Here is a 270,140-nt window from a genome sequence, read left to right on the forward strand (position 1 = left end):
TTCTTGTTTTCTCTCTTGACTCCTAAATTTATTAGCCACAGAGTATGGAGTAAGGAAATCATTTTATTTATCACCTTGTTCTCCAGAAACCTGAAAAACAAAATAAAACAAAACAAAAACAAAGGGAAAAAAAAGAAAAAAAAAAAAAGAAAACCACATTTGAAAGGCAGATCCTCACCAGCAGCTGGTCCATCTCCTACAGGGGACCATATTCTAGTGCACTTTTGGTGCACTTGCCTGAACTTGGCGTGGCAGAAGAGATTATTTTTGTGAGGGAGAGAGGCGAGGGGAGGAGAAAGAATGTTCTAGACAGCTCAAATCCATTACTGTGCCACTTCCTGTGCAGCAGGTCCTGTGACAGGATGGGAACTGAGGGTGCTTGAAATTTAAAAGGTAAAGACACCAGCACAAGGTGTCACTTTGCTTTTTAAGGAAGTGGTTTCCAAGTCACAAAGCTTCCCCCTCCCAGCCCCATCATCCCCTCCTCCTACCACAACCTGAAAGCGTCTTGATTCTGTTTTCAAAACCACAAGGGACACCTCAGCGTTCAGCAAGTTCTGCCAGGGCAGCCCTTGGTGCCCCCGCCTCCCTGCCTGTCACCCTTGCTTTCATCCTCAGCCACGTCATTCTTCCACCGGGGACGGGAAATTGTTGCCATTTCTGGGACTGGTTTAGACACAAGCAACTCTTTCCCCCTCCCCACATACACCTAACCGGCAAGGAACAGATTTTCAAGAGGACCAAGGCAGAATCGGCTGTTCCTTTCTCTGTGGTACTTGAGATCTTGAAGCCCCACAAGCTTGTTGTGGTTTGGGGGTAGTTGGGAACTGCTCTTTTTGAACTCTTACCTGGGAGCCCTCGTCACACAAAGGACTGCTGAAAAGGGAAAAGAATCACCCGGAAAATCCTCTGGTAGACGTGAAGCTCATAGCAGTGTTTGCCACACAGCCCCTCCCCAGGAAACCTGAGCATCCACTCACGCTCTGCTTTGTGCTGGAAGCCACAAAGAAAAATACCACCGTCAGACATTCAGACATTTCCAAAGAATACCAGCCCCTAAGAGCAACAAAACCCCGCTTCCCTCTGACTGCCAGCTCAGGGCTTCCCCGAGCTGGTTCTGGACTTCTGCATTTCCATTCCTATCAAATTTAATTGCTGACGTCCCGTGGGAGCAGTCAGTCTGCAGCCCAAACATGCAGTGGAAATGGAGTTTTAGAAGTTGCTGTTTCTAAAACACTTCCGTTGAACTCAAAGTTACTAATCTGAACTCAAAGTTACTAATCTGAACTCAAAGAGGAATTGCAGCTAGCCGGGGTAGAACAGTCTTTGCTTGTGCTCACAGAGCATACACAGCACAGCTCGTTGCGCCTTAGTATGGAGAAAGCAACAAAAACCCCAGAGAATTGACATTTTTAATTGCAATATGAAACATAAGAAAGGTGCTTCTAATTAACTGCCTGTGGGAGAATGAGGTTTCCTTGTATTTGTACGGCTGCTTTTAACACGTTTCTGAAGAATTCCTGGATTGCCTAAAATGGGACTCTTACCTCAAAACCAAAACTGGAGAAAAGCTGGAGGAAAGCCGGTATTCCGGCTCAGGTCCAAATACTGGTGTGACAGAAGGAATCTCTTCACCTTCATGTACACGTGCTCCTCTGTAAAGAGAAAAAGCTGGCACCGTGGAGGAGGACAGTGCTCCCAATCCACAAGCACGGGCGACAATTTGTGGAAGCCGCAGCGAGCGTGCAGGGCTCCCAGCTGGCAGAGCAGCCTGGGGGTGCCGTCCGGATCAAAACACCCAGAAACCTGCGAGAAAGAAACGGAACGGAAGCCGGCTAAAAGCCGTCCCTGCGCCGATGACTCCTTCCAGCAACTTGCTCACGAGGAGGCAGGGATTGATTCGCTACTCACCAGCCCATCTGGCCACGGCACGGGCAACACCGTAAAAAATCCCGCGCGGGCGGCGCCGGCGTCAGGGTGGGGAGCAGGAGGCAGAGCGGGATCCTGGTTTTTCCCGCCGTTTTTGCTGCCCAGTTGGGAAGGTCAAGCGAGTCCGCGACATGCCGCTCCAAGGATGGCGGCAGCGAGAGGCCCTCGGCGGAGAGAGAGGAGTTTATGCCGATGCCTGTCGGCCCCCGCCGAAAAATCCGCACACCGGCGCTGCTGCTGACCCCACAGACCTCGTGCACGGCCCTGGAATCGCCGCGGAAAATCCCGCAGGGGCACCGCGGCGTCAGGGCTGTTGTGCAGGCAGCACTCTAGACCGACCGGGGCTCCTCGATTTTCCCGCCCTTTTTGCCGCCATCATGAGAAGGTCAAGTGAGTCCGCGACACTCCGGCCGAGCCACTCCCAAGATGGCGGCCGCTGCAGCGCCTCCGCCGGGGGCTGCAGTACTGCGCTCTGGCCACAAGGAGGCGGCACTGCGGCCCTCCTCAGCCGGGGGCTGCAGTACCGCGCTCTGGCCACAAGGCGGCGGCACTGCGGCTCGCCTTAACCGGGAGCTGCAGTACCGCGCTCTGGCCACAAGGCGGCAGCACTGAGGCCCGCCTTAGCCGGGCGCTGCAGTACCCCGCTGTGGCCACAAGGCGGCGGCTGTGCAGCCCGCCTCAGTCGGGGGCTGCAGTACCGCGCTCTGGCCACAAGGCGGCGGCACTAGGGCCCGCCTCAGCCGGGGGCGGCAGTACCGCGCTCTGGCCACAAGGTGGCGGCACTGCGGCCCGCCTCAGCCGGGAACGGCAGTACCGCACTCTGGCCACAAGGCGGCGGCACTGCTGTCCGATACAGCCAGGGGCTGCAGTACCGCGCTCTGGTCACAAGGCGGCGGCACGGCGGCCCTCCTCAGCCGGCGGCTGCAGTACCGCGCTCTGGCCACAAGGCGGCGGCACTAGGGCCCGCCTCAGCCGGGGGCGGCAGTACCGCGCTCTGGCCACAAGGCGGCGGCACTGCGGCCCGCCTCAGCCGGGGTCTGCAGTACCGCGCTCTGGCCACAAGGCGGCGGCACTGCGGCCTGCCTCAGCCGGGGGCTGCAGTACCGCGCTCTGGCCACAAGGCGGCGGCACTGCGGCTCGCCTTAACCGGGAGCTGCAGTACCGCGCTCTGGCCACAAGGCGGCAGCACTGAGGCCCGCCTTAGCCGGGGTCTGCAGTACCGCGCTCTGGCCACAAGGCGGCGGCACTGCGGCCCTCCTCAGCCGGCGGCTGCAGTACCGCGCTCTGGCCACAAGGCGGCGGCACTGCGGCTCGCCTTAACCGGGAGCTGCAGTACCGCGCTCTGGCCACAAGGCGGCAGCACTGAGGCCCGCCTTAGCCGGGCGCTGCAGTACCCCGCTGTGGCCACAAGGCGGCGGCACTGCTGTCCGATACAGTCAGGGGCTGCAGTACCGCGCTCTGGCCACAAGGCGGCGGCACTAGGGCCCGCCTCAGCCGGGGGCGGCAGTACCGCGCTCTGGCCACAAGGCGGCGGCACTGCGGCCCGCCTCAGCCGGGAACGGCAGTACGGCGCTCTGGCCACAAGGCGGCGGCACTGCTGTCCGATACAGCCAGGGGCTGCAGTACCGCGCTCTGGCCACAAGGCGGCGGCACGGCGGCCCTCCTCAGCCGGCGGCTGCAGAACTGCGCTCTGGCCACAAGGCGGCAGCATGGCGGCCCTCCTCAGCCGGGGGCTGCAGTACCGCGCTTTGGCCACAAGGCAGCGGCACTGCAGCCCTCCTCAGCCGGCAGCTGCAGTACCGCGCTCTGGCCACAAGGCGGCGGCACTGCGGCCTGCCTCAGCCGGGGGCTGCAGTACCGCGCTCTGGCCACAAGGCGGCGGCACTGCGGCTCGCCTTAACCGGGAGCTGCAGTACCGCGCTCTGGCCACAAGGCGGCAGCACTGAGGCCCGCCTCAGCCGGGCGCTGCAGTACCGCGGTGTGGCCACAAGGCGGCGGCAATGCAGCCCGCCTCAGTCGGGGGCTGCAGTACCGCGCTCTGGCCACAAGGTGGCGGCACTGCGGCCCGCCTCAGCCGGGAACGGCAGTACCGCGCTCCGGCCACAAGGCGGCGGCACTGCGGCCCGCCTCAGCCAGGGGCTGCAGTACCGCGCTCTGGCCACAAGGCGGCGGCACTGCGGCCCTCCTCAGCCGGCGGCTGTAGTACCGCGCGCTGGCCACAAGGCGGCGGCACGGCGGCCCGCCTCAGCCGGGGTCTGCAGTACCGCGCTCTGGCCACAAGGCGGCGGAACTGCGGCCCGCCTCAGCCGGGTGCTGCAGTACCGCGCTCTGGCCACAAGGCGGCGGCACTCCGGCCCTCCTCAGCCGGGGTCTGCAGTACCGCGCTCTGGCCACAAGGCGGCGGCACTGCGGCCCTCCTCAGCCGGCGGCTGCAGTACCGCGCTCTGGCCACAAGGCGGCGGCACTGCGGCTCGCCTTAACCGGGAGCTGCAGTACCGCGCTCTGGCCACAAGGCGGCAGCACTGAGGCCCGCCTTAGCCGGGCGCTGCAGTACCCCGCTGTGGCCACAAGGCGGCGGCACTGCTGTCCGATACAGTCAGGGGCTGCAGTACCGCGCTCTGGCCACAAGGCGGCGGCACTAGGGCCCGCCTCAGCCGGGGGCGGCAGTACCGCGCTCTGGCCACAAGGCGGCGGCACTGCGGCCCGCCTCAGCCGGGAACGGCAGTACCGCGCTCTGGCCACAAGGTGGAGGCACTGCCGCCCGCCTCAGCCGGGGGCTGCAGTACCGCGCTCTGGCCACAAGGCGGCGGCACTGCGGCCCTCCTCAGCCGGGGTCTGCAGTACCGCGCTCTGGCCACAAGGCGGCGGCACGGCGGCCCTCCTCAGCCGGGGGCTGCAGTACCGCGCTCTGGCCACAAGGCGGCGGCACTGCGGCTCGCCTTAACCGGGAGCTGCAGTACCGCGCTCTGGCCACAAGGCGGCAGCACTGAGGCCCGCCTTAGCCGGGCGCTGCAGTACCCCGCTGTGGCCACAAGGCGGCGGCAATGCAGCCCGCCTCAGCCGGGGTCTGCAGTACCGCGCTCTGGCCACAAGGCGGCGGCACTGCGGCCTGCCTCAGCCGGGAACGGCAGTACCGCGCTCTGGCCACAAGGCGGCGGCACTGCGGCTCGCCTTAACCGGGAGCTGCAGTACCGCGCTCTGGCCACAAGGCGGCAGCACTGAGGCCCGCCTTAGCCGGGCGCTGCAGTACCCCGCTCTGGCCACAAGGCGGCGGCAATGCAGCCCGCCTCAGTCGAGGGCTGCAGTACCGCGCTCTGGCCACAAGGCGGCGGCACTAGGGCCCGCCTCAGCCGGGGGCGGCAGTACCGCGCTCTGGCCACAAGGTGGCGGCACTGCGGCCCGCCTCAGCCGGGAACGGCAGTACCGCGCTCTGGCCACAAGGCGGCGGCACTGCGGCCCGCCTCAGCCAGGGGCTGCAGTACCGCGCTCTGGCCACAAGGCGGCGGCACTAGGGCCCGCCTCAGCCGGGGGCTGCAGTACCGCGCTCTGGCCACAAGGTGGCGGCACTGCGGCCCGCCTCAGCCGGGGTCTGCAGTACCGCGCTCTGGCCACAAGGCGGCGGCACTGCGGCCTGCCTCAGCCGGGAACGGCAGTACCGCGCTCTGGCCACAAGGCGGCGGCACTGCGGCCCGCCTCAGCCGGCGGCTGCAGTACTGCGCTCTGGCCACAAGGCGGCAGCACTGCGGCCCGCCTCAGCCGGGGGCGGCAGTACCGCGCTCTGGCCACAAGGCGGCGGCACTGAGGCCCGTTTCAGTCGGCGGCTGCAGTACCGCGCTCTGGCCACAAGGTGGAGGCACTGCCGCCCGCCTCAGCCGGGGGCTGCAGTACCGCGCTCTGGTCACAAGGCGGCAGCACTGCGGCCCGCCTCAGCCGGGGGCTGCCGCTCGCCTTGGGGCCGCAGGCAGGGAAGGCGGGCGGGACAGAACGGGCGCCGTCCCCTTCCAAACATCCTCTGCAATAAGTGCCCCAGAACACCCTGCATGGGGAAACAAAACAAAAAAAAAAAAAAAACCCCACACCAGCAAAAACCCCTGCCTCTAGCCCAATAAGAACCCAAATACAAAACCTTCTCTTGTAAACTATATTTCAATCTATTTTATTTTTATACTTTTCATATTTATATTCACGATTTTATTTAGAACGTATATTGATCTATAAATATAATTTTATCATTTCTTACTCTTATTCCATTTATTTATAATTTATTTTATATTTTTATACATATCTAAATACATTGATTACATATTGCTATATTCAGGTTGATATTTCTGAAAGGCTTATACTGTTTATAATAAAACCCTTCCACTAACCAAGTAAAAAACTAAAAAAAAAAAATCCTTTCTTCTAAACACTGTTGAATTTTTAAAAATTTATATTTTTCGCACTTATATTCAAATTTACATTTTACATGTGGATTGATGTATGGTGTTACTTATATTCTATTTCTTCCTTTTTCTTAATTTTATTTCTATATTATATTTTACATATATCTTTATACATCGATTATATATTATCTGTATTTAGAATTATATCAAAATAATATGTATATACATCTTTTTTTTTTTCAAGAAAATTCCTGCCTTTAAGCAAATAAAACCTTAAAAAAGCCCTTTCTTCAAACGATCTTTAAATATTTACATATTTTCATAATTATATTCACATTTGCATTTAGAGTGTATATTGACATATAATATTAAAATATGTAATATATATATAATAATGCAACAAGATAGATAAATTATTACTTCTATTTTATTTCATATATATGCAATACATATATTTACTTACTTTTTAATTTTTATATAGATCTTAACGTATGCATGATGTATTTCTATACATAGATTTCTACCTCTATTTTATAATTTCTGTAACAAAAACCCTGCCTACTACCAAATTAAAAAAAAAAACAAATTTATTTTAAACTATATTTGAATATTTCAATATTTATGGTTTTGATATTTATGTTTATAAGAGCTTGTATATTATATGACAATATTATATATAATATTTTTTATATACAATATATACACAATATTTTGTATTTAGACATAAAATATATTTGGATTATACTGTGTTATAATAAGACATATACAGCATTATATGTATTGTATTGATTTCTATGATTTTGGTTTTTTTTTGCATTTTATGTTTCTATATATCTACACATATTAATTATACATTTTATGTTGATATTTTCTATGGATTTAGTTTATATCTATCATCTATGTTTACATGTATTTACATAAACCTAGAAAACACTCTCTATCAAACATTATAACATCTTGTGGTAAGAGATAATTTTATTTATGTTACATGTTCTCTTGATATGTATTCTCTATGTATTTAAAACTGAAGTTTTATATTCCCATTTTTATATTTCTGGATTTGTTTTCTTTCATTATAATTATAGTTACAATTTTGCATTTAAAATCCAATTCCTGAAACTAAAATGCCAATACAAACAGCATCAAATTCCCACCAATGCCGTCCAAAAATGCTAGAACGGCTAGAGTGATGCGAGAAAATTAAACAGCTCGAGACGCCTTCCTCAGCAGTCCCGCCCCGTTCGTGATTTCTACATAGACCCCCGGCCGGCGAGACAAATGATGGGAAAGGGGGATTTTACCTCAAGCCAAACCCTTTAAAAGGAGGGACAACAGGGCTGCCCCCTCCATTTAAACCTAAGGGTGATGAAAATGGAGGGGGGGTTAACCTCAAATCGAACCCATCAAACGACAACAATATTTTCCCCCTTCCATTTAAAATAGAACCCAGAGATTGGCAAGATGAAATTTAAAAGGGAAAGGAGAAATGTCCCCGCTACAAATACACATGGGCTCACCTGTTTGGCTGCTGCTTCTTCCCGGCACAAAGGTTTGTCCCTCGGCACCTCCTTGGAGCAATGCTCCAGGTATCCAAGTGACCCCCCAGACCCTGCTGTCTCAAGCTCTCACCGTCCTTCCAAGGACAGCCCCGGGAGCCCCCCAAAAGCTCCTCTTCTCCGGCAGCTCCATGCCAAAGTGAGCTGAGGCAAACCCCCTTAAAAGAGCCCCCGGCAGGAGCCGGCCCCTCCTCATCCTCACAGCTCACACCTGGGGCTGCTCGGGGTTTCTTTCCAAATGAATTCAGAGACAAATTCCTATTCTTACCAATAGCTACAAAAACGAAACACTTGACGGGATTTAGTATTCTACACACACCCCTCCCCGTGCATTTTGGGGCAGCTTTGGGTCCCTCTGGGGGACGGCACCCAGCGTGACCCCCCCCTCGTTCGCCACCCACCTGCTCCTCCACCGCAGTGTGCCTCCCTCTCCGAGGGACCTTGGGGCGCCCCAAAGGACATCAGAGCCCCGCGTCTTCACCCCCTTTTCCTGGCCCCCAAAGAAGGCACAGACCGAGCCAAACTGCCCTGCAGAGCAGCCCAGCACTTCCTTCAATCCCTCTCCACGTGTCCATCCCCCCCGAAAGGGACTCTGCCGCAACAAGAAAGCCCCCCGAAGGGTTGAAGCTCCTGCCAAGCCTCGCTGTCACAGGCGAGGGGCAGAAAGAGGGAGTGGCAGAGACAGCGGGGACGCGGCACGGATGGCACGGCACAGAGCGGGGGCCGCTCTCGGCGCGATGCCGGGAAAGCCCTGGGTCCGGCAGTGCCGGGCGGCGTTTGACCGGCACAGGGGGATCCGCCGAGAGCCTCAGGCCCCGTGCGGGGACTCCTGCCAGGGCCCAGGGGTGCCGCGCCAGGCTCCGGCCCTCTGGGCTTTATTCTCCAGCGCCCCGAGACCCGCGGATGCGGGGAAAGAAGGAAAGGGGCGACGGGAAGAGAGGAGGGCTAGCAGGGCATGAGAAAGGGTAGGGAGGGAGGTCGGGCTGTGGTGGAAAGCGGGAGGGGAAGGTAAATGCGGGCAGCGGGGTAGGGACGGAGGACAGGAGGGAGAGAAGGGGAAGAGAGAACAGAGGAGCAGGGTAGGGACAGGAGAGGAGTGGGGGGAGGGGGTGTACGGGGAGTCGGGATTGGGAGGGAGAGGACGGCAGGGTCTGCGGAAAGAGAACAGGAATAATCCAGCCCCAGGGGTGCCATCACGGACCAAGGCAGTATCTTGACCCACAAGCTTTATTTCACGGCCAGCTCTGCTCTTCCAGCTCCAGCTGCATGCTTCTCCGGCTTCAGAGGGCAGGATCTTGGTCTTGGCTCCAGCTCTGCAACAGTTCAGCTCCCGCCCGAGGGTCCCCAAGCCCATGCATCCATCAATATCCCAGCCCTGCAAAGATTTCAGCTCCCACCCTGGAGTCCCCAGTCACTGTGCCAGACCCTGCATCATGTGAGTTTGATGTGCACAGCCCCCTCCTCAGCAATAGTTTCATTTCCATTTTTACACGTGATCCCAGCCCTGCAGTCTATTTCCCAGCCCCACCGTGATTTCGGCTCCAGCCCTAGAGGTGCCATCACAGACCAAGCCAGCATCCCTGCATCGCCGGGTTGTACAGGCGCACGGTTAGAGCCCAAATTCCCACACTACACATCCTGTTCTAGTTTCAGTTCCAATAGCCAGCCCCAGCATCCAAGTCACAGGCCTACAGTGATTTCAGCACACAAACCCCACAGTGTATTTGCCAGCTCTTTGGTTACAATGCCCTGTGCAGTCCCTTTCCCAGCCCTGCAGTGATTACAGCTCCTGCCCAATAATGCCCAGTCACTATGCCACCTTCTCCATAATTTCGACTCGATGTGCACAGCCCCGTTCTCAATACTACAGTTACATTTCCATTTTTACACGTGATCCCAGCCCCACAGTCCATTTCCCAGCCCCACCGTGATTTCGGCTCCAGCCCTCGAGGTGCCATGACAGACCAAGGCAGTATCCCTGCATCGCCGGGTTCTACAGGCGCACGGTTAGAGCCCAAATTCCCACACTACACATCCTGTTCTAGTTTCAGTCCCAACAACCAGCCCCAGCATCCATGTCACAGGCCTACAGTGATTTCAGCGCACGAACCCCACAGTGTATTTGCCAGCTCTTTGGTTCCTATGCCCTGTGCAGTCCCTTTCCCAGCCCCACCGTGATTACAGCTGCAGCCCTCCAAAACCCCTTGCCCAGCCCCAGTGATTCCAGCTCTGGTCCCACAAGCTTTATTTCACGGCCAGCTCTGCTCTTCCAGCTCCAGCTGCATGCTTCTCCGGCTTCAGAGGGCAGGATCTTGGTCTTGGCTCCAGCTCTGCAACAGTTCAGCTCCCGCCCGAGGGTCCCCAAGCCCATGCACCCATCAATATCCCAGCCCTGCAGTGATTTCAGCTCCCACCCTGGAGTCCCCAGTCACTGTGCCAGACCCTGCATCATGTGAGTTTGATGTGCACAGCCCCCTCCTCAGCAACAGAGTTTCATTTCCATTTTTACACGTGGTCCCAGCCCCGCAGTCCATTTCCCAGCCCCACCGTGATTTCGGCTCCAGCCCCAGGGGTGCCATCACAGACCAAGGCAGTATCCCTGCATCGCCGGGTTGTACAGGCGCACGGTTAGAGCCCAAATTCCCACACTACACATCCTGTTCTAGTTTCAGTCCCAACAGCCAGCCCCAGCATCCAAGTCACAGGCCTACAGTGATTTCAGCACACGAACCCCACAGTGTATTTGCCAGCTCTTTGGTTACAATGCCCTGTGCAGTCCCTTTCCCAGCCCTGCAGTGATTACACCTCCTGCCCAATAATGCCCAGTCACTATGCCACCTTCTCCATAATTTCGACTCGATGTGCACAGCCCCATTCTCAATACTACAGTTTCATTTCCATTTTTACACGTGATCCCAGCCCCGCAGTCCATTTCCCAGCCCCACCGTGATTTCAGCTCCAGCCCTCGAGGTGCCATGACAGACCAAGGCAGTATCCCTGCATCGCCGGGTTTTAGAGGCGCACGGTTAGAGCCCAAATTCCCATACTACACATCCTGTTCTAGTTTCAGTCCCAACAGCCAGCCCCAGCATCCATGTCACAGGCCTACAGTGATTTCAGCGCACAAACCCCACAGTGTATTTGCCAGCTCTTTGGTTCCTATGCCCTGTGCAGTCCCTTTCCCAGCCCCACCGTGATTACAGCTGCAGCCCTCCAAAACCCCTTGCCCAGCCCCAGTGATTCCAGCTCTGGTCCCACAAGCTTTATTTCACGGCCAGCTCTGCTCTTCCAGCTCCAGCTGCATGCTTCTCCGGCTTCAGAGGGCAGGATCTTGGTCTTGGCTCCAGCTCTGCAACAGTTCAGCTCCCGCCCGAGGGTCCCCAAGCCCATGCACCCATCAATATCCCAGCCCTGCAGTGATTTCAGCTCCCACCCTGGAGTCCCCAGTCACTGTGCCAGACCCTGCAACATGTGAGTTTGATGTGCACAGCCCCCTCCTCAGCAATAGTTTCATTTCCATTTTTACACGTGATCCCAGCCCCGCAGTCCATTTCCCAGCCCCACCGTGATTTCAGCTCCAGCCCCAGGGGTGCCAACACAGACCAAGGCAGTATCCCTGCATCGCCGGGTTGTACAGGCGCACGGTTACAGCCCAAATATTTGCACTACACATCCTGTTCTAGTTTCAGTCCTAATAGCCAGCCCCAGCATCCATGTCACAGGCCTACAGTGATTTCAGCACACGAACCCCACAGTGTATTTGCCAGCTCTTTGGTTCCTATGCCCTGTGCAGTCCCTTTCCCAGCCCTGCAGTGATTACAGCTCCTGCCCAATAATGCCCAGTCACTATGCCACCTTCTCCATAATTTCGACTCGATGTGCACAGCCCCGTTCTCAATATTACAGTTTCATTTCCATTTTTACACGTGATCCCAGCCCCGCAGTCCATTTCCCAGCCCCACCGTGATTTCAGCTCCAGCCCTCGAGGTGACATCACAGACCAAGACAGTATCCCTGCATCGCCGGGTTTCAGAGGCGCACGGTTAGAGCCCAAATTCCCACACTACACATCCTGTTCTAGTTTCAGTCCCAACAGCCAGCCCCAGCATCCATGTCACAGGCCTACAGTGATTTCAGCGCACAAACCCCACAGTGTATTTGCCAGCTCTTTGGTTCCTATGCCCTGTGCAGTCCCTTTCCCAGCCCCACCGTGATTACAGCTGCAGCCCTCCAAAACCCCTTGCCCAGCCCCAGTGATTCCAGCTCTGGTCCCACAAGCTTTATTTCACGGCCAGCTCTGCTCTTCCAGCTCCAGCTGCATGCTTCTCCGGCATCAGAGGGCAGGATCTTGGTCTTGGCTCCAGCTCTGCAACAGTTCAGCTCCCGCCCGAGGGTCCCCAAGCCCATGCACCCATCAATATCCCAGCCCTGCAGTGATTTCAGCTCCCACCCTGGAGTCCCCAGTCACTGTGCCAGACCCTGCAACATGTGAGTTTGATGTGCACAGCCCCCTCCTCAGCAATAGTTTCATTTCCATTTTTACACGTGATCCCAGCCCCGCAGTCCATTTCCCAGCCCCACCGTGATTTCAGCTCCAGCCCCAGGGGTGCCAACACAGACCAAGGCAGTATCCCTGCATCGCCGGATTTTAAAGACGCACGGTTAGAGCCCAAATATTTGCACTACGCATCCTGTTCTAGTTTCAGTCCCAATAGCCAGCCCCAGCATCCATGTCACAGGCCTACAGTGATTTCAGCGCACGAACCCCACAGTGTATTTGCCAGCTCTTTGGTTCCTATGCCCTGTGCAGTCCCTTTCCCAGCCCCACCGTGATTACAGCTGCAGCCCTCCAAAACCCCTTGCCCAGCCCCAGTGATTCCAGCTCTGGTCCCACAAGCTTTATTTCACGGCCAGCTCTGCTCTTCCAGCTCCAGCTGCATGCTTCTCCGGCTTCAGAGGGCAGGATCTTGGTCTTGGCTCCAGCTCTGCAACAGTTCAGCTCCCGCCCGAGGGTCCCCAAGCCCATGCACCCATCAATATCCCAGCCCTGCAGTGATTTCAGCTCCCACCCTGGAGTCCCCAGTCACTGTGCCAGACCCTGCATCATGTGAGTTTGATGTGCACAGCCCCCTCCTCAGCAACAGAGTTTCATTTCCATTTTTACACGTGATCCCAGCCCCGCAGTCCATTTCCCAGCCCCACCGTGATTTCGGCTCCAGCCCCAGGGGTGCCATCACAGACCAAGGCAGTATCCCTGCATCGCCGGGTTGTACAGGCGCACGGTTAGAGCCCAAATATTTGCACTACACATCCTGTTCTAGTTTCAGTCCCAAAAGCCAGCCCCAGCATCCATGTCACAGGCCTACAGTGATTTCAGCACACGAACCAACAGTGTATTTGCCAGCTCTTTGGTTCCTATGCCCTATGCAGTCCCTTTCCCAGCCCTGCAGTGATTACAGCTCCTGCCCAATAATGCCCAGTCACTATGCCACCTTCTCCATAATTTCGACTCGATGTGCACAGCCCCGTTCTCAATACTACAGTTTCATTTCCATTTTTACACGTGATCCCAGCCCCACAGTCCATTTCCCAGCCCCAACGTGATTTCAGCTCCAGCCCCAGGGGTGCCAACACAGACCAAGGCAGTATCCCTGCATCGCCGGATTTTAAAGACGCACGGTTAGAGCCTAAATTTCCACACTAGAGCCCAAATTTTTGCACTACATATCCTGTTCTAGTTTCAGTCCTAATAGCCAGCCCCAGCATCCATGTCACAGGCCTACAGTGATTTCAGCACACGAACCCCACAGTGTATTTGCCAGCTCTTTGGTTCCTATGCCCTGTGCAGTCCCTTTCCCAGCCCTGCAGTGATTACAGCTCCTGCCCAATAATGCCCAGTCACTATGCCACCTTCTCCATAATTTCGACTTGATGTGCACAGCCCCATTCTCAATACTACAGTTTCATTTCCATTTTTACACGTGATCCCAGCCCCGCAGTCCAATTCCCAGCCCCACCGTGATTTCAGCTCCAGCCCTCGAGGTGACATCACAGACCAAGACAGTATCCCTGCATCGCCGGGTTTTAGAGGTGCACGGTTAGAGCCCAAATTCCCATACTACACATCCTGTTCTAGTTTCAGTCCCAACAGCCAGCCCCAGCATCCATGTCACAGGCCTACAGTGATTTCAGCGCACAAACCCCACAGTGTATTTGCCAGCTCTTTGGTTCCTATGCCCTGTGCAGTCCCTTTCCCAGCCCCACCGTGATTACAGCTGCAGCCCTCCAAAACCCCTTGCCCAGCCCCAGTGATTCCAGCTCTGGTCCCACAAGCTTTATTTCACAGCCAGCTCTGCTCTTCCAGCTCCAGCTGCATGCTTCTCCGGCTTCAGAGGGCAGGATCTTGGTCTTGGCTCCAGCTCTGCAACAGTTCAGCTCCCGCCCGAGGGTCCCCAAGCCCATGCACCCATCAATATCCCAGCCCTGCAGTGATTTCAGCTCCCACCCTGGAGTCCCCAGTCACTGTGCCAGACCCTGCAACATGTGAGTTTGATGTGCACAGCCCGCTCCTCAGCAATAGTTTCATTTCCATGTTTCCACGTGATACCAGCCTCGCAGTCCATTTCCCAGCCCCACCGTGATTTCAGCTCCAGCCCCAGGGGTGCCAACACAGACCAAGGCAGTATCCCTGCATCGCCGGGTTGTACAGGCGCACGGTTACAGCCCAAATATTTGCACTACACATCCTGTTCTAGTTTCAGTCCCAACAGCCAGCCCCAGCATCCATGTCACAGGCCTACAGTGATTTCAGCGCACGAACCCCACAGTGTATTTGCCAGCTCTTTGGTTCCTATGCCCTGTGCAGTCCCTTTCCCAGCCCTGCAGTGATTACAGCTCCTGCCCAATAATGCCCAGTCACTATGCCACCTTCTCCATAATTTCGACTCGATGTGCACAGCCCCGTTCTCAATACTACAGTTTCATTTCCATTTTTACACGTGATCCCAGCCCCGCAGTCCATTTCCCAGCCCCACCGTGATTTCAGCTCCAGCCCTCGAGGTGACATCACAGACCAAGACAGTATCCCTGCATCGCCGGGTTTTAGAGGCGCACGGTTAGAGCCCAAATTCCCATACTACACATCCTGTTCTAGTTTCAGTCCCAACAGCCAGCCCCAGCATCCATGTCACAGGCCTACAGTGATTTCAGCGCACAAACCCCACAGTGTATTTGCCAGCTCTTTGGTTCCTATGCCCTGTGCAGTCCCTTTCCCAGCCCCACCGTGATTACAGCTGCAGCCCTCCAAAACCCCTTGCCCAGCCCCAGTGATTCCAGCTCTGGTCCCACAAGCTTTATTTCACGGCCAGCTCTGCTCTTCCAGCTCCAGCTGCATGCTTCTCCGGCATCAGAGGGCAGGATCTTGGTCTTGGCTCCAGCTCTGCAACAGTTCAGCTCCCGCCCGAGGGTCCCCAAGCCCATGCACCCATCAATATCCCAGCCCTGCAGTGATTTCAGCTCCCACCCTGGAGTCCCCAGTCACTGTGCCAGACCCTGCAACATGTGAGTTTGATGTGCACAGCCCCCTCCTCAGCAATAGTTTCATTTCCATTTTTACACGTGATCCCAGCCCCGCAGTCCATTTCCCAGCCCCACCGTGATTTCAGCTCCAGCCCTCGAGGTGCCATGACAGACCAAGACAGTATCCCTGCATCGCCGGGTTTTAGAGGCGCACGGTTAGAGCCCAAATTCCCACACTACACATCCTGTTCTAGTTTCAGTCCCAACAGCCAGCCCCAGCATCCATGTCACAGGCCTACAGTGATTTCAGCGCACAAACCCCACAGTGTATTTGCCAGCTCTTTGGTTCCTATGCCCTGTGCAGTCCCTTTCCCAGCCCCACCGTGATTACAGCTGCAGCCCTCCAAAACCCCTTGCCCAGCCCCAGTGATTCCAGCTCTGATCCCACAAGCTTTATTTCACGGCCAGCTCTGCTCTTCCAGCTCCAGCTGCATGCTTCTCCGGCTTCAGAGGGCAGGATCTTGGTCTTGGCTCCAGCTCTGCAACAGTTCAGCTCCCGCCCGAGGGTCCCCAAGCCCATGCACCCATCAATATCCCAGCCCTGCAGTGATTTCAGCTCCCACCCTGGAGTCCCCAGTCACTGTGCCAGACCCTGCAACATGTGAGTTTGATGTGCACAGCCCGCTCCTCAGCAATAGTTTCATTTCCATTTTTACACGTGATCCCAGCCCCGCAGTCCATTTCCCAGCCCCACCGTGATTTCAGCTCCAGCCCCAGGGGTGCCAACACAGACCAAGGCAGTATCCCTGCATCACCGGATTTTAAAGACGCACGGTTAGAGCCTAAATTTCCACACTAGAGCCCAAATTTTTGCACTACACATCCTGTTCTAGTTTCAGTCCAAATAGCCAGCCCCAGCATCCATGTCACAGGCCTACAGTGATTTCAGCGCACGAATCCCACAGTGTATTTGCCAGCTCTTTGGTTCCTATGCCCTGTGCAGTCCCTTTCCCAGCCCTGCAGTGATTACACCTCCTGCCCAATAATGCCCAGTCACTATGCCACCTGCTCCATAATTTCGACTCGACGTGCACAGCCCCGTTCTCAATACTACAGTTTCATTTCCATTTTTACACGTGATCCCAGCCCCACAGTCCATTTCCCAGCCCCACCGTGATTTCAGCTCCAGCCCTCGAGGAGCCATGACAGACCAAGACAGTATCCCTGCATCGCCGGGTTTTAGAGGCGCACGGTTGGAGCCCAAATTCCCACACTACACATCCTGTTCTAGTTTCAGTCCCAACAGCCAGCCCCAGCATCCATGTCACAGGCCTACAGTGATTTCAGCGCACAAACCCCACAGTGTATTTGCCAGCTCTTTGGTTCCAATGCCCTGTGCAGTCCCTTTCCCAGCCCTGCAGTGATTACACCTCCTGCCCAATAATGCCCAGTCACTATGCCACCTGCTCCATAATTTCGACTCGATGTGCACAGCCCCGTTCTCAATACTACAGTTTCATTTCCATTTTTACACGTGATCCCAGCCCCACAGTCCATTTCCCAGCCCCAACGTGATTTTGGCTCCAGCCCCAGGGGTGCCAACACAGACCAAGGCAGTATCCCTGCATCACCGGATTTTAAAGACGCACGGTTAGAGCCTAAATTTCCACACTAGAGCCCAAATTTTTGCACTACACATCCTGTTCTAGTTTCAGTCCAAATAGCCAGCCCCAGCATCCATGTCACAGGCCTACAGTGATTTCAGCGCACGAATCCCACAGTGTATTTGCCAGCTCTTTGGTTCCTATGCCCTGTGCAGTCCCTTTCCCAGCCCTGCAGTGATTACAGCTCCTGCCCAATAATGCCCAGTCACTATGCCACCTTCTCCATAATTTCGACTCGATGTGCACAGCCCCGTTCTCAATACTACAGTTTCATTTCCATTTTTACACGTGCTCCCAGCCCCGCAGTCCATTTCCCAGCCCCACCGTGATTTTAGCTCCAGCCCTCGAGGTGCCATGACAGACCAAGGCAGTATCCCTGCATCGCCGGATTTTAAAGACGCACGGTTAGAGCCTAAATTTCCACACTAGAGCCCAAATTTTTGAACTACACATCCTGTTCTAGTTTCAGTCCAAATAGCCAGCCCCAGCATCCATGTCACAGGCCTACAGTGATTTCAGCGCACGAATCCCACAGTGTATTTGCCAGCTCTTTGGTTCCTATGCCCTGTGCAGTCCCTTTCCCAGCCCTACAGTGATTACACCTCCTGCCCAATAATGCCCAGTCACTATGCCACCTTCTCCATAATTTCGACTCGATGTGCACAGCCCCGTTCTCAATACTACAGTTTCATTTCCATTTTTACACGTGATCCCAGCCCCACCGTGATTTCAGCTCCAGCCCTCGAGGAGCCATGACAGACCAAGACAGTATCCCTGCATCGCCGGGTTTTAGAGGCGCACGGTTGGAGCCCAAATTCCCACACTACACATCCTGTTCTAGTTTCAGTCCCAACAGCCAGCCCCAGCATCCATGTCACAGGCCTACAGTGATTTCAGCGCACGAACCCCACAGTGTATTTGCCAGCTCTTTGGTTCCTATGCCCTGTGCAGTCCCTTTCCCAGCCCCACCGTGATTACAGCTGCAGCCCTCCAAAACCCCTTGCCCAGCCCCAGTGATTCCAGCTCTGGTCCCACAAGCTTTATTTCACAGCCAGCTCTGCTCTTCCAGCTCCAGCTGCATGCTTCTCCGGCTTCAGAGGGCAGGATCTTGGTCTTGGCTCCAGCTCTGCAACAGTTCAGCTCCCGCCCGAGGGTCCCCAAGCCCATGCACCCATCAATATCCCAGCCCTGCAGTGATTTCAGCTCCCACCCTGGAGTCCCCAGTCACTGTGCCAGACCCTGCAACATGTGAGTTTGATGTGCACAGCCCGCTCCTCAGCAATAGTTTCATTTCCATTTTTACACGTGATCCCAGCCCCACAGTCCATTTCCCAGCCCCACCGTGATTTCAGCTCCAGCCCCAGGGGTGCCAACACAGACCAAGGCAGTATCCCTGCATCGCCGGGTTGTACAGGCGCACGGTTAGAGCCCAAATATTTGCACTACACATCCTGTTCTAGTTTCAGTCCCAATAGCCAGCCCCAGCATCCATGTCACAGGCCTACAGTGATTTCAGCGCACGAACCCCACAGTGTATTTGCCAGCTCTTTGGTTCCTATGCCCTGTGCAGTCCCTTTCCCAGCCCTGCAGTGATTACAGCTCCTGCCCAATAATGCCCAGTCACTATGCCACCTTCTCCATAATTTCGACTCGATGTGCACAGCCCCGTTCTCAATACTACAGTTTCATTTCCATTTTTACACGTGATCCCAGCCCCACAGTCCATTTCCCAGCCCCAACGTGATTTTGGCTCCAGCCACAGGGGTGCCAACACAGACCAAGGCAGTATCCCTGCATCGCCGGATTTTAAAGACGCACGGTTAGAGCCTAAATTTCCACACTAGAGCCCAAATTTTTGCACTACACATCCTGTTCTAGTTTCAGTCCAAATAGCCAGCCCCAGCATCCATGTCACAGGCCTACAGTGATTTCAGCGCACGAATCCCACAGTGTATTTGCCAGCTCTTTGGTTCCTATGCCCTGTGCAGTCCCTTTCCCAGCCCTGCAGTGATTACAGCTCCTGCCCAATAATGCCCAGTCACTATGCCACCTGCTCCATAATTTCGACTCGACGTGCACAGCCCCGTTCTCAATACTACAGTTTCATTTCCATTTTTACACGTGATCCCAGCCCCGCAGTCCATTTCCCAGCCCCACCGTGATTTCAGCTCCAGCCCTCGAGGAGCCATGACAGACCAAGACAGTATCCCTGCATCGCCGGGTTTTAGAGGCGCACGGTTGGAGCCCAAATTCCCACACTACACATCCTGTTCTAGTTTCAGTCCCAACAGCCAGCCCCAGCATCCATGTCACAGGCCTACAGTGATTTCAGCGCACGAACCCCACAGTGTATTTGCCAGCTCTTTGGTTCCAATGCCCTGTGCAGTCCCTTTCCCAGCCCTGCAGTGATTACACCTCCTGCCCAATAATGCCCAGTCACTATGCCACCTGCTCCATAATTTCGACTCGATGTGCACAGCCCCGTTCTCAATACTACAGTTTCATTTCCATTTTTACACGTGATCCCAGCCCCACAGTCCATTTCCCAGCCCCAACGTGATTTTGGCTCCAGCCCCAGGGGTGCCAACACAGACCAAGGCAGTATCCCTGCATCGCCGGATTTTAAAGACGCACGGTTAGAGCCTAAATTTCCACACTAGAGCCCAAATTTTTGAACTACACATCCTGTTCTAGTTTCAGTCCAAATAGCCAGCCCCAGCATCCATGTCACAGGCCTACAGTGATTTCAGCGCACGAATCCCACAGTGTATTTGCCAGCTCTTTGGTTCCTATGCCCTGTGCAGTCCCTTTCCCAGCCCTACAGTGATTACACCTCCTGCCCAATAATGCCCAGTCACTATGCCACCTTCTCCATAATTTCGACTCGATGTGCACAGCCCCGTTCTCAATACTACAGTTTCATTTCCATTTTTACACGTGATCCCAGCCCCACCGTGATTTCAGCTCCAGCCCTCGAGGAGCCATGACAGACCAAGACAGTATCCCTGCATCGCCGGGTTTTAGAGGCGCACGGTTGGAGCCCAAATTCCCACACTACACATCCTGTTCTAGTTTCAGTCCCAACAGCCAGCCCCAGCATCCATGTCACAGGCCTACAGTGATTTCAGCGCACGAACCCCACAGTGTATTTGCCAGCTCTTTGGTTCCTATGCCCTGTGCAGTCCCTTTCCCAGCCCTGCAGTGATTACACCTCCTGCCCAATAATGCCCAGTCACTATGCCACCTGCTCCATAATTTCGACTCGATGTGCACAGCCCCGTTCTCAATACTACAGTTTCATTTCCATTTTTACACGTGATCCCAGCCCCACAGTCCATTTCCCAGCCCCAACGTGATTTTGGCTCCAGCCCCAGGGGTGCCAACACAGACCAAGGCAGTATCCCTGCATCGTCGGATTTTAAAGACGCACGGTTAGAGCCTAAATTTCCACACTAGAGCCCAAATTTTTGCACTACACATCCTGTTCTAGTTTCAGTCCCAATAGCCAGCCCCAGCATCCATGTCACAGGCCTACAGTGATTTCAGCGCACGAACCCCACAGTGTATTTGCCAGCTCTTTGGTTCCTATGCCCTGTGCAGTCCCTTTCCCAGCCCTGCAGTGATTACAGCTCCTGCCCAATAATGCCCAGTCACTATGCCACCTTCTCCATAATTTCGACTCGATGTGCACAGCCCCGTTCTCAATACTACAGTTTCATTTGCATTTTTACACGTGATCCCAGCCCCGCAGTCCAATTCCCAGCCCCACCGTGATTTCAGCTCCAGCCCTCGAGGTGACATCACAGACCAAGACAGTATCCCTGCATTGCCGGGTTTTAGAGGCGCACGGTTAGAGCCCAAATTCCCACACTACACATCCTGTTCTAGTTTCAGTCCCAACAGCCAGCCCAGCATCCATGTCACAGGCCTACAGTGATTTCAGCGCAAGAACCCCACTGTCTGTAATCCTTTGCAACCATGCAGTTCACACCCCAGCTCCATATTCCCTATCCCAGGTCCGCAGGGTTTTTCCCCCAAGCATACCACCTTTCTGTCTCATCCAGCTGTGTAGGCTCTGCTCCAGGTGGTCAGCTTGCTACTGCCTGCAGCTAGAAGCTGCTGGTGTTTCTCAGTGCAGTTTGGAGCTGTTGACGAGAGCACAAATCAGTTAGGCCTGAAGCCAAAGACCTACCTTGACCCTCCCCCTGGGTGTGAGCCCAGCAGCTGCCCAAAGGCCCCCTCACCTCCCCAGGCAGCCCCAGGGACTAGGAATAGCCACAGGGCCCCTGCCCCCACATTGCAAAAGGTGCCCTTGGGCTGGTAGATGGGCCCTGGAACCCTGTGAGGCTGCATGCCCTCAGCCTGTACTTGGTAGCAAGGGGCAGGGGCTGGGAAGCCCCGGGCATCTCCTGCAGGCCCTGCAGTGCAGCTCCATGCCTTTCTGGCATGGCATTTATGGAGCTCCAGCCCCCACCTTTTCCAGTCCCCCAGGCTGTTTTGGGCCCCGATTGGTGGCAAAGTCCTTATTCCACACCCTGGGGCTTTATGTCTCTAGCGACCTCAGAAGCGGTCGTTCAGCCCCAGGCCCACAAGCCTTACCGAATTAGCATCAGATAAAGAAGACAAAAACAAACCAAAATGAATTTAATAAAACCAGCAAAACAATGAAATAATGCAGTAAGGAAAAAAAACCACTATTGCTATAAAGCAAATCAAAAGAAAAGAATAAAAATACAAAGAGCCAACTTTATTGCAGGTATTCTGAATGTTACTTTAAATCCACAAACCGCGAAATGGCCACTGCCCAATAACAACAGCTGCTCCCCCCTGCACTACTCCAGCCCCGCACCAGCCTCGGGCCGCCCAAGCCGGGTAGGGCGCGGCGGGAAGGACCGCACACCGCCAGCCCCCAGACATGGGCGCACGCAGACGCGGCATTCGCATCCGAGCTCACCGGCGCTCCTCGGCAGCCGCAGGGCCCTGTCGTGGCGTAGCGGCGCTCCTCGGAACACGTCGCCGCAGCTCCCGCCGCCGCCGCAGCTGCCGCCGCCGCAGCTGCCGCAGCCTCCAGCAGATCCCGCCGCCTCCAGCCCCGCCGCCGAACTGACGCCAGCGCCCAGCAGACGCACGCTATTTATGCCCCAGGGCCGGGCCAGCCAGCCAATCACAACCCGAGGCAGCGCCGGCCCCGCCAATCCGAGCCCGCCCATTCCTGCTGCGCTCGGCTCCGCGACCGCCCCGCGGTCCCCTCAAGCCCCGCTCCCGCCGCCGCCATTGCAGGGGCCGGGTGCGCCCGCTGCCCGCCCTCAGTCTGTTTCCCTGGGAGAAATCCCGGCCGGGACCTGAACGGGAAGCTCCCGCCCGCCCTCCCCGGCCCCAACAGCGCCTGCCGAGGCTGCGGCAGCAGGGATAGGGCTCCGCCGGCTCCCAAAGCGGCGGCGGCGGCGGGAGCGGCGCCTCGGGCGCACGGCGGGTGGGGAGTGGGGCCAGGCCGCGGAGCCGGGCCGCGACTGAGCGGGCTGGACTTGGAGGAAGCACGCCCGGATTGCAAGGGCAGCTGTGATTGGACAGGGCGGAGAAAGGCGGGCCGGGATTGGCTGGGTCTGGGAGCTGTGCGGCCGCGGCCGTGGGAGCGTGGGGCGGAGCCCGGGCTGCTCGAAGGGCCCGCGGGCGCCCTGGGTCCCGCTCGCGAGGCCCCCGCGCCCCTTTCTCGTGCCCAGGTCTCGGCCTCTTCCCCCGCAGTGTTTCCGCTTCTGCGGGGACTTGGCCTGCCCCGACTGGCCGAGATCAGCACCCTTGGCCAAAAGAGTTAAGTGCCCGCGTCCCCCTGCCCGCCCTCCGCCTGTTGCGGGCCGGCTGCTCACCCTCCTTCTCCCCCCCCAGTCGTCGGATGTTATAGAAGACAAAATAATATTGGCTTTCGCATTCATGGATTAGCTGTTTGCATCACAAGTATTTTGCTATGGTACAACTTACTTACTTTTAACTGCTTTGCATAGTATAACATGCCAGTAGTTTATGTTTGCACTGTATATTTCATATGAATGGTAGCGGGATAAATATATTATCTGATAGGCTTTAGCAAAATGTTAAAATAGAGACTAAAATACTTGTATGTAACTAACTCAGAGAATGGTGTAAAGCAATTAATCTGTTTATTTTATCTGTGGACTGGCCTCTCCAAGTGATAACAGTGACAAGAACAGAACATAAGCATCATGAAGGATTTATTGACTCTATCGGCACGATCAGGGAGTGTGAAACAACAGGATAAAACTACAGGAAGAAATAAAACATGTAGACCTAATTTACAGAATATTCTGCAGACAAGTCCGAACTTAAAACCAAACAAGAGGTTTCCTGGAACATCAAAAACTCCAAGGAATATTTGAATAATGAATAAGCTAATGAATATGCATGTCACCCCAGCAATGTAACCGTATATCGTGAACGTGATTTTAAGCTACTTCTGTGCTCTTTGGCCGTGTGCCAAAAGCACCTCAGTTCTGGATTATTTTGTCCTTTTATCCTTTATTAAACTTAAAAAAATTCTAAAGAGTGAGCTCTGTTTATCACATCAGTGAAGCTGAAGCTGATCTGCATCCAGGTGCTGTGGGACCTGCTGGGGGAGGCCACTGAGGTAAGTGTGGGGCCATTGCAGTGAAGGCCAAGTATTTCAACACTACAATGGCATAATCAGCAACATTAATTAATTTTGTGTTCCTCATGCAAGCCTCAGCTACGAATGCTACTGGCCTCTACTAGCATTATTAATATGCATAGTAAGCGTTATTAGCATTAGTATTTAGGTAAGAATTGTTAGTGTTAACACTGGTAATGAGTGTGTTAGCTGGTGTTTACTGTGAAGCTCTGCTCTCCCACAGTATGACAAGATCCTGAAGCTGACCTCACGTGCAAAGTTAGGTGAGCACTGCTGTCCTTACCATGATCCCCCGACGGAGCCATGCTCCAGAGATGGGCAGCAGTGAGTCTGCGGATGCCTTCCCAAGATGACAGAGCTCACCCTCCCTCCCATCTGCAGTCACGGGCTGTGAAGGCAACCATTGCTGTCCTGGGCTTCATCCTCTGCAGTGCAGCCAAGCACAGTACAGACAGCGAGTCTCTGTCAAGTGAGCTGCAGCAGCTGGGTCTGTGCAAAGGTAGGGGGAAACCCTCGGGGTGGCACCATGAGCCAGACCTGGTGGGATGCTGCTGACAGTTCCCAGCCCTGCCTTCCTCACAGCCAGATGGAGGGCAGGCTGCCTACTGTGCTGTCCTCCATCACCTCCCTGGGTGCTCCTCGGGTGCTCTGGTGGGGTTTGGCAGCTGCAGGTCTGGTGTGAGCAGAGGGATTCTTCTCCTCTCCCCTCACGAGCAGAGCATGCCAGCCAGCTGTGCTGTTTTACGTGTGCCTGACCCACAAAACTGCAGGAGACTTGAGGACTTGTAACTGGTGCAGGACGGGTTCAAAAGGAACTTGGGGAAAAAACCTCTGTCTTTCTCAGTCCAAAGGGACCGCAGAGCTCACATCTGCTCACAGTAATCTTCTGGAGAGTGGAGCAATTTTGTATAGAAAGATGACTGGGAGTAAAATCAGAGGAAACTGAGAAGTGACACTTATATCCTAACAGGAGTTATAACGGGACAGAAATTTTAGGGTAAAATAGAGGTGCCGTTCCCAGGATGGAACTGGGTTGGTGTGCTCCACGATGATTCCCCATACAACCATAAGCACCTGCTAAGGGGGGTGGAGTGGAATGGAGACACCACGACCAGGCTCTGCCAAAATCCTTGCAGGGGCAGCAACTTGATGGTACTATGAAGCTGACTAACTGCATAGCAGCTGTGAGAGAGGAGATGTCTTGCTGCCGAACCAGCAACTGTGGCAAAATCACCTTCCTGGGATGAACGTGGTTCATTATAGCCTAATTGTAATATTAATGCACACCTCCATCTCAAAGCTACCTGCCTCCAAGTTACGACAACCTCTCGCTGGGCATGAGCTCTATACATTTCTTTGACTGTATCTTTGAAAGTGAAGTGAGAGGATTTTACACCAATCAGTAGCAAATATATACATGACTAGAGTCATTCAAGCTTCACCTAAATGTAAAGAAATAGTATAAAAGTAAGCCAAGAATGGAGAAAAAGTTAGTGAAGGCTCCATCACAACTGCTGGGATCAGTCAACGGGCTGAACCTGTCTTCTCCCCCACAGGAATGCCTGTTGGGTTAGAAATGCACTCTGCCTGCTGAATATTTTTACTGGGGACTACAGCTTGTCTGTATATTGCTTTAAGTAAGTTTTTGCAGTCAAATACTATCACTGACAGATACCATTACCAACAATCCCTGAACCTTAACCTGTCACAACTGCAGGTCCAAATACTGGTGTGACAGAAGGAATCTCTTTACCTTTTATGTACACGCGTTCCTCTGTAAAGAGAAAAAGCGGGCACCGTGGAGGAGGACAGTGCTCCCAATCCACAAGCACGGGCGACAATTTGTGGAAGCTGCAGGGAGTGTACTGGAAGCCACAAAGAAAAATACCGCCGTCAGACATTCAGACATTTCCAAAGAATACCAGCCCATTTCCCAAAGAATACCAGAATAAGAGCAACAAAACCCCGGTTCCCTCTGACTGCCAGCTCAGGGCTTCCCCGAGCTGGTTCTGGACTTCTCCATTTTCATTCCTATCAAATTTAATCGCTGATGTAGGAACAGTCAGTCTGCAGCCCAAACATGCAGTGGAAATGGAGTTTTACAAGTTGCTGTTTCTAAAATACTTCAGTTGAACTCAAAGCTACTAATCTGAACTCAAAGAGGAATTGCAGCTAGCCGGGGCAGAACAGTCTTTTCTTGTGCTCACAGAGCATACACAGCACAGCTCGTTGCGCCTTAGTATGGAGAAAGCAACAAAAACCCAGAGAAATGACATTTTTAATTGCAATATGAAACATAAGAAAGGTGCTTCTAATTAACTGCCTGTGGGAGAATGAGGTTTCCTTGTATTTGTACGGCTGCTTTTAACACGTTTCTGAAGAATTCCTGGATACCTAAAATGGGACTCTTACCTCAAAACCAAAACTGGAGAAAAGCTGGAGGAAAGCCGGTATTCCGGCTCAGGTCCAAATACTGGTGTGACAGAAGGAATCTCTTCACCTTCATGTACACGTGCTCCTCTGTAAAGAGAAAAAGCTGGCACCGTGGAGGAGGACAGTGCTCCCAATCCACAAGCACGGGCGACAATTTGTGGAAGCCGCAGCGAGCGTGCAGGGCTCCCAGCTGGCAGAGCAGCCTGGGGGTGCCGTCCGGATCAAAACACCCAGAAACCTGCGACAAAGAAACTGAACGGAAGCCGGCTAAAAGCCGTCCCTGTGCTGATGACTCCTTCCAGCAACTTGCTCACGAGGAGGCAGGGATTGATTCGCTACTCACCAGCCCATCTGGCCAAGGTCAGAGCTCTCTGCCCACCGAGGACACGGCAGCCAGCAGGGACCCTTCTCCCACTCTCCAGCACGGACCTGCGAAGCCAGAGAGAAGTTTACAGAGCAGAAACAGCCAGAAGATGCTCTCTGCTTCCATACGCTCTCTGATCGATCATCCCAAAGGAAAGTCCCCACGGATCGGAAGCAACCACCTCTCGTTTCTCCTCCGCAATCGTCACTGCCTTGCCTTTCTGTGCAAGCGCTTCCTCCCGTGCGCATCCCCAGAGCACGTTTAGTCCATCTTTTCTTCCCAATCGCAACATTCCAGCGCAAATGCCACTTCTCACACACACAAAGCAAACAGTCATCTGCTTCAGCTTTTGGCTTAGAAAGTAAAAACTTGAGTGCGTCTGGCTACACGATTAAAACACTGAGACGCATAGATGGTCATAGATGGAAAGCTTTCCAGGAGAGAAGAGAGCTGATTTGCTAGCACACTTCCATACGCCTTCAGAAAAATCAGAATTCACAGCAACTCCTAAGACCCCTGCTGAGGAACCCAGCCCTCCTCCCAGTGCAGCAGGCACGGGAAAAGGATGGGAAAAGCCAAGCTTGGGGTGAAAAAAAAGATGACATCAATACAGCAGCCTCTAAAAAAAGCCTTCACACGGCAATAGCGGGAACCAGCAGTCCCATTTGCTCCGTCCTTGCTCTTTGGGATGACATAAATAGGAAACGAAAGCACGTGAAACACCGTGGCAGACCTAGGGCGTACCAGGCGCTCCTTTTGGCAGCGTGGACGACAATCGTCTCTTTGCGCACTAAGAGGCAGCCCAGTTCCAGCCCATCCTTAGCCCAAGCCTCCCCGCCTCCCACGCCCCAGCGCTCTGCTCTGGGCTTTGGAGCTGTCGCCCTCTCCTCCCGCAGCAGCACGGCACCGGAACACAGCGAGGCAAAGCGTGCCGGAGCCGCCCATCCTGCGTACCTGTGGGCTCCCGGCGGTGGGCAAGTCCGGCCCGGCGGGCACGGAGACAGACGGCTCGGGCACCTGCAGCGGCTGTTCTGCCCCGATGCTTTCGAGTTCTCCTGCATTTCCCTGCACCGGAGGGGAGCGGATTGTGTGCGAGTGGAGAGGGCGGGGAAGTGCGGGGAAGCACGGCGAGGCGGCGGGACGAGACAGGGACGACTCGCTCGACCTTGCAAAGATGGCGGCAGGAAGGGCGGGGAAAGCCGGGGCCCCGCTCCGCCGACGGCGCCGCCTGCACGCCGCCCCGGCGGGATTTTCCGGCACGCGGTCGCTTCCAGCGTCTCGAGAGGGACGCGCGCGGGGGTCGGGGAAGGGGGGGCGCAGCCCTGTTCCGACGCCGCTCGCCCGCCGCCCCCGGCCCGTGAGCGCCGCGACCGCGCCCCCGCCGCCGGCCGAAACCGGCGCCGCCGAGCCGCCCTCGCCGCTGCCGTTCTTCTCAGCCATCGCGTCTCTTTGCGCTCCCGAATCTCCTTTCCCCCTCCCCTCTATTTACAGACACCGCCCCGCTCGCCGCTCGCTCCCGCCCCTCGGCAGCCGTCCTTCCCCCCCGGCACCCAGCGGCGAAGGGCAGGGCGCTGGCTGAGGGCCGGGGCGGGGGGGGTCTGCAGTACCGCTCTCTGTCCACAAGCCGCTCGCCCGGAGAGAAGGGAGGCAGAAAAGGACAGGGGCGATGCCCTGGGAAAAATCCTCAAAAAATAAATGGCCCCAAAAAGCCCGCACACAAGCTAAAACCCACTGCCGCTACCCAAATAAAACCCCTCCGTTTTTGCCGCTGCCTGTCGGCGCCCGCCCAAAACCTGACCGCCCGCGGAGCCGCTGAGCCCACAGCCCGTGGCCACGGCACGGGCAACACCGTAAAAAATCCCGCGCGGGCGGCGCCGGCGTCAGGGTGGGGAGCAGGAGGCAGAGCGGGATCCTGGTTTTTCCCGCCGTTTTTGCCGCCATCATGAGAAGGTCAAGTGAGTCCGCGACACTCCGGCCGAGCCGCTCCCAAGATGGCGGCCGCTGCAGCACCTCCGCGGGGGGCTGCAGCACCGCGCTCTGGTCACAAGGCGGGGGCACTGCGGCCCGCCTCAGCGGGGGGCTGCCGCTCGCCTTGGGGCCGCACGGGAGAGAAAAAAAACAAAAAACAAAAAACAAAACACAAAAAAAAAAAAAAAACCACCAACAAAAACCCCCTGCCTTTAACCCAATAAGAACCCAAATTAAAAAAAAAAAAAAACTTCTCTTGTAAACTATATTTCAATCTATTTTATTTTTATACTTTTCATGTTTATATCCACATTTTGATTTAGAGTGTATATTGATGTATAATCATAACATTTATTCCTATTACTTATATTTTATTATATTTTATATTTTTACACATATCTCAATATATTGATGATATATTTCTACATGCAGATTGATATTTCTAAAAGGCTTATACTGTTTATAATAAAACCCTTCCTCTACCCAAGTAAAAAAAAAAAAAATTCCTTTCTTTTAAACCGTGTTGAATTTTTTAAAATTTATAGTTTTCGCACTTATATTCAAATTTACATTTTACATGTAGATTGATGTATGGTATTACTTATATTCTATTTCTTCCTATTACTTATTTTTATTTCTATATCATATTTTACATATATCTTTATACATCGATTATATATTATCTGTATTTAGAATTATATCAAAATAAAATGTATATACATCTTTTTCTTTTCAAGAAAATTCCTGCCTTTAAGCAAACAAAACCTTAAAAAAGCCCTTTCTTCAAACGATCTTTAAATATTTACATATTTTCATAATTATATTCACATTTGCATTTAGAGTGTATATTGATGTATTATATTAAAAAGATGTAATCTATATAATAATGCAACAAGATAGATAAATTATTATTTATATTTTACGTCATATATACGCCAATACATATATTTACTTACTTTTTAATTTTTATATAGATCTTAACGTATGTATGATGTATTTCTATACATAGACTTCTAGCTTTATTTTATAATTTTTGTAATAAAAACCCTGCCTACTACCAAATTAAATGAAACAAATTTATTTTAAACTATATTTGAATATTTCAGTACTTATGGTTTTGATATTTACGTTTATAAGAGCGTGTATATTGTATTACAATAAATTTTATATATACAATAAATACAAAATATTTTGTATTTAGACATAAAATATATTTGGATTATACTGTGTTATTATGAGACATACACAGTATTATATGTATTGTATTGATTTCTATGATTTTGGGGTTTTTTTGTACTTTATATTTCTATATATCTACACATATTAATGATACATTTTATGTTGATATTTTATATGGATTTAGTTTATAGCTATCATCTATGTTTACACGTATTTACACAAACATATAAAACACTCTCTATCAAACATTATAACATCTTGTGGTAAGAGATTATTTATGTTACATGTTCTCTTGATATGTATTCTCTTTGTATTTAAAACTGGAATTTTATATTCCCATTTTTATATTTCTGGATTTGTTTTCTTTCATTATAGTTATAATTTTGCATTTAAAATCCAATTCCTGAAACTAAAATGCCAATACAAACAGCATCCAATTCCCACCAATGCCGTCCAAAAATGCTAGAACGGCTCCACCGGCCAACCAACCACCAGCAAAAAAACCCCACACTACACTCTTTTCGCTAACAATTCTTATCACATCACACGAATGAAACAAAAATTTGTTCAAGCCCTATAGAAACCCACACAGCAAATCACAAAGACCACCAAAAAGAAGAAAAAAAAAAAAAAAAAAAAACAAACCAAACCCAACTAACATACTAAACTCCAAACCCTACAGCAGACCCTGAACGTTACTAAAACCCAAAAATAGAACCAAAACTCTACCTCTACGCTAACTCATAAAGAGAACCCAATACTCTATAAAATTAACTAAAAAACCCCACCAAACTCATTACCGATATAAAAAAAATCTAAACCACAGAGAAACAAACAAATCACCACCCAAATAAAATAACTGCCTTAAAAAAATCTAGCATATAAATACCCATGTTCCCAAAAATAAAACGAATAAAAAACTGCAACCAAATAGATCAAACTACAAAAACAAAAAACCAAAAACCCAACAACTTAAATTAACAACAGCAAAAGTATTCCTAACTCAATAAACCCATAACGCCTCAAACCATCAAAACCAAAATACTACCTAGAAATAAACACGAAGCCAAAAGATAAGTGTAACCGTAAACAATATCCCAAATTCTCTGCAACAATAAAACATACACGACAATCAAAAAACCAAATGAATAAAACCTCTATAATACACTAAACAATAATGCAATCATCAATATTATAAAAACCTCACTAATGAACTACAGGACACTACCTCAAACCCACCAAAACAAACACTACAGCCTCTACGGCAAAAAAAGTCACCACAACCGAATTAAAAACCTACCCTCTACTTCATGCTACGACCCATAAAAACCACTGTAAACCTTAAAAAATATAATTTTAAATTATAATTTTATCAAAAAAAAAAAAAACAAATAAAAAAACAACCCAACCCAAATCCCACAAAAAAAAAAAAAATCCAACAACAAAGCTCAATCGAAAAAACCCCTTGTCATCAGCACCTGAACCAAGAACCATGACATTCGAGAAGTACACCGTGTCCATTAGCATACACCTACTACGAACCAAACGAAACGATACAATCAATTCCTAAAAACCACCTCAAAACCGCCCCATCAAGGAACTTGGGAACATTGAAAGCCGCGCTCCCGGCACGAAAGCGGCTCCTCCGGCGGGCAGAGGCGGCGCCGCGCCGGGAGACCCCCGCCCGCTGCCCCCTCTGCCCGGCGGGGCCGGCACCGGGCCCGGGGCGCCCCGGCGGCGCCCGAGCCCCGCGCCCGGAGCGGACGGAGCGGCCGGCACCGGCCGGCACCGGCGCAGCGCCGCGCCGCCTCTCCCGCCCGCCGGCCCGGCAAAGCTCCCCTCGGCTCCGCACGCCTCGCAGCGGCGCGGCTCTGGCGGTCCCGCGGCAGCCCGGCCGCGCCAAACTCCCCTTCCCCCTCAGCAGCTCCCCGGGCCATGCCAGCAGCGCCCGCCACAGAACCTTTGGTGCCGGCCCAGGGGCAGAAGAAGCGCCCTCCAAGGCAGCGGCACACCCCGATTTCAACCCTTCAAACGCTGCGAGAGCTGCAGCTTCCTTCAGTTCAACCCCCGAAACCGACGCCACACTCAGGTGCTCGCCTCACTTCATCGAGGGCAAATAAATGTGTTCTCCCCTTCCATTTCGTCCCCTAGAAGAGCAGAAAAGAAGGGGCTTTCCTCAAAGGATGGTAAAAGGGGGATTTTTACCTCAATCCAAACCCTTTACAACGAGGGACAACAGGGCAGCCCCCTCTATTTAAACCTTAGGGTGATGAAAATAGGGGGGCTACCCTCAAGTCAAAACCCATCAAACCACAACAATATTTTCCCCCTTCCATTTAAAATAGAACACAGGGACTCCCTGACGCCCCTTTGATACCCCTAACACCCTGGAAAACGCAGGTTTTCCTTCAATCAATACTCTCACAACCTCAGGTGAATGGAGATCCCTCCTAGCTCAAACACAGACAATAATGGAAGAGGAGTTGCTTCCATGATTTAGAATTTCTTTTGTCCTCAAAACCCCATTTTTTTTTTTTCCTGGGAGCACCGGGGAGGGATTGGCAAGATGAAATTTAAAAGGGAAAGGAGAAATGTCCCCGCTACAAATACACATGGGCTCACCTGTTTGGCTGCTGCTTCTTCCCGGCACAAAGGTTTGTCCCTCGGCACCTCCTTGGAGCAATGCTCCAGGTATCCAAGTGACCCCCCAGACCCTGCTGTCTCAAGCTCTCACCGTCCTTCCAAGGACAGCCCCGGGAGCCCCCCAAAAGCTCCTCTTCTCCGGCAGCTTCATGCCAAAGTGAGCTGAGGCAAACCCCCTTAAAAGAGCCCCCGGCAGGAGCCGGCCCCTCCTCATCCTCACAGCTCACACCTGGGGCTGCTCGGGGTTTCTTTCCAAATGAATTCAGAGACAAATTCCTATTCTTACCAATAGCTACAAAAACGAAACACTTGACGGGATTTAGTATTCTACACACACCCCTCCCCGTGCATTTTGGGGCAGCTTTGGGTCCCTCTGGGGGACGGCACCCAGCGTGACCCCCCCTCGTTCGCCACCCACCTGCTCCTCCACCGCAGTGTGCCTCCCTCTCCGAGGGACCTTGGGGCGCCCCAAAGGACATCAGAGCCCCGCGTCTTCGCCCCCTTTTCCTGGCCCCCAAAGAAGGCACAGAACGAGTCCAACTGCCCTGCAGAGCAGCCCAGCACTTCCTTCAATCCCTCTCCACGTGTCCATCCCCCCCGAAAGGGACTCTGCCGCAACAAGAAAGCCCCCCGAAGGGTTGAAGCTCCTGCCCAGCCTCGCTGTCACAGGCGAGGGGCAGAAAGAGGGAGTGGCAGAGACGGCGGGGACGCGGCACGGACGGCACGGCACAGAGCGGGGGCTGGGGCCGAGGTGGGACGGAGCTGTGCTTTAATCAAACCGAGCCGTGTGTGGAGCACAGTCAGGCCCCGGTCCCGCTGCGGGATTATTACGAGGAGCAGAACCCAAGGGACGGGCTCAGGAACAGCCGTGCGGACTGAGCCACGCCTGAGCCGCCTCGCTGGTCAAAGGGCTGCGATACTCACAGCCCTCGGGTCCGGGGGGAGCCCTCTGAAGCCGGAGTCTTGCTAACTACGTTCATGGAATAGAGCCGTGGAATATCCCGATTTGGAAGGGATCCACAGAGATCATCACATCCAGCCCGTGTCCCTGCACAGACACCCCAACCATCCCACCCTGTGCGTCCCTGGGAGCGCTATCCAAAGGGTCCTGGAGGTCTGGCAGCCTCGGAGCCATTGCCCTGGGGAGCCTGGGCAGTGTCCAGCACCCTCTGGGGGAATAACTTTTTCTGACACTCAGCTTAACCCTTGACAGATCTCCAGCCGTTCCCTGGGTCCTATCACTGCTCACAGAAAGCAGAGATCAGAGCTGGCCCTCGGGAGGAAGCTGTTATGTCATCTTTAGATAAATCCTGTATTTCTTTTGGACACAGATAAACTAAGTCTCACGAGGTAGAAAGAGGGAGCAGGGGGTTTTGTGATTTGTTTTTGTTGAACACATTAAATCCCTAGGAAAGGATGTGAGTCAGACCAGCTCTGCGGGAGGTGTCTGGAAGCATAGGGAGGTTTCATTAACATCATCTTGTGTTGGCCAGGGCTGCCTGTGATGGAAGCAAAGTGGCTTTCAGTAAAGGACACCGTGTCTGTCGCAAGCTGGATCCACTTCCCTTCAGCGTGATCGTGGAAACCAGGAACAGAGAAGAATGCCTCATGTTTGAGTCCGGAGCTGTGGCTGTCCTCTGTAAGTCAGTCTGCTGTGGTAGCTACAGTGTTAGAAAGGTGGCAGACTGGACATTGTGTGAGCCATTCATTCGTGGAATGTAAAGAAAAAACTGTTCTGTTTTCCTATTTATTAATGGAGAGGCTTCTGATTTAAATAAAAATAGAAAAAGAGGCTTTTTTTTCTTCATCTGTTGAGAGAAATTTTTACACATTTAATTACATCTCATTATGCTGGTACATTTTCATGTGCACTAAAATTTTCATTTGTCTTTCAATGATGTCTTATTTCTTTGGTTCTGAACAACCCTGTTTTGAATACATGATATTTCATTTACAAGCTAATTGTCTGTGTTGCATTTCACAACAATAAATTCAATATTCTTAAATGTTACATCATAATTTGTTTTTATCTTATTTTGTATGCGTTTTGATGGCTTTTTGGTTTTTAGCTTTATTATGTCCCAGTATTTTTAGCCTAGCTCGAGGCTATTGATTTATCTCATAATAAAATGAGTAATATTTGGAGCAAGTAGTCTTATATTGCAAAGTTACTTTTTACATGTTTTAAGTGAAAGATGGATAAGATATTTCACTTAAATTCTTGCCCCCCCCCTTTTTTTTTTTTGGAGGACAAAAATGAGATGTGCAGAAGAGAACCCTAAGACCTATACATGGGCTTTTAAAATATGTAAAATTATAAAATATGTTTGTGTTCTTTAAGATGTTAAAGTACCTGGTTGCACAGCATTTCTAAGCTTGATTGTGATTATATTTTAATTATATTATATTTAATATATTTATATATTAAATATAATATATATTATATAAATATATATTATATAATATATATTATATTATATATAAATAATATAATATATATAATATATAATATATATTATATAATATATATTATATAATTATATGATATATAATTATAATTATAGAAAATATATAATATATAATATATTATAAATAATATAATATATAATTATAATATATATTTATAAATAAATATAATATATTATATTTATACACAATTATATTTAATCACACATTATAATTTATAATTTTAAATTATAAAATATGTTTGTGTTCTTTAAGATGTTAAAGTACCTGGTTGCACAGCATTTCTAAGCTTGATTGTGACCCTTTTGAGGAAAGCTTTTATACCATGGAAGTAGTTTTCTCCTTAGCCAGCACCTGTTAGAGGCCAGGCAATGATTGGCATGGCTGCTGCAGCTGTATGATGGTCCAGGTGAATAGTGGGTGCTTTTCTCCTATTTTTAAAATTCTCCTTTTTTGTTTTGTGGTACAATTTCTACTTACTATGTATTTAAGTAATCTCCTTGACTTTGGTAGTAGTATCCCTAAGGCACTGTGGTGTGGATTGGGAATAAGTGTCCAATTGTAAAGATAGTGAACAGGTTTAGTGCAAGCCATAAAATATTTTGAAGGTTTGTGGAAAAGGTTGTTTTAGCCTGTATTTAGTAATTATGGAACATGCTTGAGCTACTTAAGGGCCAACAGAAGAAAAATTACTTATTCCTGAAAGTTATGCTCAAAAAGAGCAGTAAGTGACTTCTCATGCTGGGATACACTGCAGGCACCTGGATAAACAGCCTTCCCTAAAAATTAAAAGCCATGTCAAAGTTCTTGCCCTCTTCTCTGCCTTGTTGCTACCAAGCAGAGGAAGCCAGACCTGAAGGAAGTTTGAAAGCCTCTTTCCTCATTACTAATCTGCAAAGCACTGTTCCTGAATTCTGATTGGTAGGTTACATCATAGCAAACGCTCATACTCTGCTGGAAGTTGTCACTGAGTATTGTTTTCAGTAACCTTAATCAGGAAACTGCTTTCTCTGTCTGGTACACAGGCAGAATTTCCCAATGATTATTTAGCAGTTGGATTTTGCTTTAATTCCCTCTATTTTATTTCCATTTAATTCCCTAAATCCTTTAGGTACTGACACTTTTCTTAATGGTTGGAAGATCACAGTCTTAAACTGACAACAGAAACAGTCCAGGAGTTCCCTTGCTCAGGTTTTTTTCTTCTCTTTTTCTGCTTGCTGTTTCAATCTGGTATCTGCTCTTCTTAATGCGTATTTAAAGAAGTACAATTATTAGTACTTCGGGAAGATTTGTGAAGTGCTACTTCTCTATCTTGCTGGTCATGTCACAGAATCCATCCAGAAGATTCCAGTGTGTAGCTGTACCAAATTCCAGGTATTGGTAAAAATAATAGACAAAGTTAATGAAACACTGTCCCTTAGGGAAGATTTCCCATGTTTTTAAAATCTGTGTGAATAGATAGAAAAATGGCCAGATCAAGTGTATATCAATTTAAATCCAGAACTCAGCATCACTTTAAACTGTCAAAAACTTCAGAGTTTTGATGATGATGCTACTGCTTTTTAGACTACAAAAATTTACAATAATGACCTTAAAACTGTTAGACCTTAAAAATGTTAGACATTTTTCCAAATATTTTAATAAATACTGGAGATTAAATAAGGTGTTTACCCTCAATTTAAACACAGACAGAAACTGAAAAGGAGATTTTCTCCTCAGTTTAAACCCTTTTCCCCACAAAACCTCCATTTTCTGGGGTCAGTGGGATGGACTGGGGAGGGACTGGGAAGATTAAATCAAAAGGTGAAAGAAAAAGAACTTCTTGTGCCCCCACCCTGCCCCACCTGCTCAGGTGGGTTAGGGTAGGTGCGTTGCTCTCCTCTCCTCTCTGGCGCTGCCCCTTGGCACAGGGCTTGTCCCTGCACACCTTTGAGCAATGCTGCAGGTCCTCCCCAGCCCCTGTGAGATGCTCTCACCACCACTCCTTGAGAGACTCCCTGGAATCCCCTCTCTGGCAGCTCTTGGCAACAGGTGCACCCAGGTGACACACACCTCCCCAGCAGCATCTGCTCCCTCCTCATCCTCACTGGCCACACCTGAGGCTGCTGCACCTCAGGAGGTGGAGACTCCCACGGGGTGAGGGGAGCTGTGTGAGGGGTGGCACCACAAACCCAGGACTGGAGCCAAAGGTGAGGGTCAGGCCCAAAGGGCTCCCCAGGATGTAGCTGCGCGAACAAAAGTTCATAGAATGGAGAAAGCTCAACAGATTTTGTATTTTACACACACACTCATGATAAAAGTCACAATTTTAACAGTTAAAATATTAGTGGAAGTTACTGGCTAGTTATGGCAGTGAGTTTCATACAGCACCCCACCTTTATGGGTTTATCAGAAGCAGCAGATTCAGGTTCTTTCATCTCTTCCTAAGACTTGGGAAAGCCATTTTTAACCAAACTGCTTGGCAATTTTCTCATTTGAATAAAGGAAGCACAGGCAACAACCAGCAAGTGAAAAGGAAAGCAGAGTATCTTGGAGACATGGTGGCATGGCTCCTATGACTACATCACTGGAATGGAAGGGCTTAGGGTTTTTAGGAAAGGCTAGGAAGATGAGGAAGGGATGTAGCCCTCTATGGATAGGGAACTCTGCCCAGGGAAGTACGAGGAGCCAGTTGAGAGCTTGTGGGTGAAGATTAAGGGGAGGGCAAGGACAAGGATATTAAGGACAACAGGAAGGACTTCTATAGATATGTTGCAAGCAGAAGAGTTGGGATAATGTGGGCCCTCTCCAGAAGGAAACAGGAGACCTGATTACCCTGCACAAAGAGAAGACTGATGTTCTCAAGGACTTCTGTGCCTCAGTCTTCAATGGCAAGTGCTACAGCCATGCTGCCAAGTTGAGAAAGGCAAATGCAGGGACTGGGAGAATGAAGACCCTGAGCCCACTGAGAGGATCAGATTTGAGACTATCTAAGGAACCTGAATGTGCTCAAGTCCATGGGACCTGAAGATATACATCCCCAGGTCCAGAGGGAACTAGCAGAAGTTGCTAAGACATTATCCATCATTTTTTGAAAAATTGTGGCAGTTAGGTAAAGTCCCTGATGACTGGAAAAAGGGAAAAATAAACTCAATTTTGAAAAAGGGGAAAGCAGAAGACGTGGGGAACTATTTCTACCAAGAGCAATGGTGACAGTGCTGCACAGCCCCATGGAGCTGCTTCTCCTATCTGGCTCTACAAAATCCTCCACTTCCATCACCCTACTCCTCACTGGTCCCACAGGACAGCTGCTGCCCACTTCTGGAGACTGATGGACATTTTGCAGGCATTTCATGGACAAAGGAGTGGTGAGGATGTATTGTGATGGTGTGGGACCTGAGCAGGACATACACAACATGGATTAATAAAGGCTGGAGAACATGCTGAGCTGGACAGGAAGAGTTCAATTTCTTCTAGTGGGTCTGTGGTTTGGATTTGTGCTCAACAGACTGTTGATAGCCCCGGGATGTTTCAATCAGTGCTGAGCATCAAGGCCTTTGCTGCTCCTCACACCATCCTGCCAGCAAATAGGCTGGTGTTGCCAGGAGTTGGGAGGAGATAAACTCTTCAGAAGGGCTCAGCAAGGAAGGAGAAGCAGCAGGGTAGCCCGGTATATGAGGGCGTGTTTTGACTGTCTAGGAATTGACAGTGGTGATGAAAGGGTTGAGGGTTGATGGGTAAGAATCAGGGGAAGAGCAGATACCAAAGTGGGAATCTTCTCAGACACAGGGGGAAGGCTGGTAGGCAGACTGGTAGTTCCATGGATTAAGGGTCCTTCGTTCTACCCTTAAAGCAGGGTGCAATGAAGTTTCCTGGATTGTCCACAGCTTTCCTTCTATGACAAAGTGACCTGCTTGGTGGGAGAGAAAAATGCTGGGGATGATGTTTACCTGGCTTTTATTAAGCCTTTGAGCCCAAAGCATTCTTGTGGAGAAACTGGCTGCCCATGGCCTGGACAGGTCCACTGTTCACTGTAAAAAAGGGTCTGGATGGCCAGACACAGAGAGTGGTAGGGGACAGTTTAATTCATGTGGTATCCAGTCACCAGTGGGGCTCCCCTGGGCAGCAATGAGACCAGTCCTGTTTCCATCAATGACCTGGAGGAGGGGACCCTCAGCCAAATTGTAAAGGATCTGCCATAGGACAGGAAAACTCTACAGAGGGAACTGTAGAGGCCCAGGGATTGCGATGTCCCCAGGCAGTTCCTGAAACTCCCTTCTCCCCTACCCCTTCCTGACTACTCATTCTTACTACACCCTTTTTCTCAACTGGGTCCAGCACCGCCGCCACCACTGGGGCTTCAAGCGGATGCTGAAGCACTGGCGGCGCTGACCATGGTGTATCTGCCAGGCTTCCAGGTATCTCCGAAGGCGGGCATGAAGCTGCCCCAGGAACCTTCCAGCAGCAGTACTGGTGATGTATTCCAGCTCCATTGAGCTGCTGCTGCTGCTGCTGCTTTCCAATACAATGGGATTCATGATCACCACTAGTCTAGGGAGCAACCTGGCTATTGCCACAGATCTTCTGTGTTGCAGCATCATGGAGCTGTTGCTACTGCGTTGTCTTATGTTCTTAGGTTTGTTCTCTTTTGTCACCTTGTACATATCTGGCCTTGCCAACTCCACTCCAAGGCACTGGTGACACTCTCTGGCCCCCAGCAGTCTTGGTGTAACATGCAGATCAGCCTGGACTACCCGGCCACTCCCCCGGCCCCATCGCCACTGGGACAGCTGTGCCTCCAGCTCCTTGCGGTGCTCCTCGAAGAGCACCTGGGAGTCCTGGCAGCTCCGGATGAACCTTGGGAAACGCCTCCTGGAGCTCATGGAACCGCCTGGGGAGCTGCCATGGAGCAGCTCCATCTCTGCTGATCTCTGTGCTCTGTCCACGTTGCTCTGCCCCTCCAGCCGGCCTCTCACTGCGCTTGCATGCTTTGAGTTCTGACAGATCCTCTGCAAGAACCGCAGATGGGTGAGACAAGAGCAGCTCCCCAGAATGCCCCACATTGTCCTGCCACGCATGCCACACCAACACACCCCAAGCCCACATGGCCCAGCCCAGCCCAGCCCACACAGCAGTTCAGAGGCCACCTACCCACAGACGCTTGTCCCGTAGCACGACAATGACCAGGATGAGCTGCAGCACCACCATCGTGACTGCCACCAGCTCACCCAGGGTGAAGATGTTGATGAATTCCATGGCACTGTCTGTGGCAATCCAGCTCACCAGCACAGGCTGGTGAAGAGGCTCCCCCGTGACCTGCGGGGTCCCAGAGATGGAAATCCAACCCTGGTGGGGTGGCAGAGGCTGAGGCTGTTGTCTGCCAAGACCCTGCCAGACTGTTGTGCCCAGCACTGGCTGCTCCTGTGGGGCCCCTTTTATAGCCTGGCAGTCTGGCAGAATCCCCTGTGTGACATCATGGGGCAGCCAGGACCCTCTTTGGGACAGCGTGGGGCAGACAGAGCCCTCTGTGTGTCATCCTGGGACAGTCACAACCCCCTTTTGGATACCCAGGAGCCCACAGGAGTCCAATGGAGAGCCCTTGCTGCCTTGGGCACAATGACCATGCATTCCACGTTGCCCTGCTGAAACCTTCAGGATTCTGTAAGTCAGTCAGGTGGTAACAATTTCATTTCACATAATGAATCTGTTTTCATTTGTTGTTGGATCTGTAATTGCTGGGAGCGGAAGGTTAACTGCTTCATAAAATAGATCTCTTGAATAGATGATTTGTCTCAGTTTCATGAGCCTCCATGACACAAGGGCAGTGATCATGCCCCTGTGCTGGGCACTGGTGAGGTTGGACTTCGAATCCTGTGCTCAGTTTTGGGCCCCACACAACAATAAAGACATTGAGGTTCCTGGAGTGTATCCAGAGAAGGGCAATGGAGCTGGAGAAGGGTCTTGTGTTTTAACCCCAGCTGGCAATTCAGTAAGGAAAAAAAAGTGAGAAAAAAACTCATAAAATGAGATAATTCAATAAATAGAAACAAATTCCAAAAATACTGGATGAGAGAAAAGAAACAGAGAGGAAAAACAAAGTTAATATTAACAATTTCTCTGCACCCAACAACTGATGTGCAGTCAGTCAGACACTCGTCATGGAATCACAGATTGGTTTGGGTTGGAAGGGACCTTAAAGATCAAGTACCACAAGCTTGCCGTGGGCAGAGACACCTTCCACTGGACCAGGTTGCTCCAAGCCCCATCCAACCTGGTCTTGGACACTTCCAGACAAATGGCAGCCACAGCTTCTCCAGGAAACCTGTGCAGGGCCTCACCACCCTCACAGGGAACAGTTCCTTCCCAATACCCCATCTATTCCTGCCCTTTAGCACAGGGAAGCCATTCTCCCTTGTCCTGGCACTCCAGGCCCTTGTCCAAAGTCTATTTCTACCTCTCTTGAAGTCAGGGGCTCTAAGGTCTCCCTGGAACCTTCTCCTCCCAAGGCTGAACACCTCCAGCTCTCTCAGACTGTCTCCAGAACAGACAGGCTCCAGCCTTTGAGCATCTCTGTGGCCTCATCTGGACTCATTCTAGCAGCTCCACATCCTGAAGGACCAAATGCCATCCAGAGGGACCTGGACAAGCTCAAGAAGAGGGCTCGTGGGAGCCCATGAGGTTTAACAAGACCAAGTGGTGGTGCTGCATGTGGATCAGGACAACCCCCAGTATCAAACCAGGCTGGGGATGAAGAGATGAAGAACAGCCCTGCCCAAGAACTTGGGGATGCTGGTGAATGAAAGGCTGGCCATGCCCTGGCCCTGTGTGCTGGGCTGATCCCACAGTGTGAGCAGGAGGGGAGGGGGGGATTCTTCACTTCTGCCCTGCTCTGGTAAGATCCCATGTGCAGTGCTGCCTGCAGCTCTGGGGTCCCAGCACAGGAAAGCCGTGGAGCTGCTTGAGAGAGACCAGAGGAGACCCCAAGATGATCAAAAGGATGGAGCACCTCTATGCTATGAGGAAAGGCTGAGAGAATTGGAATTGTTCAGCCTGGAGAAGCTTTGAAGTGACCTAATTGTGGCCTCGCAGTACTTGAAGGGGGCCAAGAAGAAGGATGGAGAGAGACTATTTACAAGGGCCTGGAGTGACTGGACAAGGGAGAACAGCTTCTAAATGAGACAGAGCAGGTTTAGATTGGCTATTGGGAAGACATTCTTCCCTGTGAGGCTGGTGAGGCCCTCGCACAGGTTGCCCCAAAAAGCTGTTGCTGTCCCATCCATGAAAGTGTCCAAGGCCAGGTTGGATGGGGTTTGGAGTAACCTGGTCTAGTGGAAGGTTTCCCTACCCATGGCAGGGAGGTAGAACAGGATGATCTTTACAGTGCCTTCCAACCCAAACCAGACTGTTCCCTACCTCTAAGGACTACTGCTGCCAGCTGCTTTTGAGGTACTTTATTTACAGCAACACAAAGAGCCATAAAAACGCAACAGCCAGTGAGGTGTGAATCCCTCACTGTAACTGTCCCTCCTGAGCCCACCTCCACAAATGCATTCTGGATACAAAGCTTTGTGGAAATATTGTGCTGCTTTTGCACCTAGAGTGAACAGGTGTCTCCCCAGAGTACAGAAGCAGGGCTCAGCCCTGCTTAGTCCTACTCAGTGACTGGTCAGGATGCTGCTGAGGCTCAGCAAGACAGGCTCTGGGTTCAAGTGTGTCCCAAAGGAGAAGCAGTTTCCACCACCGCCAATAACCAACAGCTCCTTTTCACTTGGCAGAAAGACACTGCTATGATTATGTAGCATTAATGGCCACTCCAGGTGCTCCTGAAAAAGGAAAGGAGATTTTGAACATACAGGACTTCATGTGGTCCTCCGTACCACCCCTGAATGTGGGCAAGAAGAGATAGCTAGAGAATACAGGAACAAGTAACCCCTGAGGTGTACTCCTCCACTACACCCACCCACCCACCAACTTGCAGTTCAGTGATTTTTTAATGAAAGAAAATGTCTTTATACTCCTGAATCTTAATGCTTTTCCTCCCAAGGTAGCCAGTCAGTTTTTGATTCAATGTAAATCTCTGGCATTCATGGCCTGTGGCAAGGAGTTCCAGAGCTTACCTATGTAACTGGCAGGTTCAAAAACCTAGAGAGTTTCACCTTAGTCAAAGCAAACAGCTCATAAGCAAAGGAAGACATCTGCTTATTCAGTGTAAACAAAAAAGTTACATTCTTTTAGACACAACTTTACTATCACTGTACCTATCCTCATTGCTGTCCAACAAGGGCAGTCTATTTTATCTAAAGGATATGAGGCCACTTATAACTTCTGCTACAGACAATAATTGAAAACTAAGCTACAGTTAAGCATATTTCATGCTTTTATACCCTCAGCAAAATGCTGCAAGGTCAACTGGAATGCACACATGCTGTTCACTATAAAAAACTAACTCATCACAAATTCCTGTTTCACCAACGACAGGTTCCATATGTACAGTTATCAAACAAAGTTGTTTCTTTACATAAAAGATAAATAAAAACTTGTCAAGCAAAATAAATGCTCCGATAGAATCACAGAATGGTTTGCGGAGGAAGGGCCTTAAAAAATGCCACCTTGCTCCACCCCCCTGCACTGGGCAGGGACAGCTTCCACTAGAACAGGTTGCTCCAAGCCCAATCTAACCTGGCCTCAAACTCTTCCAGGGATAGGGCAGCCAAAGCTTTTCTGGGCAGCCTTCGTCAGTGCCTCACCATACTCTTCAAAACAAATTTCATCCATATACCTAGTTTGAATCTACTGTCCTTTAGATGAAAACCACCACCCCTTGTCCTATCACTACAGGCCCTGCTAAGAAGTCTGTCCCCATCTTTCTTACAAGCCCCCCTTTAAGTACTGGAAGGGGCTCTAAGGTCCCCCCACAGCCCTCTCTCTCTCTCAAGGCTGAACAACCCCAACTCTCTCAGCGCATCCTCACAGGAGATCAGCTCCAACTCTCTGCTGATCTTTGTGGCCCTTCTATGGATTTCATCCAACAGATCTATGTCTTTCTTTTACTCAAGGCAGTATTATCTGAGATTAGGGCTACTCAGAGATGTAGACCAAGTTTTGGCCAGAGTATGTCAAAATTCTGCTGTGTGACACCACCTGTATGACTGCTCTTCAGTGATTTAGAAAAGAAAGTCACCAAATAGTTAAAGTTGGAAGGATCCTCCAAGCATCATCCAGTCCAACCACCCTGTTCAAAGCAGGCTCAACTCAAGCAGGCTTTTCAGTAGCTTGCCCAGTCAGGTTTCAAATATCTTCAATAATGGAAATATCACAACCTTTTTAAGCAATCTGTTCAGGGTCCAATCATCCTTAAAGGAAGCTTTCATGTTCCAGCGGAGTTTCCAGTATTTATGTGCTATTTTTTTTTCTTGTATTTCAGGCAGCAGCTAGAGCACACTGCAGTTTCCACCAAGTAGTTCTCAATGAAATTATACTACAGACCTTCATAAACACTAACTTAGCCTCTGTTCCCTTCCTCCACAGACATCCTGAAGTGACTATGCTTGTGCCCATTTCAGTTCTGCTGCCCCTTGTCTGAAAAAGAGCAGCTCCATGTTCCAGTCTTCTGCACATTCCATCTCTCCCCCTCTTAACCCTGTACATTCTCTGTGCTGGGTAACAGCACTTTGGAATTAGACCCTACCTCTCCATAAAGTTACCATGTTCCTTCACAGGACACTGCTTACCCTGAAAGAAAAATTTCAGTACTTACCACAATAATCCCATAGTTCAAGCAGAGACCAGTCATTAAGTCGATGACAGTGACACCTGGCACAGAGGGTGCATGAAACCACACTCCACCAACAAGCAGAAGCTTTCCTTCATGCACATGTGCAGTATGTGAATACCTGTGAGTTCAAAATGAGATTGAACTCCATTAGCAAGGGAGGCTGGTAGAGACAGGCTGAAGAATCTCTGCTGAATGCTCTGAGCAACCTGTCTAGTTGAAGATGCCCCTAACTCATTGCAGGGAGGTTGCACTACTTGGCCTTTAAGAGGTCTCTTTCAAATCAAACTATTTTATGATGCTATGAATGCCTTCTGCTTACCTTGGGACAAGAGGAGGGTGTGTCTCTATTGTCTGCCACTGAAAGCCATATTCAAGCTCCTTCAGCAGGAAAACTGAACCCAAGGGCTGCTCAGCTGTTCCCAGACCTCCTGCAATCAGCACACCTCCTTCCCAGCTGCAGGCACTGTGAGAGTGGCGGCTTTCTGGGACTGGACCCTCAACAGCAATCTGAAAAAACACAAGTCCAAGGCTGAAGTTAGCCAAGCTAAGTGTATGCTTAATGTCCAGGCTTTTAAATGTCTTTTCCTGTGTGGTTGAGTTTTTTGACATCCAACCTTCTCCACATGTTTCTCTAGGAACTGCTCTGTGCTTCCATTTACTCTGTCTCTGGCCCTCAGTACATTTAATATAATCAGTCTTTAGAGGCTTAATTTTCACATTTATTAGAGGTAACTTTATCTGCATACTTGCAGGCTGCTTTCTGCTCAAGACATTCACCTGGGAACTACAAGTTTGCTTAGAAACACATGGACTAATGCAGTGACCAGCAGAGCAGGTGATCAGTTACTCAAACCACAGAGCGGGTTAAAAGGCTCAAGTGCAGGACTAAAATCCAAAAAGAAAACCTTTAGTGCATGCACTAAAGGAAAAAATGTAAGATCAGGCATTAAAGGAATATCACAGCAAATAAGTGATGTAGAAAAATTTGGAGGCTACTTGGAACATACCTTTTCCCTACAACAAATGAAACTATCTTATAATCTGGATGGATGGATGGATGGATGTTTATATAACAGTTTCCAAAAGTCTGCAGTGACAAGAATTTCTCACCTCTTTAGACAGTCTATTGCAGACTCAGCTAGCTTCGTGATCAATAGCTTTCCTTAGTGTCCATCTGATTCCCTGTACTACTCAAAGTTAAAATGGAGAATAATTTTTTTTCTTCTCTGCAGCAGTATTTTAGATATTATATTTATTTATATCTTGAATCTTCTCCAGATTCAATAGCTAGAAGACCTTCAAAACCTTCCCCTGTGAGGTATGTGGCCTAGTCACTCTTGCTGCATACTTCTACACAGCTGTTTTATACCCTGTCCACCTCCTTTTCAGCTGTCAGCTTTGGGTATTTTACAGGAGTTCTGCTGAGATTAAGAACACTGTAGAAAATAAAAGAAGCAATTCATGTGTCTACCAGGTAACATTCCTGGTTACATATCTGAAGACACAGTGTAGGCCTCCCAAAACAGTGGGACATTGCTTACTCATGCTTAGCTTGTGACCTCTTGCAATTATGCATCTCTTACCCTACAACTGTGCTATGTACAAGGTTGGGCTCAAAGAGTTATAGTATTTAGAGTTACATAGGCTGGCGGCCAGTACATGAACGAGGGAGTAGGTCCTCTCCCACTCATTTTCCTTTTATGACACATTCAGCAATCTAGTTGACTGAGGCAAATCAGCAGATGTTGTGGAGGTGGTTTTGATTGTAGCAAAGCTTTCTATACTGTCTCTAACAGTATCCCTCCACAAAAATGTCCAGCTCACAGCTAGATAAGTCCATGATGGGAGAGGTGAAAGAAGACAGAGACAATATGTTCTCAGTAGCATCCAGCAAAAGGGCAAGAGGCCATGGGCACAAGCTGACATAGAAAAGAATAGATTTACACATAAAACCCCGTCATATTGTTCTATCAGGGTGGTCAAGCACTGGAATAGGTTGCCCAAAGAGATTGTGGAGTCTCCATCTATGGAGATAATCCTACCTGGACAATATACTGAGCAACCTGCTCTAGTTAGACTGGTTTTAAGCAAGAGTGCTGGACTAGATGACCTCTAGATGTCCCTTCCAACCTCCACTGCTCTGTAGAGATTGTATTTGACTAAAAAGCCGGATGTTCAGAAGTCAGCTTTAACTCTAATCACCACGGAGTGTATTCTTACCGCAGTGTAGGAGAGTTCTGGAGCGTGCAGGAAATGCCAATCCCCGAGCACAGGCTCCAGAGCAGAGCGGCCACCATACACAAACAGGTACTGCTCACCTAGGGAAACAGGCAGCCAGGAGGTAACAACTTAGAATCTGGTATGCCACAACAGCAAAAATTTCTGTTTGCATAGAAGGGAAGCTGACAAAAACGTGCAATAATACTTTGGGTAGATGTCAAGGACATGCATTTACTGCACTATGCCCTGTCCTTTCACTGATTCAGAATGGACTGTTATCAGTCCCTAACACTGATAACACCGTGATGGTCACTTTCTTCATCTACAAAGCAATATCAAGACAAAACCCAATGTATTATTAATAAGATTTTATTTACCCATTTAGCATTTGCTTTTTTGATATAAAATTCTGACTGGGATGCTGAATGCTACAGTGTTAATTAAACACTGCTCCACAAATGGAAAGTGTGCTCCAGACTAGACTAACAACTGCTTAACAATTCCCCTTTGCTCCCCTTGGAGAGTTCCCTGCCAGCTGCAGGAATGGGACACCTTAGGAAAGGACAGCTTTCAGCTCCTGAATGCCACTGCTTAAGTTTTTGCCCCTTACAACCAGGATCTTTTAATAGACCAACCTTCAACTTGCTATTGCAGGACCTGATTCTAGAGCTGTTCACAACCACTGAGTGCTTGTCAATTACTACTAGAAAAGTAACATCTCTTCTGAAGGACTTTGGAATAAAGAGCTAGGGATCCTGTTCCCCAAAAAATATCCTTCAGAGAGAGCAAAACTTATTTCTGCCATGATCAAGCATGAATAACTTCAGCCATAGATGATCTCAAAGAATCAGTCTTCCAGAATGGATTACAGTAGGTTTCAATCCTACTTGCCACCGGGTATTATGTAGATAACAAAATAAAAAAATACCATATTTCAAGTGTCAAGAAGAGATCTCAAAGCCTCCTAATTTCTTTACTGCTGCCAGGGTTGAGGAATGGTCAATATGAACTTCATGAAGTTCAACAAGGTCAAGTGCAAGATCCTGCATACCTACAGCCATTTCCACTCTCCAGGCTTTTTACCTTTGAATGTAATTTCAGTTGTGCTGTGTCTCCAACGCAAAGCTGCTGCTTCAGCAGCAGGCTGCAGACTTACAAGCTCCACTGCAACGTCATCTGGGCCTGAAGCACCACAGGCTTTGGGGAACTTCAGCCACAACATTCCCAAGCCTGTGCTCGATGGGGATGTTCGTCCTCCTACCACCAGAGCCAGAGTGTCCGAGAGACAAGACACAGTATGGTACAACCTCTCACCTGTGGAGATACAAAACAGCATGCTTCACACAGGTGGTTTTTCCATTAAATTTATAATCACTTAAGTTGGAAAAGACCCTTAAAGATTATCAAGTCCAACCATTCCTCCAGCACTCTCAAGGACAAAACTAAACCACGTCCCCAAGAGCCACTTTCACATGGCTTTTAAATCCTTCCAGGGATGTGGACTTCACCACCGCCCTGGGTAGCCTGTGCCAGGCATGGACAACCCTTTTCTTAGAGACATTTTTCTCAATATCCAACCTAAACCTCCCCTGGCACAGCTTGAAGCCATTTCCTCTTGTCCTGTCCCTCGTCTCCTGGGAGAAGAGGCCGACCTCCACCTGGTTACACTCTCCTTTCAGGTAGTAGTAAAGAGCGAGAAGCTTCCTGCTGAGCCTCCTTCTCTTCAGGCTGAGCTCCTGCCTCCCCAGTTCCCTTGGGCACTACTACAATGAGCTTACAGCAGTGGTGGATGAGGGAAGAGCAACAGATGCCATCTACCTGGACTTGTACAAAGCATTTGACACTGTCCCGCCCAGCACCCAGTGTCTAAACTGGAGAGACCTGGATTTGACAGATGGACCATTCTGTGGATTAGGAATTGGCTGGATGGTCTCTCTCCAAGAGCCACAATCACTGGCTCAGTGTCCATGTGGAGACCAGTGATGAGTGCTGTTCTTCATTATTTAACATCTTTGTTGGTGACATGGACAGCGGGACTGAGGGCACCCCAGCACATTTGCCAGTGACAAGGAGCTCTGTGGTGCAGTCATGCGCTGCAGGGAAAGGGAGTGGCAATCCAGAGGGAATTGCACAGGAGAGGTGGGACTGTGCCAGCCTCATGGGGTGCAGCAGGACCAGGGGCAAGGTTCTGCACCTGGGCTGGGGCAATCCCAGCACAAATACAGACTGGTCAGAGAATGCATCAAAAGCAGCTCTGGGGAGAAGGACTTGGGAGTGTTTGTGGACAAAATGTTCAGTATGACTTGGCAGTATGTGCTCACAGCACAGAATGTCAACCATGTCCCAGGCTGCATCAAACGACATGTGGCCAGCAGGTTGATGATTCTCACACCCTGTGCTGCTTTTGTGAGACCCCACCTGGAGTTTTGCATCTTAATTGTGCCCCCAGCACAATTAAGAAATGTAGCTGTTGGAAAAATTCAGAGTCCACTATCTTGATCACAGGGTTGAAGCCCCTCTGTTCTGAAGCCAGGCTGAGGGAGTCTAGGCTGTTCAGCCTGGAGAAGTGAAGGCTCCAGGCAGACCTTAGCACCCCTTCCAGTGCTTAAAGGGACTCCAAGAGAGCTGGAGAGGGACTTTGGAAAAGGGCCTGCAGTGACAGGACAAGGGGGAACAGCTTCTGACTGCCAGAGCGCAGGTTTAGATGGGATATTGGGAACAAATTCTTCTCTGTGAAAGTGTGGAGACCCTGGCACAGGTTGTCCAGAGAAGTGGCTGCCATTTGTCTGGAAGTGTTCCACACCATGCTGGATGGGGACCTGATTAACCTGGTCTACTGGAATGTGTCCCTGCCCATGGCTGAGGGTTGAAGATAGATGATCTTTAAAGTCCCTTCCACCCCAACCCTTCTATGATTCTATGACTCCAGCCCCTCAATGTCTCTCTTTCTGTTAGAGGCCCAGAACTGCACATGGCACTCAAAGTTTGCAGTGCCCAGCAGAGAGAGACAATCACTGCTCTGGGCCTGTGGCCACACTAGGCTGGTACCAGCCAGGGGCCATTTGCCTTCTTGCCCACCTGGGCTCATGTTCAACCACTGTCAAACAGAACCCCCCAGGTCCTTTTCCAGCTTTCCAGTCATCGTGCCCTCAGCGTGGGGCGCTGCATGGGGTTGTGGTGACCAAAGGGCAGGATGGGGCATTTAGCAACCAGGCCCATCAGGTGTCTGTAACTGCCAGCATCACTATGCCATGACAACACTTTTTCACTAGACTTTCTTTCACTTTTAGCACAAAGGTATCCCCCTTGCATTGCCATCGGTATGGGAACTCACCCCATCTTTTATCAGGAATACTCTGTGTCACACAGACAGCTTCCCAGTGGCCTGCATGCTTACTCAGCACATGGAAATTTCTCACGCGGCAGTGCTGTCCATCCTCCTCCCCAAAGCCTCCCGTGGTGAGAATCACGTTGGGCTTTATAAGAACAGAGTGGTGGCCGTAACGTCTCAGGCCAGGAATTCCTGAGAGCCTTGCACACACTGCTGCAGGGACACTCCCTGCCATCCCAACAGGACTAGGAACTGTAAGCCAAAGAGAACCAAATAACTTAAACACAAATACAAACCAAGGACTACATCTTAAGTAAGAGATTAAGCATGTCACCTTTTCAAAATGATCATTCATCTTTTCAAGAAGAAAAAATTGAGAAGCAAGTTGACAGTGCACACAGATAATTTGACATGCCCTAGAAATCAGGATGTAATGGTTAAAACTACTGCTGTACCAACTGTAACTTCTACTCTGTTCACTCAGCTCCTGCAATTCTGAGAGTGCTTTCATGGGATGGACGTAAGACTGGCCAAGCAAGTGCAGTGTCCTAAGCTGCTGCAGCAGCAAGATATGAACCACTGCAGTACCTTCAAAAGGAGGACATGTCTGATTAAGGCAATGTTTGGCTACATGAACAGCAAAGAACAGCAGAAAAAGGACAAACACCTGGAAGCTGATTTCAAAGTTTCTTGCCAGATTTTGATCCTATCTTCACAGAAGCACTGAAATAACATTCTGGAGCATGACAAGCAATCTATTAATTCTAGTGGTCCTACTATAGAAGAGTATTTCCAATTAACTAAGTATCTTCTCTCTAAGTATTATATCCCTTAGCACAAAGCAAACTTTCAGCACAGGACTCTGGCTTACCTACACATTGTTTTCTTTTAATTGGTTTGGAATCTGTGTCTTCTTTGTTTTAATCAAGGTCTTTATTCTTGTGTTGTAAGAGATGATGAAGTGGAGGAGGAGCAGCTCGCAGTCCATTTTTTGTATGGCATAATCAGAAAAATTGCCTATACTGATTGTTGCTTTGTACAAGACCCTACTTAATCATTTGATGAAGTAAGAAATTCCATCCCCTTCGGCTTAAATGTCTTTTTACAGACTGATGTTTTAAAGATGGAGGAGTTTTTCCATGTCACAAAATACACTTACCACTATCTCTTTGGCAAATTTAGTACTTGCACTCTCTTGAACTGGGACCCAAGTCTATCTGAGAGGATAACTGGGGGCATTTATTGATATTAGAGACATATCTTTTGCATTCCCAGTAAAATATATCTAAGCATGGACAATTTACGGGACTTTGAAGGCTTTTGCTATCAGTTTTGAATACAACAGAGACAGCAGCACAAAGACCCTAATCCTGTCTCTAATTAATCAAATATCTTCACTGTAATAAAGTCTGTTAAGCAAATGTTAGATTTTTTTTTCTTAATTTAAGGATAGATACTATGCGTTTAGGAGCCTTTAAGGATTTAACTTCAGAAGCAGTGACAATCACACAGTACATTAAATCTCACCCACATTCATTTAGCTTCAATTTCCAAACATCTTCAAATCTAATTGAGACACAACACATGGATTCAGTGGCCTTGTTGGCCTCAGGAATGCCATCCTGCCCTATCCTTTTTCAGCTGCTTTTCTTGCTCCCTAGAACACAGATTTAAACTTTCTCTTGAAGCTACAACTACTTGTGGTGCTATACTGTGAACACTAGTGATATAAAACAGGTTAAAAATAACCTTCTGCTTTCTACCCTGAAAAAGGAAGCAATCAGTCAAAAACAGGAATTTCTTGGACTGCTACGGCCACCAAATCCTTTTTATCTTGGAAACACAATCTTGGTCTTGGCTTTTCCCCAGCTGTACCACTTTTCTCCCATCTAAAAAAGTGACATAGAGATTTAAAAGCATTTCAGAAACAGAAATATGGCAGGTACAATTGCACCCACAAGGGATAAGGAAGCAAAGCATAGCTTCATGTCAGGCTCCTGAGTGGTCTGCTGGACAGGGCAGTAAAGAAAACAGAACAATCTTCTGGGAGCTGGAAGGAGAGAACTGTTCAGAGAGCTGTACGTGCAGGCAACCAGGAATAAATTCAAAAGGGAGATCCTGAAAACAGGATGAGGAGCAGGGTAGGCTGGCATTGCAGCCATGCACTGGAGGGGCTCATGTATGAACAAATGACAAGCTGATCTGACTGAGAGGTTCAATAAACTGAAAGAACAGGAGTGATCAGAACCAGCAGCATTAGGCCACAGCCCTGGCCTTGGTTTGGACAGCAGAACTATTGTGGAGGAGTGGAGAAAGCTACCAGAGAGCAGCATCCCATCTGGCCCTTCCAGGATTTCAATGTCTCCTAAAACTTCTCAGAGACGCCCGCCTAGATGAGATAAAAGAATACTGTGAAAACTACTTGGTGTGTACCTTTTACACTGGGTGACAATGGAGTCCAGGAAGGTTCCATCCCCTTTGATGCAGCCAACACAAAGTAATGAGAACATTTCAGATGCCATTCCTGTAGCAAGCCCAAAGTAAAAAACAAATAAACAAACATACAAACCAATAAAGGAAGAACCAAATAAAAAACAATCTCCTTCAAAATCTTAGAGCAAACAGTAGTAAAGACCTCAGAACAGCCAAGGTGACCAAATCAAATACCAACCCAGCCTAGCACTGTTCCCATCAATGGTCCGAATCAGAGGGGTAAAGCTGCATCGGAGAAAGAACTGGTGGGTAAATATCTCTCTCACTCCAACTTTCAAAAATTTACAGTCCAGGGATCTTCTAAGCAAGAAGCCGTGTCTTTGTATTGAACAATCCTTGAAGGATTTTTCATCCATGAATCTACCCAGCTGCTCTTTGAACTCACATAAACTGTTAACATGTCCAACATACATCCCACAGCTTAACTATGTGTTCCACAGGAAAGTTTTTCTTTTGGGAATCAGCTTCCCCTTATGCCTCTAAGTTCTGATCATAAAAAAGAGTGAGGTCTTTATACCAGAAGGATTAAAGTTTCTTAAAGTTCATGGAATATAAGTGATTCCAAAGAAATCACAAATGTTAAAAGGTGCAACATGTTCTGTGCCGGACAATAATACATCATTTTCAGTCTGGCCTTAGAAACATTCTGAGGCAGAAGCACAAGCTAAAGGAATGTACAGGAAGCCAGGAGCAATGAGAGTTCACTGTGGCATTTATGGACATCAGGGAATTGAGTGTGTTCATTCCCACGGGGTGGGATACATTCAGCCAACTATGTGACTAGCAAGCATAAACATGAATTTAAAAGGCACAAGAACTCAGTGTGTCAGCTTAATTGTCCCAATCCATATTAGAAGTAAAAAGCATCTTTTGAAAAGTGATATCCAGAAATTAATGTAAATACTGAAAATGGAAGAATCCACTATTAGTCCCAAAGAAAATTATTCAAAAAATAGTCTCCCTCCATACTGGGTGTCTATTTTACATTTTTTACCTAATTTGACCAAGCTTGTTTACAATAAGACCTTGGATCTTACTTCATCTTTCTCTCAAAGGCTAATTGTAGAGCTCTCTGTTGTCACATTGTTTACTCCTCTGTGCACGTTTCCAGCTTGGATTCATGTACACTAACCTCCTTTGTAAGGAAAACAATATTAAGTCTTTACCTTCCCCTGTAAGAGCAATGACCTTGACCTACAATTCCAGTAGATATTTCTAAACCACTTAGCAAATCTGCCACCACTTTCAGTCACCACTTTTGCATTCATATAGCAGAGCAGATCCCAGCATGCTGGCAAAATAGATTCAAGCACATTCAATTGTTTTTATACTACAATTATTAGATTTCTAGAATTATAAACAGAAAACCATAAAATCAAAAGGGAAACTTCTAGTAAGTATTCCACAGGATATTTAGCTCAAAGTTACTATCTTGCACTTATCTTCAGTTCTATACTTCAAATAGTCAGAAACTTTGCCAGCAGTTACTATAAAAATGGCAAAGAACAGAGTTGTTGAATTTCAATCATTAATGCAGGAATGGCTGTACAAAGTCAGATCAAAAATATCTGAAATTAGTAACCTGTATCCAACAATGAAAAACAATAAAATAGGCTAGGGAAATGGAAGAAAGCAGGAAAAGTGCATCTGCTTTCCCCAAGAATGCTCTTAACCAACTACAGTCAGGAACAGCACATCAGGTGTATATTTAGGTATTCAGAGGTATTCAGTAATCCTTAATGGATTTCTCTTTCATTAAAGTAATTATCCCTTGGATCCATGCCAACTTTTAGCAAGTATAATTTCTTTTATACTACCAGGTAGCTTGCTATGACAAGCCTGTCTGCTTGAGAGACTGCTCACAGGAAGGAAGGAACATGCTGCTTTTCTAAGATCAAGGACAGCCTTCTTCCCATGCTGCTTCACAGGAGCTCCCCATGGTCTCTGTGTTAACTAAGCTGATCCAAGGTCCTTTCTGCCTGCATGAACACCTGTGCCTCAGCAGCTCTGTACAGAATTGCAACCATAAGAATTTGCAAATACCTTATGATATCAAAGCCAGGTCCCTGATCTTCAGAATAATGGAGGGTTACCTCATACTCATCAAAAGGTTCCAGAGTCTGCACTCTTTGCTGCTCATCTTCTGGAATACAACAGGTGAAAAACTCATTCATATCCATGACACTGCACTCAGTCCAGCCCTAAAAGACAAATCCCTTGAAGTTATCACCCCTGGAAGGACAGAAACTCACTTCCCACAGGAAAACAAAGACCCTAAATTAAACACCTGCATGAACCACTTGGGCTGTTTAGCTCAAGCAAGAGCTCCCAAAAACTGGTGAAAATAGATCTCTCATCTGTAAAGTTCTTAAAAATTTAACTTATTACATCAAAAGTCTCAGAGGAACCCATCACTCCTGTATGAGGCAGCAGGCTGCAAGCCAGTTGGAAGCACCTTCTAATGACGAGTCATGCTACCAAAGAAGGCAGTAGCTCAGCCTCAGCCCTGTTTGCTTCAGCCCATAACTGAGCAAGCACTCAGTGCTCCAATCATCCTCAGATAAATCATGCCTCGTGCACACCCTAGGGCTGCAGGTGCTCACCTTCCCCAGGAAGCGCCTCTGCTGAGCCTCACAGTCAGGGTACTGTGCCAGTGAGCGCAGTGCAGTGTTCAGCTGCCTGAAATGCTGCTGCATGACACGTCCAAAGGGGTCCTCTGGGTGCACCTGCTCATACAGCAGGAAGCACGCCTGGGGGAAATGCTCTGCTGCCCACTGAATCAAGGCATCTGACCTGTTGGGAGATTGTGCGTAAGAAATCAAACTGAGGGCCCACACATCATACAACAGATGCAGTGTATCCTTCTGCAACACCATAAAGCTGCTATTAAGGCATCCTGACAAGTGGCAATACACTAATGAGAGTGCTGTGCTGAACATCTCCTCCCCACCTGCACAGACAATTCAGGGGATGAGAAGAACAAAAACCTCAAAAACTGTTCATTTGAGATTTTTCTTCTTTTTTTCCTTCCTTTTAGGGTATCATGTGGACATCAATTACATCATCACAGTTATGATGTAGGGAGCTATTTGGGATGCCACAGAATTCCCAAGGTTTTAATTTCAAGAGACCAGGTCTCCGAGCCCAAGGTGATGCACTCAGAAAGAAGCCTGTTGTTTTCCCTTCACCCCTGGGCAAGAGAGGAGAACCCAGCTGACCTGGTGTTCTCCATGTAGGTGAGCACCACCTCTGCGATGAAAAGGGTGGGGGTTTCATTGTTCAGTCCTGCTTCCTCCAGGGTTCTCTCCAGCTCAGACAGCTCTGATAAATCCACTCCCAGTAATTTATAATCATCTCCGGAAAAGGTAATGGTTCCTGGGAAAAAAAAATGATGCAACCTCACTATGGTGCTGCTGCAATACTGCAACCAAAGAGACAAACATGAGAATCAAACCCACAGGCAATCACTCACAAGGCTATGTCCATCAACTATATTTCTCTGGAACATGTACAAGAAAATCCCCTTCACTACATGACCCATGTAGGGATAGTGCCATGTGATCCATTAACTGCAGGTCTAAAACTCCTGTATTCCTAATGCAAATTTCACCTACAGATTTCTCATAGAATTATTACACTTACTATAACAACAAAACTTTATTATATTTACTTCAAGACAATTTTTTGAACCACTGTAATTCAAAATCAAACCTAAAGGGCTCTCATTTATACACCCTTCACTTTAGGCTAAGAAAGCACCATTGCTTTGACAGAATTTCAATGGTTCCCCTCACAATCAGAAGACCATTCTCAGGTTTCCTAGGCTTCGTTGGTTTGTTTGTTAAACAGATTTCATTTCTGTATAATAGCCCTGAAACTGCATATGCTGGCTCTCAGCAAACACCAGGACCTGACTCACAGATCACCATCCTCAGAAATAAGCTCCAGTTTATGATCTGCAAGCATTATCATACTTCTGTATCCCACTAGAATATCGTAAGTTATGGCCTATTTTTGACTTTTTCAGTCAAAATCACATGATTAAAAAACCAAACTGTAAAGTACCTTTGGAAATCATCTACGTTGTCTCTGCAGCCCAACAACTGTATCTGTCCTGAGGACAGTTAATCTATCTGAGACCTTCCTTTAAGTACCTGAAGATTCTTGGTATGGACAGAGTTCCCTGCCAATATTAAAAATGTGAATGGATTCAGGAAGAAAATGAACAAGCTCGTGGAAGAGCTACTCACTAAGACCTGGGAGTCAGGAACTCACACTCTATAGCTGTCTTCCATCTGTATTTAAATTGATCAAGGCCATCTAAATACAGCGGCTTATATATGTTCCTACTGCATTTCATTCCATGTTTGCCAGACCATTCAAGTACTTTGTCAAACTCCTACACTCACTCATTTTATTGCAAGTCCCCATGTTTCCTGCAGGTTTATGACATTTCATCTTCTATAGCACATCATCTAGAGCATTACTGGAAATGCTGGAGGAAAACAGATGCAGGAGAAACCTCTAGTGATCCACATGTTTTACATTCCTCATTTTGCCCCTCAGCACTCAGCTGACACAAAATTCTGCAGTAGTTTCACAAGGCTCATTTTCTCCTGCCTCGGAGGGCCAAAAAAAAAAAGTCAGGAGACACAACTACTAATGTATTATTACAGTCAAGACACTTAAAAGAGTCAAACCTTCTCTCTTACCCATCAAGCCCATAAATCATTGTATAATTTAGGGTGAAAGGGACATTTAAAAGTCATCTTGCCCAAATGCTTCCTCATGGCAATTATCTGCGTCATGTTGCTCAAAGCTTTGTCCAGTCAAGCTCTATCTCTCTAGTGGTTTTGGTCCCAAGGCTGGAGATTCCATTACCTTTCTAAGCAATCTGTTCCCATTTTTAACTACTCATGTGGCACAATCTCCCCCCCAACATTTTCATTAAACATCACTGGAATTTCCTTTTTTTTGCCACTTTCAACTATTCACTTTATGTCTCCAAGAAAAGTGTACCTCTGTCTTTTCTAACCTCTCCCAATAGGTAAGCTGAAGAGTGCTGTAAGACTCACCTCCCTCCCAAACTCCTCCCCACGTGGCTGAACAAAACCAGCTCTCTCAGCCTTCCCTCCTATACCACCTGCTCCATCACTTCATCATCCTCATAACCTCCCACTGGACACACTACAGTTTGCCACTGGTTTTGGACCAGCATGCTCCAAGCTGGACACACCCTTTCAGAAATTGCAACAGAAAAAAACTGACCTTGGTTTGATATAATCAGCTCCTGATAAATCCATCCTGGCTCCTTGCTACCTCCCAATGCTTTCAAATTATTTGTTTCAATGTTTTTCATAAAATGAATATCCTTTTAATCTACAATTTCATAGTTCCCCTACTATAACTTCTTGCTTTTTGAAGGCTGAAGCTGTGTTTATTCCTTCTAAACACTTTGTACAAAAAAAATCTTCCATAAATGCCATACCTAATCCTTCCCTTCCAGTGTCTCCCACCAGTGCTGACAACTCTTTCATTCCTTTGATCAGAGTAGCTTTCTGGCATGCCACATTTGGGAAATCTACCTCATATACCACAGTGTGATGCAGAAGACCCATATCCTTCAAACGGAAATATAAGGAATCAAAGCCAGCACCTAAAGATAGGATCTGCAGAGAAAGTATCAGAAAAAGTTATACACAACTCTAGCAGCATCTTGAGCATCCAGGTGTGAAAAGTATTAAATATCATCTGTAGAGTGACAAAATCCGGCAACCTCCTGCAAGAGGCAGAAGAATTTTGTGTGGATATTTCCCTCCCCCAGATACTTCTGCCAAAGCGACACATGGACAGCCACAGTACTGCCAGTCAAATTCTGTGCCCTGCTGGGAAAGGATCCCAACAGATGCACTAACGAGTCACTGCCCAGATGCCAGAAAGACTTTACACACATTTAGTGACAGATGACAGAAGTCCCAGAGAAAATGTACCTGTGTCCTGGGTAGGCTTTGTGTCTTCAGCAGGAAGTCCTGAACACAGTGATCTACAGCACGGGCACGGATGTAATAACCCCTGTAGGAAAAAAAACAGTTGTAATCACCGTCCAGGAACCTGATTTCTCCAGCACTGGCAACTTCAATTAAAAAAAAAAAAAAATTAAGATTTTTTTTTTTTTCTCTAAGCTTCCACCCAATAATTCCCTGTTTACAGACCTGCACCGGGAGATGATAATCATCTCTAGAGCTTGCTAATAAACACAAGTCTCCTGCAATCAGTGTATGTATTAACCATCAAGACAGCAGATAACCCAGAGAAAATGTGCAGATACCCCAGCTGGACCTGTTCTGTTTTGCATAAGTAAATATTTGCTGAATGAAAACGTACGAATCCAGACACTGATGATGCTCCCTGGCAATGCAGATGGCCGATACCTGAGCTCCTGCCCCAAACCATATGCCATAACAATGAATGTGTGTGCTAATGTAGTGAGAAGGGAACAAAAAAGGGAGGAAAAGCAAAGTCAGGAGAGGAATCCTGTTCTCTGATTTTGAATAAATGGAAATAAGTCAGACTAACTCCTGGAAAGCATTTACCATTTCCCTAGTCTGACATGGACTGATGCCTCTTGTGTCCTGGCATTCCCTTTTAGTTAGTTTCATCCTAGATCCACCTGGCTATATTCCAGCTCTTTTCACCACTTTAACAAGCATGTTCTCATCTTCACACCTCACAGAGACCACACAGTCTAAGATGTCCCAAAATTGTTGATAAATGCAATACAGAACTCTTCCTGTGAATTCAGCTTGGCATGCCAATGTTGTGTGACAAGTCAATGCAGGTTTCCTGATGAGCCACACATATCTTCATAGGCCTGCAAGCTTCTAGTGTTCTGCTTGAACACCACTGTTTGATTTTCCCCTGAATGAAACTCCTTTGGCAATTCACAGTCTTTTGGACTGCATTAAACTATTCTCCTGAAATTATGTAAATTCCACAATGTCATCAGACTAGAGTCCTCTGCAAACACACATTAAAACACTCTTGTGTCTTACAAAGCTCTGGAGAAATTCTCCTGGTCAGACACCACTGACTCAAAAGATATTGCTTCCCAGAACCACCAAATACCTTACAGAAATGGTAACAATTCTGGGGAGTTAATGAGAAAACTATGGATGTTATTACATTATTAGTGTAGTTTCAAATATCACAGTTTTCAGCAGCACTGAACACTGGAGTTAGGAACCAGTCTGGTGCCATATTTTACTCGGGACAAACCATTCAGTTTTGGTCCAGAAGCCATGTAACATACCAACAGTCTAACAAGGTTACACTACTGCGAGGCAGGGCACTGCACGTTGCCACTCTGCCACTCTGTGTACTTTGCCTAAAATGTGTTTTCAGAAGCTGTGCCTTGCCCAACTGACAGCTCCAAGCATGAGGGTTTGTGGTGGAAGGCACCTTAAGCTGCTCTCGTTCCACCCCTGCCATGGCAGGGACACCTCCCACTGTGCCAGGCTGCTCCAGCCCCAGTGTCCAGCCTGGCCTTGGGCACTGCCAGGGATCCAGGGGCAGCCCCAGCTGCTCTGGGCAACCGGGGAGCCAGGGCCCCGCCACCCTCACAGGGAAGATCCTAATATGTAACCTAAACCTACTCTCTTTCAACTCAAAGCCGTTCCTCCCCCTGTGCTGTCACTCCTGGCTGTCCGAGAGGCCGAGATCCCCTCCCACGCCCCGCGGGCACCGGGGTTCAGCAGCCGGAGCAGCTGAAGGTGCTGCCAAGCACTCGCTCCTCACCGGTGGATAAGGGGCGCTCGCCGCCGCCGCCGCCCCGCCAGAAGCCGCAGGAACCGGTCCTGGATGTAGCCCCGCGCTGCCGCCGAGCACTTGCTGACGGCGCTGCTGCCGCCAGTGCCCTGCACCTGCCGGGACAATGACACGGCGCTGCCGCTCCTGACCAGCATCGCCACCCGACAAACGCACGGGCCCCCGGCGCGGGATGGCGGGGCCGGGCAGCGCCAAGAGGGGAGGGGGAGACAGCAGTGCCCGCCGCCGGCGAATCCCCCTCCGTCCCAGCCTCCGCTTCCCCTCGCTCTCCGAAGCAGCCGGGCTGAGGCTCCCCGGGCCGAGGCTCCCCGGGCCGCCCTCCGCGGCAGCGGGCCCCGGCGGGCACTCGCAGCCCGGGGGACGCTCACGGCCCGGGGTCACTCGCAGCCCGGGGGACGCTCACGGCCCGGGGTCACTCGCAGCCCGGGGGACGCTCACGGCCCGGGGTCACTCGCAGCCCGGGGGACGCTCACGGCCCGGGGTCACTCGCAGCCCGGGGGACGCTCACGGCCCGGGGTCACTCGTAGCCCGGGGGACGCTCACGGCCCGGGGTCACTCGCAGCCCGGGGTCGCTCACGGCCCGGGGTCACTCGTAGCCCGGGGGACGCTCACGGCCCGGGGTCACTCGCAGCCCGGGGTCGCTCACGGCCCGGGGGTCACTCACAGCGCCAGGACGCCCGCGGCCCATCCTGCGCACGCCGCGCCGACCGGAAGCGGAAGCGCCCACCGGACGCAGAGAGCGCGGAGCGCGCGCCCCCGCGCGGGGCCGCCCCGGCGCCGCCGGTGCCTCCCACCGGTGCGGGGGCCTCGGGCGGCGCCGCTCGTCGGGAGAGAGACGGAACGCACCGGGCACGGAACGCACCGGGCACGGAACGCCCCGGGCACGGAGCTCACCGGGCACCGGGCACGGAGCTCACCGGGCACCGGGCGGCCCCGGCGCGGTGAGCGGGCTGCAGGGGCACCCTTGGCGGGTCGGCTGGGCTCTGCCCCTGAGCTGCGCTTGGGGCGGGGTGGCACTGGTGAGTGCCCGGCTGTTCCGCGGACCCAGCTGCGTTCCCAGGCTGGTGTGCTGAGCACAGGTGGGCAGGGCCGGAGGAGCGTCTGTGGCGGCCGTGGAGAGTGTTGCTGTGCGGGATTTTTACTGGGAGTTACAGAGAGCGGTGGTAGTCTGTTGGCAGTGGCAGTGGTAGTGGTAGTCTATTCAGTCTATTCAGCCATTGTTCTATTCAGTGTCTCTACATATCTTGCAACCCACAAATTAGTGTATTTTGTTTTAAATAAATTGCAATCTCAAAGTGTCACTTTTAAAGTGTGTGGTCAGTATGTATATTTATTACTGGGACCATAAGGCTCAGTCCTCGGCCCAGTGCTAGATTTAACCAACGACCACATTAAGTGTTTCTTTGACATGTATTTTATTAGTGTTGCTTTCCAGGTGATTCCTGGCAGATTCTGAGGTAGCCAGCACAGTGGCCACAGTTACAGCACTGGATGCAGAACCTTACGGGATCTCCTGTATTTGTATTTGTATTCTACATGGGTGTTCTGTTCCTGCAGGCATGAAGGCTCCCTTTCCTTTGAGTTCCCTTTTCCTAACTGTTCATGATTTTGTTGTTCTTGTCATAGCAGAGCTATGGATCTGGAAATTATATTTTGCTTTAGTTACAGGTTAAAACTTACAGAGAATGCTAGCCTGTCCTGCTGGCCCTTCAGAACCTGCAGGATTTCCAATTACACTAGCAGCCTGAAATTTGTGGTGGAATAAAATGCATGGCAGCAAGCTTGGGAACGGCCACTGAGGTCAGTGCCTCCAGCCAGCCCAGAAGTCTTTTCAGTCCTGTGTTTCTATATCCATAACAATATTCTATGGAAACTCTGAGCTGACACTGAAACATGAACTGGGCATCTTGGGTTTACCACAGACCCAAATTGTTTTGGGGATGGGGGCAGAGCAGTCTGGGAGTTTACTTTCCTTTAGTACCACACACAAGGTACAACAAGGTGCCACATTTGCACTCCAGAAGGGGAGTGTGGGTCAGATTTCCACGTTAAAGGATGAGAAGGCAGTGTGCAGCCCTTCTTGGGTCTGTGAGTGTCTGATCCTTAGCTGTCACAGATACAAAATCCTGTAATCACTCACAACTTTATCAGGCTGTCATTTGAAAGAAGATGGGACTTTTGTTTCTATGTCCTTCATAGTTTGGAAAGGTGTTTTGTGGCCTGATTGCTGTCATAGGTAGAAATCTCCTCCAGATTTCTTGTTGTGTGTCCCACTCCTCGAAGGATCCCCCAGGGCTCCACATGACATTCAAACCATGTGAGGAATGCGCAGCTCACCCCAAATAACAGAAAACACGTAGCAGGGCAGCACGGGGGCCCATGCTGCCCCCACCCACACTGGGTGCAGAGGGGGAGGTGCACAATGAAAAGCATCTGCTGCAGCAGCTATCTATAGTCCCTTGTGTTTGGGAGGGGGCCCTGCCCGCCTGACCTCAGAGCAGACGTTAGAGAACCCCAAAGGAGGAGCAGGGAGACTCCAGAGAGTCACAGCCAGGCTGCCCAGCCTGGGAGGGACACGCCAGCACTGCTCAAGGACAGGGGAGAATGGGTGGTGTTGTCCCCATAGATGGGCACTCTACCTACAGGGTGAAGGCACTTCAATTCCCGGTGAACCAAGGAAGTCTGAGTCTCTCTACGGGCTGACTCACCAACACGAGACGTGTGCTTCTGATCCTCTATAAGCATTTTCCCTTTCCTGTTCTGCTTTCTCAACCACCCGGGTGCAAGCTAAAGGTTATCAGTTATTATCAGCATGGTGTCTGGATGGGCTTGCACCTGGGAAACAGTTACAGATCTGTATGTTCCTGAGCAGGAGGGCTGTGCTGTCGAAGCATTGCTACCTAAAATACTTGGTTGTAGCATTATGGATGTTGTTCCCCATTACTGCAAGAGTAGAGGGCTGGATTCATCTGCCAGTCCAGGACAATGTGGTACAATTTTGATCTGGGAGAACATATGGTTTGAGCTTCAGATCTCAATCATTTTATTGTAATGTAATGTCACAGAGAGGCCTCAGTGATGGGGCAAGACCTTATCTGGCTAAGGGCAGTAAAATACAGAGCTAAGCAACACAACTTGTGAGTTATGCACATGGAGGTCGTGAGTGTACAGTATAAACACTGCACAAAATACATCTGTGCCATCAAAAAGGCTGTGAGTAATAAAATAAGATCACAGAATCACAGAATAGGTTAGGTTGGAGGAGATTTTTAAGAATCGTCTAGTCCACCCCTCTGACACAAGCAAGGACATCTTTCACTAGACCCAGTTGCTTAAAACCCCATCCACCTGGCCTTGATCACTGAAAGCAATCACAGGAACTCGGTCACAGGAGACTTGCTTCCTGGTCATTGTTAAGAATGTAAACATCTCCAAAACAACCCTTCACTGTCCAGGAAAAAACTGTGATTTTCTCATTCTTTGATGTTCACTGGAATCTTGTCTCCATTAAAAAGAGTGATAGGAATTTTAGAAGATATCCTTAGATATAATGGCAGTGATGTCAGAAGTGGAGAGAAGAAACAATCATCCTCTGTCTTGTCACAGAAGTTAGGAAGTGCAGGAAACAGTTGTGAGGACTTTCAAGAATGGTTTGTTTTATTGCCTTGTGGAGACTGCAGTAGAGGAGGAGGAAGTGAGATATGGATGTGCTGAAATGCTAGCCTAGAGGGATAGGTTTTGCACTGGTGGTATAATGACATAGATTTGTAAATCAGCACTTGAGGAGATGTGGCAAACAAGAATGCTGAAGATGGACTTTTTGTTTTTCTGTTGTTCTTGTTTTGCAGAGAACTTGGACCAGAAGATCAGGGGCAAGTACCAGTGTGCTGATATTTATAGGATGAAAATGACATGTCTTGTGAAATTGTTCAGTTCTACAGTATCAGCCCTGGACAGAATAATGGAAGGGTTGGCCACACATTATCAGAGGGAATGATGACTGCCATTAACTCTACAGCCAATGTACATTTCCAAGAAATGTAATTTATGCCTGTTTGGAATACCACCAGTGGAGGTACATTGCTATCCCAGGATATTTTGCTTCCCTTTTTAATTTTATGCAATATTGTGGTCTTTTAAAATCTACGCGTTAGTAATTTAGAACTTCCTGAAGTTGTGATATCCAGTTCATGTTGAAGGACAAGAGCTTGACTTTAGGCACTGCTGGAATCAACAATTTCGGAGAAATTACTAGAGTTTTGAAAATTATGTCTTTTTGCAGGAGGACACTCTCAAGCTCCACATCAAGGGATGCCAAGCTCCACCTGCCTCCACCTGCTCAGTGGGAGCACTCTTCATCTGCTCCCGTACCACAGAGCTCCTGTGCTACCTGTTGCTTTCTCTATTTTAAGGACACATTACTAAATATATCTGTTGCATTTACATTCAGTGATTCTCTGCATTTTGTGAATAAACATGGATTGTACTCATAGCATGGTACTCCTGATAAACTGACACTGCATGTACTGCTGTGTTGCAGGTATGTCTGTGCTGTTCAGAGACCTTGAAACACTGGATCAATTTACTTTTTCTCTCTGTGATGCCTTAATTTTTAGATTTCATATTTTCCAGATTCTGTACTGCCTTAGTGTATAACTCTGAACTTCATCTAAAGTGTCAGCAGCTCTCCTCGCAGTTCAGTCACACAGAATAATCTTTTTCCAGCTCCAAAACCAAGGAAACCGCTGCAGCTTCAGCCCCAAAAAGTGCAAACTAGAGGGAATGGAGGAGAGCAATCTGGGAGGATGGGACCTCATAACCCGGAGCTGTAACTGGACAATTAACCTCAATATGGAAATGGACCAAAACCTATAAAAGTGTGAGAACTTGTGACTCTGAGTCCATCTTGGGTGTAGCCATGGTCAGGCTCTTGTACTGCCCAAGGTGTATCCTTTAAAGCCCTTTTAATAAATTCCTACTTTATTCCTTTGACTCTGTCCAGCCTCTGTTCTAGGTCTGCTTTTCTAAGCTTCATCTGTACAGGCTGAACTGCAGTTTGAGTTATTGCACAGTGTGGACTTTTTTCAAAGAGTTACTGAGCAACACAGAAGCCTTTAACTTCCACTGAGGGAAGCTGAAGTTCCAAAAGTAACCTTTATGCCTGTGTTTAGGGACCTGGTTTTTGGGGTGCTGTTCCTGCAGGTGCTTTGATCAGCAGATTCAAGCCTCTCAGAGCTGCATTTGTATTTAAAAGATAAAGACCCTGCCTTATTCTCTCCAAATGCACAAGTTACACACTGACTGTTTCACAGTTTCTTTGGTGACTTGAAAGCTTTCAAAAATCTGGCTCTTCTATTGTTTCCTCCTCACCTCTGTCACAATTCCCTGTCTGTAAAATGGGGATAAGATCAAGTTTCATACCTCCAAGGGGAAAAGCATGAAGGAAAAAAAAGGATTTTTTGACACATTGGAGAGAAGTAAGTGATGTCAGTGAGACATTTGTCAGTAGTACATGAAGAGCTGATTAAACACTGATCAGTGGTTAATCAACTTCTGACTTAAACTCTGTTGCTGCTTTTCCAATAGATGATTGTCAGCATAGGGCTGTTTCCAGGAGAGTGCCACAGAGCACTTCATGGGTACAGATTGGTGTCTGTGTCCTGGAAAGCAGGAATTAAACGAATTAGTGATTGCATTAGGTGACCGACAAAGCAGAGGTTCCACTTTCATGAGACAGTTAGACCAAAAGGTGCTTGGAAGCATATATGAAAAATAGAATAGAACAGTTGAAAGAGACCAATAATCATCTAGTTCAACTGCAAGAAGGATTGGCATTACTTACATTTATTTCATTAAAAATGATTACTGGCACAATGTCAGTGTTCTGGGATCATCATTTCAAACCCCTCTTGGTTAGGAGTTGAAAGGAGTTGTGATTTGATGTCTCCCCTGTATTCAGAGATTGAGGGCACAGAGACTCTTCAGTTGTAAAACGGTTGTAAAATGGACTAGTATGGATCTACAACAAGACTTTCAGAAAATGAAATACAATCTGTGCTTGGACTGTGAGCAGATTTTGTCAAGCTCCCAGCTACATGATGCATCTACTCTGCTGGCAGCTGACATTATTTCTTACCAACTTTCTGATGTTTCAAAGATCACCAGTATTGTAATGTTTGTCAGCAGACATAGTGCTGCTTTCCCCAAGTTAGAATTCCCCATCCACATGATGTTTAAACCAGAATCACACATACCCATTTATTCCCAGGAGGCTTAGATGGACAGGACTAGAACAAAGTCCTTCTCCAGTGTCCTGGCTCCCAGTTCTGCAACATCTTCTCACAGTTTCATCCTGCTGTTATTTCTGCTTCCAGGATCTCCTAACCTGACACAGACATCTACTCAGTCTCCAGGGAGTCTCTGGTCTATGAGTTTGGCCTTATAGCATCTGAGCCACAATGTCATCACTTTGGGGCCCCACACATGGATGGCAAGGGAGGAAACAGTATAAATTGTGCTGGCCCCTGCTTTCTTGTGGTGAGATCTGCAGTTGCCAGAAACTTCCAGCCTTTGTTCTGGGCTGGGAATGGGTTTCATAATGGGGAGGAAGGCACTTTCTATTCTGAGAGGAGAAAGCAGCATCAAGGAAGGTTTTAATTTTCTGCCACCAGTGCAGAGCAGACAGTTTACTGGCAGCTGCAGGGCTTGATAGACAGTGCAGTCCTGATCCAGTCTGTCACATGAAGGGGGACTGCAGCAATGGAGCACGTTCTTATCCTGTGGGAAAGTGTCCTTGCTGGAGTGATGCCTAAAGATTTTTGCTTTTTATACATTTTTCATAAATTTGTAGCTTTATGGACTGTTAATACATAGTTATAATTTCTTATAACTAGTTATAGTATTTTTTCTGCCCTCTCCCATAGTTTAACAAACCCTTAGGAAGACATTCTTGAAATTCTGTTTAGTCTCAATTTTTATGCCTTCCCCTGCAATCAGGCACTTTGCCTCTGGTACAGTCGTGCACCCTGAGATCCTACCATGAAAACTGTCTGGTTAGTATTTTTCAAATGCTTTGAGGGAGGGTTCTTGTTTATATGCCATTCTTACTTTTTTTATTCCTCCCATCTTGCTGATGCTATTTTTCCATCTTGTTACCCTTATCTGTTAGTGGTTCCCATTGCCTTTGCTAGTTCCTTTCTCTGCCTTGTTTTTGTTTTCCCATGGTAAGTATAAATTTAAATTCTGCATCCATTTGCACGAGCTGCTGCTTCCTTCTGTCCCCCTTAATTAGATTAATATTTCCTTCCATCTTTTCTGCTTATTCAACTGGTCATTTTGCTGATTTTAATATCACCTTGCTTTTTCCTGCTGTTTCTGAAATGGACTTTGTAAGAAATGGATCTGTCTCTGGCACCTTCATGGTCTCCCTGTCTACATCCTGAGTCCTTTAGCAGCTTCAATGCTTTTATTTGACATTTCTCAGGTCTAAATTGATAACTTATGTTATTTGAACTGAGTCAGGTTCCAGGGGAGTGCTGTACTGCTGCTTCTCCATTGCTGCCTTTCCCTCTACCCTGCTTCCTTTCATCTTCTCTTCAGAGCGGTGCTGTGTTCAGCTTTTTGGTGTTGCTGTCACCAGATCCACCCTGCCAACCTTTTCTCTTTTTCTGCTCAGCCATGCCTCACATGTCTCCACTGACTCTTCATGCTCTGATATTCTCTACCCTTGATTAATTTTCTCCTTCTCTTCCATTGCAATCTAAACCCCGAAAATCCTCAGCCTTTAAAGACTTCTAGGATCTCCTTCACCTTCTGCACTGGTTCCTCCCACTTTCACTTTGCCATCTTCCTAATTTAAAATGAGAAGGTTCAAAGTTTGGCTTATTTCCTTGGCCTTCATTTCAGGTGGATTTGACCTGTTTTAGGTCATTCCTCAAACTCTTTCCTCCTCCTATGCTCAGTTGTTTCTTTGTAAGAGCTCTCTGCTTCCTCCCACAGGAAAGAAATAGGAAATAACCTCTTCTTTCTCTTTGCCTTGTTTAATTTTCCTCTTTCTTCTCTCCATCATTAATGCAGAATTTTCTTACCTATTTTGTTATTGCAATCTTAAGTAACATGCTCCAAGGACTTCAAGAGCAGAATTTCAAAGAATTTATGTGACTAATTATTTGCTCTAGAAGAGAAGATGAAGTTTGTAGGTGGTGTTTGTACAACAAGTAGTGACTTTGCAGCATGATGGGCTCTGTATCTCAGTCTCCAAGGCTACAGGCTACAGCAAGAGTGAACATAAAACCTGTGATGCATAAAATCACTCAGGCACAAAGTAAGTGCTGTGAGATGTGCTAATTTTCTGTAAACAACACTTAACCCTTATGCTTTGTTTCTTTATTTGAGAAATAATCAATTGTACAAAGAAAAAACAAAGATCTGCAGTAGTGTGTAATACAGGTGAAGGATAATGTTTCTCACAACCACGGAGTTCTAAAAGCTGCATAATGTTCATTGTGTCCCATGGCTGTGACAGAGGCTGCTGAAGCCACTGCAGGTCCCAGGGCTCCTCAGGTGGGTGTTGTTGGATATGTAGCCTTTCTAAGTGCAGACCTGCACACGGGGTGGAACAGACCTGGGAAGGTCTAAGAAGAGTCCTTCAACGCTGACAGTAATGAAACCAGAGGATATTATTCTTATTCTATATAAGAATAGAATAGTTCCACTTGAAAGGGACGTGCAAGGATCATCTAATCCAATTGCTCAACTGGTTCAGGGCTGACCAAAAGTTAAAGCTTTCGGGCATAAAGGGCAATGTCCTAATGCCTCTTAAACAGCCACAGACCTGGGGCATTGGCCATCTCTCTAGAAAGTCTGTTACAGTGTTTGACCAGTCTTTCTGTTAAAGAAATGCTTCCTAATGTCATCTGAACCTCCCTGCTCAGATTAAAAAACAACACAGATTTTTCTGATTCCTCTACTGTTGTGCTCCCTGCTCACATTGTTTTACTTTGAACACTTTTTCAGGTTTGTCAGATCCAGGATGAATGCAGAATGTTCAGTTGCTTAAGATCATATTTTGCCTTCATTAAGGAACCACAGAACCTGGAATGGGACAACCACCAGTACCAGTGGAGGCTGGGGATGGAGAGATTGAGAGCAGTCTTGCCAAGACTGGGGATACCAGTGGATGGAACACTGGCTGTGAGCCAGCCATGTGTGCTGGCAGCCCAGAAAATCCATCGGTTCTGGGGCCAGCTCCAGGGAGCTGATTGTCCCCTCTCTGCCCAGGTGAGACTGCCTCCAGCTCTGGGGACCAGCAGGAGGGAGGTGGAGCTGCTGGTGGGAGCCCAGAGGAGGCCACAGAGATGGTCCCAAGGCTGGAGCCCCTCTGCTGTGGGGACAGGCTGGGAGAGCTGGGGGACCTCAGCCAGGAGAGGAGGGGGCTCCAAGGACACCTTGTTACAGCTTTTTAATACTTAAAGGGGCCTTATGAGAACAACAAAGATACTTTTTACCAAGGCCTGTAGTGACAGGACAAGGAATAATGGTTTTAAACTAAAAGAGGGTAGATTTTGACATAGCAGAGATGTGTTCATATAATTAAGGTTGGGGGTTTTTTGTTTGCAATCCATGATAATGGAACACTGAATATTCTTATCCTTGAAAAACTCTAATCCTTGAATTTTCTTGACCCTTTTGTTTAATTACGTCTTGTAATCATAAGATCTACTGTCTGAACACATATATAACTGTGGGTTTTATCGTCAGAACTGTAGGATATAAATTGCTCAGAGATGCAGTTGCTAGCAGTCACAAATCCCAAACCAACAGAAAGAATACTGTGAATTGGACTGTCATTTTGTAAAACACATGCCATAGAACTTCACTGAATTATCTTTTCCTTGATTTAGTAACATATATTAGGGGAAAAAAAATCCCCAACCCACAAACAAAACCCACCAAAACACAAACAAAAAAATAAAACAAAAAGAAACCCAAAGCAAAGCCCCTCACAAACATGTTTTCACTGAGAAGTTTCCAGTCACCAGAAATTTACAACATAGTTAGTTAAGTTGCTCATATTGTTAATTACTTAGGCTGTTAAATTATATATCCTGCTTTTGATCTGAATTGGTCTGTTTTATAAGATTGCATCCAGGACAGTTTTTCATTCTGTTACATTCAATCTAAAAGACTGGTAATTGTTCAAAACACTTTTTAAGAAATCTTCCCTAAATATATCTACTGCATTGGATATTTATATTTATATATTTATATATCAAATGTTTCACTTCTAATATGGTAGAATTGATTAAAAATTGTTTCCATTTTCAATTGTTGCAGTTATGTATGCCCATTTTGTCCATTCTGGAATGCAGAGACAATTAATAATAAGAATCAAATTAAAATTAAATTCCAGTTGTTTCCATCAGAAAAATGAGCCTTTCCACACCCTCCTTACACCCCTGCTGTTAACAACATGCTTCTCAGGTACAGAAATCAGCCTCTTCATTTCTGTGGATTCTAGGTTTCTCTGTATTACCTTTATCAGGTAGTTCCTCATACAGGGAAGTCTGATGTCTTAGCCAAGGGCAGCAGAGTATTGAGCCTCAGTTCAACAACAGCAACAACTACACAAGCAAAACTGGTTGCAATTTCAGACTGTAAAAATACAGAATGGGAATCAGAGTGCTGATTGGGCCATCAATTGACAAAATAAATGTCTGGCTTGTTTGGTCAGTTATAAGGGTTCAATACTCTCTGACCTTTTAGATTCTTTTAGAAAGACCATGTGAGGGGGATTTATTGTTTGGAAGCAAATCGACTTACTTGAAGATACTTGGCATTATATAATTTGATTTACAGACATGGCCCAGCTTTTACACCTTTCTTACTGTATCCCTCACCTCATGGACGCTGCCAGTAGAGCCCGTCAGAGAGGTTTTATAGTATTGCCTGATGAGCTTCTGGAAAGTGTTTAGATTTTGTAAGGCAGGCAAGTATAAATGCTACAGACTGGAAATTGTACCTTGTCTGCTTTGTGATCTTGTGACCCCGTGGCAAATTAGTGGCTGCCAAAGACTTCCATCCTGAGTGATAGACAGGACCCTGTTCTTGGTCATCAAAGAGAATATCACAGAGGAGAAGAGTATCACAAACTTTGAAATGTTAAATATGAAATTACACTACACCTTGTGGAAAAAAATAAAAACTTAAAGGATAACTAACACCCTGGCTTTAAAATCAGTGACTCTGTGCACTGGCTGTGGGACTGACATTCTCTGCAGTTATCTAAGGTGTCATTCAATTTAAATGAAAGGAAGAAAAATCATCCCATGCAGGTTCATAAAGGTGATGTGAGAAGGGTTTAACCCATCTGGTTACTGGAAGAGTTCAAGGCCAGTTTGGATGGAGCAACATGGTCTAGTGAAAAGTGTCCCTGTCCATGGCAGGGGGGCTGGAGCTAGATGATTTTTAAATCCCTTTCAATCCAAATCACTGAGGAATTGTGACTGTGGTTATTCTCCCTGACTAGAGCCTTACTGAAGCTGAGCCACCAACATCTGCTGATCTCCTCTCCTACCCTAAATCATCTCCTTGTAGGAGGCTATTGGGTTACTTGAGCACAATTTTCTCTTTATAAATCATGGAATACTCTTAGCTGGAAAGGACCCACAAGGATCACCAAGTCCACCTCTTAAGTGAATGGTCCATACAGGGGTTGAGCCCACAACCTTGGCATTATTAGCACCATACTCTCACCAGCTGAGCTAAAACCTTTGCTAATTGCTCCCAAACACCTTTGTGCTTTCTTTTGTTTGGAAATGCTTTTCAGGAAGGTTTGCTCCGTCACCTTTCTAGGGACAGAGGTGAGGCTGACTGGCCTGTACTGTCTGGCCTGTAGTTCCCTGGATCCTTCTTTTTGCTCTTCTGGAAGATATTTGCTTTTTCTGGAGAGATATTTGCTTTCTTCCGGCTGTTGGGAGCCTCCCTTCATCACAGGCCCTCAAAGAAAATCACGAGTGGCCTCACTGTGAAGTTCCCAGCTCCCTCCCCACCCATGGGTGCATCCTTTCAGGTCTCTGTTAGAAGTGGTCCCTGTGTCAGTCTGCTGCACTGAAGGTATATATTCCTTGCTTTCTTTGGTCTCAGAGGCCTGCAATCCCTGGAGTTTGCTGTTTCATGTCATTCAGCACTGGGGTGCTGGCTCCCTTTGGTCGTGGGTCCATATTTTCCTTAGTTTTCCTGTTGCTACATATCCGCAGAAGCCTCTCACTGCACTTCACATCTCTTGCCATATTTGACTCCATGTGGGCTTAGGTTTTCCCTATCCCTTTTCTTCTTGCTTGGATAACATCTCTATATTCCCCCTGAATTACCTGTCCCTTCTCTCATCTCACAGCATCTCTCAGTGGCCCAAGTTATTTCTGGATAATTAAATCATTAAATTGACTCATAAGCCAAATTTTCTTCTTCTGCATCAGTTATGGCCCGTAAGGTTGTGTAAAACAGGATCAGCAAAGTAGTGGTTTGTAGCCTGGTTCTGTTGTTGGAGGAGCAACAGGGCTGGGATTTAACCTGGAGGACTGAGTAACTTTCAAAGTGAATAGTAGGCTCATATGTGCACTTTTAACCTAGGGGATGTTTTGGGATTGTGACTTGGATTGGATCATGTGATGTTACTTAATGGTCATATGTTTGTCAAATTATGTGCATCATGGTATTTTAAACTGCAAAGTAGCAATCTGTTATTTTCTTTTTTATTTTTTTTAATAGCTCAAACACAATATGTTTAACAGGCACTGGTCAGTGTCTGGAACTCACAAGCCATGCTACACCACAGATAATTAATATTCCTGAGATAGCATTGTGTCCGACAGCAACTCCCACAAGATGGAGCTGCACCATACCCGTTCATTCCGCCTTCCTCTGGGCTGGCGGTCCTTGTCTGTGTGTGTGTCTGTGTGTGTGTCTGTGTGTGTGTGTCTGTGTGTCTGTGTGTGTGTCTGTGTGTGTCTGTGTGTCTGTGTGTGTGTGTGTGTCTGTGTGTGTCTGTGTCTGTGTGTGCCTGTGTGTGTCTGTGTGCCTGTGTGTGTGTGTGTCTGTGTGAGTCTGTGTGTGTCTGTGTGTGTGTCTGTGTGTGTGTCTGTGTGTGTGTCTGTGTGTCTGTGTGTGTGTGTCTGTGTGTGTGTTTGTGTGTCTGTGTGTGTGTCTGTGTGTGTCTGTTTGTCTGTGTGTGTGTGTGTCTGTGTGTGTGTGTGTCTGTGTGTGTGTGTGTGTGTCTGTGTGTGTGTCTGTGTGTGTGTGTGTCTGTGTGTGTGTCTGTGTGTGTGTCTGTCTGTGTCTGTGTGTGTGTGTGTGTGTGTCTGTGTGTGTGTGTGTGTCTGTGTGTGTGTGTGTGTCTGTGTGTGTCTGTGTGTGTGTGTGTGTCTGTGTGTGTGTGTGTCTGTGTGTGTGTGTGTGTGTCTGTGTGTGTGTCTGTGTGTGTGTCTGTGTGTGTGTCTGTGTGTGTGTCTGTGTCTGTGTGTCTGTGTCTGTGTGTCTGTGTGTGTCTGTTTGTCTGTGTGTGTGTCTGTGTGTGTGTGTGTGTGTCTCTGTGTGTGTGTGTCTGTGTCTGTGTGTGTGTCTGTGTGTGTGTGTGTTCATGATCCTCTCCACAGACAACTCCCCATCCTATTTGTGGTATCTGATGCATGCACACAGCACATTCTGCACAGACTGTCTGCTCAGTGTGGCACTGCTCCCGTTTGCTGTTGGCCTCTGCAGTCCACAGTATTTGTGGGGTGTCGTTGCATCCCAGTGCACAACAGTTGTGGATGATAAACATGGTTTGTCACAGGAAAAAGGAGGTCAAGCCATCTGCATTGTTTTTCCCTGGAGAAATCATCAGCTCTTACTTCAGATATGCCATTCCATGGCAGACCAGAGCTTGAACCAAAGATAAATTTGGTGCAAGTGGGCAATTCATGGACAGTACCCTCACCCCTGCAGAGTTCTCCCGAGTCCCTGCTGCTGGGCAGAAGAGTCCAATGGAGTCGGCAGCATGTGGGTGAGATTTGACTCTACTGATCTCAGAGCCTTTCCTTCCTGAAAAAACATTTTCCGTTCTGAAATAATCACCTCACTATATATAGGAAACTCCTCCAAAGCAAAAGCTATGTTCTTTAGGAAGGGATAATTCACAAATTGTTTTGTTCCTTTCACCGGAATCAGTGGGTCCTTTGCTCTCAGGCTTGTACCTGTTTGTGAACACCAAAGGCATGTGTCACCTCATGCAGAAATACCCTGGATTTCCCCTGCAGCCCCTGCCCCCTGCCCCCTGCCCGCAGTTTCTGAGGCTGTGTCTGTAATCACAATCCACGGCATTTCGGAAACCACCCCCCCATCTTGCTTCCTCCCAGCTGATTTTCAAGGGAACAGAAGGAGACTTGTTTGCTACCAGGGAGGAAGTCCAGGCCTCAGCAAGCAGCTTTCTAAGAGGCACCGGTGAGAGCGGTGCGCTTCAGTCAGCGCTCAGTGGCAGAACTGCTGCCAAATGAGGTCACCCTGCTGCAAACGTGGATGGAGAGATCTCGGAGGAGGAGAGTGGAAGAAGCCAGTCCAGGAAGTAGAGCAGTCAGTAGCACAGGGCTCGTCTCAGTCAGCTCACCCTCTGGAAATGTTGATTTCAGTTTAGTCTTAGCTCACAGATGAACATGTATTAGACGGTTTCCTTCTCATCCTTATCTCGTTCCCTTTCCTCACACAATGATTCCTTGGTTTGGCACAGTTCAGCCATCGCTTTGGGCAGGGTTTCATGGGGCAGGCAGCACTCGGGGTCAGAGGGCAGTTCAGACACCAGGACTGGATGGCACTGTCCACGTCCTTTGGGAATCACAAAGATCACAGAAGCTCTGGGACAGACTCTGCCTCTTGAGAAAGACCACAGACTACTAGAATTGGAGAATACCAGGCTGGAAGTGATCTCAGAGGTCATGTGGTGCAAGTTTTCTGGGCAAAAGCATGGTCCATATGAGCTGGCCCAGCACCTTATTAGCCAAGATGTACAACTTTGCTAGGGATCTGTTATGTCTTTTTCATGGTTATTCTAGTGATTAATTCCTCCTTCCACTGAACTGCTGCTCTTTCCTTTCAGTTTGTATAACTTCAGTTCCACGGTATGTCTCCTGTTACACCTTTATTATTAGATTGAAACATTATTATTATTGAAACAACTAAAAATTTTCATTCTTAGAGATCCTTAGAAATCATTACTTTTTAAAATCTTACTAACGGTGTTCACATGGAAGCTTGTTCCTTGGATCCTAACTCATTCTTATGACTCTGGCCATTTTGAGTTTTCTACAGTCTATATAAATATTGACCATTAAGTTTGCATCTTAATGCTGCAGTAACAGAATTTCCCTGTTGTTCTGGGATCTTCTGTTTAGTCAGTTTATATTTCCTTGAAGACCATTAGTCAAGATACTAAAAACATTGACAGAAATTTTAAATTATTACTATTATTATTATTATTATTATTATTCCTTGGTAGGAAGTTTATCTGCTTAATATGAACAATATACTGTACAGATAGACAGAGAAAAACTGTCTCTATGGTTTGGTTTATAGGCACCTCTAGGTTGAATATTAATCAGCTGAGGGCATATTGTAAAAACAAAATAACATTATTTGACGTGGTAAAAACAGGAATATCACTTGCAGGATGCATGAACTAACATTTCTGGCTCTGCTTTGTTGTGATCAGGCCCACAGCCAGACTGTGTCCTGTACTGTGTGCCAGTGCACCCCAGAGAAATTTGTGAACATCCAGAGGGAACCATGAGAGGTTCAGAAAATGCAATATAAAAAGATCAAATGCTCTGGGCAATTTAGGTTAGAGAAGAGTGAAAAGATATGATGACCACCTTGATTTGTAAAGCACAGTTACAAAGAGAACAATCTACTTCCAGTGTTCATGACAGGTCGTACACGAAATAATGTTTAAATAATAGTAAAGAAAATTTATCACTGAATAGATTGACTGGCAAGTTTATGAAATCTTCATTATGAGTGGACTTTTAGAACTAGCTAGGTGCACATCTGCGAGGTATGGCAGGTGCTCCTGGGTTCAACTGAAGCCTCTTTGAGATAAGGGAATGAATCATCTGACAGCCCTAGATCTTTCTTCTTCTGTTTAAAACCTGCCTCTACTATGCTATTTAAAAAACACCTGCCAGAGCTTCACCAAATTTCCAAGAGTGTAAACATTCTCATCAACAAATTGAATTCTACCTGCTCTACCTTAAAAGCATCCATCACATGCAGCCCAGGGAGAGGACCTTGCTTTCAGGGCTTCAAGAACAGCCCCTATGGCACAGGAATGTATGCCTGTTGAGAGAACTTTGTGTGACAGGAGCTCTGTGTCCACCTAGACAAGCAGGGAATGCAGAAGAACTCTTCCACTGTGAGGTTCAAAGCTCTCTAGTTGGGTTGGACCCAGAAGCAGCTCACAGGAGCATTTCCTCTTGTCCTGGCTGTGAATACAGAGCTGAACAGCTGAGGTACCAGCTCCATTTGTAGGTGAAATGATCCTGCAGCTCTTTTTCTGTTCATGAATTTAATGGATTCCCTTTCATGGTTTTTAAAGGAATTCTAAATAGCAGAGGTAAACTTGGGATCTCACGTGAAAAACACTTTCTCCTGTCTCAGCGAGAGCTGTCCCCTCACTTTCCCTCCAGCCCCAGCCATGTATGTTACTAGCAGGTGCCTTATTTTATTTTTAACCTCCATTCTGCATAGAGGAAGCCTTTGCTTGCTGCAAACATCCGGGAATCAGAGCCTATGCACATCCTAGAAGGATTTCCTGTTTGGGACTTGGAGCCAGGCTTCAGCCTGCACAAGCAGAAGCCTCTGAGCCCCAGTCCTGCCATGCCATGGGCCAGGTGACCACTGCCTGCTTTGGGAGCAAGCTGCCATGGAGCAGGAAGGTGCCAAACTGCCCAAGCACCTCCCACCTGCGAGGGAAGAGGACAGGAACATGCACGGCTGGGTAGGGATGTACCTGATTCAGGGTTCAGGGTCGGTGTGATGTGGCAGAGCAGCATTGTGGGGGGTGGTATCATGGCATCCCACCATGTTTGCTGCACTCTTGGAGCATGTGGAGAGTGTGTTTCCTGTGCTCATCTCAGCTGAGCTTGGGCTCAGTTTGCCATATTTTATCACCTCCTATATTATTTCAGTTTTGGAAGTTCACCAAAGCATTGATTAAATATGATGACCAGTAATGGTCTGCCCTGAGTAGGTGAATACTGTATTTTTGCTCTTGTTTCTGTGTCACAGTTGCTCTCACAAAGCACAGCTCAGCTTAACCTCTTTCTACCGGTCCACATATGCACATCAGAATGGCTGTGGAAGGCCTCTCTGGATGTCCAAGCATGTAATATGGCTCTGTTCTCACTGCTCTTGCAAAGCTGCTCCCAAAATATCTAGTAAACTAGAATTTACTAGAAGACCAAAAGGTAGAGGGAGCACTTGAGAACCATTGCAAGTCTGAGAGGAGGGTTGTTTGATGATCTGAGGTAATGCCATGGGGCTGAGGACTAACAAAATCATCGGTATTGAAGGAAGGACCGAAGGGAATGACCTAGGAAAATGCAGATTGCTTGCAGTAGTATAAAGGATTCAAAGCAGATTTTAAAGGAAAATGATAATTTGAAAACATGTCAGGAATGTGATAGGCTCTGTGCTCTTCATCATCTTCATAAATTACTTGGATGAAGGCATGGAGGGGATACTGAGCAAGTTGGCTGTTGATACAAAACTGGGAGGAACTATTGACTCCCTGGAAGGCAGGGAGGCCTTGCAAAGAGACCTGGACAAATTAGAGGACAGTACAGTCACCAACCAGATGAAGTTCAACATGGGAAAGTGCCAGGTTCTGCACCTGGGATGGAGCATCCTAGATGTACATACAGACTGGGAAATTAGATGCTGGAAAGCAGAGCCGTGGAAGGAGACCTGGGAGTCTTGGTCAGCTGAATCTGAGACAGCAGTGCCCTGGCAGCCAGGGGGAACATCCCTGTCCCGGGGGCAGCAAGCCCAGCATGGCCAGCCAGGCCAGGGAGGGATTGTCCCGCTCTGCTCTGCACTGGGGAGGCCTCATCTGGAATACAGTGTGCAGGTTTGGGCACTGCAATGTAAGAAAGATGTTAAACTATTAGAGAACCTCCAAACGAGGGCAAGAGATGGTGAAGGGCCTTGAGGGGAAGCCGTGTGAGGAGCAGCTAAGGGCACTTGGTCTATTCAGCTGGAGAAGAGAGCTCAAAGCTGTCTACAACTTCCTCATGAGGGGCAGAGGAGGGGCAGACACTGTGGTGACAGTGACAGGACCCGAGGGAATGGCCTGAAGTTGTGTCAGGAGAGGTTTAGGTTGGATATTAGGAAAAGGTCCTTCAGCCAGAGGGTGGTTGGGCACTGGAACCCAAGGCAGTGGTCATGGCACCCAGCCTAACAGAGGCTTCAAGGAGTATTTGGGTAATACTGTCAGGCACATGGTGTGACTCTTGGCGATGGTCCTGTGCAAGCCCAGCAGCTGGTCTTGATGGTCCTTGTGGATGCTTTCCACCTCAGCATGTTCTGTGATTAATTTTGCCAAATTATGCCAGAATAGCATATTAGACACATTGATAAGTGACTTTTTTGGGGCCAGGATCAACCTTTCAGTTGAGCAGACTATCTGAACTGCAGTGCAGTAGTAACACATGAGAAAATATTTACTCCACTGAAGAAGACAGATATTAATAGGAAAACTCTAAAATGTGGAAGACTGGCAAAAAAAAAAAAAGTAAATTAGGATTTTTATGCTTCATGAAATGCACAGTCTTTTCAAGGCCAGTTTTTGAGCTCCTCTATTTCAATTTTTTTCAGTAAAGATCTCAGAAAAAAAAAATACTTGGATAAAGTAGCTTAGTGACACAACATCAAGAGGTATTGTGAGTATGGAGGGTGACTGGGGCATCATAAAAGCAAAAAACTGTTATTAAGGAGTAGCATAACAGAAATGGGATTAAATTCATCAGTTCATAGTAGACAGTCCTGTGGTTGACAGGGGTGTCCAGAATTGCATAATCCAACCTCTTATGTGAAGACAATCAGCAATAATGGATCAGATCAGCCTTGGAAACTTGCAAGGGAATGAGATTCACTACTCTATTAATATCTTTTTCCAGTGCTACATTACTCCCCCAGTGAAAAAAACAGTCTCTAATCTTCACTCGGAATCTCTCAAGGTGTGTGGTCATTGTTATTGTGCTACTGTCTGCATTTGGTTCTATCATCTTTGTAACCTGTCCTTGAGGCAGCAGCAGGATGCTGTTAAACAGCCCTACTGCTTAAGCATCACCAGACCAAGAGAGCCCAGCTTCTTCAGTGTCTTATTATAAATTGATCAGATGTCCCAGACCACTGCCTACCTCCTACAGTTTTTTTCAGTATCTCTCATGAACAGGGAGAGACAGTGGATTCCAGTTACGACTTCACAATATCCCGGTTCAAGGGGGATGATTGTCTCCCTCAGTCTGCTGCTGACCATTCTCCTAATGCAGTGGAGAAGTTGTTTGCCTGATTTGCAATGAGGACATCCTACTGACTCTTCATTCCATGCTCATCCCTACTCTCATGTTCCTTTCAGCAGGACTGTGACTTAGCCAGATGGTTCCCAACCTGTAGCAATTTTGGGGTTATTCTGACTCAGATGCTGAACTTTGTATTTCTCCTTATTGAACTTCATGAGGTTTCTGCTAATTTCTTTCTGTGAATTTCTAGACACCTCTTTGGACTAAAAAGCCACATATCAGTGACCCCTCCTAGTGTCAACTCCTGGATGTCATCTCATGGAGTCTTGTACTCCATTGTCATCACAGAGTATCAACAAAGACTGAACAATACTGGCTTCTAAATCAGTGCTTGGTATATTTTGTTGGCTGCTAGGCACCATCTCTGTATTGAGTCACTGATCACTACCCTTACAGCCCAGAGTGCAACCAGTCTTCAGCCCACCCAATGCTCCATTCACTCAGACCATATGTCCTCAGGTTGTAAACTAAAACTCAGTGGGAGCAGCTGTCAATGCTGTCAAGGCACTTTGCAGCCACTGCTTTCCTTTCATCCATACAGCCAATCATTTGGTCAGAGAAGCTAATTGGGCTGCTCAGGCATGATCTGTGCTTGCTTAATCTGTGCTGACTATTCCTGATTGTGTCTTTGTTCTCCATATGGTCAGAAAAATGGATTCTGAGACACTGCAGTCCCTGAGTTTTCCAGGTGTGGTGATGACCTTCACAAACTGGTGGTGCTCTGAGTTCCTTATTCCCTTTCTTAAAGGTGAGTGTATTGTTTGAATAATAGAATCATAGCATGGGATGGGTTGGAGGAGCCTTTAAGGGTCACCTACTCCAACCCCCCTGCAATGAGCAGGGACATCTTCTATTGCATCAGGTGACTCAGAGCTCCATTCAACCTGACCTTGAGTGTTTCCCCACCCTCACCATAAACATTTCTTCCTTATACCTAGTCTGAATCTACTGGGTTGTTTTGTATTTTTTTAACCATCACGTCCTGTCATTAGAGGCCCTGCTAAAAAGTCTGTCCCCATCTTTGTCATAATGTCCCTTTAAGTTCTAGAAGGGGCTCTAAGATCTCCCCAGAGCCTACTCTCTCCAGGCTGAAGAACCCCAACTCTTTCAACATGTTCTCACAGGAGAAGCGCTCCAGATCTCTAATCACTTTTGGGGCTCTTCTCTGGATCAATCCAACAGGTCTGTGTCTTTCCTGTACTGAGGACTCCAGAGCTGGGAGCAGTGCTCCAGGTGGGGTCTTTCCAGAGTGGAGCAGAGGGGAGGAATTATTGCCCTGGTCCTGCTGGCTACATTATTGCTGACAGAAGCCAGGTGCCCTTAGCCTTCTTGCCCACCTGGCACATACTGTCTCATGTTAACCACTGTCAACCAGCACCCCCAGGTCCTTTTCCAACTTCCTAGCCACTCTGTTCCCAGCCTGGAATGCTGCCTGAGGTTGTGGTGATTCAAGTCCAGGACTCAGCACTTGGCCTTGTTGAATGTGGTACATCAGATGATCAGCCCATCAATCCAGCCTGTCCAGACCCCTCTGCAGAGCCTACCTATGCTCCAACAGATCAACGATCCTGCCCAGCGTGGCTGAACCCATCAGCCTTCTCCTTGTCCCTTGTTACCAGTTTGCCAGTCATGTTTATCAGCAGGGTACACTGTCTTTGACATTTCTTTTCTGGCTGACATTCCTGTAGAAACTCTTTTTATAATTCTTTGTATTTCTCACCAAGGTCAGCTCCAGCCTTCCTCACAATTTCCCTACACAGCTGGGCAAGGTCCCTATAGTCCTCTTGGGATACCTGTTCCTGTTTCCACTGCCTGTGTGTTTCCATCTTGCTCTTTAGTTTGACCAGCAGGTCCTGACTCAGTCATGCCAGTCTCTCACCTTCCTTGCCTGATTTCTCACGCATGGGAATTGAGAACTGTTGTCCTCTACACAAAATGTTATTAAAGGTCTGTCAGAGACATGATAGCTAAGTCAAGGCTAAAGTTATTGAAACTGGAACAGGCACAAGATTGTAAGGACCATCTGACCATCTCAGAGCACACTGAGCCATGGCCTTTAGCAGATGATCTTAGCAACAGACCCTCATCAACAGCAGTTTCTCCACTAAGAAATCAAAGAAGGTCCAGCAGTGGTTACTGGCCCTAGAGGCTGCATGGCTCCAACAGACACATCAACTGCTGAGACCTGTCTGGAGCAGGGAAAAACTGCCCAAGTGGCCAAGGCGAGCTGAGGAGCCAGCTGCTGGTGGAGATGCCTTGGACAGTCATCAGTCTTGTTTTTTTTTTTTTTTCCCTGGCATAGACTGGTGGAGCCCCAATCCCTTGTAGCACAGGCGCACTGAGTGAGCATCTTCCATCCTGGATCTTAGGAGCCCTGATGTGAGTCAAGGTGTTGGGAGGTCACAGGTACTTAAGGTCTGGGTTATGTGCTGAAGAAGCAACTGCGGTAGAGAGGAAGAGGCCTGTGATCGTGTCCCCACATGCCCCCAGCGTCGCCCACAGCCTCATTTCATCCCCTGCCCATCCCTCTCCCTGCCCTGTCCCATCCCACTCCTGCTCTGCCTCCTGCCAACCCCTTCCCATTTTCTCCGGCTCCCGGCACCCACCGCTTCCTTCCATCCTTCTGTACCCCGGGTCCAGCCCTTTCTCCCTCTCCGTGCCGATCCTGCTCCCTGACCCCTTGGAGCCCGGCCATACCGACGCACCGCCCGCACCCCCGCTCGCCCGTCCGGGGCCGCCTCGAGGCCGCGCTCCGCCGGCGCGCTCCGGTGCGGGGCGGGGAGGGGGGCGGCGGAGGGAGCGGGGGGCTGAGGGCGGCGCTGGGTCGGATTTCAGCAGGAGCCTTCGCGCCGAGCCAGCTCCGAGCCAGCGCCGACCCGCCGCCGAGCGCTCCACGGGGCCACGGCCGCACCGGGGCGGCCGCGGCACCGGGGGAGCACCGGAGCGCTCGGGGCACTGGAGCGGCCGGCGGTACTGGAGAGACCTTGGCGCCGGAGCAGCGGGGAGGCTGCGGGACGTCGTGGCGGGGCCGGACCCTGCGGGATATGAACGCCGCCGGCACGGGACGCGCTGTGTAAGTCCTAGCGCCGGGGCTCGGCCCCTGCCGGAGCCCCGCACGGTGGCAACGTCGCACGGTGGGACCGGACCGGGACCGGGACCAGGCGCTTTGTTCTTCCTCCGCCGCGGAGACAATGGAGCTGGGGGGGGGGGGGGCGGGGGAGAACGGGGGGACGCGCCCGAGGCGGCGCAACACCGCGGACCCGCGGCCGGACCGGGCTCGCCGGCGGCTCCGGCGCTGGCGGCTGCCGGGCGGGACGGGACAGCACGGCACGGCACGGCACGGCACGGGACCGGGCGCTCACGGTGCCGCTGCAGGGCAGACCCGCCGAGGGGAGTGCGCTCAGCGGAACCGTGGAGGCGCCGGGCGGGGGCTGCGAGCCCGGGCGGAGCGGGGAGCGGGGCTGGCAGAACGCCGGCACCGAGGCCGCCCGGTGCGGGACGTCCGGGAGCGCCAGGAACGGGGACAGGGAGCGGCAGCGGACGCTGGGCCCGGCGGCTGGGGAGCTCCGGGAGGCCGGAGCTCGGGGGACAGCGAGCCCCAACAGCCGGGGGCTCCAGTGTACGGGAAGCAGGCGAGGCCCCGCAGCGCCTTGGCGATGGACACAATCTGGCAGGGGCCGATGCAGCGCGGAGATGTCCCGAGACTGGGACTGTGGGAATTGGCTCCGGCGCGGAAATATTTCATTAGACTTTCCTTTGTGGGGGATGCGTTCTGAGAGACAGGAGAGCCCGCGGGGAACCCCAGTGTGGCACAAAAATGGGATTCACAAGGATGCAGGAGGGACTTAACTGCATCCGCAGAAAAGGAGTGCCACCGCCGCTCTGACTGCCCGGGGCCATATCGGAGGGTCATGAGGCTGTGTGGCCGGGCTGGGAGCGAGCAGAAGGGTGCCAGTCCTGCAGGCCCGGGTGGGAGATGGTAGGAAAGCCAGGAGGCACGGAGATGGCTGTAGGTAGTGATAGGCTGAGTAGAGGCTGGAAGTGAGTTGTTAGCCCTAGGCTGCACTGCAGGCAAGTCAGGGCTATTGCATGGTTTCGAGGGCAGATGATCTGAAACTAGAGAGAGAGAATCTCTGGGAATGTACAGGAGGAAAGCATATTCCAGGTCAGTGACCAGTGCTCAGCAAAGATTAAACAGTCTTCCTCTTCTGGACTGGAGTCTCAAAAACATCATCACAACAAGTCATGGTCTCTCATGTCAGACCTAGGGTATGGCATCAGCAGCATCTGCAGCTTTCATGGAGCCTTCGCACAGCAAGCACTCTGACATCTGTTTGTGGCATGCACAGTGGGTGCCGTCTTTCCAGCTCCTCTGCTGGGGCTGCTGGGAGCCCACTTCCCCTTTCTCATGGCTGACAGAAGGCACAAGCTGCCTTCTGCAAGGGTGCACACAGTGGTCCCAATGTAATTCCATATATTTTTTCTTTCAAAATATCACACATCTGCTACTGGTAGGCTGGGCTCTCCTGGTGCCCCAGCCTGTCAGCTCTAGGCTTAGATGGATGTTGCAGCTCGCTCCATTTTAGCTGCCCTTCCTGTCAACCTCGTCAGCATGGCTCTGGACCTCAAAGACCTGTGTGAAGAGATTCTCATTGTGGCAGTTTCCTTCAGAGACTCCTGCTGCCGTTCTTCACAAGGGATCTTGGTGCCCGGTGGTGGGAGGGACAGAGAGGGAGCAGGGCAGTGTGGCTCACATTACACAGACCGGCCAAGCCAGCCCTGCACTGAGCTCTGCTAACTGAAAGCAGCTGTTCAGAATTTGTGACTCTGCATCCACTGAGGTCACTGCTGTTTCCCTCTGACCCAAACCTGCAGACCTCATGGTAACAGGGGTCTGCTGGTACCAGGGATGGCTGGTACCTCCGACTGGTGAAGTCTAGTAATGTTCAGTTCCACCTTTTGCAGAAAGATAGGCTTGCTGTGAAGCTACTCAGCTGCATCCAGGGAGGATAGAACTGAAGAAGCTTCTATAGGCTTTCATCACCAGTTTTCCAGCCCAGGGACCCTAATTTTTGTTCCCTGGTTGTGCTAGTGCTCTCAGCTGCTCTTCACACACCCCAGATTCGCTTTTCAAGTCTCTCTTCTCCCCTCTGGCAGTCCATAAAGGCTCACTGGCTTCTCAAGGCAACATTACTAATGGAACCAGGTGGGCTTTTCCCCATGTCTATGCCCTGATTTCTTCCAGACACCACCTAAGAACTGTTAGCTCTATCTTGTCCTTAGTCACTGAGGTTGCCCCAGGGAATCTTGGCTCTCTACCTGCTTTTCTACACCTTTTTTTTTGTTTGGTTGGTTTTTTTGGGGTTTTTTGGGTTTTTTTTGTTTGGTTTGTTTGTGGGTTTGTTTTTTTTTTTTTTTTTTTTTTTTTTTGGTTTTTTTTGTTTTCTTTCTGTTTAAGCTCCTGCCAAGGCTTTAAACTCTCTGTCCTGGCCCTTCCCATGACCTGAGCATCTGGAGCACCATCGGAATGGTGCAGTCTCATCACAGAAGCTACCTCAGACCCCATTCCTCCAGCACTGCCTTTTCTGGGGGTAGTCAGTTACCCCTCCAACTGGGGAATTAAAACTAGCTCCAACAGAGAGGCAGACCTGTCTAGACCACTGAGTTTGTGCAGATTCCCAAATCGCAGCATGCAAAAGTATTTTCTTTTGACTTAATGTTATAGGACATTGTGAGGGTTCCCAGCTTCTTGCTGGGTGCAAGAAGAGCATGTGGATTTACCTCATACTGTGTGGATAGGCCTCAGACTGGATGCCCACTGAAGTAAACATTTCTTTATGAGTAGAAAATACTTTTAAATTATTTTGTTTCTGTCACTAACCCAGGATTTACACAGGAAAAAAATATCTAGACAGCTAATCCAAGGTGGGAAAGGGGACCCAAAAATACCATCATGTGCCCTGGAAAGGGTTAACACCACTGTGGAGTTCTTTGGTCAAGGGCTGATATTCTCAGTCCCCAAACTAGGCATTGCCAGCCACCTCCATCCCCCAAGACAGGGAGGTTCTTGCTCCTGCATCTGACATGAGCGGCTCCTGAGTGTGGTTATGGGCCCAGCAGCAAACGCTTTCAAGAGAGTCCAAGTGTGAGCTCATGCTGCCGCCATCCCCGCAGACCACGAAGCCTCGTTCGCTGGGGCTGAGCGGGTGTTGGGGTCGGTGTTCCTCGGCAGCTCCTTGGCCGCTGTGTTACTCCGGCTGTTCTCAGGAGGGGAGGGCAGTGCAGGGGCTGGCAGCCTGCGGGCACAGGGCGGGTGTCCGGCGTGTCTGCCGTGTCCAGCTGCGGTGCTGCAGGAGCTGCGGCTGGCTGTGCGTCCCTCCCCCACTGCTGCAATGAAATGCAGTTACGGGGAAAGGGAGGGAAGGAGCCGGAGCCAGCAAGGAGCAGCGAGAAGGAGACAAAGGAGGGGAGTGAGCAGCGGAGGGTGTGGGACGGAGCAGCTGGCAGCTCCGAGGGAGTCGCTGCGTTCCTACGGCACTGCCGCCGCCCTCCATGGTACCGGCTCGGGGCACCCACAGATCTCCGTGCCAGCCCAAACAATGAGCATGGTCTGATTTTATCCCGGGCATTCCCAGCTGAGGGCAGATCCTTCGTAATACAACCTTTTTGATTTATTGTTCGCTTAATGGAAGCCCACTCCAGTTCTGTGCTCCTTCCCAGGGACACCAGATTCGCACTTCAGGGGTTTTTGGTACCTATGTCCCTGAGGTCCTGAAAGGCACGCTGCTGGGGAGAGAGGAGGGTGGGGGCTAGGGTCTCAACCAGTGACTCGCTGAGCTATCTCGTAATTTGAGACCAGCTTTTTTCAGGGTGGAGAGATGCAAGGCTGCTGTTTGCCCAAAAACCTCTGTCCTCTTGCAGACGGGCTCTGAACCTCACAGGGAGCCTTCAGCTGTTAAAGACACAGAGGCATGCTGCTCTGGGGCATCTAATGCCAGTGCTGCCAGTCGGGCAGTCTTTGGAAAGAGCACCTGAGGATGTAGGAAGCACCTCTGTGACAGGGTCCTAGCTGCTCTCCTCGGTGCACTGTCAGGTGTGCGCTGCTGGGCTGACTCCAGGCTTTTGTTCTGGGCAGGCTCTGACATATTGTCACATTTGCTTCTTGTGAGGGACAGGCGTTACATAGTGATCGGGCAGCAGGTACCTGGCAGGCCTTCCCTCTCCAGGCTGTTTTCTGTCCTTCCTTTGCTCTCTCTTAACCAGTATCCTCTGGTCTGCATTCCAGGCAGGATTAAAGCGAACTCTGCAAAGGAGATCAGGCCACCCTCTGCTCTGCTAGTTGCCAGCCATGGAGCAAATGAAGAGGTCAACAATGCTTCTGCTGGAGCTGCTTATTCTTGGGGGCCTGAGAGCGGGGATGAGCTCTGCTGTCCTGGGCACCCTGGATCTACAAATAGATGAGGAGCAGCCGGCTGGCACCATCATTGGGGACATCAGTGCTGGCCTACCCCCTGAAACTAGTGCCTACATGTATTTCATCTCAGCACAGGAGGGCAGTGGCGTCTCCACTGACTTGGGGATAGATGAGAATACTGGGATCATCAAAACAGCTCGTGTCCTGGACCGGGAGACTCGGGACCACTACAGCTTCATTGCTGTCACCCCAGAGGGCATCACGGTGGAAGTGAACATCCAAGTGAATGACATCAATGACCATGCCCCAGCATTTCCCAAACAGCACAGCACCTTTCAGATCCCAGAGCACACACCCATTGGCAGCAGGTTTCCCTTGGACCCGGCCTTTGATGCTGACAGTGGTCTCCTGAACACACAAGGCTACATGATTAAAGGAGGGAATGTGGGGCAGGCCTTCCGCCTGGAAACGCGTCGAGGACCCAACGGGGTCCTGTATTTGGACCTGGTGGTCAGCAACATTCTGGATCGGGAGAACCGTTCATCATACTCACTGCTGCTGGAAGCCTACGATGGGGGTTCTCCTCCCCGGAGCACCCAGATGACACTGGATGTGTCCATTCAGGACATCAATGACAATGCCCCCAGCTTCAACCAGAGCCGCTATCATACACTCATTTCAGAGAATCTGAAACCTGGCAGCAGCATCCTGCAGGTCTTTGCCTCTGACGCAGATGAAGGTGACAATGGGGATGTGATTTATGAGATCAACCGACGGCAGAGTGATCCTGACCAGTACTTCACCATTGATGCCCGGACTGGAGTCATCAAGCTCAACAAGGGTCTGGACTATGAAGTGAGAAAGGTGCATGAGCTGGTGGTGCAGGCAAGGGATAAGGCTGTCCATCCTGAGGTCACCACAGCCTTTGTCACTATCCATGTGCGTGACTACAATGACAACCAGCCCACCATGACTATCATCTTTCTGAGTGAGGATGGCTCCCCACAGATCTCCGAGGGAGCCCAGCCCGGACAGTATGTGGCACGCATTTCTGTTTCCGATCCTGACTATGGAGAGTATTCCAACGTCAATGTCACACTGGAGGGAGGAGATGGCAAGTTTGCCCTCACTACCAAGGACAACATAATCTATCTGATCTGCGTGGACCAACTTCTGGATCGGGAAGAAAGAGACTCCTATGATCTGCGGGTGACAGCTACTGACTCAGGAACACCCCCTCTCCGGGCAGAATCAGCCTTTGTGCTGCAGGTGATGGATGTTAATGACAATCCCCCGCTCTTCGACCAGCAGGAGTACAAGCAGAGCATCCCTGAGGTGGTGTACCCCGGCAGCTTTGTCCTGCAGGTGACAGCTCGTGACAAGGACCAGGGTCCCAACGGGGAGGTGCGGTACAGCATTCTGCATGGCCGTGACACCCACTCCAGCTGGTTTACCATTGACCCTGCCACTGGCATCATCACCACTGCTGCCCCGCTGGATTATGAAAAGGATCCTCAGCCTCAGCTCACTGTGCTGGCCACAGACCGGGGAACCCCTGCCCTCTCTTCCTCAGCTGTGGTGCACGTGGCCTTGCAGGATGTCAATGACAATGAGCCAGTGTTCAAGAGTAACTTCTACAATGTGTCCCTGAAGGAGAACACCCCTGTTGGGACCTGCTTCTTGCAGGTAGGTACAGGTATTGAGGCCAGAGCTTGGCAGGGGCACAGCCAGGGCTGTGAGCAGCCTGGGGTGGGACCTGCCAGTGCAGGGTGTTTGCTGCAGGTGTTGTGGCTTTGACGGGCAGCGTTTGCAGCAGGAATGCCCGAGCAGAGATCCCCATCCTTGGTGTGAGTCCAGAATGGGGCCAAGTTGTGTACATCCTTTCTGTGTGCAAGCAGTGGGCAATGCCACTGCTATCGGTCACACCGCAAGGCTGCCCATCATGTAGAGCATGGTGTGGGCCTCTCTTGAGGTGGGTCCTGCTGTGCCAGGCCTTGCTTGCATCAGTGTGTAGCTACCTTGCAGCCAGGACACTCAAAATGGGGCTAAGGAAAATGATACTGCCTCTGGGAAACTGCCTGTACCAGGCTTCAAACTTCCCTCTCCCCCTGTGAGGTCGTTAGCCCAAGTTTATCAGTGTTGGTAAGGCTAGTTGTGAGCATTAGCATTAATTATGCTAATGAGTTAATGAGCTGAGACACGTGCTGCTGCACCAGCCTTTATGTAGCAAAAGGTCGCAGCTGGGGCTGGAGAGATTCAGGGCCTCTGAAGGGTCTGTGATGAGCTAGTGATGCCATTGGGATTCCGTGTGTTCTGTGTTCCCTGTGTTTGGTGTTTCTGCTGCAGCTCAGGCCCTGGAGCCCTGGTTCCTGGGACAGGTGATGCAACCTGCCTGAGTTGGGGTGAGGGCAGGTGTGGGGGTGCAGTGAGGCAGTGCCAACCATGGCAGCATCCAGGCTGTCCATTGGGACTAGCACCAGTGGCACTGGGGGCACTTCCTTGCTGGAGGTGTGGGGCACGGGGATGTCTGGCTGGGACCATGAGAAGCTCTGGTGCCAGGCTGGTGAGAGGGGCCCAAGGGGACAGGAAGAACAGAAATTCTGGGGTCCATAAGACGTGGCTGGAGGAGGTCCTGTGATTTGGCCAGGTGACCTCTAGGTCACCCTGGAGGTGGCAAGAAAGAATGGTCTACAGGTGCCCTGTGGGTACACTGCAGGGCGTGGGGGGTGTGAGTGTGGGCTGGGGAGGCTGGGCTGTGGGGGGGAGGGTGTGCATGCAGGTGACTGATGGTGTGGGGTGGGAGTGCTGGAGAGGGGCTTGTTGGGGAGTGAGTGCAGGGGATGGGGTAGGAGTGTGGCAGGAAGGAGGAACTGGGTGGGAGCAAGGGCCAGGTGTGGAATAGAGGAGGCATGTGGAGCAGGGGCAAGCGTAGGATGGCGTAGATCGGGGGGCTTGGGGAAGGGTCGAGGTAGGATTAGGGGGAAGAATGGGCAGAAGGAGTGAGTGGGAGATGAGGAGGAAGATGTAGGTGAGGGGAGATTTGGGTTTGGTCTATGCTGGGCAACACTACACACTGTCCCAGTCTGGGGTGGGTGGGGATGGGGCAGGGCTGGGGACAGAGATGGGGAAAGAGTCGGGGAGGGTCAGAGCAGAGGTGCTGTGTGTCCTGGCGTGAGCATGGCAGCCCCAGGCCTGTGCACTGCCCCCGAAGGGAGGCCCCCCTCTTTCCTTGTCCGTGCCTTCCTGCTCAGTGCTGCTCGCCATGTGGGAAGGCGTTCTGGAAATGCAATCGGAGATGGCGGCTGAGCTCCTGACGGCGGGCTGGGGCCGGGCTGGAGGGAGCGCGCCCTGCAGAGGAGCTGGGGCGTGTGGGCACATGCAGAAGAGTGTCCAGTGCACTGCTACCTGGCTCCGCGCTGTGCAGGGACAGGGCTGGCCTGGCAGCCGGCAGTGACCAAGGCTTGGCCCCATTTCGATGGTTTTGGCTTAGTGCTGGTGTTTCGTTTGGAAACAGCGCGTCTGGGCTGAGCACAGGTAACTCCCGCGCGGCCTCGGCACAAAGCAAACAGCTCACACATCTGCTGCTGCTTCCTCTGAGCCAGGAAATGTGAGAGGATGGGAAAGGAGGCTGGCCAGGCCCATGGCTTGATCGAGGATGCAGCAGGAGCCAGCCGAGTCTTGGAGCTGGGCAGAGCCAGCTCAGGGAGCCCTGGGCTTGGAGCACAGCTGCCTGGCATGGCCACCCCTGTTGCCTCAAACAGGAAGGCTTCAGAGGTGCTGCCAGGGCTCACGGTGGCCAGTGCCCAGCACCGTTCCCCGTGAAGTTGCCCATGTCAGGTGTGCTACCCCCACAGCCCTTTTGTGCTATTGCTCCTGCTTGACTCCCTCTCCCTATGGCTTCCAGGCACTGGGGCTCACCCTGCCTCGGGACAGTAAAGTATCTTTGTCAAAGTCTGGGTTTTGTCCAGACCCACACAATGGTCATGAGTGCTCAGGTCACGGGCAGGCCCTGCCAGATGAGGTACAGGACACAGGACAGTCACCCAGGTCAGCACAGAACTCAGTGGGTTTGCTTCTTCATCAGTCTGCCCCATTTTTAAGCAGAAAACCCTGGGAGGAGCCTGTTTTTAGACAGTGATGTCTACTCTCCATGGACAGGACAGAAAGGTGGGGAAGGAAGGAGTCCCTGTGAGTGAGCAGAGAGACCTGAGGAGTTGCTACAGATGATCTGCTCCCTTGCAGACTCCATTCTGTCTGCCGGGACAGCCTTTGTGTCTGAGTATGAACAGGGATGAGCAGAGCAGGTTGCTGGCCTGAGCTTCTGAGAAAGAAAAAGGAACTCATAACATCTTCTCTGTTTATTACTCATGTTTACTATGGGCCAGGTCCCACAGTAGCAGACTGAGCATGAAGCAAAGGAAATAGCAAACTCGCTGTTCAAATCTGTGATGAGAAAGAAACACTGGTGGAGACAGAGCCCAGGGTAGCAGTGAACATGAGACCAGCAGAAAATGGAGCGGGAGACTGTCCCCAGCTGGCTGCCCTGCTCCTCTCTGCTGCCATGAGCTGATGATGCAGAAGCTTTAGGGCACTGGACCCCGTTCCAATGCTGTGGTCCGTGATGTGAAGCACTGCTCTGGTATAAATCCACCCTGCTGGTTTAAATTTGCTTTAAACATTTGACTGTGTACCAGCACACTGCATGCATGGTCAGATAGTGTTTTTTTGGGACTTTCTGACTTTTCATGCTAAATCAAGTATTGTCTGTTCTCTGGCAGAGAGAACTGTGAACCCCATGTGGTGAGCATGGGCTGATTGGACAGCAACCTGAGTGACGTGGAGTGGTGGATTATTGATTCTTGCATATATCCAGTATCGATGATTTTGGAACCAGGGTTTGCATACTGCCTTTGCACCCATACACAAATGCTGGGAACATCAGAAATTAAAAGCTGACCAGCAATGCACCTAATGTAGAGTCTTTGTGGTTTTGGGGATAAATCTGATGAGTTTTTGGTTCTGGTTTGTGATTCCATGGGACATTCATGGGCAATGCTACATGCATAGCACTGGGACAGCCCCATGGGCCGTGCCCCAGGGAGGAAGATTTGGATGAAGAGCTGTAGGCTACACCAGGCCACATACACTGTATTACCAAAAGAGAGTCTGGAGGGCTGTTCCTGATGCCTTGGCTGTGCAGCTGGAGGGGGCTGTGCAGGGACACGGAGCCATGCATGGACCCTGGGGCAGCACGAGGACTATTGCTCACCAACTGCGGGCAAGGAAAGTGGTAGGAGGGAAGGGGACACTGCTGCCTGCATTTGTGTTCTTAGGCCAAGGGATTTAGTCTCAACCTATTTTCAGACCTTTGCACAACATAGAACAGGCCTCCTCCTCCTTAGAAAGAAGAAGGCAAGCTTTCCAAAGGGAGATGGGGAGACGCCTGGGAGCCTGCTGGGGGAAAGAACAAGGGGAGGGAGAGTATCACGGTCCTGAGGAGCAGGCTGCCATGTGGGGGGATCTGGGGGTACACAGGACGGTGGGCATGGGAGAGATGCTGGTACATGGGAAGGTTGTGGGGGGAGGTGAGTGCTGTTGTTACCGCCAGAAGAGCTGCATTTGTTCCAAATTCCTGTGAAAGTTATTTCCTTGCGCTGCCAGCAGCCTCCTCCTGGGCTTGGCACAGCAGCCAGCGCCATGATTAATTCAAGTAGCATTTCCCCTGGAGCTGCAGCAGCTTTTCCACTGCAGCTGAGAGGCCCCAGCCCCTCGCGCTCCTCTCCCCCCATCCTCGGCTCCTCCTCCCAACCCCCTTGAACAGCTCCCTCCTTCCTCCGTGCAATCCCCAGCCCCCTCACAGCTGCCCCTTTTCCCTTACCTCTGCTTCTGCTCTAGGCCCCACAGAACTCCTCTTTCTACCACTGCCCTTGCTCACACAGCTCACTCATCCATGTCCACCCACAGCCCCACCCACACATGCTGCCCTCCAAAGGGCCAGTCCTCCTGCCTCCCTCCTGTGGCCCCAGGCACCAGCATGCTGTCCCCCTGGACCCCGTTTTCTGTTCCCTCTTGCTCTCCCCACACCCCTCGGTCACTGCCAGCTGCAGTTGTCTTCTCCCCCAGGACCCTTGCCACTGTGACCCAGGATAGCTCTCCTCCACCTGCAAAGCCCTTGGGACATGCCTGCTCCCTGTGGAATCCCAGAATGGTTTCAGGTGGGAAGGGACCTTAAAGATCATCCAGTTCCAACCCCCTGCCATGGGCAGGGGCAGCTTCCACTAGACCAGTCCTGGCCTTGGGCACTTTCAGGGATGGAGCAGCCACAGCTGCTCTGGGCACCCTGTGCCAGGACCTCCCACCCTTACAGGGATGAACTTCTTCCCAATATGCCATCTAACCTGGTCCTCTGGCCGTGTGAAGCCATCCCCCTTGCCCTGTCACTTTAGACCATTGTCCAAAGTCCCTCTCCATCTCTCTTGGAGCCCCTTTAGGCACTGGAAGGAACTCTAAGGTCTCCCTGGAGCCTTTTTGAGGTTGAACACCCCCATCTCACCCAGCCTGTCTGCAGAGCAGCTCCATGTCCTCCTGGTGTTGGGGGCCCCATCCCAGCCTTGCTCCCTAGGCTCACCCTGCCTGGCATGCTCAATCTTGTGCTGACCTCAGCCCAGTCTGTCCTGCACATCTTATTGATCTGTGTCCTATCTTTTTGTATAGACCTTCTCTGAGCACTCTCTGCCTGAGCTCCATATGGCTGAAACCTAGCCCCACACCCTGGTTTGGGGTTGTTCTTGCTTCAGTGCCCCCTGGGGTCCTGCCATTTCTGCCCTGTGCTGTGGCTGCCCCATTCAAGCCCCCCACCCTGAGCACTCTTCCCAGCCCTGCTCTGCTCCAGGACTCCCTGGCCCTTTCTGCTCCCCAGCTTCCAGGTCCTGTTCAGCTCCTGCACCTTCTGTGGGGCTCCCTATGCCCTGTAGCTCCTGGCTGCAGGTGCCATTTTACTAGCAAGGACACCCAGGAACCCAGGTGCAGAACCTCACTCCTCGTCCGTCTGTGCCCTGGTCTGTCCCTGTGCTTGGAGGCCCCTGGGCTCCCAGAAGGGTGCTGGGCACTCCCAGGCTCTCTCACATCTTGCCTAGCCCCACTATTCACATCCTGCCTCCCTGCCAGTGTCTGTGGTTAACCCACTTCCCCTCACCCTCTGAATCGAAGGCTTTACCCCATCTCAGGGCAGCCCCTGCTCCCCATGCCCAGCTACACGTGTTTCTGGCAGCCTGTGTCTGTCACAGAATCACAGAAGGGTGGGAAGAGACCTTAAAGCTCATCTTGTTCCACAGCTGCTCTGGGCAGTGTGGAGGCCTTGGCTGTGGGACCATCAGCCGGTCTCCTGCCCGTGTCTGGGGCCTTGGGGACCAGCGGTGCGAGCCAGCAGTACCGGCAGCTGCGCTGGGGCTCTCTGGACGGAGGGCTCTGGTAGCCATGGGGTCTGACCCTCGCCTTGGCCACGTGTGCTGGACTGTCGCTGGGCCAAACCCTGACCCTGCTCCCTCCCCTGAGACCCGAGTGTGCTGGAGGCTGAGACAAAGCCCTGGAGACAGGAACGGCTCCTGAAATAGCTGCGTGGCTGCTCCCTGGCCACTTTTAGCTGGTCAGTGGCTGTGCCAGGGCTGGGAGGGCAGGACGCCTGGCACGCACTCAGGCACAGGGAGCCGTGCGTGGGATCGCTGACCACACTGGCGCCAGCCTCCCCTCCTCTCCCACCAAGAGCCGTCACTCAGAGGGGCGGGAGCCCCAGAGCCAGATGTTTGCCAAAGCCACAGCACAACATGTGCGCAGCAGAGCCCCAGCCGTGGCCAGGCTCCAGATGAGTTCCCTGCCTGCTGACTGCGCTGGCTGGAGTGGGGAGGATGGCTGAGGAATGGAGCCCAAGCTGCTGAGCAGTGCTCCATCACTTCACAGCACTGTGGGCTGGGCGGGGGCACAGGTCAGCAGGAGGGCTGTGAAAGCAGGAGATGTGTATGAGAGACTCTGGTGATGTGCTTGACATGGGTCTAAGGGAAGGGGCAGCTTTGACTCCCACAGGCTGAGGGACCTTGGTGTGGGGCTGTACTTCTGGGAACTGTACCATCTCTGGGAAATGTAGGACGTTTGTTGTGCCATGGCTACACTTGTTCCTTCTGTCTTGCTGGGGTACTGGGAGGAGGGTGTGAAGTTGTAAGGCCTCGATACCCATCACTGCCCTCCCAGCTCTCCATGCAGTGGGGAGAGGCACGCTTGGCCAGGACCCCGCTTCCTTTTCAAAGTCTGCTGGTCTGGTTTCTTGCTGCCTAGCCCTGAGTCATCTTGCTGTTCTCCTTTGCTGTCCTCTTCTGCTCCATGGTGGCCACAACACTCCCACTGCGTGCTCTTCTGCCCAGCTGCAAGGCACTCCAGGAAAGCCTTCTCCCCACACCTTCAGGCAAGGAGGGGCAGGTAGCAGATGCTACTGCCCGGTGTAGTCAAAGCTGCTGTGCAGAGATGGGGAGCAGATCAACTCTCTTGGAACAATTTGAGCTCAATGGGGAACTGGGGGGTTCAGGAGGGTCTTTGGCTGGAGATCACAGAATGGCTGAGTTTGGAAAGGACCTCTTGAGAAAGTCTAGTACAACCCCCACCATGCACAAGCAGCACCATCCAGAGTTGGTTGCCCTGGACATCCCCACTTTCCTGGGCAACCTCATAAAGGAAGAGTGCTTCCTGATCTTCAGAGGGACTCTCCTGTGTTCCAGTGTGTGCCCATGCCCTCTGATCCTGACACTGGGCACAACTGAGAAGAGCCTGGATCCATCCTCTTGTTGCCCTCTTTCCTGTATGAATGATACCCCTTTCTCCAGGCTGAACCATCCCACCTCCCTCAGTCTTCTGTTGAGGAGAGGTGCTCCAGTCCCTTCATCATCTTTGTGGCCCTTCACTGGACTCTCTCCAGTATGGCCATCTTTCTCCTGTACTGGGGAGCCAGTACTGTACTGTAGGAGTACTGAGGAGTACTGTACTGTACACAGCTCCAGCTGTGGCCTCACCACTGCTGAGGAGAGGGGCAGAATCCTCTCCTTGACCTGCTGGCCACACTCACCCCGATGCTGCCCAGGACACCATTCCCCTTCCTTGCAGCAAGGGCACGTTGCTGTCTCGTCTTCAGGTTGGCACCCCTGAGGACCTGGAGGGCCTCTGCTGAGCTGCTCTCCAGTGGTGCAGCCCCCAGCATCTGCTGGTGCAGGGGATTGTTTCTTCCCTGGGACAGAACTTTGCACTGTCCCTTATGAACTTTAGGAGGCCTCTCGTCCCTCCCTGCAGCCTCTCAAGGTCGCTCCAGATGCAGCACGACCCTCTGGCAAATCAGCCACTCCTCCCAGTTTGGGGTCATCAGCAAACATGCTCAGGGTACACACTGCACCATCAAACAGGTCATTAATGAAGATGCCAAACAGGACTGGGGGCAGGATTGACCCCTGGGGCACAATGCTAGCTACTGGCCTCCAAGTAAATATTGTGCCCCTGACCACCACCCTCTGGACAGGAGGCATTCAGCTGGTTTTTAGCTGGATGAGGATCTCTTGGGGGAGGGTGTCAAAGAATTTAATGCACTTCAGGTTGACAATATCCACTCCTTTTCTGTCATCCACCAGGCCAGTCATTTATCATATGGATCAAGCATGATTTGTCCTTAGGGGAAGCTGTGCTCACCACTCCTGATGATTTTCTTGTCCTTCCCATGCATAAAAATGGTTTCCAGGAGTAGCTGCTCCATCGGTTTCGGATCAAGGTGACGCTGATCGTTTTGTAGTTACCTGGGTCCTCCTGCCTTACTCTTGAAGATAGGAGAGATTTACCTTCCCACAGTCTTCAGGCATCTCCCAAACATGACGACTCAGCAAAGATTGTTGTGAAGGGCCTGGCAGTGATGTCTTTCACCCTGTTCTCTGAGACCTGAGGCTCCTGAAGACCCATCTTACTAGTAGAGAGTAAGGGAAAGAGGGCATTCAGTACCCCTGTCTTTCACATGTCCTTTGTCACCAGGTCCCTAGTCTCCTTCAGCTGTGAGCCTACATTTTACCCAGCCTTCCTTTTGTCACCAATGTACTTATAGAAGCCCTTCTTGTTGACTTTGACATCCCTTGCCAGATTCAAATCCACTTGGGAATTGGATGCCAACAGCTGCATTCCCATGTAATTACACCGATCAGTGAGTGATTTCAGCAGAAGGTAGCCCAGATGTGTTCCCCGAACCCTGCCATGGAAGCAGCCTGTTCCACACCTACCCACAAAGTCTGCAAAACACGGCATCGGGGTCATCCCTGGGTTCCTTAACACATCCTCTGGTCTCAAGGGCATATGCCTTTTCATTTGCATCCACTGTCTGACAAAAGAGATGTATTTCTTCTGTCACTTTCATCCAGACCCTTTCACTCATTACAGCCCCCAGGCAGAGCACTGCTCATGAACCTCTCCCCAGAGCCTGTCTCCCAACCTGTCTTTCACCCCCGCGACTGCCCAGCCCTCCAAACTGTAACATCCTGCATTGGATATGAGGACAGTGGGAGAAGGTGTCAAAATCCTTCCTAAAGCCAAGGCAATTGTCACCCACAGCTGTCAGCCCTTTGACCCCAGATCCCATCACTCCACCACAGAGAGCAAACAGGATGGTCAATCCATGATGGCTCTTCTCTTCCAGGATCTTTCATGTGGCCTAAAACATGCTAGAAGACTCACTCCATGATTCTCCCAGGGCCCAAAGTGTGACTGACGAGAACATAAACCCTCAGATGATCCATTTGGCCTTTGCTGAAGGTGGGATGTGAGACTTGCATTCCTCCAGGTGTCAGGGTTCTCCCCTGGTTTGCCCCCACATGTGACGAGCAGCCCTACAAATCCCTTTCTGCAGCACCCATTGATGCAGCCTGTTGAGTCCCATGGATTCACGTGGATCAGTCTTTTCAAAGAAATACTGACTCTCTCTTCACCCCTCTCTGGAGGCTCTCTGAAGCCTTTTGAACAGCATGGAGGCCTGGGAGGCTGGTGGAGACCGAGGTGGAGGAGGCACTGAATGTTCCAGTCTTACCTGTGCCTTGCTGCTGCTGATTCCACACTCAGAAATGGGCCCTTCTTCAGGCCTTCACTACCAACACAGTGCAGAGGCTCTTCTTGGCACGCTCAGGCTTGAACTTTGAATTTGCTGACACACTCCTGACATGCCTGGCAATGTTTATAGATTCCTGCTTATGTGTCTTGCCTCTGTGCCCATCTCAAAGAATTGTGGAATGGTTTGGGTTGGAAGGGACCTTAAATATCATCTCCTTCCACCCCTCTGCCATGAGCAAGGACACCTTCCACTAGACCAGGTTGTTCCAAGACCTGTCCAGCCTGGCCTTGGACACTCCCAGGGATCCAGGGGCAGCCACAGCCTCTCTGGGCAACCTGTGCCAGGGCCTCATCACTCTCACATGGAAGAATTTCTTCCCAATATCCAATCTAAACCTACTTGCAGACAGTGTGAAGCAGTTCTCCCTTGTCTTGTCTTTTGAGGCCCTTTTAAATAGCCTCTCCATCTTGTTGGCTCCCTTCAGGTACTGAAAGGCCCCATTTGGGTCACTCCAGAGCCTTCTCCTCTCCAGGCTGAACAGTCCCAGTTCTCCTAGCCTACACCACCTTTTGCATGGCAGCTTGGCCCGGAGGTCCCTGCTTAGCCCAGGCCATCTGCTGAGGCCTCTGTGTTTTCCTGAGCACTGGGATGGGCTGCTCTGGAGTGTGCTGTCCTGAAGGCTTGCCAGCTTTCCTGAGCTGCCTTGGCTTTCAGTGCTGCCTCCCATGAGATCCCTTGCATCGACCAGTTCCCTGTAAAAGCTGAAGTCTGTCTCGCAGTCCAGGGTCTGTACTCTGCTTCTCTTCTTCCTCACTCCCTTTAGGATCCTGAATCTGCTGCTTCATGGCCACTGCAGTCACAGCTACTGCCAACTGCCACATCCCCAGTTAGTAGTCCCTTCTAGGGAACAGCAGATGCAGCTGTGTGCCACCCCTCCTTGGCAGGGACACAGGAATTCTTTGCGAGACCAGGGGTCTGTGATCCTAGCTTCCTCAGATACTGCTGCTTCCTTGGCAGCTTCAGGTCAGGAATCCGCTGGCAGAGCATTGATGTCCTTGTGCCTAAAGCCTTTAGTGGCTGTGCGGGCTCCTTTCAGAAGTCAGAGGTGAGAGGGCAGTGGGGCTGCCATTCAGGCTCAGAGCCCTGGCTCCTGCTCCCACATATTCAAGCAGCAGGACTGGCACAGCCCCAGTTTCCTGGGCAGTTCCACAGGCAGCTTGACCCTGTTTCCCTCTACTTTTCAGGCAAACATCAGGACTCTCATGAGTAAGCTGCAGTAAAACCAGCTGTGGATCCAAGATTTGGGGCGGATGCTAAATACAGAGCCTGGGGCTGCCCTGCATTAACTTCTAGCAAAGTTCCTGGAAAAATGTCCATGCTTGGCTTAAAAATTTCCAGAAGTGGTGAACTCACCGCAGGCCTTAATGAGCCCTTTTGGTGGCTAATTGCCCTCACAGCTAAAAATGTGTCCCTGTCTCAAACTGTGTGTGCTCTGAGTCTGCAGCAGTGCATGCCAGCTGAAATGAGGTGGTTGCCATACCTGGTGGCTGGTGGTCCCTGTGATGTCTCTCAGGAGTCCCCAGGAGGCATCACCCAGCTGCAGCGTGCATCCTGCTGTCCCTGGGTCTCGTGTCAGGCCCTGCTGAGCGTGGGCTGCCCACAGGCAGTCAGCCCCATCCCATGGGATTCACACATGGGATATCATCAGTCTGCAGGCAGGGAGCTGGGACTGGGGTGCACCAGCCACAGCCCCCCTCCCTCTGCATGCAGTGGCAGAGCACAGAGCAAAGTGTCCAGTGGGCCCAAACTCAGCCAACACTGTGACCTGGTCCAGCAGGTGTTTGCTGTTCCTCTGGCTTCTCTCTGGGCACCAGTTTAGCATCACCCATCCAAGGGAGAAAAGAACCAGGTGCAGGGCTCCAGTTGTGGTTGCACCAGTGATGTGACCTCCCTTAGATGCTGTGTAGGCTCATGTTGGGCAGAGTTTTGTTTGGACCAAAGGTTCACAGATGGTCCCACCACAGGATGGGGCAGTGAAACAGTAGATACAGGGGATACCTTGTCTTGGCTGCACAGCCAGGGCTGGTTCTAATACCAGACTACTGTCTTCACCAGTTACCTTGCTGGAACATGGCTCTGGGTACCAGGAAGTCGCCAAGGAGATGGTGCTGCACTACAAGTAGTGAGAGCTCATCTATTGCTTCCCTGTTCCTGAAACCTGGCCCAGGTCTTGTGGCAGGAATCTGTATATTCCCCCTTTGGGTATTCCTAAGGGTGGCACCCATCAGAAGATGGTTACAGTGGGGAAGCATCAGAGCCCCTGGGCTAAGGAGCCTGAAGCTGCGATCTCACTCTGCAGCAGAGCATGTTGCTGTACAGTGATTAAAGCAGCTGTTGTGCATTTTGGATAACCTTCAGAGTGAGAAGTAGTTCATTCTGAAGGAAAGAAAAGCATTCGTTTACCATATAGTACCTATTTCAGTCACCGTGGCAGCTGATTATGCATTTCCATCTGCAGTGGTGGAGAAGGCTGGCAGCTGACACAAGGAATGGCAGAGGCACAGTGGGGTGTGGGTACAGAGCTGTACCCCAGTGATGACAGGCAGTATGGAGCCACTGTGCTGGTAACCTGCGTATGAGCTCCAGTGATGTCAGCGGGGTCAGTTTTGTGCTCTCTGCTGAGCAGCTCCCCAGGAAGATGGGCTGGGGCAGTAGGGAGGGGGATGGTGAGTTCTAGGTGGGTCCAGTTTCCCAAAGTGCCTCCTGACCCAGTTCTGTCACAGCACCTGTGCTTCCAAGTGCTCTGCAGCTGGAGTGGGGAGGGGGGTCCTGTTCCATGGTGCTTCTTCTGGCAGCTGCGGCAGGGTTGGGGAGCAGATCCTCTGCACAGGAGCCTAGTGCTCACTGGAGATGTGGTCTCAGTTTCTCCCTGCAGGCAGCCCCTCAGACCACAGGCAGCAGGGCTGCTGGGAGAGTCGCAGGTACTGCCTCGCCTTCCTGGTCAGGACAGCGTGGTCCCACCCTGCCTACTGACTGTTCCCTGCAGGCCCAGCCGTCCTGTGTCCCCTTAGCCTTGTTCCTCCATCCCCGATGACCGGGCTCGCAGCCCCCAGCCGGGCCCTCCGCTTGGCGTGCGTGCGGCGTTCCTGCGCTCCTCGTGCGGAGCCGAGGCCCCATGGCTGCTGCGGGGAGGAGCTGTGGCTGACGAGGCCTGAACTCCACTTCACCCGGGCCTGGCCCAGCTGCCTTCCCCCAGCTCTGTCCCCCAGCTTTGTTCTCCATGGAGCTCCCAGCTGGTGGAGGAGCTGTGGGCAGGGATGTGGAGTCAGGAGTTGGTTTCTGCTGACCTGAGCTCTGTAGGAGCCCAAAGGGGGAGCTGGGGAGGGCAAGCAGGGAGCAGCATTCCTCCTCCTGCTATGTCTGTCATAGTGGGTGCACTTCTTGTGCTACAGGCAATGTGAATCTGGACTGTCACAGGGCAGTGCCATCCTCCATCCTCATGCCCCATGTCTGGGGCTGCTAGACACAGAGCCCTGAGAGCAGGACAGAGCCGGGGCCATGGTGACAGGGGGGTGACTTTCTTCCTGTCCCATCCTGAGTGTCTTTGCAGAAAAGAAGGAATAGAGGTGCAGGGGCTGCTGCTGCTGCAGTGCTGCATGCCCTGCAGAAGAAGCAGTGGCTGGTCTGGGACAAGGGCCACAGTTGCTGTCACACTGCGTTGTGATGGCCAGCTCTGAGGGTGGCACGGTGGCTGTGGCCGTGGAGCAGAAGGGGGCACTGGGGTGTGGTGGTGGTGCTGGGCTGGGTGTGGCTGGTGGTCTGTTCTGTTCAGGTGGTGCCTTCCCTCACACAGGTGACAGCCACAGACTCAGACAGTGGTGCATTTGGCTCCCTTTCCTACTCCATTGGCTCTGGCATCGGCAGCATCATCCCCACACAGTTCAGCATTGACAAGCACTCAGGGCAGCTGTGCACGGTGCATCCCCTGGACCGTGATGAGGGCACGTCTGCCTATGACTTCACCATCACTGCTGTGGATGGGGTGAGTGCCAGCGAGGCTGTGCATGCAGTGCTGCTGACCCAGCACTGTGCAGGGGGTGCTGCTGTGCTTGCACTGTCTCTGATGTGGTGCCTCCTCAGGGCGGCCTGAACTCCATGGTGTATGTGAAGGTGTTCCTGGAGGACACGAATGACAACCGGCCAGTGTTCTACCCGCTGGAGTACGCTGCCAGCATCAGCACCCAGAGCATGCCGGGGACAGCCGTGCTGCGTGTCACCGCCCATGACAAGGACGAGGGGCTGAATGGGAGGGTGACATACCGCATCGTCCTGGGAAACTCGCCCCCGCTCTTCTCCCTCAACAAGGACACAGGTGAGATCTCAGGCAGCCAGAGCAGGCAGCACTTGGAGCACTGTGATGTGGGAGCTATCAGAACCAGCCTGAGTGTCACTGCTTGGCCACCTCAGCAGTGCAGTCTGTCTCCATAGTACGTCTGTTCCTCTCCCTGCCATATCTTTCCCTGCCAAACTTCCTTAGCCTCTGGTAACTCCTTCCCAGACTCAGTCCCTGACTTTTTGTTTCTGCTCCCTGTTCTGTTCTTCATTTGTCCTGTCTTCCATCTTCTCCCCATTTCCCATCTCTGACTCAATGTGACCTTCCTCTTGTGTGCTGATCACACAGCCGTATGATCAGGCTGTATCCTGCTTCCTTTGTTATCCCTGCCAATCCCCTCTTCTCCAGCTCAGTTAACTCTCCTCTATAACTCTGTCACTCTTGATCCCACTGTTCTCATTGGCTGCATCTGCTCAAAGCCAGAGCACTTTCTGCTGGGGAAGTGGGTGCATGGGTATGTGATGCCAGGGACTCTCAGCAGGACAGAAAGGTGCTTTGGGAAATCTGCACACTGGTTCTCAAGTTCTCAGCAGGTGACTGGGAAGGTGACAAGCCCCACCAGCCCTCCTAATGCAGGTCCACCTCCTTTGTAAGGCCTATCAGCTCTGGTCTTTCACTTCTATATCCCCTCCCAGATCCTCTCTGCCAGTCCAGGGCCTGTTTGCTGTGTTATGACACTCACCCTGTGCCCCAGATTGGAAGCCCTCTCCCCGCCTTTCACTGTCCCAAGAGCTGCGTTCTGGCTAATGTCCCACAGCCTGTACCACTGCTTAACTCAGAGCTGGGTGTAAGATAAAGTGTGGAGGATTTGAGGAGGCTTTCCTGGGAGAGCTCCACTCATTCACTCCAGCTCCTCTGTGGTGGGCTCCCACTGTGATGCACATTATTTCCTACCCCTTCTGGTTTGTCTTTTCCATCTTATGGTTTGGCCTGTCCCCTGGTGCCAGGTGACAGGGGTGCAGCACAATGCCACATCAATGACTTTCTTCCTCAGGTGTCATTTCTCTGTCATGGTCTCTGAGTGGCAAAGCCAACACCCTGGTGCAGCTGGTGATCTCTGCTCAGGATGGAGGGGGCCTGCAGGCACAGCCGAATGCCCGGGTAAACATCAGCATCGTGGAGGGCACAGTCTCACCCCCTGTCTTTGACCAAGCTCAGTACTTCTTCAGTGTGCCTGAGGACATGCCACAGGGCGCCAGTGTGGGGGCTGTCCAGGCCCAGAACCCGCCAGGTATGGCCTCGTCCCTTTTGCATGTTGCTACTTTCCCTGTTCCCACACCATCCTTGAGGTCCAGCATCCACCAGACTTCCTCATGGATTGGCCCTGCTCTGAGAGCTCCACACACTCACACCTGAGTGTGCACCCAGCTCAGCACCTGTGCCCACACAAGTGCGTAAGCACACCTAGGCGTCTGTGCACGTGGGCACAGTGCTGCTGCACCCCTTGGACCACAGCTTCCTGACCCTGGGGCTGAGGCAGTAAGCTGGATGGCAACTCATTCCTTCTGTCTCCGTCCTTGTGCCCACAGGTCATGCGGATGACATCTTCTATTCCATCTCCTCGGGGGACCCTCATGGCTATTTCTCCATCGACTCGGCCTCAGGGCAGCTCCGCACCAGCCTGCCTCTGGATCACGAATCCCAGTCAGTTCTCATCCTGGATGTCCAGGCCCGGAGCGGTTCACCCCCTGCCTACAGCAACACGCGTGTGAAGATCTCCGTGTCAGATGTGAACGATAACGTGCCAGCATTCCCGGCTCCCTCTGACTCCATCCTGCTGCCAGAGGCCACAGAACCTGGGACCACGGTCTACACCTTGCAGGCTGAGGACCGTGACAGTGGTGCCAATGGACAGGTGACCTTTGAGCTGGTGTCGGGGGGTGAGGGCACCTTCGTCGTGGAGCGTGCCTCGGGGGCAGTGCGGCTCCTTGGGGCCCTGCAGTACGAGTCCATCTCAGCCTACAGCCTGGCCATCGTGGCCCGGGACGGCGGCATTCCCCAGCTCAGCTCCACCTTCACGCTGCTGGTGCACGTGCAAGCCGAGGATGACAACGGACCCATCTTTGACACTCTCACCTACCGTGTGGAGGTGCAGGAGGGTGTTCCCGTCTCCACCCGCTTCCTTCAGGTGAGGGCCCTGGCACATGATGTGGAATCCACGGCCCTCACCTACCACCTGCGTGCAGATGGGGATGCTGCCAGCTTCGGCATCGTGCCTGAGAGCGGCTGGCTGTACGTCAAGAGTGCCCTGGACCGGGAGACGCGGGACCTGTACGTGCTGACGGTGCTGGCCTCGGTGGGAGGCACCGGGGCTGCGGCAGACACACGGAAAACCGGCACCAGCACCGTGCGGATCAGCATCACCGACGAGAACGACAACAGCCCTCGGCTGAGTGAGGAGCGCTACTTCTTCACCGTGTCTGAGAACCAGGCTCCTGGCAGCACTGTGGGAAGGGTGATGGCAAGCGACCGGGACGCCGGGCAGAACAGCCGGCTCACCTACCGCCTGCTCCAGCATGACCCCAACTTTCTTATCCACACGCAGACAGGTGAGAGACTCCTGGCCTCCTAGGCGGGGCTGTCTGGTGAGAAAGCCCAGGGCAGGACAGCTGGGATGGCGGCCAGGCCAATGCAGCAGCAGAATATTCACCTTGCTGCCCGCACAGTGCTGGGCTCCAGCAACACACCTGAATAACACAGCTGAGCACAGGCTCTGCTCTAATGCAGCTTGTGGGCTGAGCTGTGTCCCTGCTTATCAGTGTTCTCACTTCTTGTGCCTGCCCCATTCCTGGAAGTATTCAAGGCCATGTTGGATAGGGCTTGGAGCAACCTGGGATAGTGGAAGGTGTCCCTGCTCATGGCAGCAGGGTGGAACAAGATGGGCTTGAAGGTCCCTTCCAACCCAAGCCCTTCTGGGATTCTCCTTCACAGGAGAGGTCAGCACCAAGCACAGCTTGGATCGGGAGCAGCAGTCCAACTTCCAGCTCCTGGTGATTGTGCAGGATGGGGGAGCACCACCTCGCAGTGCCACCGGAACCATCTATGTCACTGTGCTGGATGAGAATGACAACGCTCCTGCTTTCCTCCATGTGGGCAGTGGTCAGGAGCTAACTGTGCAGGTAGGGGTGCTGGCTGGAGCACCAATGAGGCCTGGTGGCCTCTGGATGTGGGGGCAGGTGGTACTGCTGGGGAAAAGAGAGTGGATAAGGGGACCCAGGAGAGTTTCAGGGTAGGATGAGCAGGCACGAGTTGGGTCCATGCAGCAGCCAGGACAGTTTGATAAATCTGAGATGTGGCAGGAGGGGCATGTCCTTGGGCAGGGCAGAAATCCTGCTGCATAGAGCAGGCAGGGACTGTGGAGGGCTCTGGCACAAGCGGGACTGGCCAGCGGGCAGGAGCTCTTGGCTCACACGTGCCTGTAGGGAGGGACAGCAAAAGGAGCCCTGAACCTGACACAGGTTCAGAGAAGAGCCAGGATGAACAGTGGTGAGCAGTGGGACACACGAGGCTATCACCCTCTCCGTCTGGGGATTTTGGGTACAGCCACTTGTCTTTCCAGGAGGTCAAGAAAACGTTGTCCAGCTGGACTTGGCATGCACAGGAGTTTTCTGTGAATCTACTGTGTCTGCCAGCCAAGCTTTCCCTGCACACTCTGGTGGCAGCAGTCACTGGGCATTGCATGTGCTGCAGAGCCAGCTGCATGGCTACTGCTCAGGAGAGCTGGGTGAAGACCTGCCTCCCAGTGAGGGCTTGTGGGAACCAGCTGAGGGGCACTGGCAGCAGCAGAGCAGGATGGGCAGCCAGGGCCCTGGCCTCACCTGCTTAGCATAGAGCAGGGGCAGCCCGCAGCTGGACAGCCATGCTCTCTCTGCACGTCCATTGCTGCTCCTCAGGCTGTGTGCTCAAAGTCCCTGGCTCTGAGTGGTTCAGAAACACCACGACGGTGACAGCCACCCTCTGTCACACATCCTGCCCGAGCTGGGCACTCCAGACAGGTCAGAGCAGACAGGACTGTGTTGGTAGCCACCTGGGTGACACAAGATCTGGGGACACTCTGCAGCTCCAGCCAGGCCTTCCCTGTTATTACTGCTTCCCTTCCCATCCTAGGGTGCAGTCATTCCTTGCCCAGCCATCTTCTTGCATGTTGCTCTGCTGGCAAAGCTGCTGGCAGAGCTTGGTCTGGGTAAGCATGTGTCCCAGAGCCTAGAGGAGGCGAAGGGGGCACAGTAAGTCTTGCTCTTTCTCTGTGCAAGGCTCTGGGACCAGAGCAGGCCAGAGACAAGCCAGCCATAGCATGGCTGAGGGAGCACTGGATGGGCATTGCTCGCACCTGGCATCTGTTGGGAGCCCTTGTGAGGACACGTGTGACACACCACATGGCAGGATCCGCAGCTGGTCCCAGTGTCTGGGGGCACAAAGTGCTGAAAGGGCCCTGCTAGAGCTTGGCAGGGCTCTGCTCTCACAAAGAGACCATGAAAGCAGATGTGTCCTCCAGGGGACAGGACAAGGCTGAGATGGGTTCAGAGTTCTGAGGGCAGGTAAATGCTGCAGCAGCTCTGAGAAAACACCTGTTTGGGCACTTTGGTTTGCAGGTGCTGAAAACAGAGATAGAGAAGGGTGAAGTACCATAACAGCCCACCGTTAGCCATGTTTTGGATGTAGAAGAGACTTGGAGGAAGAAGTGAAAACTGAACGATAACACAAAGCTCCATGATTTCTTGCAGACATGCTAGGGCAGCATTCATGTCAGCGTTCCTCAGGCAAAGCAGAGGAGGGTTCTGTGTCGGCACCTTCGAGCAGCAGCTGCGGCGTGCTGAGATGAAGCACTTTGGTGATGTGCTGGCCGTACAGGGGCTGTTTGCAAAGGGTCTGCAGTGATGGATCCTCCCAGGGAATGATTGCTAGGAGAGGGGAGAGGGAGCAAAGGGAAGGAAGAGTGCCTGCTTTCACAAAGGGCATGCCCCTGGTGCTGGTGTTTTGCTGTATCCCCTCAGAGACATGATGGTTGATGTCACTGTTCAGTGTACAGCATTCAAGGTGAGGGCTCCCTATGAAGAACTGTAGAAGGATCATATTCTGCTGTTGGGTCAGGGAAGATAATGGGACATGAAATCACTGCTGCTAAGCAAGTTGCTGGAAAGCAACACAGAAGGGTGTTAGTAGTGGGCTCTGAACTGGCTGCTTCAGTTTGGGGAGAAGCCTGGAGCTTTGTGAATGTGCCACACCAGGCTCAGGGCAGGCAAAAAAGCAAATCAAATGCTGAGTTTAATTGGAGAAGAAACAGAGAATGAAAGAAAATATCTTCACCCACAACTCAGATTCTACCCATACTTTCTGTCTGGTTCCATTCCCTAAGTGAGCAGAAGTGATAGAAACTGTTTAGAAAAGGATGTTAATGGAATCTCCGGCAGATAATGGTCCCAAGCAGAAATAAAACATCCTTTGGCATGGACAAAGGTGCAGGAATATCACAAAGGTGTGGACAGAGTCATGGGGAAATGAGAAGTTGCTTTTTTCATAACACAAGGCTGGGCAGCTCCATAAGAACTGACCAGGCAGCAGGTTTAAAATAAACACAGGCAGCATTTCTTCATGCAGAATGTAATTAAATTGTGAAATCATTGTCCAGAGTTGCATGGGTTCAAAACTAGATGAATTCATGGAAAGAAAAAAATCCATCAAAGGCTGATGAACACAAATACGATCTGTGGCTCAGGAAGTGTCTGAGCCACAGTGGGCTGGGAGCCGGGGAAATTCACAGGAGGATTGTTCCATATGTACCATGTTTCTCACATTTCTGTACATCCACTGCCAGCCCCTGCCGGAGCTGTGCTTGTGGCCAGAAGGGCTCTGTAAGCCTGGGACCAGGCTGGTGTTTGCAGCAACCTTCAGGGAGGGTGGGCAGACCCACATGTGCCCACATGGCCGCTGTCTTACCAGTGTGCATGGGCGAGCCCACTGCCATTGCTGCTTATTCCTGTCTGTGTGACTGGACTGGCATTTGTACATGTGGGTGCTGCTCATGTAACTCCTCTGACATGTCTGCTTTTCTCAAAGGGCTCTGATTCCTCGTGGAAGGGAGAGTGTCCCTGCCTGCTGAGCAGGAGCCACTCAAGTCTGGGTTGAGGCCAGTGGCGGCAGATGTTGCCCCGGCCTGTGGCAGGGAGAGGTTGGAAGGGGCCTCTAAAGCGTGGCCCCACATTGAGGTGTCCACGCAGACCTTCCTTTCATCAAGGGCCAGGCTATATTTAGGTCTGTGCCTCCATCACTGCTGTGCAAGGCTGTTCCAGATTCCTTGATCTAGTACTAGAAAACATCTCTTCATTTCCAGCCTAAACTAATTTCTGACCATTTTATACTCATTTGTTCTTGTGCCAATATTGTGTTTTTGCTTAAAAAGCTGTCCTCTCTCCCTGGAATTTCCCTCCCTCTCCCAGTGTTTACAGAGCACAGTCCCAGCACTGCCTAGCCTGGCTGAACGAGTCCAGCTCCTCTGGTCTGCCCTCCCAGGGCTTCAGCACAGTGCCAGCAGCTTGGGCAATAGCTCTGGCCCTCACCTCCACCTGGAAACCTGCATCTTCTTCTCCAGAGTCGTGCTTGGATTCCACTTGTCCCTTTCCTAAATGCATTAAGTGGCACAGATCACCCTGCAGAGCTGGGTCTGGGAGGGTGGTCTCTGCCACAGGATGTGCTGATGGCATGGGAAAGTGAGGTCTGTCCCCTTGAGGTGGGAATTTGGCATCTGCTGGGGTGGAAGGAACAGCAGAGCCTGTGCCAAGTGAGAATCCTGTTCCACCAAAGACTGTGTGCTGGAGGGGGCAGGTCTGCAGCAGGGAGGGGATGTTTACTGAGGATGATTCCAAAACCTGACAGGTGCTGAGGGACAGTGATGGGGGTGCATCCAGTTCCGTAGCTATCCAGAAAAGGTGTGCAGTGCTGTAATGTGTGGTCTTGGTGGCAAAGGAGGTGGGTCCCCTCAGGACATGAGGTTACCTGAGCACATGTGATTGATGTCTCAATGGTCTTGTGCTGCACTGGCATAAATTGGGGAGTCTAAAGTACCTACAGACAGGCAGTGCTACTCAGGAACAAAGGAGAGAAGGGAAAAGCCCCAGGCTGAGGTACTTGAGCCCCAGAAGATCTGCCAGCCGCACTTCCAGAGGTGAGAAACCTCCCTGGCTAAGTGTGGGAACTGAGAAGTTCCCTGGCTGTGGCCAGAGAGGCTGGCACTGGGCTGTCAGGGCTCACACACTGGCATTTCCAGCTGAAGGTGTCTGTTGGGGCAGGCAGAACCAGGACTGTTGTGGAGCCCTGCACTTACCTGCCTGCAGAGGTTCTGGGTGTAACATGAGTGAAGCAGTGCCCTCCTCCAGTGTGCCCCCACCCTGCCGAGTGTGCTGTTAGGTGGGACAGAAGGGGAGGAGGGCTGGTGAGGCAGAACCTCCCCTGGCCAATTGATGTGGGCTCCTCCATGTTCCCAGCCTCAGGCACAGCTTGTGGGTCCTGTGGGGAGTCTGTGTTGTGGGTAAGGTGTAGGGCTGGTGCAAGATGGTGCAGATCATACTGTGCTTGGGGGACTGTGGGGTGATCTGAGAGGTTCCCTGTGCCACTCAAGTACTCCCTGGGCCATGCCACAGGTGCTGGAAGAGAAGCCGTCGGGACTCCTGGTCGCCTCCCTGCAGGCCAAGGACCCTGACGAGGGGGAGAATGGGACCATCATCTACTCCCTGATAGGTACGAGCTCCAGAGCTGGCAAATCCCTGCTGCTCTGCCTGGCAGCCATCACCCAGGCGGATGGGTGCCCACTGCTCGGGCTCCCCACAGCACACTCCCCTCCTTGGCACCCTCCCCTGCCCTCCCTCTGCCATGCTTCCCCCAGCCATGTTCTCCTCTCTCTGCAGGAGCCTGGGCAGAGCGTTTCACTCTGCACGTGGCTACCGGAGAGCTGCGGACGGCCACGGTTCTGCGGCGGACGGAGCGGGCCGAGTACATCTTCACGGTGACAGCCAGCGACCGCGGCACGGCACCTCGCAGCACCTCAGCCATCGTCCGTGTCCAGGTACCCGAGCTCCTCCTGTCCCTGCCCGCCAGCTCCTCTTGTCTCTGTGCCATCTGCCCAACACTTGCCTCTTGGAAGACACATCCAGCTACTTGGCAGCCTTTCTCCGCACCTCCTCATCCCTGAGCACCCTCTGCTCCTGCTCAGCTCTTGATCCAGCCCTAAAATCCACAGGGAGAACCTGGACGGGAAGGGATGACCCTGCACCTGTTCTCATGTCCAAAGAACTGCCAATTGCAGTTCTGCCTTCTCCAGGCTTTAGACAGCCGACCCTGTCCTAGATACTCTGGTGCAGGAAAGATGTCAGAGGTTTCCTGCTCAGAGACTTCCACTCTTCTCAGCGTCTGCTGAAACCAGTGTTCTGACCTGCAGGGTGTTTATTCCGACTCCCTCATGTCTGTGTCATTTTGGTACTCCCTGCCTGCTACTGCCCAGACAGCTACATCCTTTCTTTACTGTTAGTAATGAGCTTCCTTTTACAGCAGAGGCTCCGGTTCCCCCCATCAAGGCACTCCCACTGAGCATTGTTTCACATCTTCTCATCCATGTCCTTGCAGTTGCCAAGGCCATTTGACTGTCCTTGCTGTGCCATCTCCAGCCCTGCCCATTGCTCCCTTGAGCCAGCTGGTCTCTCAGTCCTTTGTCACACAGCCATTCCCACTCTGTGCCTGTCCCTCGCTAGTGTGGGAGCTCCAGAGCTGAGTTCTAGCCCAGGTGGGTGTGATATACCATGTTCCCTTGAGGAGTGTAGCCTGGTATTAGCCTGCCACAACTGCCTTCAGCCACCAGAAACATGTTTTATACCATTTCCTTTTTACACTACGTCTGTAACTGTTCTTGTCATCAGAGCTGTTCTGCAGCCTCCAGAGCACTGAGGCCAGGCTGGCCATCCCCGTCATGCTGGTTTGCATCCCTGTAATAGATATTTGCTTGACAGTCACTGGGTTTGATCCCCTCTGGGCTGACAGGTTTGTTGTTACTCTCGTTTTCCTCAGCTCCTTGACAGGAATGTGCTTCTTTGGTGGGTTTTCCCTTCAGGTCATACTGTGGTGGCCTTTACAGCATCCTCTCTCCCATCTGCGAGTGCACCTTGTACCCAAATTAACTCCAGTATCTTTAATAAAACTAGTGAGAGTATTTATTTATCTTGGGGTCATACTGGGTTCTCTTTCTGTGCCTCCCATCAGGATGAGTGTGACCTCTCTTCTTATTCACTCTTGCTTATGTTTGCAGAATTGTTTCTCCTGCCATCTGTTGGCTTTGCAGTATTGGACCCAGTCTCAGAGCCCAAGAGTGGCTGAGGGAAGGAACCTGTGAAAGTCACCTTCTCCAGCCCCTGGCTCAGATAGGGTTGTCTGGGTGACTTCTGGCTGTCTCCAAGGCTGGAGACTCCACCACCTGTGAGCAACTTGTGCCAGGGCTCAGGCACCCTCACAGTGAAAAGTGTATTCTGAGGAGCAGAGGGACCCTCCTGTGTTGCAGTGTGTGCCGTGGCCCACAGCCCCCTGTGCGTGCCACTCACTCCGTCCTCTCCTCACAGGTGTTGCCATCCTCCCGTGTGCTGCCACGGCCTGATGCCACCGTGTTGACCCTGCATCCTCTCGAGGGGGTCAAGCCAGGGTCTGTGATTGGTTCAGTGGCACCCCTGGACGCCCCCGCACGAGGACAACTGATCTACACGGTGGTAGGAGGTGGTGGGGATGGCACCTTTGTGGTTGATAGTATGACAGGGGAGATTTACGCTGCCCGTGAGCTGGACTATGAAGCTGGGGCACGGCACGTGCTCCAGGTGAGTGCTGAGGACACGCAGCACGGCTATCCCTCCAGCAGGTTGGTGCTGGTCCAGATCCACGTGCAGGACTGCAATGACCAGGCACCCACCTTCCCCGAAGACCCCATTACCATTGTGGTGCCTGAGAATGCCCAGGCTGGCTCCTCCATCTTCACCTTCCAGGCGCTGGATGGGGATGGAGTGGGCCCCAACAGCCAGGTGCGCTATGCTCTGCTGCACCTGGAGCCACCCGGAGCCCCTTTCCAGCTCGACGGCCGCTCGGGGCAGCTGAGCCTGCGCCAGGGCCTCGACCGAGAGGCCACTGCCTCCTTCCTGCTGGTGGTGGAGGCCACAGACCAGGCCCGCAACGTCAGCCAGCGCCGCTCGGCCGCTGTCACAGCCCGCGTGTTTGTCACCGACGAGAACGACAATGCGCCCGTCTTCCTCTCCCCGGCCACCGTCAGCGTCATGGAGGACCAGCCCACAGGCTTTGTGGCACTGCACGTGGTGGCCCAGGACAGTGATCTGGGAGAGAACGGACGTGTGAGCTACTTCTTGCGAGCAGGCAACGCTGATGGCCGCTTCCACCTCAACCCCAGCACGGGTGAGGGCTGGGAGGCTGCAGAGGTGGTGGCAGGGATCCTGGGAACACGGAGGCTGAGGAGGGTGCAGGGGTACACGAGGATGTTGCACGGTGCATGGGAGGAGGGTGTGGGCTGGGGAGCCTGGAGGAGGGTGTTGGGCGTACAGGGAGTCCCAAGCACAGCATCTGGTTGGCACAGTGCTGCTGTCTCCTGAAAGCCATCTGTCCTCCAGCCCAGTGCCTGCAGCCATATAGTAGTCCCAAGGCATAAGGCCCAGTGCCACTGGTGCCATCGTGCCCCTCTCCTCTGCCCACAGGTGCACTCTCCATTGTGCGGGCCCTGAACCGGGAGGAGGTGGCACAGCACAACCTGACAGTGGTGGCCACGGACCACGGCTTCCCACGCCTCTCGGCCACACAGCTGCTGTCCGTGCTGGTGCTGGACGTCAATGACGAGGCTCCTGTCTTTGAGAAACCTGAGTATGAAGCCCACATCATGGAGAACCTGCCGGCCGGCAGCCCAGTGCTGCAGGTGCTGGCCACGGACCGGGATCTGGGTGAGGATGCAGGCGAGGGCGAGCTGCCCAGTTCAGTCAGGGCCTGTCTGGAAATGCAGCCCCAGGTCTGGGCATACCCTGCTCCCTTCTGCCAGTCTGGAGAGCCTGGCTGACCAGAGGGAAGGATCAGAACCTGGCCTGGAGGTGGGAGATGGGCTGAATCCTGGGAGAGGATGGGAATGGAACTAGGACTGTGGTTCCCTCTGGTCCCCTGGCCCATGGCCTTTGTTCTGTGGGTTCTCCTTGGCCCATCTGGCCTCCCAGCAGCTGGGTTAGTCTGGGACCCCCACACACACCTCTGCCACCAGAGAGCAAGCCCACCCTCTCACGCAGCCTGTGAGCCCCGGGTGGTGCAGGACTGGGAGCCAAAGGAGGCGCTGGGGCTGCTGCTGGGCTGCCTTCAGACCACCTTTGTGCCCACAGGTGCCAATGGGCAGGTGTCCTATGGGGGTCTCTCCGGGGGGCCGTTCTCCATCCACCCACAGACAGGGCTCATTGTCACCACGAGTCCCCTGGACCGGGAGGAGCAGGAGCAGCACGTGCTGACAGGTAAGCAAGGGGAGGCAGCAGGCAGGGGGTCAGTGGGGGTACACAGGGACTCCCTGCTGCTGGGGTGGGGAGTTCTGCAGAGAGGGCAGGCCATGGGGAGGAAGGGGGGTGTGGGGCACAGCAGGGCTGTGGGGTGGCTTGGGGCTGCAGGAATGCTGATGCTCGCAGGCCTGGCTGCCCCTGTGGGTGCCTGGGTGTTGGCATACAAGCGCCATGGCTGTAGCTCCCAGTCAAGGCAGCCTCTGGTGCTCTCACTGTCCTACAGTCTATGCGCGGGACAGCGGCCTGCCGCCCAGCCTCACCAAGGCCACGGTGTGGGTCACGGTGGGGGATGAGAATGACCATGCACCCCACCTGGAGAGTGAGTCCTGCTCCGTGGAGGTTCCTGAGAACCAGAGTCGTGTGGCACTCTACACCCTGCGGGCCACTGATCCTGATGGTGGGGAGAACGGACGCCTGGAATACCGGGTGGCAGGTGAGATGCACTGGGAGCATGGGACTGGGCAAGGACTTCTCCCTGGGCTTCCCTGGATCTGGGGACATCAACTGCAGCAGTGCCATTCCACATCAGTTCTCTCCTGCTCCAAACTGCACGGCATTGCTGTCATCTCTCAGCTCTCTGCCCCCAGTGAAGATCACCCTAAGATCTGGACAGGCTGCACTGCTCATTCCCCAGGCTTGTGTCTAGTTCCCCAGGCTTAGACCAGTTCCACACCTCTCCTGGCTGCTCTGACCTGTTAATTCACAGGTTGCCAAGTCAGATTTTTGCTGTATCCTGTCACAGGCTGCCTGGCAACTCCCCATGGCAGCAGCACTAGCCTGTGAGTGGTTAGAGTCAGTTCTTCATATGGAGCTAGCCCAAGGAATTTGCTCCCACTGGGGCTTGCTCAACCCACCCTGCCAGGTCCCATGGTGGTGGGCTTCATGCTCTCCAGGGCCTTTCTCATTCCACTTACAGGCATGCTCCCCCTCTTCTGTTTTAGGTGGAGACCCTGGACAGGATTTCAGCCTAGACCCCATCTCCGGTGTCCTCTCCACTGCACATGCCCTCGACCGAGAGCAAATTGCTTCCTACAGCCTCATTGTAGTGGTGCAAGACCACGGCTCCCCGCCACGCAGTGCCACCATGTCGGTGACTGTGCAGGTGTTGGACCTCAATGACAATGCACCCAGCTTTGCTCAGGCCAGCTACACGGTGGAGGTGCCAGAGGACTTGCCAGTCGGTGCCCTGGTGCTGCAGCTGGTGGCTGAAGACCCAGATGAGGGCACCAATGGGCAGGTCTCCTACTACCTGGGCAATGAGTCGCTGGGCATGTTCCAGGTGGAGCCACAGAGCGGGCGCATCCGGAGTGCTCAGGCACTGGACCGGGAGCGCCAGCCCACCTACAGCTTCCTGGCCAAGGCGGTGGACTCGGCACCGTGGGAGCCCAAGAGCGCGGCTGTGCGTGTCACTGTCGTGGTGCGAGATGTCAACGACCATGTTCCGGCCTTCCTGCAGAGCCCGCTCACCGTCAACCTGTCCCGCCACACGCCGCTCAAGCAGGTGGTGGCCACCATGAGGGCTGAGGACAGGGACGCGGGTGCCAATGCCTCCATACTGTACCGCTTTGCCACCCCCAGCTCCGCCTTCGCAATCAACTCCTACACGGGGGACATCCAGCTGCTGCAGCCCCTTGGCTCCCTCAGCCAGCGCCAGCGGACGCTCTTTGTGCTGGCCATGGACCTGGGGCAGCCGGCGCTCTCCTCCACAGGGGTGGTGGTGATCCATGTGCAGGAGGAGCCCTACCGGGGGCTGCGCTTTCCTCGCAGCACCAGTGATGTGGCCCTGGCCGAAAATGCCGCCCCAGGTACCCACTGGCAGTGAGCAGAAAGTGCTGTGATGGAATGGGATAGGGCAGGTGGGAGCAGCGCTGTGGGGAACTCAGACCAGAGAGCACTGTGGGGTCTGGGGAAGGCCTGTTCTGGTTTGGGCAGATCTAAGGAACTGCAGGGTCTGAGTGGTGCCCAGGCTGGTCAGGGTGGTGTCCCTCTAGGCTGGCCTGAGTGTTCAGATCACTGTAGGGAGCCACAGGTGTCCAAGTGCTCCCAGAAGGTCTCCAGGTCACAGTGAGACCACTGAGGAGCCATGCATAGGCACCATTACAGCAGGCTCCCAGCCCAACATTAACCTTAGATCTTCAGTCCTGTCACAGTGTCCTCAGGCAGAGCAGTGCTCCTGTGGTGCAGCACGTGCTGCCCTGCATCACCTAACCCTTTGCCACGTGCTCCCAGGCTCCACTGTCTCTTCATACCCTTTTGTTCTCCCAGGCACTGAGGTGGCGAGTGTCCAGGCCATGCACACGGGGGGCTCCTCGGGGCACATCACCTACAGCATCATCAGTGGCAACGAGAGGAACACCTTCCTGATCCAGCCCAGCTCAGGTACAGCTCCAGGAACACCTGGGGAGCTCTGCTCATGCCTGCTCGGGTGCTTGGGGCCCCCAGGGCACAGGAGCACTGTCCACACTCTGTACCAGTTAGGTGAGAGGTGTTAGTACTGGAATGTGGACACTGCCCTGTCACTGGCCAGAGGCTGTTAGCACTGCTCCCAGTGCAGTTGTGGTCCCCCATAATTAGACCTTTTCCCAAAACCTCAGAGAACAAGGTTAGGTAGGATTTTGGGAAGACATTCTTCCCTGTGAGGGTGATGAGGCTCTGGCACAGGTTGCCCAGAGAAGCTTTGGCTGCTCCATCCCTGGAAGTGTCCAAGGCCAGGCTGGACAGGGCTTGGAGCAACCTGAGATAATGGAAGGTGTCCCTGCATGCCCATAGGAATGTTGTCAATTAGTTCAGTACATCCTGCTGGCTGCCCTCCTCCTCCTCAGGTGGGACAGCAGCACCTTGTCACTCCAGCAGCCTAGCTGCCCAAGGTTCAGGCTGGTGCCAGTGGGTGTCTGTCCTCAGAGCACTTTGTAAGGCTCTGACTGGACTCAAAGGTGCAGTGAGGCGTCTCTGGCTCAGAGCTTGATGAGCTTATGTCATGGAGCTCTCTCTGCTCCACACCTCCGGGGGGGTCTCCAGATGGGAGGACTGTCGCATGCTGTAATGTCAGCAGGAACTGCCTGTCCCCAGCAAGGTGTGGGTGTTATCACTCAGGGCAGCTCTTGAGAACGATGAGGGGCTGGCAGTGTGGGGAGGACTTGGAAGAGCTCAGCGTGTCTGTCCTCTCCACCTGAGACAGGATGGATTGATGATGGATGGATGGATGGATGGATGGATGGATGGATGATAGATGGTTGGATGATAGATGGTTGGATGGATGAATGGATGATGTATGGAGGATGGATGGATGATGGGTGGATGGATGGACTGTATGGAGGATGGATGGATGATGGATGGATGGAGGATGGATGGATGATGGATGGATGGACTGGATGGATGGATGGATGGATGGACTGTATGGAAGATGGATGGATGATGGATGGATGATGGATGGTTGGATGGATGGATGATGGATGGATGATGGATGGATGGATGGATGGATGGATGGATGGATGGATGGATGGATGATGGATGATGGATGGAGGATGGCTGGATGGATGATGGACAGGATGGATGGATGGATGGATGGATGGATGGATGGGTGGATGATGGATAGAGGATGGATGATGGATGGATGGATGGTATGTCACTCTCCCCTTCCCTCCATTCCCCCTCGCAGGTGCCATCTCAGTGCAGGACTCCAGTAGCCTGGACTTTGAGGCCAGCCCCCGTCTGCGCCTGGTGATCCAGGCAGAGACTACAGCTTCCTTTGGCTTTATGGCCATAAACCTCAACCTCCAGGATGTGAATGACAACTTGCCCCGCTTCCAGCTGCAGAACTATGTGGCATTCATCTGGGAGTCACAGAGCTATGACTCACCTGTCATCCAGGTATGGTGGGGCACAAACAGGGACACCTGAGCCCTGGCCTGGCTGGAGTTATGGGATGGTGGCTGCATGGGCCTGGGGTTTGCACCAGCACACAAGTTCTGCCTCAGGGGCTCCACAGCTGAATCTCATGTGGCTTTGCAGGTGCTGGCAGATGACCTGGACCAGGGAGTGAATGGGCAGGTGACTTATGCCATCAACCAGTCCCTGCCAATGCCGGGCTTGTACCACATTGACCCTCAGACTGGCACCATTACCACTGCTGCCATCCTGGACAGAGAGATCTGGTCCCAGACCCGGTGAGTGCAGCCAGGCTAGGGGATGCCAGGACAGGGACAGAGCCGTGGAGCACAGCCCCGGGGCATAAGGAACACTGTTCTTGGTACCTGGTACCCCCAGAGCTGTCCCAGCCTGGCTGTGAAATGGCTCTATCAAGCAGCACAGATGAGGGTCAGTGGGAGTGAAGGACACAGGAGCCAGATGGCCAAGATGAGCCCACGCACAGCTCAGTCAGGTCTCTGCAGAGCTGAGGAGATTGTGAGAGGGCCCTAGGTTCATCCATTCCCCTTCCTGCCTCCTTAATCTGCACTGCATCTGCTCAATTTCTTCCACCTCCCAGCACAGGACCCTTGCACTAGCTCCCCCAGATGTCCCCTTGCATCCAGACAGGGATGGGCCCCTCACCATATGTGCACACCCTGGACATGTCCATCCACACGTATGTGAAATGCTGACAAACACCCTGCCATGAATCGGAGGCTTCTCCTGCCCTTTCCCACACACGTTGCTCAGATGAGGACCCCTAGTTCATGTTCTCCCCCTCCACATGTGCCCCCATGGCTGTGGACTCCTCTGCCCTCTTCCCCCAAGGGGGGAGTCTGGGGTATCCCTTCCATACACACACCCCTCGCCATTCCAGAGAGGCTCCAAGTGTTTGCCAGCAGCCAGAGAGCCCCAGACACCTGCCTGCACCCCACAAGGTGCTCTGCCTGCACCCACACACCTTCCAGAGTTCAACACATGCCTTAGGTGTGCAAAAACCTGCTGACGTGCCCCACTATGCTCTCTGTGTACCACACCCACTGCCCCACATGTGCTCTCCAAATCACAGAACCATTAAGGCTGGAAAAGACATCTGAGATTATTGAGTCCAGCCTGTGACTGGTCTGGCTTGTCAGCCAGAGTAGAGCACTGAGTGCCACATCCAGTCTTTTCCTAAACACCTCCAGAGGATGCACTGCACAGATCCATCACCCCAGAGTCTGAGCTGCTGCGCATTTCCCCAGCACATGCACACCTGCAGTTCATGTCCCAGTGTGATGCAGGTGTGCAGTGCATGTCCCAGGAACTGTACACAGGTGAGGTGCTCCCTCACATGTGTGGACACACATCTGACCCTCATGCTTGCCCACAGCTTGGTGGTGACAGCGATGGACCGAGGAACGCCACCGCTCATGGGTTCAGCCACACTGACCGTGGTGGTGATGGACATCAATGACAATAGCCCTACCATCCCGGTCCCCTGGGAGATCCGTGTCCCTGAGAGTGAGTGCCGTAGCACTGAGGGCCAGAGCTGGGGTACGATGGGTACCATGGGGTGGGGAGGAGCCCACAGGGAGGCCAGGCCAGTTCCTGTCAGGAGCTGGATCACACTGACCCACTGAAGCCCCCCGAGCTCTCCAGCATGACCCTTGTGCTGCTGCTGTGACTTGAGGGAACAGCCTGAATTACCAACTCAGCCCTGGCCCCTGCCCCATGTCTGGGACTCTGGCTGCAGACACCTGCCCTGCCTGCTCACAGTCCTCAGCCAGTATGCCCTGTGTCCATGCCATACCTCCACCTGTCCTGCCAAGCTCCCAAGACCTTTGTCTTCCCCCCAGCATCTCCCTCTCCCATGGCATCTTCCCCTCTTCCTGGTGCTCAAGCTCTGGATTGAACTGGTTTCCCACAAGGTGAGCCAGGTATGCTGGGCAGGGATGGGTCTGCTCACTCACATGTCTGCTCCCCACAGACACACTGCTGGGCACCCAGATAGCCCAGCTGACTGGGAACGATGTGGACTCAGGCCCTGCACTCTCCTACACGCTGCTGCTGGAGGGGGACATGGCAGACACCTTTGGGGTGCTGCGCTATGGTGGCCACATTGCCCTGACGGGGCCACTGGACCGTGAACAGTGCAGCCGCTACACCCTCACCCTGCGCGCCTCTGACACTCGCCACGAGACTGAGGCCAACCTCACCGTCCTTGTGGAGGATGTGAACGACAATGTGCCCACCTTCAGCCAGGTTTTCTATCAGGTACATGCACCAGGTGTGCCAGCCAGCAGGGGCCATCCCACATAAGCCCTGTGCAGCTCCTGCCTGCCCACCTGCCCTCACAAAGCAGAGGATGGGTCTGAGCCCCTTCTGGTCCCACTTTCTGACCCACATCTACATCCTGGCATCCCTCATGCTGTCACTGTGGCATAGAAGGAGTTGATACCAGGCAAGTGACCCTGGGACCAGCCCCTGCAAGGGGCACTGCTGGATGCAGAGGGTCCAGCAGAAATGGATGAGCACACTGGGGAGGCCAGAGGGGGTGGGAAATGGGCCACAGCCCAGACAAGTGTTTGTGGCGAGACCTGGGTAGGTCCCTCTTGGAGGCTGGCTTGGACAGTGTGTGCTGCAGCACTGGAGCCCAGGCAAGGTGCTAGGGAGCCCCAGGAATGCTTGAAGGGTCTAGGAGCACAAACCGCTTGCATGTGGTTTCCCTGGCCAGTGAGACTCTGGACACCCTTGGCTTTGGCTGCCTGGCTGCCTGGCCAGCCCCAGACCCCTGCCCCAGGGATGCTGGGGGCTCTGAGCGGGGGGGAACCAGATGGTGACTGGGGTTTCCTCCTCTTCCAGGTGCTGCTGCCAGAGCACACACCTGCTGGCAGTGTCATCCTCACTGTGAGTGCTACTGACCCCGACTCAGGGAGCAACGGGGACATCACCTTCCACCTGGCTGTGCCCAGCCCTGATGTTGCCATCGACCCCAGCAATGGTGCGTGGGCTTGGCGCTCTGTGTGCCTCTCTCATGGGTCAATCTAAGGTTGCCTGTGGAGGGGAGTGCCCCTGTCCTGCCTCTGTTCAAACACTCACGAGGTCACTTTCTGGTGTGGCTGGTGAAGCAGACACAGCAGGGTGACCTTCAAATGCTCCTCCAGCTGATACCCTTCCCAGCTCTCACTGGTTCCCATGCTGACCCTGGCTTTGTGCTCCACAGGGACCCTCTTCACCACACGGCAGGTGGAGTTCAATGCCAGCCAGCCCACCCTGGACCTGGTGGTGGAGGCCCGTGACCATGGCTCTCCCAGCCTCTCATCCTGGGCCACAGTGCAGCTCCAAGTTCTGGATGTTAACGACCACAGCCCCCGCTTCCAGGAGCCATGCTACAACGCCAGCGTTCCCGAGGACCTGCGCCCAGGCACCACTGTGCTAATGCTGGAGGCGGGTGACGCCGACCTCTCCCGGGAGAATGCTGGCTTTGATTACACCATCGTCAGCGGGAACGGCGGCAACGCCTTCCAGGTGGAGAGCCGGGTGGCCCGGGCCGGGGGACAGCTCCGCACGCAGGGAGCCCTGGTGCTTGTGGAGTCCTTGGACTTCGAGGCCATCCCAGTGTACAACTTGACCGTGGCAGCCTCGGACCGGGGCCTGCCGCAGCGCAGTGCCACGGTGCCCGTGCTGATCACTGTGCAGGACATCAATGACAACCCGCCCGTGTTCAGCCGGGCCGAGTACCGTGCAGCGGTGAGCGAGGCCGCGCTGCCTGGCACCGAGCTGCTGCGCGTGGCAGCCCATGACGCCGACTCGGGGCCACGCGGCCGCGTTCACTACACCATCAGCTCAGGTGACCAGCACGGGCTGTTCCAGCTTCATGAGAGCACAGGGGCCTTGAGCCTGGCACGGCCACTGGATCGGGAGGCCCAGGCGCTGCACACACTGGTGGTGCGGGCCACGGACACACCAGGCGGGCACTTTGCACTGGTCCCCGTGGCCATTGAGGTGAAGGACATCAACGACAATAAGCCATACTTCCCGGTGGAGGTGCTGAGCGCCAGCATCCGGGAGAACTTGCCCCCCGGCACACTGGTCACCACGCTGCGTGCTGTCGATGCCGACACCGGCGCCTTTGGGGAGCTGCGGTACGTGGTGCTGGAGCAGGCAGTGGGGGACCCCAGCATGGGGGACGGCCGGGACGCCTTTGCTGTCAATGGGAGCTCTGGGGAGCTGCGCTCCCGCCTCACCTTTGACTATGAGCGAGCCAAAGCCTTCCAGCTCCTGGTTCGGGCCACCGACGCTGGCAATGCCTCGGCCACTGTGACTGTGCGGGTGCTGGTGACAGGGGAAGATGAGTATGATCCCATCTTCCTGAGCCCCTCCTTCAACTTCGAGGTGCCTGAGGGTGCACGCAAAGGGCAGAGCATTGGGCGGGTGCTGGCCACGGATGAGGATGAGGGGGTTGACGGTGTTGTGCTGTACACCCTGGCAAAGCCCTCACCATACTTTGCCATCAACCAGACTACGGGCTCTATCTACCTGCGTGTGGACAGCCAGCCCCAAGCCGGAGCTGGGCGCACCAAGAGAGAGCCACGGGAGATGAGCCTGGATGTGCAGGCACGCAGCCCACTGCCTGCTTCCCGTGTGGCCTCTGCGCAGGTCACCATTGATGTCACGCACACCTCCTTTGGCCTGGCACCTGACCTCAACCTCCTGCTGGTGGCCGTGGCTGCCTCGCTGGGCGTTGTGGTGGTGCTGGCCGCTGTGGCCATCGTGCTGGCCCTGGTGCGCTCCCGGCAGCGCCGGGGCCACAAGAAGGCAGAGGGAGAGGGGGCCCTGGCCCGTGCACAGAGCGGGTCCTTGCAGAAGCTGGGTCGTGAGGAGCCAGCACTGCCTGGGGCTGAGCACATCTACCACCAGGCGCTGCCAGGGTATGGGACTGAGCCGGCAGGGCCCTACACACGGGGCGGCTCCCTGGACCCCTCGCATTCCAGCGGCCGTGGCTCTGCTGAAGCCGCTGAGGATGATGAGATACGGATGATCAATGAGTACCCACGTGTGGCCAGCATCACAGCCTCCATGCAGGAGCACATCGCTGCCCGCGGCCCTGACTCTGGCATCCAGCAGGATGCTGACCAGCTCTCCGACATCTCCTGTGAGCCAGCTGCATTGGAGAGCGCCCAGTGGTTCAAGAGCAAGAAGGGCTCTGGGCTGCTGCTGCCGGGGCCACCCCTGCAGCTGTACCGTGAGGACGGGGGAGGCAGCGCCTTCCTGGGCGTCCGCTGCGGCCTCAGCGTCTCCTCACAGCCCCAGGACTACACCTTCCCAGAGGACGGCAAGCCCTCCGTGGAGGGCTCGCTCACCGCCATCGTGGCCAGCGACGAGGAGCTCCGCGGCAGCTACAACTGGGATTACCTGCTGAACTGGTGTCCCCAGTTCCAGCCACTGGCCAGTGTCTTCACGGAGATCGCCCGCCTCAAGGATGAGAGCTCCCTGCGCAAGCCCTTCCCAGCCAAGCCCAAGGCAGAGCCCAAGCCCCGCATCGACCCCCCGCCCCTCATCACCTCAGTGGCCCATCCAGGGGCCAAGTCTGTGCCCCCCAAGCCACCACCAGGCAGGACCTTCCCGCACCCATCCTCCCTGCGCCGCTCGCCTATTAGCCACGAGGGTTCCATTTCGTCCTCCGCCATGTCGCCCAGCTTCTCCCCATCGCTGTCCCCGCTGGCCGCCCGCTCCCCTGTGGTCTCGCCCTTCGGCATCTCACAGGGGCCATCCACCTCCACCATCAGTGCTGAGCACTCGCTGGAGCCTCCTGAGGAGGCCGAGCTCAGGATTTAGAGCTGGGCCCCTGGACTCCTCTGCCCCAGCCCACAGGCAAGGGGCTGGAGCGGGGCCCAGCCCAGGGCTGCTAAAATGGGTGCTCATCCCGCTCCCAGCCTGGCCTGGCCTGGGCCCCTGGGACTGCAGATGTCCTTGGGGGCTGTGGCCCCTGTCCCTCCCCACAGCTTGGCAGACCCTGTGCTGGCTGGTGCCCTATGGACTGCTGACCCCAGTGCTGGCACCCCGGGGTGATGGTCCATGTGCTGCTTGCGGTGGCTCAGATTGGTGCTGGGCAGGATGGTGCTTCACGGTACTTGGTGCTCCGGGAGCGACGAGGAGCTGAGGGGGGCTGGAGGCCCAGACCTTGCCCTACCCTGTGCAGCAGCCTGGGTGCAGGAGGACCCTGAGCCTTCCCTTGCGACCCTAGGAACTCCCAGGGCAGGGGGACAATGCCCCATGGCTGGGAGTGGTGTCCCAGGGCAGCGTGAGATGCCCCAGGGCACGGACGCTGCCTGTGGGAATGAACCTGCCCCCTGGCTGGGAGGGGACACTCACCGGGCTAGCTGCAGCAGAAGGCAGCAGTGCTCACAACTTGCTGCCTGTCTGGGTCTGGGCAGAGACAGGAGAGCCTTTAAGGTCTCTCCAGCCCTTTCCCTACCCACTACAGGTGATACATCCAGGGACTCTCCTGCCCAGAACTTCAGGATGGTTCCTGTGGTCCTGGGAGGGAGGCGCCTGCCATGCTCAGCATGGGAATCCCATTCCTGGGACCAGGTACCTCTCTGAGCAAGGGAGTGACAGGCAGGGACAGTGCCCAGGCACAGGCAGCACCCTGGGGCTGGCAGAGCTGTGTGAAGCTGACAGGGACAGCCCAGCCTCAGCAGCAGTGGTGATGGCTGCTGTGACCCGCACCCACCTCAACCTGCAGCTGCAGGAGCACAGGTGGGAGGTGGTGCCCCAAAAAGCCACATTGCCCGGCATGTTCTCTTACAGCCACAATGGGGACACTGGGCATCTGGCCTTCCCTGGGTCCCTCTTGCATGATTGCTTCCCAGGACCATCTGGGCCACCTCCAGAACATGGTCAAGGTGCCAGAACCCCCTGCTCCTGGCCCCAGCCCCTGTGCGGGGCTGCTCTGCACCCCCGTCGTGCATGTTGTGAGCCCGGACGGAGCCCCTGCCGTGGGGCCGGTCCCCATCTCCTCCCAGCACTGCGCACGGCCGGTCACACAGGCAGGGTCACACCCGCAGCACGCTGACCCCACCGGAGCTGTCCCTGAGCCCGGCTGCCCACGGGGAGCTGCTCCCACGTCACGGGGCCTGGGAGCGCGGCCCTGGGCTCTGCCGCTGCAGCCCTGGTGCTCCCGGGGCTGTGATCCCCACACGGCCATGGGTGCAGAGCGAGGGCTGGAACGGCATGGCCTGCCCCACAGCAGCCCTGACTGCCCGGTCTGGTCAGGAGTGTGTTTGGGGAGCGGGGGGACACCCCATGCCTGAGCAGAGCTGGGGGGAGCTCCTTCCCATCACACGTTCCCCAGACCCAGCACGTGTGCAGTGTGGCTGCAGCCCCAGCCCCACAGGTGTTGTCACAGCAGACAAATGCACCACTTCTGCCTGTCCCCCCATTTCCCAGGAAGAACCATCTGTGGCTGCAGCTCCGTGTGTCACAGTCAGTCTCTCATCCCCCTTGTGCCGTGGGGTCCTGGCACATGCCACTGGGTCCCAGGTGCTGTCCTGGGCACAGGGCAGTGACAGGGGACAGGCATCTGCAACAGTGACAGGGCCACCAAGAGGGCCCCACCAAGGGCCATGCCCACTCTTGCCTGGGGACCTACAGGGGCCTGAGGTGCCCTGGGAGGGGGAGACGGTTCTGCCTTGGCACAGGGACAGCCCACAGAGGTTCTTGGGGTGGGCACCCTCATCCCCTCTCTGTCCTGCTCACAAGCACTGTGGGGACACACTGTTCTCCCCAGGCCCCGTAGGGGCACTCTGGGGGTGTCCCAGTGCCCCCCGGTCCCATGCTGGGGTGCCCCATGCCCCCTGGCCCTGTGCTGCCCACACAGCCCAGCTCCACTGCACATCTGGGATGGGGATACACATGGGTCACCCTGCACGCCGCAGGAAGGGCCAGACACATGCACCCTGCTTTGGGCTGGGGTCACTGAGCCCCCAGTTATTTATTTTTACACATTGTACTACAATTCCTGTTTTTACTCGTTTGTACCTTTTGTATTGTGTCTTGTGGAGCTGCATGTACCAGCGCTGCCCACGGCCACGCAGGGGCCCCTTGGTGCAGCCTGAACCCAAGTGCCAACGTCTCAAAAAATGCCTTAATAAACCACGTTTGTACAGACACAGCCCCATCCCTGCTGCCATGGGCTCATGCCAGGCTGGCACCATGTTCCCAAGGCACTGACCAGAGGGGGGGTACTGGACCTGCACCACGGAGGACTCACGTGGGCCTGGCCAGGCTCTGGCACCCACACCCATGGCTGCGTCCTGCCAAGTCCTTTTCCTGAGAGGCCAGTGGAGCTGCGGCAGGACCATGGCCCTGGGGCTGTCCAGCAGCGAGGCTGGGTGTATTTCCATACAGGCATACGTGCAAACACAGCTGTGGAAGGCATGTCTCCACACGTGCACACAGCTGGTCCCACATGCCACAGGCATCCCCATCCCATCCCCTGGCTCTGCTGAGGGCTGTGGGCAGGGCTGTGCAGGCACCCACAGCTGCAGCAGCCACACCTGGACACGTCGTCTGCCCAGCAGGTACCTCACATTCCCGGGATCCCCACTGAGGACACCTGGACACACAAGTTCCCCAAGGTGCAGCCTCATCACAGCCAGCACACACAGACCTGCCCTGGGGATCCCAGGGCTCCAGTGATCCCACCAGTCTGCCCAGTAGCTTTGGCTCTGCTTATCCCTGTTGGGCAACACAGACATGCACAGGGCTCTTTGCTGGTCTCCAGACGCTGTGAGCTGATGCCACACTCCTCACCAAACAGTGCCCCCCAACCCCGGGAGACAGTTACAGAGCTGGGGAACCAGGAGTGGCCGTGCAACTGTCAGGTGTTGGATGTGGCCAGACCCACACAGTGACCATCAACCAGCATATGATCAGCCACTTCCATCCTGCCTTCCCTGCTTTACCTTTTCTTATTGTTCCCAAACCAACCTGTTTACTCCCTGTCCTCAGCTATCAGGTTCCAACACCCCACGGCGAGTCCTGCACAGCCCCAGCCTATTCTGCACAGCCCCCAAGGCATGCCCAGCCCTGCTGGCAGTGCTCTGGGACCAGGGGGCAGCTCCCATCCCCCTGCTCTGACAGGCTCCTCGCCCTGCAGGGGTAAGCATAAGCCAGCACAGCCGGGGCACAGGGGGAAAGGGCCACCCCATCCCTGATGGTGTCCCTGGGGTTCCCTCTGCTCCTTCCTCCCCCAGCCCGACCCCTTCCAGCTCTCTGCTGGGGCACAGTGGGCATGCTGGCTGCCCTCAGTGCCCACTGTCCTCCTCTGGTGTTCCTGGCCTCGGGAAAACCCAGCTGCCTACAGCAGGGACTCACTTCACACCATCTGTGGGAGCAGCACACGAGGGTCCTGGGAGAGCGAGGCTCCAGCCAGGGAACACCGAGGCTCCCTGACCTCCCAGGCATGGACCAGCAGCAGATGCTCCTTAACACGATTAGCTCTGCCCGGCCGCCTTAATCCCGGCTGTCCAGACAGATCCAGACATCATTCCCTGCAAATCCCATCCCACTTAGAGTCCATCCCCAAACTGGACACGGGGGCGTGCAGCCCCGACAGTACCCAGCCCCTGGCTGTGGCCAGGGCAGCTGGTTCCCACCTCTGTCTGCGGCCAGGAGGAGGCCAGGGCTGCCAGGCCAGGGCAGCCGGTGGGGCTGGAGCAGGGGAGCAGGAACAGACACCTCTGGCATTGCTCCAGTGCGGGGGATTGGCAGCCACGGCCGGGCAGGTGGTTTTCCTATTGCCTGTCTCTTCCTGGCCTGGGCCCCGCTCTGCAGAAGCAGGAAAGCAGCTGGGAACTGCTGGAGTCGTGGGATGTGCCGTGTGACCGGGCTTGTCACCGAAACTGCAGGAAAACCAAAGAACTCTCCAACATTTTTACTGTTAGAGAATCAAGGCATTACTTTATTCTGGCCAGGATTTTGTTCTGGCCACGATGTGCAACAGAAGTCATTTCATCCACATATGCCCTGGGTTGTGCAGAGAAAAATCATTCCATGACACGTGAACTTCACTAGATTTTCCACATATTTTATACAGTCAAAACACATAGAAATTCATTGGTTCATTGTTCATTGGTCCCAAGTGTCGAAGTTCTCAGTGTTTGGTTTCCTATTCCAGGGGTGATGTCTGGAGCTGATGTTCGTTAATGGTTATCTTTTGTGTCTTGGTCCCGGCAGCCCTCCCTGCCCGGGAGCCCGCAGACCCCGCCCGGCCCGGACCCGAGCAGGACCCCCAGCCTCCTGGGGCGGCCGGCAGGCAGCGAGTCCCCGCCGGTACCGTGCCCGGAGCCCGGCCCCGTGCCTGGAGCCCGGCCCCGTGCCCGGAGCCTGCCCCGAAGCACAGCCCCATGACCGGAGCCCGGTACCGTGCCCGGAGCCTGCCCCGGAGCCCGGCCCCGTGCCCGGAGCCCGGCCCCGTGCCCGGAGCCCGGTACCGTGCCCGGAGCCCGGTACCGTGCCCGGAGCCCGCCCCGAAGCACGGCCCCGTACCCGGAGCCCGGTCCCGTGCCCGGAGCCCGCCCCGAAGCACGGCCCCGTACCCGGAGCCCGGCCCCGTGCCCGGAGCCCGGTACCGTGCCCGGAGCCCGGTCCCGTGCCCGGAGCCCGGTACCGTGCCCGGAGCCCGCCCCGAAGCACGGTCCCGTGCCCGGAGCCCGGTACCGTGCCCGGAGCCCGCCCCGGAGCCCGGCCCCGTGTCCGGAGCCCGCCCCGAAGCACGGCCCCGTGCCCGGAGCCCGGCCCCGTGCCCGGAGCCCGCCCCGAAGCACGGCCCCGTACCCGGAGCCCGGCCCCGTGCCCGGAGCCCGGTACCGTGCCCGGAGCCCGGTCCCGTGCCCGGAGCCCGGTACCGTGCCCGGAGCCCGCCCCGAAGCACGGTCCCGTGCCCGGAGCCCGGTACCGTGCCCGGAGCCCGCCCCGGAGCCCGGCCCCGTGCCCGGAGCCCGGCCCCGTGTCCGGAGCCCGCCCCGAAGCACGGCCCCGTGCCCGGAGCCCGGCCCCGTGCCCGGAGCCCGGTCCCGTGCCCGGAGCCCGCCCCGGAGCCCGGCCCCGTGTCCGGAGCCCGGTCCCGTGCCCGGAGCCCGCCCCGAAGCACGGCCCCGTGCCCGGAGCCCGTCACGTGACCGCTGTTTTGGTGTCCCCACGTGGCGGGAGTCACGCGCCCGCACACGTGACCGGGCGGCGCGGCGGCATGGCGCGGGGGTAACGGGCACGGAGCGGGGCTCCCCGGTACCGGGGACACCGGGACACCCCGCCGTGGGGGCGGTAACGGGGCGGGGGCGCCTTCCGGACCCGGCGGCGATGGGGACCGCAGGGGTCCGACGGGGCTCCCGGGTGGCGGTGTGGACGGGGACCGGGGGGTCAGGCGGGATTCCCCGGTGGTGAGGGCTCGCGGGTCAGGCGGGGCTCCCCAGTGACAGGGCAGCAGGGTCAGACAGGCTCCCCGGTGCTGGGACTCGGGGAGCTCCGGGGAACTCCCCAGACACGGGGTAAGGGGTAGTCAGACGGGCTTCGGGCTCAGTCCCCGGTCAGTCCCGGTTCCCCACGGCTGTGCCATTGCCCGTGCTCCCCTGAGCCCATTGCAGGTGTTGGGGGATCCCCGCCGTGCTGGCGCTGTGTGCGGCCGCCTGGAGCTGCGCCCCGGGGCTCGCGCTGGAGCTGGAGCGGGACCAGCCGTTCCGGTAGGTCCCGGGCGGTGGCCGGGCCGGGCTGGGCCAGGCTGGGGTGCCGGTGCTGGCCCCGCTCACCACCCACCCTGCAGCGTGCCCCCCGGCTGGGCCCATGCTGGCCGTGTGGACCCCGGGCACCCCGTGCAGCTGACCTTCGCCCTGCGGCAGCGCGGCACCGCCCGCCTCGCCCGCCTGGTCGAGGCTGTGTCGGACCCTCAGTCCCCGCGATACGGTAACGGCCGCATCCCTGAGGCCCCAGACCCTCGCGGCCTGGGAGGGGATCTAACCCCTGTGTGCCTCCCAGGGCAGTACCTGTCCCTGGAGCAGGTGAGGGACTTGGTCCAGCCTTCCCCAGCCACACTGATGACAGTTCTGAAGTGGCTGCAAGGCCACGGTATAGAGGACTGCCGGAGTGTCACCACCCTTGACTTTCTGGAGTGTCACCTGCCTGCAAGGTGAGCTCTAAGGGCTGGAACTGGCTCTGCTGACCCTGTGGTGGCTGTCCCTGTGTCTCACTACTGTCCCATCCCGTGGTGACTGTTCCTGTGTCCTAGTCCAGTCGCACTCCGTAGTGGCTGTCCCTCTCCCCCAGCCCTGTCCTGTCCTTTGGTGGCTGTCCCTGTGTCCTGGCGCTGTCCCGTCCCACAGCAGCTGTCCCTGTGTTGCAGCGCGGCCGAGCGCCTGCTCCCCGGGGCCGAGTTCCACCGGTACGTGCAGGGCCAGCTCAGCCTGGTGCGGTCCCCGCTGCCCTACGCTGTCCCTGCAGAGCTCGCCGAGCACCTGGACTTCGGTACGTCCTACCCGGGGGAGGTGAGGCTGCGGAACGCAGGTGCAGCTGCTGCTGGGGGACAAGCCTCCCTCCTGCAGATCCCTGTTCCGTGGGATCCAGTGACCATCCCCTGAAAAGTGTGGGGGGTGCCAGGCGGAGGCTGTGGCTGGGTGGTGTGAAGGCTGAGGAAGGCTCAGCCGTGGGAAGGCTGAAGAGGCTCTTCCCCTGGGCCGGGGCTGCAGGGCTGGGCTCTCCAAGCCCTACTGTTGGCCTGCCCATGTAGAAGTGGGGGCAGTGATGGAGAGTCCAAGGGCTCTGTGCTGCCTTCCCGGGGCTCTGTGCCCTGACAGCCTCTCCCATCCCGCTGGGCTCTGCTGCAGTGGGTGGGATGCACCGGTTCCCCACGGGGCGCAAGGCAGTCAGCAGAGCTGGGGCCAGGAAGGACCCACAGCTGGCACGAGCGTCGTTCCACCTGGGTGTGACACCGGCTGTCCTGCGCCAGAGATACAACATGACAGGGGGGGACGTGGGGCTCCTGCCCAACAACAGCCAGGCCTGTGCACAGGTAACCGCTGCCCCATCAGAGGCCTGTGTGCCATGGCAGTCCGAGGGATTGGTGCTGGTCTGGGGGTCTTGGGACAGCTGGGTGTCCCTCAGTGGCTGCTGGGAGCACCTGGTGTAGCACAGACCCGTGCTGGGCAATTTCCTACATCAGGATCAAAAGGTTGCCGTGCTTTTTCGAGAGGAGACAACCTGTTGCTCTGTGTCCCACAGTTTCTCGAGCAGTACTTCCACCAAGCTGACCTGGCTGAGTTTATGCAGCTCTTTGGCAGTGGCTTTGCCCACCGCACGCAGGTGGACCGGGTGGTGGGGCACCAGGGCCGTGGCAAAGCCGGGCTGGAGGCCAGCCTGGATGTGGAATACATCATGAGCACAGGTGCCAATGTCTCCACCTGGGTCTTCAGCAACGCAGGTACTGGGGAAGAGCCCCGAGGGGCAGGGGGAACACCTGGAGAGGGGAGGAGGGGAGTGCCTGGAGCAGGGAAGGGAACACTTGGAGGTGTGAGGGAGAGGGCTAGAACGGGAGAGGGGAGTACTCAGAGGAGTGAGGGGAGAGCTTGCAGGGCTGTGCAGACAACTGGCTGTAGTAGAGCCCCAGGGGCTTTCCCAGCTGCTGTGCGAGTGGACCCTGTGTGCTCCCCAAGTCAGAGCTGGCACCGCATTCCCAGCTCCTGGGGACATCACTCCTGCTGTGTGTAGTGACTGAACTCTGTGAACCTTCAACGTCCAGAGATTCCTGAAGCAGGGATTTCGTTGCTGGCACCATACGGAGCAGCTGCCCCACTCAGCTCCCATGAAGGAGGGCACAGCCCTCCGCCTGTGGGGTTTTCCAGCTCTGCTGCAGCTGAGCTCCCACCCACGAGTCTCCCAGTGGAGCAGATGAGGGAGAGTGAGGGAATTGGGAAAACAAATTGCCAAACAGCCTGCACAAACAGGGCACAGTGCTGGGGGCAGTGTCCCTGTCCCAGATTGGGAACTGGCTGAGCAGGTGAGTGCCACAGGGACAGTGGCCCTGTCCCTGGTGGTGATGGTGACAGCAGATGAGTGCTGCCCTTCCCTCCACCCTCAGACAGTTACTGCTGTGGGATGGATGCAGGTGCAGTGACATGGGTGACAGAGTGAGTGGGGGTGGCTGGGGCTCTGCTCCCCTCCCAGTGGAGAGGGCTGGAGGGCAGGGAGGGACCTGGGCAGGTGCAGGTGGAATGTGTGGAGGTGGCAAGCGCGCTACTCTGCTGGGACCTGTTGCCAGAGGAGGAGCTGAGGGCCTGCTGGGTCCACAGGTGCCCATGTGGCTTCAGCCCTGGGGCAGAGTCTTGGAAAGGGGTGTGAGGGTAGCCCCCTGTCCTGGGCTAACGATGACTGTCTTGCCAACCCCGCGGGCTGAGCTGGAGCTCGGTGCCGTCAATGTGAGGAGCCCCAGGATGAGCTCACGGAGCTCCAGGCCAGATGTGCTGTGACTCCGTGGCCCACAGGAAGGAGCACTTGGGGCTGCACTGCAGAGGAAGGTGCTGGTGCTGTTGAGGCAGGGCTCCTCGCACTGCTCTCCATCGCCGATGTTGCGCTGTGTCCCTTCCCTGATGTCCTTGCAGGGCGCCACGAGAGCCAGGAGCCCTTCTTGGCCTGGCTGCTGCTGCTCAGCAACATGTCAGCACTGCCCTGGGTGCACTCGGTGAGCTACGGGGACGACGAGGACAGCCTGTCCTATGCCTACATGGGGCGCGTCAACACCGAGCTCATGAAGGCGGCGGCCCGCGGCCTCACCATCCTGTTTGCCTCAGGTGCGGCCGGGGCCTGCCATGGCTGAGCTCGAGCACCGAGTACCGAGCGGGGCTGGGGAAGGGGTGCCTTGGGCGCCGTGGTCACCTGTCGCCTGTTCCCGTGCCGGCAGGTGACGACGGTGCTGGCTGTCGGCGGGAGCACAGCGGGAACCACACGTTCCGGCCCAGCTTCCCGGCCTCCAGGTGGGTGCGAGGGGCCAGCACAGACCTGCGGGGGCACGGCTGGCCCCGGCCCCAGTGGGGTCTGAGCCCCTGGAAGGCCACCTGAGGGTCCTCACCAGCACGCTTACAGGCCCCAGAGCTGCAGCCTATGCAGCTCCAGGGCTTGGTCTGGTTTGTGGGGTGAGGTTGTGGTAGCAGGGGAGGAGGCTGTTGGTGGCTGTCGAGGCCCAGGCAGCCGTGTGCCCACCTGCAGTGTCCCCCCGTTTCCCCAGCCCCTACGTCACCACTGTGGGTGGCACGTCCTTCAAGAACCCCTTCCTGGTGACAGAGGAGGTGACAGATTACATCAGCGGGGGCGGCTTCAGCAACATCTTCCCCATGCCGCAGTACCAGGTGAGGGACGCTGCCGGGCTGGGGGCTGCAGACGGGGCTGCAGGGTTAGGGTTGGGCACCGTGGCTTTGGGGATGCCCACGGGCCGTGCCGTCCCCAGGCCGCTGCTGTCGGGCATTTCCTGCGCTCAGCCTCGAAGCTGCCGCCCAGCTCCTACTACAACAGCAGCGGCCGCGCGTACCCCGACCTGGCCGCGCTCTCTGACAACTACTGGGTGGTGACAAACCGCATCCCGCTGCCCTGGGTGTCGGGGACCTCGGTAAGGAGCTCACCCCCTGCTGCCCTCCGGCACGGAGCCGGCGGGGCCCTGGGCTGAGGGGTTGTGCCACGCAGGCGTCCACACCGGTGGTGGCAGGCATGGTGGCTCTGATCAACGACCGGCGCCTGCAGCGGGGGCTGGCACCCCTTGGCTTCCTCAACCCGGCGCTCTACCAGCTGCAGAAGCAAGGGCTTGGTGACGCGTTCTACGATGTGAGTGGGGCAGGGAACGGGGGCTGGAGGGGCTGTCCTGGGGACTTTGGGTGTCCTGAAGTGTTGGGCTGAGGCCTGGGGTGGGCCTGTCCATGGGGCTGGGAAGGCCATGTGTGCTCCAAGGGCTGGGCTGGGGGCTGAGCGGGCTGTCCTTGGGCTCCTGCTGCCAGAGCTGTGCCTGGGGCAGGGCCAGCAGTGTCCTGCTGCAGGGCAGGAGAGAATCCCTATGGTCTTCCCATGGGAGGGGGTCCTGGGCTTCCCCTTGACCTTTCCATGGGAGTGGTGTCCTGGGGGTCCCCATGGGCTCCTGTGAGCTTTGTGGGGCAGGTCCCCTTGTGTGGCCGGGGCAGCAGCGTCCCGTGGCTGCAGAGGTCCCAGGGTCCAGCTGAGTGTGCTGTTCCACATTGTTAGTGTCCTGAGGCGACCCTGGGCGGGGGAGGCTTGTGCCATGGGGGATGTTGTGGGGGTCCCCGTGTCAGATGTCTGGGGGCTGCTGTCCCTGGGATTCCTGTCTCAGGGATGGCAGGGATGGCTGTCCTTCGTTCCCGGGGACTGCAGGTGGAGTCCCTGTGCCCATGGTACCCCTGTCCTGGGTGGTCCCTGTGCCCCGGGGTCCCTGTTCCAGGGCTGTGTGGGGCTCCTGTGCTCTGGAGGTCGCTGTCCCGAGACCTGGGGGGCGTCCCCGAGCCTCCGTACTGAGGCTGGTCCCCGCAGGTGATCCAGGGCTGCCACCTGTCCTGCCTGGACGGCACCGTGCAGGGCCAGGGCTTCTGCGCCACCCCTGCCTGGGACCCGGTCACTGGCTGGGGCACCCCCAACTTCCCGCGCCTGCTGCGGGCGCTGGGGCCGCGCTGACCGGGACGCCGTGGCCGGACCGCGGGGCCCGGACAGCGGGGCCCGACTGCGGGACCGGACAGCGGGGCCCGACTGCGGGACCGGACTGCGGGACCGGACCGCGGGACCGGACTGCGGGACCGGACTGCGGGACCGGACCGCGGGACCGGACCGCGGGACCGCGGAGCTGGGGGCGGGGCGGGGCCGAAGGGGCGGGGCAATAAACACGCGAAGCCCCGCCCACCGCCTCTGTTTGTGGCCGCGCCTCCGCCAGGGGGCGTGCGGGGCGATGAGCGTCGGAGGACTGGGCCAATGGGTGGGCGGGGCGGGGGCCCGACAGGGCCAATGGGGCGGTGAGAGGGGCGGGGCGGAGGGGCCGCGGGGCCAATAGAGCGGCTTGGCGCGCGCAGGCGCGAGGCGGAGGCTGGTGCCGGGACCATGAGCGGCAGCGCCGATCCCGACCCCGCGCCCGCGGCCCCGGCGGCCCCGCCGGGCCCCGCCGAGGGCAGCAAACCCAGCCCGGCCGCCGTGGGCAGCGCCGGGCCCGGGGCGGCGCCGGCCGCGGGGGGCGGCGCGGCGCGGGCCACCGAGGGCTGTGCGGTCGGCGGGAGGGGGCCCGGTGAGTCGCGATGGGGGGCGGCGGGGGTGGGCCCCGCGCACGGGAGCCCGCGGGACGCCCGGAGCCGCTCTGGCCGGGGGAGCGGCGTCCGCTGGCCGCGGGTGTCCCGGGTCCCGCTGACCGTGCTGTCCCGCACTGCCGGTGCCGTGCGGGGCGGGGCTCCTGGCGCTGACCGTGCTGTCCCGCACTGCCGGTGCCGGCGGGGCTCCTGGCGCTGACCGTGCTGTCCCGCACTGCCGGTGCCGTGCGGGGCGGGGCTCCTGGCGCTGACCGTGCTGTCCCGCACTGCCGGTGCCGGCGGGGCTCCTGGCGCTGACCGTGCTGTCCCGCACTGCCGGTGCCGGCGGGGCTCCTGGCGCTGACCGTGCTGTCCCGCACTGCCGGTGCCGGCGGGGCTCCTGGCGCTGACCGTGCTGTCCCGCACTGCCGGTGCCGGCGGGGCTCCTGGCGCTGACCGTGCTGTCCCGCACTGCCGGTGCCGGCGGGGCTCCTGGCGCTGACCGTGCTGTCCCGCACTGCCGGTGCCGGCGGGGCTCCTGGCGCTGACCGTGCTGTCCCGCACTGCCGGTGCCGGCGGGGCTCCTGGCGCTGACCGTGCTGTCCCGCACTGCCGGTGCCGGCGGGGCTCCTGGCGCTGACCGTGCTGTCCCGCACTGCCGGTGCCGGCGGGGCTCCTGGCGCTGACCGTGCTGTCCCGTAGTGCCGGTGTCCGCGGCCGTGGCCGCCCCCCCGGACGGGGCCATGTCCAACGGCGTGTACGTGCCGCCCGCGGCCAACGGCGACGTGAAGCCCGTGGTGTCCACCACGCCGCTCGTGGACTTCCTCATGCAGCTGGAGGACTACACGCCCACGGTACCGACACACAGGGCGGCTCCTGTGGGACGGGATGGGATGGGACGGGACAGGACACGGGGCAGGTCCTGTGCGATGGGATACAGGATGTGGAAACGCTCCCACGGGGCCGTGGAGCTGTTCCAACTCTTGTTTTCCCAGATCCCGGACGCCGTCACAGGGTATTACCTGAACCGGGCAGGGTTTGAGGCCTCAGACCCCCGCATGTGAGTGGCCACAAGGTTGCGGGGAGTGGCAGGAACCCCGCAGGGGTCCGGCAGAGGGGCCCACGGAGCCCTGTCACCTCACCCGCGTGGTCCCTGTCCCGCAGAATCCGCCTGATCTCGCTGGCGGCACAGAAGTTCATCTCCGACATCGCCAACGATGCGCTGCAGCACTGCAAAATGAAGGGCACGGCCTCGGGCAGCTCCCGCAGCAAGAGCAAGGTGAGGGCTCTGGGGGAAGCGGGGGAGCCCTCTCTGGGGATGGGGCTGAGCCTGCAGCCACCGAGGTGCAGAAATCCCAAAACCTGCCGGGCTTGTGGTGGGTCCCTGCAGGTGGGGAGGGGCTGGCCGGGACACGACAGGGGCACGGAGCTTGCGGACACTCTTTGGTGTCCGTCCACCCCCGCAGCGGCCGCAGGTCTGGGCTTGGGGAGGAGCTGGAGTGAGGGGTCCTGGGGACAATCCTAGTGCCATATCTGGGGTTCAGGCGCTCCGCAAGGCCAATGGGATTTGGTGCTAGTTGTCTGGGGACGTCTGAGGGCAGAATGTGGGGAGCTGGGAATGCCCTAATGCTGCCCAGCAGCTCCTCTGGCAGTGGGACACGCCTGTCCCTGCACCGTGGGGGGTGCCACAGCCCCGGCTGTCCCTGCTGTGACCGCCTGCCCCGTGTCCCTCAGGACAAGAAGTACACGCTGACCATGGAGGACCTGACCCCAGCGCTGGCCGAGTACGGCATCAACGTGAAGAAGCCGCATTACTTCACGTAGAGCATGGGGGAGCTTGGGCAGTTTGTAGGGGTCCTGTCGGTGCCATTAAACACCTCACAGGGTTTTGTGGGAAGGCAGCCTTGCTCCTGTGCCTGCGTCCACAAATGCTGGCCCTGGTCCTCCACGTGCTCACCCCCCTCTGCCGGTCACAGGGGGCTCGGTGCTCCCGGCAGTGCTGGAGCAGAGTGGAGTTAGGGGACAGGAACTACCCAGCACTCTTCCTTCTCCTCCTTCCCTAAACTGCCCCTTGTCTCCCACAGGGAATACCCTGGGGGCTGCACAGGCAGCACTACAAATGAGCCAGGGACGGGATCCTGAGCCCACCCCTCCTGCACCAGGCACCTCCCGAGGGGGCCCTGTGCCCATCTACCCTACCTGTGCTGGGCACCAGAGGGTTGCTGTGGGTGGTGACTCGTGCCCAGGGCTCTGCGGGCTGCAGGGCAGCCCCATGTCAATCCAACCCCACCCTCAGTCCTAGACATCCCCTGTGAGTCCCAGCCCCCCAATCAACTCCCCCCATTCCTCCGCCCTGTACCCCAGCAGCTGGTTCCATACCAAACGTTTATTTGGTTGCCAGTGGCCATTCTGGGGCCAGAGGGAAGTGGCCAGTGAAGCGCGAAGCGGGAGCAGTGCTGGGCACCACAGGTGGCCTCTCCTGGCCTGCCCCTTCCCCCCCAGCCGTGGGGGGCTGAGTCCTGGGTTGGGCTTTGCCCAGCAAGGGGGACCGGGGGCCCCACAGCCCCGTCCCCCAGCAGCAGGGCCAAGCCCCACACCATGCCCTGGGGTGGGGGGGCTGCACTGGACTGGGGGCTGTCCAGAGGCTGGGTTAGGGCTGCCCTGGGCGGGGGTCCGGAGCCTGCAGAGCTCCAGCGCAGGCAGTGCCATCTGTACCGTGTCCGTGGCTGGCTCAGGGTGAGGGGTGTCCTCTGCTCCCCCTGGCTCTAGGGCTAAAGGCACTTGGGGGTGGCGGGGGGAGCAAGGCAGCACTGGAGGGGGGAGGTGCCTCCTCTCTACTTCTCCTGCATCTTCTCCAGGATGGGCACGATCATGTCGAACTTGGGGCGCTTGGCCGGGTCCTCGTTCATGCAGATCTTCATCAGTTTGCAGATGTGGGGGGAGATGCCAGGGGGGATGGTGGGACGTAGCCCCTCCAGTGCTACCTGCAAACAAGAAGAGGAGCCAGAGTCAGGACTGGGACCCTGCCCCCACAGGCAGGGACACCTTCCACCTGCCCAGGTGGTTCCATACCCCCTCCAACCTGGCCTTAAACACTTCCAGGGATGGAGCAGCCAAAGTTCTCTGGGCAACCTGTGCCGGGGCCTCACCACCCTCAATGGCCAGAACTTCTCCCCTAACTCTGACCCAAATCAGTTCCTTTGCACCTCCACCCCCTCACCTTCATACCGATCTCCATGTTGGACAGGTCAGCGAAGGGCACCTCACGTGTCACCAGCTCCCACAGCAGCACCGCGAAGCTCCACATGTCAGCTGAGCGCCGGTTGATCTCCTCCGGTTTCTTCTGCAGGGCTGGGGGATGGCTGGGGGCTGAGTGGGACTCGGGGAGAGGGGGCCAGTCTGGGGCGGGGGCTGGGAACTGGCCACTCACCTTCGGGAGCCACCCAGGCCGGGGCGTACATCCGCCCCGGGCACTGGAAGGAGAACTTGACGTCGGCCATGCTGATCCGTGCCGTCATGTCCTCATCGATCTGCGGACGGCAGGCGGTCAGCAGGAGCCTCCCCTGCCCTGAGAGCCCCCCTGCCTTGGGAGAGGGGCTGTGCCCCACTCACCATGACGCTGCGGCTGTTGAGGTGGTGCCGTGGGATGAGGGGCTCCAGCGTATGCAGGAAGGCCATGCCCCGCGCGATATCGAAGGCGAACTTCACCGCCTGCATCTGGTCCACCACAAAATCTGGGAAGGGAGTGATTGGGTCAACCCACCCTAAGCCCACCCAGGGCTGTGGCTGGAGAGGCCCCTGCTGCCCCCAAACACGCTATACCCCAGCACTCACTGGTTCCCTCGTGTAGGACGTTGTACAGGGAGCCGTAAGGCATCCAGTGGCTGATGACAATGGGGTGGGGAGCTGGAGGGGCCTGGCAGGCACCCAGCACCGGCAGCACATTGGGGTGGGAAAAGATCCTGCAAGAGAAGTGACAGCCCTAAGAACAGGAAGGGGCTGCCTGCACCCCCTCGTCCGCCCTTTGCCATCCCCCAGGGCCTCCCAGCCCTTGGCCACCACCCAGAGCATTCCTGGCCCCGCAGAGCTGGGAGGCTCCTGCCTGCCCCATACTCTGAGAGCTTCTGTTGGCCCTGAGAAGGTGCCGAAGTGGCCCTGGTCAAATGCTGGTGGGGATCCCAGGCACGTGCCAGGGTGGCTCCAGGCACGTGCAGCACCCACCGCAGTTTTGGGTACTCCTCGTTGAAGTCCCGGCTCTTCCGCGTCGTCCAGTCCCGGATCTTCAGCATTTTGATTACGATGTCATTGCCCTGCCAGCGCCCCTTCCACAGCTGGTGGAGGAGCAGAGACACAGGCACTGTGAAAAGGGTGCAGAGTCCCCAGCATCCCCAGGCCCCTGTGTGGGGCTCTGGAGCCCATGGGACCAAGGGTCCACAATGAGAAGGGAGCCCCTTGAGCTGGGGAGGAGCTCCCTCCCTGCACCTGGCCATGGGACTCCAGAACAGCGTGCCCAGCAGGGCCAGGACACGGCGGTCTGCACAGGCACAGCGCACACCTGGGGCTCAGAGGGACCCACCTCTCCCGACTGGTTCTCGTTCAGTTTGTGGCTCAGGCTCAGCTGTTTGAAGTCAATCCCGGCCAGTTTGTTCAGGGTCCCATTCCCTAGAGTGGAAGGGGGATGAATGCCTAATAGCTGCTGGATCCAGGAAGCAGTGCCAGCAGGGCACAGGGGACCCATGGCAGCCCCCAGGGGACCCCCAGTCCTTACTGGGCCGGGTGCGGGTTGTGCCCTTCCAGAACGTGTCCTTGTAGGGGATCTTGGTGAGGCTCTGGCCCAGCTTCTCAGCACGCTCTGCAGAGGGAGGAGGAGGAGGAGGGTGGCACCCAGAGCCTGCTGTGGCTGGCTGGAGGCTGTGTCAGTTGTGGGGTCCTGAGGGACCCTCGTACCTTTCAGGACCTCTCGCAGAGGCGTCTTGGCCTTGTCTGTGGGGGTCTCACCATATTTGTTAGCAATGCTGACCAGGGCCCCACTGCCCACCAGGTCCTGTGAGAGCAGGGAGCAAGGACTGTGGTTTGTGATCTCCCCTCAGTCCCCCTCCCACCCTGCCCTCCCTCCTGCCCGTGCTCCCACTCACCTCAGCCACCTGCTCATGTCCCCAGAAGCAGGCATAGTGCAGCGGTGTGTTCCCGTGCTCATTCACTGCATTGATGTCTGCTTTGAACTGCATCAGCTGGGGACACGGGACAGTCCCTGTGAGCCCAGGACTGTCCCTGTAAGCCCAGGCAAGATCCCCACGAGCCCAGGACAGCCCTCATCCTTCCTTGTGCCTTGCCCTGGGGGATGCAGGGGCAGCACATTGGGAGCTGTAGGGAGGGGGCTGAACTGATGTGGGGCTCAGAGGGATTTGGAGGGAGTTTGTGAGGAGTGGGGAGCTCAGGGCTGCTGGGGGGATGCCAGGTGCTCCTGACAGGTGACGAGGAGAGCAAGTCCCACGAGGGTAACGCTGAGGGCTACACAGGGGGTAGGGAAGGGCAGGTGCCGGCACAGGGGACAGGTACCTTCTGCACGATGTCCCGGTGGCCGTGGCTGGCGGCCAGGTGCAGTGGGGTGTCATCGCCCCGGTTCATGACGTTGATGCGGGCCCCGCGCATGATGAGCATGTCCACCACGTTGGAGCGGCCCTCGCGGCAGGCCCAGTGCAGAGGGCTGAACCCATGGTCGTCCCTGCAGGATGGCGGGGGCTCTGCTCAGCTATAGCCCCCTGGCCCAGGCATCACTGGCATCACTCCCAAAGCACCAGCGGCAGGGGCAAAGGGACCGGCTTGAACATCCATCCCACTCCCACCCACCCCCACCAGGGCCCCACCAGCCCAGGCCAAATCCTGTCTCCTCCAAGGCTGAATCACAGCTGGATCCTGTCCCCATCCCCCCACTCCATGACCAAGTAAGGGAGGAGGTGGCAGCCGGGCCTTAAATGGAGATCGGGAACTGGCAGAGGGGCTGCTGCAGCCCCGGCTCCCCCCAGTCCCAGCCCCCCTCCAGCCCCCTGGCACAGCAGACCCCACTTGTCCCCACCACGGCCCTGCAGGCAGGGGCTACCCAGCACAGAACAGTTCTTTGGGCACCTTCTGTGGGTCTGGGACAGCTCCATGTGCCTGGGACCCCCAGGAGGGGCAGAGAGGCATGATCAAGGGAGGCATTTGTCTGGAGCATGTCTGGAATGCCAGGGCCATGGCCCGGCTGGGGTCATGGTGCGGGGTCACGCTGCGCCAGCTGCACGCGCTGCAGGCAGATGCTCCAAGCCCCACGCCTGACCCAAACGTGGCTCCTGAACGGCTGTGAGCACAAGTTGGACCCCACTGTCCTGCAAGACCCCTCAAACGGGAGGAGACCCCTGGGCACACAGAGTGGCCCCCACAACTCCCAGCCCCAGTGGTGCCAGCCGTGTGCCCACACATCTGCCATGGTGCTCCCCAGAGAGGGGATGGGGACACGAGGATAAGGTCAGCGGACACAGCCGCCACCATGGGGACAGGGGAGGTAGCCCCAGCCCAGCTGATCCGCGGCTGTGGCCGTGAGGAAGTGGCCAGAGGATGTTTGGCCTCGTGCCTCGGCGATGCGGTAACTTCCTCCAGCGGGGAGGAGCCGCGTCCTGCCATCTGCCCCCTGCCTTGCCATGGAGACCAGCGGAAACCGGCGCCCAGCACAGCCCCGCTCACCCCTGGTTGAGGTCGTTCTCGGTGTTGTCCAGCCACAGCCGCACGGCCACCGCGTTGCCCTCCCGGCATTGTGTGAAGATGTCGTCCATGGCAGCTGCGGGAGGGGACGTGGGTAAGGACGTGGGGACCCCGATCCCCCTCGGTGGGGAGGTCCCTGGAACAGCAAGTACAGGAGCCTCCTGCCCCATCCCTGAGCCCTTCCGCCCCGTCCCTGCAGCTCTCCAGGAAGCCGCAGGCACGCTGAGGTCTGGGCTGGAGCCGGACCGGCAGCCCAAGGGGAAGATCCCGGGTGATTCCAGAGGGGCCGTGGCCACCCAACAGGAAGCCAGGCTGGCACCCCCGGGCTTATCACCAGGCACAGCCGGCCCCGGTGCCCACAACTCTGCGGGGGAGTGAGGCTGGGGGAGCTCAGCACCCTCAAGATGGGACCCCGCAGATCTGGTGGGGGAATGGGGCTGGGGTAACTCAGCATCCCTGGCATGGGATCCTGCAGCCCCATGACCTTCCTGAGCCACTTGGCTGGGCCTGGCATGGGCCATGCTCAGAAAGCCAGACCCCAAAGGCTAGTGCATGGAAGACCCCATGGACATGGAGGATCCATGGACATCCCAGCTCAGAGCCAGGCACAGAGCTCCCTCCTGCTCCCCATGTCCCCCTGAGGCCTCGGCTGCGAGCGTGGGACCCGCTGCCCAGCGGTCTGTGATGCTGAGCAGGGACACGCAGTGAGTCTCACAGCGCGGGGACAGTCAGATTGAATATGACGTGCCCGACATGCACCCACTGGCGCTCAAACCTGCTGCTGGAGGATCCCCCTGGACCTGAAGCCCACCCAGACACATCGGGACCCCCACCAGCTGCCAGCACCTGCAGCTGTCCCCCAGGACCCTGTCTGCACCCCGTGCCACAGGCAGCTCCAGAGGGGTGGGACGCAGAACTCGGGATTTTTGCCAGGGTCTCGTACACCCTAGAATGGCCCCAGCACACCCAGAGCAGCGTTGGCCCTGTCCCGGCACCAGAACAGCCACACTCCCGGAAGAGATTTATCCCCCACCCATTTGGGGGCACCTCATGAAAAGGGGTCCCCAGGATATGCCACGCTAGTCCCAGCCCTGTGGGACCTCACACCACAGTAATGACACCCCATCCTGGCCCCCCCCGTGCCCTGCTCGGCCCGGGGCTGTGGCCTCCTGTCACCCACCGGCCGCTACCCGGTCCCGCGGGGCTGCCAGGCCCGACCAGCCCCAGCCCTGCCCGGATGGCCAAGTGCCCAGCTTGGCCCTGCTCCGCACCGGGGCAGGGGACGGGATGTGCAGACACAGTCCCCCTGTGTTACCCCGAACCAGCTGCTAGGGCCTCGCTCTGCCCGCGGCCCCATCAGTCCCTGCCCTTCCACCCCCAACCCTTCCCTGTACCCCCAATCCCTGCCCTTCAACCCCCAACCCTTCCCTGTACCCCCAATCCCTCCCCTGTACCCCCAACCCTTCCCTGTACCCCCAATCCCTGCCCTTCCACCCCCAACCCTTCCCTGTACCCCGAACCCTCCCCTGTACTCCCAACCCTCCGCAGTACCCCCAACCCTTCCCTGTACCCCCAATCCCTCCCCTGTACCCCCAATCCCTCCCCTGTACTCCCAACCCTCCGCAGTACCCCCAACCCTTCCCTGTACCCCCAAACCTTCCCTGTACCCCCAACCCTTCCCTGTACCCCCAATCCCTCCCCTGTACCCCCAACCCTCCCCTGTACTCCCAACCCTCCGCAGTACCCCCAACCCTTCCCTGTACCCCCAAACCTTCCCTGTACCCCCAACCCTTCCCTGTACCCCCAATCCCTCCCCTGTACCCCCAACCCTTCCCTGTACCCCCAACCCTTCCCTGTACCCCCAATCCCTCCCCTGTACCCCCAACCCTTCCCTGTACCCCCAACCCTTCCCTGTACCCCCAATCCCTCCCCTGTACCCCCAACCCTTCCCTGTACCCCCAACCCTTCCCTGTACCCCCAATCCCTCCCTTGTACCCCCAATCCCTCCCCTGTACCCCCAATCTCTTCCCTGTACCCCCAATCCCTCCCCTGTACCCCCAACCCTTCCCTGTACCCCCAACCCCTCCCTTGTACCCCCAACCCTTCCCTGTACCCCCAATCCCTCCCTTGTACCCCCAACCCTTCCCTGTACCCCCAACCCCTCCCTTGTACCCCCAACCCTTCCCTTTACCCCCAATCCCTCCCCTGTACCCCCAACCCTTCTCTGTACCCCCAATCCCTCCCTTGTACCCCCAATCTCTTCCCTGTACCCCCAATCCCTCCCCTGTACCCCCAACCCTTCCCTTTACCCCCAATCCCTCCCCTGTACCCCCAACCCTTCCCTGTACCCCCAATCCCTCCGCTGTACCCCCAGTCCCTTCCCTGCGCCCCCCACCCCTCCCCTGCAGCTCCCGGCCCGGCCGGGCCCCGGCCCTGGCTCCGGCAGGGCTCCGTCCGGCCCTGCTCCCGCTTCGGGTCCCCCGCAGCCGCACTCGCGGCCTCTCCAACCTGTCCCCGCTCGGTGCCGGTGCCGTCCCGCCGTTACCGGGTGCGTGTCCCGGCGGCTCCGCAGGGCGGCGGCTGCGGCAGGCGCGGGACGGCGCGGGGGTTCCGCCCCGAGAGGGCGCCCTCTGCCGGCCGGAACCCGCACCGGCCGCGGCTCCGCCACACGGCACCGGGCGGGGCGAGGCCGCGGGCGGCGAGGGGAGCGCGGTCAGGCGGGCTGGGGGCGGGGTTACCGGGCGTGCCGAATTGACCGGGGGCGCGGTTACCCGGCCAGGGGCGGAGCGGGCCGTCCGCGGCGCCGCCCTGTCCTCCGGGCCGAGAGGAGGGGCGCTCCCGCGGCGCTCCCCGTGCGGCGGCACGTGCGTCCCGGTACCGACCGCGGGTCCCCGCTCCAGGTTCGCGGAGCAGGGCTGGAACGATGCAGCGGAGCCGCTGCCCCGCGGCGCCCCGGAGGGCCCGGGCAGACCGGTAAGCGGGCGATGCGGGGGCGGCGGGCCGGGCCAGTCCCGGGCGCGCGGAAGTTACCGGCCCCACTCTCCACAGGAGCCCACGAAAGAGGCGGCTGCCCGGGACCGGTCGGGACGGTGAGGCGGCGCGGAAGCGGCCCCGGAAGCGGAAGAAGGCCGGCCGGCCGCGGGCCGCGGCGGGAGAGCTCCCGGCCGGTCCCGACGAGCTCCGGGAGGTTGGGCAGCGGCCGGACACAGGTACCGGGACGGCTCCCGGGCCCGGCGGGCAGGAGGGAGCCGCCTCCGCGCCCTGACCCCCTCTCGATGCCCCCAGACGGCCCGGCTGAGCCGGCGGAGCAGTCCGGGAAGCCGGCGGGACTGAGCCGTAGGCAGCGGCGGAAGCGGCAGCGGCAGCAGGAGCCGCCGGTGGGGTCGGACGGGGAGCGGGGCTCGGGGCCGGGCCCCCCGGGCCCGCCGGGGCCCGCGGACCCGCCGGTCCCCGCGGAGGCTCCTGCGGAGCCCCGCTCGGGCCGCTCGGCTGCGCTCCGCGCGCGGATGGAGGAGCGGCTGCTCGGCGCCCGGTTCCGCTATCTGAACCAGCAGCTGTACACCGGCAGCAGCCGGGACGCGGCTCGGCTCTTCCGCGCCGACCCTGCCGCTTTCCACCTCTACCACCGGGGCTTCGAGCGGCAGGTGCGGCGCTGGCCCGAGCGCCCGGTGCAGCGCATCGTGCGCTACCTGCGCCGCCGGTGAGCGGGACGGCGAGGCCTGGCGGGAGTATGGAGCGGAGGGGTCGTGAGCGGGGCCGGGGGCTGCACCGAGGCGGGGCTGGGGGACGCGGGGCCAGAGATTGGCCGGTGGGGCCCGGCAATGATCGGGGACCGGGGAGCAGTGGGGGGACGAGGCGCCGGGCCAGGCCGCTCTGAGCCCGCTGTCCCTGCCCCAGACCGGCGTCACTAGTGGTGGCGGATTTCGGGTGCGGGGACTGCACGCTGGCCGCCAGTGTCAAGAACCAGGTGCACTGCTTCGACCTGGTGCCGCTGAGCCCGCGGGTCACCGTCTGCGACATGGCCGAGGTAGCGGGGCCGCCCCGGGGCAGGGAGGGCGTGCGGGTGGGGGACCGTGACCCCGAGGGTCCCGGGAGGGGGTGAAGCACGGGTGTGTCTTTTCGAAAGCTGGGTGTGTGCCTGGGGCACGGCTGAATCCACGAGCCTGGGGAGTCCCAGCCCCATCAACATCGCCATCCCCCTCCTCCCGCGCCTGGGGGTGTGCAGAGGGGCTTCCAGGCCAAGTCATCATCCTCCTTCTCCGGGGGTGTCCCGGGGTGGGCAGGTGCCACTGGCGGCTGAGTCGGTGGACGTGGCCGTGTTCTGCCTGGCGCTGATGGGCACCAACCTGCAGGAGATCCTAGGAGAGGCCAACCGTGTGCTCAAGCTCGGGTAGGCAGAGGCTGTGGGGCAGTGGGGGATTGGGGCAGGGATGCTGAGCAGCGTCCTGGGGGTGCCTGGGCAACCTGCTCAGAGCTCAAGTGGCCGCAGGGGGACCCTGATGGTGGCCGAGGTGGCCAGCCGCTTTGAGGACACCCGTGCCTTCCTGAGGGCCATGACGCAGCTGGGCTTCAGGACCGTCTCCAAGGTGTGGCCCCAGGGGTGCCTAGGGCTGGAGCCCAGGGAAGGGGTTAGGGTTAGGGAGGCGGTGTACCGAGGCCCAGCCTGGTGTGGAGCAGACCAGGGGTTGGTGAAGTTAGATGGAGGTGGAAAGGATTGGTGCACTGGGGACGGCAGATGGGGACGCGTATGCACAGGGGTGGAGTCCTGGGAGAAGGTTTGGAGGTCCTGGGGACCGTGGGGGCACGCTGTGCCGGTTTGGGATGCAGGCTGGATGGGGTGCTGGGGCTGGGGAAGGGATGAGGGGGGCCTGGAGGTGGGCGTGTAGCCCAGGAGGGGCTTGGGGGTCCTGGGGCACGGAGGAATTGTGGTGTGGGGTCGATGATGAGAGTGTTGGGCATTTGGAGGAGTACACCGGGGGCCGGGCTTTGGACACAGGGCACAGTGCGGGTGTGCAAGGAGGCGGGGGGACCTGGGGTTCCGGGCTTGTGGTGATGATGGGGGCTCCGGGCGGCCGGTAACAGAGTCGGGTGTCCCCGCGCCCCCAGGACCTCTCCAGTTCCTATTTCTACGTGTTGGAGTTCGCCAAGACGGGCCCGGCGCGGCCCGGCCCCGCTCCCGGGCTGCGCCTGCGGCCGTGCCTGTACAAGCGGCGGTGAGCGGCGCGGCGGGAGGGGGCGGGGCCCCGGCGGCGGGAGGGGGCGGGGCCCCGGCGGCTGGCCCCGCCCCCGGGCGCTATCACCAATAAAGCCGCTGCTTCCTCACAGCTGCGCCTGCGCTCATGGGGGGCGGGGCCGCGCCTGCGCAGTGCAGTCGGGCCTGCGCGGCGGCAGCGCCCGGGACCGGTACCGGGATGTCGGGGCCGGGCCCCGCCGGGGCCAAGCTCGACATCAACCGCGCCGGCGTGGCCGAGCTGGAAGGTGCCCTCAGCGGCATCGGCCGCCGCCGTGCCCGCGGTATCGTCCGCAAGAGAGAGGTGCGGGGGGGGGGGGCGGGGATGGCGCCCCACGCTGAACGACCCGGGCCCGCGACCCCGAGGCGGGGGTGGCCGTGGCGCTGTCCGTCCTGGGGTGCGGGGCGAGTGCGGGGGTGACAGCGCTGATTCCGTGCTGGTAGCCGGGGCAGGTGGGGGGCCGGGATCCCCAAGTCGCGCCCCGAGCCCGCGGGGCCGGGCGAGCGCTGCCGCCCCCGGTGCTGCCCTCCCAGCTGCCGGTCCTGGCAGCGCCCCGAGCCCGAGCCGGGGGAACGGGACTAGCCCTGGGCCCCGACGGCTTCCGAGCGCCCTCACCGCCCGTGGTGGGGCGAGACCCTGCGGGAGCAGTGGGGGCGGCACCGCAGGCCCCAGCCCCGCGGGTACGGGCGCGTCAGCGGCAGCCGTGCCCTGATGCTGCAGGGATGGGCAGCGCCGCGGCCGGGCGAGGCAGGCCTGGGAACGCTTGGCATGTCTGGGGCTCGAAAAGGAGGTAGAGGGCTGGGTGTCCGAATGCTGTGCACACATACGCTTGGGAACACCGGGAGGCGGGAGGGCAGAAACCGGTAATACGTAGGAAGGGTGCTCTGGAGCAGGGCCTGTCCCGGGCGGTGCTGCTACTGCAGCTCTCTGTGGGGAGCAGCAGTAGCACCATAAAACGAGCCCTGCCGGGTCAGAAGGGCCAGTCGGGCCCTTCCCGGGCCCGTGGGCTGCGCTGCTTGTCCATCGAGTCCTGCTCCAGGACAGCCTGGCCCCGCCGGGTTCCTCCCATGGCAGGCGCTCCGGGAGCCGCGCAGGGTGACGGGAGGCAGCTGATCCCAGGTCAGGGCTGGGTGGTGCCCGAGGTCCCGCGGGACCGTGGGTGCCTCACATGCCTGCATCTGCACGTGTCCAGTTGTTCCCGTGCCCTGGAGCTGCAGCCTCGCTCCCCATCCCGCTCATCTGGGGGGCACAGTGCTCCTACCACAGCTGGCAGCTTTGGGTTGCTGTCCCCCTTCCGTGGCGCTGTGACTCTTCCCTGCGGGGCCGCTTGGGCAGGGGGGTCTGGGAGCAGGAGGGATTCTGTTCTGGGCAGGGCTGACTTCCCTCCACGCAGGAGCTGAAGGGCTTCACTTGCTTGGATGACCTGCTGCACGTCAAGGGCATCACCACACGCATCCTGGAGCTCAACAGCCAGCGCATGACGTGCCGGCGGTGCCCGGGCCCCGAGGGGCCCCCGCGAGCCAGCCCCAGTCCCCTGGGGGACAGTGAGGACCACGGGGCACCTGTGGCACAGGTAGGTGCAGAAGGGCTCCTGCTGCCAGGTGCAAGGACGAGGGAGGAGGTCTGGCTCTGGGGGGGCTCAGGGGAAGCTCGTGGCGAGCAGACAGAACTGCACCTGGAGGATTCTGGAGGAGCTCGTGGTTGTGCTTGCCCTGCAACCCCCCACAGTGCTGTTGAGTGGAGCCCCTGCGCTGCAGGGCCCTGGCTCTCACTGGCTGCCAGCCAGCAGCACTCCCAGCCCCTGCCCTGCTGCTGGTCTCCAGCAGGAGACTGGAGGTCTCTCCAAGGCTAGTGCGGAGTCAGCCCTGCTCCCTGCCTTTTCCCTGCTCAGGTGGTGGCTGAAGAGGAGGAAGATGAGGAGGAAGAGGCACCAGGGCCCTGGGAGCCAGAGCGCCCCTGGAAGGGTACCCCCAGGTCCGGAGCAGACCCTGATGGTTCTGGGGGGCGGGGACTACAGGAGCCACCCAGGTCCACCAGGGAGGAGGAGGAAGAAGAGGAGGAGGAGGAAGAAGGGAGCTGCTGCAGCGAGGAGGGGGAAGACAGCAGCAACGTATACCTGTACTACAGCCTGGGCGAGCGCTGGATCGACTACCTGCAGCGCACTGGGGATGGGGGGCTGCTGCGGCACCTGCGCCCCAAGGTGCCCGGGGGGCCAGGGACTGCTGGGGCACCACGGGCACCTGTGGGAGGGTAAAGGGGGGCTGGGCTTCTGTGGTGCCTGGCTGCTGGGGCTGGGGAAAAGAGATGCTGCCCCAGTCCCACAAGCAGATCCCTGCCCTGCATGGGGGTCCTTGGTCATAGGGTGGGGGAAGGAGGTGCTACCCCGGTCCCCAGCCCTGGCTGGCCCTGGTGCAGCCCCCCTGCCCTGCGTGGGGATCCTTTGTTGCTGTATGGACCCTGAAGGGAGAAAGCAAGAGCAGGTGGGGATCTGCCCCATAGCTCTGGGCAGGGCCCCTGCAGGGATTGGTTGTGGGTGGCCGGTTTGTAGGGGTCTACAAGGGTCAGCTGTGGGCCGGGAGTCTGCAGGGGTCTGCCTGGGTTTCTCCCAGCCCCTCCAACCTGCTGTGTCCCACAGATGAAGCGGAAGTCAGAGAATGGGCCAGATGGCCGGGCCTTGTCCCCCGGGAAGAAGCTGTGCAAGGGCTCTGACTATGGCAGGTGAGGGGTGGGGGGGCTCCGAGTGCAGCTGGTGAAGGGGGTTCTGTGTGCTGGGGCAGCACATAGCTCCTGCTGCCCTCCCCAGGAGGGTGGTAGAGCCACTTGTGTTGAGCAGGGGGTGGCCCAGGTGAGATCCAGCCCTGAGCAGTTGCCTCTCTGCTGAGCAGACTGGGCTGCATGTCTGGGCAAGGGGTCAGCAGGGTGGGGGCAAAGAGAAGGGGTCAGTGGGGTGGAGCTCCCACTGGTGGGAACCAGTTCTAATACCTCTGGAGCACTGTAGCCCGGAGCAGTGCTGGCACGTGCCAGCTATGCCGTGGCCTCACCTGTGCCTGGTGTTTCTCCCAGGACACTGGGTCCCTGTACACCCAGCCCCACGACCACCTTTGGGGACCTGCGCAATGCCAAGGTGGGGCAGGCCCGGCGCCGTCGCATCCCCTCGGTGGCCCCCCCACCTGAGCTACAGGACTGGCTCCGCACCTTCCAGGTATGGCTCACCTGGTGGCTCCAGGCAGCCTGGGTGTGATGGGAGGGAGCCGACCCTAAGGGATTCCCACTGTGGGCAGGGGTTGGGCCCACAGTGGATTTTGGGTAGTTTTCTTTGTGTGGGAAAACACAGATGAGGTTTCAGCCCTGGCCAGGGGTGGTGTCACCTGTCACACAGCACCTGTGACCCACCAAACTCCCACCTGCCTCAGGCTCCTGGCCTGGGACAAGAGGCCTGGCTGCCAGGGCTGTGGCTGGGCTAGCTGGGGACACAGAGCCAGGGGTCACTGGGGGTCCCCCTGCAGCGCTGGAGCGGCCCTGAGAAGCTGCTGGCCCTGGATGAGCTCATTGACCGCTGCGAGCCGGCGCAGATCAAGTACATGATGCAGGTCATCGAGCCCCAGTTCCAGCGGGACTTCATCTCCCTGCTGCCCAAGGAGGTGAGTGAAGCTTGGGGACCAGGGGTCTGGCCTGACCTGACCCTCCCCTGGTGACCCCTCTGTGACCTTTATCCCCCCATAGCTGGCCCTGTACGTCTTGTCTTTCCTGGAGCCACGGGACCTGCTCCGTGCCGCCCAGACTTGCCGCTACTGGAGAGTCCTGGCCGAGGACAATCTGCTCTGGAGGGAGAAGTGCCGTGAGGAAGGTGAGGGTCCTCCGGGTGGGGGTTGGGGGCCACCCCAGGCTTGACCCAGGTGAGGCACTGCTGTGTTGTCCTCTGCAGGGATCGAGGAGCCCCTACACCTGCGGAAGCGACGCCTGCTCAGCCCCGGATTCATGTACAGCCCCTGGAAATTCGCCTTCCTGCGCCAGCACCGCATCGACATGAACTGGCGCAGTGGGGAGCTGCGGCCCCCCAAGGTAGGTCTGGGTGTCCCAGCGGGGACAGACTCCAGGGAGCTGTGGTCCCCAGGGTGAGCCTGGGAGTGCCCCTGTCAGGGGTGGGCCCTGGAGAGCTGAGGGGCTGGTGGGGGTCCCTCTGGGGTCAGACCTCAGGTCCCTGGTATGGGGAAGCTGGTACAGGATCTGCCGTGGGGAGCAGATCCGGCTTGCTCGGAGCAGTGGGGGCAGCAGCAATGAGATCTCCTGGGCCTGGATAAGGGGATCTTTTCCAAGGCCCTTTTCCAAGGCCCCGTACAGGGCTGCAGCCAGCCTCAGCACCCAGGGAAGGTGCAGCGTCACAGGGCTCAGCTGTGTTCTGTGCAGGGTCCCAGAACCCTGGTGATCTCTCCCTGGGGATCCCTCCTGCCCCTGGGCAGAGTCTCCACCACCCCTTCTCTTGCTGCTGGGTTCCCAAGCCTCCTACTCCCTGTGCTGCTGTAACCCCTGCCCCTGCAGCAGCTGTCAGACACACCACACACCCCAGCTCCGCTGTCCTGCAGAAGCATCAGAGGCTGCAGGTGGTTTGGAGACCCATCTGCCTTTCCTCCCCACAGCTCCTGCTGCCTTCCCACTGCTCATTGTGTTGGGGGGGTCCTGCTGGCTGGGGGGGGCCACGCTGTCCCCCACACACTCCGGTACTCCCACAGGTATTGAAGGGCCACGACGACCATGTGATCACCTGCCTGCAGTTCTGTGGGAATCGCATAGTAAGCGGCTCTGATGACAACACGCTCAAAGTGTGGTCAGCTGTCACAGGGGAGGTGAGTGTCACTGTCACCAGGCAAGTGAGTGTGGCATTGTCACTGGCACCACAGGGGTTTGGGGCAGGGACCATCTCCCTGTGCTGGGCACAGGTGGGGATACACCCTGGGCCCTTTATGACCAGGACACGGAGTTGTGCTGCTCCTCGGTGCTGTTTCAGGGGTGGGGAAGTGTGAGAGGCTCACCTGTCCCTCACATTCTGTTCCCCACAGTGTGTGCAGACACTGGTGGGCCACACTGGGGGGGTTTGGTCCTCCCAGATGAGGGACAGCATTGTCATCAGCGGCTCCACTGACCGCACACTCAAGGTGTGGAACGCTGACAGTGGCGAGTGCGTGCACACGCTGTACGGACACACCTCCACCGTGCGCTGCATGCACCTGCACGGCAACAGGTACGGGGCTGCGGGTGCTCTGTGAGGGGGGATATCCACGGGGGTGAGGCTTGTTACCCCCAGGCTGCCCTGGCAGCTGGGCCCCAGGTGTCCCCTCACCTGCAGGGTGGTGAGTGGCTCCCGGGATGCCACGCTGCGGCTCTGGGACATCGAGACGGGGCAGTGCCTGCATGTGCTGATGGGCCACGTGGCAGCCGTGCGCTGCGTCCAGTACGACGGCAACAAGGTGGTCAGCGGTGCCTACGACTACACGGTCAAGGTGTGGGACCCCGAGAGCGAGAGCTGCACCCACACGCTGCAGGGGCACACCAACCGTGTCTACTCGCTGCAGGTATGGCCCCGCACGCATCCCCTCCTGCTGCTTCCCCGCTCCAGCTCCCCGCCTTCCCCGCTCCCTGCAGGTACAACCTGCCTTACTGCTGGCTTGCCCTATCTCTCCCGTGCCTTCCAGTCATGGGCACGAGCTGTGCCAAAGGTGCCACAAATAGGCTGTGCTGCCTGTGTCATGCAAGGCCCTGTGAGCTTTGCAGGGACATGTGTGCCCTGAAGGGGGTGTATCTGCCCTGCAAGGAAACATGGACCCTGTTTGTGTCCTCTGGGAACAGTCTGTGCCCCCCTGACCCCACTTCCCACGCACATATGCTGTGGACGCAAACAGTGCTCCATGCCCCTTCCCTGGAGCATTTCTACAGTCCAAAAAGCCAAGAGGTGCGTGAGTGAGCCTGTGTCTCAGCTGCTGAACTGGGGTCTCTGGTGCTGGAACTGGGGGTGCTGTATCCCAAACCAGGAGATGCCAGAGCTGTGGGCTGCACCCCAAACCAGGGACACTCCTGTCCTCGATACTGAGCTGGTCCCCTTCTGTCTGGCAGTTCGATGGGACACACATCGTGAGCGGGTCCCTGGACACCTCGATCCGCGTGTGGGATGTGGAGAGTGGGAACTGCCTGCACACGCTCATGGGGCACCAGTCACTCACCAGCGGGATGGAGCTGCGTGACAACATCCTCGTGTCTGGCAACGCCGACTCCACTGTCAAGATCTGGGACATCAAGACGGGGCAGTGCCTGCAGACACTGCAGGGTGAGAGGGGATTCCTCGCCCTTGGGGGGCAGTGGGGTGTTCCCTCCATCAGGGGCCTGGGAAGGGGCAGCTCCTGGCCCTTGGGGCTGGGTTGGCTGTAAGCTGCCAGCTGTGTCTGGACAGAGTGGTGGGTGTCCCTGAGGAGCCAGGGCTCTGAGGTGCCAGACGTGACACAGCAGTGGGTGGCCCAGGTGCGTGTGGGGCTCACGGGTGGCTCCCCATAGGTCCCAGCAAGCACCAGAGTGCTGTCACCTGCCTGCAGTTCAGCTCCAAGTTCGTGGTGACCAGCTCGGATGACGGGACAGTGAAGCTGTGGGACCTGAAGACGGGGGAGTTTGTGCGAAACCTCGTGGCCCTGGAGAGCGGGGGCTCGGGGGGGGTCGTGTGGCGCATCCGTGCCTCCAACACAAAGCTGGTGTGCGCCGTGGGCAGCCGCAACGGCACCGAGGAGACCAAGCTGCTGGTGCTGGACTTTGACGTGGACCTGAAGTGACCCCGGCCAGCCCGGGGGTCCCGCGGGAGGGGTGGCCCCGGCGCAGGCGCTGGCCCCCGCGGGCAGGACAGAGGGGAGGCCGGGCCGGGCCTTATTTATATGCGCGGGAGTGCCCGGCCGGGCCTGCAGGAGCATGTTTTGTACACGGAATATATCAATTTATTTCTGTACTGGGGCTAGTGCCTACCTACCCTAAGCCCTGTCCTGGGCCTGCAGCTCGCGCCCTCTGCCCAGGGGCTGCAGCGGGGAGAGAAGAGGCCAGGCTCTCCCAGGGACCGTGCACACACATGCCCTTAGCTGGAGGGCACTGGCCTGGCAGCACCTGACACCTACCCGCCCTTGCCCCCTCCCACTGCCCCGAGTGCCTGCTCTGCACCTGCCAGCTGTAGTGAGAATGTTCAGGTGATCACAGGGGTCCTGCAGGGAGACGTTTGTCTCACGTTTAGGTGCAATTGCCTGGATTCCCTGTTGTGCCGTGGGCTCCCCCAGCACACCCAGCAGGCAGCGGGGGCCAGGGTTCTGGTGCCCTCCCCAGGTGTCACACTGAGCCATTACTGTGAAGATGTTTTTATTAGTACTCACAATCCACTTCCCAGAAATCCACAACCAGGAGGGCTAGGGGAGCCTTCCCCCTGTTCCTGTGCCCCCAGTCCCTGGTGCCCTGCACCGCCCAGCCGCTGCTCCGGGCTCCCGGGGCCCAGTGCAGATGCTGCTCCAGCCTGGAGCTCCAGCGCAGCAGGGCTGCAGCTGCTGCGGCTGCAACGGGGCCGGGCTGCTGCCAGTCGCGTCCGACGGCCGCGGGGAGCTGCGGCCAGCTGCTGCTACGTGCCGGCAGCGGGAGCGTCTTGCTCCGCGGGGCCCGGGGCCGGCTCGGAGGAGGCCGGCAGTCCGGGCGGCCCCGCTGGAGCCCCGTGCTCGGCTGCGCGGCGCTGCAGCAGCGCAGGCACCAGCCCCACGTAGGCGCCCATCAGGCGGTGGTTGGCGCGGACCAGCCTCGCGGCGCAGCTGTCCAGGCACGACTCCTGCGGGGGCACGGGGCTCAGGGGGCGCGGGGACACCGGGCCTGTGGCCCCTGGCCCGCGGCCCCCCGTGCCCCGCTCACCTCGCGGCCCGTGAGCAGCCGGTAGTTGAGGTTGCAGACGCAGTGGCGGAAGCAGAGCTCGGTCATGCGGTTGTAGACCAGCAGGAAATCTCGCAGCTGGGGAGCAGGCGCGGGTCACACCGGGCGGGGCCGCTCCGGGACCCCCGAAACCCACCGCGAGTCCCGGCGTGGCCCCCGGCCAGCCCGAGACGCCCGGGTCCCTTCCAGGGCCCCACCGGTTCTCCTGCGTCCCCGGCACCCCGCAATGCCCCCGCCGGAGCCCTCGGGACGCGGCGGGACACGCCACCACACCGACAGCCCCGGGACCTCCCATGAAGGCCTCGCGGGACACGCCGCTCCCCGCCCCCGGCCCACGCGCTCACGCTGCGGAGCTGCTGCCGGTGCTCGGCCGCCGGGTCCATCCCGGGCCGGGCCGGGGCCCGGTCCCTCCGCGCCCGCGGGACCACCCGCCGAACTCCCGGCGACGTCACTTCCGCCCGGCTCAGCGATGACGCCACTTCCGGGCCCTTGACGCCACTTTCGGCGCGTCCGGGCCGAGGCGGAGCGGGAGCGGCGCGGGGGGGCCCGGCGGGGCCGGGGCGCAGGTGGGGCTGGGGGCGGACCGGGGAGGCCGGACGGGGTGAGCGGCCGCGGGGCCGGCGGAGCCTGCCCGGGAGAGCCCCAGGAGCGAGGCTGGGGCCGCCGCCGCTCGGGCCGGTTCCGCCAGGAGCGGCCACCGGGGGTTCCCTCGGAGGTCGGTCCCGTCCCGGGGCCTTGCCGTGCGTGGCTGCGGAGGGGTCCGTTCCGCCGCTGCCCCCGCCCGCCCCGGAGGCTGTGGGACTGCGGGGCCGTTCTCTGGGCAGGATGGCCCTGGGCGGTGACGGCCCCTGCCCGCAGAGCTCGACCCTAGAGCCGGGCCGGGCCCTGTCCCCGCCGGGGAGGGGACAGGTCACAGGTAACGGGTTCTCGGGAGCCCGCCCCGGGCCCCGCCTGCTTTGGAATGTGCCCGGACCGGTCCGGGCGCAGCGGGCCCCCTCCCGCTCTCCTGCGGACGTGGCTCCCGGCGCCCTCCTGGCCGGGGCCGTGCTAGGCGCTGCCAGCGCCGCCGTCCCGGGGCAGGGTCTGCGGGGATCCCCGGCGGGGTTTGCGGGAGGCAGCACGGGGTGCGGCCCGAGGGGCGGGGGAGCCCGGGAGTCCTGGGCGTGATGGTGTGGGAGCCGCAGTGGGGTCGGCGCGTCTGGGACGTGCCACCCTGCGGGTCCGTTCTGGGAGCCAGGGGTGTCCCGAGAGGCGGCCCAGCCGGGCCGGGCAGTGGCTGCAGGAGGCCCGGGGCAGGGGGCCGCCTCTGCTCAGAGCCAGCGGCTGCCGGTGTGGGCCCCTCTCTCCACGCCGTAGCCTCCTGCTGTTCCACCACAGCCCCGCGGGTGCTGGCTGGGGCCCCCGGCCGGGGGTGGTCCTGGCCCCAGCACCACGTCTGTGTCCCTGCAGGCCCTGAGGATGTCGGACGGGATCCTGAGCAAGGCAGCCACCATGGAGATCCCCATCAGCAGCAACGGGGACACCAGCAGCCTGCCCGAGGACGATGGCCTGGAGCAGGTCTGGGGGTCGGGAACCCCGGGGGGTGTTTGGGCTGTGCCAGGGCTGTGCTGTCGCTGCCTCTCAGCGCCCTGTGCTCCTCTGCCCCCCAGGACCTGCAGCAGGTGATGGTGTCGGGACCCAACCTGAATGAGACCAGCATCGTGTCAGGCGGCTATGGGGGCACGGCCGAGGGCATCATCCCCACCGGCACCATCAAAGGTACTTGGGCTGGGCTGGGAGGGAATGGGATCATTGTGGAACCAAGGGGCTCAGCTCCCCTCAATGCCCCTGACTTACGGCACACGGCTGTGCCACAGCCTAGCCGAGGTGTGTCCTGGGTGGGCTCGGGTTCTGTGCAGGGCCAGCGTGTGGGGGTGAACTGATGGCAGAGGAGGGGCTGCTGCCCCAGCTTGGCTCTCCCTGGGTTGCTCCCCTGTCACAGAGTGGGGTCTCTGCTGGGAATTTCCATCCCCTTGGTCAGGACACCCCCGTGAGATTCTGAGTCCCTGCTCTGGTGGAGGATCCCCGGTCTGTCCTGGTCCACGTGCAGCGGGAGCTCTGGAGTGTGCTGGGGATGAGGGGGCAGGCAGGGGGCCCTAGGCCCACACCCTACTGAGCCCTTCTTGCTGTCCCAGTCAGACCGGGCCACAGCGGGGCCAGCTGGGCTCTGCACCCTGGGAGACCTGGCACCACTGTCCTTGTTCCATGCAGACCTCTCCCTGAGGGTCCCCCTGGGCTTGAGGAAGGTCCATGTGGGCAGAGAGTGCGAGTGCACGGGGGTGCGCTTCCCCGGAGCACCGCCGCTGCTGGCCTGGTGTCCCTGTGTCTGTGTCCCAGCGTGCCTGTCATGCCAGGCCTGCCCAGCCCTTGGGGTGCAGGGATTCCTGCACAGGGGTCAGAGCTGGGGGGTTTCCTGGGCTGGGGAGTCCGTCTGTGGCCTGTGGCCGTGTCTCTGGTTTCCAACGCTCACCTGCTGCCGTCGCTCTCCCGCTGCCGCCCGCCCGCGCACTCGTCCCTGTCCCTTGCCCCCCGTCCCCTCTGCCCTGGCTACCCCACTGTGCCATGCTCTGTGCCCCCATCCTGTCCTGCCCCACCCTGCTCGGCCCCTGCAGCCCCCCCATTTCCAGGCTCTCTTGTCCACCCTCACCCCCCCCGAGGACCGTCGGTGTCCCCCAGCGCGCCTGCTGCCCGTAGGATGGCCCGCCCGGCCGCGGCTCCCGCAGGTACTGCGCCCCTCACTCCACCCCAGGCCGTCCCTTGGGTCTGGGGGCCCTGGGCCTCCCTAGGGACGTTGGTAAGAGCCCCCGTGGCGGCTGTGTCATGGCCAGAGCCTGGTCCTGGTGCTGATCCTTGTGCTGGGACAGACGACAGCGCTGGTGGGCCCAGGGGGCTCAGAGGTGGGTCCTGGCCAGGGGGGCCCACCCTGCCCCTGGAGCCCACCTGAGGGACTCTCAGTGCTGCTGGGCAGTGTTCCCCCTGTGTCCAGCCTGGTGAGGGTAGTCAGCAGCATGGGGCAGGGCCTGGTGCAAACGGATATGGCTGGGCTGGGGTCTGTGCCCCTGTGTGGGACCCTCAGGGGGGCTGGCAGGAGCAGGGTCCTCACCACAATACCTGTGAGCCAGTGCTTGGCATGCTGCTGTGGAAACAGCAGCTCCAGGACAAGGGCTCTGGAGGCTGGGGCTGCCCGGTCCCCCTGGCTGCTGCCCTCGTGGAGCTGGTGCCAGGTTCCTATCCCTGTCCCTGTGCCAGGCCCCGGGCTGCACCCACCACCCCCCGGACCCCCACCTGGTGGAGAGGAGGTCGTGCGTGGCATTGCCGTTGAGAAGTTTGACATTGTCAAGAAGTGGGGGATCAACACCTACAAGGTGAGGGGTGAGGGGACACCAGCGGGCCTTCCTGCTCCCCTCCCACAAGCAGCTGCTCTTGGTGTGGTTCGGGGACTCACAGGTGCCTTGGGGGCCCCCGGTGTCCCCCTGCTGCAGTGCACCAAGCAGTTGCTCTCGGAGCGCTTCGGCCGGGGGTCCCGCACGGTGGACCTGGAGCTGGAGACCCAGATCGAGCTGCTGCGTGAGACCAAGCGCAAGTACGAGAGCGTCCTGCACCTGGCACGGGCACTCACGGCCCACCTCTACAGCCTCGTACAGACCCAGCACGCCCTGGGGGATGCCTTTGCTGACCTCAGCCAGAAATCCCCTGAGCTCCAGGTGTGCCAGGGCTAGGGGGACACTGGGGTGAGGGCAGGGACACCTGGGCACCAGGGCTGGGGGAGGATGGGGGGAATGCCAGGACTTGGAGGGGACACCTGGACACTAGGGCTGGGGGTGGGGGGGGCACGGACAGCTGGGACTTGACACTGGGGTTGTGGGGGTCAGGACTTGGGGAGTCACACTTGGACGCCAGGGCAGGAACGTAATATGCACAGGAGTGGCTGTTGTGCTGGTGCTGGCCTCGGTGGTGCTGCATCATGCTTGGCCTCGGTGGTCTCAGGGGCCTTTTCCCCCAGCACCCTTGATGGAGGGGAGTGGGGATGTGATCCGTGGCCCCTCACCTGTGCCCCCATCCCTCTGTCCCCAGGAGGAGTTTGGGTACAACGCGGAGACGCAGAAGCTGCTGTGCAAGAACGGGGAGACGCTGCTGGGCGCCGTCAACTTCTTTGTGTCCAGCATCAACACGCTGGTCAACAAGACCATGGAGGACACGCTCATGACAGTGAAGCAGTACGAGACAGCCAGGTGGGACAGGGAGCTCGGGGGGCTCAGGGCTCCTGGGGAGGTCTGGAGGCAGGTCAGTGATGCCGGGGGTTCCGTGCAGGTTGGAGTACGACGCGTACCGCACGGACCTGGAGGAGCTGAGCATGGGCCCGCGCGACGCCGGCGCTGTGAGCCGCCTGGACGCGGCCCAGAGCCAGTTCCAGAGCCACAAGGATAAGTACGAGAAGCTGCGGGCAGACGTGGCCATCAAGCTCAAATTCTTGGAGGAGAACAAGGTGGGTGCAGGGATGGGAGGTGTGGGGTGTGGATGGGGGGCACAGGAATGGGAGATGCAAGACAGAGGTGGGGCATGCAGAGATGGGGCACATGAGGAAGGGGGGTCTGGGACAGGGATGGGAGGGAAGTGCAAGGATAGGAGGCACAGGGATGGGGTCCCTGCAGGGACTTGACATCCATGTTGGATTTGTCACTCAAGGACACAAATTGGGTGGAACGGGCAGTGCACAGGGGGAGTGGTGGCACTCGGGGGGTCTCAGAGGGCTTTCCAACCCCTTTTCTATGCTGCTGGGGTGGGCTCAGGCCCCCCCAGTCATGATGCCCTCCCCCCCCAGATCAAGGTGATGCACAAGCAACTGCTGCTGTTCCACAACGCCATCTCTGCGTACTTTGCTGGGAACCAGCAGCAGCTTGAGCAGACCCTCAAGCAGTTCAACATCAAGCTCAAGACCCCTGGCGCCGAGAAGCCCTCCTGGCTGGAGGAGCAGTGAGCTCCCTGTGCCCCCCCCGGACGGAGGAGCACACATGGACCTCAGTTGTGGCCGGGGGCTCATGGGGGCCACAGCCCAGGCCTGGTCTTGGATGGGGGGGGCCACCAGGTGCGGGGAGCTGCCAGTGGGCTGGGTCCCCCCTCATTCCACAGCCCCTGCTCAGGGCAGGGTGCAGCAGCTCCTCAGCACAGACCCCACAGAGCAGACAGCTGGAGTCCCCCCTGCCCCTGACACTCCTAAGGGGGCTCGCTGGGCTGCTGCCCCCAGACACCCTACTCACCTTGGGGTGAGCCAGGACCTTCCACTGTCCCCCTCTGCCTCCCTGGGGCAGGATGAGGGTGCGCCCCTCCCAGGCCCACTGCCAGCTTTCCCCCAGGGAGCCCCCTGCCCTGTGGCACAGTGGAGCTGGGTGGGGCCAGGCCCCACCTGTGCCAGGGAGGGGCTGTGTGGCCTCCCTGCCGCACCTGGCACCCAGGGGAGCTCCCGCTCTGCCCGCCATTGCCAGGGACACCCTGGCCCCCTCCAGGCTGTTCACAGGTATTTCCAGCCTGGCCGCTCATGCACTCCTGATTCACAGGGGGCTGCACCCTGCAAAGACCCCCCTGCTTCCCCAGGCCTGTGGCATCCTGGGCTGGGCTGGTGAGGGGTCCCTGTGCCCTGCTGCTAGTGGCAGGGGGGAGTCGCTGGCCAGGCACACGTCCACTGGAACCCTGGAAGAGGACGGGGGGCTCCAAGCAGGGACCAAACGTCAGTGGAGGCACAGGGGGTGCACTCGTGTCCATGCACGTCTGTGTGTGGGCACATGCGTGTCCCGGGACTGGGGCACATGTGCTGCACACAGGGGGCTGGGCTCCCGGCCAGGGTTCACCCCCAAGCCATGAGGGGCCCCCTGCCTACCCCCGCACTTGGGCACTTTCTCCTGAGACAAAACTGTTGGTTTTTCTTGCTCGTTAATTTAACTCATAATTTAATGTCGGGATCCGACTTCCCCCTGCCCCACCCTGGTGACGGTCTGACCCCCCAACCCCCGACTTCTGTAAAATCCCAAATAAATGGTACAGATCAGTGTGTGCGGAGCTGCAGTGGGACGAGGAGGGGCTGCACCCTGCGGGCTGGGGCTGCCAGGGTGGGCATGAGCCCACAACGCTGAGGACTCTGATGGAGCCCTAGGGCAAGGGGGACTGGCCACTCCTTGTGGGGGCCCCAGGCTTGGAAGGGGAATGAGCTGGAACACGGAGGAGATGGCTCTGGGGGGCGAGCGTGGGGCTTGGGGGGACCCTGCTCACTTGTGTCTGCTGAGGGGAGCCACCCCTCGCTCCAGCCCCGTGGCACCAGCATGAACCAGGACCAGGTGGGAGTAAATGGGGGCAGGATGGGGGCAGCTGCAGGGGAAAGCTGGGTGGGATGGGCCTGGGGTTCCTGGCCTCATCACCGCTGTCCCACTGGTGGCACTGAGAGCTCGGGAGTCCCACAGGATAGATTCCCTTTCCCCAGGCCAGGCACTGGGGCCGGTGCCATCTGCTGCTCTCCTCCATCGCCCTTCAACCTGTTCCTACTCTAGTTGCTGCTCCCCTGGGGCTCCTGGACACCCCCAGGACACTCACTGGCCCCTGGGATACTCCCTTCAGAAGATTCCCAACCTCCCCTGAACCTTCCTGCTGGACACCCTCTCCCTCTGGCCCGGCCCACCTGGAACACTGAAACCTTCCCATGGGGTCCTGCCACTCCCCAGACGTGGATGTGGGCAATCCCTGAGCTACTGTGGTCGGGTGGGTGTCTGCCCCACAAGGGATGAGGGCTGTTCCCAGGCACCTGCTCTGTGCCCCAGGCCCATCCACCGGGCCGTGTGGGATATTGGGGAAGGACCAGGGGCCTCTGTGGGGAGAAGGAGCCACTGGAGGTGAGGGGGGAGGGCCAGAGGAGGTCCTTGGTGGAGGGGAGCCCACTTGGTCGTCCTGTGCTGCAGATGTCCCAGCACCTGGTCCCCGCTGTGCTGTAGGTGCCCCTGGGACACGCTGAGCCTCAGCACCTTTTGCTGCTTCTGGTGGTGCCTGGCTGGGAGTGGAGGGTCCTGGCGGTGGGTCCTGGCTTCCAGGGCAGGTCACTCCCTACCACCCTCATGATCATCCTTGCTCCTGGGCCACTGGGCCATCAGGCCGCACAACCAGGTCTGGCCTGGCTGCAGAACCTTCCAGACACTGGGGCCGAGGTGGAGGCTCAGGGGACCATGCTGGAGACCCCCGTGTGGATTGGGACAGATTTACGGTGGGGCTGGTTCATGGCAGAGCTCTGGGTCCATCCTGGAGCTGATGGGGCTCCCTGATGGGTCCCCAGATGTGCTGGGCCGGGTCAGCACCTTCCTGTCCCTGCAGCCATCATCCCCCATGGCCCACTCCAGCAGCGACCTGGCTGGGGATAGGGGCACCTCCTCTGCACCCCTCGAGCTCCAGCTCTGCCAGGATGCCTCGTCCAAGAGTGCCCGCTCGCTGCCCCACCTGCCTCACCCAAAGGAGGCAGCCGGGAGCTGCTGGAATTCCCGGGAAGCGGCAGCAGGTGGGCTTGATGCCACGTCCTGGACGGGGTGGGGCCCCTGCCCTGGGGGTGGAGGGGCACCAGCTGAGGGGGGTGATGGTGATGAGGGGGGTCCCACGTGGAGGAGGAGCTGTGGCAGCTGGCAGGTGGGAAGCAGTGTGGGCCCCCTACAAACTGAGCGGCTGGGACGGGCCTACTGGCTCTGGCTCTACTGCTATCCCCCCTCTTTATGAGCCCCTTTGTACCCCGCCTGCACCTCCTTTATACCACCCCTCTATAACCCCCATTTTACCCCTCTTTTTACCTGTGCATCCCCCTCGCCCCCCTTTACATCCATCTGTTCGCCTTGACCTTCCCTTTTTTTCCCCCATTATCCCCCTTTTATATTCTTCCTACTTCCCAATTTATACCGCTCGTCACCCCACGCTCGGTAACCCCCCCGCCCCGCCATGCCCCCACCCAGCACTGTATGCTCACATTCCCCAGTCCTGTTCCCCCTCCAATTTGGGGTCAACCCCCCCAAATTCGGGGTCGGGATGTGGTTGCCGTGGCAACAGCCGGGTATCCCTGGATGCGCGGAGCCCCCCCCCCCCCCGGCTGCAGAGCCACAGCCCAGGCGAGACCACTGATGCTGGGGGGGGGCTGAGGGGTCACTTTACCCACTTTCCCACGGAACCCTCCCCACGAGCCCCCCAGCCGGGGGCGGCAACGCGTCCCGCGGCGACGCCTCGCCGCCGCGAGTGGCGCGTCCGGGGGTGCGGGCTCCGTGAAGCAGGGAGGCGGCGGCACGTTCCAGCTCCCCCTCCGGAGCGCGCTTGGTGCCGCCCGGCCCGGCCGCCTCCCTGTCGCATCCCGGGCCGGGGCCGAGGATGCGCCGTGGGGCCCGCGAGGAGCGAGGAGGGGGCTGCGGGGGGGGTGAGTGCGGCCGGGCCGGCGGGCGGCCCGCGCGGGGCCGGGCGGAGCCGCCTGCGGGGCGCGGGTGCGTGAAGGGCGGGCGGGGCGCGACTGCTGCGGGTGGAGCCCCCCGGGGCCCCGCGGGGTGCGGGACCCCCGGGCCCGCCCGGGCCCAGGCCCGCCCGGTCCCGGTGCCGCGGGGGGGGCGGTGCCGCACAATGGCGGCCGGGGCGGGGCCGGGGCCTGGAGCGCGGAGCCGCCGCAGCGCCGTGAGCGGGGCCGGGGCGAGGGACGGAGGGCGATGGGGGGCTGTGGGGGGTCAGTGGGGCACAGGGGAGCGGGTGAGGAGTGTCCCGTGGGACAGGGGTCGGGTCGGTGCTGGGGGGCTCGGGAGGAGGGCGGGGGCGTTGGGGTGTGCCCCGTGGGGCAGGAGGGTGGGTGCTGTGGGTGCCCTGTGGGGCAGGCGATGGACGGGGCCGGGCGCCGTGGCGCACGAGGAGAGGGGGCTGTGGGATCACTGGGTTCCGAGGAGCAGGGCAGCGCCGTGGGACGCGGTGGTGTGTGAGGCTGCGGCTGCCCGCGGCTCACGGGCATGGTGGGGGCCACGGGGAGTCCCCGTGTGTGCCCCGTCTGTGGGGCCAGGGGCTGTGGGATGCCTTGGAGTGGGTGCTGTGGGTGCCATGGGTCAGGGCTGTGGGTGCCCCGGGGTGCTGAGCCCTCATGCGCAGGGTGAGTGTCTGTTACGGCTCTCTGTGGGGCTGCGGGGTGGGCAGGGGGCTGCGGGGCACTGTGGGCGGAGTGGTGGGCTGCGGGGTGCCATGCAGTGCCTCCCAAGCATCTAAATTCCCCCCATTCTCAGGCTGAGGCTCTGCCATGACCCACCACGAGCCTGCGGGGTGGGTGGGGGTTGTGTGGCGCCCAGGGGTTGGGGCTGGGAGTGGCCGTGGGGTGCCGGGGAGCCCCATGGGGTGTTGCAGGGTGCCTGCCCCTCACTGTGGCCTGCCTCCCAGGCTGAGGAGCCACCATGGCCCGCCATGAGCCCGCCAGCCCGGTGGTGCGGCAGATTGACCAGCAGTTCCTGATCTGCAGCATCTGCCTCGACCGCTACTGCAACCCCAAGGTGCTGCCCTGCCTGCACACCTTCTGCGAGAGGTGGGAGCTCCCAAACCCACCCTGAGCCCCCTGCATCCTCCCAAACCCCATCCTTGCCTGCACGCTTTCTGTGAGAGATGGGACCCCCTGAACCCCTCCTGAGTCCCCCCTGCACCCTCTGAACCCAGTCCCTGCCTGCATACCTTCTGTGAGAGGTGGGGCCCCTCCCACACCCCACTGCACCCCCGGTATACCCTCTGTGCCCTGGCACCCACTGTCCATCCCAGCCCTGTCTCTGAGCACCCCTACACCCCTCCCGTGCCCTCTGCACCCCTCCAGCATCCCTCCCCAGCACATCTCCACTGTGCCCTGGGCCCCCCTGCACCCCACTGAGTCTTGACTGCAGCCCTGCCACTTCAACCCACCAAATGCACCCCCCATGTCCTTACTGCCCCCCTGCACCCCCAGCCTGCTCTCTGCCCCTCCAGCATCCATCCCCTCTGCCCCTCATGCACCTAGCCCCCCTCTGCCTTGCTGCATCCCCCTCTGTCCCTGAGCCTGTACCCCAGCAGTACCGCCTGCACCCCCAGTGTGCCCCACTGCACCCCTCCTGCACCCCCTAAACCCTCAGTGTGAGCAGAGCCCCCCCTCAGCCCCCACTGGTGGTGAGCCAGGCCCCCCTGCACTCCCTGCCCTCCCCAGTGAGAGATGGGGTCCAGCCTCCCCGTGCCCCCAGAGGTGGGGGCTGGGACCCCCTGCATTCCACAGCCCATGGCGGTGCTGGGACCCCCCTGCTGCCCTCCGCACCCCACTTCTCTGGGAGGGCTGCACAGCCCCTGAGCCCCCCAAGTGTGGCTGCTGGGGGCACCATGGCTGGTGTCCCTAAGTTGGGGGGTTCTTGTTGCTGATGGCCCCCTCTCTCTGTGCTCCCAGAGCCCTCTGGTCCTGCTTTGTCCATCCGTCCATCTATCTCCCCAGGGGCACTGGCACTGCTGCCCCGTGTCCATCCTGTCCATCTGTCTGACTGCCTGCTCGTCTGCCTCTCCCCCACCTGGTGTGACACCACACAGCCCTCCTGTCTGTCTGTCCATCTGTGTCTCCCATCCTACTGTGACACTGTGCAGCCCCCCCCCACGTGACTGTCCGTCTGTCCTCCTCCTGCACCCCAGTGTGACACTGCAGCCCCACCATCTTGTCCATCTGTCCCCTGGTTTGTCTGTCCCTCCCACCCTGTTCTCACACACCTGTGTTCCACCACACAGCCCCCATGTCTGTCTGTCCATCTCTCCCCCTGCTCTCTGCCTGCACCCCAACCCTTCAGTCCGTCTCGCTGCCCCCCTCTCCCTGTGTTCCTCATTGCCCCATGTGTCCATCCTGCTGCCCCTGTCCCACTGTCACTGTGTGCAGCCCCCCTGTCCATCCATCTGTCCCTGTGCCACTGCCTGTCCCCAGGCCTCTCCACATGCCCTTGTCCTGCACCCTGACCCTCGTGTTCATCTGTCCATCCCACTCTCTGCCTGCCCCCAACCCTGTGTGGCGTGTTCCCCCTTCTGTCCCCCATCAACCTGCCTATCCATTCCCCTGTCTCCCTGACCATCCATCTGTCCCTACATCCCCCTGTTCTGCCCCCACCGCCAGCCCACATCCCCCATCCCCAGCAGGTCCTGTCCCCCGTCCATCCCTTCATCTGTCCCCCTGTTGTCCCTATATCTGGTCCCACGTGCCCCCGTGCCCCCACAGCCCCCGTTCCCGTCCCTGCCCTTTCACATCCTGACCCAGAGTCTGTCCCTGTCATGCCCCGTGTGACCCCTGGCCCCGGTGACCCCCGTGACCCCTGTGACCCCAGGTGTCTGCAGAACTACATTCCGGCCCAGAGCCTGTCCCTGTCGTGCCCCGTGTGCCGCCAGACCTCGATCCTGCCCGAGCGGGGGGTCCCGGCGCTGCCCAACAACTTCTTCATCACCAACCTGATGGAGGTGCTGCAGCGGGACCCTGACCCCCGCGGGGCCCCCCCTGCACCCCTGCCCCCCCTGGGCGCCGCCACCGGGCAGCCGCTCTGCTGCCCGAACCACGAGGGAAAGGTGGGGCCCGAGCGGCTGTGGAGGGGCTGGGAGGGCTGTGCTGGACTCCAGGGGCTCAGGGTGTTTGTGAGTGGCTGCAGGGACCTGCAGTGGGGCTGCAAGTGTCCGGGAGGGCTGGGGAGGTCCCGAGGGCTGATGTGACTTAGGGGGCTGGGGACCTGCAGGAGCTGGAAAGGCTTTAGGAGGACTGGGATCTGGGGAAGGCTGAGGAGGTCTGTGAAGATCTGGAAGGGCTGTGAGGGTCACGAGGGGTCGGGGGGGCTGCAGGCCTTGGAGAACGGGTCCAGAGAGAGTCTGGGGAGGCTGCAGTGGTCCAGGGAGTCTGGAAGAGGCTGTGTGGGCTCAGGAGGTGATTTGGGATGGGCTGCAGGGTCCTGTGGGCTGAGGTATGGGGCAGCAGGTGAGCGCCGGTGTGGCAGGTGATGGAGTTCTACTGCGAGCCCTGCGAGACGGCCATGTGCCGGGAGTGCACGGAGGGGGAGCGGCGGGAGCACCGGGACCACCGCACCGTGCCGCTGCGTGACGTGCTGGAGCAACACAAGGCAGCCCTGCAGCACCAGCTCGACGCTGTGCGTGCCAGGTACGGGGGGCAGGGGGTTTCTGGGGGTCCCCGTGACCCCACTCCCACTGGTGGCAGCGCCAGCTTGATGCCACCCACACACGGTACAGGGGGAGGGGTGGCTGAGGGCGTCGTGGGTACTGTGGGGTTTGAGGGTACAGGGAGTGCCCATATCCTCCTGCAGAATACCACAGCTGGATGAGGGTGCTGTGGGGGTTTGGGAGTTCAGGGGGTCCCCATGTCTCCCCCAGGCTCCCACAGCTGGCGGCAGCTGTGGGGCTGGTAGCCGAGATCAGCCGGCAGCTGGGGCAACGCCGGGCTGAGGCCGAGGCAGAAATTGGGAGCAGCTTCGAGGAGCTGGAGGCAGCGCTGCGGCAGCGGCGGGAGGTGCTGCTGCGCGACCTGGAGGCCACCTGCGCTGCCAAGCAGCAGGTAACACACCTGGGGCTCTGTGCCCTTCACCAGCCGTTCCTGGGAGGGTGTGTGGGTACCCCAGCCTTACCCCAGTGCCAGTGGCCCAGCCGGTGCAACAGCTGGGGTCCCAGTACAGCACCAGCACTGGGGTTGTGGCCGTGGCTGTGGTGGAGGTGGGGGCGCAGGCAGAGCATTGGTTAGGGGTGCTGGGTGTGGGGGTCCCACACAGGCACCACAGAGATGTGCCATCCCCACAGGATGCACAGAGGCGCAGCTGGAGTGCTGCGGCAGGGCCAGGATGTGGTTCAAGTGTGGGTGTTGGCACCGGGGTCCCACCTGGTGCCACAGGTGATGTCCGGGTCCCACAGGTGCTGGAGGCACAGCTGGAGGTGCTGCGGCAGGGCCAGGAGAGCATCCTGAGCAGCTGCGCGTTCACAGAGCAGGCGCTGCACCACGGCTCAGCCACGGAGGTGCTGCTGGTGCAGAAGCAGATGGGTGAGCGGCTGCGGGAGCTGGCGGCGCGGCCCTTCCCCGAGCACCCGCACGAGAACGCGCAGCTCGAGTTCCACGCCGAGCCCGAGGGGCTGCGCCGCTCCATCCAGAACCTGGGCGCGCTGCTGACCACCAGCGCCACGGCGCACACCACGGTGGCCACGGGCGAGGGGCTGCGCCAGGCCGTGGTGGGGCAGCCCTGCTCGCTCAGCGTCACCACCAAGGACAAGGATGGGGCGCTGGTGCGCAGCGGCGGCGCCCGCCTGCGCTTCGCCGTGACGGGCCCCGACGGCGCCGCGGCCGAGGCCGAGGTGCAGGACAACCGCAATGGCACCTACGAGCTGGTGTACACGCCGCGCACCGAGGGTGACTTTGTGCTGTCCATCCTGCTGTACGGGCAGCCCGTGCGCGGCTCCCCCTTCCGCGCGCGCGCCCTGCGCCCCAGCGACGTGCCCCCGTCCCCCGAGGAGGCCAAGCGCCGCGTCAAGTCCCCGGGCGGGGGGCACGTGCGGCAGAAGGCCCTGCGCCGCCCCGCCAGCATGTACGGCAGCGCCAAGCGCAAGGAGAACCCCATCGAGGACGAGCTCATCTTTCGCGTCGGTGAGCAGGGCGCGCGGGGGGTCCTGGGCCAGTGGGGGTGTCTTGGGATGATGGGGGGCTCCTTAGGGCTCCCCACAGCTTTAGGGGCTCCCCAGGACGGTGGGGTCTCCCTGGGCTCCTCATGGCTCCCTGGGGTGGCGGTGGAGGGCCCCAGGGGGTGGCAGGGGTTTACCGGGGTGGTGAGTGGTCTCCTGGGGCCCCATGTGCCCCCCTGACTGGTGCCTGCAGGCAGCCGAGGCCGGGAGAAGGGCGAGTTCACCAACCTGCAGGGGATCTCCACATCCAGCGCTGGCCGCATCGTCGTGGCCGACAGCAACAACCAGTGTGTGCAGGTATGAACACCCTTGGGACGTCCAAACCCGCCCGGGACCCCCACTGACTCTTGTTGATCCCCACTGACCCCGACAACAACAACCAGTGCATGCAGGTATGGACCCCTGGGACCCCCACTGACCCCTCCCCTTCTGTGATCCACGAACTCTCCCAGGACCCCAACTGACTCCCCCTGCTCCCCCCTGGCCCCCACAGTTGTTCTCCGGTGAGGGGCAGTTTTGGCTGCGTTTCAAGGCGTGGCGGTGTTCCCCCGATTCCCCTGACGCTGCTGCCCTCCCAGGTGTTCAGTAACGAGGGGCAGTTCCGGCTGCGTTTCGGGGTGCGGGGGCGTTCCCCGGGGCAACTCCAGCGCCCCACGGGGGTCTCAGTGGACACCAATGGTGACATCATTGTGGCCGACTACGACAACCGCTGGGTCAGTGTGTTCTCGCCCGAGGGCAAGTTCAAGGTGAGTGGAAGCAGGGCTGCAGGGGTCTGTGGGGTGGGGGGTCAATGGCACCTCCTGCCCTGACTGTCTGTCCCCTCCAGACGAAGCTGGGCGCGGGGCGGCTGATGGGCCCCAAGGGCGTCGCCGTGGACCGCAATGGGCACATCATCGTGGTGGACAACAAGGCGTGTTGCGTCTTCATCTTCCAGCCCAATGGAAAGCTGGTGGCGCGTTTCGGCTCCCGCGGCACCGCTGAGCGCCAGTTCGCAGGTATCCCCGGGAGCCCCCAGCTGTGAGCCCTCGGGCTCCCCAGGGACCAGGGCAGGCAGGACTGTGTGCCCCACATCGCTGGGATGGCTGGTGGCACTGGGACCCCCAAGAATGGCCTGAGGTTGGGGGACAGGTCCAGGCTGTGGTTTTAGACTGGCTTTCTGCATCCAGTTCTGGGCTGTGGGTTCAGGTTCTGGGCTCAGGACTTCTTCTGAGCTCTGCTTTGAGTTCTGGGGCTGGACAGGGAGCCAGGATCTAGTTCTTGGTCCAGCATCAGGTTCAGTGCTCTGGGCTGGTGATCCAGTTCCACGTTCTGTCTCTGGGTTCAGGTTCAGGACTGAGATCCCAGGCTCCTGAGTTCAGGGTTTGGTCCTGGTTCCCAGGCTAGGATGTGGTTCCAGGTTCTGTGTTTGGGTCTGGGTCCTGAGCTGTGTGTCCTAGACTGGGGCACTGGGTTTGGCTCTGGATACAGTTTGTGGGTCTGGGTTCTGGGTTCAGTTCTGGGCTGGGGCCCTGGGCTCAGGTTGTGGCACTGGCTCTGTCCTGGGGGCTCTGAGTTCTGGGCTCTGGCCATACCTCAGGGCTCTGGGTCCATCCTGGTCCTGCCATGGGGCCAGGGCTGAACCCCACCATTCCCCTCAGGGCTGAGACCCCAGTCCTGGGGATGAGTTCCCTGTGCCCCATTTGGGCTGAGCCCCCTTTGTCTCCTCAGGACCCCATTTTGTGGCTGTCAACAACAAGAACGAGATTGTGGTGACTGACTTCCACAACCACTCTGTGAAGGTGAGCGCAGCCACAGGCAGGTGCTGAGAGCCCCGTGGTGCTCTCAGGGCTGGGGGCCTGCAGTGACCCCCCACGACTCCCACGTGTTGTCCCCCCATGCCCACCAGGTGTACAACGCTGAGGGCGAGTTCCTGTTCAAGTTCGGGTCGCACGGGGAGGGGAACGGGCAGTTCAACGCACCCACAGGGGTGGCCGTGGACAGCAATGGCAACATCATCGTGGCTGACTGGGGCAACAGCCGCATCCAGGTACCGCACCTGTGCCTGCACGGACACACGGACACCTGTGTCTGCACACCTGTACCAGCACGGACACCTGTGCCTGCACAGACACACAGACACCTGTGCCTGCACCTGCACACCTGTGCCTGCACAGACACCTGTACCAGCACACCTGTGCCTGCACAGACACATGGACACCTGTGCCTGCACAGACACACGGACACCTGTGCCTGCTCAGACACACAGACACCTGTACCAGCACAGATGCCTGTGCCTGCATGGACACACAGACACCTGTGCCTGCACACCTGTGCCTGCATAGACACACAGACACCTGTGCCCACACAGATACCTGTGCCTATACCTGTGCCTGCACAGACACCTGTACCAGCACACCTGTACCAGCACAGACGCCTGTGCCTGCATGGACACACAGACACCTGTGCCTGCGCACCTGTGCCTGCATAGACACACAGACACCTGTGCCCGCACAGATACCTGTGCCTATACCTGTGCCTGCACAGACACCTGTACCAGCACACCTGTGCCTGCACAGATGCCTGTGCCTGCATGGACACACAGATACCTGTGCCTACACCTGTGCCTGCACAGACACCTGCACCTTCACACCTGTGCCTGCACCTTCACACCTGCGCCTGCACTGACACCTGCACACCTGCACCTGCACACATGCCCCCAGTGCAGCCCAGGGGGGCTCAGCACTGTCCCCTCTCCATGCCATCCCTGACCCCCAGCCCAGGTGTGTGCTGTGGGGCACCTGCAGGAACCGGGACACAACTCGGTTTAAGTGAGAGCAACTGGGAAGGGTCTGTGCAGGGTCTGCAGTCAGCTGGGGGGGGTCTAGGGACAACTGTGAGCAACTGGAGTCAGCTGGGAGCAACAAAGAAGGGTCTCTGGTCAACTGGGAATGGTCCATGGGGGCCTAGGGTCAACTGGGAGGAACTGGGAAGAGTTTTGCACTGAGAGGAACTGGGATGGACTGGGAAGGGGTGTGGGGTCACCTGGGAGCAACTGAGAAGGGTCTTGGGTTAACTGGAATAGGGGGGGATCCCTGTCCTACTAGGAGGGATCGTGACCACATGTCCCCACAGGGAGTGCATCCTGCAGGTCCGGGGGCTATCAGGGCTGGGGGTCCCTGGGCTTAGGGCCATTGGGGCTGGGTGTCCGCGGGCCACTGGGCACAGCTGTGCGCACCTCCTGCAGGTGTTTGACAGCGCGGGCTCCTTCCTGTCCTACATCAACACGGCGGCTGACCCGCTGTACGGGCCGCAGGGGCTGGCCCTCACCTCCGACGGCCACGTTGTCGTGGCCGACTCGGGCAACCACTGCTTCAAGGCCTATCGCTACCTGCAGTGACGGGCAGGACACGCGGGCACAGCTGCGGGCAGGAGGGACCTGCAGCTGCAGCACGGCGCGTGGGGTGACGGCTGCCCCACGGCCCTGCCTGCCCCCCAAGCGCCATCCTGGCTTCATGTGCACTTTATCCCAGCGGGCAGCCGGGCCTGGGGGGGTGAGGATGGGTCCCGTGGGGTGGGGGCTGCCTGGGGGTCATGGTCTGGCCCCTCACCCACGGCAGGGCCAGCATCCCACTGTCCCTGCTGACAGGGTTCCCAAGGTGTGGGGGGTGTGAGGGGCAGGGGGAGCCGCTGGAAGGGCTTGTGGGGGGCTGTGGGGTGGCCAGTCCAGAGCCCCATGCCCCTTGAGGGCTGCCCCCCACCTCCCCAGCTCCCCTCCCCAGCTGTGGGGTGACTGTGTGTGCCTGCTGCCCCACTGCACTGCTGCTCCACAGCTCTGGGGGGCTCTAGGGGTTGTGGGGCAGCTGCCGCACGCTGACAAAATTGTATGTACAAAATAAAGTATTCTGGAAGTACCCTGGCCCCGTGCTGCCCTGTAGCCCTGCCTGTCCTTCACATGCCCTGCCCTACAGCCCCCGTGGCCCGTGGGCCCTGCCAGCTGTGCTGGACACCCCCAGACAGTGCCAGGCCAAGCAGGGACAGGAACGGTGCCTGGAGCTCAGTGGCACCATGGGCGCCTGCCTGGCCTGGGCGTTGTGCCAGCACTGACCCATCTGCAGGGCCAGGGACGGACTGGGAGTGGGGAATGGGCTGGATTGGGCTGGCCTGGGAGTGGGGACAGGGTTACACTGATCTGTATTGGGTCAGACTAGTCTGTGCTGGCAGCAGGATTTGGGTTGGACTGGTCTGTACTTATACTGGGTCAGACTGGGCTATACTGGCATGGAGACTGGTCTGTTCTAGGAGTAGGAACTGGTCCATACTGGTCCGTGTACCCAGGAGAAAGTGGTCAATGACCTGCTGAGTTGCTCAGAGCCCGCACGTCCCCGGGGCTACCACAGGGGCTGTGGGGGGGTCACAGAGCTGCTCCGCCTGGTCGTCACCAACTCTGGCCATCCGTGGGGGATCCTGGACAGCAGCAAAGCTCACCCAGACCCTACTCACCATCCCCCACCAGCCCCCTCCCCTGGGGGGTCCCAGGCCCCAGAGGTGGCCGGTGACCCTATTCCCAAGCAGGGCTGGAGGGAGGATCCAGGAACGTCCATGCCTGTGCCTGGTCCTGATGCTGGGAAGGCCCTAGAACAGATCACCTGTGGGTCCCACAGCGTGGGCAGGACAGCCAGGGGATCAGATCCAGCTGGGGCTGGGAACGGCAGTCCTGCCTCACCCACTCGGTCTCCTGCTGGGACAGGGTGACCTGGTGGCTGCGGGACAGGTGTGGGTGTGCCTGCCTGAAGCTCAGCAAAGCCTTTGGCACCATCTCTGTCTCCCTGGCACCTCACAGAGCACCTGCAGCCTGGCTGGGACAGGTGCTCCTTGTTGGGAGCAGCTGGCTGAGGGCTAGGCCCAGGGAGGGGTGGGAATGGGGCCACATCCAGTGGGGCAGGCACTGCTGGGCTCCCCAGGGCTCGGTGCTGGGGCCAGCGCTGTCCCACAGAGCTGTCAATGCTCTGGATGGAGCGTGGAGCGTGTCCTCAGTGAGTCCGTGGACCGCACACAGTTGGTTGGGATGTGGAGGGCAGGAGGGATCCCAGAGGCGTCTGGCCAGGCTGGACTGATGGGCCAAGGCCAACAGCGTGAGGGGCAACAAGGGCCCGTGCTGGGTCTTCTGCTCAGGTCACCCAAACCCCTGCAACACCCCAGGCTGGGCAGAGGGGCTGGGAAACGGCCCTGGGGGTGTTGGTCACACTGACTGGACACGAGCCCAGGTGTGCCCAGGTGGGCAAGAGGCCGATGGCACCTGGGCTGTGCCAGCCCAGGGTGGGCACAGCCTCAGGGCAGGGAGTGTCCCCTGTGCTGGGCACTGTGTGACACCTCGAGGGCTGTGTCCAGTTCTGGTCCTGCAGGAGAGACCTGGAGGGGCTGGAGCGTGTCCAGGGCAGGGGACGGAGCTGGGAAGGGGCTGGAGAATTCCTGAGGGAGCTGGGAAGGGGCTGAGCCTGGAGCAAAGGAGGCTCAGGGGGGACCTTCCCAGGAAACAAGTGACAGGACAAGAGGAAACGGCCATAAGCTGTGCTTGGGGAGGTTCAGGTTGGACATCAGGAGGAATTTCCTCATGGAAAGGGCTGCCACGTCCTGGCAGGGGCTGCCCAGGGAGCTTTGGAGCGCCCATCCCTGCAGGTGTCCCCTGGAGGTGGCACTCAGAGCTCTGGGCTGGGGACAAGGTGGGCATGGGGCACAGGCTGGACTCAGCCTTGGAGGTCCTATCAAACGGAGTGGCTGTGATCGTGCCCGGGATCAGACCGGTGCCCGCGGCTGCAGGGACCCCGCACACCGTGTGTCGCCATCGCTGCTCCCGGCCGGGCCCCCGCTCCCCTCCGGGGCTGGTAAGAGCCGGGAGCCTCGAGCCCCTGCCGGTCCAGCAGGGCGTTTGGGGGCTCCGGGGGCACAGCAGCCGCAGGGAGTCCCAGAGCTGCCCCGGCCCCGTCCGGTGCCAGTGCGGGGGCAGCGGGGCGGAAACCGGCGGTGCCGGCGCCTTCGGGGAAGCCGCTAGGAGTAACCGGGGGTTCAACTGGGCTGAACTGGTCCGTGGCACCGGGGGTCTCGCTGCCCGCCTGGAACAGCCGGAACACTGGGGCGGGCACGGGCAGTGTCGGGGTCACCGGCCCCGGGAGTATCACCGGGGGGAAGGTCCCTCGTTCCGCCCAGTTCCCGCTGCCGGCAAGGCCTGGGGCTCCCGGTCCCGGGGGGTACTCGGGGGTATCCGGTGGTGCGTGCCGGGCAGGACCGGAGAGGTCCCGGTGGTCCCGGCCGGTGCCGGGCAGGACCGGAGAGGTCCCGGTGGTCCCAGCCGGTGCCGGTGTCAGTGCCGGGCAGGACCGGAGAGGTCCCGGTGGTCCCGGCCGGTGCCGGTGTCAGTGCCGGGCAGGACCGGAGAGGTCCCGGTGGTCCCGGCCGGTGCCGGTGTCAGTGCCGGGCAGGACCGGAGAGGTCCCGGTGGTCCCGGCCGGTGCCAGTGTCAGTGCCGGGCAGGACCGGAGAGGTCCCGGTGGTCACGGCCGGTGCCGGTGTCAGTGCTGGGGAGGGCCCGGAGAGGTCCCGGTGGTCCCGGCGGTCCCGGCCGGTGCCGGTGTCAGTGCCGGGCAGGACCGGAGAGGTCCCGGTGGTCCCGGCCGGTGCCGGTGTCAGTGCCGGGCAGGACCGGAGAGGTCCCGGTGGTCCCGGCCGGTGCCGGTGTCAGTGCCGGGCAGGACCGGAGAGGTCCCGGTGGTCCCTGCCGGTGCCGGTGCCGGTGCGCGAGAGGCGGCGCTGTCCCCGCCGGCCGGAAGCGGAAGTGACGCGCCCCGAGCCCCCCACCCTCCCCCCCGCGACCCCCGGCAGCGGAGCGGCCGCCGCAGGTACCGGCACCGGGGACAGAGAACGGGGGGCTCGGGCCGGCCCCGCCGCGCTGCGGGCAGGGACGGGGGCGGGCCGGGGCCGGGGCCCGTGCAGACCCCCGAGGGCCGGGCCGGGGGCAGCGGGGAGCTCGGCGGGTGCGGGGTCCCGGTGGGATCTCCCCGGGCAGGGCCGTGGGGCGGATGCGGACCCGGGCCGGGGGAGTGGCGGGGCCACCCCAGCGGTTGTGCTCGTGGAGGGGACGGCGGGGGGACCCGGGGCCGTGCGGCGGGGGCAGTGCGGGATGCCGGGAGCGGGGGGGATGCCGGTGCCGTGCCCGCGTCCCGGGGGGAGGCGGGGGGGGATGCCGGTGCTGCGGAAGGCTGCCCGGGGCCGGGAGCGGGCTGCGAGGGCATGCCGAGTCCTTGGGAGGACGCAGGGCCGCGGAGCGCCCGTGGCCGGGGGTCCCCGTGCTACCGCCGCTCCCCACAGGCCCGATGGACACGGAGGCGCCCCGGGGGCTGTAGCACCCCCACCCTCCCCACCCCAGCGCCGGCAGCCGCGGCCGGGCCGGGCCGGGCTCCCGCCGAGCCGGGGGTCCCGCCGGTCCCCGCGTCCTCGCGCCATGTCGGGGGCCCTGAGCAAGCGCAGCGACCTGGCCAACGACAACCGGTGCCCGGGGCTGAGCCTGGGGCTGGCGGCGGCCCCCGAGCCCCGCACCGGCCCCGGGGGGGGCCCGGCCGAGGAGCTGCCCGGCGCCGGGTGGGCGAAGGCCGGGCAGGACCAGAACCGCAACGAGCTCGAGCCGGGGCCGGGGCCGGGGCCGGGGCCGGGGCGGTCCCCCGGGGCGCACGGGGAGTTCCCCGGAGCCCTCGAGCCGGGGGTCCGGGCCCGCAATGCCCGGAACGCCGCCGGGAACCCGCGGGCTCTGCTGATCGGCGCCTCGGAGGAGGAGGAGGAGGATGAAGATGAGGAGGAGGACGAGGAGGAGGAGGACGGGGCCGGGGTCTCTCCGCCGGCTCTGGGCACGGAGCGGGGCCTGCGGGAGCCCCCGGGGCGCAGCGCCAGCCGCCTCTTCGGGGGGCCCGGCCCCGGCAGCGACGAGGACTCGAGCTGGGCCACGCTGAGCCAGGGCAGCCCCGGCAGCTCCCCCGATGAGCCAGGTGGGCACCGGCGGAGCCCCAGTGACTTATGGCTGCCCTGTGGAGCCCCACGGTGAGCTCTCGCTGTCCCACGGCTGCCCCACGGAGGCTTCTGACTTCTGACAATCTCCGGCTGCCCCACAGGGCCCGATGGCTGCCCCCACCTGCTCCTTCCTGCCGTGCCCCCGTGCTCCTATCAGCTCCACATCTCCCCAGTCCCTGGCTGGGTGCCCACTCCTACACCCCCAGCCCCCGGGTGCCATTCCTGGTCCCCCAGCCCCTGGGCACCGTTCTGTGTCCCCAGCCGCCATTGGTTCCGTGTCCCCTTGTCCCTGTGGAGCCCTGTTGGGGCATCCCTGCGTCCCTGGGCACGGGGGCTGCGCGGGGCTGGGGCTGACCCCCTTGGCCCCCTGCCCTGCAGAGTCGCTGTGGCCGTGTGGCGCGGGAGCGCACGGGGACCTGCCCCCCGGCTGGCTGCGGGTGCAGGACACCTCGGGCACCTACTACTGGCATGTCCCCACTGGGACCACCCAGTGGGAGCCCCCCGGCGGGCCCCACGAGAGCCCTTCCGACGGCAGCACCCCCACCGAGGGGCCCACCGTGAGTCGGGACTGAGAGGACTGGGCTTGGACTGGGAGGTGGCTGTGGGGCCACGGGGGCCCTACAGGGCATGGGGTGGCCGGGACATGATGGTGGGGTAGTTGTGGGGGGCGCAGGACACCCGTGGTATGGGCGTGGGTTGCTCTTGGGGTTACCATGGGGCTCCCATAGGGTGTTGTGGGGAGACTGGGGGGAACCATGGGGCATTTGTGGGGTGACTGGGGGGGCTGCCCTATGGAGCACCCTGACCCAGCCCCCTGCAGCTTTCCTGGACAGGCTTTGCCCCGGCCGAGACCTTCAATGATGGGGACTTGTGGAAGGTGAGAGGGGCTAGTGGATGGGAAAGGGTGGGGGGGTCAGTGCCCCCAACCCCACAGAGCCCCCTTGCCCCTAGGACCCCACAGCTGAGGAGGAGGAGGAGGAAGAGGAAGAGGAAGATGAGGAGCCAGGAGTGTCAGACCTGGAGATGCTGTCACCAGGCCCAGGATCACCGGGAGAGGGGTGCGGTGGGGGGCACAGGGACTGGGGGAACTCAGGGGCAGAGCTGTGCCTGGGCCCTGTCGGGATGTGGGACACTGGGATACAAGCAACACAATGGAGAGAGGGTGTCCAGTGTGAAGTGGGAACTGAGCGGGGCAGGGACCCAGGTGTGGGGCAGGGAAATGGGGTCTCAGGATGGGGGTTGGATGTGAGGGACTCCCAGGATCTCAAGGCAGGGGTTTGGGGGGGGAAGTCCGAGGTACTCGGTGTGCAATGACCCAGGTATAGGATGCGAGGGATCCCAGGGGGCTTTCAGGGACAGGGTTTGGGGGCGAAGAGTCCCCAGCGTCAGGGTGCAGTCACTGACGCCCCTTCCCTTCCTCTTGCAGCATGGCCCTGGGCGAGGAGGATGGGCTGGACTCCAAGGTAGGGCCAGTCTCTCCTGACCCTCCCAACCCACAGGGCCCCTTCCCCGCTCCCGTGGGGTCTGGTGCACTGCCGGGGCTGAGGTACCCACCGCAGGGATGCCCTGGGCTGTCACCTGCATGGGAGGGGCTCGGCACTGCCCCGAGGGCCCGGGGCTGTGCAGACTGGGGCGCTGAGGGGCCGGGTTACTGCTGGGGGGCTGAGGCTGCCCCGCACTGTCCCCCTGCCCCCCTGCCCATCACCATCTCTGCCCCAGAGCCCCCGCCCCACACCACCCCTGCCTCATGCTCCGTGCCTATCCTGCCCCGCATCACTCCCTTCTCCACCGCCCCCAGCCCATGCCATCCTTGCCCCACAGCCAGCCCCACACATCCCCCCTTGCCCCCAGGGCCTCCCGGTGCGCTCTCTGGGCTGGGTGCAGCTGCGGGAGGAGGAGCTGGGTCCCGGCCGCAGCAGCAGCGCTGTCAGCGCCTGCATCCGGCAGCTCTCGGGGCCTCGTGAGGGCCCCCCCGGCACCTGGGGGGAGGTGAGTGACCCCAGACCCCCCCGTGCCCCACACCCATCCCACACCCTCTCTACTGCCCCCCCGGCACCTGGGGGAGCGGAATACCCTCCTGACCCTCCCGTGCCCCCAGGCACGGGCGCTGCTGCTGCTGGAGGAGGGCACGCTGAAGCTGGTGGACCCCCAGGACCGGGCCCTGCTGCACGCGCAGCCCGTGGGCGGCATCCGCGTGTGGGGCGTGGGGCGGCACGGCAGCAGGTGGGGGACACGGGTGGGGCTGGGGCACGGGGATGCCCAGGTGTGTGGAGCTTGAGGTGGCACTGGTGTCCCGTGTGGAGGGCACGGGTTTCTGGGGTCTGCAGGGGACTCGGTACATACGGGGCTGGGGATCCTGTGTACGTGGGCTGCAGGGATGGGGGGATCTGGTTGTGTGGGACCCCCACGGGGCTTGGAGGTCCCACACAGTGCGGGGTGGGGGCTCTGGAATCCCGTGTATGTGGGGCCGGGGTCCCCACATGGGTGAGGCGTGGGGCTGTGGGGGTCACGTGGGCACAGGGCTGGGAGGTCCCACATGCGGACGTGGTCCCATGGCTTGGGCAGGTGGGGGCCGTGGGGTCCCCACACTGAGCCCCCCCGCAGAGAAGGGTGTGTGGCAGGAACACATCTGCTCCTCGGGGGTGTGGGCTGGGTCCTGGGGCTGGGGCGGAGGGGGGCCCATGCCCCCCCAGCACCCCCTAACCCTGCTCTGTCCCGCTGTGCTGCCGGGGACACAGGGAGAGGTATGGCTCCAACCTGCCCCCAGACCCCCAGTGCCCCCAGTCCCGGCCTGGACTGGGTGGGGAGGGGACCGGGGTGGTCCTGAGCATCCCCCCCGCTCCCCCCAGGGACTTTGCATACGTGGCCCGGGACCCCCTGACGCAGGTGCTGAAGTGCCACGTGTTCCGCTGCGAGGGGCCCGCCAGCGCCATCGCCGCCGGGCTGCACCAGGTCTGTGCTCAGGTGAGACCCCCCAGACCTCCCCAGGACCCCTCAAACCGCCCCCGTGGCCTGCACCATGTCTGTGCCTAAATGAGACCACCCTAAAATTCGCCCGGAACCCCACACTCTTGCCAGCACTGGTTCTGTGTCCAGGTAAAACCCTCCCAACCCTCTGCTGGGCTTCCCCCCAAACTGCCACCTTGGCCTGAGCTGCGTCTCTGCCTAGATGAGACCCCCAAAAAGCCCCTGAGAACCCCCTACCTGGCCTGCACCAGGTCTGGGCCCAGGTGAGACACCCCCAAGACCCCCCAGGCCAAGGTAACCCACTCCAAATTCCCCTTCCTTGGTCTGCACCACATCTGTGCCCAGGTGAGACCCCCAGAAACCTGCCAGGACTTGCCCTAGCCTGCACATCTGCACACAGGTGAGACCTCCAGGCCCCTCCAGCCCACCCCTAGGGGTGAACTCCTGCCCACCCCAGTGTCCCCACAGACCTGCCACAGGGCCCAGGGGTCCCTGCGGGTCCCTGCGGGTGCCCACGGTGTGACAGCCAGGAGGGCTGGGGGTGCCCCTTGTGTGACATCTGGGGGACTGTGGGTCACCATGGGGGTCCCTAGAGGTCACTGTGGTGTGACATCTGGGAGGGCCCTGTCCCCCTGTCTCCCAGCTGACGGCGGAGCGGCGAAGTGCCCGGGCAGCCGGCAACGGCCTGGGGACAGATCCCCCCCGGCTGGGGGAGCCTCCCCTGCAGGGTACGGGGTTAGGGGGTACCTGTGAGAGAACTGGGGGGGCATCTGGGGGTACCCTGGAGGGCACTGGGAGTCTGGGGGTAACTAGGAAGGGCTGGAGGACTGCTGGGGGATAGGGCGACTGCAGGGGAGGGGGCTTGTGGGTCTGGAGGTTGCATTCACTGGGGGAGGGCAGTTGGAAGGGAGGGTGGCTTTTCGGGAGATTTGGGGGGTGTCTGACAATGTCCTCCACCACAGTAGGACTCCTGGCCCCCAAGAGCAAGGCAGCGCAATTGAGGGTGCTGGGAGTTCTGGGGGTGCTCTGGGGGAGTGTTGGGGTGCTCTGGGGATACTTGAAGGGCTCTGGGGAGGTCTGCCATGTCCCCCTCACACTGGAGTGCCCAGGGTACAAGAGGTCTTGGGGGGTTTGGGTGCTGGGTGAGCACTGAGAGGTGGGGAGGGGTTCTGGAGGGATGTTGGGGCTCTGGGGTGTTTTGGGGGCTCTGGGGGTGTCTGACAGCGCCTCCCCCACAGTGGAGTTCCCAGCCCCCAAGAGTGAGGTGGTTCAGCGCTTCCCCGTGTGTTACCTGGGCTGTGTCCCCGTGGCCAAGCCAGTGGGTGAGTGGGGGACTGGAGGGGAAGGGGGAAGTGTCTCGGGGAGCTCCTCCGGTCCACGTGCGGCAGCTGTGGGGCAAGGGCACCCCCAGGGTTGCCCTGAGCCTCCCTGTGCCCCCCAGGCATGGATGTGATCAACGCGGCACTGGAGGCGGCGCTGGCCCCTGGCTCAGGGGAGCCGCCTGCGCCAACCCCCGTGGTGGTCAGTGTGGCCCCCGCCACCCTCACCATTGCTCACCGCCAGGTGTGTGCCCCCCTCGGACCCCCTGCCCTGGCACCCCCACCCACGCCCACCCTCACCATCACCAGCTCGGACCACCACCCTGGGGGGCTGTGGTGACCCTCTCCCACTCTGGGGAGATGTGTTGACCCCCATCCTCACTGGTGACCCCTTCCTGTTCTGGGGTCTGAGTGACCCTGTCACGTGCCAGCGGGCTGCAGAGACCCCCCCCTCCTTGTAGCAGGGAGCCACCATGGCTCCTTCCATCGTGTCCCCATCCCTCCACATCCCATGGGGCCTTGGGGAACCCCCTCCCACCGTGGGGGGCTGTGCTGAACCCTCCCAGCCCCAGGGATTCACAGTGACCCCCCCACCCTTCCTGGTGGGTGCCTTAGTGACACTCCATGTGCCCTGCTGACCCTGTCCCCATCCTGGGGGTGTCTCGATGCCCCCCTCCCCAACACGTGGGTGCCCCGGTGACCCCTTCCCCTTGCCGTGGGTGCCCCAATGCCCGCTGCTTCTCCTCCTGTGGTGCTCGAGCTGTGGGTGCCCCGGTGACCCCCGTGCCCCCAGACAGAGGCGGTGCTGTGCGAGTGCCGCGTGCGGTTCCTGTCCTTCATGGGGGTGGGACGCGACGTCCGCGCCTTCGCCTTCATCATGGCCAGCGCCCCCGGCACCTTCCGCTGCCACATGGTGTGGTGCGAGCCCAACGCCGCGGGGCTCAGCGAGGCGCTGCAGGCCGCCTGCGTGGTGAGTGGCACCCCGACCCCGCCCCGGGCTGCCCCCGGCCCCGCTGACCCCCTCGCTTCCCGCAGCTCCGCTACCAGAAGTGCCTGGACGCGCGGCCCCAGGCCTCCAGCTCCTGCCTGCCGGCCCCCCCGGCCGACTCGGTGGCACGGCGGGTGGGCTCCTCTGTGCGCCGGGGGGTGCAGACCCTCCTGGGGACCCTCAAACCGCGGCGGGGAGGGGCGCAGACCCCGTGAGTGGGGCGAGGGCATGGGGGGCATGTGGCTGGGCAAGGCAGCGTCAGGGGGCAGGACCGCGGACCCAACGCTCCGGGGCACAGAGTTACCCAGGGTGTTGGGTCAGGGGTCCTGCCCCCACCACTGCCCCCACGGTGGGTCACGCCCCCCCCGAGGTCCCCAATGCATGTGGCGTAACGAGGGTCTGTGTTGTACTAAATCATTAATTAATAAACCCATTCCACCAGCCCGGCTTGGCTGCCTCTGGCCTCACACAGGGAGGAGCAGCAAGAGGAGGAGGGATGAGGGTGTTGGGTCTGGTTTGGGTCTTCTTAGGATGTCACAGCTGAAGAGAGGCAGTGGGGTCTATCCACACCTTATTAGGGGGGCGATGGGAGTACAGGAATCACAGGCTGATCCCAATTGTGATCCCAGTGGGTGAGAATCAGGACAAGGAGGCGGGGTGGTGTGGCCCCAGCATCCCTGATTTGGGTCTCCCTAAGTTGTTGTGGCTGAGAATTATAGTGAGGAGGATGAAGGACAGTGTGGTCCGTCACACCTGTATGGGGCGTGATGGGAGCATGAGGACTATGTGCTGATCCTGATCCCAGTTCCGGTCCTGGTGGAGAGAGAGGATAATGAGGGGTGGTGGTGTCCATTGTGCCTTTATTTTGTAACTGGTGGGACATGGGGACCACGTGCCAATCCCAGCCTCAGTCCCGGTGACCTTGTACCGATCCTGCTCCCAGCCCCACTCCTGGTGTGACCTGTGCTGGCTACAATCCTGCTCCCTGTGTAACCGTGTCCCTGCCCTGCTTCCAGTGAGGCCACTGCTGACCCTGCTCCCAGTGTGACCACATCCCGGGAACTCCCAGGGTCACCACGTCCCTGGAGTTCCCGGTGTGACCGCGTCCCGGGAGCTCCCGGTGTGACCGCGTCCCGGGAGCTCCCGGTGTGACTGCGTCCCAGGAGCTCCCAGTGTGACCATGTCCCGGGAGCTCCCGGTGTGACCATGTCCCGGGAGCTCCCGGTGTGACCGTGTCCCGGGAGCTCCCAGTGTGACCGTGTCCCGGGAGCTCCTGGTATGACCACGTCCCAGGAGCTCCTGGTATGACCACGTCCCAGGAGCTCCTGGTATGACCACGTCCCAGGAGCTCCTGGTATGACCACGTCCCAGCCCCTGCTCCTGCCGGCCCTGGCTCAGCAGAGCCGCCGCTGGTGCCAGAGCTCCTGGATGCGCGGGAAGGGCAGCGCGGGGCGCAGGGGCCGGCAGAGCGCGGGGTCGGCGGCGCGGCCAGAGCGCAGGGCGCAGAGCAGGGCGGCCTTGCAGGGGCTGCCGCAGGGCTCGCGGGGCGGGTGCCCCTTGTGCAGGTGGAACCAGAAGAGCTGGAAGAGCGGCTCGTCGTCCTGCATGCGCCGCACCAGCCGGTCCCAGTCGGCCGGGAAGGCCGTGGGCAGCCCGTAGGCCTCGCGCGCGCCGTAGAGCCGCCGCCAGCGCGGGGCGGTCCCCGGGGGCGCCGCGTTGGCCTCCGTCAGGTTTAGGATGAAGGTCTCGTGGTCCAGGACTGCATGGGAGCTGCCGGGGTAGGAGCCGGCCACCTCGTACACGCGGTACCCTGCAGCGGGAGGGACGGTCAGCACCCGGGGATCGGGGTGGCTTGGGGGGACGCACGGCGGGGGCTTGGGGCGCACCGGGATTGAGGTTGATGTAGGTGGTGACACTTGGTGCGACGAAGGCGATGGAGACGGGACGTGACAGCGTCTCCTCATCGTAGAACAACTCGAACTCGTCCAGGTGTGTGTGCCCGAAAAACTGCGCCGCGATGGTGCCCTCGAACCTGCCAGGGTGGGTGAGCCGGGGGTGGCATCCCCAGAGCCCCACCCTGGAACCCCAACCCGAGCCTGGCCCTGAGGTCCAGTATGTGGGGTGGGGGTGCAGGATACATGGCGGGGGAGTCTGGCGCATGGGATGGCACATGGAGAGAGAGCCCAGGGTGTGGGGTCAAGGGTCTGTTGTATAGGGCAGGGGGACCATGTGTGGGATGGGAGTTGAGGGTGTGGAGCCAGGCTCTGGCTTGTGGGGTGGGGGGTCTGGTGTGGGGGTTGAGGGCACACGGACAGGGGTCCAGCACGTGGGGTTGGAGGCCAGGGCAGGGAATGGGGGTCTGGCACGTGGGGTGGGGTCTGGGCAGGGGTCAGGCACTGACCTGCTGACGATGCGGTAGTAGTTCCAGCTCCAGCTGTGCAGACAGTGGGCTGGGGGGATGTGCCCGATGATGTGCACCTGTGGGCAGGGAGACAGGGCTGGGGGTTTGCCCAGGGCCCACTGTGACCCCCCACATCCCCACAGAACCCCCCCACACCTTCTCCCCATCCCGCTCAGCATCTGCCAGGACCCCCATGAGCCACTGGAGCTGCCCTGCAGGGTCGGTGGCGTTGATGAGAAGCCAGAAGTTGGCCTGGGAGCAGAAGTTCATGTTGAGGGAGACGAGACGCAGCCCAGGCCAGACCTGTGCCGTGTAGAACCCGCCAGCCCTGTGTGGAAAAGGGGGGGTCAATGCTGCATCCCCTGAGCCACAGACCCTGCACTCATCCCACGGACCCCCAGCTCTCTGCCACCTGCACCGCCCACCCTCCTACAGCTCCCAGCCTGCAGCCCCTGTTACCCCACAGCCCTCTCTGTACCCCAGCCAGCCGTGACCCCCCTCCTTGCACCTCTCCCCACCACGAAGCTGAGACATCTGCACCCGGCCCCAGCTGGCCTGGTACCCCCACTGCCCCTCCAGCATGGAGACCATGCTGTGTCCTGCTAGTCCTGAGCCCCCAGTAGCCCGGAGTCCCCTGCTCTGAGCCTCCAGTCCGTGCTACTGTAGCTCCCAGAGCACCTGCCAGCCCAGAGCCCCCAGTCTGGAGCCTGCCAGCCCTGTGTCCCCTGATCCCTGGTACCCCAAATGCCACAGACCCAGGCCCCCAGTAGCCTAGAACGCCCGGCCCTGTGCCCTCCTACCCCCACAACCCCCAGAGCCTGAAGAGATGGAGCCCTCCCCCCGGCCCCGTGCCCACCGCAGGGTGCGCAGGGCGCCGGGGGGCAGCCAGTGCTGCCAGGCCTCGGCCATGGCGTCGTAGAGCCACGCGGCCGAGCGGTTGCCCCGCACGTAGGGCGGCGGGAAGGCGTTCACCGGCGTGGCCTCGTGGTTGCCCACGGCGGGGAAGACGCGCAGCCCCCCGAGGCGGGCGCGCAGCAGGGCCGTCACCGTGCGCAGCGCCCGCAGCTGGTCCCCGCGGCTCTGCTGCCACACGTCGTGCGCGGGGATGTCCCCGGTCCAGTACGCCGCCGCGAAGCTGCCGGTGCCGTTCCCGGTGCCGTTCCCGGTGCCGTTGGGGAGCTGGGCCAGCAGCGCGTCGATGGTGTGCAGGGGCAGGTCACACTTGCTGTAGGAGCCCCAGAAGCCCGCCGCCCCCGGCCCCTCGCGGGGCACCCCGCGGCAGCACAGCGGGTCGGGGCAGGCGGCGGCGCTGCCCGGCACGTACTGACGGTCCCAGTGCAGGTCCGTGAGGAAGAGGATGCGGGCCGTGGGCGCTCCGGGCGGCGGCGGCACAGGGGGCCGCACCGGTGGCTTGGGGGCGGCGGGCAGGGACAGGTTCCAGGCGCCCAGGATGTCCCAGTGGCCGCAGCGGGGGCCCAGCAGGAGCCCGCAGGCCTCGGGCGGGCGCAGCACGGAGCGAGCCCAGGCGGCCACCACGTCGCCCTGGAAGAGCTGGACGGCCTGGCGGCACACGGGCGGCCGCGCCAGCCGCAGCTCCTGGCACAGCCGCGACGCCACGCGCCCCACGCGGGCCACGTTCGGCTCCAGCTGCAGGGGGATGGACACTGGGCATGGTCCCGGCACCTCCTGCCGTCCTCGCTGCCCTCCACCCACCGGCTGCCCAGGACAGACCCTGCACACTGATCTCAGCTGCTGCCACTGGCCCGTGCCCGTCGGCACCGCCGGGAGGGGCACGGCCACCCCGGGAGGAGAGCGGCACCCCCCGGCAAGGGCACGGCACCCCAGCTGCCATCACTGTGCCGCACCCAGCAGCTCCCCGGGATGGCCCCCTGGCTCCTGTCACTGTCCCACACCCGCGGGCCACCCCGGCCCACTCAGCTGGGTATCCCGAGGCCAGAAGGGACCCACACGGTCCCGCAGCCCCTCTGTTCCCCAGCCCAGTGCCCTCCTCCCTCCCGTCCCCGCCCCGGCCTGTCCCCGTTCCTGTTCCTGTCCCAGCCCGTCCCCGTTCCCTTGAGCGGAGCCGCTGGCACGACCCCGCCCGTCCCCGCCTCCGTCCCCGTTGCTCTTTCAGCCGTCCCAGCCTGTCATTCTCCCCGTCCCCGCCCGTCCCGATCCCAGCCCGTCCCTGTCCCCATTCCCAACCCGGTCTCGTGCCTGTCACAAGCCCCGACCTGCCCCGGCCCCGGCCCGTCACGAGGGACTGGCCCGGCCTGTCCCTGTCCCTGTCCCTGTCCCGTCCCGTCCCTGTCCTCTCCCTGTCCCTGTCCCTGTCCTGTCCCTGTCCCTGTCCCTGTCCTGTCCCTGTCCTGTCCCTGTCCCTGTCCCGTCCCTGTCCCGTCCCTGTCCCTGCTGTCCCGTCCCCTCTGTCCCCGTTCCTGTCCCATTCCTGTCGCCCCCGCTCTTCTCGTCCTGGTGTCCCGGTGTCCACCCGTGCCTCGCCCGGAGTTCCGGCGTCCCCCCGGTGCCAGCCGGTGCCCCGCGTGTCCCGGCACTCGCCGGTCCCCCGTGCCCACCTGCAGCGCCAGGTCCAGCGCCCCGAAGAGCACCCGGCAGGCCGGGCACGACACGTTCCGCCAGCCCCAGCGCGGCGCCGCCGCCACCAGCTGCTCCTCGGGGCCGGGCGGCGACCCCGCGGTCACGGGCAGCGCCGGCAGCGCCGGCAGCGCCAGCGCGGCCAGGGCCAGGGCCAGGGCCAGGGCCAGGGCCGGCGATGGCCACGGCGGCCGCGGCAGCGGGGCCCGAGCCCCGGCGGCCATGGCCGAGCGAGGGGCGGGGCCGGCTCGGGGGCGGGGCCGAGCGCCGCCATTTATGGGCGAGGGGGCGGGGCAAGGCCGCTGAAAGGGCGGGGCCAAGGTCGGGCGGGGCGTGGGCCCGCCCCTGGCGCCATGGCCGAGAGGCGGGGGCGTGGCCACCAAGAGGGCGTGACCAATGTCCGCGGGGCTGAGCGGAGATGGGCGTGGCCACATGGGGCGGGGAGCCGTATGCAAATTGGGGAGCCGGGCCGACGTAAGGAGCGCGGGGCACGATGGGAGATGGAGTCCTGGGGCCGCCGGCGGTCCCCGGGGTGCCCCTCCCCCGCGGTCCCCTCCCCCGCGGCCGGTCACCCCCCGCGGCGGCGCTGGGTGCACCGGGCCCGGGGGTCCATCCCCCCCAGCGGCCGCGGCCGCCGCCGCCGGGCTCAGCGGTTCCCGCAGCGGAGGGTCCCAGCCCGTAGCCCCCCGAGCCCCGCGCGGTGCCGACCCCACGTCCCGCCCGGAGCTGCCCCGCGGAGCCTCCGTGCCGGAGGGGCAGGAGCGCTGGGAGCAGCGGCGCAGGTGGGCACGGGGTCAGTTTATTGTGACCGTAGCCGGGGAGCAGCGCGGGGAGACCCCGGGCTGAGCTGGGGGCTCCTCGACCTCCCTCCTCCTCCTCGAGGACCGGGCTCCTCGACCTGCCCGGCTCCAAGGCTCCTCCCGCCCGCCCCAGGCCCCCACCCAGCCGGGGCTCGGGGCCACTGGGACTGAGCGGGGGGTACTGGGCAAGGGTGTCCCGGGAGGGCGGGTGGCTGGGGGTGCACCGGAGGGGGGCACGGGGGTGCTGGCAGGGCAGGGGTTCATGCTCGGGGTGGGGTCCTGCGGGGGTGTCCAGCTCGGGGGGGGCAGGCACTGCTGTTAGGGGGCCTAAGGGGGGCTAGCTCAGGGGTCCCAGGCTGCTGAGGATGCTGTAGCTGAACTTGGACAGAAAGGTGTTGGCCTTGGGGGCTGGTGGGGGTCCAGCTGGCGTGGGCCCCAGGCACTGGTGTTGGAGGGCTCGGGGGGCTCCAGCTCGGGGGTGCCGGCTCAGGGGGGTCCCAGGCTGCTGACGGTGGTGTAGCTGAACTTGGAGAGCGAGGCGCTGGCCATGGGGGGCTCGTCCTCGGGTGGGCGGCGGGGGCAGGCGCGGCGGCAGCCCCAGCCTGCGCAGGTGGCCCCGAAGGCCTTGCGGAAGCGGCGGTTCATGAAGCAGTAGATGAGGGGGTTGGCGCAGGCGGAGGTGTAGGACAGCAGGTGGATGAAGGCGATGGGGGTGCCCGAGAGCGCCCGCTGGGCTGCCCGGGGGGCAAAGGCACGCCAGGTGTTGGCGGCGAAGATGGGCAGCCAGCAGAGGAAGAACATGGCCACGATGACCACCAGCATGCGGATCACGCGCCGCTTGGCCGCCAGCTGGGCCCCCGAGCTGTTGATGCGGGCCCGGTCCTGCTGCGCAGCCGCCCCCAGCGCCCGCAGCTCCAGCGCTGCGCCCGGACGTGACAGCTGCAGGTAGCACCCGTCACCGTCATCGCAGGTGGGCGCGGGGTCCCCCCCGATGCCACGCTGGGCTGTGGAGTGAGGAGGCATGGTCACGGCCATGGCACTGCAGGGACACGCTGCACCCCGACACCGCGGGAGCATCCTCCAGGAGGATGGGATGGGGTGCACGGGGACATGCTGCATCCCACGGCTACGAGGAGGTCCCCGGGAAAGGGGGGTGTCCCTGAGGAGCACACCGCTGTGGGGAGCAGGGGTGAGGGCTCAGCCCTGCCTCCCCTGCTGGGGTAGGCACTCTGCCCACATAGGAGTCACGCCAAGCGTCACCCCCAGCGTCACCCCCGCCCCATCCCCTCACCTGCCACCCCCCTCTTGACGTCCAGCTCGAAGCGGATGCCGCGGTAGAGCTCGCGGGAGATGAGCCCGTACGCCACCGTCATCACCACGCCCGGGATGAAGAAGAGCACGAGGAGCAGCAGGACGTACCTGGGACAGGTGGCCCCCGTCACTTGGCGTCCCCTCACGCCCGCGCTCCCCCTGGCTCCCCGGGACTCACCAGACCTGCCGGACGCGCTCGCTGGGCCAGTGGTGCGTGCACTGCGCGGGGGGCGGGCGGGGCGCCGCGGGCCGCGTGGTGCTGTACACGGCGTAGGGCAGCATCAGCAGCGCCGCCAGCGCCCAGGTGCCCGCGATGACGCGGCACGCGTGGGACCGCGTCTGCCAGGCGCGCGACTGCAGCGGGTTGCAGATGGCACTGTAGCGCTCGATGGCGATGGCCACCAGGCTGAAGGTGGACACGGCCACCGAAACCCCTGCGGGTGGCGGGGGGCGTCAGTGGGCATGGCGTGACACTGCGGTCCCCCGCCTCCTCCTGAAGCCCCCCGCTGTATTCCATGCTCCCATGAGGTGGGAATAGCCCCCCCGCGCATCGTCGGGGGAAGGACGAGCCCCTCCCTGTGCCCCCAGGTAACGACAAGGCAGGGATGAGCCCCCCCCCGCCGTGCCCCACCCTACCCATGAGGGAGGGACAAGCCCCCGCCGTGCCCCACCCTACCCATGAGGTAGGCGACGAGCTTGCAGACGACGTCGCCGAAGATGAAGGCGCCCATGAGGCCGGGCAGCAGGGTGAAGGGCATGCAGCACAGCGCCAGGAGCAGGTCACTCAGGGCCAGGGACAGCAGGAAGCAGTTGGTGACGGTGCGCAGCCGCCGGTTCAGCGCCAGCACGGCCACCACCAGCGCGTTGCCCCCGACGCTCAGCACGAAGATCAGCACGTACAGCACCACGCGCACCGCCACGTCCAGCTCTGCGGGCAGCGGGGCACGGCGCTGCACTGGCACCCCGGGTGCACCCCAGAGGCGCTCTGAAAGCACTCCCGAGGCCACCACAGAGACTCTCCCATGGCACCCCCAGGGTAGCCCGGTGGCCCCCCAGACACGCTCTGAAGGTACCCCAAAGGCGCCCCAGCACAGGCCCAGGCACTGGGACACGGGGGCTCCGACGTGACCGGCGCGGGCTCGGTGGAGACCCATTAGATGAGTGCATCGTTTCCCCCCCGTGTGGCAGCTGCCGGGATTTGGGGTGAACCCCACGATCCTCGGCTCAATTCCTTGAGGCTGAGGGACACTCATCCAGGTGGGTGCCCCCATTCTGCCCACCCTCCGCCTCGGTGCTGAGCCACGGCTCCCCCGGCGGCGCAGGGACCGGGGACGTCCTGCCCGGAGAGCGGAGTGACAAGCCGGAGCAGGGCCCCCAGGCGGGGGCTGGGATGGGGTTAGGGCTCTTGGTTCTGGTGGAGGGTGGGATGGGGGCGTCCCAGTCGGGGATCCAGCTGGAGGTCCCGGCCCCGGCAGTGGGGCAGGGGTGCGGGGCGGGCGCTGTCTGGTTCCGTGGCGTTCCTGTCGGAGTCCCCTCCGCCCTCCTGCTGCCACCGACACAGCCCGGCGTGTTCCCCCAGGCAGCGCTGAGGTCCGCATCGGAATCCCTGGGCAGTGCCGGGGCCCCCGAGCCCGCGGCCGGGGCGCGGGGATCGGGGATGACGGGTGCAATGAGGGGGCACGGCGGGGAGCGGGAGCGGCAGCGGTCGGGGACCGGGAGAACCGGAGCGCAGGGCGGCGGGCAGCGGGGTGGCACGGCGGGACGAAGCGGGGTGCCGGTGTGCCGGGGGGCGCAGGGCCGGGCACGAAACGGGAGCTCCTTCCCGGGTCCATCCCGCTCCTTCCCCCCGCCCCCGCTCTCACCTCTGGGCGCCGGGGGCCCGCGGAGGCCCCTGCGGAGGAGGTCGCAGACCGAGCCGTTGGTCCCGTTGCCGGTGCCGGGTCCGTTGCCGGTGCCGTTCCCGGAGCGGCAGAGCATCTCCTGCAGCGACTCGTTGAGGGGCCGGGGGTCCATGGCGGGGACCCCCCCCCTCCTCACTCCCCTCCTCCGGCAGGAGGCACCGGGAAGGATCAGGCACCGGGAGGCTCCGGGAGGGACGAGGCTCCGATCCGCTCGGAGCCGCCGGTGGATAAGCGGGGGCGGCGCCCGGCGCGGGGCGGGCCGGGGGCGGGGGGCGGTGGCGGCGGCGGGGGGAGCCCGGGGGGTGCTGGGGGGCGCGGGGGAGGCGGGAACAGGGGGAGCCCGGGGCGGCGGGGGACGGGCGGGGCCATGGAGAGTACCGGGAGCGGGGCTCGGGGAGTACCGGGCTGCAGCCGGAGTCCCGGGCGGGTCGGGCACCTTGGGGGGGCTCGCCGGGAGCGCTCGTGAGGCACCGGGCGACGACGACGGGCGTCGCCGCGATGTCTGTCACCGCGTCCCTGCGGCTGCCCCGGGACGGCCCGGCGGGGCTGGGGGCCCCGAGCTGCTCACGGCTCCGAAACTCGGTGACCCTGACCCGTCCCCATCCCGGCTCCTTCCTCGTCCCGGTCCCCGTCCCGCAGGCAGCAGCTCTCGGTGTCACCCGACAACAGTGGTCGCTGCTGTGTCCCCCTCCAGGTCACCCCTCAGCACCGCGGAACGAGTCCCGCGGCACCCCCACCCCTCGTGGGACCCCGACCCCCTGAGCCCCGGAGACATCATGCGCCCCCATGGATCTCTGTGACCCAGAGGGACCCCGTGCCCTGCTGGGACCATACATGGCCCTGGGACCTCGTGCCCCAGTCTGCCTCTGTGCCCTGAGGGGAGCCTGTAACATGGGGGTACCATGTGCCTTGAGGGGAGCCTGTGCCCCCCTGGGGCCATGCATGCCACGAGGACCCCGTGCCCCAATGTGACCCCGTGCCCTGAGGGGCCCCTGCACCGTGGGGGTATTGTGTGGTTTGGGAGGACCTTGCATGTCACTGGGCCCCTGTGCTCTATGGGGACTGTGTGCCCTGTGGGGACTCCGTGCCTTGGAGGGGCCCTGCACCCCAGTGGGACCCCGTCCACCTGCAGAACCTGGTTCCTGGGCAGGACCCTGTGCCCTGGGAGCACCCTGCACCTTGGAGGGACCCTGCTCCCCGAGGGGACTGTGTGCCCTGAGGACAGCCTGTGCCTTGGTTGAAGCCTGTGCTCTGGGGGGGCCCTGTCCCCCGGTAGCACCCCGTGGGCTGGCAGGCCGCTGCGGCGAGGCCATTCCTGCCGTTCCTGCTGCCCCGTCTGTCCGCTCTGCTCTGCCCCGCAGCTGCAGCCGTCCCTCGAGGCGCCGGACGCGCAGGGCCATGCGCAGGGCACCGGCCTCCAGCTGCGCCAGCAGCCGGGCTGCCCGCGTCTGGAGCCCCTCCAGGGCCACCTCCAGCCCCTGCAGCCGCCGCTCTGCCTCGGCCTCGGCCGCCAGTGCCGCCGCCTCAGCTCCGGTGTCGAGCTGGCCCATGCGCAGCAGCAGCTCCCGGCCCTTGGCCTCCATGGCAGCACGGGCACAGGGGAACTCGGCCAGCACCTCTGCCAGGTCCTCCTTGCCCAGGCAGAACAGGTCGGAGTACCCGATGCTCAGGATGTTGGCCGTGCGTCGGTTCCCCGCCATGTTGCCTGTGGGGCAGGGGGCCGTGAGCCCGAGGGGGCCACGAGCCCGAGGGGGCCACGGGGCAGCATCAGGGCACAGTGTGGAGCTCACCCTTGATGTTGATGAGGCTGATCTCCCCGAAGTAGAGCCCCTCGCCCAGCACAGCCAGCTGCGTGACACCGTCCTCGGCCACCACAGCCAGGCGGCCCTCGCGGATGAAGTACATCTCGCGGCCCACGTCCCCGCGCCGGCACACGAACTCGCCGGGGCCGAAGACCTGCGGCCGCAGGCGCAGCACCAGCTGCCGCAGCACGCCGTGGTCCCAGCTGCGGAACAGCCCCACGCGCCGCAGGGCCGCCAGGTGCACGCTGGCGGCCACCTCGGCCCGCAGGCCCCACGGCAGGTGCTGCAGCACCTCCCACTCAGCCGGCAGCTTGCGCTGCGCCCGCAGGTGCTGGTGCCAGCGCGCCACGCGCCCCGCCAGCCACCCGCCCGCGCCCCGCGCCCGTAGGTACTGCCGCACCGGCCCCGCGTCGGGGTAGAAGGCGGTGGCGGCTGAGCTGAGGTTGACGATGACGGTGCTGATGTTGCCGGTGATGGTGGCGAAGCCCAGCACGGCCAGGAGGAAGCCGGCGGTGAGGAAGAGGAACTCCTCCTCGCGCTGCGGTGCCGGCGTGTCGCCCACCGTGGCCAGGACCAGCGTGGAGAAGTAGAAGCTGTGCAAGTAGCGGCGCAGCAGTCGGGGGAAGCTGGGGCAGACCCAGGGGTCGACGCCCAGCCCCAGGTGTGCCGACAGTGCGAAGTAGAGGCAGGCATGCCAGTGGATGCCCAGCAGCAGGTACAGCATCAGCTTGGCCATGCGGAACACGTTGGGCCGTCCCGTGCGTGTCTCGCACCGGTCGAAGGCCTCCAAGAGTCGCGGCACCCGTAGGCAGCGGTTGGCACGTGCTGCTGGCACCCCTGGGACCCTTGGGACCCCGGGGAGCAGACAGAGCAGCTCAGTGGGCAGCACGGCCATCACATCCCAGGGGAAGGTCCAGGAGCCCAGATAGCGCCGCCGCGTCCGCCTGACGTCCCGCACCAGGATCCCGTCCTCCAGGAAACCTGAGTGGGCAGCCAGGGCAGCCATGGCACCTCAGGGCACCCAGCCCTGGAGGGGCAGGGGCTGCTCACCTCCCCGTGATGGCAGAGGGCTTGCAGCGGGGACCACGCAGGTGCCCAGCACGGGGCACAGGAACCCTGCATGGGCACCCTGCAGGACGTCACTGGCGGCCCCTGGGCTGCCGTGGGGCTGAGGGGGTGAGCGGTGGGTGCTGGCACTCGAGACCACCCACCCAGACATCCTCTGTGTGGGGCTGGGTAGTGGCTGTATGGGGTGGGAGTGCACACGTGTGTATGTACCTGTACACACCTGCACATGTGTATGTACCTGTACACGCCTGCACGTGTGTGTGTGTGCATGTACACACCTGCACGTGTGTGTGTGTGTGTGCATGTACACACCTGCATGTGTGTGTGTGTGCATGTACACACCTGCACGTGTGTGTGTGTGTGTGCATGTACACACCTGCACGTGTGTGTGTGTGTATGTACACACCTGTACATGTGTGTGTGTGTGCATGTACACACCTGCACGTGTGTGTGTGTGTGTGCATGTACACACCTGCACGTGTGTGTGTGTGTATGTACACACCTGTACATGTGTGTGTGTGTGCATGTACACACCTGCACGTGTGTGTGTGTGTGTGCATGTACACACCTGCGCGTGTGTGTGTGTGCATGTACACACCTGCACGTGTGTGTGTGTGCATGTACACACCTGTACATGTGTGTGTATGTACATGTACACACCTGCACGTGTGTGTGTGTGTGTGTGTGCATGTACACACCTGCACGTGTGTGTGTGTATGTACATCCACACACCTGTACATATACACGCTTGCGTGTGTATGTACGCACCTGCATGTGTATGTGTACACACATGTACATCTGTGTCTGTGTGTGAGTGTACGCACCTGTATGTCTGTATTTACCTGTGTGTCTCTGTGTGTGTACCTGTGTACACACCTGTGTGTGTGTGTGTACACACCTGTGTGTCTGTGTGTGTGTGTGTGTGTACACATCTGTGTCTCTGTGTGTGTGTGTGTGTGTACACACCTGTATCTGTGTGTGTGTGTGTGTGTGTACACACCTGTATCTGTGTGTGTGTGTGTCTGTGTGTGTGTACACACCTGTATCTCTGTGTGTGTGTATCTGTGTACACACCTGTGTGTCTGTGTGTGTGTACACACCTGTATCTCTGTGTGTGTGTGTGTGTGTGTGTGTGTACACACCTGTATCTGTGTGTGTGTGTGTGTGTGTGTGTGTACACACCTGTATCTCTGTGTGTGTGTGTGTGTGTGTACACACCTGTGTGTCTCTCTGTGTCTGTGTGTGTGTACACACCTGTATCTCTGTGTGTGTGTATCTGTGTACACACCTGTGTGTCTGTGTGTGTGTACACACCTGTATCTCTGTGTGTGGGTGTACCTGCGTGGCTGTGTGCGTGTACACACCTGTGTGGAGGTGCACGGCCGTGTCCAGCAGGTACAGTGCGTCGCTGAGCCCGTCCAGGGCCTGCCACAGCCCTGCGTGTGCCTCCTGCACCTCGGGGAAGCAGCACCTGGGTACAAGTGGCATCACGAGGCATCACTGGGAGGGGCCAGGACACCCCACCCCCCCACCCAGCCCTCCTGCCTGGCACCTGAGGATGAGGACGACCCAGTTGTAAAGGATGGGCAGCACCATGAGGCTGATCCACCTGTAGTGCCAGTCCCCGGCGGGGTCCAGGCTCCAGTTCCGGGGGGTGGCAGTGCACCTGGGGGCGCAGGGGGACCTGGGGTCACCCCGTCCCCGAGTGGGATCCCTCTGCCCGCGCTCAGCCCCGGCTGCCGGTGGCCCTAAGGCTCAGCCAGCCCCCCCAGCAGCTGTGGGACTGAGGTGGTCCCTGCGGTGCCCCTACCCCAACCCCACAGGCGCCAGCCGTGCCCCGCTCACCCCGTGGAACGTCCGGTGCCGGTGCCAGCCCTGGCTGTGGCCATGGCTCCAGAGGTGCTGCCGGGCCGGAGCCGGCCCAGCGGCAGAACAGGAGGGAGCAGAGGGTCCCGGTGGGATCCTTCACGGCGGGGACCCTGTGCGTCCCGCTAGCCGGGGGTGCTGCGCCCCTGAGCACCTGCCAGGCGCTGCCTGCCCCGGTGCCAGGCGCAGTTCCTCGAGGGGACGCAGCCGCGCGGCTCCTGCGACACCGGGCGTGTCCTGGCAACGAGGCGTCCCCAGGGTACCCACCGGCCCCCGGGACGCCTGGGCTGAGACAGCCACCGTGCCAGGTCCGCCGGGCACGCCGGGGCACGGAGCCGTGGCCAGGTGTGCCGGGGCTCAGGCAGCCTCCAGGAACAGCAGCCGGTGCCAGGCGGTGCCTGTGCAGAGGGGGCGGCAGCTCCCAGCGCCTGGTACGGGGCTGCCTGGCACAGGGTGCTCGGTGCAAGGTTATCTGGCACCAGGGTGCCCAGGGCCAGGGAGGGCCCGTTTCTGGGGTTCTGGGGGGTGCCGGTACCGGGGTGCCGATTCTGAGGGGCTCCGTTCCGGTAAGCGCACTGTGCAGGGGGTGTCCCTTGCAGGGTTACCCGGTACTGGCGTGGCACTTACGGGGGTTCCCAGTACAGGGGCGGCTGGGCCAGCGGGGTGCCCAGTTCCGAGTGGCGCCCGTGCTGGGGCTCTCGGTGCCGGGAGTGCCAGCACCTGGGTACCCGGTTACCGCTGCCCGGCTCAGAGGGTTTCCCGGTTTCTGGGCATGCCCCGCTCCGGGTCGCGCTCGTACCGGGTACCCGGTACCGGGGTGTCCCGGTACCGGGGTGTCCCGGTACCGCCTGTCCCTGTTCCCGAGTCGCGGCCCCGGCCCCGCCCCACTCGCGGCCTAGCCAATGAGCGCTCGGGCTTTCTCGGCTGGGCCACGCCCACAAGGCTGTGTGGGCGTGCCTCTGCGCCGCGGCGGGCGTGGCCCAGCCGGCGGTGGGCGTGGCCCAGCCGGCGGTGGGCGTGGCCCAGCCGGCGGTGGGCGTGGCCCAGCCGGCGGTGGGCGTGGCCCAGCCGGCGGTGGGCGTGGCCAGCGCGCGCGGTGCGTCGGGCGCGGCGGGAAGATGGCGTCGGGAGCGCGGGGCCCGTGGCGGGGGCGGGCGGTGAGCGGCGGCACCGGGGCGGACCGGGAGCGGCCGGGGGGCGCCGGAACACCGGCAATGGGGACCCCGCCAGCGGGCACAGCGGGAGCGGGGGCTGCGGGGAGCGGGGCGGGCCTCGGGGCAGGTCCAGCCGCCCTTCTGCCGCGGTGCCGGGGTGCCCGGGCCGCCGCCCGCCCTTGGCCGCGCGGGGCCGGAGGGTCCGGCCCGGCCCGGGCGGTGTCCCGGGTGAGGGGGCCGCGGCGGGGGCGGGTCCGAGCGGGCCGCAGTGCCGTGGGGCGAGGGCCCAGTCCCGCTGAGGCCCGCGGGGTCCCGGGGGGTTCCCGGGCCCGCGTCCGACGCCCCCTCTGCCCTCCCCAGGTGCGGCGCTGACGGGACGGGAACGCCGCGACCTTGACCCAGGTAGGCGGCCCGGCCCCGCGGCATCCTAGGGTCCCGGTTATGCGTGACCCCGGAACCTGAGGGCGTCCCGGTCCCGGTGTCTCCGTGGCTCCGGGGCTGAGGGTGCCCAAGTGAGCAGCAGCTTCCGCGGGCTGCGGGACCGCGGCCCCGGCGCGGGGGCAGCCCTGGGCTGCGACCGCCCCTCGCCTCACCCAGACCACCGGCGCCTACCGGCGACCGCCCTGGCGACCCCTCGGTGACCACACGGTGCTTCGGTTCCCGGCTGCATCGGAAGGGCCGGTGCTCATCAGCCACAACCTCCTGGCACTGGGTGCCATCCTCTGCCCATGGTGGCCGTGCCCCGGGGTGCCTGTCCTTGCCCTGATGGCATCTGGTGTCCCTGTGCCCTCGGTGTCCCTGCCTGCAGTGTCCCGTTCCCTGGTCTGGTGGCACCTGATCACCCCCCAGAGCTCGGCTGCTTGCTGCCCGGGCAGAGGGTGCTCTCCCACCGCAGCCCCTCGGGGGGACACTGGGGTGACACTGGGGTGGTGCCACAGCCCCGTGCTGTGCCCCAGTGGCTGGGTCCTTTGGCATGTGACAGGCACAGCCAGGGTGGGGTGAGGGGGCACTGGTACCAGGACAGAAGTGGTGACAGCTGGTGTCCCTGTCCCACCAGCGTGGCTCTGGCCGTGTGTCGCACGGGTCCCTGTGCCCGGGACACACTGTTTGCCACACTGTGGCCTTTGGTTCCTGCTGCTGGGGCCGCAGTGCTGGGTGGCAGGCCTGGCACTGCCCCGGCATTCAGTGGCTCTAACTTTAGCAGCCACACGAGCGCTGGCTGTGGGTGGGACGGGCTGAGCCGGGTATAAATAGACAGACACAGCCCTGCCCGTGCTGTGTCCCACTGCCCCAGCTTCGGCCACTTTCCCTTCCTGCCGCTGTGGTTTGGGGTGTCTTTAATGGCACTTCCACTTCCCCAAGCGCCATGGGGTGTGGCACTGGCTCTCAAAGCCACTGCCCTCCCCACATGCTGGTGAGGGACTGGGGGGCCCCTGCGGTGTCTCTTTGTCCCCAGGCACAGCGGTGCTGCCGGGCTCTGGGGCCTTAGTGCTCAGTCCCGTGCTGGTGCCTGCAGTGGCAGTGGTGGTGCTAGGGCACGGGGCCCTAAAAATATCCTGGCAGCGCCGTCGTGCTGCACCGGCCGTGGGTGCTGCTGAGCATGGGGGTGGGCAGCTGTCCCAGCTGTCCTGGCGTCCCTGTGGCTGCTGGGTACTCCCCACACCCATGCTGGGCCAGTTCCTGGTGTAAAGTCCAGTACTGGGTGTGAGCAGGGCTGGGATCCAGAGTCCTGCAGCCAGCACTGCTCCAGCATGCTTGCCCGGCCCAGTTCCCACTGCTCTGTCTCTCTTGCCTGCCTTTCCTCTTGATAGCCGTCTCTTCCTCCTGATTTTCTTCCTTCCTGGCTTCCCTCTTCCTTTCCCTTCTGCCTCCCTCCCTTCTGCTGGCTGTGAGGTTGGGCTGGGGCTCTCTGACAGCCCCTCTCCCTGCAGCCCGCTGGCAGCAGCATGGAGAAAGGACCCTGGCATCCCGCCCGCTCCGCTGTGCCCCCACGGTGGTGCCAGGCCGCATCCAGCCCGGCTGGGGTGCCCCGGTGCTGTCTGTGACCCCGTGCCGATGGAGAGGATGAGCTGGCTGAGCAAGCTGACCCCACGGGCGGGCGGGCAGCGAGCCCCCCGCAGCGCCAGCCTGCAGCCCCCAGTCACCGCTGATCCCGAGACCTGCCTCATGGTCTTCAAGAACCACTGGGCACAGGTGAGCGGAGCGGGGTTGCAGCGAGCATCCCCCGACCCTGCAGCCCCCGGCCCCCACTGCCAGGCCCCCTCCCACAGGTGCTGCGGATCCTGGAGCGGCGCGGGAGCAAACCAGCCCCCGATGACCTCAGCGCCGTCCGCAACAACACCTACCAGATGCTGAACCTACTGGCTGAGGAGCGGCCCTGGGGGGACGGGGACAAGGACAGGTCACAGGGGGACGGGGACATGGCCTGCGGGCCCATCCTGGAGTTTGTGGCTGCTGAGAACCTGCTGGAGCGGCTCCTGTGCTGGCATCTGCAGGGCGACTTCACCGAGGAGAGGAAGGTCTGAGTGAGGGGAGCAGAGGGGTCTGTGGGGGGTTTGTGGGGAGGCTGGGACAGGCTGGATCCAAAGGGTGAAGGTGCTGGGTTGAGGGTCAGCCAGGCCAAGGGTAGGGCACTGTCCCATGGCATGTTCAGGTTGGACTGGGGTTGAGACTACCCCAGCCATCCTGAAAACTGTGACGCTGGAGGAAATTCCTCATTGAAGGAATTTCCTCCAGCCCTGTCACAGATGGCCCAGGGCAGTACTGGAATCCCCAGCCCTGGGGGGATTTCACAGCCATGTGGATGTGGCACCTGGGGACGTGGTTGAGTGGGCGGGGTTGTGCTGGAGGAACAGCAGGAGCGGGTGGTCTCTGTACCTTTCGCCGTGTCCTCGTTGCCAGGTGGAGCAGCTGAAGCTGTACGAGATGCTGATCAGCCAGGCCCGGCAGCCCCTGCTGCGGCACAAGCCGGTGCTGACGCCGCTGCTGCGCCTGCTGAGCGTGTGCGCCGAGCCCGCCTCGGCCCCGCTGGAGAACAGCCTGGTGCTGCTGCTCAACCAGCTCTGCGTCTCCGTGGCGCGCGAGCCGGCCATCCTGGAGCTCTTCTTCCACAGCCACACGGACCAGGGCCCCGCCAACCTCATCATCTTCTCGCTCCTCATACCCTTCATCCACCACGAGGGCGCGCGGGGCCAGCAGGCACGGGACGCGCTGCTGCTCATCATGGCCATGTCGGCCAGCAACCGCGCCGTGGCCCAGTCCATCACCGACAACTCCTACTTCTGCCCGGTACGGATCCCCGCGGGGCGTCCCCCTCCTCGGGCAGCCTTCCCCTCCTGGGACAGGGCTGGCACCCTGCACTGCTGGCACAGCTGGGCCAGCTGGGGCAAGAGCCATGGAGAGGCCTAGAGGGAGAAGTCCTGCCCTGGCTTGGGGATGGTGGAGGGCAGGGCTGGGGATTATGGGGAGCTTGGGAATGATGGAAGCTGGGCGATGGAGAGGTTGCAAATGATGAAGAGCTTTGGGATAGAGGGCTTGGAGGTGATGGGGAGTGTGGGGATGAGGGAAGGTCTGCAAGTGATGGGGGGTTTGAAGGTGAGCTCTCCAAATGGAGAGCCTGGGGATGAGGGGACTGGGAACAGGGTGCTTGGAGATGATGGGGGGACTTGGTGGTGATGGGAGGCTTGGAGATGGTGGAAGGCCCAGCGCTGGGCTGGGGATGAGGGGGCCGCTCCCTGGGGTCAGTGGTGGATGCAGGGCCCAGCCCAGATGCCCTGCCTGGAGTGCTGGAGTGGGGCAGGTTTGTGGGGGGCAGGTTCCTGGGCTTTGGGGAAGGCCGGTTGGGTCCAGCAGCCGGAGGTCCGAGGGGCTGCGGGGCAGCCAAGTACATGTGTTCCCAGGTGCTGGCCACGGGCCTGAGCGCCCTGTATTCCTCCCTGCCCCGCAAGATCGAGGTGCGAGGAGATGACTGGCACTTCCTGCGGCGGGAGGACTGGATCGGCGTCTCCTCCCTCGTCCTCTTCATGAACTCGCTTGAGTTCTGCAATGCCGTCATCCAGGTGGGGCTGAGGGGCTGCGAGGAGCTGTCAGGGGCTCCCAGCCCCATAGGGGGCTGCCTGACCCCCCTGCGGCCCCTCAGGTCGCCCACCCACTGGTGCAGAAGCAGTTGGTGGATTACGTCCACAACGGGTTCCTTGTGCCCGTCATGGGGCCGGCGCTGCACAAGGTGAGGGACCCCTGGCAGCAGCTGTGGGATGGGTGTCTCCTTGGGGGTCTCCTGCCCGTACCACTGCCCGTGCGGGTGGGCAGGGCCCCATGGTGCCCGTCCCTGTGGCTCCCAGCTGCACGTGGCCCTCCTGCAGACCTCGGTGGAGGAGATGATTGCGAGCACGGCGTACCTGGACCTGTTCCTGCGCAGCGTCAGCGAGACGGCGCTGCTGAAAACCTTCCTGCGCTTCGTGCTGCTGCACCGGCACGACAACACCACCATCCTGGACACGCTGGTGGGCCGCATCAACAGCAACTCCCGGGTGAGCCCCGGGGCCCCCACGGCCCCCCAGCGTCCCCGTCCTCGTCTGTATCCCATCCCCAGTGTCCCTATCCTTGTCCCGTCCCATTCCCATCCCCTTCCCCTGTCCTGCCATGGGGCCGGTGGCACTGCCCCTGCCCGCTCCGCTGCCCCTCTGACGCCCTGCGCTGTCCCCAGCTGTGCATGGTGTCCCTGAGCCTCTTCCGGACCCTGCTCAGCCTCAACTGCGAGGATGTGATGCTGCAGCTGGTGCTCAGGTGAGGGGGGCCGGGGGGCACCTGCTGCTGGCCCACTCTGGGGGCTCCTCTGGGATGGGCCTGGGAAGTTGCTCCCAGGTGGGCATGTGGACGTGAGGCAGCCACATCATTTGCCCCCCTGTGAAGGGGCTGGGGTCCTGTGGAGGGTCCCTGTCCCCCTGTGTCCCCTGCAGCTGCCCTGTGCCACCCTGCCCGCAGGTACCTGCTGCCCTGCAGCCATGTGATGCTGAGCCAGAAGCGGGCGGTGCGGGACCTGGACATCTACGGGAAGACAGCGGCGAAGTTCCTGTCCCTCATCCCGCGCTGCTGCCGGCCCGAGAGCCCCCCGCCGCCCCGCGACCGGGACGAGGAGCCTCCCTCCCGGGCCAGGGGTATGCCACTGCAGCCCCTCAGAGCCCCTCCACCTCACCCCACCATCCCCGTGGCCCCTTGGACCCTGTCCCAACACTGAGCCCTCTCCCTGGATCCCTGCAGCCCCTCAGACTCCTATCCTACCCTGGCTTGGCACTGAGCTGTCCCATGCTATCCCTGTGGCCCCTTAGGCCCTGTCCCCCTCCTGGGACAGGGAGGATGTGGAGCCTTCTCCTGGGGTCTCCATGGCCACCTGTAACCCACCCCTGCTCCAAGCTGTTGCTGAGTCCCAGCTGTGCCATCCCTATGGCCCCCTCATGCCCTGGCCCCATCCAGTCCCATTGCTGAGCTCTGTCTTGCCGTGCCCTTGGACCCTGTCCCAGCTCAGCGCTGAGCCCCTGGTGCCATTCCTGCGGCAACTTGAGCCCCATCCCCACCCCACCTGGCACAGTTCCCCATGCCACGTGATCCCCACGTACGTGAGCCCTGTCCTGGCACTGGGCTCCCCTGTGCCATCCCTGCAGCCGCTGGGACCCTCTTCCTCTGCCAGCTCAGTGCTGAGCCTCGTGTCACCATCCCCAGGGCACCTGGAATTCCCCCAGCCCTGGCTCGCTGCTGCCCCCCCGGTGCTGCCCCCCCCCCCGGTGCTGAGCCCGGTGCTGACCCCGTGTCCCCTGCAGGCCACGGCAGCCCCGGTGCAGACGCCCCCCCGGCACCGAAGCCCTCCACGCCGTCCCGCCTCTCCTTCTTCATGCGCCAGGCCAGCGCGGCCCCCGCCGAGGCTGCTGCCCCCCGCTCCCCCGGGCCCCCCGCGCGCAGCCCCCCCCGGCCCGGCCCCCGGGATGAGGTGGCAGAGCTGGACAGGAACTACCTGGAATACCTGCGGGACGCGCGGCACAGCATCGACCGCTGCGCCTGGGCCTGCCGCGTCTGGTCGGCGCCCTACGACGGCGAGGAGCCCCGTGCCCCCGACCCCGACAGCCCCCCGGGGCGGCCCCCGGGACCCCCCACCCCACGGACTAAGAAGCGGGGGCTGCCTGAGGAGGGGGCGCGGGAGGCGCCGGGGGGACCCCTCGGGGGCGATGAGCCCAGGGCCGGGGGGCCTGGCCCCGAGCCCCAGGATGGGGGGACGCTGGTGAACGGGGCACACGGGGCGGCTGAGCCAGGGCGGCCGGAGGGGGACGTGGTGGTGAAGAAGGTCCGTCGGAGCCCCCAGGGCGAGGGGGAGGGCGGGGGGGGGGCACCGAACGGGGCCCCTCGGGCGCAGCCCCCTGGCTGGGAGCCTCTGCCCTCGGTGGACTCGCTGTTGGAGGAGCTGCTGGCCCGCGTGCCTGCCGAGCCCCCTGGGGCCGGCGTCTCCATCGAGACCTTCACGGAGGAGCTGCGTGAGATTGAGGCCGAGATGCAGAACGGGGGCGTGGGGGGAGCCCCAGCCACCCCCACGGAGCCCCCTGAGCCACCCTTGTCCCACGAGGAGGAGGAGGCCTTTGCCAGCTTCGCTGCGGTGCCCGAGGGGGACGCAGGCGGCGGGCGGGCGCCGCCACGGCCCCCAGACCCCCTGGCGCAGGTGGTGGCCAGCCCGCCGCGGGCGGTGGGGCCGCCCCCGAGCCAGCCCTTCACAGGTGGGCACGTGGGGACAGGGGGGGTCCCGGCTCGCTGCGGGGCCCTGCCTGACCCCCCCGTGTCGCCAGGCCCCTTCGTGTCGGTGCTGTTTGGGAAGCTGGAGAACATGCCCCACAACTCTCTGTACGTCAACTTCCTGCTGACGGGGCTGGTGGCCCAGCTGGCCTGCTACCCCCAGCCTCTGCTCCGCTCCTTCCTGCTCAACACCAACATGGTCTTCCAGCCCAGTGTCAAGTCCCTGCTCCAGGTAGGGCCCCTGGGGAACCCCTGCTCTCCTGGAGTCAAGGGAAAGTGTTGGAAAGGGTTTTAACCCTTTTTAACGCCAAGACCACTGAGTTTGCCCTGTGCTGCCCAGGCCACCCCTGCGCCGTGTCCCAAGTGCCACAGGCAAACGGCTGTGACCCCTTCTGGATCCCCCTTTCCTGTTGGGGTACCCTGTGCTCAGGGGAACACCCCGTCTGATGGGGACCCCTGTTCCTGTGGGGACCCCCCTGCTGTGGTGCTGCAGGTGCTGGGCTCGGTGAAGAACAAGATCGAGAGCTTTGCTGCCACTCAAGAGGATTTCCCAGCGCTGCTCTTCAAGGCCAAGAAGTACCTGATTGCTCGGGGGCGGCTGGACTGGGCTGAGGGGCCCGGGGCTGTCCCTGCCCTGCGGCGCACCGACACCCTGGGTGAGGACAGGGCCTTGCCCGGGGGGCTGGGGGCTCTGCAGGCGGCTGGGAGTGGTGCATGGGGCTGGGGGCTGCATGTTGTGTTGAATAAGGAGCTGGGGGCTGCCCTGTGCGTTGCCTGGGGTCTGGGGGCTGCACAGTGTGTTGTGCAGGGGGTGGGGGCTGCACGGGGGGCTGAGGGCTGTGAAGCAGGCTGCATTGTACAAGGGGCTGGCTGTGTGGTGGGCTGGGGGTTGCTTTGGGAGTCTGGTGTCTGGGTGGGCTGTGGGGTCTATGCAGGGACTAGGGAGGGGGCCTGGGGGTTGCGTGTTGTGTGATAAGGAGGCTTGGAGATGGTGAGAGGGAGCTGAGGGCTGCACAGAGGCCTGGATGCCATCGCCTGTGCGTGCACAGCCACGAGCTGTCCCTTGGGCCCGGGCTGGGGGCTGTACTGGGGGCCGGGTGCCCCCCGGCCCCGTGTCCCTGACGCCCCCCCGTGTCCGCAGCCCGCAGCCGGAAGCCGTCCCTGGGGGAGCTGCTGCTGCGCCACGCCAACAGCCCAACACGTGCGCGGCACGCGGCGCAGCTGGCGCTGCAGGGGCTGCGGGACGGGGGGCTGCACCCCCTGGCCCCCCCGGCGCGGCACGGCGAGGCCCTGCGCGTGCGCAACGCCGTCTACTGCGCCGTCATCTTCAGCGAGTTCCTCAAGGAGCTGGCCGCCATCGCCCAGGCCCACGCCGTCACCTCCCCCTTCCTCACCGAGCCCCCCGAGGAGTGACCCCCGGGCCCCCTTTCTGACCCGGACTCGGACCTTTTTAATTTATTGGGGCGGAGCCGGGCCGAGGTCGGGCCGCGCTTCGGACGCGAGCGGCCGCCCCCACCCCGCGCCCCGGGGCAGCAGGGCAGGACCCTGGGGTCCCCGGGGCTGGCGCGGCGGGGGTCGCGGGGCGGGCTGGCTCTGCCCCCCTCGGCCCCCCGGGGGTTCCTGGTGCCCGCCCGGCCGCTCCCTATGCCACCCCCGGGGCGTGGGGCTGGGGGGGCTGTGCATGGGGAGGGGATGTGTGTCTGTGCTGTGTAGAACCCTTGGGAATAAAGGGTCTGATTGAGGGCAGCGCCTCCCCCGCCCGTGCAGCTCTCGGGGGGTGGGGGCGGCCAGGGCACCCCTGCACGGCCGGCGAGCGCATCCTGCTGCTGCCTGAGACGCCCCGTGTCTGCTCCCCGCTCGGCTCTGGGGCGCTCCGGGGCTCTGCGGGCAGCCACGCGCCCTGGATGCAGCTGTGGCTGTCGGGGGACAGCAGGCGGCTCGTGGAGCAGGTGCCAGCTTTGGTCCCCCGGGTGTGGGGTGCCCTGGCCCCCAGGTGCCACCACGGTTCCCATCCAGCACCGACCAGGGACACCCCCAGGACCCTGCTCATGGCCCTCACCCAGAGGTTTCTGCTGGGCTGAGGGTGGAGATGCAGATAATGAGGATGGGATGGGGATGAGGGTGATGCGGATGGGGTGGGATGAGGTTGAGGGGATGGAGCCCCAGTGGTGCAGATACCCAGTGGCGGTGTCTCCCGGGCTGTTGGGGGTTCTGGGGGCACCGAGCCGTCTGGGCCATGACTCCACTCTCTGTCCCAAACCGCCCCTGGCTCTGTGACCTGTGGGAACAGTGACTGGAGAATGTCTGGATTTCCCGTTCCAGGAGTTCGTGTGTTTATTCCAGTCTGTCTTCAGCTTTCCTCCAGCTGCACGATGCTGACCCCGGTGCAGGTGCAGGAACTCCGGGGAGGAGAGTGGGGTGAGCTGTATTCCAGCCTTGTCCCTAGCAGTGCCACGTCAGCCAGCCAGCAAAGGGACGTGCAGCCAGCCCAGGCTGGAGCTGGGGGTGCTGCCTGTGTCCCCTGCAGTTCCAGCCTTTTTCACAAGTGCCTGTCCATCTGTGACCAACTCCCGCTGCTCTCTTTGGGGTTTTGCCCCAGAGGAGGTCATGTCTGTATCAGAAACAGTGGGGCCAGCAAGGCAAGGAACTGCCCTGTGCTGGCACAGCTGAGGCCACCCCTCAGCGCTGTGTGCACTTCTGGGTCCCTCACTTCAGGAACACTGAGGGGCTGGAGCGTGTCCAGGGCAGGGAAGGGAGCTGGGAAGGGGCTGGAGAATTCCTGAGGGAGCTGGGAAGGGGCTGAGCCTGGAGCAAAGGAGGCTCAGGGGGGACCTTGTGGCTCTGCACAGCTCCTGCCAGGAGGGGACAGCCGGGGGGTCGGGCTGTGCTGCCAGGGAACAGGGACAGGAGGAGAGGGAACGGCCTCAGGCTGGGCCAGGGCAGGCTCAGCTTGGCCAGCAGCAGGAATTTCCCCATGGAAAGGCTGCTCAGGCCTGGGCAGGGGCTGCCCAGGGAGCTTTGGAGTGCCCATCCCTGCAGGTGTCCCCTGGAGGTGGCACTCAGAGCTCTGGGCTGGGGACAAGGTGGGCATGGGGCACAGCTGGGACTGCATGGCCCGGCAGCGCCGCTCCGTCCCCGGTTTTGCACGGACACTCCGTGTGCCGGCAGCGCCGCTCCGTCCCCGGTTTTGCAGGGACACTCCGTGTGCCGGGAGCGCCGCTCCGTCCCCGGTTTTGCACGGACACTCCGTGTGCCGGCAGCGCCGCTCCGTCCCCGGTTTCCTGCGGAATTCCGGAGCCGTTCCCGCTTTTCCGGCCCCTCCGCCCCGTCGCGTCACACCGGCCGCGTGGCGTCACTTCCTGCCCCTGGCCCCGCCCCCGGGTTAACCCGCGCCCCGCGCGCTCCGCGGCCTCTTTCCGGCCGCGCTCGCCAAGATGGCGGACACGCAGGTGGGCGCTGCGCGGGGTCCGCGGGACGGCCCCGGGACACCCCCGGGACACCCCCGGGATAGCCCCGGGATAGCCCCGGGATAGCCCCGGGGCGACCCCTGAGGGGGGGATACCGGCCCAGCGGTGGTGGGGGGCGCGGGGCAGGCGCCCCGGACCCGGGAGAGGCGGTGGGGCGGCGTGCGGTAGGGGCGCTCGGTGCCTTAAGGGAATGGGGGAGGATGATGAGGGGAGGATGACGAGGGGCGGTGGGGATGATCTGGGTGTGGGAGGGAAGGCCCGTTCCCCGCGCGGGACCCGTTCCCCGGGTCGGTGGAGCAAAGGGGGTGCCGGATTTCGGAGTGGGGGGAGTGCCTGGATTCGCCGGGATTTTGGGGGGGGGCGGCGGGGGCGGCTCTCGGTCCGCCGGGGTTGCGGGGGGGACGGAGGGTGCCGTGCTCCGAGGATCTGGGGCCGTGGGAAGCTCGGCGCCCCGGCGTTTTAGTGCTTGCGGGGGGTGCCGTGTCTCGGGGCAGGTGGGCGGGATCGCGGAGCCCCGCAGGTCCGGGGGGGAGCGGAGCGCTCCGTGCCCGGAGCTCGGGACGGGTCTCGGTGCCCCGAGGTCTGGGGGAGGGCAGAGGGTCCAGTGTCCGGGGCTGGGGGGAAGGATCTGGGTGCCCGGGGCTTTGCAGGGAAGGCGCGGCAGGGTCTCGGTGCCCCGGGGCCGGGCTCCCTCGCCGCTGAGCAGCCCTTGCCGGGGGTCTCGGGCCCCGCTCCCCCCGGTGCCACGCCCCGGGCTGACCCCCCGCTGTCCCCACCCCAGACGGAACGCGCCTACCAGAAGCAGCCGACGATCTTCCAGAATAAGAAGCGAGTGCTGCTGGGCGAGGGGGGCAAGGAGAAGTTGCCCCGCTACTACCGCAACGTGGGGCTGGGCTTCAAGACCCCAAAGGAGGTGAGGGGGCTCGGGCTCAGGACTGGGGGCCCTGGTGGTCCTGGTGTGGATGTGGCACTTTGGGACGGGGTAAGTGGTGGCCTTGGCAGTGCTGCTTGGACTCGAGGCCTCTGCTGGCTTGTCCCCACCTGGGTGTGTGGGTGGGCTCTGGGGGCACATGGGCCGTGTGTGCCACCTGACACCCCCCTGTCCCTGCAGGCCATCGAGGGCACCTACATCGACAAGAAGTGTCCCTTCACTGGCAACGTCTCCATCCGGGGTCGCATACTCTCAGGTGAGCTGGAGCATCCCCAGAGGGGTCCCGTGGGAGATCTGGGGCAGGTAACCCACATAACCACCCCCCGAGGCCCCTGTAAGCTGCCCCGGTCCTGGAGCCGCAAATGATGCCAATCTCACGATGGTCTGCTGAGCCCACGCGGGCCTGACGACACTGCCACACGGCTGTCCTGATGCAGGTGACAGGACCGGGTGTGCTGCGGGGTGGGACGGGAGCGTTAGGAAGCGTGTTAGAAGGGGCTGGAGAAGAGCCAGAATGGGGTTTGTGACAGACACGGGGAGGCCGTGGCTGGCACGGAGCGGCCGGTGAATGAGGAGAGGTTCCCGGAGCTGCTGCGTGTTGCTGCAGGTGCCACAGCGATCCCTGCCGGCCCCTAGGCCCCCCAGTCCCTCGTGTCTCAGGTGTGTGTGTGCCCTGGCGCAGGTGTGGTGACCAAGATGAAGATGCAGCGCACGATCGTCATCCGCCGCGATTACCTGCACTACATCCGCAAGTACAACCGCTTCGAGAAGCGCCACAAGAACATGTCGGTGCACCTGTCCCCCTGCTTCAGGTGTGTGCCTGTGTCCCTCGGCTGTCCCCACACCTGGGCAGGACACGGCTGGCTGCGTGGCCCGTCCTCACCTGGAGCCTGCTCACGGGTCATGATGTTTAAACTCACGATGGTCTGCAGAGTCCCCCGGGTGAGGGGCTGCTGACACTGCCACTGGCATTACTGAACCACGGGGCAGGTTCCAGGCACTGCCTGTCCCAGCAGGGACAGCCGGGTTGGGCGGCTCTGAGGGACAGGTGAGCCCTAGGAGCGCGCTGACGCCCAGGTGTCATTGCAGGGATGTGCAGATTGGGGACATCGTGACAGTGGGCGAGTGCCGCCCCCTCAGCAAGACCGTGCGCTTCAACGTGCTCAAGGTGACCAAGGCTGCAGGCACCAAGAAACAGTTCCAGAAGTTCTGACACCTGTGGGGACAAGCGTGGGAGGAATAAACGTTGGGAAAGCGGAGCTACCTGTGTGTGGGCTGAAATGAGTTGTGTGCAGGGCAGACTGGGACCGGTGACCTGCGGGCTCTGGTGTGTGGTGCTGGGGGCACAGGTAATGGCAGAAGGGGGACACTGCAGCTGCTCTTGTCACCTGCTGTGTCCCGGTTCAGTGTGGTTTGTTCTGGGCTCTGACTGCCTTCCCAGTGCCACTGCAGCAGGTGCTGGGCGGTGGTTTGGTAATAATTCAGAATGGGAAGTCACCTGGTGGTGACAGGGGCAGGTGTGGCCCTGAGGGTCCTTCTCAGCAGGAATGAGTGGTTCAGTGCTGGTGGCAGCATCTGGGGCCAGCTCTGGTGGTGTCACCTTCATTCAAGTGTCCAAGGCCAGGTTGGACACCACTTGAAGCACCCTGGTCTAGTGGGAGGTGTCCCTGCCCGTGCAGGGGGCTGGAACTGGATCAGCTTTGAAGGTCCCTCAACCCAAACTGATTCCATGACCTCTGGCTGCCTCCACGTGCTCCAGGTGAGCCCCGCACCTTTGGCTGTGGGCTGGAGCTGTAGCTCCAGGGTTGAGCTGTAGCTGCTCTTCATGCTCAGACTCCTGAAGGAAAGCTCAGCATTCAAGGTAAGTCACACAATTCCTAGTAAATTCAGATTTTCAGGGCATGGTGGCATCCATGCCTTGCTTCCTGGTCCTGCCAGAACCATGGCACTGTCACATGTTTGCACAGGGAGCAGTGCAGGATGTGGTGTCCAGGGACAACAGCAGGAGGATTTCCAGTTGGCTGGGGGGATCTTACTGGTGTCCAGTGCCAGGAGGTGCCGTGAGTGCACCGGGGTTCGTCCATGGAGCCGCCTGAGTTGGGAGGGACACGGGCACCGTTGGATCCCTGTGCCCTACCAGTCACCCTGGTCTCAGGAACGTTTCTCAGCTTTAGCCTGGGGTGATGTCACTGCCCTGGCCATGGAGCTGCTCCAGCCGGGATTACAGGGGAGCACGTGGTGTGGGGGAAAAGGGGACAGGGAACAGGGCATCCATCAGGCTCCCCTGGAAGCCTGCCTGTGCGAGACCCCCAGCTCCTGAGTGGGGGCAGCTGACTGCCCCCGGCACTGCACCCCGTGGGCCATGCCAGCACTGAGTCCCCCCGAGGCTGGCGGTGCCAGCAGCCCTGTGTGTCCTGCAGCAGAGGACAAGTCCACACCCAGCTCCTTCCCAGTCCGTGTGCTCCGGGGCGGGGCTGTGGCAGCAGCAGTGTGCTGCACCTGGGTTCCCTGAGCCTGGTGTCCTGGGGGGGCGTGCAGAAGGGTGCAGGATCCCCCTGCGCTGTCCAGCCGCGCCGTCTGTCAGCACTGGCCATGAGAAACCCACATTTATGGTGAGTTCTGTGACAGGGCTGTGCCCTGGCTGTGGCAGCTCCTGTGCCTCAGCACCTTCAGCTGGCCTGGGCTGACCGTTCCCGGGGCCAAATGCCACTGGGACTTTCCTCTGGGATGTTGGGGATGCTAGGAATGGGTCCCGACTCCAGCCCAGGGACATCTTTACCTGGCATCAGAGGCAGGTGAGTGGTGCTCAGGCTGCTCTGTGCAGTCTCGTGTTCCTGGCCCATCCTCATGGTCCCTGTCCCACCTCCCCTCGTTCCCAGCACACCTGTCTGGGGCTGCCCTGGTGGTGCTGGGTGTCTCTGGGACACCTGTGGCAGGGCCAGCGTGTGGCTGAGACTTCCCAAAGCTTCAGTGCCCATTGCCAGGTGGAGCCAGGGTCCGGCCAGGGGAGACCCGGGGGTCCTGCAGCACTGAGGGTTGTGGTGTTTGCCCCCACAGTTCCCATGTGGAAGCCCCCAGGGCCAGGACCAAAGCACAGGCTGCTTGGAGCCTACATCCCCCACACCTTTATGCCCAATTATTTGCTCCTTGGGAGATTATCCCAAGCCTTCATCCCGGAGTGATTAGTCCTCCTCCTTCGCTCCCCTAAGCAGATTTATTTGGCTAATGCGCCTCCCCAGTGAATGATCCCAACAGGCCTGTTTTTAACCCCAAACTGTAATTTTACTGGCTGGCTGAGCTGGGGGTGGCCTATGTTCCCCTGCCCTGAGCCCTGCTGGGAGCTGTGGGTCCCGGTGATGATCCCGCTGCACCTGCAGAACTGGCACAGGGACAGCTCATGTTAGAAGCTTTCCCCCTTAATCCCTTCCTAATCCCTCCTAAACCCTCATGACACGCTCAGAGCTGCTGGATTTGGGTGTTTTTGGGGAAGCAGCTCCCAGCAGTGGTGAGGGCAGTGATCTGTGTCTCCTTGGGGACCCCCATTTCCCCATTCTTGGGTTTTGCCTTCTGCCAAAAGATCACAGAAACTTCAGTGTCAGAGCTGAGGGACCACCCCCCTTCCTGTGGCAGGAGTCGGGCACTTTGTCCTTTTCCTCCTTTGCTCCAGAGCAGGAACTGCTGCCTCTGGGGCTGTGGGGACGGGAGGATGCTCTGGCATAGGGCCAGTCTGGCACAATCCATGTCCCTGGAGCCCTGCCTGGCATGGGACAGACAGCCTGGCACGATCTATGGCTCCAGAGAGCTTCAGCCTGCCACAGGAGAGCCATCCTGGTATGATCCATGGCCAGGAGCTGGTGGCTGTGCCCTGGCCATGGTCCTCAGCCAGCCCCGACTTGCCAGCATGGAACAAAGCCCCCATTCCATTACCTGAGGGTTCACATCGTCAGCTCATCCCCCAGCCAGCTCTCTCCAGGCTGGCACATTTTGGAATGAATTCCCCTGCCAGGCAGCTCAGTTCCTCTGATTGCTTTTGCTCCAGCTGCCGAAGGGGCTCCTCGTGCTCTCCCTGCCTCAAAGTGGGAATTGGCCACCCTTGGACTGACCTTGGCACCTCTGGGACTGGATGGGCTTTGAGGTCCCTCCCAAGCCAAATCATTCTGGGATTCTGTGATTAGGGCACTTCAGGTCCCATGATGGGAATTGCTAAATGCTTCCCGGGGCAGACAGGGGACAATACTCATCGTCTTTTGGGGACAACATCCATCATCTCCTGGGACCACATCTATCATCCCTCAGGTGCTGCTCAAGGCAGCGCAGCAGGGTCGGGTACTCAAGGGGTTTTTCCATCATCCCACAGCATCCTGCTCTGCTCCATCTGACAGGGCCTCAGCCCTCGGGATGGGAGAGGGTCTGCTGCGGTCCCCTTGAGCTCCTCCCTCACCACCAGACCATGGGATGGAGCACCTGGCTCCAGCTAAGGCTGTTTCCAGACCTGTGCTCCTCTGGATGGCCCCTGAACCTGTCCCAGCCTGTGTGTGCCCAGAGCTGCAGGGTCCCACGGAGAGCTGCTCCCAAGCCCAGCTCCAGGCACTTAATGCCCAGCCTGTGACAGTGACAATGTGCTGGGCTCCCTCCTGGAGCTGCCTCCTGCCTGCAAATCCCTGTCCCTGCCTGGGCTGTGGCTGTCCAGCCCTGTCCCACGCCACGTCATGGCCCCATGGCCAGTCGGTCTCCATCACTGCCTGTTTCTCCAGAATCTCCCCAGAATTTCCCCAGGCTGTTTCTCCTGCTCCATCCCTGCCCTGCGGGGATGTTTCAGCTCCAGGAGTGCAGGGACCAGGGCTGGCACAGTGCCCGTGTGGGATCAGACATGGAGCGATGGAGGCTCCAGCAGAACCTGCCAGGGAAATGAGCCTTTGGGTCCTGGCTGGGGCGGGGAGGAGCCTGGGACCCTCAGGGACAGGCACAGGACAGAGCAGGGGTGGCACTGGGCACCGGAGACACCGGATCCAAACCTGGGGAGGAGCTGCTGCCAGAAGTCCTGGCAGATGGACTGATGTGCTGAGGAGATGGCCAGGGGCCAGAGGAGATGGCAAATGTCCTGAGGAGATGGCAAATGTTCTGAGGAGATGGCCAGTGTCCTGAGGAGATGGCCAGCGTTCTGAGGAGATGGCCAGTGTCCTGAGGAGATGGCCAGCGTTCTGAGGAGATGGCCAGTGTCCTGAGGAGATGGCCAGGGACCAGAGGAGATGGCAAATGTCCCGAGGAGATGGCAAATGTTTTGAGGAGATGGCCAGCGTCCTGAGGAGATGGCCAGTGTCCTGAGGAGATGGCCAGGGGCCAGAGGAGATGGCCAGCGTCCTGAGGAGATGGCCAGTGTCCTGAGGAGATGGCCAGTGTCCTGAGGAGATGGCCAGGGGCCAGAGGAGATGGCCAGTGTCCTGAGGAGATGGCCAGCGTCCTGAGGAGATGGCCAGTGTTCTGAGGAGATGGCCAGGGGCCAGAGGAGATCTGTGGCTTTGTAAGAGACACAGCACTAAAAGTGGCAGCTCTGGTGTCACCAGCTGGGCACCAGGAGCACCAGGGGTTGGAGGGGGCTGCCAGGGCTGCTGTGCCCCCCCAAGGAGCAGGGCAGGTGAGGAGCTGCCCCCATCCAAAATGAGAGCAGCACAGGTAAGACGAGCGGGGGGTCTGTGGGCTCCGTGGGGCTCCTCAGGGCGCGCCAGCCCCTGCCCAGCAGCCCGAGCACGGGTTTGATGTCCCTGTCCTCCTGCCCTCGGTCAGCTCCAGGGTCTGGCTGTTCCCTCCCCGTGTGAGCCGCACTCCCGGGGCACCCCCAGCCCCCGAGGGATTCTTGTGATGGGGCAGAGCAGACCTGGCCCCATTTTCACCCCACTGCTGAGTTCCTCTGCCCAGCTGGAGGGTCCCCATGCCAGGCAGGAACTCCCTCCCAGCGGCGGGCTGCCCAGCCCAGAGCTGGGGGAGTTTCCTGGGTGGAATTGCTGTTTTTGGAGCTCTGCGGAGCTGCTGCCCAGCCCTGTGCCAGGCAGAGCAGGACAGCTGTCACAGCAGCACGAGTCAGGAGGGTAATTGCATGTCATCATCTGTCATTATGTGTAATTCCATGTCATTCCATGCAATTCTTTGCCATTTTGGTGACAGTATTTGCTGTGCTGAGTCAGCCTTTTCCCAGCCAGGGACTTTCCCATGGGAATTTCTCCCCTTGCTGTGGCTGGACCTGGAGACCTTCAGGTCCCCCTCACCCCCTTTATGTGTGTGACCCCTGGGGACACGGGCCGTGGTGGCCCTGGCAGTGCTGGGGCAGCAGCTGGGCTCAGTGCTCTCACAGGGGGTGACCAAAGGTTGGACTTGGTGACCTGGAAGGTCTTTTCCACCCTCAGAGGTCCTGGGGGGTTCAGGGTGGTGGGGTCTCGGGGTCTGGGTGTTGGGATGACCCCGAGAGTGTAAAAACCCTCATTTCCCAGCCCGTGCAGACAAAGAAGGAGTCTGGATGCGCAGGATCAGCTTCTCCAGGATGTTTATTTTCCCTTATCCAGAACATTCTCTCTCTGCCCTGCTGAGCTCTGTCCAGCAGGTCGGCCATGGCATTCTGTCTGCCCTCAGGGCGGTGTTCACATTTTATCCCAAAAACTCCGTGTGCCATATTTACAATAACGTGCCAATGTCTGTCATTGATGTTGGACAGTGTGTCTGTGCCTTAAACCAACAGAAAAGTGTCACCATCACAGCGAGACATGGAGGGCAAGGAGAGGGAGAAGGTCAGGACACACCCAAATCCCTCCATCTTGTACCCCTGAACAACATTCTAAAAACCCCAAAATTCTGCTTTTCCACCCGGTGTCAATTCACCTACCACACTACTCAAACCCTTGTGGCTTGTAATTCCTCACACAGGTTTGGCAGCCTCTTCCACCGGCCAAAATGGAAGCCACAGGTGGTTTTGACTTGGTGCCAGGGTCTCCGATCCCCCTGCCAGGGTCTGGAGGCAGCCAGGGCAGCCAGAGGGATGTGCTGGACTCCAGCACTGGGGCTGGTGCAGCTCAGGTGGATCTCTACCCACCCTGTGCAGCTGCTGTGGGGTCCTGGGCTGTTCCCTGCTGCCCTGTGGGCAGAGAGGGCAGTTAATTGTAACAATTAATTAGCTGGATAATTAATTGCCTGCTGCTTCTGCACAAGGCAGTTGTCTATTTATTTATTTATTTATTTTGCTATTTAGTTATTGACTTGTTTCATTATTTATTTAGTTGTTTAGTAAAATCATTATTTAATTACTCAATGACTTTGATTATTTAGTTATTCCGGAAATTCCTTATTTAATTACTTAGTTATGTAATTATTTCATTTTTCTGTAAAATCATTATTTTGCCAGCAGCCACAGCCCACCTCTGTCACCCCAGCAATGCCAGGGATCCCCCAGGAGCTACCACAGAAATCACCAAGGCGGCAGCAGGGAAACTCCTGCAGGTTTGTGGGGTCCCAGGCGGAGTCTGAGCCCCAACCACCCCTTTGTCCCCCCTGCCCTCAGCGTCCTCCTCCTTCTGTGCTGGCAACGCCCTGGGGCTGCGCCAGTCCTGCTCCTGGAACGATGTGAAGTGGGGAGATTTTGGGGTGTGAAACTGGGAGCTGGGATTGCCCCACCTGTGCCCCCGGCTGCCCCAGGCGCTGCTTGCTCGCGGGGAGGAGCAGTGCAGGACTCGGGCAGCCCTGCACGGCTGGGGAAACTGAGGCAAGGTGTGCAAGGGAGGTTCAGGCTGGGTACTGGGGACTGATGCAGTGCCCACCCCGGGGGGATTTAAAAGCCTGTGGGTCTGGCACTGGGGACACGGGGCAGTGGTGCCCTGGCAGCGCGGGGGAGTGCGACAGTTCCGTGATTCCATGGTCTGCAGAGGGTGGTTCCATGCTTCCAGGGTCTGTGGAGCACCCTGGCCGTGATGCCCAGGGGAGGATGACCCGCCCTTGTGCCGCACCCTTCTGTGCAGGTGACATCTTCCCGGGAGCTGCTCCAGGAGCAGGGACGGCAGCTCGGGAACGTCGCGGTGCCAGTGCCAGCACCCGTGCTGCCCTCGCCCCGGCACGCGGGGCTCCCCACGGGGCTGCTGTGGGGTGCCAGCCTGCCCTGGCCCTGCGCTCCCCGCGCTTCTGCCTGGAGAAAACACCTCGAGGTCAGAGCTGTCCTGGGCTCTGCAGTGAGGAGACAAACACGAACCATGCTGTGTGTCTGGAGGAGACCTGAGGCGCGCTGCCAGCCTTGCCCCGAGCTGGCAGAGCTGCCGTGGCCCGCGGCTGGAGGCGGGACAGAGCCCCGAGCCCGTGTCTGCTGTGGAGCGCCCTAAATCTGTGAGAGCAGCAGAGGAAAAGCAAAGAACCCAGCGAGGCTGGTGAGGAGCAGAGCCCGGCTGGGCCCCGAGCTCTCGGGCAAGATTCAGTGTTCTGGTTTGAGGGAGAAGGAAAAAACCTGGCACTTTGAGACCGTGGGCTGAGCCCCAAAGGATGCTTTTGGGGTGCTGCTGCCAGAGCTGGAATCCCCTCTGACTCCGTTCCTGTGGGGTCCCTCTTACTCTGGAGCCCTGCTCAGCCCGGTGCTCCCTCTGCGGGGTCCCTGTCTCCCCTGCAGCGCTCCAGGGGCTGGAGGTGGGGTGCAGGAGGGCTGGGTGTGCAGGGGGGCTGCTGGGGGCTCCCAGGTCTCAGTGCCAGCAGGACCCCGGGGACCATGGCAGCCTGGTGTTTCCAGACCCCGCAGGGAGGGCTTCGGTGGGGAGGGCTCAGCTCCAGGGGCCCTGCCCAGAGCCTTCTGTGGCCCCAGGAGCTGCTGGGGACCCCTCTGGAGCACCATCAGTCACCCCCTGCCCCTGCCGCACGCCAGCACCGTTCCCTGATCCCTCAGCACCAGCCACGATGCCCCGGGCATGCGCTGGGCCCCCGGCGTCCCCTGGGCTGGGGGGCTGCACTCACGGCCTTCCCTGCAGGGCCACCAGCACGGCCACCAAGAGCCACCATCGCAGCACTGCCAGGGCAGGAGAACCTCCTGCTTCCACTCACGGCTGTGTCACAGCCCTCACACACAGGTGTCACACTCTCACACACAGGTGTCACACTCACAGGTGTCACACCCCCTCACAGGTGTCACACTCTCACACACAGGTGTCACACACAGGTGTCACACACAGGTGTCACACCTGCCCAGGGGAGCTGCACATCTTTAGGCTCGGCTCACCATGTGGGGGAAGAGAGACCCCAAAGCCAGGGGTGGCATCAGCCCAGAGCTCGGCTCAGTCAGCCCGGCCTGGCTGAGCCCTCAGAGGGGCCGGGGCCATCCCCATCCCCATCCCCATCCCCATCCCCATCCCTGCTGTCCCCGCTGTCCTGTCCCCGCTGTCCTGTCCCCGCTGTCCTGTCCCCGCTGTCTGTGTCCCTGCTGTCTGTGTCCCTGCTGTCCTGTCCCTGCTCTCCCCACTGTCCCTGCTGTCCTGTCCCCGCTGTCTGTGTCCCCGCTGTCTGTGTCCCTGCTGTCCGTGTCCCTGCTGTCCTGTCCCTGCTGTCTGTGTCCCTGCTCTCCCCACTGTCCCTGCTGTCCGTGTCCCTGCTGTCCCTGCTGTGTCCCTGCTGTCACCCTGGCCCGGGATCAGCATCCCTCGGCACTGGGACGGGCACAGTGACTCTCAGAGGGGTCTGGCCTGGCAGGGACAGCAGAGCTCGTCCTGTCCCACCCCTTGCTGAGGCAGGGACACCTTCCACTGGGACAGGCTGCCCAGCCCCGTCAGCCTGGCGGGGACACTTTGGGTCCTTGTCCTTAGAGCTTTCCTGAGGCCACAGCCCGCCCCAGCCATGGTGCAGCGCCCCTTCCCCTGAGGGGACGGGGGCTCAGCGAGGGGCTACCCCAGGACACAGCACGGACACAGCACGGACACACCAGGGACACTCCAGGGACACCACAGACACAGCACGGACACACCAGGGACACGCCAGGGACACCACGGACACAGCATGGACACAGCATGGACACACCAGGGACACGCCAGGGACACAGCACGGACACAGCACGGACACAGCACGGACACACCAGGGACACGCCAGGGACACGCCAGGGACACCACGGACACAGTACGGACACACCAGGGACACTATGGACACACCAGGGACACAGCACGGACACAGCATGGACACACCAGGGACACGCCAGGGACACAGCACGGATACAGCATAGACACACTAGGGACACTATGGACACACCAGGGACACAGCACGGACACACCAGGGACACTATGGACACAGCATGGACACAGCATGGACACACCAGGGACACCACGGACACAGCACAAACATCCCAGGGACACCCCAGGGACACACCGGGGACACCACGGACACACCAGGGACACCACAGACACCATGGACACAGCATGGACACAGCACGGACACCACGGACACAGCATGGACACAGCATGGACACAGCATGGACACCACAGACACCATGGACTCATCATGGACACTCTCCAGGCTTTGGGGGAAGATGGGGCTCGTGTCCCGCTGTGCCAGGCTGCAGGACCCCCCTCTCTGGTCCTCCTCCAGCCGGAGCCAGCCAGCCTCCCCAGCACCGGCTGCCCAGGGCCTCAGGGGGTGGCCCTGGTGTCACCTGCCTCCACCCTGGGTGACGCCACCAGGAGCCCCAGTGATGATGCCACAGTCCTTGGGTGTCCCATGAGCCCTGTGGCTCTGCCTGCAGGACCATTTCCTGCCTCACAGGGACTTCTAGAGTCACTCTCCCAACGTCTCAGCGTTTCTCCACCCGTATCCCAGTGCTGCTGTCCATGTCTCATCTCTGCTGCACAGGCCGGAGCTTCCCCGTGAGCTCTCCATGCTCCTCTTCCTCACACCAAGCCTGGAGAGTGCCCCGTGTGTGCCCCAGCTCTGGGGACAGCAGGGACATCCCCCACGTGTCACTGCTCCCAGGGACACCCTCCACCTCTGTCAGGGTCAGCTGGCCAGACCCCAGCAGTGTGGAAGTCCTTGTTCCCCCAGCCCAGCAGCCGAAGAAGAGGTCTGGGACACGTGAGGTTGAGTTTTCAAGGTTGTTTATTTCTCCTTAGCTATATGTTCTCTCTCTGACCTGCCGAGCTCTGGCTAGCAAGGAGGCCATGGCATTCTGGCCTCGAGCCTCGGGTGGCTCCCACCTTATATATTCAAAACTACGTGTGTATGTTTACAATTTATTACCAATTCCCATCACCCATGTTAGACTGTGAATCTCCACCTTGAACCAACAGAAAAGTGTCACCATCACAGCAAGACATGGAGGGCAAGAAGAAGAAGAAGAAGAAGAAGAAGAAGAAGAAGAAGAAGAAGAAGAAGAAGAAAACTGGAACATGCCCAAATTCCTCCATCTTGTACCCCCTTGAACCCCATTCTAAAAGCTCCAAAATTCTGCTTTTCCACCCTGTGTTAGTTCAAATATCACACCACTCAAACCCTTGTGGTTTGTAATTCCTCACGCAGAGTTGGCAGCTTTTCCCACGGGCTAAAATGGAAGCCACAGGTGGCTTTGACTTCTTGCCAGGGTCCCTGAGCCCCCTGCCAGGGTCTGGAGCCAGCCAGGGCAGCCAGAGGGATGTGCTGGACCCCGACCCACCTCTGGGGCTCCATCCTTGTGCCGGGCTGGACCCGGGGTCCTGCCGCACCCCCTGAAGCCCCCTGAAGGGCGCTGGTGTGGGCTGGGGTGTGGCTCACGGTGGGCAGGGCTGTGCAGGGTGTCTCTGGGGCCACTCTGGGGTGTCTGTGGCAGGGGGGGCAGGGAGGAGCTGAAACCAGCCCAGGGGGGAAGAGCCTGTGGCAGGAAGGGAGCCCGGAGCTCCTTGTGCTAGCCCTGCCTCGGGGGCACAGCAGCAGCACGTTCTGCTCCACAGAATGACAGAATCACCAAGCTTGGAGAAAACCTCCCCTGAAAAACGCCAATCACTTGATTTTAGAAGTTTTTAAAGTTTAATAATAATAAACTAGTTATAAAAATAGTAATACAATTAAATAATAAAAATTTAGAGTTAGGACAATTACAAGATAGTAAAAAGCAAAGAATTATGGACGTCTGGATGTTTTTTGGACACCAAGCTGCCAAAAATATACCTTGTGAACAAAGGAATGACCCTTAAAAGCAGCAGCCTGTAGCATATTCATACATCTCATACATGATGCATGAATTCTTTGCAAATTAAGAATTTTCCTGGTTTTTGTCAACTTCTTCCCCTTGATCCTGGTGGTTCCATAAATAGGAGAGAAGGTGGAAGAATGGTTGTCTTTTCTGATAAGGAGGCTGTAACTCTTTGTGTGTCCTGTTGCTGTTATTTCTGTGTGAAGAGTTTCTTGATTATCTTATCCCGTTTCTTATCCCTTTTCTTGAGCTAGCAAAAGGTATCTTACATCGCAGAGTTTCTACATTAACATTATGTTATAACCTAAAACTATATTTAACACACTGCTTAAGCGAATTAATACAGCATAACTCTCTAACATTACACATATAATATTCACTGTAATATTTGCCAAAAGCCAATCATAAAGTATGCATTTTTCACACCTCCCGAGTCACTGGGTCCAGCCTTCATCCGACAGATTTCCTGCGCAGCTCCTGCCCTGCCGGACACCGAGGCTGGTGCTGGCAGCGGGGCTGGGCACGGCTCTGCCGCAGGAGGAGCCAGCCCGCCCTGGAGGGAGCCCAGCTCCCGCCCCGGACAGCTCACAGCATCGCCCAAACCCTTCCTGGAGCCAGGGGAATCCAATCCACCCGCTGCGCTTTGAGATGCATGAGGCAGCAGAGGGGAGACAACACCAATATCTGTAATTGCGAGGCTCCTGTTGAGCGTTTCCGCAGCAGCTGCAGGAGTGGTGGTGCCTTGTCAGAGCCTTTCCTGGATCCAGGATCCCTCTGCGGGACCAGAACCTCCCGCTCCTTGTTGCCCCAGGAGCTGTGTCTTTGGAGGAGGAGGGAGATGTGTCCCAGGGTGAAGAAGGGATGGCGAAGGAGGGGTTGGGACTGGGATCAGTGTCGCTGGGTGGGGCAGGACACTCAGTATTGACTTCCTGACAATGGTCTTAGAGGTCACAGCATCACAAAATCACAGAATCACAGAATGCCAGGATGCTTTGGGTTAGAAGAGACCTCAGAGCCCACCCAGTGCCACCCCTGCCATGGCAGGGACACCTCCCACTGTCCCAGGCTGCTCCAGCCCCAGTGTCCAACCTGGCCTTGGGCACTGCCAGGGATCCAGGGGCAGCCCCAGCTGCTCTGGGAATTCCATCCCAGCCCCTGCCCACCCTGCCAGGGAACAATTCCTTCCTAATAATGATTTTGTAGATTGTTGATTTGATCGATGATCCTCACGATAATTATAATCACCACGGCAGATCACTGCCCACGGGCTGGGGGTGGGCGGCAGAGGGGACCTGGCAGCTGGAGGGGACCAGCTGTGGAATGGGAGGTTCCAGCAGTGGAATGAGACGATTTTCACCTGCTGCGGATAAAACTCTCAGACATCCATGGTGCTCTGGATCCCAGGAGTGCTCGGGCAGTGCCCATCTCCTGCTCAGCTCCTCACCAGCCCGGCCCAGGGCCCGCTGCTGCAAGGAGAGAGGAAAATCACTTGCAATGCAAATGCTGGGAAAGCAGGAAATGCCTCACCCGAGAGTGTTAACTGCTGTTAATGGTTAATGCACCGGCGATTTAAGCCTCCCCAGGTGCAGGGACTGATGCTTCTTCTGAGGTGCGGAGAGGGAAGGATCGCTATCACCAGCCCTGGCAGCACAGGGGGCTTTGGGCTCCCCCCACGCGGGGCTGCGGTTCCTGTTCCCAGCGCGGGCTGGCCCTTGGTGAGTCATTTTCTGTCAAACGCTGGGCTTTGGGGCAGTGATTCTGTTGAAAAGACTGGAGGGAAGCACAGTGGTGTGTGAGAGGAATAGATTTCCATATTTCTGTGACGTGGAGGTGGAAAGCCTTGCTGAGCTGCTTTGTAGCCCACACACAGTAGCACCGGCTGGTGTTGGAGCCTGGGAATGCTCCCAGGCAGATTTAATCCCCTGCTCTAGACCCACACTAGCTTGATTCACCTGGGTGATGTGGGTCTGCAAGTGGAAGAGGCGACTGGACAAATATTTGTGATGAGCTGAATGTCTTTTCTGTCCTGAGCCATGTTTTAACTGCGGACTTTTGGTTCAGGGAGCTGAGAGCCCTTAATGGAAGCACTTAGAAATGCAAATACGTCTGGCTTGGGTACCTGCTGTTTGCAAGTAAATCAGGCTGCGAGCAGGGAAGGTTTATCTTTGGTCCAAATCCAACTGCTTTTCCTCCATCCCAGCCCTGGCCTGGAGCTTTCCTAATGTATGATGGAGTCTACACAGGGAATGGGAGCTGGGGGTAAGATGGGGGAAGCACACAAACCCAGCAGTCCTGTGGTGCTCCTTCTCCTCGAAGCCTTTCTCGTGGCAAAGCTTTTGTGGAGGATTTGCAGCTTGGCTGGTTTGCATTATTCAAATCTTCACGGATCCCCTCGGGCCGATCAGCCATGGGACAGTGCTCCCAGGTGGGGACGGTGCTCCCAGCTCTGGCAGCCCCAGCACTTCAGGAACGGGGAAAACTGAGCTCTGAGGCTGGAACAGTGCCAGGGCCCAGCATCAGTGCAGAACTCTGCATTTGGGGTGTCTCTCTGGGGTATTTCTGCTTTGGGCCAGAATTTCTTTGTCCAAGGATCGCTCTGTGCAGTCCACCATGTCTTTGCCCCTCTTAATGAAGGAGTACAAAAGGAATGAAGAAAAAGGCAGGAAAAGAAAGGGCTCCCTCTGCTCTGGAGCCAGGCTGGGAGAGCTGGGGGTGCTCAGGCTGGAGAAGAGAAGGCGCCAAGGTGACCTTGGAGCCCTTTCCAGTGCGTACAGGGGTTCCAAGTGAGAAGCGTGACGGGTGGCCACAGCCCTCAGATGCCAGCTGGATGTCAGTCACATCCCAGACACTGCCCAACATCGATACTGGGGAAGGATTTATTCCTATATTTGGGATTTTACAAGGAACTTTGGTCTGAGCAGGGTGAGAAACTGGGTCATTTCACGTCCCTGGAGGAACCTGGAGTCCCACCACAGACACAGCTCTGTGTGTGTGCTCACAGATGGAGCCACTGACTGTGACAAGTCTGAGGGTCACTTTGTGACTATTTCTATGACTTTTACAAGGTTTTTGTGGCAGTGGATAAAGTAGAGCTGGAAAAAGGCCTGACCTGTTTGTCAGTGGCAGTGGGAGAACAGAGATGTTTTCCTTCCAGACACACTTTGTAGGACTGGCAGAACAAACAGGGTCCTTTGCACAAAACACAGCGAGGGAACCCCTTAGGGTGGAGGGCAGGAGCCTTGTCACTTGTGTCCTGATTTGCAGCATCTGTCAGGTGTCATGGGCAAATGCAGGCTCACAGGGGTGGTTTATCCCTTCTCCTTCCTGCACAGAGCTGAGTCAGGCTGACCCCGAGCACGGGAGCACCATGTACGAGCTCAACGAGAGCAGCTTCGACCCCATCACCTTTGTCCTGACGGGCATCCCGGGCATGGAGGAGTCCCACATCTGGATCTCCGTCCCCTTCTGCCTGATGTACCTCACCGCCGTGCTCGGCAACCTGCTGCTCCTCTTGGCCATCGCCACGGACCGCAGCCTCCACGAGCCCATGTACCTCTTCCTGGCCATGCTGGCCCTCTCTGACCTCCTGCTGTCCACCACCACCGTGCCCAAAATGCTGGCAATCTTCTGGTTCAGCGCCAGGGAGATTTCCTTTGACGCCTGCGTCACACAGATGTTCTTCACCCATTTCAGCTTCATCGTGGAGTCCTCGGTGCTGCTGGCCATGGCCTTCGACCGCTACGTGGCCGTGTGCGACCCGCTGCGCTACGCGTCCATCCTGACCCCCTCGGCCATCGGCAAGATCGCCGCGGCCGCCGTGGCCCGCGGCTTCTGCATCATGTTCCCGCCCATCTTCCTCCTGAAGCGGCTGCCCTACTGCGGGCACAACGTGATGCCCCACACCTACTGCGAGCACATGGGCATCGCCCGCCTGGCCTGCGCCGACATCAGGGCCAACGTCTGGTACGGGCTGACCACGGCGCTGCTCTCCTCGGGCCTGGACATCGTGCTCATCGCCGTCTCCTACGCGCTGATCCTCAGGGCGGTGTTCCGCCTCCCGTCCCCCGAGGCTCGCCTCAAAACCCTCAGCACCTGCGGCTCCCACCTCTGCGTGATCCTCATGTTCTATGTGCCGGCCTTCTTCTCCTTCCTCACGCATCGCTTCGGCCACCAAATCCCCAGTCACGTCCACATCCTGCTGGCCAACCTCTACGTCGTGGTGCCACCCATGCTCAACCCCATTGTCTATGGGGTGAGGACCAGGCAGATCCGGGAGCGTGTCACCCGCCTCCTCTGCCCCACAGGAGAGTGTCCCTGCCCCAGCTGGGGGGGCAGGTGCTGAGGAGGGCAGGGGGATGCGGGATGGGCTCCGGAGAGCAGCACCGAAGGCTGCAGCGCTTCTTGGCCTGGAGGAACCGCTTTGCCCAAGGGCCTCAAGGGAAGCTGAAGGTGGTGTGATTTCTGGAAACGTGGGCTTGGCTCATCAGCATCTTCACTGCTGCTGGTTTCTCCTGGAGCTGCTTCCCCTGAGCTTCCTTCATTGGCAGAGACTGGGTAGGTTCAGCTGAGAAGCAACAAGACACTTACACCTGCTGACTCACTGTCACCTGCTACAGCTCATGTTTGCTGTCCTGGAGCTTCATTTCTGCCTGTTCCTCCACCTTTCCAACAGTGTCCAGACCATGAGCACCTTGTTGGTTGCCAGACTGAAGCATGGCACACCGAGCATGGCTGGATGGCACCACGCTGCTCACCATGGCACAGAGGGGTACGTCCTGCTGCCCTCGTTGCTGAGGGACCCTGGCACTTCCTGCTGCTGAAGGCGTTTCCCTGCTGAAGAGCCCTGAGAGCTTGGGAAAGGCTTTATCGTCCTGTGTTTGAGGGAAACGTTTCCCTTGAACCATGACTCCCAAATGCACTTCAAGCCTCTAGACTGGTGTGCAAAGGGACAGTGGTTTCCTACACCCACCACATCCCACAGGGATGCTTTCTGTCGTGGCCAGTACAGCTGTGCCTCATCCAGGCAGCGACCAGGGTTTTGGCTGCAGTGGCTAGGGAGCCCTTTCTGTAGGCTCCACACAGCAATGCCAGGAGTGTCATGGTCTGCCCTGTGTCACCCGTGAGGCCCCACCAAGGGTCCGGTGTGCTCCTGATGTTACTCCTGAGATGGAGCAGGTCAGCCATTTCTGCAGAATGTCCCTTTGCCCTGGCTGTGAGGGCAGCCAGCACTTGGCGGTCCCACAGCCTGACTGGGCTGCAAAGCTCTCTCAGAGCTGCCCACGGTGGGGAAAGCACTGCTGCACACCTGGACCTCGCAGGTGTCTCACTGGGAGGGGGTGGTGACCCCTGGGAATGGCTCTGCCAGGATCTGGGCTCCAGGAAATGCTCCATGAAATGCTCCAGGGACCTGTGGGACCTGTGATCCTGCTTGGGGCTGATCAAACCCCACGTTCCTGATGGAGGGCAGGAGCCGAGGGCATACCAGGTGTGCTCAGACCTGAATGACACAGGAGCTGAGACCAACCCAGCAACCCAACCAGCCAACTCTGCTCCAGCCACACCAGTAATGCTGCCACAACTTCAAAACAAAAGGGGAAGAGACAGATTCATTATTTCAGATCAAACCCCCCAAAAGTTCTTCACTTTTGCAACACGTCTTCTTTTCTTTATTTTCCTCTGATTTGATCAAAGGTGGCACCCTGTGACGGGCACAGGGGAAATGAAAGTCTGTTCATTAAAGGCTGTTTGTCTACCAGCGGAGATAACGGAGCTGGTACAAAAGCTGCTCGTGTCGCTGGGCTTTTTAATGTCCTCAGAACGTTTGTGTTTGCGTTGGCTTTCTTAGCAAAAAGAAAAAAAAAATAGAGTGTTTGCTCAGAGCAGCCATGTAATTTTCAATAGGAGATGGAGCTGTGAGAAGGAAAATGTGTCAGGAGAGCACGTTGCTGTGGGCAGCTCAAAGAACAATTGAGCTGCCACCTGGATTTGTCAATATGTGGGGCTTGGAGCAGCCTGGGACAGTGGAAGGTGTCCCTGTCATGGCAGGGGTGGGATGAGATGGGATTTAAGGTCCTTTCCAGCCCAAACTGTTCTGTGACTCCATGGCTCTGTGGATCTGTCTGCTCCTGGGGGGTTCCCAGAATGGTTTTACACGGTGGAGGAGGCAGACTTGAACTCGCTGCTCTGCTCCTTGGCTGGATGTGGTGGCCAGGTCAGGAGCAAACTGCCCAGGGAAATGTCCCCAAGTCAATGAATCACCAGCTGGGCCATTCCTGGCCGGGGGCCGTGCCTAATGGGGCATTAGCCAGCCGAGCAGGGAGATTTAGATTTCAAGGTGGTTAAAATGTCAGCTTAATAACTCACGCAGGGTGGGAACCACAGCTCCTTCACTTCATTTTTTTTTTTTTCTCCAAATCTGGAGACACCCATTGTGGTTTTAGCTCAGTTCATGGCTTTTGTAAGTGTGTTTGGATTCCAGGGATCTTTGCCTGGTAGGGAGGAAGGGAAGGAGGAAGGCTCCCTGCCTGTGGCACAGAGTTAGAAAGAGGTGAGCTGCAAGGTCCCTCCCCACCCCAACCATTCCACCATCCCATTATTCTGTAATTTCAACTGGTGTTTTTCCCAGATAGCACATGAAGGGAGTAAATGGAATCTCAGGAGTCTTTGGGAGATAAGTGCAAGTCACTGAGAAACCCTCCTGTGCCCTCGGTGAGTGTTTCTGTAGGTGGAGAAGGAGCTGAGCCTGCAGCTGGAGTGGAGACGGAGCCCGGGCTGTGTGAGTCAGGCTCTTGTGTGTCTGAAAGGAAACGCTCCCCGGGCGGGATTGCGGTGCTGCGGGGACAGGGACAGAGGGACAGGGAGAGAGGGACAGTGCCAGGGGCAGGGACAGAGGGACAGGGACAGAGGGACAGGGGCAGGAACAGGGACAGGGACAGAGGGACAGGGACGGGGAGAGAGGGACAGTGCCAGGGGCAGGGACAGGGAGAGAGGGACAGGGAGAGAGGGACAGGGACAGAGGGACAGGGAGAGAGGGACAGGGGCAGGGACCGGGACAGGGAGAGAGGGACAGGGGCAGGGACCGGGACAGGGAGAGAGGGACAGGGACAGTGCCAGGGACAGGGACAGAGGGACAGGGGCAGGGACAGGGACAGAGGGACAGGGCAGGGACAGGCTCGGCTTTCAGCACAGGCACAGCTCGGCGTGTGCCAGGCTCAGGTGCCCGTTTCCACTCAGCTTTACTGCTCTGCACAGACAATGGTGCTTGGAAACTGTCCTTCATTCAGAGCGGCCAAGCTCCCTGGTTCGAGTTCTCCCTCTTCTCTCATCGCTGTCCTGGCAAAGGGCAGGACAGAGGCTCCTGGGGAAGGATGGATGGGCAGAGGGGAGGGTCCCCTCAGTGCCAGGGAGCGGCTGGGGGCGTGGGGCCCACCTGGGATGGGTGAGGAGCCGACTGGGAGCTCTTGGGTCAGCATGTCCGTCCCTGGAAGTGTTCCAGGCCAGGCTGGATGGATCTTGGAGCAGCCTGGTCTAGTGAAAGGTGTCCCTGCCCACGGCAGGGGGAGAACCAGGATGATTCCATCATTCTGTGAAATGTTAATTTCATAAAATCCTATGGGAATGAATCACACGGACTCCATTTTCTTCATGGTGGAAAAAGCTCCTTCTTTATTCATGTAACTCACTTTTATATAATTTTTACAGATCTCGTGGGTGACTCCAGTTGGTCAGTAGCTTCTTTGCCAATTATTTATTGGTTAATAACAAGTTGTGATTCTGTATTGATTGGTCACTCCAACCCCTGGTGTGTACGTGCAGGAAAAGTTGTTTGTGAGAGAGAGTTTTCATTTTTCTATCTGACAGTGTAAAAACAGTTTATACAGGTGCTGGTTGTTTTTCACCCAGGAGTAGATTGTTATGCTAACGAACTGCTCACACCAGGATTGCTTCCACATGGGAACTTGCAAAGGGCCAGCCTGACAAGGCCAGCCACTGATTCCAGAGCAGGCTTGATTTTATGAAGCCTTTATGATTTTTCTACCTTACTGCAACAAAACCCCACTTCACAGACAGGCAGATAATAAATAGCACCACTCCTTCCTGAAATGAGATGGTCACTCAGCCTTCGGGGGAAATTTTGGGTGACTGGTTTGATCTCATGGATTAGAGATTCCTGCTGGTCCCAAAGGTCCCTAACAGCTCCCTGAAAGGTCGTGGCAGTCAGGAAGCTGCTGACTGCAATTTCCCAGCTGAGGCTCTCTGCAGGTTTCTAGGAGGTCCGATTCTAGTGGTCCAAAAAAATCAGAAATGGGGACAAAATCACCTAAGAGGTTTTTAGCAGGAATGTCTGCTGATCTCCAGCTCAGAGCTCGCAGTTTCCTCTCTACTGTGGTTCCCAAAAAGTTACAACAGTTCTGGGTCCTAAAGCACTTCCAGCCTGGGGCAAGAGCAGGGGCAGAGCTCACCCCTGCTGGGCAGGTCCCTGCCAGCCCAGGCTGGCACGGGCACAGCCCTGGGCACCTCTTTGTGGTCCAGGGGCAGGGAATGAATGGTGCAGGAGTGGCTGTGGCGCAGGACCGTGAGCCATGCCTGGTGAGGGCTCACTGAGTTCCTCCGGGGCAGCCCGAGGGTCTGCAGGGCTCCTGCAGTCAGTGCAGTTGTAGGAAATACCCAGGGAAACGGCCTGGTGAGGCCCCTGTGCCCCTGCCCACAGCTCAGGTGTGAGCGCAGCCCCCTCCCCACCCTGAGTGCCCCGGGGCACTCCTGGGCTGGCCATAAACACGGGCTGGGTCAGCGGGTGGGTGACAGAACCGGGCTGGCACCTGGCACTGCTGTTTCAGCCTTTTCAGGCTTTTGACTTCGTCTCCTTGCAAATCCAGAGTGGATCTACTGGAGCGTGTCCAGGGCAGGGAACGAAGCTGGGAAGGGGCTGGAGCCCCAGGAGGGGCTGAGGGAGCTGGGAAGGGGCTGGAGAATTCCTGAGGGAGCTGGGAAGGGGCTGAGCCTGGAGCAAAGGAGGCTCAGGGGGGACCTTGTGGCTCTGCACAGCTCCTGCCAGGAGGGGACAGCCGGGGGGTCGGGCTCTGCTGCCAGGGAACAGGGACAGGAGGAGAGGGAACGGCCTCGGGCTGGGCCAGGGCAGGCTCAGGGTGGATTTTGGCACAATTCCTTCCCAGAACGGCTGTCCAGCCCTGGGACAGAGGTGGGGTTCCATCCCTGGAGGGATTTCACAGCCCTGTGGATCTGACACTTGGGGACACGGGTCACTGGTGGCCTTGGCACTGCTGGTGAATGGTTGGACTCTGTGGGCTGAGAGGCTTTTCCAGCCTCAGTGACTCTGATTCTGGGCTGTGCTCTGGCTCCAGCAGCTGCAGGCAGGAGATGCTCCTGTCTCAGAGGCTCCAGCAGCAGAAATGCCAGTTCCAGCCAGGATGAAGGAGCCAGGACAGTGGAGGGGCACCCTGATAAAGCAAACTGCCCAATATTTACTAATCCCAGTTAAAAGGTGTCCCAAGAGTCAGGTGTCTGTGGCAGGAGCAATGCTGGCCGTGCACCACCTGCCCTGAGCCAGCCCTGGGCTCATTCAGCTGCTCCTGAGCCTTTTCCTCACACCCTCCCCTGGCACAGGCTGCCCAGACTGGACTCCCCAGCCCTGGCAGTGCCCAGGGCCGGGCTGGAGGGGGCTCTGAGCAGCCTGGGACAGTGGAAGGTGCCCCTGCCATGGCAGGGGGTGCAATGAAATAGACTTCAAGGTGCCCCCCAGCCCAAACCCCGTGTAATTCTGCGATTCCATGATTCCCCAGCTCCTGCAGCTGAGGAATGCTGTGCTGTGCTGCACGGGGACACGTCAGCACCCAGCCAGGCAGGATGCCAGCCCTGTCCTCCACCCTGGGGATACCTGGGCTGGAGGGCTCTCCTTCCTGGTCTGTGTTGGGTGCACTGCTGGGAGCTGGGTCCTGCTGCTCGCTGCAGGGAGGGAGGGCAGCCCCCAGCCCGTTTCCCTGCAGCCTGCCACTGCCCCAAACCCTTGGTGTTCCCTGCTCTCTGCCCACCCTCTTCTCTTTCACTGTTTGCCTGGTGCAGATGCCAAACAAGCCTTCCTCAGGTATCTCTGCCTCAGCCAAACCAGGGGAAAAAGAAAGCGAAAAAAGAAAAAAGTTTCTGACTTAAGGCAGGAAAACCATAAGTTGATGTGCTTAAATTTAACAGAGAAATGGGATTATCAGAGAAACCTGAAACAGCTTCATTTGCCTTTAGATTCAAATAAAATAATGGCAAAGTGAATATGAGACTTGATCAATAAAGTGAAAAAGGGCAGGAATGTAATTAATGGCAATCAGTGCTTGTTTGGGCATTCAGCTTCCGTGGAGACGTGGAATTTCATTTTCTGATGCATCCACATAGGCCGATAAAGTTACCCCAAGCCTGAAAAAAGTTACCCCAAGGCTTGATGCAACCTGAGTATATTTATATTCACAACACTGTGATACAGAGCTCATTATGCCACACAAACAAATTAATAAATCATAGGTAAAGCAGCTGCTGGTGGACTTTGGGCAACTGCAAAACCTCCCTCCAATGTAGGTCTCATCTTGTGTGTGCTCCTGAGAGGGCCTGCAGGGATTGGCTCTGATGTTGTGTGATTGGTATCAGTTGTGTAAACACAAGTATAAAATCGTTGCTAATGAGGTTTCTGGCTGATGCAGAGACACTCATTTGCTAATTTAATCGAGGGGAGTGCAGTCCCCCCAGGCAAGCCCCAGCCCCAGCGAGGGGCCAGGGGAGCTCAGGGCTCTGAGGAAGGAGGTGGGGGCCCGGGGAGATGCTTGGCCCCAGCGAGGGGCACGGGGCAGTGTCCCTGGGCTGGCTCCCAAACTCTTCACCAGCCCCCAGGGCGGCAGGTCTGGATGTGGGTGGGGATGAGCAGGGCTGGAGCTGTGCTGGCCTCCAGGAGAGGTCTGCTCCTGGCTCCAGGAGACGTCTGCTCCTGTTCTGCAGGAGACGTCTGCTCCTGGCTCCAGGAAAGGTTTGCTCCTGTTCTGCAGGAGGGGTCTGCTCCTGGCTCCAGGAAAGGTTTGCTCCTCTTCTGCAGGAGGGGTCTGCTCCTGTTCTGCAGGAGAGGTTTACCCTCCTGTTCTGCAGGAGAGGTTTACCCTCCTGTTCTGCAGGAGAGGTTTGCTCCTGTTCTGCAGGAGAGGTTTGCCCTCCTGTTCTGCAGGAGAGGTTTGCCCTCCTGTTCTGCAGGAGAGGTTTACCCTCCTGTTCTGCAGGAGAGGTTTGCCCTCCTGTTCTGCAGGAGAGGTTTGCCCTCCTGTTCTCCAGGAGAGGTTTGCCCTCCTGTTCTGCAGGAGAGGTTTGCCCTCCTGTTCTGCAGGAGAGGTTTGCCCTCCTGTTCTGCAGGAGAGGTTTGCCCTCCTGTTCTCCAGGAGAGGTTTGCCCTCCTGTTCTCCAGGAGAAGTCCACTCCTGTTCTCCAGGAGAAGTTTGCTCCTGGCTCCAGGTGAGTTCTGCTTCTCCCCAGCCCCTCTGAATAGAACTGAGGGCAAAGCCCTTGCAGGAGCTTCTTGGTGTCACACCGGGGCAGGGCTGGGTGCTCCCACAAGTCCCTTGTAGTGAAAAATGAGACTTTGGTCCCAGAACTGCTGGAAATCAAGACAGGCTCCTTGAGCATCGGCTGGGGGGATGGGAGGCCAGCAGGTGACTTCAGGTGAGCCGTGGGTGCTGCCCTGACCTAAGCAGTGTGGCCTTGCCCCCGGGCTGGGGTAGGAAGTGGGGAGCTTTCTCCTGAGATCTGTTTCAGCATTTATGGCTGAAATACCCTTCGGCCCCAGCCCTTCCCTGGGGCTGCTGAGGCAAGGAGAGCAAAGCCCTGCTTTGAGTCCCAGACATCTCTGGATTGTGAGCAGCATCTGGAGAGTTCTCTGGCATCAGAGCAAAGGAGGAGTCTGAAACACCTGCCTGGAATCCCAGCTCTCTCTGGACAGCGTAAATTACCAGCTGCAACGGGAACAAAGTGTGAATTTTCTGTTTCTTCAGTCAATGCTTACATTTTGAAATGGTGTGGGGATGGAGGGAGGCAAATTGAGCTGGGGAGAAGAGGAAAACAGGCTCTTATTAGACATTTACTGTTACATATTTACTGTTATTAGATAAATATCTAGTAGTAGATGTTTATTTACTGTTAGATATTTATCTGTTGTTGGATGTTTATTATTACATGTTTATATTGATAGTTGCTTACTATTCTTAGATACTTGTCTATTAGTAGATATTTAGAATAGAGACTTGGCAAGGTAAAGGCTTTGTCAAGCCTCTAAAGGGGGGAAATTATGCCTCAGGTTTGAGCTTTTCTGTTTTTCAGATTCTGTGCTGCTTTAGTGTGTGGGTCTGGGCTTCACATTATGGGATGGTGAGCTCTCTTCACAGAGCAGGGAGACAAAACAATTCCTGCTTCAGATGGGCACCAAGGACAAATGACCCAAACCTCAGCCCAAGAGCACAAACAACGTGGGCTGGAGAGAGAAAAACAAGCAGGATGGGACTGCATGGGCTAAAGCTGGAATGGGACAATGAACTCCAATGTGCCAATGGAGCAGAGCTGATCCCAGTGAGAGCCCCCGGGAGCGCTCGTGCATTTTGGGACCATTTGGGTTCATCTTGGGTGCAGCCCTGGCTGGGCTCTGGTGCTGCCCAAGGTGGATCCAGAGGAGATCCTTTTCATAAATCCCTGCTTTATTCCGTGACTCTGCCCAGCCCCTGCTCTATGCAGCCTCACAAGGCATCCCCCTATTGAGGTGAGGAGGGGGTGCCCTGCTCCCACCTCCAGTGCATCCACATGTCCCTTGGCGGGGTGGGGCTGGCACAGGGCTGGCACAGGGCTGGCACAGGCCTGTCTGATTCCCAGCCCCACAGCAGGGTCCTGGAGAGCTCGAGTGTTCCCTCCTTGGAGACAGCAGAGCCCCAGCCCTTGGCTGACCCTGACTGCCCAGCAGCTGGGCCCGAGACACCCCTGGCTGCTGAGCAGCCCCACAGCTCCGTGCTGGGAGACATTGCTGTGGGCCAGGCTGTGCTACGCGTGTCCAAGACCTCTGACACTGAACTTTTGTCCTTTTTCAGTCACAGGAGGTGCAAGGAGCAGGCAGCACTGGCAGCTGGCAATGGCACTGCCCGCTGCTGTCACCTGTGTCCCCTTTGGCAGGGGTGAGCCTCACCTCCGGGCCCCAGCCCCTTGCAGAGCCAGCAGTTGTGGCTGTTGGACAGGGGAGGTTTCTGTACAGCCCCTCAAGGACTGGGGATGCCCTGACTTAGAATCATGGAATGGTTTGGATTGGAAGGGACCTCAGAGCCCACCCAGTGCCAGCCCTGCCAGGGCAGGGACACCTCCCACTGCCCCAGGCTGCTCCAGCCCCAGTGTCCAGCCTGGCCCTGGGCACTGCCAGGGATCCAGGGGCAGCCCCAGCTGCTCTGGGCACCCTGTGCCAGGGCCTGCCCACCCTGCCAGGGAACAATTCCTAATTCCCAATCTCCCATCTAAATCTTCCCTATATTAGTTTAAAACGTTCTCCTTATGCCATCCCATCACTTCTCACAGATCTGGAGCCGGAGCTCAGGCCAGCAGTGATGGGAGGCTGGGGGGACAGTGCCACTGCTGTCCTCAGCAGCAGCAGGGCTGTTGGTGGCAGCGAGGGGGACACGGGAGCAGTTGTGGGGACAGGGAGGGACCTGGCATCGGTGTCCTGTCCCGGGTGTGCGCGGCAGGGGCTCTGCCCAGCGCGGAGCAGCTCTGGGGCTGCAAACACGAGCTGGGCTTTGGGGGCACCGGCCCCTGGCGCACCCAGGGCACGGACAGCAGCCACGGCCCTCGGGAGCTGTCAGGGCCACGAGCCAGAGACACGAGCCAGGCTCTCTGGGAACCGATCAGGAGATTTCCGATGGAAAGAAAACTTTTGTAACTTAGAAAATTGACGTCAGCATCAAATATCCTGAAAGCTGTGAGTGAAGCCTGGACAAAGGGAGCGGTTTGCCTCTGCAGCTGGGTTTCCCTGGTCCCTCTGTGAGCGTTGGTTTGTGGATTTTGCAGATGAAATTGAGCAGTGACCTGAGGACTGTGGGGACTTCTTTCCAGGCAGCACAAAAACAAGAAATTAACCATGGGTTGCTGAGACACATTTGCCTCCTTTTGGTTTTCTTTTGAAACAAACACACTTTTTCTCAGCTGGGTAAATATTTGTTCTGCTGATGGTGCTGGACGGTGTCTGCTCTGGGAGCAAGGAATTGAACATGGATGCTGCCAAAATATGCCATTGCTGGGAGCCCGTGAGAGGAGAGGGGCTGAGCCCAGGTGTGGGGACGCAGGGCTGGCAGCAGAACCCCGGGAGGACCCAGAGGCTGGCTGGGGTGTGAAGTGCCAGGGTGTTTTACATCCCTGAAGCAAACAACAGGACTGGGAAGGGAGTTTACTGAACCAGGAAAGAAGCGTCTGGAGCAGGAAGGGAGGGTCCCTGGGGCTTTTCAGGGACTTGGCCAGGGCAGATTGCAAGTGGCTGGGTGAAGTGGTTGTCCCAAGTGGAAATGGTCCTGGAGTCCCCTGAGCCCCCATCTCCCATGCCATAGTTCTGCTCTCCCCACAGATGAGGTGACCTGGGAGCCAACCTTTGCCATCTGTTCCTTTGTGCAGTGGCTGGGCTTCAGTGTCCACCCACGTTCCCTGGCACGGGCAGCAGCCTTGGACACTTCCAGGCACACGTTTCTAGCCTGGCCAGGATGGCAGATATCCTCTGCCCAGAGTTCCCCCTGGAGAGCACTAACTGCTTGCTGATCCTGCTGCAGCAGCGATGCTGCAGCTCCCTGGGCCCCCTGTGCCAGCCCTGAGTGCCACACAGACGGGCATCACCTGAATTTTGGATTTACTTGGATTAGCAGTCCAAGTGGAGAGTGATTTTTTACAGGAGCTGAGAGTGATGGGACACAGGGAATGGTTTACACCAAGGGAGGTCAGATGTCACCTGGCAGGGTGGGCGGGCCCTGGCACAGGGTGCCCAGAGCAGCTGGGGCTGCCCCTGGATCCCTGGCAGTGCCCAAGGCCAGGCTGGACACTGGGAGCAGCCTGGGACAGTGGGAGGAGTCAGGAGGTTGGAAATGATGAACTTGAAGGGCCCTTCCAGCCCAGCCTGCTCCATGGTTTTGTGATGCTGTGATTCCATGATTCCTAAGTACCTGCAGGCCACACCAAGACTTAGCAGGGTGGCACTCCTGCCTCGGGGGTTTAGGGCTGTTGGATGCTGAGTGGCGCCGCTGCTCTTGTGGGGTTATTAGCTTTATTATGGTCAAAACCTGCCTGTGTTTCTCCCCTGCGGGTGACGCCCCCACTGCTGGTGGCTGGAGCGCTGGAATGACCCAGCCTGCAGGAGATCTGCCTGCAGGGGGTGGGTTCCAACAGCGGCATGGGGGGATCCCTGGGGGGTGCAGGGAGGGGTGGCCACCCGCCGACCCAGGCTGCGGGTCCAGGCATTAACAGGATCATATCGCAGAGCGGCTTGGGTTTCGGAGGCGCCCTAAAGGGCGTTTCAGCCCTGCCATGGGCAGGGATGCCACCCCGCTGCCGTCACCCCCAGGAGCGATCCCGAGCCCCGAACTCTTCCTCTCATCCCCTGGAGCGGCCGAGCCACAGACCTCCCGCATTCCCACGGGGAAACTCTTCCAAATTCCTTCTACCCAATTAATCACCAAGAGCGATCTGCATAACAAGAATTATTCGAATCGGGGGTTGCTATTTATAGAGACGCGCTGCTGTTCGCAGAACGCATCCCGAGCGCGCCCGGCTGCTCGGCGCCCCCCATGGCAGAGCGGCTTGCAGCGCTCCTCACGCCGCCCGTTTTCCCAAAGCCCGGCTGTGTTTGCCATCGCCCGGGCTCCGTCCGTCGGTGCCGGGGGGTCCCGAGGACGGGGGGGGCCCTCGGTGGGCTGGGGGGACACGGAGCCGTCAGAAGCCGCAGCGAGCGGCAGCTCCCGGTGTGCGGGGCCGGGGAGGCACCGGAGCACCGAGGGGCGGGGGAGGCACCGAGGATTCGCCCCGGGGCAGCCGGGGCTGCCGACCGGGACGGGGAGCGTCCCCAGGCGCTGGCACCCGCGGAGGGACCGCTGCTCCCTTCCTCCCCCGGCCGGGGAGCCGCGGAGCTGTTCGCGCTGGGGATTCGGGGCCGGAGGGATCTCCGCGGCGCTGAGAGGCTGGCGCAGAGCTGCCGAATTCCCCTGAACGGGAAACAGGGGGAGAGCCCTCCCTGCTGAGCGGGGAGAGCCGCCGCGCCGTGACGGGGACAGGGACAAAGCGTCCCCGACAGCCGCGGCCACCGGGCTGCAGGTGACCGGGCAGCGGGACCCAACCGCGGGTGATGCTCGGGGGCCCATGCCGGCTCGGCTGGACCACCGGCCCAGCACCGCCCGCTCGCCCCCGCCCGGAGCCGCGGACGCGCCCTCCGTGCAAGAGGAACGCGCCTGCGGTTTCCTTCCGTGCTAAGGAAAGCCGGGATCCGCGGGACACCCCCGAGATCCGCGGGAATCCCCGGAATCCGGGTCCCCCGGTCCCTGCCGCCGCTCCGCTGCCCTGACCTCGTCCCCAAGGCGGGGACCCGGCGGAGGCGGCCCCTCTGCAGCCCCACTCCAGTCCCTCTGCAGCCCCACTCCAGCCCCTCTGCAGCCCCTCTGCAGCCCCACTCCAGTCCCTCTGCAGCCCCACTCCAGTCCCTCTGCAGCCCCACTCCAGTCCCTCTCCAGCCCCTCTGCAGCCCCTCTGCAGCCCCACTCCAGCCCCTCTGCAGCCCCACTCCAGCCCCTCTGCAGCCCCACTCCAGTCCCTCTCCAGCCCCACTCCAGTCCCTCTCCAGCCCCACTCCAGCCCCTCTGCAGCCCCACTCCAGTCCCTCTCCAGCCCCACTCCAGTCCCTCTGCAGCCCCACTCCAGCCCCTCTCCAGTCCCACTCCAGCCCCTCTGCAGCCCCACTCCAGCCCCTCTCCAGCCCCTCTGCAGCCCCACTCCAGCCCCTCTGCAGCCCCACTCCAGTCCCTCTGCAGCCCCTCTCTGCCCCGTCGCAGCACAAACCCTCCCGCAGGATCCCCAGAGCCCTCAGAGCTTCCCGTCATCCCGGGGCAGATGGAGCTCGTGTTTTAGGTAACTGCTTCGAGCTTAAAGTAAAAGATTTTAGGGAAGAAGAATCCAAGGAGCCGCTTGGGCAAAGCTGTGCGAGCTGCATCCTTGGAGCTGCACTGAAAAGTGTATTAACCGAGTTTATAGTGAGGATGGATCATGGGGAAAGGACCTGGTACATCGTGGAGGAAGGGGTCTGATAGATTTGGAAGAAGGGCTCTAAAGCTGAGGGGCCCCTTTGGTGCAGAGCTCCTGGGTGCACTGAGATTCCCGCTGGATCCCTGTTTATTTGCAGTTTAATATTTGCATTTTGCCACAGAGGCTGAGCTGTTGGCATGGCAGCACAGCTGCCAGCTCCCAGCACTAGTAATATCTTTTAACACCTCACATCTGTTTTTGTTTGATGCAATATTTATACTGAACTGCTTTTAAAAATTACAAAATTTGTTGTAATTATTAGAGAATAGTAGCTTTTGTTATATAATACTTATTATTTATTATTATTAGTAGTATTATCATAGAATCAGGTATGATTTTGATTAATTTTATTTTTAAAGATGATCCACTGCCATATTGTGTTTCCCCAGACACTTTCTTGGTTCAGGATATCTTAGATATGAAATTGAGTGTGAGCAGGGAATCCAATCTGTTGTTGAAGATACAGTTGCTTTTTCATACACAGAGTCAATATTTTGGTGTGCAACAACATCACAGCTTTTCAGCACTTCCTCCTGCGTTACGGATAATTCCTTATGGTTTGAGTTTTGAGATTTAAGACCTGAGTGTTAATGCAGAAGTTGCTGAAAACAGTCACATTCCACCTTAATCTGTGTGGCTGGGTCTGATTCAGCCTCTGGGGCTCTTCAGGGCTCTCCAGGGCAGCAGCACTTCCCTTCCTTTGGCTGGAGGGAGGATTCCGTCTCCCACAGGTTTTTTCCTCTGACACAAAGGTCTTTCCAACTGCCTGGTTAAATTTTGGTGCTGCTAGATTTGCTCTGAAAAATGCTGCAAAGCAAATCGAACTGGGTCTCAGAGCTGAAAGGGGAGGGAAAGAGAAGTTTGGAGATAAGGAACATGGGCAGCCAACTCCAAACCTGGAGTTAATTTTGTTCCCTATCCTAATTGAGCCCAGGAGCCCTAGAACTCCCCACTCTCAGTGCCTGAGAAAATCTTGCTCAACGCTGCAAACACTTGATGTTCCTCTCTCATTGCCCGACTTCTTCCTTCTCCTCTGGACTCAGAGAACACAGAAATATCCCAGTATTCCTGCAACAGAAGCTGGTTCTGTCTCCAGTCACTGCTCGAAGTGGAAGCACTTGGAAGAAAAATGTGTAACTGTTGTGTTAAAACCAAGTGAGGAGGAGATCTGGACGCTGGTTTCACACGAGAGGGGTGTAAGCACCCCCTGCAGCACAGTGCAGACCCCGGGGTTTGCAGCCTGGGACTCCGGCTGGGGCTCTCTGCAGACCACAGCAGGTGACACGAGGCATTTGGTGCTGCTGGAGGAGCTCCAAAATAACGTTCTGCAGTGTCTTCTGCCTTTGCTTTAGGTGAACATGCCCCCGTCCAACCTGAGCAGCCTGACCCCAGACACAGTCATCCTGACGGGGATCCCGGGCATGGAGCAGCTGCACGTCTGGATCTCCATCCCATTCTGCTCCGTGTACGTGGCCGCCCTGCTGGGCAATGGTGTCCTGCTGCTCACCATGTGGACGGAGCGCAGCCTCCAGCGGCCCACGTACCTCTTCCTGGCCGTGCTAGCCGTCGCCGACCTCACGCTCTCCCAACCACGGCAGTGCCCAAGATGCTGGCTCTGTTCTGGTTCCGAGCCAGGGAGATTTCCTTCAGCGCCTGCCTGACCCAGATGTTCTTCCTGCACTTCACCACCGTGGCGGAGTTGAAGATCCTGCTGGCCATGGCCTTCGACCGCTTTGCTGCCATCTGCTTCCTGCTGCGGTACGGCGCGGTGCTGACCCCGACCGCCGTGGCCAAGACGGGGCTGGCAGCTCTGCTGAGGAGTTTCTGCATCATTTCCCCCTGCGTCTTCCTGCTGAGGCGGCTGCCGTTCTGCGGGCGCACCGTCATCGCGCTCACCTACTGCGAGCACGCGGGCGTCGCCTGCCTGGCCTGCGCCGACATCTCCGCCAACGTCTGGTATGGGCTCGCCGTGCCTTTCAGCGTGGCCCTGCTGGACCTGGCCCTCATCGCCGTCTCCTACGGCTTCATCCTCCTGGAGCTGTCCAGGCTCCCGTCCCGCCCTGCCCGCCGCAAGGCCCCGCACACCTGCGGCTCCCACGCCTGCGTGCTGCTGCTGTTCCACGCGCCCGCCGTCTTCACTGCCCTGACGCAGTGCTTCGGCCGCAGCATCCCCCCCGAGCTCCACATCCTGCTGGCCAACCTGTACGTGCTGCTCCCCCCGCTGCTGAACCCCGCGGTGTACGGCGTGAGGACGCGGCAGACCAGGGACAGGGTTCTGAAGGTGTTCGTCCGCCCCCGGAGCCGTCTGCCCAGACAAGAGCGAAGGTGATGGACGCCTAAACGGGACTCCAGCTCCCCACCCCAAATTCCCTTTCAGCTCTTTCAGGCAACACCCCGAGTCTGCTGCCCCAGGCAAACACAGAGCACCCGACATGCTCACACCACTGTCCTCAGGTTTGTGCAAAATGCAAGAAAAAGGCAAAAATCAGCATGGCAGATTGGCAACGGAAAGAGAGCGATCAAAGAAATGAGACCCTACCCCAGGCACGTCACCTTTGGGAAATCCCAGAGCCCCAGACTCATGGAGTAGCTGGGGTGGGAGGGGAGCTCCAGAGACCAGCTCACCTGACCTTCCTGCTCACGCAGGTTCATCCTGAGCAGGCTACACAGGATCACAGCCAGGTGGGCTTTGGCCATCTCCAGAGAAGGAGACCCCACGACCTCCTGGGCAGCTGTTCCAGTGCTCGATCACCCACGCAGCAAAAGGCTTTTCCCTCATATTCCCTCACTTCAGCTGGAAGTTCCCATGTAAATCCCCAACAAGGAGGAGGTAGGTGGAATTCCACTGTGGTGTGACAGTAAAGCTGGACTCAGGTGGAAAGACGTACAATGAATGTGTTCTTCTGAATGACACATGTATAATGAAATTCATCTTAGCAATTTATTCTTCATTAAAATTCATAGTATTGAAAAGTCTCCTAAAGGGGTAATACAGAAATAAAACCAAGTGCTGCACTTCAGCATTCATGGGGTGTTTTTATTCCTTAACTGCATCATTTGACCTTACTTTGAGTAAACATGTCAGTGAAAAATCATTCTCAGAAGAATCACAGAGTGGCATTGAAACAAATTGTTGTTGCCAAATCCTAAAAATGCTCTTGCTGCACAGTAGCTGCTTTCCTGGAGCTTAAAAATCTCCTGGGCATCAGTTTGGAACAGCAACGGGAGGCATCAGAGCAGCGTCCCCCAGAGCAGAGCTGCAGCTCTGGTGCAGTGAGCCATGTGACTGAGCACGTTACTCTCTCTAAAAATAGCAAACAAAAAAAAAATCTAATGCCATTCTGAGATGGAACACAAGAATTTTCTTTCAGTAGCTCGACTTCATTTCTTGTTGCTTGGAGGTTACACATGGCATTGTTATTTTGTGAAGAAATGATAAGTAAATAGTGACCCGGGTTGCCTGTTCCAGGCTGGCTGTGAGACACCAGCAGGCTGACTCTGCCCTCAGCCAGGGCCAGTTCAAGGGGCAGCCACATGTGCAACCCACTGTTTTCTCTACAGCCATGTGTATTTGATTTGTTATCAATTTATCACTCATTTAATGGCAGCAACCTAATGTTCCAGTCAGAATTCACCCACACAGTCACCCAACAGGACACCCAGAGGCTTTGCAGAGTGCCCAGACCTGCCAGTTTAGGGAGGCAGAGGGACAGAGGCAGTATTTATTCCCATTTGGAGTGGTATTTATTCTCATTCTGAGCAGCAAAAAATGAGTTCAGTGATTTGCCTAAGGTGTATCAAGCCTCATCTTAGAAGCTAAATGGATTAAGTTTTTTTATGGTAAAACTGTCATTTTCTAGACCCTCAGTTGCAATCTGAGACCTCAGCAGGTTCACCCCTCTGGCTCAGTGCCTCATTTTGTTCGTGATGTGCCTCATTTTCACCCCCAAAATAAAAGGGTTAAAGACAGGGATATTGCTGCTGCAGTCGTGCCCATGGTGGAGACCACTGTGACCAAAATGGTGCCTTGAAAATGAGAAAGGTGCTGGAGTGCAAAGCGAGAAAGCAGAGGAGATTCCTTGTCTTGTTACATATTCCAGATTTACAAACAAACCAAACTATCTCAGGTCCAAAACCTGTCAAGTTTCAGTTGGCTCTTGACCTTGACAGATTTCTGTGCAAAGGCTCCAGCACAGCAGAAAAGCTGCCAGGGAGAAGGAGGCTGGTGCTACAACACTCTAACCCAGCACATTTACAGCATTTCACCATTTCCCTGCAAAACAGAGCCACTGCATTTCTTTTTGCCAGGAATCACTGATTCTGTAGGGTTCTGAGGTAAGAAACAAGTTCTGCTTTGGTTTCCAGTGTTTGAGTTGCATTAGGTCAGAGAGGATCTCTACAGTCCCTTCCAACCCCAACCATTCTCTGGTTCTATAAACCCGCAGTTTGGGTTTAATTTGCACTGGAACTCTTCTCTCTGCCCATGAAGTGCAATAAATCTGTGTGTATGTGTGTCAAACCCGGGCTGATGTTTTGCTGCAGCCCTGCCTTGGGGAAGTGTGCCCTGTGATGAGCGTTGCTCCTTTAGAGAGGAAGGAAGGAGTGATTTTCTGGGTGTGGGGAATTGAGTGAACAGCACCTTGCCGATCAATAAACCCTTTAAATCCAGCTGGTGCTCTCGCTGCCAGCACAGCACGGCCCTGGCCAAGCAGCCTGCCCTGGAGAGCTCCAGGCAGGAATTGTCCTGGACACGGGCATGGCCTGCAGGGTGTCCCCCGGGGGACCCATGAACTGTCACTGGGCTCCCCTGGGTCACTCACCGGGGCTGCTGCAGCAGATTAATGCCAATCCATTTCCATCTCATCCGGGGCTGGATCGAGAGCGATCAGGACTGAGGTGAAATCAAATCCTCAGCCCTGGTTTGCTCTGTGGATGCCTGAAGGGATGCCAGCCCCAGCTCCTCAGCCAGTGGCCTTCCCTGTGGGAAGGCAATCCTGCTCCACAGGGGCAGGTCCTGAGCACGAACACAAGCCACAGACACCCTGTTTTACTCAGGCCTTAAATATTTTCTGTAGTAGATTAGTGGAAATATTTTCTGCAGTTGTTTAGTAGAAATATTTCCTGCAGTAGTTCCCAAGCTGTAGCTGTGCGTCAGTTCGCTCGTGTGGTGCAGCCTGTGAGCATCCTGCTCCCAGCTCTGGGCCAGCTCTAACCAAAGCCGGGTTTGCATCAGCCTGTGCAATCAGAGTTTGGGGGTCCCTGCCCCAGCCCAGTTCCCCTTCCAGGGCACACACAGGACAGGCAACGTGAGAACAGCTTCTCAAGGGGCTGCTCCCTTCTCCCAGGGAACGAGGACGAGAGCCAGCAGCCTCAGGTTGTGTCAGAGGAGGCTTAGGCTCAGTGTTAGGCACAATTTCATCTCTGAATGGGCTGCTCAGCCCTGGCACAGGCTGGAGTCACATCCCTGGAGGGATTTCACAGCCCTGTGCCGGATTTCACATCCCTGGAAGGATTTCACAGCCCTGTGCAGGTGGCACCTGGGGACACGGTCAGCAGTGGCCTTGGCAGTGCTGGGGAAGGGCTGGACTCAATGGTGTCAGGTATTCTGACATCTGTTGCCCTGATTTTTAAAAGTGTTAAGTTTTCTTTTATAGTTCTTTTGAAGGTTTTAAAGTTCTCATAAAACTTCTTTAGCCTTCTGATAATGTTTACTGTTAATGTTTAATGTTAATAAAACATTAATGTTTAATGTTAATATTTCTACTGGAGTTCTACTGGAGTTCTCACGCACTGTTCATGTAAATAATGATGGGTTTGCATTCTTCTTTGTGGGAGTAGAGAATTGATGGGCTGTTGGTTTGACCAGTGTGGTTGGAGAGGTGGCAATTCCATCCTCCAATCCATGGTCACCTTTGGAATTCTAGATATTGCGAGGTCAGAAATAAAACTGGCTCTTTTTCTCTCTTGAACTCACTAAGCTTCTGTGTACTCATTTCATGTCCAATAGCGACAGACATCAATAAATACCTCCACGATTCTGTGGTGCTGTGGTGCCTCAGTCTGACGGAGAAGGTGTCACTCCTGGCCCCACAGAGGCCGTGCAAGGGAAGCAGCCACGTGTCCTTCATTTCAACACCAGTTTAGCTGAGCTGGAAGCAAGATCTTGAGAGGTTTCCCCTTTGAGCTGGAGCTCACCAGTTAAGGATGTGCTGGATTTCACATTTCAGACAGGGATTTTCAGTGGTGTTTGATGGACTTTAGGGGCCAAGCCTTTCATTCCACTGGCTTCCCTGGAATGGACCTCGCTGAACCTCCCAGTCCAGGTGCAGAGAGAGTGAACACACATTGAAACAGAGCCTGTTGCCTTCTTTTGAGGCAACACAGAATGCCAGGATGCTTTGGGATGGAGACACCTCAGAGCCCACCCAGTGCCAGCCCTGCCATGGCAGGGACACCTCCCACTGTGCCAGGCTGCTCCAGCCCCAGTGTCCAGCCTGGCCTTGGGCACTGCCAGGGATCCAGGGGCAGCCCCAGCTGCTCTGGGCACCCTGTGCCAGGGCCTGCCCACCCTGCCAGGGAACAATTCCTAATTCCCAATATCCCACCCAAATCTCTGCTCTCAGTTTGACACTGTTGCCCCTTGTCCTGGCACTCCAGGTCTACATAAAAAGACACTCTCCTGCTTTTTAATGAGCCCCCTTTTCATGACAGCAATAAAAAATCATCTTATGTTAAAGAACCGTTTCTTCCAGAATTAAGAGTTGCTCATCTGTGTACCAAGTGTGAGTCACGGTGACTCAGACGTGTCTGAGACACCTGGAACAGCCCCCTCCTTGCAGAGGAGCTGCCAAACCCCGCCAGCCCCAGGGTCTGGGATGGGGACGCCGAGCCCTGCAGGCTTTGGGGCTGCCCCAGCTCCTGTGGGTTCTGCCCCATGTTCTACCCCAGCTCCTGGAGGTTCTGCCCCAACTCCTGCAGGTTCTTCCCCAGGTTCTGCCCCAGCTCCTGTTGGTTCTGCCCCAGGTTCTGCCCCATCTCCCTGCAGGTTCTGCCCCACGTTCTAAAGGTTCTGCCCCAGCTCCTGCAGGTTCCCCACGTTCTGAAGGTTCTGCCCCAGCTCCCTGCAGGTTCTGCCCCAGATTCTGAAGGTTCTGCCCCAGCTCCTGCAGGTTCTGCCCCATGTTCTGAAGGTTCTGCCCCAGGTTCTGCCCCAGCTCCTGCAGGTTCTGCCCCAGGTTCTGAAGGTTCTGCCCCAGCTCCCGCAGGTTCCTCCTGGGCAGAGCAGCCCCTGCCCTGGGAGCAGCTGGACGGGCCTGGAGGAGGACGTGGCTGCTCGGGGTGTCCCAGCTGGCCACAGGGCTATGGGACAGGGCCACCCCCAGCTCCAGGGAGGAGGTCTGGCCTCGGCCAGCGAGGCTGTGATGTCTCTGAGAGGCTGTGTCGGGCTGGACCTGCCGGCTGTGCAGAGGGGAAGGTGTGAGCACGGGAGGGCTGGCTGGAGGGTGAGCTGGGCTTGTGACCAGCAGAACAGCAGCCAGAAGCAGTGTCCAGCTGAGTGTCTCAATTCCAGACACAGAATCCAGGGGGAAAACGGAGCCAGACTCACCTGAGGTGAAAAGACAAGACGGTGGGTGGAAAAGTTGCAATAGGGCAAAATTCTGTTGGAAAATAAAGGAAAAATTCTTCCTCGTATGGGTGGGACCTCAGTCCTCGGAAATGCAAAACTTGGATACACACAGAGCTCCTTCTTCAGGCTGGAAGCTGTTCATTTGCAAGGACACAACAGGTTTCAAGTACAACAACTTGTTTTCCATTTTGAATTTCTATCCCTGAAAATCCTGACTGGGACCTGCCCAGGACAACCTTCTCAACCCTCGGAAAACCCGTGTGCTGCCCCGAAGCAGAGAGCAGATCTACACACACCTCTGTATTTAATTACTTCCATCACATTTTATTTCATAAATTGCCCAAGTCCACAGCAGAGGATAATGAACACTCCACTGGCTCTTTTCACTGGTGTCTCTGGGATAAAGCATCCATAAAGAGACAAATTTAGGCAAAAACTTCAAGGAATTTGTCAACTTATCAGCTGCCTCAATATTTAGAAGTTCCCCCCAGCAATGTTGGTCTTTTTTTCAAAATACAACTATTTTAGAGTCATGATTAAAGCCTATGTGTCCATCCAGCAGTGAGTTTGAATTTCCCAGTTCCTCTGGTCCAGATTTTGTCTTGGGCAGGTGAATGACTCAGAATGACTGTACTGAGGTTGTTTTGGGGTTTTTTTTCACAGTAAATGTGAAAGTTATGATCCAAAGAACTTATAACTGTTCATCTGATAGATAAGGATTGAATAAAATCTTGAGAAAAAATTGCAAAAAATTGAAAATAAAATAAAAATGAAAAAAGAATAGGAAAAAAGAAGAATGCAAATTTCACCTAAGATACCAGCAGAGAGAAGGAAAGTCCAGGGAGAGACCTGACTTACCTAGTTCAGACAATGTGAGAGTTAAAAGAAAAGCTGAATTGATCTAAAACTTGTCCCCAGTCTTGTGTGGTGGCTGTGATGACTCCTCAGCACCACCCCAAGCCTAACATCACGCAGTTACACAGGAATGGGATGAATGAGGCACTGCTGCTTTGCAAATCTGAAGGTAAAAAAAGACAGATGGCAAATTCTTTGTCTTTTGGGAGCCTGAAGCTGAGGACAGTTGTTCTTCTGCCTTGCCCGAAGCCCATTGCAGGGGTTTGGTGGGTAAATGGGTCATGAAATTCCTCTGGAAATGCAGCACAGGATGTCAGAACAGATTACAGTGATCCCGTCCAGATCTAATATTCTGTAACTCTGCTGTAGCCAGGAGCAAACCCCACATGAATCAACACGTTAATTAGAACAGGGAGCAGGGACTAAACACTCTTTCCATGCTTTGCCCTTGAGTCCCATCAGCGAAACCTCACAGCAGTGACATCAGGCTCTGCAAGTGCCCCTGAGTGACAAAACCTCCTGGCACTGCCCTGGTGCTTTGGAAATGTCCCAGATGGGAGCTCCTGGCACTGCCCTGGTGCTTTGGAAATGCCCCAGATGGGAGCTCCTGGCACTGCCCTGGTGCTTTGGAAATGCCCCAGATGGGAGCTCCTGGCACTGCCCTGGTGCTTTGGAAATGTCCCAAAATCTGCCAGGCTGAGGCTCAGTTTGGGCTGTGGAGAGGAAGGCCAAGCCTGGCTGAGACACAAGCAGCCACAAGTGGTCAGTGGGAGTGCTGAGGGCTGCCTTTGGCCATGAGGGTGGAAAGGTGGCTGCAGCTGGGTGATGCTCTCGGTGCTGCGTGCTGGGAGCTGAACCTGGCATGGGCAGAGCTCAGAGCTGTCGCTGTCGCTGTCACTGTTCTGGGCGTTTTGTGGCATTTAGAGTCCATCACTGTGTCGTGGCCAGCTGAGGCGTGTGTATAGAACTGCTCTGATCAGCTACAGGGCTGGAATTTCTTCATGGAAAGAGCTGTCCAGCCCTGGCAGAGCTGCCCAGCACAGTGGTGGGGGCACATCCCTGGAAGTGTTCAAAAACACCTGGATGTGGCACTTGGGGGCACACGGTGGTGGCCATGGTGGCAGAGCTGGTGGATGGTTGGGCTGCAGAGATCTTTTCCAGCCCCTGGTTCTGTGATTCCCCAAGAGCTGCATCCCAGCACAGCTTGGGGTTCCCAGCAGAGCTTGGGGTTCCCAGCACAGCGTGGGGGTCCCAGCATCTGGAAGGACATCGGGTTGTCTGTACTGCCCTCTCATTTTTTGGGGTGTTAGATCTAATAAACAGCATTTTGAATGAATCTTCACAGGGGCTGGGTGCCTTCTGGCCCCGGAGCCATCACGGAGCAGCAGCTTCCCAGGCAGAACTCCCTCCTGTCCTGGGGGAGGCTGCAGCAGCTCAGGAGTGGTTTCACCATGGTTGGTGAGGATGATGGTGAAGGAGTCCCCCCTTCCTGGCCCCATGGGCTCCCATCCCCTGTCCCCTCACACCAGGGGTGCTCCACAGGGCTGGGGCCCCTCCAGGAGCCTCTCTGTCTGTCCTGGCTCTGGGACGGCAGCTGGGGTCACCCCGGCGTGTTGAAGAGCCCCTGTGCTCCCTTGGCTGGCTGTGCTGTGCCCTGGCAGTGCTCAGGTAGGAAAAAGCACCTGGAGAGCACAGGGGGATCACTGCTCTGCCAGCCTCCATCCATCCGAGCCTCTGCTGCTTCCCGAGCCAGGAGATCTGCTTTGTGGGGATATTCTTTAATGGATTTGTTTTTCCTGCAGATTTCTCCCACCACTTGGTGAAGCCTCTGCAGATTTTGGTGTTTGCAGTTTGCTCTGACAAAATGTTCCAAAGATTAATCCTGCTGAGGGAAAAATGCCTCCTGTAACTTGTTTTAAATTTGCCACCTGCTATTTTATTTAATGCAGCTTAGTTCTTGCATTAAGGGAGAGCAAGCAATGAGACCTGAGTGACCTCCTCCAGCCACCCAGGGCACCACAGAGCCCTTCTCCACCGTCCAGTTCCCCTTCCAGGCTGGAGACTCTGGGTTCACCCACATCTTCCTCTGTGGAAATTATTTTACACTTCTTGGTTGTGTTTGTTGCCTGCTCCCAAAATCCTTCTACCCCCAAGAGGACAGGTGGAAGGTGAGAGCATTTGCTTCATCGAGCTTTCAGGTCAAGGCTTTTGTGGCTCAAAGGAAAGGGAAAATAACTGTGAGGGATGCACCACAACTCTGGTACAATAGCAGAGCCTAAAACTCTTCAGCCACTCACTGATGGAGCATTAGGAAACTCCAGCTCAGCTTTGGAGAGGGGCAGCCTGGCCTCTATGGCTGAGACAAAGCAGGACACGATGGGGGCGAGGATCCAGGATGTCTGAGTCCTGTTGGACTCTGCAGAGCCCACAGAGAGCCTCAGGGGAGGGCTCAGCGGTGGGAAAGGGGTGTTGGGAGGCCAGAGGTGGGGGAGATCCAGGGGTGAGGTACCCAAAGGGCTGATTGCAGCCACGGGGAGGTCAAATGCTGGAGCAGACTGTGGGATCCAGCCTGCCCTGCATTCAGCAGCCCAGCTGGAGGCGGTGGCAGCAGCAGTCCAGTGATGCCTCAGGTTTGGCTTTTCTATTTTCCACGTTCTGTGCTGCTTTAGTGTGCAGTTCTGAGCTTCACATTATGGGATGGTGAGCTCTCTGCACAGAGCAGGGAGACAAAACAATTCCTTCTCCAGATGGGCACCAAGGACAAATGATCCAAATCTCAGCCCAGGAGCACAAACAACGTGGGCTGGAGAGAGGAAAACAAGCAGGATGGGACTGCATGGGCTAAAGCTGGAATGGGACAATGAACTCCAGTGTGCCCATGGAGCAGAGCTGATCCCAGTGAGAGCCCCCGGGAGCGCTCGTGCATTTTGGGACCATTTGGGTTCATCTTGGGTGCAGCCCTGGCTGGGCTCTGGTGCTGCCCAAGGTGGATCCAGAGGAGATCCTTTTGATAAATCCCTGCTTTATTCCGTGACTCTGCCCAGCCCCTGCTCTAGGGCAGCCTTCCCAAGGCGTCACCAGCAGCGGGGACAGCTCGGTGGCTGCCGGGGGCAGCAGTGACCCCCTGGCTGCTGGGCAGTGGTGTCTGTGGCCTGCAGGCAGCAGGGGCCGTGGCAAGAGGGCCGAGGTCAGAGCTGTGTCCCCACAGCTCGCTGGCTGCTGGCCCAGCACGTCCAAGGATGTGCTCGTCCATACGCACCTCCCCTCCGTGCTGCCAGGGTCCTCCAGCTCCAGCAGCTTCCCAAGCCATGGCTGACCCCACACCATGGCTGACCCCAAACCATCACTGACCCCAAACCGTGGCTGACCCCAAACCACAGCTGACCCCACACCATGGCTGACCCCAAACCACAGCTGATCCCACACCATGGCTGACCCCACACCATGGCTGACCCCAAACCATCACTGACCCCAAGCCATGGCTGACCCCAAACCATGGCTGACCCCAAACCACGGCTGACCCCAAGCCATGGCTGACCCCAAACCATGGCTGATCCCACACCACGGCTGACCCCACACCATGGCTGACCCCAAACCACGGCTGATCCCACACCACGGCTGACCCCACACCATGGCTGACCCCACACCATGGCTGACCCCAAACCACGGCTGATCCCACACCACGGCTGACCCCACACCATGGCTGACCCCAAACCACGGCTGACCCCAAGCCATGGCTGACCCCAAACCATGGCTGACCCCAAACCACGGCTGACCCCAAGCCATGGCTGACCCCAAACCATGGCTGACCCCACACCATGGCTGACCCTAAGCCATGGCTGACCCCAAACCATGGCTGACCCCAAGCCATGGCTGACCCCACACCATGGCTGACCCCAAACCACGGCTGACCCCAAGCCATGGCTGACCCCAAACCATCACTGACCCCAAGCCATGGCTGACCCCAAACCATGGCTGACCCCAAACCACGGCTGACCCCAAGCCATGGCTGACCCCAAACCATGGCTGATCCCACACCACGGCTGACCCCACACCATGGCTGACCCCAAACCACGGCTGATCCCACACCACGGCTGACCCCACACCATGGCTGACCCCACACCATGGCTGACCCCAAACCACGGCTGATCCCACACCACGGCTGACCCCACACCATGGCTGACCCCAAACCACGGCTGACCCCAAGCCACGGCTGACCCCAAACCATGGCTGACCCCACACCATGGCTGACCCCAAACCACGGCTGACCCCAAACCATGGCTGACCCCAAACCACGGCTGACCCCAAGCCATGGCTGACCCCAAACCATGGCTGACCCCACACCATGGCTGACCCTAAGCCATGGCTGACCCCAAACCATGGCTGACCCCAAGCCATGGCTGACCCCACACCATGGCTGACCCCAAACCACGGCTGACCCCAAGCCATGGCTGACCCCAAACCATGGCTGACCCCAAGCCATGGCTGACCCCACACCATGGCTGACCCCAAACCACGGCTGACCCCAAGCCATGGCTGACCCCAAACCATGGCTGACCCCAAGCCATGGCTGACCCCAAACCATGGCTGACCCCACACCATGGCTGACCCTAAGCCATGGCTGACCCCAAGCCATGGCTGACCCCAAACCACAGCTGACCCCAAGCCATGGCTGACCCCAAACCATGGCTGACCCCACACCATGGCTAACCCCACACCACGGCTGACCCCAAACCATGGCTGACCCCACACCATGGCTGACCCCAAACCACGGCTGACCCCAAGCCATGGCTGACCCCAAACCACGGCTGACCCCAAGCCATGGCTGACCCCAAATCACGGCTGACCCCAAACCATGGCTGACCCCAAGCCATGGCTGACCCCAAATCATGGCTGACCCCAAGCCATCACTCACCCCACATCCCAGTGCTCCTGCACAGCAGCTGCTGGCTCGTCTCTCACCCCTCACTTTGGGCACCAAGTCCCTGCACATGTTTACCTGGCCAAGCTGTCCAAACCCATTTCTGGTGTGGACACCATTCAGATCTGGGATAAATCACTGAGAATGATTAAAATGCTACTACTTAACTATTCCTAAAATATTTCTTTGAGCATTCCCTTCCTGCACTAAGCCCTGGATCTCCAAAACAGACACTTCTGATATTGTTTTGCAGGGGCCTTTCGCTCACTGTCTTGCAGGGAAACAGGCAGAAACCACCTTTGGGATATGTCAGGACATTTCTAGACTGGACACCACCCTGTGCGCTCTCTCTGCCCATTGGCATCCACTGAATTGAACTTCCATTAAAGTTTGTTTTTCTCCACAGCATCTGCCAAACCATTAGTCAGTTGAATTCTAAAAACCCTGAATCTGGAGAATTCAGCACGTTCTGATGTTTCCACTGACTTCTTCCTGAGGTTAAACATCACCTCTGCAGAACACACACCTGTGGTGCTGCCATGGGCTCCGGAGCAAAGTGCTTTTGGACTCACCCTGGGACTCTCACGGTGCTGGAAGCAGGATGGAAAACCAAACTAGCCCAGGGAAATCCTCCTGTGGGTTGGTTTGGAGCTCTGCAGAGGAACCAGGGAGCTGCTGGATCCAAACACGGAGAGGAATGAAAGCGGCTGCTGGGCTTTGGGGTTTGCAGCGCTGGGAACACGGGGAGTGTTTGGGTTTAGCATGAGCATCTCACGCCTAGTGCGGAGGAAGGAGTGAACTTTAACCCTCAGCACTGATCCTGGATGCAAAAGTCACATTTCTGTCCCCCGAGCCCTCTCACCCTTGGTTCACGTGTCTTTGAGCCTGACAGCAAGTGCTGCACAGATGGGGGGATCTGAGGGCTGGGGTGCCACGGCAGGTGGCACACAGTGTGACAGGACAGGGCTGAGCAGTGCCTGGGCGCTGCCAGCTGCTCACAGACATCCCTGCCCGGCCCCTGCTCTGCTGGCACGGACTGCTGCCTGGAGGCTGCCGGGCCTCCCCTGTGCCAGCCCCACCTGTGCCAGCCTCACCAGTGACAGCCCCACCTGTGCCAGCCCCACCTGTGCCAGCCCCCCTGTGCCAGCCCCACCTGTGCCAGCCTCACCAGTGACAGCCTCCCCTGTGCCAGCCCCACCTGTGCCAGCCCCACCTGTGCCAGCCCCCCCTGTGCCAGCCTCACCTGTGCCAGCCCCACCTGTGCCAGCCCCACCTGTGCCAGCCTCCCCTGTCCCAGCCCCACCTGTGCCAGCCCCACCTGTGTCAGCCCCCCTGTGCCAGCCCCACCTGTGCCAGCCCCACCTGTGACAGCCCCCCCTGTGCCAGCCCCACCTGTGCCAGCCCCACCTGTGCCAGCCCCACCTGTGACAGCCCCCCCTGTGCCAGCCCCACCTGTGCCAGCCCCACCTGTGCCAGCCCCACCTGTGACAGCCCCACCAGTGACAGCCCCCCCTGTGCCAGCCCCACCTGTGACAGCCCCACCAGTGACAGCCCCCCCTGTGACAGCCCCACCTGTGCCAGCCTCCCCTGTGCCAGCCCCCCCTGTGCCAGCCTCTCCTGTGCCAGCCCCACCTGTGACAGCCCCACCAGTGACAGCCCCCCCTGTGACAGCCCCACCTGTGCCAGCCCCACCTGTGCCAGCCTCCCTGTGACAGCCTCCCCTGTGCCAGCCTCCCCTGTGCCAGCCCCCCCTGTGCCAGCCCCACCTGTGCCAGCCCCCCCTGTGCCAGCCCCACCTGTGCCAGCCCCACCAGTGACAGCCCCACCTGTGCCAGCCCCACCTGTGACAGCCCCACCTGTGACAGCCCCCCCTGTGACAGCCTTCCCTGTGCCAGCCCCACATGTGCCAGCCTCACCAGTGACAGCCCCACCTGTGCCAGCCCCCCTGTGCCAGCCCCCCCTGTGCCAGCCCCCCCTGTGCCAGCCCCACCTGTGCCAGCCTCCCCTGTGCCAGCCCCACCTGTCCCAGCCCCACCTGTGACAGCCCCCCTGTGCCAGCCCCCCCTGTGACAGCCCCACCTGTGCCAGCCTCCCCTGTGCCAGCCCCACCTGTGACAGCCCCACCTGTGCCAGCCTCACCAGTGACAGCCCCACCTGTGCCAGCCCCACCTGTCCCAGCCCCACCTGTCCCAGCCCCACCTGTCCCAGCCCCCCTGTCCCAGCCCCACCTGTCCCAGCCCCACCTGTGCCAGCCCCACCTGTCCCAGCCCCCCTGTCCCAGCCCCACCTGTCCCAGCCCCACCTGTGCCAGCCCCACCTGTCCCAGCCCCCCTGTCCCAGCCCCACCAGTGACAGCCCCACCTGTCCCAGCCCCCCTGTGTCAGCCCCACCTGTGACAGCCCCACCTGTGCCAGCCCCCCCGTGCTGGACACACACCTGCAGCTCCCTCCTCGCAGGCCCCGTGTCACCTGGGTGCTGCCGTGACCTGCAGGGCCCCGTGCGGGGCAGGGAGCCGGTGTCTGCTCCCATCTCATGCCCAGCTCCGTGCCACTGCTCCCTTTCCCTGCCCCGGGCTGCCCGGGGTGCCAGGCATGCAGGACAGGCAGGACGGGGTCTGAGGAGGTGCTGAGCCCCCTCGGGGTCCCTGTCACCTGCAGAGATCTGCCTGTGGTGCCCAAGAGCCATGAAATGGTTTGGGTTGGAAGGGACCTTGAGGATCACCTATGGGAAGGGAAAGGTTCTTCCCCAGAGGGGGCTGGCACTGCCCAGGCTCCCCAGGGAATGGGCACGGCCCCGAGGCTGCCAGAGCTCCAGGAGCCTTTGGACAGCGCTGCCAGGGATGCCCAGGCTGGGGTTGGTGGGGGTCTGGGCTGGATCCATGATCCCTGTGGGTGATCCTGGATGATCCTTCCAGCTCAGGATGTTCTGTGATTCTCTGATTCAGTTCCACCCACCATGGGCAGGGGGAACACCTTCCACTCCCCCAGGCTTCCTTCAGGAAAACCCCAGCTGGCAGCTGGCACAAGGATGAAAACAAATCTCAAAACAGGACCCATCCATTGCTCCGAAGCTTTTCTCTTCAGCCCTTCTCATTTGGAAACCAAGACCTTTACTCTTCCTGGAAATCCTCACCCTTCTAGATTGTTCTGTGGCACAAGGGGGCCGGGGGGGTGCCAGGGCGTGTTGCTCCCCTGCAGTGAGGGGTGCCAGCGGCTTGGCACGGGGGACAGTCGGGTTTGACAGGATCCAGCACAGGAGTGCTGGGTGTCCCCGACAGCCCGGCTGGGGCCTGCCAGCAGCACCAGGGGAGAAGTCCCTGCTGCAGGGTGAGTCTGTGAGGACAGGAGCTGGGCTGGGGCAGAGAGATCCAGGGAGAAAACAGCGAGTCAATGTGTGGCATTCACGTTCTCTGGACAGAGAGACACAGCTCTGTCTCTCAGGAGTATTGTAAATGCAGATGAACCCGGTGGGAAGAAATGCTGATGTCTGACTCCAGCTCAGAAGGCTGAATGATTTCTTTATTATAACTATGCTATAATACATTAATATACTATTTAAAGGAGATATTAAATCTACAAACCTACTTTTCTAGCTACCATATCGAACTAACCCACAACTGGTGACCCTCTCTGAGAGTCCAGCCACAGGTGGGTTGGATTGGCCATCAGCTCAAACAATCCTCACCAGAATCCAACCAAGCAATCACCCCAGGTGAACAATTCTCCAGGCACATTCCACATGGGGAAAACAAGGAGCAGAAATAGAAACTGTTTTCTCTTTCTTCTCTCTGTGCACCTCTATGAAAAATCCTGAGAGAGAGAAGAATGTGCCTGCCACACAGGAGAAGCACAGAGAGAAGAAGAGAAAACAGTCTTTATCTCTGCCCCTTTGTTCTCCCCGTGTGGAATGTGGCGTGGAGATTGTTCACCTGCAGCGGTGGCTGGGTTGGATCCTGGTGAAGGTTGTTTGGGGTCAGTGACCAGTGGGACCCAGCTGTGGCTCGGGCTCTCAGCAGAGCCAGAGTCTGAGTGAGTTAGAGAGGTGAGTAAGAAGTAAGAATGTGGAGTAGGACAGTCTCTCTTCAAATGGTATATTACTGTAATATAGTATAGTTTTAATAAATAATAAATAGTTTTAATTAATAGCTTTACTAAAGCTATCCTTCGGCCTCCTGATCTGGAGCAGACATCATCATCTCTTCCCTGAGCCGGGGTCTGCTGTGTTTTTACTGTATCAGTGGATGGGAGGGTCTGGGCTAAGAGCAGGGTGAGGTCCCTGCAGCACTCCTTGGGTATAAAACCCTGCTTCTGGGCACTTTCACTGCTGAACTGCTTCTTTTTGCTCCTCCTTTCTGCTGCAACAACATCCAGGTGAAGGATGATCTGTGCCCAGTGGTCAGCATTATGGGGGTTTTTATTATCCAGCTTATCTCATAATACCACAAATTCTGGGAATTAAAGCCTCGTGGGGTGACATTCATTGCTGACCTCTGCAGGGGCCCGGACACCGAGAGCCTTCGGATCAAGGTGACTCACCCTGGGAAGCAGGGCAGCAATTATTTCATCCTCACTCATCACAGGGACATGGTTTTGCTGTGGGGACTGATGGATTCAGGGTTAGAAAATTGTTCTGGATAAAATTTGGAAAAGCAAATCATTTTAATGCTGGGCCACTTTTACCTCCAGCAAACAACCACAATTAATGATGCATTTTCCTGAAAACTGGGGTTTTATCAGAGGCGTGCCTTTTGTATTTTTATTTTTCAGGAGAGATAATTTCTTTCATTAGCCCAAAGGCTGGAGCTGGGAGATAAATCTTGCAGAATAACCTTCTTTCTATAAAATGTGCTGATGAAAAAACAGCCTCTGGTCACACTTAGCTCTGTCTTTGACCAGTTATGCTTTTAGGGATCCTTGTGGCCCCACAGGGGAGTCAGGAGGGGAAACCCTGTCTGCATGGAGAGTTCTGAAGGGAAAATCCATGTGCAGCCAGCAATCAGAGAATCCCAGACTCCCCGGGGCTGGCAAAGCCCTCCCAGCCCATGCAGTCCCACCTTGTCCCCAGCCCAGAGCTCTGAGTGCCACCTCCAGGGGACACCTGCAGGGATGGGCACTCCAAAGCTCCCTGGGCAGCCCCTGCCCAGGCCTGAGCAGCCTTTCCATGGGGAAATTCCTGCTGCTGGCCAAGCTGAGCCTGCCCTGGCCCAGCCTGAGGCCGTTCCCTCTCCTCCTGTCCCTGTTCCCTGGCAGCACAGCCTGACCCCCCGGCTGTCCCCTCCTGGCAGGAGCTGTGCAGAGCCACAAGGTCCCCCCTGAGCCTCCTTTGCTCCAGGCTCAGCCCCTTCCCAGCTCCCTCAGCCCCTCCTCATGGACTGACTCTCCAAGAGCACTCAGCATTCCTGCAGTGACATCTTTGCTCAAAGTCAGGTCCCCAGACTAAGTCTGGATGAGACTCAGAGAGTGCAAAGTCTGGCTTAAACGCAGGATGCTCAAGAAAAACAAAACACACCCCCCCCCCCTCAGCTTTAGGTAAGCATTTATTTTTTTTAAAGCTAAGAAACCCAACCAGCCCTTGGGATTTGCTGATGAGAATACAGGAAGGGTTGGTGGCTCCTCACCAAAACCCATCTCTTTATTATCACTGACATAACACCCACTTCTGGTGGAAGGGCTCCCTGCCCATGGTGGGGGGTGGAACAAGATGATCTTTAAGGTCTCTTCCAACCCAAAACCCACTGGGATTCTGTGACTCCAGTCTCCCTGTCACTGGTAGTGAAGATCAGCCCATCATCGGGAGGAGAAGCTGCCTTCATAAGGAACCTCAAAATGCACAAACAGCAAATGAGATGTGCAGGGCAGGGGTGGAAAATTAACATCTAACGTGAAATTCCCGATGCAAGTATGCAAAGGAGGAACACAGGGAACCTTGAGGGATCGTGTAGTCCATCTGCAACTCACAGCTCGCCCAAACCAACCCAGAAGGGTGCTCAGGAAATCTGCTCCAACATTCCTGGATGGCACCTCCATAAAACCCTTGTGCCCGAAAGGAGCCTGATAGTTTGGTTTCTCCTCGAGCCAGCTCTTCTGAGCTCTCAGAGAACCTATCACACCCGAGATAGCTCAGCTACCTCGAATGGCATAAAATTAGCAGGATGGCTTCTGAGGCAGTGGTGGAAACAGAAAAAGTTCTAATAAAAGGCAAAATAACAAAGCTCTTACAGAGGACAACCCAAGCCAGGGGCAAGAGGTTCTTGCTCCTGCTAAAACACCCCACAAAAGCCACTATTTCCTTTGTTCTCTTCTTTTTCTGGCGAATTACCTTGGCGGGGCCTTTTGGCCTCTGTCCAGTTGGCAGCCCCAGGTCTGAGGTGAAGTCCCCAAGGTCCTATGAGGTGTCTTTTTACGAAATTGAGGAGAGAAACTTCTGAGTTTTTTTCCTTTTTAAGCAGACTGAGGATCATTTGGTCACTCCGTCAACGGAGGGGGGGGGCACATTCCTACATCAGCCCTTGTGCTCCACATCCTGTGGAATTTTAGCTATTTTGTTGCTAGTGGGTCAGTGTGTTCCCTCATGGAAGGTGCCTCCACTTGGGTTTGGAGGCTGGAGTTACACCAAGCGCTGGGAGCAGTCAGGCAGCACAACACACACTGAGCCTGGTGCACGCCCATGGAATGCGTGGGTTAAAGGGTTAAAGGCCAGATCTCCCCGGGCAGATCAGATCTGTGTCCCCAGCAGGTGACAACAGCAGCATTCACCCCAAAAACGGCTGCTTCCCGAAGAGCTCACTGCTGAGAGCAGTCTGTAACGCCAGGCCACGTCCTCATCTTCGGCAATGAGTAACCGATGGCTCCACTCTTCAGGTGAGTCCTGTCCTGCCTTCTGTGGGGCTTTCATCCGGGCCGCTCTCTGCCCTCTTGTTTCCATGGGTGCTGTGTGAGCCGTGTCCCAGCCGTTCCAGCCATGTCCCAGGTGTGTCCCAGGTGTCCCAGGTGTGTCCCAGCCGTTCCAGCCATGTCCCAGGTGTCCCATGTGTGTCCCAGCCGTTCCAGCCATGTCCCAGGTGTGTCCCAGCTGTCCCAGCCATCCCAGGTGTGTCCCAGGTGTGTCCCAGGTGTGTCCCAGGTGTGTCCCAGGTGTGTCCCAGCCATTCCAGCCGTGGCCCAGCTGTCCCAGCCGTGGCCCAGGTGTGTCCCAGGTGTCCCAGCCGTGTCCCAGGTGTGTTCCAGATGTATCCCACCCATGTCCCAGGTGTGTCCCAGGTGTGTCCCAGCCGTGTCCCAGCCATCCCATTCCCTGGCTGTGCCCTGCCAGCCCGACGTGCTGCCCCACTGCAGGAGGAATTGCAGCACTTTGGCACGCTTTGTTCCTCAGAAATCCGCAGTTGTGCTGCTCCGGAAGGACTGGGCTTCTCTGACTCACAGGTTTTCAGGAACTGAATGTCAATCCCAGTGGTTCTTTGCCCTTTTCCACATCTCCTGTTGCCTTACTCCACGCTGGTTTTCATTCCCATTTATCTTCTGTTCATGCTCCAAGGTCTCTGCCAGCAGCCCTTGGGCTGCCCCTGCCCCTCTCTAAGTGCTCCCAGGGGAATTGTCACCCTGCCCTTACCCTGCCCTGCTAATTTTAAACCATCTGTTTGATTAGCTTCTAATTTCCCCCCTATTCTCCCTGATTTCTTACTTCGCTGCTGATGTTAGACTACTTCAGGAAGAATAATTTATAACAAAGAACCAAGTCCCTGCCACGCCTGGTCACACCATCCATCACTGCCTGTGCTTCCCCACCATCTGAACAACAGAGCAGCTTGTGCTTTAATCAGCCTCTTGCTGAGTGCAAATCACGTCTTGTGTCCCACCCTTCTCTTTGCTTTCCATGCTTGTGCCATTTCCTTCTGTAAATCATCACTTCTGGTTTTTTCTCATGCCAGGGATCACCTCAAAGGTGGGAATTCATGCCTGGCACCTTCTAGTGCCTTTCCTGCCTAATCACTGCATTGGTGAGGTTTGGGGAAAAAAAATTGCTATTTTGATTCCATCTCTAACGAACCCCATGGGTTCCTGAAGTGTGACCTCCTGGGCATTGTCCCTGTGCAAGGTGACAGTTCTGGAGTGGTTGGGGTTGGAGGGACCTCAGAGCCCACCCAGTGCCACCCCTGCCATGGCAGGGACACCTCCCACTGTGCCAGGCTGCTCCAGCCCAGTGTCCAGCCTGGCCTGGGACATCCCAGGGATGGGACAAGGAGATATCTCTATCTCAGTATCTCCAAGCCTACCTTGCTGAGGTCCAGTGCTTTCAGCTACAAAACCCAGACAAACAAAAGCAAATAAAACACCCACAGAATGAAGATCTGCAGCAGTGCAGGTCCTGCTCAGCGGCACTTCTTCTCTCCTTGAAATAATCACCACAGACACCTCGGGGAATGTCATATTCCTGCATATTCCTGTTTGGGAAATCCATGAGATGGACAAGAGTCAGCTATCCCAGGGGGTAGGAAGGATTTTGGGACAGGGTGAGACCAAACAGTTCATCTTCCTCTTCCCCCAGGTGCTGCCTGTGTGCCTGCAGTGCCTCCCCAGCTCTGCATCCCCTCGCGCTCCAGCCCAGCCTCTGCCGACCCTGCCCAGGCCCCCTCCCCTCTGTGCTGCCAGTGTCCCCTCGGACCCCACTCCCTGCTCACCTCCCCCGCAGCAGCCCCCAGCTCCTCCCTGAGCCCTGCTTTGGGCTCCACCTTCCTCAGCCTGGCACGTTTTCCTGGCCAAGCTGCACAAAGCCACTTTTCCGGGTGGAAACCAGGAGCTGCCGAGAGCACTCAGCCCGGGGAGGGGAGCTGGGGTGCCTCGGGAGGAGCTGGCTGCAGCACCCCTTGGAGCCCCTCCCAAAGCCACTCCACAGGATAAAACCACCAATGGGTGGAAGCCAGGTCTCCTTGAAGCCAGGGTGCGCTTGTGGGTTCGGGACAGGAGCAGCTCCCAGCGCTCCTCTGCAGGACCCCACAAACTTCTGAGAGACAAGGACGTGGACACCTGCCAGGCCCAGCAGCAGAGCTGAGCGGAGCCCGCACAGACAGCGGGGCTGCCCAGCCAGACCCCGCTCCACCCCAGCAGCTCTGCCTTCTGAGCTGGTTTTGGGAGTTTTTGCTCCCAGTGCTCCCTCTTCCCTGTCCCTGCCTGGGGCAGGCAGGGCAAACCTCACTCCCCACACAGGGGCTAGAAAACATTTCTAAGCCCTGGTCAGCTGTGGGCTCCACCTTCAGGTTTTGGAGACAAGAGAGTATATTTAGAGCAATTAGATTAAATGCATCGTATTTAAGTTAGAGAGGGAAAGTGCTTCTCTGTTTCATGTAAAGGCAAGGAATTAGTGATCAGCCGTGGCAGAGGCTACATCATCAGGAACATTTTAAAATAAAAATGCGCCAGAAAAGCTTCTGGAAACAGTTGTTCTGATCTAAAAACTCCTGAAAATATTCAAAGTACTACAAAGCACTGCAGCCTGACTTGGCCTGGCCCAGGCAGCCCTGGCCTTGCCCCATGGGCAGAGGGGGAGACAAAGTTTGCCATGAGATTCCCCCCACTGAGTCCTGAGGGGCAGAAAGGACCCCCCAGCACTCCCCACAGACCCCCAAACCACCCCCCACCCCAGCCGGACTCCGTGGCCTCCTGAACTCCTCCCACAGGGGACTCTGGCGGAGGCTGGGTCCAAGCCCAGCCCCAGACTTGGTCAGTGCTTGCTGTCTAAAGCGCTGCACAGCTGTGACTGAACCTTTACCTCTGGGACTGAGGATGGGAACCCAAACACATTTCCATAAATAAATAATTCATTATGATTAGACTAAGAGAGTAATCAGCATTGTTTGCTGCACAGGTAGCTGCAACTGCCAGTATGGTGTTTGAAACAAGACTGAAGCAGTTCTGCTGAAGCCAGCAAACCCCATTGCTGAGCAGAGACTGATGGCACTCACCCAGACCAAAGCCCGTGGGCAAATCTCTTTGGCCCAGCCTTGAGAAGTGACCTTGAGGGGCAGCCCTAGGAGGTACTCAGGCAAAGGGGGTGTTAGAAGGTGCCCAGATTAAAAAGCTGGGGCTGGGGTTTTATAGGATAAAGCCCCTGGAGTGGCAGCCACGTGTCTCTGGGCTGTGCCAGCCCAGCAGCTTCGGGGAAGGGATCAGTCGGATCACCTGGGGGTTCCTTTCTCAGGAGCTTCCCCTGCTCTGCCACACCCTCACCTCAGTCAGGATGTGGAGGCAGGCTGGTTCCTGCTTTATCCCACCCCAAAAGCAGCAGGGCCCCCCTCTCTCCAGGCAGGGCACCCAGCTCTTCCCCTCCCTGCGTTTCCCTGCAGGACGTTGCTGAAGTTCTGCTGAAGTTTCTGCCTCAGAGGAAGAAAAAGCCCAAACGAGCAGAGCAGCAAGTCTCAGCCCAGGTCCTGCAGGTCTGGGAACCTTCACCTTTAGTCCAAGGCAGGGGTGGGCAGGGCTGAGCCAGCTCACCTGGGCTGCAGCCCCTGCCAGGGGCACATCAGGGACACTTCTGCTGCTCTGCCCCAGCCCTGGGGCCAGCACAGCCAGGACCTGGAGCTGCTGGAGAGAGCCCAGAGGAGCTGCGGGGCTGGAGCCAGGCTGGGAGAGCTGGGGGGGCTCACCTGGAGGGGAGAAGCTCCAGGGAGAGCTCAGAGCTCCTGCCAGGGCCTGAAGGGGCTCCAGGAGAGCTGGAGAGGGACTGGGGACAAGGCCTGGAGGGACAGGAGCCAGGGAATGGCTCCCACTGCCAGAGGGCAGGGCTGGATGGGAGATTGGGAATTGGGAATTGTTCCCTGGCAGGGTGGGCAGGGGCTGGGATGGAATTCCCAGAGCAGCTGGGGCTGCCCCTGGATCCCTGGCAGTGCCCAAGGCCAGGCTGGACGCTGGGGCTGGAGCAGCCTGGGACAGTGGGAGGTGTCCCTGCCCTGGCAGGAGAGTGGAAAGAAGTGAGGTTTGACATCTCTTCCAATCCAAACCATTTATAATTTTATAATCTTTCCACCCCCAGGCCAATTCCTACATTTACAGACCCCACACCCACCACCACCCCCAGGACACCTCAGGAGTATTTCACATCAGTACAACAAGGCTGATCCAGAGCCAGACTTTATTATCAAAGCCCCCCTTCAGGGAGTCACAGCAGCCCAGACACCAGAGCTCAGCCAGGCCAGCACACGGCCGTGGTGGGGGACCGATGTGCAGGAGCTCCCACATCAGAGCAGAGATTGCACTGCTCTTCCCCCAGAGGTACGAAAATCCTGCTCTGGTCAGCAGCCAAGAGGGGGTACCGAGGTCCAGCAACACAGCTTCTGCTGAGCGCTGGGACAGACAGACAGACAGACAGAGTTACTTGTTCAGTTCCTCTTGCAGGGCAGCCGGAGCAGCCCAGGCCGTGCCCCTCACAGAGGGGTCACAGGGAGCCCCGAGCCCCCAGCTCCCCGGGGAGCAGCACGAGGGCCAGGGGCAGCAGGAGCAGCTCGGAGCAGGGCAGCGCCCGCGCGGCCCGGCCGCTCCCGGCAGCCCGAGCCGGGGAGGATCTCTTTCTCCAGGCGTAGAACTTGGCCACAGCCGCGTTGGGGTTGCCCTGGGCGGGGTCGAACCACATCTGGATGCAGCGCCCGCTGCCCCGGGGCTCGCGGCTGTATTGGAAGGAGCTGGACCAGATCTTCTCACACAGGTCCTTGGGGCGGGGGAAGACCTGGCTGAAGGGTCTGCACATGGAGCCCCAGGGACAGCGGTTGGTGCCTGCAGGAACAGAAAAAGGTAAAAGACTTTAGAAACGGCAGAAAGGCCCCAGAACGTAGACATAAAGCTGAGGAAGGCTGGGAAAATTCTACACCTTCTCATGACACGCTAGGAAGTTAAGAACCAAGTGAATACATTGATATTTATCATAAGGAACAAGAAAGAACAAGAACTTATTGATAGCTCAAGATGTGAAAAGTCCTAGATATATGCTTTGCAAAGATAGAAAAGGTTTGAATCCTAAATAATGAATTATTGTGTATTGTTTGAGGTTCACAGAAGTCCTTTTGTTAATGTTAAACCCACGTGGGTCCTTTTTTAATTGGTTAGAGTATAATGACTTTACACCTTTTCTTTTATGCTGTTGGTTCAGAGAATATGTAGGAAAAGGCTTTGCATGGGCTGCCCTCTTGTCTCTGATCTGTGTTTGCATGGATGTTGTTATTTCCCTGTGTCTCTTGCTTTTTGCCTGTATGATACAGACAGATAATAAATCCTAAGTCTGCACCAGTCAGGGTCCATCCCGTTTGTGAGACACGGACCGATCCGGCAGAGGTTCCTGGGGACACAGCAGCGTGGCACAAAACCGCAGGGAGAGCACAGCCCTCCCCTCCTGTCCTTCCCCTGCGAGGAGCAGGTCACCTGCCCACGGCCACACCTGAGCGGGGTGCTGCGCACCTGCCTGACCACCCCAGAGAGGACAGAGGTGTCCTGGCAGCAGTGACACTGCCAGGGACCTGCCTGGGGGGTGAGGAAAGGCTCCCAGAGCCCACCAACCTGTAGCCCAGTTCCAGCCCTTGTGCCAGTTCTCCTTGCAGGTGAGGGCGTCCTTGCAGTCCTCCCACCACTCCTCGCAGTCCTCCCTGCAGAGGGGCACGTGGAGGATCCTCTCCCGACGCCAGCTGCTGTCAGCCTGCAGGACACAGGACCCAGGACCCAGCTGCTGTCAGCCTGAGTCACGCTGGGGAGGGCCCTTGCGGGTCAAGGGCAAGATCTGCCACATCCCAGATCCCCCAGCCCCTCACAGGGACCCACGGCTGATCCCAGAGGAGTCTCAGCCCCAGCAGAGAGTGGCTTGACAACAAGGAATTCTTCCATCAGTCAGAGGCCAGAAAAGCCCTTGGAATCTTTCTAGCCTGTGGGGAAAAGCTGAGACACCCTAGGATATTGAAGAGAAATCCTTCCCTGGCAGGGTGGGCAGGCCCTGGCACAGGGTGCCCAGAGCAGCTGGGGCTGCCCCTGGATCCCTGGCAGTGCCCAAGGCCAGGCTGGACACTGGGGCTGGAGCAGCCTGGCACAGTGGGAGGTGTCCCTGCCATGGCAGGGGGTGGAACAGGATGAGTTTTAATGTCCCTTCCAACCCAAAACAGTTCCACGATTCCTTGATCTGATCCTACCTGCTCGATCCAGGGCCCCAGGTTGGGGGAGCACTCGTACAAGCACGTGTCCTGGATGAAGTGGCGCTTGCATTTGGGTGGCATCACCCCACAGTGGTTCCAGTTGAAGCTGTAGAGGTAGGACTGGTCCTTGTGGGCTTCCAGACTGGTGTTGGCTGTGCAGCAGGCGTTGTCCTTCCAGGGGGAGCACTGCAACACAGGGGACGGGCAGCAGCTCCAGCAGGGCACAGCCTCTGCAAGGAGCCCGCAGCAACCACGGCATCTTGTCTTCCCCAGCAAACTCCTGGTCACTTTGGCTTCAGGAGCTGGGCACCGCAGCACGGCGGAGCTGGAGGGGCAGGAGATCAGCTCCGGAGGAACTGTGCCAGCCAGGGACAGAAACAAACCCTCCCTCCTCCGCCGAGGGGCTGGGGCAGAGCAAGGAGAGTGTCCCACCCTGCGAGGGAGCAGGGGAGAGCCCTTCCTCCCCTTCCTCCCCTTCCTCCCCTTCCTCCCCTTCCTCCCCTTCCTCCCCTTCTTCCCCTTCCTCCCCTTCCTCCTCTTCCTCCCCTTCCTCCCCTTCCTTCCCTTCCTCCCCTTCCTCCCCTTCCTCCTCTTCCTCCCCTTCCTCCCCTTCCTCCCCTTCCTCCCCTTCCTCCTCTTCCTCCTCTTCCTCCCCTTCCTCCCCTTCCTCCTCTTCCTCCCCTTCCTCCCCTTCCTCCTCTTCCTCCCCTTCCTCCCCTTCCTCCTCTTCCTCCCCTTCCTCCCCTTCTTCCCCTTCTTCCCCTTCTTCCCCTTCCTCCCCTTCCTCCCCTTCCTCCCCTTCCTCCCCTTCCTCCCCTTCCCTTCCTCCTCTTCCTCCTCTTCCTCCCCTTCCTCCTCTTCCTCCCCTTCCTCCCCTTCCTCTCCTTCCTCCTCTTCCTCCCCTTCCTCCCCGTCCTTTCCCTGCTGTGCTCTGGGCTGCCCGAGCTTCAGGGGGGTTAGAGAGGGTGGCACTGAGCTGGCAAAGCCCCCCGCCACTGGCCCTGCTCGGCCCCCTGCTGCAGGAAGGGTCAAACAGACGGATCTCACAGCCAGCGCAGGCTTCAGCCCTCGGGCGAGCGCTGGCCGAGCCCGCAGAGCCCGCAGAGCCCGCAGAGCCCGCAGAGTGCGGCTGCGGGCCCCGGGCAGTGCCAGCCTGCCCAGCTCCTACCTGCTCGTACAGCCTGCCCTCGGGGCCCGGCTCGCTCTTGTGGTGTTTGGCGTCCATGCACACGTTCAGCAGCGGCTCCTTCACCGCTTCGGCAGCCAGCAGCGCCAGAGCCACCGCCAGAGCCACGGCCAGCGCCACTGCCATCCCGGGGACGGGCTGCGAGAGAGGGGACAGGGCTCGGGAGAGGGGACAGGGATGTGAGAGGGGACAGGGATGTGAGAGAGGGGACAGGGATGCGAGAGAGGGGACAGGGATGTGAGAGAGGGGACAGGGCTCGAGAGAGGGGACAGGGATGTGAGAGAGGGGACAGGGCTCTGAGAGAGGGGACAGGGATGTGAGAGAGGGGACAGGGCTCGAGAGAGGGGACAGGGATCGAGAGAGGGGACAGGGATGTGAGAGAGGGGACAGGGATGCGAGAGAGGGGACAGGGATGTGAGAGAGGGGACAGGGCTCTGAGAGAGGGGACAGGGCTCGAGAGAGGGGACAGGGCTCGAGAGAGGGGACAGGGATGCGAGAGAGGGGACAGGGCTCTGAGAGAGGGGACAGGGATGTGAGAGAGGGGACAGGGCTCTGAGAGAGGGGACAGGGATGTGAGAGAGGGGACAGGGATGTGAGAGAGGGGACAGGGATGCGAGAGAGGGGACAGGGCTCGGGAGAGGGGACAGGGCTCGAGAGAGGGGACAGGGATGTGAGAGAGGGGACAGGGCTCGAGAGAGGGGACAGGGATCGAGAGAGGGGACAGGGCTCGAGAGAGGGGACAGGGCTGGGCACAGAGGGGACAGCCCAGGAGAGGGGACAGCCCAGGAGAGGGGACAGCCCAGGAGAGGGTTTGGCGCGGGCAGCAGCGAGGGAGGTGCTGTGGCACTCCTGAGAGCTGGCAGCACCAAGGACACAGCGCAGCCCCCCCCGAGGCTGGCTGCAAGGTCAGCACCGCTATCATCAGGACAGCCCCAGAGCGGGACAAACAGCCCCAGAGCGGGACAAACAGCCCCAGAGCGGGACAAACAGCCCCGGGAGAGCTGGGGCTGGTCACTCCATCAGCCCTGAGCGACGAGGGCTGCTCCGAGACCCACTCACTTCAGGGCCCTTTGCCACCCCACGGCTTCAGAGAGAAGCTTCCAGCCCCCAAACGTTCAGCACCCCTTCAGACGAGGGGAGCTCAGGGATGACTCCCTTGAGTGTTCAGAGGGGCAGGCAACACACCAAACACAGCACCCTGTGTGGGCCAGGAGCTGCAGGACTGCGCTAAGACAGGAAAACATTTTCTTTATCTGTGTCTGAGACTTGGAAACCCTCTCCTGAGGTCTCCAGTGGAGAGCTGAATCACCAAAGAATCACAGGAGGGTTTGGGCTGGAAGGAACATTAAAGCCCATCTCATTCCACCCCTGACATGGGCAGGGTCACCTCCCACCATCCCAGGGTGCTCCAGCCTGGTCTGATTTGAGCAATAAAAGACATTTCACACATCGTGCCTTGGCCTCCTCTGCCTGCCTCAGGGCTGGGACCAATTTTATAGTCATTTTCTAAAAAAAAAGCCAAAAAACCAACCCCACACCAATCAACCAGCATCAAGAATTAACCAAGAAAATTCCTTCCCATTCCTTGTTGACACGGCACAAGGGTCTGAAGCAGATGCATTTTAAGAAGAATTTTGTAAAACACAGAAGCAAGACAAAGCATTTACAGCATTAAAATATCATAAAACACCCCAGAAAAAGCAGCTACAGGCCTGAGGAGACACACAGAAACGTGAGCGCTAGGAAGTAGCTAACCTGCATTACAACTGCATTTATGCCCCCAAATCAGTGTCAGCCTTAGCAGCCCGAAAAGCCTCTCAGCTCTCCACACCACTCACAAGCACCCAGCTCAGCAGCTGCCCGGGGCAGCTGTAACAGCCAAGCTGCTGGCACAGGCGCTGCCACTGGGCAGGAACTTCCCCCCTCTCTGAGGGGCTGTGGCTCGTGCCAGTGTTTGTCAGCACGGGGGACAATGTTTGGGTGGCCACCGGCTGCTCCAGCCTTTCGCAAGCAGCCCCTCCTGCCTGGGAGAAACCCAGCGTTTCCTTCCCAAAGCAGTGTCTGCCCAGCCCTGGGCCTCACCACAAACCCTATTTCCTCCCCTCAGCCCGCAGCAGGCACTGGGAGCTGCCCATGCACGAGGCAGGGGAGCCCAGGAGGGGCTGACCCAGGGCTCTGGCTATGGAACAAATCATGGAGTAAACGCAAAAGGCAGCAAATGACACACAGGCTGCTGCCTCCAAAGGAAAACAACAACTCCCGCCACAAACCAGAAATGCAGGTGCTGAGGGGGAGCAATGCACCTCCTTGTGACACCTGAGCACATCCATTGGAGCTGAAAGCTTCACCAGAGCCCGTGGAAAGCCCTTGCCCTCAGCAGGGGGGCAGAGTCTTCCTCCCAGAGCAGGTCTGGGGGCTGATTTGCTCTTTTCTTCACTCACATCACTGCTGTTTCAGTGATGAATCACTTGCCTGAGGAGCAAATCCTTCTAAATTTCATGTGTGAGCACTTTAGGCTCTGGGAGACCCTGCTCTGGTGATCACAGAATCCCTGAGGTTGGAAGAGACCTCCTCACCTTGTCCCCAGCCCAGAGCTCTGAGTGCCACCTCCAGGGGACACCTGCAGGGATGGGCACTCCAAAGCTCCCTGGGCAGCCCCTGCCCAGGCCTGAGCAGCCTTTCCATGGGGAAATTCCTGCTGCTGGCCAAGCTGAGCCTGCCCTGGCCCAGCCTGAGGCCGTTCCCTCTCCTCCTGTCCCTGTTCCCTGGCAGCAGAGCCCGACCCCCCGGCTGTCCCCTCCTGGCAGGTAGAAAATAACTTTGTGCTTCTACCCCCTCACACTGGAGAGGTCCCTGAGCAGATCTCCCCCACCCACCTCGGATCCTTTGCCACCTCTGCTGCCTCCACCAGAAGAGTTTTGCCCCTCGAGGCTCAGGGCTGTGGCAGTTTCAGATGCCCTGCACTGTCCTGGCCACGTTTCCTGCTCCTTGCCAGGGGATTTCTGATATCTGGTTTGTTTTTGGAACTGCTGATCACTGAACTGTGTTGTAACATTGTCAGAGCAGTGACAGCTTGTTCCTGAGAGATAATTGCCAGCCACCAGCCTGTCATCTTCCATCTGACGTGTTCTCCCCAGTGCATCACTGTGTGTTCATCTCAACTGCTTTTTCTTTGAAATCTGTTGTTTTGTGGTTCGGTGACTCAGTCGTACCAGGTGTCATGTCCCACTCTTGTGTAGAAGGGAGCACCCAAGGGTCATAGGTGTCCATGGTCACAAAGGAATGGCAAAAGCCAGAAGGGTCCCAAAAACAAGGCTCAAAAACCAGGTTTTATTGGCCAGCTCCACACGTGGTATGGAAATCGACACGTTTTGCCCCTATGTTGTAACAGTGACAGAAATAAAAGAGTAAAATGAAAAAGGGAGGCAGGAGAGTGTGAAAGAGAGAATGGATAGGAAAGGAGATCCCCAGTCCTGGCTGCAGCACTGATCCAAGCAGGCTGGTCCTGGGGCACTGCCCGGGTTTGGGGGCACTTTTTGTAGGAAAGTTTCCCCACCCTGGCATCAGGCTGCCTGCTCTTCATGTGAGCACGTGCAGTCTGTTCTTCTGGGCCTTTCTGGAAATGGCTCTAGGGGCTTTGGGGGTCTCTTGGTAGATCCCTCTCCACAGGATCTACTCTCCGCCAGCAGCTGATGCCCACTCCTGGCCCCAGGACTGCCTTGGGGTTGTCCTTTGTGTTGTTCGGTCACCATGGACCAGAACAGGGAAGCTGGCCCCAAAACGGGGCTGCCCCACAAGGACACTGCCCCTTCCCAGACACATCCTGCTCTAATCCTGGTTTAACTTTCTTGCTCCTGTGGGCATCAGGAGTTTGAGGCACAGCAATGCTTTTACTGCTTCCTGCCCAGGCTTCTGCACCAGGGACTTCTGCAGATTTTTATAGCATTTAGTGTCATCAGACACTTGGATGACTTGATGTTTACCCAGACAAAATTTGTTGAAAAGCAGAAATCATAGAATCAAAGGAGTGTTTGGTTGGGAGGGACATTAAAGCTCATCCAGTTCCAGCTCCTGCACAGGCATGGACAGCTTCCACTGTCCCAGCTTGCTCCCAGCCCTGTCCAGCCTGGCCTGGAACACTTCCAGGGACGGGGTTTGTCCATTTACCTGTGGTTCAGCCCTGAATTACATTTCCCATGACCTCTCCCCGGA

The 270,140-nt window shown here is 58.0% G+C and overlaps 19 protein-coding genes, 1 long non-coding RNA gene and 2 other non-coding genes across 35 annotated transcripts; 15 read left to right on the top strand and 7 right to left on the bottom strand.

The window, feature by feature from the left end:
• Positions 1 to 38,676: 38,676 nt before the first annotated feature.
• Positions 38,677 to 60,581, bottom strand: LCMT2 (leucine carboxyl methyltransferase 2). Its single transcript, XM_068178975.1, has 14 exons — positions 60,359 to 60,581; positions 58,555 to 58,636; positions 58,053 to 58,233; positions 55,783 to 55,939; positions 55,168 to 55,357; positions 54,658 to 54,765; positions 52,495 to 52,595; positions 50,075 to 50,322; positions 47,824 to 48,054; positions 46,741 to 46,838; positions 44,840 to 45,027; positions 44,503 to 44,638; positions 39,897 to 42,568; positions 38,677 to 39,754 (listed from the first exon to the last, which is right to left on the bottom strand). Exons 1-13 carry the CDS (start codon positions 60,523 to 60,525, stop codon positions 42,401 to 42,403), a joined length of 2,055 nt encoding a protein of 684 aa, XP_068035076.1. The 5' UTR covers positions 60,526 to 60,581; the 3' UTR covers positions 38,677 to 39,754; positions 39,897 to 42,400.
• Positions 60,582 to 61,206: 625 nt separating this feature from the next.
• LOC137467470 (uncharacterized) lies at positions 61,207 to 70,707 on the top strand. 3 transcript variants are annotated; one of them, XR_010995519.1, is made up of 5 exons: positions 61,207 to 61,329; positions 64,237 to 64,463; positions 64,671 to 64,928; positions 66,763 to 66,925; positions 69,404 to 70,707. It is a non-coding gene; the product is annotated as an uncharacterized lncRNA (long non-coding RNA). The 3 variants fall into 3 exon arrangements; XR_010995518.1 differs by lacking the exon at positions 61,207 to 61,329 and having other exon boundaries at positions 63,332 to 64,463; XR_010995520.1 differs by lacking the exons at positions 61,207 to 61,329; positions 66,763 to 66,925 and having other exon boundaries at positions 63,338 to 64,463.
• An 11,981-nt stretch (positions 70,708 to 82,688) lies between these two features.
• Positions 82,689 to 125,484, top strand: DCHS1 (dachsous cadherin-related 1). Its single transcript, XM_068178971.1, has 21 exons — positions 82,689 to 83,068; positions 87,281 to 89,095; positions 102,379 to 102,567; positions 102,666 to 102,897; positions 103,913 to 104,149; positions 104,448 to 105,467; positions 105,850 to 106,037; positions 110,556 to 110,652; positions 110,820 to 110,977; positions 112,518 to 113,352; positions 113,649 to 113,888; positions 114,312 to 114,437; positions 114,703 to 114,912; positions 115,421 to 116,284; positions 116,745 to 116,858; positions 118,138 to 118,349; positions 118,491 to 118,645; positions 119,761 to 119,891; positions 120,358 to 120,644; positions 121,233 to 121,371; positions 121,594 to 125,484. The coding sequence occupies exons 2-21, from the start codon at positions 87,344 to 87,346 to the stop codon at positions 124,206 to 124,208; spliced, it is 9,801 nt and encodes a 3,266-aa protein (XP_068035072.1). The 5' UTR covers positions 82,689 to 83,068; positions 87,281 to 87,343; the 3' UTR covers positions 124,209 to 125,484.
• Positions 125,485 to 129,571: 4,087 nt separating this feature from the next.
• Positions 129,572 to 135,139, top strand: TPP1 (tripeptidyl peptidase 1). The gene is made up of 13 exons (XM_068178987.1): positions 129,572 to 129,635; positions 130,019 to 130,108; positions 130,195 to 130,334; positions 130,407 to 130,557; positions 130,771 to 130,892; positions 131,252 to 131,436; positions 131,646 to 131,844; positions 133,022 to 133,210; positions 133,321 to 133,393; positions 133,645 to 133,765; positions 133,864 to 134,022; positions 134,097 to 134,234; positions 134,949 to 135,139. The coding sequence occupies exons 1-13, from the start codon at positions 129,625 to 129,627 to the stop codon at positions 135,087 to 135,089; spliced, it is 1,719 nt and encodes a 572-aa protein (XP_068035088.1). The 5' UTR covers positions 129,572 to 129,624; the 3' UTR covers positions 135,090 to 135,139.
• Positions 135,140 to 135,473: 334 nt separating this feature from the next.
• TAF10 (TATA-box binding protein associated factor 10) lies at positions 135,474 to 137,582 on the top strand. The gene is made up of 5 exons (XM_068179020.1): positions 135,474 to 135,687; positions 136,388 to 136,539; positions 136,681 to 136,745; positions 136,850 to 136,964; positions 137,420 to 137,582. Exons 1-5 carry the CDS (start codon positions 135,507 to 135,509, stop codon positions 137,507 to 137,509), a joined length of 603 nt encoding a protein of 200 aa, XP_068035121.1. The 5' UTR covers positions 135,474 to 135,506; the 3' UTR covers positions 137,510 to 137,582.
• Positions 137,583 to 138,053: 471 nt separating this feature from the next.
• On the bottom strand, positions 138,054 to 145,034 carry ILK (integrin linked kinase). 2 transcript variants are annotated; one of them, XM_068179009.1, is made up of 13 exons: positions 144,969 to 145,034; positions 142,406 to 142,499; positions 141,245 to 141,410; positions 140,821 to 140,916; positions 140,633 to 140,729; positions 140,454 to 140,537; positions 140,262 to 140,347; positions 139,907 to 140,016; positions 139,520 to 139,647; positions 139,298 to 139,419; positions 139,116 to 139,215; positions 138,906 to 139,036; positions 138,054 to 138,669 (listed from the first exon to the last, which is right to left on the bottom strand). In XM_068179009.1, the coding sequence occupies exons 2-13, from the start codon at positions 142,492 to 142,494 to the stop codon at positions 138,520 to 138,522; spliced, it is 1,359 nt and encodes a 452-aa protein (XP_068035110.1). In that variant the 5' UTR covers positions 142,495 to 142,499; positions 144,969 to 145,034; the 3' UTR covers positions 138,054 to 138,519. The 2 variants fall into 2 exon arrangements, with proteins under 2 accessions (XP_068035110.1, XP_068035100.1); XM_068178999.1 differs by having other exon boundaries at positions 144,932 to 145,026.
• Positions 145,035 to 145,331: 297 nt separating this feature from the next.
• Positions 145,332 to 147,745, top strand: RRP8 (ribosomal RNA processing 8). The gene is given in 8 exon segments (XM_068179466.1): positions 145,332 to 145,404; positions 145,475 to 145,512; positions 145,515 to 145,632; positions 145,709 to 146,123; positions 146,321 to 146,450; positions 146,707 to 146,813; positions 146,913 to 147,009; positions 147,530 to 147,745. Coding segments are annotated over 8 exon segments (1,074 nt in total). The 5' UTR covers positions 145,332 to 145,346; the 3' UTR covers positions 147,641 to 147,745.
• A 2-nt stretch (positions 147,746 to 147,747) lies between these two features.
• On the top strand, positions 147,748 to 154,636 carry LOC137467886 (F-box/WD repeat-containing protein 7-like). Of its 3 annotated transcripts, none has more exons than XM_068179301.1 (13): positions 147,748 to 147,957; positions 149,048 to 149,227; positions 149,546 to 149,854; positions 150,290 to 150,372; positions 150,718 to 150,856; positions 151,161 to 151,295; positions 151,378 to 151,501; positions 151,580 to 151,716; positions 152,385 to 152,498; positions 152,712 to 152,893; positions 152,999 to 153,224; positions 153,763 to 153,973; positions 154,198 to 154,636. In XM_068179301.1, exons 1-13 carry the CDS (start codon positions 147,763 to 147,765, stop codon positions 154,464 to 154,466), a joined length of 2,304 nt encoding a protein of 767 aa, XP_068035402.1. In that variant the 5' UTR covers positions 147,748 to 147,762; the 3' UTR covers positions 154,467 to 154,636. The 3 variants fall into 3 exon arrangements, with proteins under 3 accessions (XP_068035402.1, XP_068035421.1, XP_068035412.1); XM_068179320.1 differs by having other exon boundaries at positions 147,805 to 147,937; XM_068179311.1 differs by having other exon boundaries at positions 147,817 to 147,957; positions 149,027 to 149,227.
• Positions 154,637 to 155,017: 381 nt separating this feature from the next.
• On the bottom strand, positions 155,018 to 156,082 carry TIMM10B (translocase of inner mitochondrial membrane 10B). The gene is made up of 3 exons (XM_068179464.1): positions 155,931 to 156,082; positions 155,569 to 155,664; positions 155,018 to 155,488 (listed from the first exon to the last, which is right to left on the bottom strand). Exons 1-3 carry the CDS (start codon positions 155,967 to 155,969, stop codon positions 155,288 to 155,290), a joined length of 336 nt encoding a protein of 111 aa, XP_068035565.1. The 5' UTR covers positions 155,970 to 156,082; the 3' UTR covers positions 155,018 to 155,287.
• Positions 156,021 to 161,670, top strand: ARFIP2 (ADP ribosylation factor interacting protein 2). Of its 4 annotated transcripts, XM_068179454.1 has the most exons (9): positions 156,649 to 156,689; positions 157,036 to 157,143; positions 157,236 to 157,344; positions 158,238 to 158,348; positions 158,875 to 158,990; positions 159,108 to 159,329; positions 159,700 to 159,857; positions 159,937 to 160,111; positions 160,448 to 161,670. In XM_068179454.1, exons 2-9 carry the CDS (start codon positions 157,045 to 157,047, stop codon positions 160,601 to 160,603), a joined length of 1,146 nt encoding a protein of 381 aa, XP_068035555.1. In that variant the 5' UTR covers positions 156,649 to 156,689; positions 157,036 to 157,044; the 3' UTR covers positions 160,604 to 161,670. The 4 variants fall into 4 exon arrangements, with proteins under 4 accessions (XP_068035550.1, XP_068035555.1, XP_068035554.1 ...); XM_068179449.1 differs by lacking the exons at positions 156,649 to 156,689; positions 158,238 to 158,348 and adding an exon at positions 156,021 to 156,152 and having other exon boundaries at positions 160,448 to 161,669; XM_068179453.1 differs by lacking the exon at positions 158,238 to 158,348 and having other exon boundaries at positions 156,665 to 156,689; positions 160,448 to 161,669.
• Positions 161,671 to 163,921: 2,251 nt separating this feature from the next.
• On the top strand, positions 163,922 to 173,199 carry TRIM3 (tripartite motif containing 3). Its single transcript, XM_068179327.1, has 12 exons — positions 163,922 to 164,050; positions 165,040 to 165,181; positions 166,968 to 167,202; positions 167,622 to 167,782; positions 168,013 to 168,193; positions 168,544 to 169,267; positions 169,496 to 169,599; positions 169,881 to 170,048; positions 170,129 to 170,297; positions 171,010 to 171,080; positions 171,188 to 171,328; positions 172,526 to 173,199. The coding sequence occupies exons 2-12, from the start codon at positions 165,054 to 165,056 to the stop codon at positions 172,676 to 172,678; spliced, it is 2,235 nt and encodes a 744-aa protein (XP_068035428.1). The 5' UTR covers positions 163,922 to 164,050; positions 165,040 to 165,053; the 3' UTR covers positions 172,679 to 173,199.
• Positions 173,200 to 176,637: 3,438 nt separating this feature from the next.
• APBB1 (amyloid beta precursor protein binding family B member 1) lies at positions 176,638 to 183,051 on the top strand. 3 transcript variants are annotated; one of them, XM_068179333.1, is made up of 13 exons: positions 176,641 to 177,314; positions 177,715 to 177,893; positions 178,157 to 178,213; positions 178,288 to 178,394; positions 178,763 to 178,799; positions 179,188 to 179,325; positions 179,435 to 179,559; positions 180,186 to 180,300; positions 180,947 to 181,031; positions 181,542 to 181,625; positions 181,745 to 181,866; positions 182,416 to 182,592; positions 182,658 to 183,051. In XM_068179333.1, exons 1-13 carry the CDS (start codon positions 176,777 to 176,779, stop codon positions 182,823 to 182,825), a joined length of 1,932 nt encoding a protein of 643 aa, XP_068035434.1. In that variant the 5' UTR covers positions 176,641 to 176,776; the 3' UTR covers positions 182,826 to 183,051. The 3 variants fall into 3 exon arrangements, with proteins under 3 accessions (XP_068035445.1, XP_068035437.1, XP_068035434.1); XM_068179344.1 differs by lacking the exon at positions 179,188 to 179,325 and having other exon boundaries at positions 176,638 to 177,314; XM_068179336.1 differs by lacking the exon at positions 178,157 to 178,213 and having other exon boundaries at positions 176,640 to 177,314.
• Positions 183,052 to 183,444: 393 nt separating this feature from the next.
• On the bottom strand, positions 183,445 to 187,830 carry SMPD1 (sphingomyelin phosphodiesterase 1). The gene is made up of 6 exons (XM_068178052.1): positions 187,588 to 187,830; positions 185,868 to 186,658; positions 185,168 to 185,339; positions 185,012 to 185,088; positions 184,497 to 184,642; positions 183,445 to 184,420 (listed from the first exon to the last, which is right to left on the bottom strand). The coding sequence occupies exons 1-6, from the start codon at positions 187,828 to 187,830 to the stop codon at positions 184,005 to 184,007; spliced, it is 1,845 nt and encodes a 614-aa protein (XP_068034153.1). The 3' UTR covers positions 183,445 to 184,004.
• Positions 187,831 to 188,885: 1,055 nt separating this feature from the next.
• Positions 188,886 to 191,872, bottom strand: CCKBR (cholecystokinin B receptor). Of its 2 annotated transcripts, XM_068179355.1 has the most exons (5): positions 191,580 to 191,872; positions 190,394 to 190,645; positions 189,896 to 190,151; positions 189,698 to 189,825; positions 188,886 to 189,410 (listed from the first exon to the last, which is right to left on the bottom strand). In XM_068179355.1, the coding sequence occupies exons 1-5, from the start codon at positions 191,728 to 191,730 to the stop codon at positions 188,893 to 188,895; spliced, it is 1,305 nt and encodes a 434-aa protein (XP_068035456.1). In that variant the 5' UTR covers positions 191,731 to 191,872; the 3' UTR covers positions 188,886 to 188,892. The 2 variants fall into 2 exon arrangements, with proteins under 2 accessions (XP_068035456.1, XP_068035450.1); XM_068179349.1 differs by lacking the exon at positions 191,580 to 191,872 and having other exon boundaries at positions 190,394 to 191,000.
• Positions 191,873 to 192,097: 225 nt separating this feature from the next.
• Positions 192,098 to 197,934, bottom strand: CNGA4 (cyclic nucleotide gated channel subunit alpha 4). Its single transcript, XM_068178057.1, has 6 exons — positions 197,200 to 197,934; positions 196,743 to 196,929; positions 196,041 to 196,224; positions 195,853 to 195,959; positions 193,409 to 194,401; positions 192,098 to 193,323 (listed from the first exon to the last, which is right to left on the bottom strand). Exons 1-6 carry the CDS (start codon positions 197,932 to 197,934, stop codon positions 192,314 to 192,316), a joined length of 3,216 nt encoding a protein of 1,071 aa, XP_068034158.1. The 3' UTR covers positions 192,098 to 192,313.
• FHIP1B (FHF complex subunit HOOK interacting protein 1B) lies at positions 197,426 to 205,866 on the top strand. Of its 2 annotated transcripts, none has more exons than XM_068179038.1 (14): positions 197,426 to 197,511; positions 197,869 to 197,910; positions 199,440 to 199,701; positions 199,779 to 200,027; positions 200,410 to 200,796; positions 201,456 to 201,566; positions 201,647 to 201,733; positions 201,870 to 202,037; positions 202,214 to 202,293; positions 202,492 to 202,664; positions 203,325 to 204,266; positions 204,336 to 204,514; positions 204,776 to 204,938; positions 205,424 to 205,866. In XM_068179038.1, the coding sequence occupies exons 3-14, from the start codon at positions 199,564 to 199,566 to the stop codon at positions 205,693 to 205,695; spliced, it is 2,949 nt and encodes a 982-aa protein (XP_068035139.1). In that variant the 5' UTR covers positions 197,426 to 197,511; positions 197,869 to 197,910; positions 199,440 to 199,563; the 3' UTR covers positions 205,696 to 205,866. The 2 variants fall into 2 exon arrangements, with proteins under 2 accessions (XP_068035139.1, XP_068035130.1); XM_068179029.1 differs by having other exon boundaries at positions 201,408 to 201,566; positions 205,424 to 205,864.
• A 1,721-nt stretch (positions 205,867 to 207,587) lies between these two features.
• RPS11 (ribosomal protein S11) lies at positions 207,588 to 209,939 on the top strand. Its single transcript, XM_068179048.1, has 5 exons — positions 207,588 to 207,731; positions 208,531 to 208,662; positions 208,861 to 208,936; positions 209,363 to 209,492; positions 209,770 to 209,939. Exons 1-5 carry the CDS (start codon positions 207,717 to 207,719, stop codon positions 209,891 to 209,893), a joined length of 477 nt encoding a protein of 158 aa, XP_068035149.1. The 5' UTR covers positions 207,588 to 207,716; the 3' UTR covers positions 209,894 to 209,939.
• On the top strand, positions 209,038 to 209,121 carry LOC137469817 (small nucleolar RNA SNORD35). The gene has a single exon (XR_010996696.1). It is a non-coding gene; the product is annotated as a small nucleolar RNA SNORD35 (small nucleolar RNA).
• LOC137469816 (small nucleolar RNA SNORD35) lies at positions 209,579 to 209,667 on the top strand. The gene has a single exon (XR_010996695.1). It is a non-coding gene; the product is annotated as a small nucleolar RNA SNORD35 (small nucleolar RNA).
• Positions 209,940 to 224,174: 14,235 nt separating the features above from the next.
• LOC137467562 (olfactory receptor 52B2-like) lies at positions 224,175 to 227,624 on the top strand. The gene has a single exon (XM_068179055.1). The coding sequence runs from the start codon at positions 224,208 to 224,210 to the stop codon at positions 225,180 to 225,182; it is 975 nt and encodes a 324-aa protein (XP_068035156.1). The 5' UTR covers positions 224,175 to 224,207; the 3' UTR covers positions 225,183 to 227,624.
• Positions 227,625 to 239,535: 11,911 nt separating this feature from the next.
• Positions 239,536 to 240,551, top strand: LOC137465591 (olfactory receptor 52B2-like). The gene is given in 2 exon segments (XM_068177661.1): positions 239,536 to 239,763; positions 239,766 to 240,551. Coding segments are annotated over 2 exon segments (969 nt in total). The 3' UTR covers positions 240,507 to 240,551.
• Positions 240,552 to 262,898: 22,347 nt separating this feature from the next.
• On the bottom strand, positions 262,899 to 268,723 carry LOC137467575 (folate receptor gamma-like). Of its 2 annotated transcripts, none has more exons than XM_068179064.1 (4): positions 268,199 to 268,723; positions 264,740 to 264,928; positions 264,120 to 264,255; positions 262,899 to 263,342 (listed from the first exon to the last, which is right to left on the bottom strand). In XM_068179064.1, the coding sequence occupies exons 1-4, from the start codon at positions 268,256 to 268,258 to the stop codon at positions 263,008 to 263,010; spliced, it is 720 nt and encodes a 239-aa protein (XP_068035165.1). In that variant the 5' UTR covers positions 268,259 to 268,723; the 3' UTR covers positions 262,899 to 263,007. The 2 variants fall into 2 exon arrangements, with proteins under 2 accessions (XP_068035165.1, XP_068035161.1); XM_068179060.1 differs by lacking the exon at positions 268,199 to 268,723 and adding an exon at positions 265,911 to 266,102 and having other exon boundaries at positions 262,993 to 263,342.
• Between the last annotated feature and the right edge of the window lie 1,417 nt (positions 268,724 to 270,140).

Source organism: Anomalospiza imberbis, chromosome 2 (assembly GCF_031753505.1).
Source record: "Anomalospiza imberbis isolate Cuckoo-Finch-1a 21T00152 chromosome 2, ASM3175350v1, whole genome shotgun sequence".
NCBI lineage: Eukaryota > Metazoa > Chordata > Aves > Passeriformes > Viduidae > Anomalospiza > Anomalospiza imberbis.

Coding starts and splice junctions, on each gene's coding strand:
- TAF10 (XM_068179020.1), top strand. CDS start 135,507: ATGAGCGGCAGCGCCGATCCCGACCCCGCGCCCGCGGCCCCGGCGGCC. Junction 136,746..136,849: donor GAGGCCTCAGACCCCCGCAT/GTGAGTGGCCAC, acceptor CCTGTCCCGCAG/AATCCGCCTGATCTCGCTGG. Junction 136,965..137,419: donor GCTCCCGCAGCAAGAGCAAG/GTGAGGGCTCTG, acceptor CGTGTCCCTCAG/GACAAGAAGTACACGCTGAC.
- APBB1 (XM_068179333.1), top strand. CDS start 176,777: ATGTCGGGGGCCCTGAGCAAGCGCAGCGACCTGGCCAACGACAACCGG. Junction 179,560..180,185: donor GTGGGGCGGCACGGCAGCAG/GTGGGGGACACG, acceptor CGCTCCCCCCAG/GGACTTTGCATACGTGGCCC. Junction 180,301..180,946: donor TGCACCAGGTCTGTGCTCAG/GTGAGACCCCCC, acceptor CCTGTCTCCCAG/CTGACGGCGGAGCGGCGAAG.
- LOC137467886 (XM_068179301.1), top strand. CDS start 147,763: ATGGGGGGCGGGGCCGCGCCTGCGCAGTGCAGTCGGGCCTGCGCGGCG. Junction 149,228..149,545: donor ACGGGGCACCTGTGGCACAG/GTAGGTGCAGAA, acceptor TTCCCTGCTCAG/GTGGTGGCTGAAGAGGAGGA. Junction 151,296..151,377: donor TCTCCCTGCTGCCCAAGGAG/GTGAGTGAAGCT, acceptor ATCCCCCCATAG/CTGGCCCTGTACGTCTTGTC.
- RPS11 (XM_068179048.1), top strand. Junction 208,663..208,860: donor GCTTCAAGACCCCAAAGGAG/GTGAGGGGGCTC, acceptor CTGTCCCTGCAG/GCCATCGAGGGCACCTACAT. Junction 208,937..209,362: donor CCGGGGTCGCATACTCTCAG/GTGAGCTGGAGC, acceptor GCCCTGGCGCAG/GTGTGGTGACCAAGATGAAG.
- ARFIP2 (XM_068179454.1), top strand. CDS start 157,045: ATGTCGGACGGGATCCTGAGCAAGGCAGCCACCATGGAGATCCCCATC. Junction 157,144..157,235: donor AGGACGATGGCCTGGAGCAG/GTCTGGGGGTCG, acceptor TCTGCCCCCCAG/GACCTGCAGCAGGTGATGGT. Junction 158,991..159,107: donor GGGGGATCAACACCTACAAG/GTGAGGGGTGAG, acceptor CCCCTGCTGCAG/TGCACCAAGCAGTTGCTCTC.
- ILK (XM_068179009.1), bottom strand. CDS start 142,494: ATGGACGACATCTTCACACAATGCCGGGAGGGCAACGCGGTGGCCGTG. Junction 140,348..140,453: donor CACAACCCGCACCCGGCCCA/GTAAGGACTGGG, acceptor CTTCCACTCTAG/GGAATGGGACCCTGAACAAA. Junction 139,216..139,297: donor TCAACAGCCGCAGCGTCATG/GTGAGTGGGGCA, acceptor TGCCGTCCGCAG/ATCGATGAGGACATGACGGC.
- LOC137467562 (XM_068179055.1), top strand. CDS start 224,208: ATGTACGAGCTCAACGAGAGCAGCTTCGACCCCATCACCTTTGTCCTG.
- LOC137467575 (XM_068179060.1), bottom strand. CDS start 266,054: ATGGCAGTGGCGCTGGCCGTGGCTCTGGCGGTGGCTCTGGCGCTGCTG. Junction 264,929..265,910: donor AGGGCAGGCTGTACGAGCAG/GTAGGAGCTGGG, acceptor CCTGTGTTGCAG/TGCTCCCCCTGGAAGGACAA. Junction 263,343..264,119: donor GGGCTGGAACTGGGCTACAG/GTTGGTGGGCTC, acceptor CTGTTCCTGCAG/GCACCAACCGCTGTCCCTGG.
- SMPD1 (XM_068178052.1), bottom strand. CDS start 187,830: ATGGCCGCCGGGGCTCGGGCCCCGCTGCCGCGGCCGCCGTGGCCATCG. Junction 184,643..185,011: donor TACTACCGCATCGTCAGCAG/GTCAGTGCCTGA, acceptor CCACCCTGGCAG/GTTCGAGGGCACCATCGCGG. Junction 184,421..184,496: donor CTACATCAACCTCAATCCCG/GTGCGCCCCAAG, acceptor CTCCCGCTGCAG/GGTACCGCGTGTACGAGGTG.
- TPP1 (XM_068178987.1), top strand. Junction 130,893..131,251: donor CGCCGAGCACCTGGACTTCG/GTACGTCCTACC, acceptor GCTCTGCTGCAG/TGGGTGGGATGCACCGGTTC. Junction 131,437..131,645: donor ACAGCCAGGCCTGTGCACAG/GTAACCGCTGCC, acceptor TGTGTCCCACAG/TTTCTCGAGCAGTACTTCCA.
- CNGA4 (XM_068178057.1), bottom strand. CDS start 197,934: ATGCCGCGGGGCCGGGCCGCCTACCTGGGTCAAGGTCGCGGCGTTCCC. Junction 196,225..196,742: donor CTCTGCACAGGCACCGCCTG/GCACCGGCTGCT, acceptor GGCCACCGGCAG/CCGGGGCTGAGCGCGGGCAG. Junction 194,402..195,852: donor GGCCGTGCACCTCCACACAG/GTGTGTACACGC, acceptor CTGCCCACTCAG/GTTTCCTGGAGGACGGGATC.
- LCMT2 (XM_068178975.1), bottom strand. CDS start 60,525: ATGCTGGTCAGGAGCGGCAGCGCCGTGTCATTGTCCCGGCAGGTGCAG. Junction 48,055..50,074: donor TATTCCTGATAAAAGATGGG/GTGAGTTCCCAT, acceptor GTATCTCCACAG/GTGAGAGGTTGTACCATACT. Junction 45,028..46,740: donor CAGAACTCTCCTACACTGCG/GTAAGAATACAC, acceptor GTGTTTTTTCAG/ATTGCTGTTGAGGGTCCAGT.
- CCKBR (XM_068179349.1), bottom strand. CDS start 190,988: ATGGGGGCACCCACCTGGATGAGTGTCCCTCAGCCTCAAGGAATTGAG. Junction 190,152..190,393: donor GCTCGTCGCCTACCTCATGG/GTAGGGTGGGGC, acceptor CGCCACCCGCAG/GGGTTTCGGTGGCCGTGTCC. Junction 189,826..189,895: donor GAGCGCGTCCGGCAGGTCTG/GTGAGTCCCGGG, acceptor CACCTGTCCCAG/GTACGTCCTGCTGCTCCTCG.
- FHIP1B (XM_068179029.1), top strand. CDS start 199,564: ATGGAGAGGATGAGCTGGCTGAGCAAGCTGACCCCACGGGCGGGCGGG. Junction 200,797..201,407: donor ACAACTCCTACTTCTGCCCG/GTACGGATCCCC, acceptor ATGTGTTCCCAG/GTGCTGGCCACGGGCCTGAG. Junction 202,665..203,324: donor GCCTCCCTCCCGGGCCAGGG/GTATGCCACTGC, acceptor TGTCCCCTGCAG/GCCACGGCAGCCCCGGTGCA.
- TRIM3 (XM_068179327.1), top strand. CDS start 165,054: ATGGCCCGCCATGAGCCCGCCAGCCCGGTGGTGCGGCAGATTGACCAG. Junction 167,203..167,621: donor GCCCGAACCACGAGGGAAAG/GTGGGGCCCGAG, acceptor CCGGTGTGGCAG/GTGATGGAGTTCTACTGCGA. Junction 171,329..172,525: donor GGGGCAACAGCCGCATCCAG/GTACCGCACCTG, acceptor CACCTCCTGCAG/GTGTTTGACAGCGCGGGCTC.
- DCHS1 (XM_068178971.1), top strand. CDS start 87,344: ATGGAGCAAATGAAGAGGTCAACAATGCTTCTGCTGGAGCTGCTTATT. Junction 114,438..114,702: donor GGAGCAGCACGTGCTGACAG/GTAAGCAAGGGG, acceptor ACTGTCCTACAG/TCTATGCGCGGGACAGCGGC. Junction 120,645..121,232: donor TCAGCCAGGTTTTCTATCAG/GTACATGCACCA, acceptor CTCCTCTTCCAG/GTGCTGCTGCCAGAGCACAC.
- TIMM10B (XM_068179464.1), bottom strand. CDS start 155,969: ATGGACCCGGCGGCCGAGCACCGGCAGCAGCTCCGCAGC. Junction 155,665..155,930: donor ACCGGCAGCAGCTCCGCAGC/GTGAGCGCGTGG, acceptor CCTGCTCCCCAG/CTGCGAGATTTCCTGCTGGT. Junction 155,489..155,568: donor GGCTGCTCACGGGCCGCGAG/GTGAGCGGGGCA, acceptor GTGCCCCCGCAG/GAGTCGTGCCTGGACAGCTG.